The sequence below is a fragment of the Equus przewalskii genome, chromosome 21 (assembly GCF_037783145.1).
Source record: "Equus przewalskii isolate Varuska chromosome 21, EquPr2, whole genome shotgun sequence".
NCBI classification, from domain to species: Eukaryota; Metazoa; Chordata; class Mammalia; order Perissodactyla; family Equidae; genus Equus; species Equus przewalskii.
In genome coordinates this window covers 22726750-23009166 of record NC_091851.1, presented here as the reverse complement: position 1 = coordinate 23009166, position 282417 = coordinate 22726750, and the positions used below count along the sequence as shown (strand labels likewise).

The following is a 282417-nucleotide window of genomic DNA, read 5'->3' as shown; positions in this document are numbered from 1 at the left end:
CCCAGGCCACTGAAGGGGAACGTGTGAACTGAACCGCTGCGTGACCAGGCTGGCCCCAGAAACACATTTTTTTTGAGCACTAAATTCAAAAGAGAATTTATTATGTGGGTCCTCATATAAAGGTCACAGAAGGACAGAACGGACAGTTTCTCCAAGTGTGATTTGGCAGCAGAGTCTGCAACATGCTAATGAATGGTCCCCAAATAGTTGGTGCTGGTGTTTGGATGGGTTTGGGAACCATGGGACGGGGTGGGGGTGGGGAGAGGATGAGGGAAGAGGTTTACATAGCCTGGGGCTTCTCTGCTTGGTGGGGACTTCAGATGCCCTGTAACAGAGTGGCTTGAAGTGAGTCAGAAAGGTAACAGAATGCCTGGGTCCTCTGAGTGTGGCCAGTGTGAGGACCAGCATCATCATCATAGGGAGCTGTTAGAAGTACAAGAGCTCGGGCCCCGCCTCCCAAATCCCCAATTTTAACAAGGCCCAGGTGATTCGCGTGATCGCTCTGGTTCAGAAGCACTGGCGTAGTGAACATCTTTTGTTCTTGCTTCTGCAGCGTCCATCCCTCTTCTGATAACCGTGCCTGGACTTTCCTTTGGGAAACCAGCCTTCTCCCACTCAGTGCCTGGGGCTTCAGGGGGCTGACCCTACCCTTGCCTTGTGGGATTGACAACTTGGTACTGGCCTGACCAATCAGAGAATTGCATGTCCCCCTGGCAACCAACAGTGGTTGCTTGGGCTATTGGAATGCTTATGATCCCAGCTGAGGTAATCAGAGTCTGCTCTAGGATTTTGCTGGAAAAAGTAGAAAAAGGCACTCTCTTTCTATAAGGGTTGTTGAGATGTAGCAACCTGGAGCTCTTGGGAGCCATCCTGACATCATGAAGGGAGAGGCTGCCTTAAAGTGAAGCCACCACAGAGGACAGCAGAGCTGAGCAATGGAGACAAAGTGATTCCTGAGGACATTTTTGAGCACCTAGATCCAGCTATACCTGCAACTTTTAACCCTCAGGATTTTTCTGGTTCATGAGCAAATAAATTCTCAATTTTGTCTAAGCCAGTTTGAATTGGATTTCTGCCACTTGTACCCAAATATTCCTTACTGATTCTTGCATATTCCTGGGCTACACTCTGGATTGAATAAACCAGAGTCTCTGGGGAGAAGGCCTATAATCTGCATCTCTAACAATTCTTCAGGAGGTTCTTATGCACACCAAAATTTGAGACCCACCAATGTAGTGGAATGAGGGCTGAACTTGGGGTCAGAATACTTGGGTTTGGATCCAGGTTCTGCTACTGACTGGCTGTGTGACCTTAGGTAAGTCACTTCCCCTTTCTGAGCCTCATTTTCATTTTATTCCCTTTAAAATAGGAGGCACTTGCTTCTCAGGCTTGGGCCGAGGTCCTGTGTGACAGGGATGTGAAAGGCTTTTTAAAACATCTGAACACATATTTCTTGTGTAATGTGGTTGCAAACAAGGCTCTGAGAGCAGAAGTGACCCGCCGGGCCCCAGACTAGCTTAGAACTGCTGACCCCTGGCAAAGACACTTCCTCGGGTCACTGCTGAACTCCTGGAACCTGAAACCCGCTCTTCGCCCCCTCAGCTTCTGCAGGCTGCGTGGGAAGGAAAGGAGAAAGGTCAGCTCGCTTGCCCCGGCTGCTTCTCATGATCACCACGCTGGCTGCCAGGCCCCGGAGACTCCTCCTGCCCCCTCAGAGTCAAGGATGTCCCTGAGCATCCTGTCAGGTGGGCGGCAGATGATTCTCTGGGAGCTTTAAGGCTCAAGCAGAGGCCTGCGAGGGCTGGGGGTGAGGAGCCCCGGATTCTGGGCCCACCTCTGCCACAAGCTCACTGTGTGACCTCACGCAAATCCCAACCTCTCTCTCAGCCTCAGTTTCTCCAAATAGGAAGTGAGATGTCAGATGAGAAGTTCTCTGAAGGGGACAGCTGTAGTTCTTTCCTGTGTAGCATCTGCTCCCCCTTCCTTTGACGACAGGTTTCCTTAGGGAACCATCTCTCCTGCGTTCCCAATTCATGGATTGGGGCAGACCTGACTTCAACCCCTGGCTATGGGGGTGGGTCCGTGATCAAGGCTGGCCCATCAGAGAGGCAGTAATAGAATCAGAGATGAGCATTTGACTCAATCCAGGCCAGTGAGAGTCATCCGTTGGCCTTTGGCTGGAAAAGAGGCTTGCAGTTGCAAAGCAGAGCCAAGAAATGGAGAAATACAGGTTCCCAAGCCCTTAGATCCAGCCCTGCCTGAAGCGGATGGGCTCATGGACTTTCCAATGACCTCCCTCTCCTGCCTGAGCCAGTTGGAGTTGGATTTCGGCCCTCTTAAACCTCGAAGAGTCCTGCCCAGTGCGGAGGGAATTCTCACGAGGGATTGCAATTCATGCTCAAGTGTAAATGGTTTACGACAAAGACTTCCTTGACAGCAGGTTTTGATAGAAGAGAAGTAAAGAGGGGAGTAGAGCCAGTAGAGTAGATGAAGGTGTGTGGACTGTAGGCCCCAAGAAGCTGATGGCCCTGAAGCCACACCTAGAAAGTGCCTGGCATGTATTAGACCCTCCATCTACGTTTGTGGAGTGAACATACTGTGTTCAACCCTCTACAGGCCTGACCATACTTGGCTGAAGTCAGCGAGACCAGAATTAGGAACCTACTATTCAGCTGATGAAATGGAGGGCCACGGCAGAGAGGGTCCCCAGGTGACGGTCAGTGGCAGGGAGAATGAAACCCCACTCTCCTGACTCTCCTTCTCAGAGGCTGCAGTGGGGGAGGAGGGAGAGGGAGGGGGATGAGGAACCCAAACAGGAAGTTTAGGGAGGCAGACCGCCGGGGGGCCCAGGGCTCAGGACTGTTTGGTTAGAGGAACTCTCCCTTCTCGGGACAGCTCAGCCATGGGGTGGGGGAACAGCCTCCCGAGCAGGGCCCAATTCCCCATGGAGTTTCCAGGGCTGCAGAGCCCCACAGCTCCTTCTCTTTGGGCTCCCTGTCTTCTGAAGGAACCACCCAAACCCCCAAGAGGCTCTAGCCCCTAACAGATATTTGGGGGTCACCTCTGACTCCTCATCTCTCCCCTTTCTGACCCTCAGCTTCTTTCTGCTCAAAGAACTCACAACTTCGACTTTGCAAACAGGAGGGGTTGGAGAGACCCTCGTTATGCAGTGGGAGCAGCAGCCCCAGAAAGGGCAAGCCTTGTGCCCTGGTTTACACGATAGCGACAGCCTGAAGAGGAACTCGGGCTGGTCATTCGCCTGACTTGGCCAGAGGCTTGGTTCTGAGACGCACGTGTTCCAGCTACTTGTTCCAAACGTACTAAATTCTTAGCATGTTCAATGTGAGCCTCAGGCCACCTGGTCAGCTCCAGAATTCAGGGGCAACTGTGAACCACCTTAGAATAATCTTACCTCTAAGGTAGGCAAGGGGCAGGGAAGTTTGGAAAATATAGGCTGGGATTTGAAGTTAGAAAAAGCCAAGTTTGGATCCCCATTCTGCCTCTTACAGATAAAAGAGCCTTTTAAAACATGTCGGGTCACGTTCCTCCTCTGCTCAAAACCTCCTAGGGTTCCCGTCTCACTTGGAATAAAAGCCCAAGTCCCCTCAGGGGCTGGCAAGGCCCCGTGATCCAGGCTCCCCTCAGTCCTGTCTCCCTCGAGCCCTCCCTGATTTTTCTATTCCAGCCACTAGCCTCTTGCTATTCCTCACTCACCAACCATGCTTCCACCTCAGGGCCATTGCACATGCTGCTTTCTGGAATGTTCTTCACCTAGAAAGCCTCTTTCACTTCTCCCAGATCTCTTTGCAGATCTCGCTTTCTCAGAGAGGTCTTCCCTCATCACCCTGGCTAAGATAGGAACCCCGCCCCCGACTCCCGTCACTTTCTAGCCCTTTCCCAGCTGTATTCCTCACAGCTTTAGCCACTACCTAACGTGGTAGCCATGAGAACGGGTCCCTCAGATCTCCAACTGCAGAGAGCGGAACTGACCAATGGCCCCAGCTACTGTGCTTTGAAGTCCATCACCGTTGCCATGGCTGCTCCCAGCCAATGGCTGACCCGCGGGGACACTGAGGCAGGCCTGTGCCAGGGGCCCCTCTGATCGGTCACTTTGGCCAAGGCTCCTCGACAGCCTTGCCAAGGCTTCCTGAGAACTGCACTGCAGTCTAAGTCACCCCGCCTTCCCTTCCCTTCTTCTTCCCTTCCTTCCCTCCTCCCCTTCCTTCTTCACTTGGAGTCAAGCACGCCTTGCCATCTGATGCCTCTCCCTGCCTCCCCTCGCTTCTCCCACAGGCGTGCCCTCTCACAAATTTCTTGCACATTTAACCTCTCTGAGAATCTGCTCCTCCAGGCCCTGCACTAACTCACCTAGTGTATCACCTATGGATTTATCATTGTCTTCCCGTAGGATGTAAGACACACAAGGGTAAGGATGGTTTTGTATGCGGCTGCAGCCCCGTGTGTGAAACTAGCACACAGTAGGTGCTCAATAAACTCTTGCATAATTGAATGACATCCCTCTAGCTTCCTGGGTGCCCCAGTTTCCCCATCTAAACAGGAGCTACGCGTGTGTGTTTAAGCTGCGCAGGGCTGTGTCTGTTCGTCTCTGCTTGTAGAGGAGCAGTCTTCCCTTGACTGGCACTGAGTTGCCCCCTTCAGACCGGAAGTGGTGGCCAGTTCGCCCCAGGGGCAACTCTTCACTCTCACTTCCAGTCATGCTCCAAGGTCAGCTGCCCCCAGTGTGTCCTCCACCAATGGAAACCTCAGCAGCGCGAGCTCTGACCCTTTTACTGTTGACAGCTCTTTTAGAGTTGACAGAGCCCCAGTTTCTTTTCTGCTTTGGAGGGTATGCGTTTTGTTTTTTAAATTACATTTCATCACCTAGTAAAACAGTACATTGTCCTTGTTAACAATAAAAACATTGCAGATCAAAAAAGGTATCCTTGGATTCACAGTCCCTCGTCGGCCATCCCTTCGTCCCTCCAGGCAGCCCCTGCGTCTGCATTCACAGACGCTCCTGTTGAAGCAGAGGCCGGCGGTGCCCGGCCCCATCACTCCACCCTTCGCCATTGCAGAACACGCTCACTGGATTTCCAACTGCCGGCATCTGCACCTCTTTGCCCGAGAGATTTCTCTGTGGCCAGTGGTGCCTGCTCTGCCCATGAGCTTGGCAAGCGTGAGTGCTAGAGAAATACCATCCCCCCGGGAGCAGCCTCAACCAATGAGTGACAGGAACAGGTGGATAAATATCCCAGTTCCCTCACCTCTGGAGAGAGGCTCCCAGAGATCCCTGTGGGACTGAGCTCCAGGAGCCCTGAGTGGTGACCGGCTGGCTCACAGACCTCTGCTTGCTGTCTTCTCTTCTCTGGCTCACTTCCCTACCCCCCTCCCTGGGTTCTCTGGGGTCAGCTCCCAAAGAAACTAAATAGTCAATGCATTTGAAATCTTTTCCAGGGTCTGTTTCTGGGGAAACTCAAGTTAAGACCTACATACCCATACAAAATACGGGGCATCATTTTGTGTGTGTTAACATCAAAGATATTGTACTGCACGAATTGTGAGGTACTGGCTGTCTTAGTCCCACTTTTAGATGAGGAAACTGACACTCAGAGAGTAAAGGAATTTGTCCAATGCACCACAGCTTGTTTGAGGCGGCATTAGCGCTCGCTCTGTCCACTATTCCTCATATCTCCGGCAGAGGTGAGGGATGATCTCCTATTCTCTCGGCTGCATCTTTGTCTCCTGGGCCAAAGGACTCCAGGTGGATGGTGGGAGCTCGGGCAGGTATCTTAGGGCAGAATTAGGAATGCAAGCCCCAGTGCAGGGCCATCCAGAGGGCACAGAGACAGAGTGCAACACATGTGGCCACAGACACTGGCCAAGAACAAGGGTCATTTACATTCGAGTAAGGGTTTCTTCTGCATCATTACCATGGCTCTGAAGGTACACTAAAACTCCCAGTCCTGGGCTGGGGGAAATTGGAGAAACAGGGTGGGGATCAAAGTGCTGTAGGGGTTTGTTTAGAAAGACAGAGGCTAAGAGAGATTGTATTTCTACCTTGCTGTGTGACTTTGGGAAAGTTACTTAGTCTCTCTGGGCCTGATATTCCTTTTCTAGAAAAAGGGAAGCCTTGTCATGGTTGGAGGGCAGGGCTTGAAAACTCAAATGGCTATAGGGGCCCACAGGGTCATCCGCATGAGGAAAGTGGCCCTGGCAAGTGTACTGCCAACTGGACAGCTCAGGTGCAGTCCACAGGGCAGCCCCTTTTCAGCTTCAGCAATGCTGCCATGAGTGAACAGCAGAGGAGCATGGGAGACGGAGGTTCTTGTCCCAGGGCTGCCAACTCTTCCAATTTTTCAAGAGAAGACAAAAATCCAGATTTATGTGAGCTCTCTTGAGTTTAAGCGTTATCAACTAGTCAAAAAGAATCACTGTGAGGGGTCAACTGGAAAACACCCGTGTGCAGAAATATTTCAGGCAAGGGAGGGGAGAGGTTGTTCAACATTTGTACATCCAATATTTTTGAGGCCCTACTATGTGCCAGGTGCCGGGTGTTAGAAACACATTGGTTTACAAGACAGATACGTCTGTGCCTTCCCAGGACTTACTTCCAGAAGAGTTTAAAGGCCAAGTCCCGGCCGGTCCCCGGGTACAGACACCCTTCTACTTACTCTCTGGGGTGAGGACTCCCAGAGAGCAGCGGGGTTGGGGTGGGGTAAAGAGTCACGCTTCCCACACCCGCGAGGATGGCTATAACAACAATACTTTTTAGGAAAGGAAAAGAGCAAGTGTTGGTGAGGATGTGGAGAAATTGGAACCCTTGTCTGTTGCTGATGGGAATGTAAAATGGTGAGAAACAGTTTGGCCATTCCTCAAAAAGTTCAATGGAATTACTATAGACCCCAGCAATGCCACTCCAAGGGAACTGAAAGCAGGTACTCAAATGCATACGTGTCCACACCTGTTCGCGGCAGCCCTCTTCACAATAGTCAGAGGATGGAAACAACCCAAATTTCCATAGACGGACAGATGGCTAAACAAATTGTGGTATGGTATAGCCATACAATAAAACGTTATTCAGCCATAAAAAGGAATGAAATACTGACACTCGCTATGATGTGGGATGAACCTTGAAAACATATGTTGAGTGAAAGAAGTTAGACACGAAAGATCACATATGGTATGACTCCATTTATATGAAATGTCCAGAATAAATTAATCCGTGGATACGAAAAGCAGACCGGTGGTTGCCGAGGGCTGGGGGCGGGGAATAGGAGTCTTTTTTTCCTTTAGGGGTGATGAAAATGTTTTGGAACTACGTAAGGGTGGCAGTGACAAAACCTTGTGAATGTACTAAATGTCACTGAACCCTTTAAAAGGGTTGATTTTATACTGCCATGTGAATTTAACCTCAAAGAATATTTTTAAATATTGTCAACCCCATAAAAGTGCTTTGCTAGAATGGTTAAACAAACTACGGTGCATCCAAACAGTGGAATACTGTGTGGCCATAAAAACTCAAGGATGTTTTAAATCGCACAGAAAAACGCTTACAATGGAATGCTCAGTGAATAAGTAGGATAAAAATTGTACATGCAGCATTTTACTAAGCATATTAAATTAAAAAATGCACAGAAAAGAAGACGATATAAAAAATAAGCTAAAAGGTTTGTTATTCAGTTTTTTCATTGTTTGAGTACCTACTAAGTGTCAGGCCCAGCGAAGGCGGCAGATGATCTTTGCCCTCTTGCAGTGGAGAACCTAAGACCTGGGATGGTGGCCCTGAGTCTAGAGAGAGCTGGGTGGGGGGATCAGCAGAAGCAGACTCTTCTTTATTCTCTGGCCCAGACTCCCTGGGTAACCCTCCCACACCTCAGTCCTCCTCCTACACAAAACACCAGGGTCACAGGGGCCCCCTCTGGAGAGCCATCCAGCCTCTTGGCGTTTTCCCCAAGAAACACCTACACATGTGCCCAAGGCCACACAGCAGAGGGTCCTAGCCGTACCGCTTGTTGTAGTGAACACCTGGAACAGCCTGATGTCCATCAACAGGGGAATGAGAAATAAGGTGGGGTGGCCGCTTGCTGGAACAGTCCACAGCAGTTAGAAGAAATGAGCCAGACCTCTGTTTCTCACCCTGGGCTGGATCCTGACAACTTAGCGACAGGAAGGCAGAAAAAAAGGAAATTGCAGAAGAATCTCTCAGTTAAAGATCTCTGTGGATCTTTAAAATAGAGAAAACAATACTATGTATTGTTTAGGCCTCCATACAAATGCAATAAACTAATAAAGGCCCAGACTGGGAGGACTCTGGTTCCTGACGCTGCCTGTGGGGAGGGAGAGACACGGGACAGAAGGAACACAAGGTGGGGAGGCTTCAACTTTATCTGTTACTTCTGGTAATTTTATTTTTTAAAAATCTGAAGCAAACATGATAAAACATTCACATTTGTTAATTCTAGATGGTGGGTTCCTGGAATATTTAGTTTATTATTCTCTTCACTTTTCTGTGTTTTAACCCCCAGCCTCCAAAAAGGATAGTGAAGAGAAAGCCGGGGGTAAGGGAACTGACATCCACTGAGGTCTTTCTCCGGGCTGGACAGAGGTCACACCAGTGGTTCTCAGGGTGTGGCCCCTGGACCAGCAGCATCAGCACCATTTGGGAATGCAAATTCTCGGGGTCTCGTGCCAGACCTGCTGAATCAGAAACTCTGGGGTCAGGGTTTTAAATCTGTTTTCACAAGCCTTCCAGGTGATTCTGATGGACTGCTGCAGTTTGGGAACCTCTGGGCTAGACCGTAACACCTATGACCATAGCTAACAAGTGTTAAGCTTGTAAATGTCAGGCGGCGCTCTAAGGGCTTTCCTTCAGTAACTCCATCTAACCTTCAGAACAACCCTGTGAGGGAGCCGTTATTACTATTATCCCCATCCTACAGTTGTGGAAACCAGGCACAGAAGAGCCAGATCCCCTGCCCAAGGTCCTACAGGCAGGTTGCTCCCAGAAGCCGCCTTCCTGAACCACTTCTCTAAATTCTCTCTCAGGGACAGCAGCTCACTGCAGCCTTGGAGGAAAGAATTAATAGCCCCATTTGATAGATGCGGAAACTGGAATTCAGAGAGGGAGAGTGACTTGCCCAAGGTCTCACAGAAAGCCGTGGGGCAGATATCCTGTGGTCTGTCCGTGAGGTTTTGGGGTTTGACCTAGACCTGCTGGGGATCCGGGCCTAGCAGGGGTGGAGGGGGCGCAGCGAGGGCACCCAGCTGCAACCCCGCCTGGGTGTGGCTCGCACGTCACGCCTCCGGCCAGCTGCCCCCTTCCCCACGACCCGCTGCCAACCCGCTGTGACCGGTGACCCACCCCCACCAAGAACCGTAAGGGCCTTCCCCTCCCGGGCGCCGTGAAGCCCCATCCCTTCCTTCTGTTTTTTTTTTTTCTTTCTTTCTTTTGCAGAAGGGGAACCTGGAGGGCCCAGAGAAGTGGCGGCTCAGAGCGTCAAGTCACACCCTCCGGCTTTCTCAGGTTCCCAGCCGGCCGGTCTGCCTCTCATCTGGGCACCTTCCCCGCCACCCCCGATCGGGCCCCTCATCCCACCGCTTGTCCGCTGCTCCGCCGACGGTCGCTTCTCCCCTCCCTGCCCGCGCTGCACCCCAGCCAGCCCTGCCCACCACCCGGCTCCCTCAGGCCGAGCTCACCGGCCGGTGTCCCCCCTTTTCCGCCCGCGACACTCACCTGGGTGCCCGCTCCTCCTCCTGCGGGCAGCCCGGATCCTCGCAGCTCGAGCGCCCCCCCAGCTCAGCAGCCCCCGGGGGCCCGGGGAGTCCGTCCCGGAGAAAGATGGACTGACTTTCGAGAAAAAGAGGCTGGGGCTTCCGTGTCGCGTCTTCTCGGGCGCCTCTCGCCCTGACCTGGCCGGGTCCCCTCCACTCGCCTCAAGGCCTCGGCGGGGCGCCGGGGCTGGAACCAGGGACGCGGTGGCGCCCACGGGTCTTCTGGGCGCCTTAGCCTTGTCCCGAGCGATGCTAACCCCGCCTCAAGTGTCCTAACCCCGCCTCCGACGGTTCTAACCCCACCCCAGGGATCATAACCTCCTTCCCCACCTCCCAGGATCCTAAGCCCGCTGGCTAAGGACTTTTTTTTTTAGCCCTGCCCTCGAGGATGCTAACCCCATCCCTGAAAGGTAATAACCTCGTCCCCTAGAGGTCCTAACCCCGTCTCCTCCTCCAAATATCCCAACCCCTCCCCTAATATATTCTAATCCCGCCTCCCAACGCCCTAAAAGATTCTGGGCCCCCAAAGATTCTAAACCCCACCCCCAGGGATCTAACCTGCCTGCCCTCCGAGAACCCCGAGATCTCTTGGGTCTCCTGCTCCCAAAATCCTAATTCTGCCTCAAAGGATTTTGAATGCCACGTCTGAAGGCATTTTAACCTGGCCCACCGCCTGCTTCTAAGCCTGCCTCCAAGGATTCTAAGCCGGCGGACGGAGGAATCCTAACGCTCCGTTCCAGCCCTCAAGACCTATAGCCCTAACCCAAGCCTGCTGATCCCGCTCGTGGGTGATGACAACCCTGTTCCCAAAGGATTTTAATCCGCCCCCCAGGGTGCTAATTCCGCCCACCCAAAGACTCCAAACCTACCCTCCGGGGGTTCTAACCCCACCCTCGTCACACTCACAGGGTTCTGAACGCCCCCCAAGCCTCCCGATGTGTTTCCGCCGCCGTTCCAACCCCCTCCTTCCAGCCAGCCCCTCCCCCGCGCCGGGTCCCAGGCCTTCGGGCCCTTCTGTGGTCAGCGGTTTCCGCTCCACAGGCCCCTCGCTATTCAAACGCCATGCAAAGTCCCTCGCCCGCGGGAACCGCCTTGGCTCATTACCGGCCGGTTCCGGGCAGCTCAGAGGGCTTGGAAAGCTGAGTGGGCAGGAAGTCGGGCTGGAGGGCTGCTGGAGGCCCCAGATGAAAGAGATGTGCCCAGGGCCACGCAAGGGCAGAGCAGTCTACTCCTGGGAAGGAGAGGGACTGTCACCCTAAATTCTGCCAAACACACCCCCAAAATGTACAGGAATCCCCCTGCATCTCCGTATTCCCACTGCTACAAGCCAGTTCAGGCCACTGTCATCTCATCCGTTCATTCATTCGGCAGCAGCGTCCTGGGCTCTCACTGCCAGGGCTTCCCAACCTTAGCACAGTTGACATTTGGGCCCCATAATTCTTTGTTGCAGAGAGCTGTCCTGTGCACGCTGGGATGATGAACAGCCTTCCTGGACTCCATCCACTAGATGCCAGTAGCAACCCCCTTCCCCAGGTATGACAACCAAAAATGTCTCCAAACACGACCAGATGTTCCCTGTGGGGGATGGGGGGTGGGACAGACCCATGAATGAGAAAGATAATGACCCTGCTCTTATGTTTTGGTATATGAGCTTAAATACATGTATGCACTTAAAAAATAGGTAGTGTTTACTTGTATGTCTAATGTACTTGAATGGTACTTGTTTGATTTTGTGCTTTTTTCCCCACTCCATCGTGGTTATTGCTATCTATCTAGCCATGTTGCTGAAGGTCATTGTCTACAACCTCCACAGTTTACTTATCCATTTCCCTGGTCACTGACTCCTAGACTGCACACCACTTCACACTACCATATCCCCTTATGGACGTGAGTGAGAAATTTATAAAGAGTTGCTTTGCCAAGAGTGACAGACGTGGGCAGAATGGCTGCCCCAATTCCTCTCCCGCCATTTCCCCATATCTCGGCCAACCCTTGGTATCACCCACTGGTCTTAATTTGAGTTCTTGAGAAGCAGACCCTAATCACAGATTCAAATGAAAGCAGGTTATCCGGGAGACGCAGACAACACGGGTGGGGCAGTGGGTGAACGAGACAGGGAGGGGAAGGAAGCCAATGAAGAGAGCATTATCAAGCAAGTTGCAGCTGTGAATTCCTGGAGCTCAATCCTTCTGGGCAGGGACCTCTGGAGACAGTGTACTCTGCCCACTTCAGAGGTATCCAATCTGAGGGATGAGGGAGCTGGGGCATTTATACATCAACTCCTGTCAGACATTGGATGAGGGATGGTCCCTGGGGGTATTCATCTGCCAGCACTTCTGGGCTGCCCCATGCATGCCCCAGCCACCAAAGAGAGCCTCCAGTAAGAGAGATGCAGGTTCTGGGGACATGAGAGGGTCATCGCAGGCATCAGCTACATCTTTTTCCACAAGTTTGCCATTCTGATGGCAAAGGGCCGCAGATGGCTGAAACGTTCTGTTAACAGCCAATGTCCCCCCAGTTTTTTTTTTTGGCTAAAAAAAAGTCGTACTGCAATAAAAATCCCTGTACATGTTCCCAAAGCTCCTATCAACTTTATTGTGGCCTGATTTTACAAATAAAATGCACCGTTATAAATATTCAGCTTGGTGAGTTTTGGCAAATGTATATACCTGTGTAACCACCATCCTCATCAAAATATAGGACATTTCTATCACTCTGAAAAGTTCCCTTACACTCTACTGCAGTCAACTTGCCCACCATTGCCTTAGGTGACTGCTGATTGGCTTTCTGTCATTATAGATTAGCTTTGTCTTTTCTAGACTTTCACATAAATGCAATCATACAGTATGTTTCTTTTATGTCTGTCTTCTTTTAGTCACCTATTGTTTTTGAGATTTTCCGTGTTGTTACATGTTCCAGTCTTTTGTTCCTTTTCACTGCTGAATAGTATTCCATAGCATAGATGTACCACTATTTGTTTATCCATTTACTTGTTGAGGGACATTTGGGTTGTTTCCAGTTTTTGGCCGTATGAATAAAGCTGCTATGAACATTCATATACAAGTCTTTGTGTGGACATGTTTTTCATTTCTCTTGGGTAAGTACTTAGGAGTGGAATTGCTGGGTCCTGTAGTAAGTGTATGTCTACCTTTATAATACACTGCTAAAGTGGTGTTCAAAGTGATTATACCATTTTGCATTCCCATCAGCGATGTGTGGTTTCCAGTTTCTCCACATCCTTGCCTTTTTCTTTTTAATTAGGAAAAGAATTTCCCATCTAATGCATATTAGCATCAACGAACATTTATACAATTACAGATTTTATACTAAAACACTGCCTTACTACTATCTGGGGTGGCAAACATGTTGTCTCTTCATTCAGTCATTGTCTTGGGGAATGTAGCTGACCACAGGGAGTGGTGCTAAATGCTGTGTCTTTGGACTCAGACTAGAGCTCAACCCCCTGCACTGCCATGCATCAGCTGAGTGACCTACACAAATCGTCACCTCTCTGAGCCTCAGCTTCCTCATCTAAGTGAGAATAATAATAGTATTCATCTCAGTGAGCCACCGCGAGACTCAGCTAACATCCTATCTCCCAGGGTGACAAGGATTACAAGAAAAATAAAGCAGGGCCAGGGGAGAGGTGTCAAGGAGGGGAGGGGAAGTAATGGTGAGACTTGAGATAGAGTGGTCAGGGAAGGGCTCTCTGAAGAGGGGGCGTGTGAGCAGAGACCCGCTGAACTGAGGACTGAGTGACCTGATAATCTGGGGGAAGTGTGGTCCAAGCCGAAGGAATAGTAACAGCAAAGGTCCTGAGACCACATTTGGAGGCCCATGTACAAGGAGGCCAGTGTAGCTGGAACAGAGCGGGTGCAGGAGAGAGGGATGGAGATGATGTTGGAGAGGTAGTGGGGCCAGATTGTGAGGCCATGAATGTCTTGGTATTGATATTATATTTTAATTGACACAAGATGGCAGCTCTGGGAGAGTTCTGAGCAAGGGAGTAAGCCACACTGGGTTGTTTTAATGGGATCTCTCTGGCTGTTGGGTGGAGAATGGCTTGGAGGGGCAGAGGGAAGCAGAGAGCCCAGTGTGCAGGCTGAGGCAGTCATCCAAGGGCAAGATGATAGTGGCGGAGGCCAGGGTGGTGACAATTGACAATCGTAGGAGCTCAGAGAGAGAAAAGATCAGAATGCCTGAGACTTCACGGATATGTACAAGGAGAGTCATTGAAGCTCTGCTTTTACTAGAAAAAGACTGGAAATAACCTCAATGTCCATCATTTGGGGACTGAGAAAATAAATAATAGTACATTAATGGAATACCAAGCAGTTGTCAAAAAGAATAAAGATGTATAAAAACTAATTGTATTTCTATACACTAGCAATGAATAATCTGAAAATAAAATTAAGAAAACAATTTCATTTACAATATCACCAAGAAGAATAAAACACTTGGGAATACATTTAACAAAACAAGTGCAAGATACTCTGAAAACTGAAAAACATTCTTTTTTTTTTTTTTTTTTAAAGATTGGCACCTGAGCTGACATCTGTTGCCAATCTTGTTTTTTTTTCTTTTCTTCTTCTTCTCCTCCCCAAAGCCCCCCAGTACGTAGTTGTATATTCTAGTTGTGAGTGCCTCTGGTTGTGCTGTGTGGGACGCCTCCTCAGCCTGGCCTGATGAGCAGTGCGATGTCCGCACCCAGATCCGAAACTTGTGAAACTCTGGGCAGCCGAAGTGGAGCCTGCAAACTTAACCACTCGGCCACGGGGCCGGCCCCTGAAAAACATTCTTGAAAGTAACTTAAGAAGAGCTAAATAGTCATTTCATGGGATGGGGAGACATCCCTTCATGGATTGGAAGACTTACTATGAGAGGACAATACTCCCCACGTTGATCAACATAATCCCTACCAAACCCCCAGATGTCTTTCTTTTTTTTTTTGTAAAAACAGACAAGCTCATCCTAAAATTCATATGGAAATGCAAGGAACCCAGAACAGCCAAAATAATCTTAAAAAGGTAAAACAAAGTTGGAGGACTCATATTTCCCAATTTCAAACCTTGCTACAGGGGCCGGCCCTGTGGCTGAATGGTTAAGTTCATATGTTCTGCTTTGGTGGCCCAGGGTTTCGCCGGTTTGGATCCTGGGCACGGACATGGAACCACTCATCAGGCCACGATGAGGCGGCGTCCCACACAGCAGAGCCAGAGGGACCTACAACCAGAATATACAACTATGTACTGGGGCGCTTTGGGGAGAAGAAGAAGAAGAAAAAGAAAGAAGATTGGCAACAGATGTTAACTCAAGAGCCAACCTTTAAAAGAAAAACAAAACAAAATTTATTTCAAATCTTCAATATTCAAGAAGGTGTGGTACTGGCATGAAGATAAAAATATAGATCACTGGAACAGAATTGCGAGTCCAGAAATAAAGCCTCATATTTATGGCCAATTGATTTTCAAATAAGGCTGCCAAGACAATTAAATGTGGGAAAAAATAATGTTGTCAATAAATGGTGCTGGAACAACTAGATAATCCCAAAATAATCAAGTTGAGCCCCTACTTCACATCCTCCACAAAAATTAACTCAAAACGGATCATAGACCTAAACGCATGAACTAAAACTATTAAACTCTTAGAAGTAAATCTTCCTGCTTTGGGCTAGGCAAAGCCTTCTTAGGTGTGACACAAGGGACAAAAGAAAAATGATGAAACTGGACTTGATCAGAACTAAAAACTTGTCCTGCAAATGACACAATCAAGAAAATGAAAAGACAGTCCACAGATGAGAGAAGATATTTGCGAATGACAGTTTTGATAAGGGACTGGTATCCTGAATATAGAAGTCACACTTAAGAATAAAAAGTCAACATAATCAAAAAGCGGGCAAAAGATCTAAATAGACGTTTCTCCCAAGAAGCTATAAAAATAGCTAATAAGCACATGAAAAGAAGCTTAATATCATTAGCTATTAGGGAAATACAAAGTAAAGCCGCAATGAGATGCTACTTCACATCCATTACCATGGCTGCAATCAGAAAGACAGATAATCACAAGCGTTGATGAGAAGATGAAGAAATGAGCACCCTCATATATTGCTGGTAGGGTTGTAAAGCGGTACAGCCCCTTTGGGAAACAGTGTGGCAATTCCTCAAAAGCTTAAACATGGAGTTACCATATGACCCAGCGACCTCATTCCTAGGGAAACGCACCCAAGATAATCGAAAATGTATGTCTACACAAAAATTTGTCTATGAAATTTTCATAGCAGCAATATTCACAATGGCCAAAAAGTGGAAACAGCTCCAGTGTCCATCAATGGATGAATAAAATGTGGTCTATCCATACAATGGAATATTATTGGCAATAAAGAGGTATGAAGTACTGACACCTGCTACAACATGGAGGAACTTTGAAAATACAAATGAAAGAAGTCAGTCACAAAAGACCACGTATTATATGATTCCGTTTACATGAAATATCCAAAATAGGCAAATCTATAGAAACGAAAGTAGAGTAGCGGTTACCTGTGGCTGGGGTTGGGAAGAAATAGGAGTGACTGCTAATGGGTATGGGGTTTTTTGGGGGGAGGAGGGTAATGAAAATGTCCTAAAATTGATTGTGGTAGTTGTTGCACAACACTGTGAATATACTAAAAATCACTGAATTCTACATTTTAAAAGGAGGAACGTATGCTATGTGAATTATAACTCAATAAAAATGTTTTTTAAAAAAGAATGAGGAAACTCCTTATGTATTAATAGAAAACGAGTGGGTGAGGGGCGGGGAGAAGGCGCCTGACGGCTTCTATGGCATTTTACGTGTGCGAATTTGCCAGCACAGGCCTGGGCTGAGGCCCGCTGGTTTCCTCCAGCGAGGGGAACTGTGCAGCTGGGGGTCAGAGGAGGGAGGGAGACGCTGGTCCTAGTATACCCTTGTACTCTTGAATTTTGAACCACTTGAATATATTAACCATTCAAAAATAAAATAAAGTCAATTAGAAAAATCAGAGACTTCGTGGACAAAATAGAACTGAGGCTGGGCAGGATTATTCTACAGGATGAAAAGAGTCAAGAAAGGTTCTGGGTGTGCACTTGACAGTGCGTCCGTGATGGAGGAAGGATGGAAGCAAAGGCATTGAGGCTGAACTGACTGCCCCTCACTAGCTGTGACTTGTTTTCTCATCTGCCAAGCGGAATGATAAGAGCACCTACCTCACCAGGTCATTGAATTATGGCATACAAAGCTCTTATTATTGTGCCCTCACTGACGTCGTCTCATTTAATCTCTTTGAGATAGGGATGATTATAAATGGATGGCTCAGAGAGATAAAGACACTTGCCCAAGGTCACGCAGCCAGCAAGCAGCAGAGCTGGGATTCAAGCCCAGGTCTGTGAGCCTCCAGTGGACCTCCAAAGGCTTGTCACTACACAAACTCAGTGAGTGTGCCCTGGAGATTGAGGACTGGGGAGAGAGCTGCTGATTGGAGTACAGGGCACAGGGCTCAGGCCTCGGGGGAGAGCAGGAGCTAGGGAACAATGCAGCCTTCACTTTACAGTGGGTCAGAGGGCAGCTCTTTCAAACATATATTTTCCTATTTCTAGGGGCATTTGAATTTCATATTTCAAATTCTTTGGGACCACTGCTGATCATTCTACATTCAAAACAGGATGGGGAATGGGGAAGAGAGCCACATCTTTATTTCAGGGCTCGGATATTTCCCCTTTTATTTGCAAAGTAGCCAATGTTCATTTCACAGCTACACCCTTCCAGGCAGGAGGTCACGGCTGCCCTCAATCTCCAAGGGAGGCAAATGAAAATCTGAGAAGACTAGCCCCTGCGAAACTCCCAACAGCCCTTAGCAGGCCCTTGACCGCTCTTCCTAAAAAGCTCCTCCATCTTCCACCTTCTCCAGCACCCCTCCCCCCGCCTTATTTTTCACCGGAGAACTTGCCACCACCGGGCACTGGAGTACATATTTACATGTTAATCTGTTTATTGTCTGTCTCTTCTACTTTTTTGCAAGTTCCATGCAGGTACTAGTCACATGCCAATTTTACAGACAAAGAAACTGAACTTACTTTATGAACAGCCAGTGAATGATAATGCTGGCATCCGAACCCTTCATTCCTTGATTAATTCTATTAAAATTTAATAAGGGCTTACTATGTGCCTCTCTGCCAGGGGCGGGGAGCACAAAAAGGGACAAGATAGTCTTGGCCCTCAAGCAATGTCCAATCCAATTAGGGAGACAACAACCTAGATCAATAACATAGATACAGAAAGGAAAACGCTGTGGTAGAGAAAGAGAGGCCCATGATGTTGTCAGACCAAGTAGGAGGGACACTGATTCAGCCTGGGGTCCATCAAGGAGGACTTCTTGGAGGAGGAGATGGGTTGAGGCTTAAAGGATGCTAGTAGAAGATCACAGCAAAGGGTCTTCCGGACAGAAGGGGCACCCTGACAAAGGCTTGAGGGAGGAACAGCCCTCAAGGCTGTTTGAGGAACCTCAGACCTTCTGTGTTGTTGGTGCCTGAAGCCCTAGGCATAGACAGGTAGCTGATGAGGCTGGAGGTGGCAGCAGCAGCAGCAGCAGCAGCAGATAAGGAGATGGGGCTTTCTCGTGTGGGTAACCAGGGAGACTGGCCTATGGGTGTCTTGTAAGTTTACCTATGCCAGGTACCATCCTAGAGGCAGCTGACCTCCCGCTCAATGGTGTGGTGGGACTGGGCAGGCGTGGAAGTGCTGGGGGTGCCCTTAAGTTGTTTTTCTGCTTCCAGCTGCGTGGCTACCTCCAGCTGACGGGTCCCCCCTGGGGGGTGGGGAACGGTTCGGTTTCACAACCCCCCTTTCGTTCCCCAGTGTCCCCAGAGGCCGAGAAAAGAGGAAGCGCTTAGCGGACTTCCTCCTGGGTCCGGGTGCGCAGAGCCCGGGCCGGCCCAGGCGAGGAGGGGTGGGCGGGGCAGAGCGGGACCGGCCCGCCCTCCCGCACTCTGCCAGGAAAAAGGGCCCCAGTTCCCGCCCGGCCCCGGGTCAGCGGTGGCCACGAGCCTGCAGGGTGCGCCCAGGCCTGGGAGCTAGGAGAATGGGGTCGAGTCTCAGCAATTCTGACTCGCTGCGTGTTCCTGAGCAAGACGTCTCTGAGCCTGGCATCCTGAATGCGAGGCACACCCTTACTCAGCACTTTAAAGCTGAGGCGATGTGCATCAATTAACACGGAGAGATCCCCAAGACATACTTGCGGACTAGCATAGAGGGTACACTCATTTCAAAAAATAACATGGTTTTGTATTTACCTATATATGTATGTAAATGCATCGAGGGAGGTCCAGAAACTACGGAGCGGACAAGAACAGAGGGGACCACTGAAGAAGAAGGGAATCTGGGAGAAAGAGATGGTGACTTTTTCTCTATTTTTTTTTAAACTGTAAACTATTTGTTTTTACTTGTGTAATTAAAACAATAATAATAAATGAGAGGATTGGTATATATAGTTATTAAGGGTCTTTTTTCACCAACCATTTTATTCTGAAAATTCCCATGGCACAATTGAAAGACTTTTACAACAGAACGCCTGTGCTTACCGCCTTTGTTCTACCATTAACGTTACACTTGCTTTCTCACGTCTGTCTGTGTCTCTCTGTCTAGTGGTCCATCAAGTCATCTTTAAAAATGTATATCAAAGTAAATTACTGCAGCACACGTATTATTAACTAGAGTTCAGTGTTTGTTTACAGTATTTTTTTTTTTTAAAGATTTTATTTTTTCCTTTTTCTCCCCAAAGCCCCCTGGTACATAGTTGTGTATTCTTCGTTGTGGGTTCTTCTAGTTGTGGCATGTGGGATGCTGCCTCAGCGTGGTCTGATGAGCAGTGCCATGTCCGCGCCCAGGATTCGAACTAACGAAACACTGGGCCGCCTGCAGCAGAGCGCGCGAACTTAACCACTCGGCCACGGGGCCAGCCCCTGTTTACAGTATTTTTAATATAAAATTTACATACAACTAAGTACACAAGATTAAATGTTCATTTGCTGAAGTTTTACAAATTCATTTTATATATATATATGTAATATGTAACTTCAACCTCATTAGGATATACATTTCTATCACTCCAGAAATTTCCCTCTTGTGCTACAGTGTATTTTAATTGCCAATATTCTATGAGTCAGCATTCAACACAGGGCCAGGTGTATAGTAAGTGCTCAATAAATATTAGCTGAAGGAACAAATGAGTCTAGGAATGAATGTGCACACGACCTGCTCCCTTAAGGGCAGGACCATGTCTTTTTCTCTTGCATCCCCCACAGAACTGACGCACAGTAAAGGCTTAATAAAGACTTACTGATTGTATTAGTTATATACTGCAGTGTAACAAACAAGATCAGCAGCTTGAAACATGATAAACAGTTGTTACCGCACACCGTTTCTGTGCGCCGGGAATCTAGGAGCAGCTGAGCTCAGCGGTTCGGGCTCCCGGTCTCTCACAAGGTGCGGTCAAGGTCAGCCTGGTCTGCACTCATCTGCGGCACTGACTGGGGCTGTGGGGCCCATTTCTAAGACGATTTACTCACACGGCTGTTGGCAGCAGGCCCCGGTTCCTCATCATGTGAACCTGTCCACAGGGCTGCGTGAGTGAGCTCACGACAGGGGGGCTGGCTTCCCCCCAAGTGGGCGATCCAGGGGGGCAAGGTGAAGCGTCACTCTGGTTACACAGCTCATCCCTATTCCCTGTGGGAAGGGTCTACACACAAGCATGAATGCTCCTTGGGGACAGCAGACAAGACCAGTTGGGGTCTTCTTGGAGAAGGTGGTCATCATGAATATGTACTCAAACTTTCTGAGCTGGGTTCTGTGTTGGGCTAAAGGAGTGCAGGAATGAGTCAGAACCAGCCCTCCTCCTTCCTCTCAGAAGACGTGTGTGTGTGTGTGTGTGTGTGTGTGTGTTGGGGGTTGGGGTGGGGAGGCCAGACAGACGTGAAAACAGATGGTGTTACAGAGTACAATAAATATCACAACAGTGGTTTAAAAAAAATTGCTTTTCTGTAATTCATATTCATAGCACAACATGTAAGACACATCATGAAAGTGTCCTTCCCTCCTTATTCTACAGCCATACACTCCTCCAGCTCAGAGGCAACAACTGTAACCTGTTTTGTATATCCTTCCAGAACGATTCCATCCATATACCCCCCCCCCCACCCTCTTTAAACAGAAAGACAGCACTCTCCAAAGTGCATTCTGCACCTTACTTTTTTTCCCCACTTACTCTGTATCTTGGAGACAATTCTATATCAGCACATAGAAAGCTTACCTTGTTCTTATTTACGGCTGCATGGTATTCTATTGTCTGCATGAGCCACAGTTTATCTAACCAGTCCTCTATCACTGAACAGCTGGTGTATTGCTAATCTCTTGTTACTAGAAACAACACTGCAATAATTTTCCTTGTACGTTCATCGTTTCGACTTGCATGAGTATAAATGTAGCAGAAATTTCTGGCAGTGGAATTATTGCATCAAAGGGTCAGTGCATTTAAAATATTTGTAGATATTGCTAAATAGGGTTTATACCAACTTACCCTCCCCCCAAAATGTGTGAATGCCTGTTTCCTCACACCTACACCCACACGGTACGTTACTGAACTTCCCAAACTTTGCCAATCTAGTACTTGAAAAAAGTGGTTTCTCAATGTAGTGTTAATTTGCATTTCTCTTATTCTGAGTGAGGTTGAACATCTTGATACATGTTTCAGAGCCATTTGTATTTGCTTTTCTGTGAACTGTAGAGATAATTTGCCTATTTTTCTATTGGGCTGTGGGTCTTTATTATTTATTTGAATGTCCTCTTTATACATCAAGAGCACTATCCTTTTGCATGACAAACGTCGAAAACAATTTTTGTAAACTAGTTGCTTTCAGACAGAAATGAGAAGTTTCTGCAAGTCGCATCATTTTCTGCACATCACTGCAAGGCTGCCAAGGGCTAAGGGAGCAGTTGTGCCGTGGAGAGTTCTAGAAGGCGATGGTTGTGGGGGGGTGCGGGAGGTGATGTGGACAAGGAGGCAGTTGTTAGCTCTTGCACTAGGTGGAAAGGGCTGTCACAGAAAACAGTGAAGTCCCCATCACAGGAAATGGGGCAAGACAGGTTGGCCTGGCTCTAAGACCCTTTGTCCATCATCTGAAATGTGTGAGGATAGACAGGTCCAGAATGGGAGGACACACCAAGAGGGCTATCAATTTTTGATCATTTAGGCCTGATTGGGTGGTTACTGCATCTGGAAGCTCCAAATAGCATTATTTTATAGTAATATAAACACCCTAGAATGTAAATCCATGAGGCCAGGTTCAAGTGCTGAATAAATAGTTGTGGAATGTATGAATGAATGAATGAATGAATGAATGAGTCTAATCAAAAGATGATTCGAGAGGCTGCTGTTTCTGAGCCAGCAGGGAGCCTTCTTCCCCTCCCTCTCCCTTGGAAGCCGCCCTCCTCTCTTCTCTCCTCTGACCCCCTCTGAGTCAGGTCTTAGCATCTCTCGTCTGGTCCATGCCCCAGGCTCCTGCCCCATTGCCCCAGTGCCCAGGCCCTCCTGACTCTCCAGTCAACCCTCCTCTCCAAAGAGCCAGATTCACTTCAAGAAGACGCAAGCCCATGAGGTTGCTCCCCATTGCCTACACTTCCTAGCCTTCCCTTTGAGGCCCTTCTCAATCTGACCCTTCTCTGGTCTCCTCTCCTGCAAGCCCTGCTCACCTGACACCCCATGTTCCTCCAGCAATACTAACGGTCATGTTCATTGAGTACTTACCATATGTACTTTTATGTGGATTATCTTGTTTAAGCCTCACAACAATCTATGAGATCTATCAGGGTGATGCTGTCATTATCCTCATTTTAAAGATGAGGAAACCAAGACCCAGAGACATTTAGGGGCTTACTCAAGGTCACCCAACCAGCAGATGACAGAGTTGGGATTCAAAACTCACTTAGTCTGACCCCAGGGCTGGAGTGCCTAACCACGGCACTAGAGCTAACTGGTTACCAGTCTTGGAGAGTGCCATGCCTGCCTTTGCTCACGCTGGCCTCGCCTGGAGGGCTCTCTCTTCTATTGTTTACCCACCAAAAATCTTGCTCATCCCTCAGGGTCTCACTCATACATCACCTCCTCTGCGAAGCCTTTTCTGGCTTCCGCAGAAAGAGCTGGTTTCTCATCCTTTCATTTTACAATTAACAACTTTGTGCTGTGGTAATTTGGGGACCTGTCTTCCCTATCAGGCTGGGAGTCCCCTGGGGGGCAGGAGTTGTTCTATGTCATCCTCTAGCGTCTGGCGCAGAGTGGGTGCTCTCTAAATGATGGCGATTGAGTGACAGTGGCCCCAGGACTCCTCCCCAACACAGTTGTGAAGGATTGCTGGGTGTCTCCAGTTGGAAACTGGGAGGGAGTGGGAGGTTGGAGGGCCCCCAAATTGGAGGGGCTTCTGTGTGAAGGGGCAGCTGAAGACATTTTCACTAACTTCACCAGTTGTCCATGTGTTGGGACTGCCCTCAGGGGATCCAGGCGGTAGGGAAGTTTCATCCTTACACTACCCCCAGAGGTCTTTGGGAACCAGCTGTCCCACCCCCAGGGGCTTTCCCCTCCTGCAGTGCCAGGAACTGAACCATGATGGCAGCATCTCTGGATGCTGCAGGAGGAAGTGTGGGCAGAGCCCCCATGCTCAGAGCTTGGGCCGCCCCAGCCAGGGCCCTTTGGACCTTAGAACCTAAGGGGTTACACGGCTTTGGTAAGAGGGTAGTCCCAGGGTGGGTGGGTACTTCCTCAGGGTGTGAGGGAAATTGCTTCACCCGGAGTTGTGGGGTAAGAACTGTCCCTCGCAGCAGCCTTGTCACTCTGCCCTGGCTAGGACCGTGGGCAATCTCTGAGCTTGCTCCTCTTGTAAAAGCCCTTAGGCCTATCTCTTTGGCTCCTGGCCCTAGCCAACTGACTTCTCCCACTCTGACTGCCTCACTCGGGAACTTATTAAGGCTGCCCCGGCCTCAGGTCCAAATGCCTCAGCCTGCAATCGCTACATCCCACAGGCTGGTAGACAGGAGGGCAGAGCAGCGGGGAGCATGGACTCTGGGTTAGCCAGATAAGGGTCAGAATCCCAGCTCACTGTGTGACCTTGGGTCATTCACTTCACCTCCTTGAGCTCTAGTTCTCTCACCCATAAAGTGAGGATAAACAAATTTGAAAACATCAAAATTAAGGATTTGTTCAATGGAACAAATTTGCTCAAAGGAAGACACCATAGGTCAGTGGTTCTCAAACTGTGGTCCCCGGATCATCAGCATCACTCTAGTACTTGTTAGAAATGCAAATTCACAGGCCCCGCCCCCGCTCTATTGAGTCAGAAACTCTGGGATGTGGCTAACCAATCTGCGTTTTAGCAATCCTTCCAGGAGATTCTGATGCATGCTACAGTTTAAGAATCGCTGTCATAGATAAACCGAACAGATGGGCAACATATTGGGAGAAGATCTTTGGGACATCAGAATTCAACAAGGGATTAATATCTAAAATGTATAAGCTATTCCTGCAAATTAACAAGAGAAAGACAAGAAACACAACAGATAATGGGCAAAACATACCAACAGGCAATTCATTGAAGGCGAAGCCCAAATGCCCAACATGTATCGAAGGAGGTTCTGAACAGAGAAAAGCAAGTTGAAACAACACTGGGATGCCACCTTACACCCAAACTGCAGGCAAAAATTACCAAGTTGGAGAATGTAAAAGCTCATGAAAATGGGGGGACACAGTGGCCTTCACATGCTGCTAGTGGAGCCATTTTGCAGAATTTAGTGAAATTTAAAACGTATATGCCCTGTGATGTAGCAATTTCACTCTTGGGTATAGAGCCCAAAGAAATTTTCACTTAAGTTCATAAGGGTTGTGTACAAAGATGTTCATCCCGGTGGTGTTTGTGGTAAGAGAGAATTGGAAGCCACCTGAGTGTCCATCACTGGGGGAATGGATAAATAAAACAATGGATGCTCAGCTTGGGATATTCTGCAGCTGTTCGATGCACTAAGCTAGATTTTTCCTACAGCAACATGGATTATTAAAAACCATTTTATAGAGTGACAAAAAGGAAGCAATAGAATGAGATCCTTACACAATACCATTTATGTGGTGTAAACACATATATAAAGCATTGTGTATTGTATGTCCAGGAACATATATCAACACATAGGGGCGGGTGCCCATGGTGGGGAGGGGAAGGAGTGTGGGGAATGTGTAGATGGAGTGGGAAAATAAAGCAAAACGCCAGAAGGGGCTTGCATGGGCCCATTATGATGGGATGGCCATTTGCCACAAACTGAGTGTGAATCATGGAACTCTCTGGACCTGAAGCCCCAAGAACAGTAATCTTACTTTAACATTGCTGATAATAGGCGCTGGCCCTGATGGCCTAGCGGTTAAGCTTCAGCGCCCACCGCTTTGGCGGCCCAGGTTCGCTTCCCAGTAGGGGAACCACACCACCCATCTGTCAGCTGCCATGCTGTGGTGGTGGCTCACATAGAAGAACTGGAAGGACTTACAACTAGGATATACAACCATGCACTGGGGCTTTGGGAAAGAAAAAAAAAAAGAGGAAGATTGGCGACAGATGTCAGCTCACGGCAAATCTTTCCCTGGAAAAAAACAATTGGTGCTAATAGTACCTGCCTCCTGGTAAGTACCATGTCTCTGGCCATGGAGGTCTCTGTAAAGTTTTACAAATACATTTTAGCTCTCCTATGAGTCTCTGGCCTCCTCTCAGGGCTTACTCCTTTTAGCCTCCAAGCCTTTACTCAGGCTGTCCTTATCCTGACTTCTCTCCCTCTCCACCCTGCCTTCAGATGTCTTTGACCACCCCAGGCCCCTGAGATGGCTGCCTGAGGAGTCTTGGGTACTTTTCATTTGGGACTTGAGCAGGGAGCCAGGCTGTAACAGAGCCCTGAGGGGGAAGTCCTATTTCCTCTTCCCAAAGCGGGAGCTCCCTGAGTGTCTTCTTACATCTCACCCCATCTCAGTTCCCATCCCAGTGCACCCAGGGTAAAGACAGGTAAACTGAGTCAGACAGCGTTAGATGTGGAAGAGAGGGGCATTTACTGAGCACTTATCACATGCTAGACCCAGCACGAAGGTCCTGACCTTCGTTAATACCCATGACCACCCTTTAGGTAGGTGGGCCCATCTCGCCAGACAGATGAGGAAACAGGAGGCACAGAGAGGCCAGGACAACAACAGGAGGAGGCCTAGGTCTGCCTGGTTCCCAGTCCAAGATCTACCTGCTCAGAGTCCTCGGGCCAGGACCCCAGGTCACCACCTCTGGGTCAACTCTCAGTAGAGAAAAACCTCCATCGCACTCTGATGATCCAATTCCTGCCATCAGGGGAGGGGAGACTCTGCCATTTAGAGGCTTATAAAGACCGTCTATACTAGCATGGCCAGTTCGAGGTAATAAGATATTAGGAGATCCCCTCAAGTCCCTTCTCTTTTGAACCTCAGTTTCTCCAGCTGTAAACCGGGAGGAGCAGAGGTCTCTGGAACTGTTTTCTCAGTCGGCCAGCAGGTGGAGCCCACTCTTCATCCCTGCCTTGGCCTCTAGAAAGCGCCGAGTCGCGGGGAGGAGTCGGTGTCCGGGGCCGAGCCTACGAACTAGCGGGACAAAGAAGGACGCAGCCCACCTGCGGGGGGCAGAGGGCCCGCTGATCCTCGGGCGACTGCCCAGGGCTTATAGCCCCGCCCCCTGCAGGACATTCTCGGTACTGCAGGGGCCAGAGCCCCGAGGGCGGGGACCGAGACCTGGGAGAGCGCAGGCCCCGCGTCGGGGTGTGAGGAGGGGCCCCTGGGGAGGGGGCCGCACGGGCAAGAATGAGTGGAGGGGACCCAGAGGCTGGGTTGCGCATGGGCGTGACTACAGGCTACAGGTAGTTGTCCTCGGCCGCGTCATCCCCGCCGGGGGAGCCCCGCGCCTCCTCGTCCGTGCTGTCGTCGTCGTCGGGGGCCAGCGCCTCGATGTCGTGCGTGATGTCGGCCAGCAGCCGGTGGAAGGCCTGCACCTCGGGCCGCTGGGCCGCGCCGTCGTAGCTGCGCACGGCCGACGCCGACGTGGAGCTCATGCTGCGCTTGATGCGGCCGAAGCTGTCGGTGAGGATGCCACCCTCGCGGATGCCCACGCCCTCCAGGAAGCCCTCGAAGTAGCCGATGTCCTGGTCCGGGATGAAGGGCCGCATCCCTGCGCGCCGAGGGGCAGGGTGACTCCTGGGCTTCAGCCCTTCCCCTCCCACAGAGGAATCACCTTTTCGGGAGATCTGAGTTCGAATCCCCGCCCCGCCACTCACTGGCTGTGTGGCCCTGCACGAGTTGCTCCACTTTGTGAGCCCGAGAATGACATAATGCTCGGCACACAGTAAATGCTCACTACATGCTCGCTTATTATTGTTGTTATTATTATTGCAATTGTTACATTCCCATTTATTAGTTGCCTGACCCTCATTAAATAACTACCTGAGCCGTACTTTCCTCCCCTGTGAAACTGAGATAATTGCACCTGTTCTCCCGGTAGGGGTGTGAGGATTAAATAAGGTCCTTAGCACACACTAAGTGCCCCATAGAAAGCAGCTCGTTTTGTTCCCATCTCTACTTATTAGCTATGTGACTTCAGTACTGTACTTTGCTTCTCGGAGCCTCAGTTTCCTCATCTGCAAAATGGGAGCAGGTAATAGTTCCTACTTCCCAGAACTGAGGCATTCGTTGAGATGGTGCTTGGCACACGGTGACTGCCAAATACATGTGAGCTTATTTAATATTATTATTCCTGTTGTTATTATTAGCTTTCCTTACTAGCTATGTGATCTTGGATAAGTTCCTCAGCCTCTCTGAGCCTCAGCTTCCTCATGGAGAAAATGGGAAGAACTCTTCCCTCTCCCAGCTTTGCTGTGAAGGTGAAATGGCTATACCAGTGCTCTGTTCTTATCAGCTCTCTGTGGCTGCAGGCACGTTCCTTCCCCTCTCTGTCTCCTCATATGTCCCATGGACCTCATGATCATGGCCTTACTGGAGGCTGAGGGATAAGGAGTAAGTACTCCCAGGCTGGTGCCTTGGCCGGCCCTTGGTGGGTGGGGCAGAGAGCTCACCGAGAAGGAGGAACTTTCGCCGCTCCCCATAGAGCTTCAGCAGCCCCGCGCAGTAGTCCTGAATGGGCAGCCCCAGCCGGTACTCCCGCAGCAGCAGTGCAAACTGCTGGATCTCGGGCGGCCCCAGCTTACTCCGCAACTGTGGGAACACCACGTGAGGTCAATCCCACGGAGGTCCCACGCCCAACCCCTGCCTAAAGACCCGGAGCCCTCTCGAAGGGCAGATTTGGCTCAGCCCTCCTCTGAAAATCCTTCCATGGCTTATGGGGGGACAGCCAGACCCCTTGGGCTGCATCTGAGAATGGGATGTGGACTCAAGCTGCCTGAATTCATACCCTGGCCCCTTCACTGAGCAGCTCTGTGATCTTGGGTTGGTGACAACCTCCCTGACCCTTGTTTTCCTTATCTGTGAAGTGAGGCTCATGATGGAAACTCCCTCGTGGGTTGTTGAAAGGATGATGCACAAAAGGGGCTTAGGACAGTGCCTGGTATACAGCAAGCACTCAATTAATGCTACCTGACACTATTTAAGGCCTTTGCTAAGCTAGCCTCAGTTTCCTCTCCTAACCTCATGTCCCACCCTGACCTCTGAGGTTTTATGCTTCCGTTATGTGCAGGCTTACATGATTCCTGAAATATCCCCACGTTTTCTCCAGCCTCCAGGCCTTTGTGCTGTTTGCACTGCCTGTCCCAGCTCACCGTGACCATGTAATCCTGCAACTGCTCAAGGCCCAGGCCACTGTGGTCGCTGCTGCTGCAGTGGGAGCCATGGAAAGAGGGTGTGGACGTGCCGCTGTAACATGCTTCAAATGTGTCCTGGGAGCCATTGCTGCAGGGATAGGCAGACAGGGGCCCTCACTCACCTCACTCCAGCTCCTCTCCCTGCAGAGGACTGAAGGTGGGAGGGCACAGCTGCTGATGCTCTGGGCCTGGGGCCTCATCCAGATTCAAGGCCCCACATGATCTGCCTTGTCTTTCAAGCCTCCTCTCTCGCTGGGCTCTCCCTTGTTCTTTATGCTCAGGCCACCCTGCCTTCTCCCTTTTCCTCTAATACTCCAAGTACTTCCCCACCTCTGGGCCTTTGCACATGCTGTTCCCTCTGCCTGGAATGCCTCTCTCCCCCTGTCTTTTACTCAGCTAATTCTTAGTCATTGTTGGATCTTAAATGTTGCCTTCTCAGGAAAGTTTGCCCTGATTCCCCCAGACTGGGTTAGACCCTCTGTCAAATGGGTCACAGAGTCTATAAATCTACCCATTATATGCAAGGCCTTTCCAGATGCCCCTAGCAAATGTCCTCCCTGACCACTCTCTGCCGCAGCCGTGGCGCCTCCTGACGGTTCTTCCGACACACCGAGCTGCATCCTGCCCCAGCATCCTCGCTCTTGCTCTTCCGTCTACCCCAGCGCTCTTCCCCTTCCCTCCTCCAGGTCTCAGCTCAAGGGTCATCGCCCCAGAGGCCCTCCTGACTCCCAGATGAGGGGAGCCTCTCTGAGCACTCTGAGCCTCTCTTCCGTGCTCATTACCATCAGCGTTTATTCCTGTTAAGTAATGGTTTCACTGTCTCCGCCGCTGGACTGTAAACCAGGCAAGAGCAGGGAGCTTGGTTTCCTTTGTTTGTTAAGCACCCGCTACGTGCCAAGCGCAGGTCTCGTCTCGTCTTGTCCCCACTGTAGCCCTAGCACACAGCACAGTGCCTGGCACGTGGTAGGGACTCAATAAATATTGCTTAATAAAATGTCAGCCTCCTTCCTGGTCTCTAAACTGTTCCAGAACCATCTTCCATTATCACCTGCAGAGAAGCAGTCTGGCTTAGTGGTTAAGGGTGTGGACTCTGGAGCCAGCCTGTGTGGGTTGAAATCCCAGGCCTACAACTTACTAGCTGCTTGACCTTTGGCAAGCTACTTAACTTCTCTATTCCTCAGTTTCTCCATCTGTAAAATGGGATGATAAAAATCGGTGTCGTGAGAATGAGAGGAGCTCATATTTGTAAAGCACTCAGAGTCATGGACTATAAGCAATAAGTAAACAGCAGTCCCTGTAATGTTGCTGTATTGATTAAAAAGAGTGAAATGCTTCATAGGACAGTACTCGGCACACAGTTCGATTAGTCATTATCATGATTGTCATCTCTCCAGGAGACACCAGGCTGTTTAAGGACCTGCCCCAGGCACACGGGATTAGGAAGACAAATATATTGCCACTAAAAAGGAAAAAAATGAAAAAAAAAGAGGGCATCTATCACTGGCAGAGACTACTACTTGTCAAGCTAATGGCCTTAATAACAGAACTAGCTCGTCCTGGTTTGCCTGGGACTTTCCTGGTTTTAGTACTGAAAATCCAGTGTCCTGGGAAACCCCTCAATCCTGGGCAAACTAGGGTGTGGTTGGTCACACTAAACAGAACCCTGGACAATGTTCCCAATGGAGAAATTTTTTCCTTTAAATCCTACATTTTCCAGCCTTGCCTACAGCTAGTTGTAGCCATGTGACCAAGTTCTGACTGATGAAATGTAAGCAGAAGTTGTCAGGTGGGAATTCCAGCAAAGTCTTTAAAGAGGCACTGGCATGCTACTGTGATGGCTGGAGCTATGACCACCACCTTGGTTCATGAGGTAACCTCGAGGATTGAAGCAAGTGCTGAGGAGGGAGGAAAAGATAAGCCTGGGCCCGCCATGACCATAAGGCCATGAGCTCCTGGTCTATTTTGTGTGAGAGATAGGGGGAAAAGTGCTCTATCCTGTTTAAGCTTCTATTTTAGGGTTTTCTATTATGTAGAATGAAAACCAAAGTAAACCAAGATTATTTGTGGGCACTAGCTGTGATTTTGGACTCTGCAGGCCACCGTGTCAGGATGACTGGGAGAGAACCGCAGGCCTACGTGGACCGCAGTTCTGGGTTCTGGTTGCCCCATGGGCCTCTCTGAGGTCTGGATCCTATGAGCTCCTAGGATCCCAGTTTACCCCACCCTCAACGCTCAGTGTCTCAGCACAAATCAAGGTAGGCTCCCTTTCTCCCACGCTCTCTTGCCCACATGGGACTCAAGAATGCCAAGGAGAACGACCCTGTTTGTGCAGGGGATGGGGGCAAGAGTGGGGTCCCTGGCAAGGGCAGTACCTACAAGGAGCTGCAGCAGCTGAAGTCAGCGTCGTAGGCGTAAGTCCCGTCCGTGCGGCAGCTGTCACCTGCGGCCGGCAGACAGAGAGGCTGTCAGAGGCAGCCAAGAGGGCCCAGCCTCCCTGGCTCCCCGGAGGCCCCACCTTCCTCCCCACCCTGGGGTCGGGATGGAGGCAGGAGGCTGGGTGGCACTGGAAGCAATGGTGAGGGTGTGAGCTGTTACCCCGAGTGAAACGGGCGGCCGGTGGAAGATGCTGACCCCGACTCCCGCCCCACCAACACACAGCTGACCTCGGGCAGCTTGCCTTCCCTCTCCTGGCCCTCAACGTCCTCAACGCCGGACAGTACCACCTCCTGCCTGCCTTATGGGGGTCCTGGGGACAGCAGGCTAGAGGACAGGTGAGGGAGCATCTTGGAAACAGTATGTGTTTGAGGCGAGACAAAAAAAGAGCTTTGGAAGGGGGAAGGAACTCAAAATCTTGAGAAGAAGCCCCATTTCCAGAGAACTTGGTCTGCACCCAGCCCTGTGATCTCACTGAGTGCAGGCACTTCCTCACCCTTCGCATCTTGGCTCCCTCAGTGTCACTGCCTTGGGACCCTCCCCTGACTTCCCAGGCAAGGAGCTTCCGCCTGTACTCCTCACAACACAGCGTGTGGCTACACTGTATCTGTGTAAGATCTAAGTACTCTTTGCCGACCTCAGTAATGCAAGTGAGGGCAGGGCAACGTCTGGCTTTGCTCACCAGTACATCCTGGGGATTAGCAGGATCCGGCACATAGTAGGTGCTCAATAAATATTTGTCACATGAATGAATTTGTTGAAATATTTGTTCAGTTATCTCATTGATTTGTCCACTATTCCTGTGAGAGTCAATGAGCTATCCCACCTTCCCACAGATGGGAGCGCCTCCAGAAGGAAGGAGCCGGCTCCCTGTTGCTGGAACTATGCAAACAGGGGCCACGTTGAGGCGCTGTGGCTGAAGAAGTTTACTATAGCCTTGAAGGCAGCATGGGGAGTGAAGCTGTTGCAGACAGAATCTTTAGAATCAGACACACCTGGGTTTGCATCCTGACTCTGCCATTTCCCAGCTGTGTGATCTTCAGCAATTTATTGACTACTCTGAGCCTTAATATCCTTATCTGTAAAATTGAAATCATACGGTCTCGGAGGGGTCTTTCATCTATTCAGAAAATACTTCTTGAGCATCTGTGCTGTCCCTGGTCTCATGCTGGGCGCAGGTGATACAGTGGCCAACAGGACAGACAAGGTTGCTATGAGGATTCAATAAGACTTGGCACATAGTTGGTGCTCAATAAATGCCTCTATTAGTCTCATTCTCGTTCCAGCCCTTGACGGCATTCAAGGAAACCTTCAATTTCCGGTCTGGAAATCGTGGTTGTGACCTAGAGTCCTAGTGGGATTAAATGGCTGAGTAAACAGACAATGTATGTGCTTAGGTTTCTGCAGAGCAGGGACACTAGAAACAAAGGGGAGAGAAGTTCAGCTGACGGGGCTTGTTCTCAATCTGGCGACCAGAACCTCTATGAAGAGGCCAGGTTTGAGGCCACTTTGAAAGTCGGCATGTTATTTTAACTACAAAGCAGGGGTACACTGTAATCATGGTAGCGATCAGGACCCCTAAAGGCTTTGATCGGCCTGAGTCCTGGGGCATCCCCCCTTCCCAGCCTTCTGAGATGTTTGTAGGAGGAGTGGCCAGGAGCTCGAGTACTCACTGCGGCTGCAGAGCCAGGGCCGTTCGGGTGTGGATGTGTAGTGGTAGCCAGCCCGGTCCACGCACTCGATGCTCTGGTCCCCATAGATGATCTGGAAGACCTGACAGATGAGGGCACAGGACTCCTCGGCAGCATCCTGGCCCAGGGAGGAGGATAGAGAGCTCAGGCCCTCACTAGTGACCAGGATGCCCCTGCTTCCTAAAACACTGTGTGAGGAGGCTCACAGGGGCACGCGTGCACACACACACACACGCACGCGCGCACACCTGTGGATGCCTTTAAATCAACTTTGAGGATATTTCCCATCAAAGTTATATGGCCATTCTCTGAGTCTTGGACCTATTTACAGAATCCAGCAACAGCTCTAACTCTTTGCCCTGAAAAATGCACACGTGCACCCCAAATTTCTGGGGGATTCACCGGCCCTCCTGAAGCTTATCTAAAATAAGCCCTAATTTAGTTTAATTTATAGGTAAGAAGCTGAGGTCCAGAGAGGTGAAGTGATCAGCTAGGACCAGAACCCAGGCCCCCTAATACCTACTAGGAGGAGGAAGAATTAAATGTATGAAAATTTTAGGCTCAAGATAGTTGCTGGATGCTATATTTAGATATGAGCTTCCTGGCACCAAGGGAACAATGGAAGCAGGATGAATATAGAAACTTCAGTCTCCAATAGAAGGAAGGAATTTAAGTCCTTGGGTGGAACTTTTTTGAGATTGCAAATTTGAAGAGGAATTTGCTTTTTTTAATTTATCTCTTTGTGTCTTTAAGCAAGAGACACAAAAAGATAATAACTGATGAAGAGACCATCTTCATGAAGCCATTTCCTGTTTTGTGTCTCTAAAAAAAGCCTAAGGTGTAAATTAAAATGTAACCCAGGATAAAAAGTGAACCAAGAAGAAACAGAGAATCTGAATAGACCAATCACAAGTAAAGAGATTGAAACAGAAATCAAAAACCTCCCCAAAAATAAAAGTCCAGGACCAGATGGCTTCTGTGGAGAATTCCTTCAAACATTCACAGAAGATTTGATACCTATCCTTCTCAGACTTTTCCAAAAAATTGAGGAAGGTGGAACACTCCCTAACACATTCTACGAGGCCAACATCACACTGATCCCAAAGCCAGATAAGGACATCACAAGGAAGGAAAATTACAGGCCAATATCGCTGATGAACATAGATGCAAAAATCCTGAACAAATTTTGGAAGACAGAATACAGCAATACATTAAAAAGATCATACACCATGATCAAGGGGGATTTATACCAGGGACACAGGGATAATTCAACATCTGCAAATCAATCAATGTGAGGAATAAAAACCACATGATCATCTCAATAGATGCAGAGAAAGCATTTGACAGGATCCAACACTCACTTATGATAAAAACTATCAATAAAATGGGTATAGAAGGAAAGTACCTCAACATAATAAAGGCCGTATATGACAAACCCAAAGCCAACATCATACTCAGTGGGGAAAAACTGAAAAGCATCCCCCTGTGAACAGGAACAAGACAAGAGTGACTACTCGCACCACTCTTATTCAACATAGTACTAGAGATTTGGGCCAGAGCAATTAGGTAAGAAAAAGAAATAAAAGGTATCCAAACTGGCAATGAAGAAGTGAAACTCTCACTGTTTGAAGATGACATGATTCTCCATATACAAAACCCTAAATAATCCATCAGAAAACTATTAGCAATAATCAACAACTACAGCAAAGTTGCAGGGTACAAAATCAACTTACAAAAATCACTTGCATTTCTATACTCTAATAATGAACTAACAGAAAGGGAACTCAAGAATACAATCCCATTTACAATCACAACAAAAAGAATAAAATATCTAGGAATCAATTTAACCAAGGAAGTAAAGACGTATACACTGAAAATTCTAAGACATTATTGAAAGAAATTGATGATGACATAAAGAAATGGAAAGATGTGCCATGCACACGGCTTGGAAGAATAAACATAGTTAAAATGTTCATACTACCTAAAGCAATCTGCAGATTCAGTGCAATTCCAACCAGAATCCCAATGACATTCTTCACCGAAATAGAACAAAGTATCTTAAAATTCATACGGGGCAACAAGAGACCCCAAATAACTAAAGCAATCCTGAGAAAAAAGAACAAAGCTGGAGGCATCACAATCCCTGACTTCAAATATACTACAAAGCTATAGAAACCAAAACAGCATGGTACTGGTGCAAAAAACAGGCACACAGATCAATGGAACAGAATTGAAAGCCCAGAAATAAAACCACACATCTATGGACAACAAATCTTCAACAAAGGAGTTAAGAACATACAATGGAGAAAGGAAAGTCTCTTCAATAAATGGTGTTGGGAAAACTGGACAGCCACATGCAAAAGAATGAAAGTAGACCATTATCTTTCACCATACACAAAAATTATCTCAAAGTGGATCAAAGACTTGAAGGTAAGACCTGAAGCCATAAAACTCCTAGAAGAAAATATATGGAGTACACTCTTTGACACCAGTCTTAGAAGGATCTTTTCGAATACCATGTCTACTTAGACAAAGGAAACAAAAGAAAGAAAAACAAGTGGGCCTTCATCAGACTAAAGAGCTTCTGCAAAGCAAAGGAAACCAGGAACAAAATGAAGAGACAACCCACCAAACTGGGAGAAAATATTTGCAAATCATATATCCAACAAGGGGTTAATCTCCAAAATATATAAAGAACTCACACAACTGAACACCAAAAAAACACACCACTCGATCAAAACGTGAGCAGAAGATATGAACAGAAATTTTTCCAAAGAAGATATACAGATGGCCAATAGGCACATGAAAAGATGTTCAACATCACTAATCATCAGGGAAATGTGAATCAAAACTACACTAAGACATCAACTTATACTCCTTAGAATGGCTATGATCACCAAGACAAAAAATAGCAAATGTTGGAGAGGATGTGGAGAAAAGGGAACCCTCATACACTGCTGGGAATGCAAACTGGTGCAGCCACTATGGAAAACAATATGGAGATTTCTCAAAAAATTAAGAATAGAAATACCATATGACCCAGCTATCCCACTACTGAGTATTTATCCAAAGAACTTGAAATCAACAATTCAAAGAGGCTTATGCACCCCTATGTTCAATGCAGCCCTATTCACAAGGCCAAGATGTGGAAGCAGCCCAAGTGCCCATCGATGGATGCTTGGATAAAGAATATGTGGTATATATATGATGGAATACCACTCAGCTATTACAAAAGACAAAATTGTCCCATTCTCAACAACATGGATAGATCTTGAGGGTATTAAGTTAAGCGAAATAAGCCAGACAGAGAAAGACAAACACCGTATGATTTCACTCATATGTGGAAGATAAACTAACACATGGACAAAGAAAACAGATTAGTGGATACCGGAGGGCAATGCAGTTGGGGGTTGGGCACAAGGGGTGAAGGGGCTCATTTACATGGTGACTGACAAACAAGAATGTGCAACTGACGTTTCACAGTGTTATAAATTACGACCTCAATTAAAAAAATGTAACCCAGGATAGGCATTTTGGAATGGGGAATGTCCTAATCATTAAAGCAGGATTGATCCTTAACCCTACAAAAGGGACAGAGAAGAGAGGATTCTTATTTCACAGTTAAAGACCCTGAGGCTTTGAGTGCTTAAGTGACTTGCCCAGCTCACAGCAGGCTCACAGCACTGGTTAAGACTGCATCCAGGTTTTGACGCTAACTCTTGAACTCTTTTTGGGACCATGATGCCTTAGGTAGGAGGCCAGAGGCTCAGATACTCCTGGAAAACTACTCTACTTCTATTTACTGATTCCACAGATTCTCATTTAGTTCTAATGCTTGGCAGGCACTGGTCTAGGCTCTGGGCTCCCAGAGGTGAATTAGATGAGGTCTGTACCTCAAAGCCCTCACAGGCGAGTGGGATAAACAGGACACACTGGTCCCTCTGCCTAGAATTCACTTTCCTGGCTCTTCGCCCTGCTGACTCCATTTTTTCCTTCACATTGCAGCTTAAAAGGCACCAACTCATTTTCCCTATGGAAAATGGATCTCCTCCCTCATTATCACCATAACCTGCTTGTTTTCTTCTTGCTCCCCATTGCAAAGCGTAATAATATAATGTGCAGTAATTCATCCGTTCATTCACTATTTACTGAGCATCTGTTATGTGCCAGGCACTATTCTAGGTGCCGGAGATACACAGTGAACTATCCAGAGCACGTGGGTCTCTCGCACTCTCCAAGTGTGGCTGGAGTGAAGTGAACCAAGGAGAGAGTAGAAAGAGATGAGGCCAGAGAGGGAATGGGGATGGTGGATAAGGTGAGTGGCCTTATAAGCAGCCATAAGGAGTGAAATGGGGAGCCACTGGAAGATCTTGAGCAGTGACACAATGTGACATGTGTCAACAGGACTGCTCTGACCATGTGGGGGACAGATTGTAAGCAAGGACCGGATCAGTGAGGGGTGACTGCACAATCTAGGTGATAGGGGATGGGCATGGACCCAGGTGGGGACAGTGGAGGGTGGGGAGAAGATGGATTTTGGTTATATTTTAAAAATAGGGACAACAGGACTTGTTGACAGAGTGGATATGAGGGGTCTGTGTGTGAGAGAGACAGAGAGAGAGAGAAAGAGCGAGGAGCCAAGGATCACTGTAAGGTTTTGGTCTGAGCAACGGAAGGACACAGCTGCCATTAACGAAGGCAGGGAGACCAGGGGAGGAACAGGTTTGGGGGAGAAGATGGGAGCTCGGCTGCGGATGCGTTAGGTGTGAGATGATCATTAGACCGTCGAATGAGAGACTGAGTGGAGAAACTCGCCCGGAGATTTGGTAGGATACAACGTGGAGTTCTCAAGTGCTTTAAATGCCATGAGCCTAGAGGAGATCACCTAGAAACGAGTGTAGAGGAGAGAAGAGGAGCAAGGACTAAGCCTGGAGCACTCTAACCTTAAGAGGCTGGAGAGAAGAGGACGAACCAGCTCCTGAGAAGGAGCAGCCTGGGAGGTAGGAGGAAAACCAGGAGAATGCAGAGAGCTGGACGCCGAGCAAGAGAGTGCTTCAAGGGGGAGCCTGTCAGCTCCGGAGTCTGAGTTTCTGGTTATTATCCATCTCTCCCTCTAGCCAGGCACCTGTCTGTCTTCTTCACCACAGTGTGTATAAAGAGGGAGTTGGGTCAGAGGAAAAGCTTAGAAGGCTCAGGGCTGGAGGCTGTCTGCTGGACTGTGAGTTCCCTAAGGGGGACATCAAATGTGTCTAGTTCCTCTCTGTATCCATAGCACCTAGTCCAATGCCTAGCACAGAGTGCCGCTCAGTAAACATGGTCAAATAAATAAAAGCAAAATTGAACGTGGAGGATGGGAGGGAGGGGAGGATAGGGAAGGTAAGAATGGTGGAAAGGCTTCTGCCCTGGGTGACTGCCATAGTTAGCAAGAGTACAGGCTCTGAACTTCCTGGGTCCCAATGTTGAAATCGCCACGTGCTTCCTGTGTGACCTTGCACAAATTACTTAGCCCCTGGATCTCAGTTTCTTCCTCTATCGAATGGGGATGGTTGAAATATCTGCCTCTAAGGGTTAATGCTGGTTCTGTGTCTGGCATGGGTTGGCATACGATTCCTGCTGGTGATTAGTGTCATCATAATTGTTACTGTGGTAGCGCCGACAATGACGACATTGGAGAAGGAGCAGGGCCGGAGGGGGGGTTAGATCAAGGCTGTTTTGACCATTTTTTTTTCATCCCCTTGGGACAGCAAGGGGGAGGTGTCCAGGGCTGGAGTTTAGAAACCGTTTGGCCTGATGGGCACACAGGTAGTACCTGCGTTGGGTAGGTAGGGTAGGGTAGACCTGGGTAGGGCCGAAGGAGGGAGAAGGAAAGAGGTCGGGGTAGACCTCAGGAACCCCGTGAATGGGGCGGAGTGGGAGGACGCCCGGGAGGCAGCGCGCAGGGGCGCCGGGTGCCCTCGGGCTCACCCTGTTGGCCACTGCCAGGATGACGAGGTTGCAGTAGGCGTCGGGGCTGGGGTCCTGCGGGTCCAGCGGGTTGGGGCCCGGGTGGCGCCGCTCCCAGCTGCCGCCGCCCGCCTGCCTCCGCTCCCAGCTGCCGCCCAGCTTGCCCGCGCCGCCGCCGCCGCCGCCGTGCCGCCGCTCCCAGCTGCCGCTGAACGTCTGCCGCCGCTCCCAGCTGCCAGACGCCCGCGCCCCGGCGCGCTGGCGCTCCAGGCTGCCGCCGCCGCCGCCCCCGGCCCGGGCCTCGGCGCCCGCGCCCCCGCCCCACGCCATCCTCCAGTCCAGGCTGCAGATGGTGTGGCGTCGTTCCGTGGTGCCCACCCGCCGCTTCTCGGGCGCCGCGCCCGGCGGACCCGGGTCGCGCCCCGCGCCGCCGGGGCTGGCGTCTACGCCGGCCGGCACCGGGTCCACGCCCAGACCTAGGAGAAGCCGGTGGCCGTCAATCGCAGAAGATCCGGCCTAAGAGCCGCCTGCCGAGGCCAGTTGGGGTGCCCGACCCTGCCACCCAAAGGTCCACCCGCGCCTGGCCCGGCCGCTGGCTTCGAAGACATGCGGCCAGACCCGCCCCCACGCAGCATCCTTATATTTGGGCCACGCCCCCGGCCTCAGGCTCCACCCCTGGTTTTGGCTCCGCAGCCCATTCCCACCAGCCAGCCCGAACCCTGTCATCTGGTCTAAGGGTAGTGGTCAAGCTGTCCCCTACCTCTGTACCCTTAACTCGGACCCTGTCCTTGGTTTCAGGGCGACCTCCTTGGATTCGGTTTCCCCTCAACCCCGCCTCCGACCTCAGGCCCCGCCCCTAGTTTGCCGTGGTCAGACCTCTCCCACCTGCTGCCCCAGCCGCGAGCTCCGCCTCCCCGGCGTATGGCCCCGCCCCTAGAGCGGACTCCGCCCCTCACCCGAGCCTCCCTCCAGCCTCAGGGCCTCCCAGTCCTGCTCCCCTTCACCACGCCCTTTCACTTCAGGTATTGGCATTCTGGCTTCTCCACCCTTCCCAGGCTCCGCCACCTGGCCTCAGGATGGTGGGTCAGGCCGCCCACTCTTCATCCTCAACCTTGAGCTCCGTCTTCCTGCATATGGTCATAGCCCGGCCCTAGTCTCAGAGTGGTGTCAGGTCTTATCCATCACCCCATCATCCAGCCTCAGGCTCCGTGCCTTCCCTAGGTCACGCCCATTCCCAAGGCTAGACCGTTGGGCAGTTTCTCTTCCTCTTCACCTCCCGGCCCTGCTCCCCGGCCAGGCCCGGCCCGCCGTACCGGTCTTAAGCACTAGCAGGTGCAGCGCGTCGTCCTGCAGGTAGGAGGCGGCGGCGATCTCGTGCGTGGGGATGCGCAGAATGAGCTCCTCGTTGTCGCGCCAGGTGAGCAGCAGGCAGCGGGCGGACAGGCTCAGGATGCTGTCCTGCTCCGCTGTGGTCTTCAGCGGCAGCTCCTTCAGCTGCTGCAGGGTGGGTCGGATCTCCTGAGTCCCCAGGGGCCTCGGGTGGGAGAGGGAGAAGGGAACGAGACCCTGCCCTCCCTGCTCCCCAGAGCCTCACCCTGGCCGTGTCCAGCAGCTGCAGGAGCTCGTCCCGGCTGGAGGGGTTCAGTGAGGAGGTGACCCAGGTGAGGTGGCCCAGGAACTGGATGGGAAATGGGGCGGGGTTTGGGGTGGGAGAAGGGCAGAGAGAGGTCAGCCTGAAGGCTTGGAGGACCCTGACTTCCTCACTGCCGCAGCACGGGCAGACTAAGATAGAAATCTCTGAATTAATGATAATAACCTGATATAACTGATATTAAGGTGGTCGTAGAAGTCAGACACAGTCCTGAGAGCTTTATGCACATTCACTCATTCATCTCGGCTTTAAGGATGAGAAAACTAAGGCACAGCAAAGCTAAATAACATGCCCAATATTATATAGCCGGAAAGGGCCAAACTAAACTCCCCCCACCAGGGCCCACAACCCTGCTGCTAGCTTATGTTGCCTGAACACAGTTATTTAGCTAGGACAGAAGCAAAAGTCACTATACTAGCTTGAAAGAACTGACCGCCTGTGAACTTCCACTTGGCCTGAGTGGCTCTGTCCACCCCAAGCACCAGTGTCACCTGACTGTGCAAGTCACTTGTGCTCTTGATGATCTCATTGCAGAAGTTAAACGGAAAGGGAAGAATGTTCTGTCGAATTGCTATACAATTTTGTCAGAACAATGATGCTCCAAATCGATAAATTAGTTCTTCACTCATTCTTAGTTGTAACTTAATGTTATCACTTAACTTAGAGGTTATTTAATATGAGAATTAACTTTTTTCATTATTTTTGGTTTTAATCTTCTAGGTGAATTCCACCAATCACACCTTTTCTTTTCATTCTCTCTGAGATTTCAGTCCCCAGCTTTTAAGTGGATTTGTTATCTTTTTCCTCCATATAGGGTTCCAGATAAAATACAAGATGCCAGTTAAATTTGAATTTCATATAAACAATGAATACTTTTTTAGGTTTTTTTTTTTTTTTTAGTCCCACACAATATTTGGGACATATTAATACTACAAAAGTACTCATTGCGGGGCCAGCTCCGTGGCCGAGTGGTTAAGTTCGCGCGCTCCACTGCGGTGGCCCAGAGTTCGGATCCTGGGCATGGACATGGCACCACTCGTCAGGCCATGTTGAGGTGGTGCCCCACATCCCACAACTAGAAGAAGCTGCAACTAAGATATACAACTGTGTACAGGGCAGGTTTGGGGAGATAAAGCAGAAAAAAAAAAAAAGAAAAGGAAGATTGGCAACAGTTGTTAGCCCAGGTGCCAATCTTTAAAAAAAAAGTACTCATTGCTTATCTGAAATTCAAATTTAATGGGGCAGCCTGTTTTTGCTAAGTCTGACCCTCCTACCGCCATATCAATTTTCCTTGGGTAATGAGGATTCTCTGCTGCTCCTTCATGGTATTCACGAGGCAAAAGTAAAGCCCTTGAGTGGTCTAAGTCCCCTGGGGCTTGCTGAACTGGGTTCCTTTATCCCGGACACTGTTCAAGTAACATCACCACAGTAAAATCTCACAGGAAGGTGGGGCTTCTCAGTACACAGTGCACTGCCCCCACCGCTCTCCCGTGGGGGTAGGTTTTGAGCCCCATGTTGAGATGGGAGCACCGAGGCTGAGCAGAGGGATGTCACTTGCTGAGGGTCCACAGCATAAGGCAGGGGCGAGGCTGGCTTGAACCCAGGCCTCTTTCCCCGGAGCCTCCCCTTGTGAGACAGGGCTGGGCAGAGGTTGGTGTCAGGGAGAGGTAAGGTCTCTCGGGATGGGGTCCAGGACGTGCTACCCCAAAATGTGGCACCTTGGCATACTGAATATCTTAAGCTGAAGGACTTTGAGAAAGTGTCAGAAGCAGGAAGTTCGCTCTGACCTCCACCCCATCACCCTTCTTCCCTGAAAACCAGGAGATAAGTCTCCCATGTGAAAGGTGCCCTCCCTTGTATGGGGAGGAAGGGAGACGTCCTTGTCACCAGATACAGGGGATTTAGGGCCGGGCAGGCTGTATAAACAAACCCTGTTACTTCTTCACCTCTACTACCCCACGCCCAAAGCCCTCTGCCTTGTCAGTTGCTCACAGATTTATTGTTTCTTTGTCAAAAAGGAATAAAAGCTTCCTGCTCGGGTCACTTCTTGGGGTCTTGATTCTCTTGGGAAGGCTCTCCTGTACATATAAAAATTTAATAAAGTGTATATGCTTTTCTCCTGTTAATCTGTCTTTGTCAGCTTAATTTTCAGACCCAGTCAGGGGCCCTAAGAGGGTTGAGGAAAACTTTTTCCTCCGCTCCACTCCTCACCCCAAGATCCTTGCCACCGCTTCTCCTCATCCCGCACGCACCTTGACCTCTTTCTCCAGGTAGTCACACAGCAGAATCTGGGGGTCGATGAGGTAGTCCGGGGGATAGAGGGGCATGGAGTGCAGGGGCCGGCGGCTCACACTGCTCCGACAGGCTGCCCGGCGCCCGGCCTTGGGGAACACCAGCCTCCGGATGGGGGATACGAAGCCCTGGGGGCGGGCAGGGGAGGAGCGAGGAGATAACAAATAAAATCAGTAACAGGCAACGGACTTTATGGAGCGCTTATAGCGCTCAGTGTTTTCCTTACTTTACCTCATTTAGTTCTCACAAAAAGTCTGCAGAAGGGAGTTCTGTGATCCCCATTTTACAGATGGAGAAACTGAGTCCCTGAGCGGCAACTGGCTGATAAGTTCACCCGCTAGTAGGGGTAGAACCAATAGTTCCCCGTGGGCAGCCTGGCTCCCAAGCCTCCATTCTAAACACCCAGGTAAGGGCGGAGGCCCTGCCTAGGCCCAGGCTTAAGGAATGGGCCAGTCTGGGGCAAGTACAGAAAAACATTAGGATTCAATGTGGCTGGGTGGTGCATGCAAAGGTATTTGTTAAGCTATTCCCTATACTTTCCTAAAAATTAGAAGTAGTAAGTACATTTAATGTAATCCAGCGGCACATGCATGATAATGGCCTGGAGCAAGGGAAAAGAGCAAATCCCAGGGCCCCAGCCCAGCCCAACGGGCATCTCCTCTCCCAGGAAAGTGTGAGCACTACTCTAGAGCTGCAGTTCCCAGTGTGGTTCCTGGGTCACGAGCAGTAGCTGCACAGCATCACCTGGGAACTTGAGAGAAATGCACATTTCCAGACCTACTGAAATGCCCCATCCTAGACCTACTAGATCACAACATGGGGGTGAGACCCAATGATCTGTTTTTTTGTTTTTGTTTTGTTTTTTTTTGAGGAAGATTAGCCCTGAGCTAACTGCTGCCAATCCTCCTCTTTTTGCTGAGGAAGACAGGCCCTGAGCTAACATCCATGCCCATCTTCCTCTACTTTTTTTTTTTATATATGGGATGCCTACCACAGCATGGCTTTTGCCAAGCAGTGCCATGTCTGCACCGGGGATCCAAACTGGCGAACCCCGGGCTGCCGAGAAGCGGAACGTGTGAACTTAACTGCTGCGCCACCAGGCTGGCCTCATGAACTGTGTTTTAAGAAGCACTCAGGTGATTCTGATGCATGCCCAGCTCATTTTAAAACTAATATCGTGTAGCCTGGATGAGGCATATGGAAGCTCTGAGAAATGAGAACAAAACATCTCATTGGAAAGGGCATTGCAATCAGAGGGCACAGCATGTGCAAAACCCTGGAGGCTGCAAGGGCCCGGTGCACATGAGCCTGGAGAAGCTGTGTGTAGACCACTGTGGCTGAATTATGAGATGAACAACTCATAGAGGCCTTGAATGCCAGCTATGGAGCTGGGACTTTATCCTGTGTGTGTGTGTGTGTTTGTGTGAGTGGGATGGGGAGGTAAATGTTTTGTCTGTGGCCGTGAATGGTCCAGCCCTGCCCACTTCTCCAGCCTCATCTTACCCCATACTGCCCCTCTCTCCTGCCCTCCGGCTATAGGGCCATCTTTCAGGCCTTCCTCCTTGCTACATCATGGGGCTTTTGCACATGCTGTTCCTCTGCCTGAAACACTCTTCCCTACCTCCTTTCCTTCCACCCATCAGATCTCAGCTTAGACCGACCAGTCTAAGGATGAATCCCCTAATGTTCTGTCTCCCAGCACTGTGTATGGAGACTTATGCAATTTTACATTAATTGCTTTAAAAAAAAATTAGTAGTTGCCTCCCCCACTAGACTGTGAGCTCCAAAGAGGAAGCAGGGCCCCTGTTTGACTTTGTTCACCTCTGCATCACCACCAGCACCAGGCACGGTGCCTGACACTTAATAGGTCCTCAGTAAATACCCATAGAAGGAAAGAACCAAGAGAGAGTGTGCACGTATGTCTTAAGTCCCTTCTGAGCCCTCCTGATTCCCGTGGGAGCCTTTTAGAACAGCCTGAGCTAGGTTTCCTGGGGGAAGAGGGCTCCATGCGGGTGGCGTTGGGGATAGGAGTTGGAACCCGAGGGGGTCCCTGAACCACAAAGACAACCAGGCAGGGTGCCCAGAGAACCAGACTAGAAAACTTCTGAGAGTCAGGAGGGGGCGAGGATCTAGGGGGTGGGGGAATGACTGCAGGCTGAGGCCTTAGACCTGGCCTTTGTATAAAGATGGGCAGGGGTTGGAACGCAGCAGGGCAGTAGGTAGGCGTTTCAAGCCTGGATGGCAGCCTCATGGCACAGAATTGCCCTGGCTGAGGTCTTGTCTGGGGAGACAGGGGAATGGGTCTGTTGGGTGTCTGAATGTCCCTCTGTCTGAAAAGCTGCAGGGAGGAACCACCAGGAACACCAGGAAAGCAGGTTGAGAGTGTCTTCTGACAGATGTATCTGGCTGGGTTTCCCTGGACGGTACCTGTCTGTCCATTCCGGGGACGGCAGAGGCCGCTGAGAGTGGAAGGACAGGTTCGGGAGTTTGGAGCCTAAATGTCTGGCTACCCCAGGGTCGGGAGGAAGATCCTTCCAAATGAGAAGAAAGCCCCTCCTCTGCCCCTCACTGCTCAGCCCCCACCCCAGGCTTCCCACTTCCCCAGCTCCAGGCACGTTTCTCTACCCTGCATCCCTCCCAACCTCCCACCTACCTTTTTCCCTTTCTTGACTTCATATTCCATGGCGAAGCGTCCCCTCCACTCCTGCTACCCTCCTGGACACCCCCTCCACCCTCTCCCCCACACAGTTCCTTTGTTCTTTTTCCTGCCTGGTCGGAAACTCCACCAGCCCCGGAGTTCCTGCCCCTCCCGTCTGATAGTCAGCAGAGGTGGGAGGGGGTGGAGGACCAGCCTTGGGACTCTCCAGCTGAAAAGTGGAAGCCCAGCTATAGCACCTGCCCTGGGGAGAGAGCCTCGAGCTTCCAGCAGAGGGCTTGCTGTTTCGGGGGCTTGGGAGTTGAATAAGGCTGGGGAAGGGTACCCCAAATTGGGAGTCAGAAAATCCCGAATTCCGCCCTTACTTCTGCCACTGACCTTGCTGTGTGACCTTGGAAATGAAATAGTTGCCCCTTTCACAGCCTCAGTTTCCCCCTCCCCTCTATAAATTGGGAGTAAACATCGCCTCCCTCTCTGGGCTGCTGTGGTGAGAAATAAATGAAAGAGTGGGTGGGAAAATGCTTCATAAACTATAGAATACTGTGTCCAAGCAAGCTATGAATCTAAACAATGAATCATTACTACTAAGGGCGGCAGTATGCACAGGTTTTGGAGACAAGCTGTCTGGGTTTGAATCCTGGCTTTGCCACTTACTAAGATTATGACCTTGGGCAAGTCCTTTAACCTCTTTTGCCTCAATTTCCCTGTCTATAAAATGGGCATAACACCAGGTCTGACCTCCTGGTGACCTTGTAAGGACTAAATGCACTTAGAAGAGCTCCTGACACATATGAAGCACTCAGTAAATCTTAACTGTTTCCCTATCTGTGTGTCTGTGTGTCCTGGGCTGTTTTGCTGTCTCTTGGGAGACTATTAGGGAGGCAAGGCTCCCTTTGCGGTTCTGTGCTGAGCACTTGACATATTTCATCTCCCTTATTCCTCATAACATTGGTGTACCATTATTATACCTACCATACAGATTTTAAAGACAGACTCCACTGCCGAGGCTGGCCCAAGGAGGTCACACAGTGAATAGGAGGAGAACCTGGGATTTCTGCCTGGTCTGGATCTGAGGCCTAGTTCCTTACTTCCAGGGCCTGTGTGCTCTGCAGGACCCCCCAGGACAGTTGGAAAAGTCCTAATTGACCCATCCTCCCGTTGCCATGACACCTGGGTTCTGGGGACCCGAGCTCTGGAACTGATCTGCAGTATGATTCAGGGCAGGCTGCTTACTGTAACCTCTGTGCCTCAGCTTCCTCATCTTTCCAAAGGGAACAATAATTCCAAAGCTCCGCCCTGCAGTCCGAGGTGTGGCAAGAAAGACGTCAGGCTGTGCAGGAGATAGCAGCCCTCAACTGAGAAGAGCAGGGGCCAGCGCAGAGGACTGTTTTTAAAGTTTTTTCTGGAAGCTGGGTGTCCAGGTCAGTGCCCGTTGGAGGGAGGGTCAGAGCTCCCTGGGTGTGAGGGCCGCAGGAGACTCCCAGCCACCAGCCTTCCTGCTTCCCTCCTTCAGGGAGGGGAAATGGCCCAGGCTGCTTGGTGCAAACTCACAGAGCCACTCCCTCCTGCTCCCCTACATCCTGCCAGCCACCTCCCAGCAGCAGGAAGTGAGATCCCCGTCAGCCTGCCCGGCCAACAGGAAGAGGCCAGGATGTGGGCCCCAGTCCCCGACTCTGCTCCGGAAATCATAACTCCCACTTAACCCCTTGAGCAAGTCCCAAATTCCCACCCTCAGAGTGGCGGCAGGAGATGAAAGGTGGTCTCTTGCTCTTGCAAGTCTCTTCCTCTCTCTGAGCCTCAGTCTCCCTATCTGTAAAATGGGGAATTCTATTATGCCTGGACTTCCTCCAAACATTGCTGAACTGCTGAGAATCTGAAATAGGACAAGAAGCATTCCAAATGCCACTGAAAGAGCAAACTATCTCTGTATTCTCTGCAGTGCCCACCCGGGGCCATGAGCAGATCAAGTGCCTAGTAAATGTCAGTGGAAGTGGGTGGAAACAGGTGGACCCAGGTTCAAATATGCATGACCTTGAATGAGGTAGTTCATCTCTCGCAGCCTCAGAGTCTCGTGTCAAAAGAAGGATAATGATGGTGCTTGTCTCAGGAGGCTGCTGCAGGGAATAAATGGGAACAGAAGCATACAATGGTAATATCTATTATTAAAATTAGCTCGTGAATTAAAAAAGAGATGAGTAAAATAAAGTCCCTGCTCTCAAAGACTTAACAGTTGCGGGAAATAAAATTCATCTCTTTTGAACCACCTCCAGCTGACTGGCAGGGGCTGCCTGAGTGCTGTGTAGAGGATTATAAAAACCAGATCTACTCCCAGCATGAAAAAGGGATTGATTATCAATGCCTGCCATGGGACCAGAGGGGGCAATGTGGCAGCAGGTGTACAGTGCATATGCTGACCCTGATCTGCTCAGAGAGAAAGACGTAGAAGCAGAGAACTTTGATACAAGGCAAGCGACCTGTTGCGGAAGGCACAATCAGGAGCCATTCACCAAGACCGTGGCAGTCAAGCCAAGCCTTGAAGGGCATATGGAAGGAAGGTCACTCCAGGCAGAGGGAACAGCTTGAGCAAACACACACGGTGTGTGAGTTGCGATGTTTTTGGCTGCGAAGAATAGACTATCTGATCAAAGTTGGCTTAGACAACAAGGAAAATTTATTCTCTCTCAAGGTAAGCAGTCCAATGGTGATTTCAGGGCTGGTTAATCGAGCAGCTCAAAAATGGAATCAAGTTACGTACATTTTCTGCTTTAATGCTGCAATAGGCTGAACTGTGTCTCCCAAAATTTGTATGTTGAAGCCCTAACACCCAGTACCTCAGAATGAGACTGTTTTTGGAGATAAGGCCTTTAAAGAGGTGATTAAGTTAAAATGAGGCTGTAGAGTGGGCTGTAATCTAGTCTGGTGTCCTTCTAAGAAGAAGAAATTTTGGGGCCGGCCCGGTGGCACAGCAGTTAAGTGCACACGTTCCGCTTTGGCAGCCTGGGGTTCTCCAGTTTGGATCCCAGTTTGGACATGGCACCACTTGGCAAAAGCCATGCTGTGGTAGGTGTCCCACAAAGAAAGTAGAGGAAGATGGGCATGGATATTAGCTCAGGGCCAGTCTTCCTGAGCAAAAAAGAGGAGGACTGGCAGCAGATGTTAGCTCAGGGCTAATCTTCCTCAAAAAAAAAAAAAAAGAAGAAGAAGAAATTTGGACACCCAGAGAGGCAACAGGGGTGCGCACGTGAGGAAGACTGGCCCTGAGTTAACATCTGTGCCCATCTTCCTCTACTTTATTTGTGGGACACCTACCATAGCATGGCTTGCCAAGCCGTGCCAAACCATGCTGTGCCATGTCCACACCCAGGATCTGAACCCGCAGACTCCGGGCCACCACCGAAGCAGAACATGCGACATGCGAACTTAACTGCTGACACCTTGATCTTGGATTTCTAGCCTCCAGAATTGTGAGAAAATAAATTTCCGTTAAGTCAGCCAGTCTGTGGTATTCTGTTACAGCAGCCCTAGCAAACCAGCCCAGCTGGTGAGAGGGCGGCCGTGGCTTTAGGAGTAATGCATACATGACGCCATCCATCATCAGCCTGCTTTTGATGCCAGCAACCCTGGATGAGGCCAAGGGTTTCCCATCTCCTGCGTCTTTTTATTGTGAAGGAAAATCTTTCCCAGAGATTCTTCAAAAGACTTCCCTTAGGAATCTAGGAGCCAGATGTATTAGGCAGGATGTATTTCGGCTGTAACAAAGGCCCAAATAACAGTGGCTTAAACATGATAGTAGTTTCTCTCTTCCATTACATAAGCAATCCAGGGCAGGTACGGCAGCTCCATGTGTCCCGGACCCAGGGGCTTCCTGTCTTGTTGCTCCACCATACCAAGGTTTTGCTCTCAACTTCAAGATGGCTCTCCACACAGCTGCAGTCCAGTAAGTAGGAAGGGTAAACCCAGCCAGGGGTGAGCACAACTCCTCCCCTTAAAGGGAGGGATGATCTGCAAGTAGCACAAAGTTCTACTGCTCATATTCCAATTGACCAGAGCTTGTTTCCATGGCAATGCCTAAATTGCAAAGGAGGCTGGGAAATGTAGTCTTCTATTCTGGGTGGCCATGTGCCCAGGTAAAAATCACCTTGTAGAAAAAAGGGAGCATGGATACTGGAGACACATGGCAGTCTCTGCCTTACAGATTTGGGTCACATGCCCCTGCCTCCACCAATCCTCAGTCAGGGGAATGATCTTGGACCAATGGTTCCCAAGCTTGGGTGGATATCCGAATCACCTGGGAGGCTTATGAAAACTTGCTGCTCCTGAATTGGCTGATTGGGTAGGTCTGGGGGGTGGAACCTGAGAATCAGCATTTCTACCAAGTTCCCTGGTGCTACTGGTCTGGGGATCACATTTTGAGATCCACTGTCTTAGGCCAATTGCGACTTGCGTCCTGGAGCCAGGTGGGGCGCTACATTCCCTGAGCGCTTGGGCTGGTGGCCCCTAGGGATTGGGGTTCCACCTGCACGAAAGAATAGTGAGAAAGGCCCATGGGTGGCAGCCAGGGGAGGCTCACAGATACAGGGAGATGGGTGGTTTGGAGAGGCTATGAGGGCCGGGCGGGGTAATGTTGGAGAGGAGGCTCAAGAGGTACTTTGGGCCCAGGTTGTGAAAAGGCAGCATCAGGCAAAGGGTTTGCCCTTTATCCTGAAGGCCCAGGGGAGCCATGGGAAGTTCCAAAGCAAGGAAATGTCATGATCAGGTTTGTGGGAAGAGGCATTCAAGCAGTAGTCCTCAAAGTGAGGTCTTCAGACCCCTTGTGCCAGAATCCCCTGGAGAACCTTTAAAATGCAGATTCCCAGGCATGCTCTGTACACTGGTTATGGAGATGGAAATCTGCATTTAAAACAAGCCCCACTGAGGGCCGGCCTGGTGGCGCAGCAGTTAAGTTCGCATGTCGCATGTTCTGCTTCGGTGGTGGCCCGGAGTCTGCGGGTTCAGATCCTGGGTGTGGACATGGCACAGCATGGTTTGGCACGGCTTGGCAAGCCATGCTATGGTAGGTGTCCCACATATAAAGTAGAGGAAGATGGGCACAGATGTTAACTCAGGGCCAGTCTTCCTCAGCAAAAAGAGGAGGATTGGCGGCAGATGTTAGCTCAGGGCTGATCTTCCTCAAAAAAAACCAAACAACAACAACAAGCCCCCTGGCCCCCAGGTGATTCAGAGGCACCTTGAAGTTTGAGAACCACTGGATTAGAGGGTGGAGACCCTGGAGGCAGGGAGACCTGTCAGGGGCAATGCTTGTTTTATATCTTTCTTGTTCAGCGTTCCTAGAACAGTGTCTGGCACATAGTAGGCACTCAATAAATATTTGTTTTAATGGAGTTAGGAACTTCAGTCTGGTTCCTGATTTTTGTCATGGACTCATTCTGTGACCTCTGGCAAGTCTGTCCCCACCCCCCAACTCTCTTTTTTCCTTATCTGTAAAGTGAAGAGTTTGGAGATAATCCCTAAAAACCTTTGGCCCTGAGATTTTGGTTGATTGATGGAGGCTCTGTCCAATCAACAGGGAACTTTGTGTAATGGCCTGTCCTCTCCCAACCAAATACCTCTGTCTCTTAAAGGAACCACAGGGATTGTGGCAGAGGGTATCCTTCCTCCCCGCTCCCTCCTTCCTCATCTTCCTGTGGCCCAGAACAGCCAACACAATGGGACACAAACAGCACGTACTGAAATGACTTTTAATATCTCATGTCGCAGCAAAATTAAAAATATACAAAAAGTTTGTGGTGTACAAAAGAGTCTCAGTACAGAAGCCCCAGCTTGGAGCCCCCTCCCCCTCCTGGGGGAAGCGCAGAGGGGTGAGCGGGGGTGGGACTGAGGATGGCACAGATGTAGTCAATACCAGGAGGTGGGCCAGGAACAGGAGCAGAAGTGGGCAGGGGTGGGGGCCAATTAGGGATGGAAGAATCCCCCGGATTTGTGCTGAGGGAGGGAAATCAGCCCCTCAGGCATGGCTAGTGGTTCCTGGAGTGGGAGAACAAGTGGAAGAGGGGCATCGGGCTGGGGGTGTTCTGGTGGGACCCCAAAGGACCTGGGCTCTGGCCCCACCCAGCCACCAACTCGTTTTGTGACCTTGAGCAGGCTGCCTCGCTGGGCCTTCCCCTTCAGTGAAACAGACGCTGGATGATTAAACCACTGATTCGCACCTGGGTGGAGGCAGGAATGGGGGCCCACTGAGTGCTCTTGAGAACTGTGTATTGAACATTCCAATAGAATACAGAGACTGCCCCTCCCTCAAGCCCTAGAAGCCAACATGCGGCCTCGAAATTTATCTGCAATCAGAAGATCCACTTGAGTTAATTCAATGTGGGAAAATTAATTATTCTTCAAGAAGTGAGGCCTGTTTGGGAGAAAAATCTCCCAAACTATAGGATCCTCAGGGGTGAACATAGTAAGAGGGAGCTCTGGGAATCCTTCCCCTCCCTTCCAGCTGTTTTATGACTGGTTTGGAAAACCAAGGGGGTTTTAGGGGCTGTGTTTACATGAGGCCTTCCCAGGTTTGGGTGGGTTAGCCCAGTGAAGACAGGCCCGGTTTGGATTCTGGGATTTGGGCGAAAGAAAGATGGAGGAATAGCCTTTTCCCACTTGGTGCCTGTCTCACCTCCTTTGGTCTCAGGCTAACCCTCCACTGGGATTATTGCAGGTTCCCCAGGGCCCCCACCCCTCAGCCTGGCCTGGGGGTGCCCTTACAATGATTGTGCATAGAATAAAGGCCAGGGTTGCTGGGGAGAGGGCACCCCCTCCTTGCCGTGAGAAGGGAAGGGTGGATGAGGCCAGGCATGAGAGGATCACCCTCTACCCCCTGGGAGTTTTCTGCCTCTAGGAACCATGCCAGCCCTGGACCCGGCCTTCTTTCTCACTTCCACAATTTCCTGCTCTTCCTCCCCTCACCTGCAGAAATGAAGAACCCAGGAATGTGCTAGCCCCTCCCCAACCAGAGTGGCACAATACAGTCCCTTGTCCCAGCCCCAGGGTCTCAGAAGCCTCTGGTTGGGAAGAGGGAACATAGGCCCCATCCCCACGGCTGCCCATGTGGCTTGGCACTCAGTCCCTTTCACTGAGACATCACAAAGCACGTTAGTACAGAAATTGACAGCTCCTCCCCGCCCCCACCCCAATGTGGTCTCCAGCTTTATCTGGGAGGGAGACAGCAGCCGAAGAGTGGCAGCGGCCAGCACAGGATGGGGGCAGCTGGGTCCTGGCTTTCAGTCCTCGTCCTGTACCTGGATTCTCCTCCCACCCAATGCGCTTGCCTCTTAACCAGGGTCCCCCAAACTGGAGAAGACCTCAGCCCCTAAACTGCCCGCCTCAGGCACTGCGGGGCTGTAGCCCTTATCAGATGATGATTTCCAAACCAGGGACCCTGTGGACGCCCAGACCTCCCTCCCCTTTTAGCTGAGAGAGCAGTGGGCCTGTTCTCAGGTGGCCAGGTAGACAGGGTTTAGAATTGGACTAGAAAAGTCTCAGAGGGAGCCAGAGCCCCTGTCCTTGACTTCCTCAGAGGGGTTTCTGGACTCTGCAGTAGAACCTTTTTAATATTCTGAACCAGAGGTTTCAAACTGGTGGCCCATGGGCCAAATATGAGTATTCGGTTTGGCCAGCACAGGGTTTTTCAAAAATTTGAATTTTAGGGCCTATGGGCGGGTCGTGTACTCCCCTGTTTGCCACAGTCCTCACCACTCCCTATTGTCTAGCACCTCCACTTCTTTCACTTTTATTACCTGAAGGTATTTGAATTTGCAACCCATGCACCCCCCTGCCCCAGAAAATCTTCCCCACCCTGCCTGAGGTTTCTGTGAATGCCAAGCCCAGCTGAGCTCCAAGGGAAGGCCCTGTGGAACTTCAGCACTTAGGAGGGCACTGGGGGCTGCCAGGCAAGATCTTCCCTGGATACTCCCAGCTTCCTTGGCCCTTACCTCAAGATCTGGACATTCCTCAGGCCTCACCTCCCTGCCTTCTGCTTTCCCTGACTCTCATGGGTGACACAACTCTGTGGGACACAGATGTAGCAGGGAGCTGGCTGGGGGTAAGGCAGGTTTAGGGGAGACAGAAGGATGAGGCAGATGAGAGGAGGGGACCAAGAAAGTCTTCCTTGTCAGGGAGCCCCCTGCTGGGGAGGGGTGGAGAGCTGTGCTGTCCAACCAGGGTGACAGTTACAAGGCACGTGGTAATCAGTGCATGGAAGAGCGATGAGAGGGGTGTGGTGCCTGGAGAGGGTTGGGGAGCACAGTCAGCAGCCTTGGGGATCAGTCAAGAAAACTGGGAGACAGAAGTCTGTCCTGGGAATGGGGACAAGTTCTCCTAGGAGTAGAGATACTGAAGGAAGGGCAGAGCCTGACATATTTGGTCCTGTTTTCTTCTATTCTTGGCAAAATTAAGACAGACCCAACTACCTCTCATTCCCAGGAAAAGCCTAACTCTACCACTGACTTCCTGTGTGATGTTGAGCAAGTCTCTGGCCCTCTCTGGGCCTTCATTTCTCCTCTATAGTAGATGTAGAGGGCAGCTTTCTTAGGGGGCCCCAAGGGCCCCTCTGGGCTGTGGTTCTGGAATCTTCTCTCACTGCAGGGACCCTGTAGGGATCCTGGGGAGGACTGAGCAGCCAGGCTGGGGCAGGGGACAGGGAATGAATGGGGAGCAGGAGGCAGGAACCCGGGGGGTCCAATCCTAGCAGGGGGGAGAGAATGGCTGAGGTAGATTGTGTCACAGAAAGGAAAACCAAACAACAGCTCGAATGGATGGCGCCCCTTCCTCACACTGACTTCTCTATTCCAGTGAAACGAGGGGACTGGCAGGGACCGGATGAAGTGGAGGACAGGCCAGTGGAGAGGGGGACCTCAGGCCTGGGAGGGATGGGGTCCTGAGCTCCTGGGTGTATGTGGGGGGTCCTTATGGGGCTGAGCTCTTTCCTGAGGGTGAGGCAGGAGAAGGTGCCTGCAGCCCTCTCCTCCGGCCCTTTAGCCACAGAGCCCTCTGACTGTTGCCGTTTCCCGTGCTCAGATGTCCTTGCAGGCAGAGGCCCTGAGGGAAGGTTTTGTAGGATGAGAATGTGGTGGGTGGGGATGGAATAAGGTCCAAAAATGTGGCCCTGGCTTCCCCAAGAGCCTGAAGCCACGCCTCAGCCTGCCAGCTCTGCCTCCTCGTTCCTATTCCCTGGTTCCCTGGGCATCTCCTGGAGCTGTAAGGACTCCCAGCTCCTGGGGAGGAGATTTTTAACAGTTCCTTCTAGGATGCTGGAGAATGGGGCAGCCGGATGGGCCATTCTAGGACACTGGGGAGTAAAACAACTTGCCATGGGTGACCCTCATGTCATCCCTGAGCCTCAGTTTCCTCCTCTGAAAGATGGGTTGATAACACCTCTCTTGTAGGGATGTTTCAAGCAGGGGGGCATTTAAGAGAAACCACATGGGGTGAAAACTCCTGGCACAGTCCGCCCTGGAGAAACGATCAGCAGGATCTGGGACCACATCCTCAATGCTCCCACCTTTGACGTGTGGGTCACTGGCCATGGAATCCAGTCTCTGAAGACAGATTTGGGCAGAGGACAAGGAGGACAGTTGAAGCCACCAGAGGGGGTCTGGGTCAGCCTTGGGCTTCCCCCACCACCCAGCACCTTCAGGCCTGGTTCCTGAGGCTTCTTAGAGATCAGAGAAGCAGGAGAAAGAAGGAAAAGCATTCTTGGCGCATTGGTGAGAGGATGCACACACCATCTCGGCCTGTGTGGGGGTCTGTGCAGTTGCCTGTGTGCCAGGGGGTGAGGTGACTTGCGTCACGGGTGTGATGTGTGCTTGTGTATATGTGTGAATGGGGGCAGTCCTGCCCTCTCTGCCTTTGGGGTCAACTTGCACCCTGAGCATGGCCCCATCCCTGCATCCTCAGCAAATTCACTGTCACCCGTCACTATCTGATGGGACAGCCAGGAGTCTGGGACCTCATGAGACTAGCCACTACTCTGGGCCTCAGTTTCCCATCTATAACCCAAGGGAGGCTGAATCAGAGAGGGCTAAGTGCCCCTCCAATTTGCATAGTCTAGGACTCTCATGGTCCACCTCATGCCCACCCCAGGTCTACATCTGTCCTTAACATCACCAGCTGTGCCCTTGCAGTGAACGCACCTAGGTTGGCCTGGGGGTGTGGGAACATGGCGGGGGGAGGGTGCGGGGGGACAGGTTCCAAGCTCTGCTTAGAGGCTCTGTCGCCTCACCCTACAGAACCCCTATTCCCATACTCCCCCACCCTATTCAGGACTGGTTGTCCCAAGTGGAGAGGGGGGCCCTGGGTGGGTGGTCTCATGGGCACCCGAGGACGTTCAGGCCCTGGGAATGGAGGGTTGTCAGGTGTGAGGGAAAACAAATCAGTTTTCCATCTGCCGCCCCAGGAAGCTGCATCTGCAGGGTGGTTGAGAGCCGAGATTCATGTCACATCCCCAGAGCTAATTTTTTCCAGCTGGAAACCACTTGGCAGTTGAAATGGCTCAGGTGTTCTGAGGATGATTTCCTTTTGGGAAGGTGGCTGTGGAGCAAGGTGGACAGGGGCACAGAACTCCTATAAACCCCAGAAGTCTAGAACTGGGATACCCATTCCTAGAATGTTCCACTCGTGTGTGGTTCTAGAGCCCCCTCCCCCACCATTATGGCAGGAGCTTCAATCCTCCAGAGCAGAGCAGCAGCGCTCCAGTGCCCTCACCCTTTAAACAGAATCCAGATCAGAGTGACTCCCTCAGGGATGTCCTCTCCCTAGGACGTTTTATCAGTGATGTGTTCTAGAACTTAATCTAGAACCGGCAATGTCTCTCTAGAACAATTCCTCTGCTAAATGTGCTAGAACCTCATCTATAATTGAGACTAGACAGAGTATCTCCCTAGACATTTTATCTGTTGTATTCAAGACCTTTATCTAGAAGAAATGCTCTAGATGCTCATCTAGAACAAAGAATGGCTCCTCAAAACATTTCACCTGAGGTGTCTGGAACCTCATCCATAATAGAGCCCATTAACAAAAAGTGTCTCCTGAGGAGTTCACTTTGGGAACATTCTCTACACTCTGGATGGAGGGTTCCCCTCCCTCAAATCTGTGGCCCTCATGCTTCTGCCAGCCTGGACCCCTCAGATGTCTCCGGGTTCTTTCTCCTGTCCAGCTCCAGCACTGTCAGCCCCCCACCCCCAACTCCCCACCCCACCCCAACTCCCTCCTTAAATTCCCCTCTTGCCCAGGCTCCAGACTTTGGACCTCACAAGAACTGTACCAGCCTTGTCCACCAGACACTCCCACCTCACCCCTCATCTTCCTTCCATGGTCTCCTCCCTCCTTCTCAGAGATCGCGTCCCACCACAGAGGCAGCCCACCCCCACCCCCCTGAGGAGCACAGGGCCTAGGTCATGGACCCCAGACAGTGTCCTTTCTCTGGTGGGTCCACAGGGGGTGACATGTGGGCAACTCCAGGCAGGGGAGAGGGGTGGGGCCGCCTGGCACCAGACATGAGGTGGAGGCCTCCATGAAGCGGGTCAGCTCACGAGGAGTGTAGCACCAGTTGATTCCCTGGGCCCTGGTTCTGGGGAGTTTTGGAAATGGGCCACAGGGCTGAAAACAGGGCCTAGGGCTGGGGCCTCCACAGGCTGCCCCCTCCCCTGAAAGAACCCAATGGTGGGGCCACTCTACCCTTGGACCAACAGATCCACTCCCCCTTAGCCTGGTGGCCCTGAAATTCTGAGCTCAACACTGTGGTCGATGTGGGGTCAGCCAAAGCTTGTCCCTTTTTGGGGGGGCTGTGGCCTACACCGTGGTCTCGTACTCCAGCAGCTCCTGGGAGATCCCCACGCTCCGGTACTGCAACCGGGGTGTGCTGGGTGAGGAGTACTCCAGCGCCAAAATGGTCTTCCGGAGCCGGCGGTCAATAAAGTGAGCATCCCACGCAGGGTACTTCTTACGAGGCAGGTCAATCCGAATGACAGGCCCCTCTGTCCGCAAGGTGCGGGCCACTGGTGTGGGAGGCAAGCCAGGCCGCACCTGGAAGACAGGTGGCGTGGGGGTCCCGGCACGCTCGCCTCCCACTGAGGCCCCTTCCCGCTCCGCGCCTGTAGTCCTCGGCAGGGACCTCGGGGGACTGGTGACAGCATCGGCTGGTGGGCGGCAGGGCCCTGGGGACTCAGGGCAGATGCAGCCTGGTGCCTGGGTACCCAGCATGGGCCCGTTGGGGTGCAGGAGACAGTAGTAGACACACATGAAGAATACGCCCAGCGCGAAGCTGGAGGCCACCACACAGACCAGGATAAGTGAGCGAAAGTCAGTGGCGAAGTTGCGGCTGGAGTACCAGAAGCCGGTGAGCGCGGCGTTCTCCAGCAGGATGATGCAGTAGTAGAGGGTCATGCGGCGGCGGCTGCGGCCCTCCTTGACGTTGAACCAGCAGAAGATGTAGATGATGCCCACCACCATGTTGTAGATGATCTCTTCCCACTTGGACATGCAGAAGTCTGTCTCACCCTGGATGACCCAGAAGGTCATGACGCACCAGTGGGCCACAATGAAGATGCCAAAATAGAGCTTGTAGACGCTGGCGAAAAGCGCAAAGGCCAGGCTGCGGGCGGCGATGGTGAACAGGTGCCACAGCACCTGGGCCACAGCACCCTTGTAGGACAGCGGCCGCTTGTCATCCCTCGAGTCCCGCAGCACCTTCTGGTAGGAGGCCAGCGTCCAGGCCAGAGACACGAGGGAGGCGGAGGTGGAGAGGGCTGCAGAGACAGGGTGGGGGTGGGGTGGGCGGGTTAGGGGGTGGGTCTGGGTAGGGGTCTGGGGAGAGGGGGAGGGTTCTGGGTCAGGAGCTGGGTTCTGAGGAGGTGTGAGGGGAGGGTCTACAAATCAGGAGGGGTGTGAGGAGGGTCTGGGTGGGTGGTCTTCCAAAGCAATGTCTGGGGGTGAGAGGGGGCGGGACTGGGTACTTCCGCAGAGGTGGGAGCACAGAGGGAGAGGGAAGGGGGGTCATTTGGGACTCCATAATGGGCAGGTCCAGGTCTCTAGCATGGGGTGGTAGGGTTCAGGGGTCTTGGTGGGTGGGGGAAATTAGGGTCCAGGACTCTGGGAGTAGAAAAGGAGGTGAAGAGTAGGGGGGTCAGGATTAGGGCATGGAGGGGCCAGGAGGGGACTATTAGAAGCTATAGGCCACCAGGATGAGACTGGGCTGTGGAGAGGGCTGGCCAAGCTCAGCACAGCTGAGGGCATGGGAAGAAAATCCAGGGTGGGAAGAGTTTTGATTGGGGCCCAATATCCTGGGCAAGGGATCCCCAGGGAGCCAAGAGGGGGTGACAGAGTCTTTCCAGACATGGAGGGTGGGTTGGGCAGTGTCTGGGTGGGAGGACCATGGGGAGCTCCAGGGAGACTGGAGGCATGGTTTTTCTCTGTCACTGAAGGGGTTCACCTGGTCTGTGGAGTTAGGGAAAGGGCAAAGTGGGGGGTGGGTGCATGGGGACCAGGACCAGGCCTGGGCGGAGTCCCTGGGAGGTTGAAGAGCAGTAACAGGGTGGATGCACAGGCTCTCTGGAACCCTTTGGTCATTGGACAGGTCAATGAGGCAGGGAGTCCCCAGAGGGTCTGAGGTGTGGTGATAGTGTGAGGGCCTCTTTGGACTTGGCAGAAATGGGGTCTGGTCTGCCCTGGCAATGGGACGGGAGGAGGGTAGGAGGGGGGAGCGCCCGGGGCGGGGAGGCCTGAGAGGAGGAGACGGGGTGGAGGGGCCAGGTCTCTCCTAACACTGAGGGTAAGTGGGCCATTGGAGGGCACATGAGCGTCCCAGAGGCCTGGAGGGTGGTGAGAGTAGAAGGGGCGGGACCTCCAAAACCCGGACAGTGAGCGGGCGGGGTTGGGGGAGGTTGGGGGCTACACGGGGCGTCCCCAGGGTGCCTGAAGCGGGGAGAGTGGACAAGTGGGGCCGCCAGGATACTGAAGGTGAGCGAGCCCTAAGCGGGCAGGGGCGCAGGGCATCCCCAGAGCCCTGGGGCGAGGGTGCAGGGGGCGGGGCTCACCCGGCAGCAGGTCGGGCTCGCCGCCGCGGTGCACCAGCAGGCTGAGCTGCAGCACGAGCTGCGGCGCGCTGCGCAGGAAGGTCTCCAGCAGGCGCAGCATGCTCACGTCGGCGCTCTCGAACAGCATCCGCCAGTAGAAGTGGCGCCGCAGCCGCTCCCCACGCCAGCGGCTCTGCAGCCCCAGGTACATGGCGTGCAGGTACCTGCGGGAGGGACGCCGTGCTCAGGCTCCCGCGCGCTCGGCCCCCTCGCCCCCCTCCCAGCCCAGCACTGGCCCCCAGCAAGAGCGAAAGGCGAGCGCGCAGTGTGTATTCCCTCGCTGCGCTGACCCTCTTTCCTCAGCTGTAAATGGGCCTACTGAAAGGATCACCTCCCCGGGCTGCTGTTGGGGAGCTCCGAATGGCCTCCTTAGCTTAAAGCACTGGCACAGAGTAAGCCCTTAATACAGCACCGTCCTCATCATTACTGCCAGGGCAGGTTGGGGCCTGCTTTCTGTGCAGGGTTCCTGACACCTCACAGCGCACTGAGCTTACCGTAGCCCTATGATTATCCCTATTTTATAGAAGAGGAAACTGAGACCCAGAGAGGTATGTCACTTGTCCAAGGTCACACAGCTAGAAAGCAGTGGAACCAGGATTCAAACCCAGGCAGCCTGGCCTCAGGGCCCACACTCTAACCATTAGGCAACACTGCCTCTCACTGTACGCCATAAGCCATAAAGAGTTCATCCACACAAAGGTTCCTTCAGGGACAGTCCCTGGTGCCAACCCCCCGTTCTGTTGCCACCAGCAGCTCCCTGGGCTGTTCTTCAGACCCACCACTGAGTGACAGTTCTCCCCACAGGGCCCAGGGAAGCTGCTCACAGATCCCCTGGCATGGAAGATTTTGCTGCTCCTCTTGGGCCTCTTCTCCTATCAAACCTCATGGCTCCAGCTGCCCTGTACAGGTCACAGATTCCAGCTCACAGCGCTCTCCCTCACCGCTGGGCCTTTGCACCTACTGTTCCCTCTGCCTGGAACAACACCCTGCCCTGTCCCCCAACCCCACCCCAGTCCCAAACCTGGATAACTCTTGCATTTCTTCCAAGGCTCACCTTTTAAACATGACTGTGTCCAGGAAGCCTCTGCTTACCACCCTCTACCTGGGGTAGGGGCCTCTCCCAGGCTTCCTGTAACCCAGCACTTGTCACAGTGGGTTGTAACTTCCTGGTTATGCATCCATCCCCCCCAGATGGTGAACTCCGTGAGGATGACTGGGTCAGCTTGCTAACTGCTGTACCTTCGGTTCTTAGCACACAGTAGGTGCTCAGTCTGTATTGGCTAAATGAATGAATTCGCACACGATCACAAGTTTGTTTAATTGCACGGAACTCTGGTAACCCTGCAGAGGGTATGGAAGGGATTCGTAAGTCCTGAGTTCAATTCCTGACTTTGCTTCTAATTTCTTGTGTGATCTTGAGCATGACCCTCTCCGAGACCTCGTTAATCCCTCCCAAGGTGGCTGTGACGATTAAATGGATGAGAAGATACTTTGTAACCCTAAAGTGCAGTGCCCATTAGGGTGACAAGAGACCTGTCCACGCAGATCTCTAGGTCTGATTTCCCCTCTGCTCTGGTTCCTTGTCCAGCAGCTCTGCCCTGGCTGTTGCAGCCACAGACCCTGCCCCTCCCAACCTCCCAATTCTCTGATTCAGGGGCAGGCATAGAGAGGGCTCCTCTAGACGTGATCGCCCCGGAAACAAGGGGGGAAAATCCCAACAGATCTAGTGACCCTATTGCCTGAATCCAAAATTGGGAAACCAGGGATTGGGGGTGGGGGGATCTATTCCCAGATGTGAAGTGCTGGCATTGCCAGGATGTTGTTTGGGGACCAACTGTATTCAACTGTGTGTTGCCAGCCCAAGGAGGAACCACAGTGCTCCCTGGAATTTGGGATCAGCAGCTACCCAGAGTTTCCCCAAATGAGTATCCTAGTCTTAGCAATGGTGTGGCCCTCTCTGGGACTCACTTTCTTATCTGCCAACAAGAGGGATGGACTTGATGACTCGGAGATCCTTCCAGACCCAAACTCGCCTCCCAAAATGTGGCTGGAAATGCCCCATTTAGGGCTCTTCTCCCCATCCCTGGGTCTTTCCAGCACAGTTGATGGTGTAGACATACCCTCAACATGACACAGTATGGGACTGGCAGCTGGGAGGGGGAAGAGGCCTGTTCCCTCAGAAGCTGACTCGAGAAATGCAAAGGCTCCTACGTCTGACTCTCCCATCCGATGCTAGAATTCCATCAGCACTTTACACCCTCTGCTGGCATGCTTCCCAGGATAGGGAGTCCCCATGTCCTGAGGCAGGGCCTTCAGCTTCTGAGCAGCTCCAGGGCTGGGTCATGTTTCTCCTGATGAGCAGAAATTTGTCTCCCTGTATCTTCCATTCGCTGGCCCTGCCTATCCCCCACATAAGGATCCTTGCAGCCAGAATCATTCATTCACATAGCAAGTGCATTTTGACCACTTGCTATGTGCCAGGCTGTGCTCTTAAGTATCCCACAGTCCCATGGAAGAGAGACAAGATAAGAGCTGAAACAGATGCTTTAAGATGCTGTGGAACCCAGAGAACAAAGGGGTAACTTTAGCTGTGGGAGAGGGTCAGGCAAGACTTCCTGGAGGAGGAAACATTTGGTCTCAGTTTTAAAGCATGGGCAGACATTTGAAGGCCCACAGGAGGTGGAAGGGCATTCTAGGGGGAAGAACCAGCCAAGGCAAACGCATAGAGGCATAGAGGCAAGAGAGAACATGGCCTTTTAGGGGAATGGCCAGTGGTTTGCTGGGCCTGGAGGGGAGGGTTTTCACGGGCAGGGGCATAAGAAGACTAGAGGTGTGAAGGGCATCAAATTCTGGACTGAAGAGTTTATATTTTATTCTAAATCTGAATTCTATCCCAGAATCAGGGGTGATGTGATCAGCTCAGTGGCTTAGAAAGCGCACTCTGGAGGCTGGCTTGGAGGAAAGCCCGGAGAGGCTGGGATTTGGTCCAGGCCTGAAATGACAGGGCACAGAGGAGACACAGAGAGCAAAGCTGAAGATGGCCAGAGGTAGGAGTCTGGGGGAGAGACCAAGATGGCTCCCAGAGCTTCTGAGGGGCCCACAACACAGACCACCTTTCTGGGCCTCCATCTCCCCCTGACCCCATTCCTGTGGCTCTGGCTTTGAACAGGAAGGAAGGACCAGCTGGTCCAACATGAAGGGGCCTGGGGAGTTGGGGGAGGGCAACACCCTGGAAGTTTCTCTCAGGCTGGAAGACCATCTGTTTCCTGGCGCAGGTCAGCATGAGGGAGGCCCCGGCCCGGCCAGCATCCATCACCACCTGACAGGCTGCCTGCCCACCTCCCCGCCCACTCCTGCCCCCTCCTCTGCCAGCTCCAAGGCCCCACACCCCAGCTAACCGCAGACAAAGGACTCACCCAGGCCAGGGCAGCTGTGGGCTGGAGCGGGGCGGGTGGCTGGGGGACACGTGGGAAGAAAGGAGGGCTCTGAGTCCTAAGGATGTGGGGTCAGCAGGGAGTGTGGAAAGACCACACCACAGTCTGGGGATGAAAGGGCCTGAGTTCGGCCTCTGCCCCTTTTGGCAACAGGACCCAAAACTGTGGCTGTTCCTTCTAGCCGGCACTAATGCTCGCTGCCAAGGGCCTGCGAGCTTTTTATGGGCCTAGGAAAATGTTTGAGGCCTGGAAAAAAAAAATTGGCTCCAAAACACAGGGAAAAACTGCAGAATCAAAATTAATAAATGTTTAATTAAATGTCTGCAAAACAGAACATGATATCAGCCAGTCAATTGTAATTTGGCTTTTATCTGGCTATATATAATTTACATTTGATGTCTGATGTGGCTGCATTTTAATATGCTTGATAGATGTGGGGCCTATAAAGGTCTTAAAACAGCCTTGCCCAGGACGTGCAACCTAATTTCCCTGGGCCTCAGTTTTACCTTCACCAAAAAGGGGCCAGTACTCGCCATCCTGCCTACATCACAGCCACCAGGGTGAAGATCAGAAAGGCAAGATGGTAATATGCTGGGCTTGTGGGTTTCCTGCCCTGCCCTGTCCTGGACTGCTGTGTGGCCTTGGGTAGTCTCTCTGCCTCTTTGAACCTCATTTTCCTCCTTGTGAGCATTTGTAAACTGTAGAGGGATGTGCATATAGAGAGAGGGAGCATATGCTAGGTGGAGGCCTCTGGCTCTCCTGATCACCAAGTAGCCCCTCTTGAAACCTCCTCCAGGAAGCCTACCCTATTCCACTCCATTTGAAAGGAAGTTGGAAGAAGCTAATCTTTTTTTCTTTTTTTTTAAAGGAAGATTAGTCCTGAGCTAACTACTGCCAATCCTTCTCTTTTTGCTGAGGAAGACTGGCCCTGAGCTAACATCCGTGCCCATCTTCCTTTACTTTATACGTGGGACACCTACCACAGCATGGCTTTTGCCAAGTGGTGCCATGTCTGCACCTGGGATCCGAACCGGCGAACCCCGGGCTGCTGAGAAGCGGAACATGCACACTTAACCGCTGGGCCACCGGGCCAACCCTGGAAGAAGCTGAGCTTTACCACAAATGGGACCGATATCACCCAGAGAAGGATGCTCCATTTCAGGGAAAGGAATCCAGACGTGGGGGTCTGCTCTTCTTCAAAACGCATCCCCAGGCTGTCCATTCTCTCCACTGCCACCACTCTGGTCCTGGCCATCGTCATCTTTTGGCTTCTTGGTGGGCTCTCTGCCTCCATTCCTGCCCCTCTGCAGTCCATTCTCCACATGGCAACCAGTGGGGTATTTTTAAAATCTGTCACATCATGTCATTCTCCTTCCCCAAACCTTCCAAGGGCCTCCCATCACACTTGGAACAAAATCCAAGCTTCTCCTTTTGGCTTGCAGGCCTTAAACCATCTGGCCCTGCCTGTTTCTCTCTCCTCATCTCAGACTTCTTTTCCTTTTGTTCCCAGCACTCCAGATGCCCTGGGGGTTCCTGGAACCCAGTGAAACTTGTTCCTGACCCAGGACCTTTGCACATGCCACTTGCTCTGCCTGGAACCCCCCTTCCCCAGATCCTCCTGTGGCTGGCTCCTCACCAGCTCCAGCATCACCTTCTCAGAGAAGCCTTTCGGGCCACCCATCGCATGTCATCCCCTCCACCTTTGTCAAATCACTCTTGTCTACCACATTGCCCTGTCTTATTTTCTTCTTAACATACACTATCCAGTAATCTTACTTATCAATTTACACATTTATTTTCTATTTTACCACTGTAGCTCCATGAGGGTAGGGACCTTGTCTGTCTTGTTCACCACCGTGTCCCCAGTATTAGCACATGTAGTCGGCACTCAATAAATATGTATTGAGTGAATAAATGTGAGTGTGTGCATGTGTCTCCCTCCTGACCTTGGAAGCCCTGGGGCTTCTCTGCCTGACTTTGCATAAAGCCAGGACATCTCACGGGCAACTCCTATCCTCACTGACTTCATTTGTGTACTTCCTCCTCCAGGAAGCCTTCCCTGATGTTCCTCAGCCTGGTTGGGCCTCCCCAACTCTGACAGCTCCCATCCTTAAGCTGCCTGAGGCTGGTATGAGCTGGGAGCTAACAGACAGCTTCTACCACCCATATTACAGGTGAGGAAACAGAGGTGCACAGAGGTCGACCTTGGATCTAATTTGCTGACTCCCAGTCTTGTGCTCAGAGAAAAAGCATGTCCAGGGAGAAATTGGAAGAGCAGATAAATGTGTATTGTTGAGGGTGGGGTTAGGAGCAAAAAAGCCAAGCCTAGAGAGGAGAGAAGCCAGCAGTTAGGGTGTGAAATCTCTCCTCTCAAGGACCCAAAAAGCTCTCTCTTCTGGACCCCATTGTCTCCACGAGCAGGCAGCAGGGGCAAGAGATGGGCAGAGCTCATTCCTTTCTCCCCGAGTGGCTGCCTTTGTGACCCAGGAAACTCCCAGCATCCCCCAGAGTTGGGGGCCCCTCTCTAATTGGCAGAAGGAAGAGAGAAAGATGAGGGGATCCCATGGCCCTGAGAAGCCAGGAAGCCTCTGGGCCCGGCATCTGGGTCCCTGTCTCTCTCCTGTTCTTTGTTGCGGGGTCACCCTGAGTCTCTGGTACTAGGCTGGGTTTCTGGCCTGGGCCTGTTTCCATGCAGACGGTAAGACCTGGGCTCGTGCCTGGACCCGTCCCTTTCTCTGCCCTCAATCTTGGATCACTGTCTCTGTCTGTGGCTCAGATCAGCCTGTCATTGTGTCTACCCCTTGAATGCAGGGTCAGCCTATGTATTTATCTGTTCCTCAGTTACTGTCAGTCAGTCAATCTATTTGTCTGTCAATCAGTCTCACCCTGGGACCCTGGGTCAGTCCACCTGTCTGTCCCTTGAACTGTGGGTCACGTTGTCTCTCTGTCTGTCTGTTAGTCAGCCTAAACCTGGGGTCCTAGGTCAGCCTGTCTGTCTGCTCTTAGAAGCTAGGAACGTCGTTCTGTCTGTCCCTTGGATGTCAGGATAGCCTGTCTGTCCCCTTGGATTCTGGGTCTGCTTTTTGGTCTGTCTGTCTGCCTTTCAGTCTCTAGGCTGCTTGGTTCATCTGCTGGTCTGTTGCTCAGCTCGTGGCTCAGCGTGCCTACCAGTTTTCCGGCCGTCCTCCCCTGCCTGCTCCTCCTCTCCCCAGCTCTGGGTCTCTCTCTGTCTGTCTGTGTCTCTCACATCCTCAGCTCCTCCATCTGTCGGTCTCGGCGTTTCCGAGTGTGTGTTCTCGCCCCTCTCCACTCCCCCTCACAGCTCTGGGCCAAAAACACAGCAGCTTCCAGCGGCTCCCCCGCTCCATCCAGGAACCACCCCCACCCTGGCCAGCTCTCCGGTCTCCAGCGTGGGCCAGGCCCGCAGACCTCTGGAGGGTGACCAGCAGGGAGCTGGGCAGGCAGAGCTGAGGGGAAGGAGCTGGACACCCCATACCAGCCGAGCCCATTACCGCTCTGCAGGTCCGGAGGGGGACAGTGTGCAGGTGTTAATAATAATGGTAGCTCACATTTATCGAGCACTAACTGGATCACAGACTGTGCTAAGCCTTTTTATACATATTATCCATCCCTCAGAGCAAATCTTTGAGGTGGGTACTATTATCATCCTCATTTTACAGATGAAGAAACTGAGACCCAGAAAGGGACTAGGACTTGCACCAAGTCAAACAGCAAGTTAGGGCCAGACCTGGGACCCAGACTTGGCTCTCCACGGGCACCTGCGCCAGAGAAGGGATGGGCAGGTCAACAAGTCTCATGCCCGTTCCGTCCCCCAGCTGCCCACCACGGCAGCTTCGCTTACCTGGAAGGCATGCAGTAGGGCTGCCACGGAGGACCCATGTTGGACAGAGTTGGACCTAAAAGCTTTGCCTGGGATCATGTGGGTTTAGAGAAAACATACCATATTGGAGAGTGAGGGGGCCCAGGCTCAAGTCTTTCACTGGACTTTCTGGGAACATCCGACCCTCTGTGGGCCTCAGTCCTCCTCTACAAAAAGGGCCCAGGTAACCTGACCCTCACCCTCCCCAAGGACTTTTCCTCAGGCCCATCCTTCCCCCCATCCAGTTCTGAAAATATTAAGGCCCAGCAGCTGTGTCCTGAACCCAAGCGCTTCTCTCCACCCCGGTGTCACCACACTGGTCCAGGCCACCCAACTCCAAGCAGCAGCCCCTCCGTTCCCCCGGTCTTCTTCCTTCCGTCCGTGGCCTCTTAGAGTTTATTCTTCACCCAGCAGCCTGAGGGATCCTGTGAAATCCTAGGTCAGGTCGTGCCAGTCCCCACTGCCCTTAGACTAAAATCCCCACCACGCCTTTGGAGGCCCAGTGCGATCCAGTGTGTGTCCACGTCTAGGACCTCATCTCCCTCCGCCCTCCCCATCTTGCACCTTTCCAGCTGCTTCCTCAAAACCCCAAGCTCACTCCAGTCTCAGGACCTCTGCCTGGAAAGGGTTTCCCCAATGCCTGGCAAATTCTCATTCTTTCCATCTCAGCTCAGTGTCACCTCCTCAGAGAGCCCTGCCCAGATCCCCCTTCCAAAGCACTTCTACCCACCCCTCTGATCACTTTCTGTCACGTTACCTTGTTTTCTTTTCTTAGTAACACATATCACAACCGGAAATGGTCTAGTTTACTTGCTTGCATATTTATCGTCTGTCTCCCCAATGGTGTGGGGACCATGGCCATCCTGTTCTCTGCTATGTCCCTGGTGCCTGACACATAGTTAATGTTCCACACATATTTGTTTCTTGAACAAGTGGATGGATGAAGAGTGTGAATGTACTTTATAAGCTCCCCGAGGAAAGGTGGTCAAGGGCAGAGGGAAAGGACCCAGGCTCCGGAGACTGGGAGACCTGGGTTCAGATTCTGGCTTCCTCATTTACTCTCTGTGTGGTCTTGGGCAAGTTGCTTCCCTCTCTGAAGCCCTCGGCACAATGCCCACCTTCCAGGGTAGCTATGATGTCAGAAGGTGGTGATATGTACACAGTGCCCGTCCAGGTGCTGGGCACTCAACCAATGGGAGGTTATAAGGAGTCGTGTGGCTCTGAGGTCCCAGCAGGAAGAGGAGGCCTTGTCATTCTAGTGTAGTTTCTGGTAGAACTGAGGTCCACTCCTGGGCTGGCTGTCCCTGTGCCACTAAATTTGACTCCCCAGGAGTCAGAAGGTCAGAGGGCTCCCTTTGGGGCAAGTTCACAGGGCAGAGTCTTCTTTCGGGTCTCCGCCCTCTCTCTAAGAATAACTGCTACTCATCGAGGACCTTCCGTATGTGCTTCACTGACATCCTCACTGCAGCCCGGTGAGGTTTTGTGGGCATTGTCCCCATTTTCCAGATGAGGAAACTGAATGTCAGAATAGAAGAGCTTCATTTGACATTTATTCACCCAGCATTTTTGAGTACCTACTATGGGCCAGGAACTGTGCTACAATGCTGGCGGACACAATGGGGAGCAAGACAGATCCAGCTCATCTGGTCCCGTCTAGTGGGGGACGTGGATACTAATTAAATCATCATGTAAACATGTAATAACAAACCTTCCATGGGCAGACATGCTCCAAACAGGGTTCTGTGCTCCAGCAGAGAGGAAGGCAGTGCTACTGGAGAAGGGCCTGGCCCAGCTCGGGGAGGCCATGGCGGTCAGGGAAGGCTTTGCGAAGGAGGTGGCTACTGAGCCGTGATCTGAGGCAGGCACAGGAGTTAGCCAGGTGAAGGAGAGAGGGAAGGGAGTTTCCGGCAGAAGAGCGACATGGACAAAGGTCCCGAGTTGGGAGGGAGCAGTGAGTGGTCAGAAAGGCTGAGGCCCAGAGAAGGAGGTGAGAAAGCAGGAGATGAGGTGGGCCATGGTGGAGGATTTGGTCTCTATCTTAAGATGGAGAGTCCCAGAAAGGTTTTAAACAAGGGAGCCATGGGATTAGACATTTTAGAGGGAGTACTCTGGCTGTGGGGAGCAGATTGGAGGGAAGCAAGGGTGGAAGGTGGGAGACCAGTTGCCAGGTGAGAGGTGAGGATGGCCCAGGTAGAAGGGGATGGACTCTAGAGACATTTAACGGGCATTTGGACAAGTGACTTACCCAAGGTCAACAGCCAGAGGCAACAGAGTTGCATCTCAAATCAGGACTGGCTGAGGCCCCCATTTTACCACAGGGTACGGATCCAGCTGAGCCAGACCATGGGGCCCCAGATGCAATCTGTGGGTTCTTGGGGAAACTTTGGGCCCCCAGTTGTACAGCTTCCTCACCTGCACCTGCAATGTAGCCCAGGAAGCTCTTGGGGGGAATGGCCCTGAGGCCTCCTCCCCATCAGTCCTCCGCCTCCATGCTGAGCCTTCCTGCAAGGATGCAAAATGGGACCTTCCCAGGATTGGCAGCCAAATGAGTCATAAATGTCAGTAAAGAATGCGATTTTACACGTTTGGCTCCCGTTTCGCGTGGTGCTGGGAGCTGGGCTGTCTCACTCCTCCAGAAAGCCCCCTACAGAGTCACAGCGCCTCTTTTTTTGCTGGGCTAAGGCCAAATATTTCCCTGCCACTAATTTTAGGCTCTGGCTGAAAAGCCAAGACCCTCTCCCATCTCACCAACCACCATCAGCCCCCTGCCAGTGCTGCTTTTGCTCCCAGCAGGGAGGCAGGCAGCCCCTCTCCAGCAAAGCATTTGGTTCCCACCTCTTATGTTCTTCTCTGTATGAGTGCAGCCAGCTCTCCTCCCCTCTCTGGGCCTCACTTTCCACATCTCTGAAGTGGGTACAGAGCAGAGACTAAAACCCAGGACCCCATACTCTAGCTCAAGGCTCTCTGTCCCCCCTTTCTCTCTTTTCCTGTTATCTCTATGTCCAGTTGGGAGGTCATGAGCCAGTGAGGGAGAGGCGGTTGGATTCTAGACTCCTGATGGCATCGGAAGATACTTGGAGATCAAGGCAGGGAGAAGGCATCACTTGTATCTGCCCCTGGTCTGTGAGATCCTAGATGGCAGAGTCTGGGTGTGACATCCTAGGTGGCAGAGTCTGGGTGTGAGCTCCTAGATGGGAGAGGGGCAGAGCCATATCGTTACGAGGGACTCTGGGGAAGAATAGAGGAGTGCCCTGTCCAAAAAGCCAGCTGTCCCTCCACTCCAGCTAATTGCTGCCCTGGGAGCCTGGGAGGTCAGTGTGGTTGGTATTTCAATTTTTCAAGAATATGTAGAAATTAGGATATTTATGTCAAACCCCCCCCCCCAGTTTGGAAATGTTGGCAACTAATTCAAAAACTACCCTATGAATTTTAAAGAAAGTATTACTCCTTTTTTTAGGTGTGATAACAGTATTACATATTTTAGTTATATATGTTTAAAGTCTATCTTTTTAGAGACATACTGAAATATTTATGGATGCAATGATTTGATGTCTGAGATCTGCTTCAAAATAACATGGAAGGGAAATAAATGAGGAGAGGTCTAGACCAATGCTCTCCCACACCTATGCACCCTACACTGGCCACATCTGGTTATTTAAATTTAATTAAAATTAAACAAAATTTAAAATTGAGTTCCTCAGTCACGCTAGCCACATTGCAATTGCTCCATAGTCATGTGTGGCTCATAGCTACTGTTTCGGATGGTGCAGAGACAGAGCATGTCCATCACGGCAGAAAGTTCCATTGCATGGTGCCAGCCTAGGGAAAATGCAGTTGGCCAGGAGTTAATTGTTGAAGCAGGATGGTGGTACGGTAGGGGATCATTATCCTGTTCCCTCTACTTTTGTATATTTAAATTTTTTTCCATAATAAAAAGTTTCATTAAACAGTAGGGAACAAAATACTGTGTGGGCCAAACAAACACATCCTCAGGCTGGATTTGCCCTTGGGCCACTGATTCACACCCTGTGGTCTGGCAATTAAGCATCATACATACAGGCCCCAAGATAGATCCACAGACCCTTAAAGACTCTGTGGCCTTAGAGGGCACCTAGTTTATCCTCCAAACTGAAAGCAGGAGCCCCTGCTCCAGCGTTCTCGCCACTGTCAGCCACTTTTGTCTGCACACATCTGCAATATGGAGGCCGCACCCTGGGGAACAGCCTGCTCTGCTGCTGGGCAGCTTGATTGTCAGGGTGTTCTTGCTTCTATTCAGACAGATTCTGCCTCCCTTCAACCTTGGCTTGTCATCTGTCCTCACACCATCTCTGCAGCCACAGAACAAGTCTCCTCCCTTGAAAGGGGGGGTCCATGGGTGAGGGTTAGCAAGCATTAGGACCCTTGATGCCCCTCTCCTACCCACCCTCTTGTTACTAAGCAAGTAGGATAGGCTGCCAGTTGGGCCAATAGTCACAGTAGTAAATATTTTCTGAGTGTATAGTATGTAAAAGTCCTGTGCATTTATATTACCTTGAGTCATCTTTGCAAGAACCTTAAAAGGTGGGGAGTCTCACTATCCCCATTTCACAGATGAGACTAGCGCTCTGGCCGGTGAAACAACTTGCCTAGGGCACACAGCTGGGAAGTCATGGAGCCAGGAGCAGCGACAGTGCCCCAAGGTCTCGGCTGCTCTGCTCTCTTGTCCGTTCCTGGGGAAACTCATCCAGGGTTCTCAAGCTCCCAGCTGGACTCTACAGCTGGGGCAACTGAAGGCAGTGAAGCGTCTTGCTTAAGATTCTGATTTCAAAGATTCCATTCGGTTCACACGAACATTTATGGAGCACCTACTGCATACGAGAAACTTGACTTCCTCCATCTTCTAAGTCAGCCACACCTGCTTCCTCCCGGGAACTGAGCCCCAGCCTGGGCTCCCACACTGCCTTGGCGCCCCCCACATCAGCTGCAGACACAAAGCCTGCTTCAACAGACTTCACGTTCTAAGAACCTGCTATGGACCTTGCCAAAGCTGGCTGGGTGCAAGGCCACCAACAGCAACAGAGGATCTGCTCTGGGTCAGTCACCATGGGGGACAGAGAGAAGAAAGGATGAGGCCTCAACTTTCCAGGCGCTTGGAATCTGTTGGGAAAACCAGCCAGGTGGGCAGAGGATCACACCAGAATATGATCAGGTCTGTGGGGCTGCAGAGGAATCGTGCCCAGGGGGGATGTCTGAGAGGAAGAACCCAGAATGTTAACAGTGGGTACTTTATATGAAAATAAAAATTTAAAAATACTTTTCTGAATTTTTTTTCCTTCTTCCCAGAGGAATTCATGATTGATTGTTTTGTAAGAATACACTTAACTAGCAGAAGGCAGTATCACTCGGTGGTTACACATGTGGGCTTGGGAGCCCGACTGCATCACTTCAAATCCTGGCTTTGCTACTTACTAACTGGGAGGCTGGTACCTCTCTAGGCATCAATTTCTGCATCTGTAAAGTGGGCCGATATTGCTAGCTAATGCTAATTGATCCCTTAACCATATGCTGAGTACTGTGCAAAGATGTTCCAATATTAATTCAATAAGCCTCCACAATGGCAATTTATGTAGGAACATTGTTATCCCATTTCACAGATGAGGAAACTGAGGCCCAGAGAGATTAAGTGACTTGCCCAAGGTCACACAGCTCTTCAGTGGCAGAGCCAGAATTTGGGCTCTACAGTGCTTCTTCATCACCACACTCTCTGCTTGACAGGATTGTTGTAAAGAGGAATGATCTAATCTAAGTCTCTATAAATGGCAACTATACTTTTCAGTAATATCTGACTGTTTAAAACCAGGTGAATGTATACCTGTATTTCTTGGTTAATTAAAAATCAGAGTAAAATCTTCAAGCAATACAGGAAGTATCTAATGAGTAAGTGGAAATCTCCTCGAACCCCACCTCTCCACCCCCGGAGATAATGAGTGAGGGGAGTCTTCTCCCTTTTCTGTGCTGCCCAAGGTTTCAACAAGAGCATAGAGCTCCTTTATAAACAGACAAAACAATCAAGCGATTTCCACTTTAGATTAAAAACAACAATTTGCCCGATTGAGAGAGCGGGAGGTGGGTCTTGGGGGTGGAGAGGGGCATGTGTTGGGTTTGCTCAGGGAAAGCTCCTCTGAGGAGGTAGCGTTTGAGCTTGGCCTTGAAGGATGTGCAGAATTTCGCTGGGAGGAGAACGGGACAGGGTGTTGCTGGAGGAAGGACTGTAGCAGCTGCTCAGAGGCATGAAGGAGAGGAGTGTGCGGCTAGTGTTTGGGGGGCCAGAGCAGTGAGAAGATGAAAGCGGGAGAGGCAAAGGGCCTCGATGCCAGGCTAAAGCATTTGGACTCACTTGAGGGGCAGAGGGCAGCCAGGGCCAGGCCTCTGGCTCCAGAGTGGCAGAGTCAGCCCCGAGCTTTAGAACTATGGCGACTGCAGGTGGAGGCGGGATGGGGTGGGGTGGGGGGAACTGGAGGCCGATAGGATTTCCCAGGGGAGGAATTCCGAGGCCCTAACAAAGGCAGGGTGGTGAATGGAGAGGCCAGAGTAGATCCCAACCCATCCTCTTTCCTCTCCCCGGGGTCCTTCGCCCCAGCTGCCGGGGGTTCAAAGCCATTTCCTGGCAGCCCTCCCTCCTGCCCCTAGGGCTTCTCCTGTGTGGTCTTTATAGATCAAACGGGGGACGCTGGGCCCCACTGCCGCCGCTGTGTCTGTTAGGAGCAGCTCTAATGGCCGGTTGCTGCCGGATGAGGGGGGCAGTAGGGGTGGAGAGCATCCTGGAGAGGGGTCTCCCAGGAGGGGCGTGGTGAGGCCACACTGGAACAACCCTGCAAAGTCAGAGTTCACGGGGTTGAAAACTTGTTTCAGCTGAAGGACTATCAAAACAAAATCTTAGACACGTAACCAACATATCAAAAAAGAGAAACTCAGAGATACTCAGGTTGAAATGATGGTGAGAGGGCTGTGATATATGGTATCACATGATGGAATCGAATCCATGACCCGTTTTATAAACAATAATACAAACAGTAACAGCTAATGAGAATTGAGCACTTCCTATGTTCCAGGCACTGTCCTAAACACTATCTATACAGTATTTAATATACTACTTCCCCAAGCCTTATGTGATTAGGATGTCCATTTTGCAGATGAGAAAACCAAGGCACAGGTGAGTCATGCCATTTGCCCCAAATCACAGAAAGTGGCAGACACAGGATGTGGCTGATTCTAGGGTAAGAGTTCCTAACCATTATCTCTCCGGCCCCAGTGGGGAAACTGACCACAGAAGAAAAGACATCCTGTCTGCTCTGCCCCAGACAGATCCTGCCCTGGCTGCTACCACCCTGGTCCAGCCCCCAGCTTCCCTCCCCTGGATCATCGAGCATCCTCCTCGTGGGTCTCTAGGCTTACCCTGGCCTCCCTGCAGTCTATAGTCCATCCAGCAGCCGCAGCACACATTGTCAAATGTAAGTCAAGACCCTGTTCCTCCTCTGCTCAAATCCTCTTGGGCTCCCACTTCATGCAGAGGGAAAGCACCGGTCCTCCCTGGGGCCTGTGAGGCCCTGCATGATCTGGCCCAGCCAACCTGTCCGTCATCCTCTCCTACACCCCGCCCTCTGTTCCTGCCACATGGTCTCCTCCTCCCTCTTCTCCCTCCCTTTGCCTGGAACACCCTTCCCGAGACCTCCACACAGCTCGCCCTTGCCTCGTCCACTGCCTACATACCACCTCCCTGCCCTGACCACCTTATCTCAAAAAGACACACCCTCCTCCCTGGGACTCTGTAGCTCCCTGCCCTGTTTCCCTTTTTCCATGGCACTTACCACTATCTGACCCATTATATTTTATATTATGTATATGATACATATTATATTTTATTTGTGTATTGGTTTCCCGCATCAGACTATTGAGCTCCACGAGGGCAGCGACTTTCTCTCGTTGACAATTCTATTCCCAGCATTTAACTCAGTATACAGTATATGGCACGTATACCTGGTATACATGAGGCGCCCCATAAATACTTGCTGAATGAATGACTGAAGATTACATGAACAGCAGCCATGTCCCTGTGGCTTCAGGGGCCTCCGAGGCCCTCTTGCCCTCCTGCTCCCTCCCCGGCCACCTGCTCAGTGAACAAACCTCCTTCTGCAGGAATAAAGCCCAGGCTGAGGGCACTAATCACTGCCAACAGTTCTGAATACTTGAAGATGGGACCAGTCCTTTGCAAAATGCTTGGTACACATTATCTCATGAAACCCTGAAACGAGCCAAGTGGTGGTGCCATTATGGTCCCTAGTTTACAAGAGATGAAACTCAGGCACAGAGCGATTATATGGCTTGTGAAGATCACATATAGGAAGTGGTAGGGTCAAGATTTGAACTGAGGACATTTAAATCCAGAGTCCACGCTCTTAACCATTACGCCAAGAATATAGTTTCCTGGAGAGGAGACCCAGAGCCTGACTTTCACACCAGGCAGGTCACTAATTCATTTCAGAACTTCTCTTGAGTGCAGGGTTGTGAGGAGGCAGAGGGAGCAGTGCTGGGGCCTAGATATGGAGGGGGTATTAGAGGCAGTGCCTTCAAAGCCCAGTGTGCCTCTCTCCCTCCCTCTCCACTCCGGGGTCCCGAGATTCTGACAGCCTGGGAGGAATCCCATGCCAGATCATCTCCCACTAATTGGCTTAGCAAACCATGCTTATCTGGGCAAAGCTGGAGCCCAGTGAGTTCAAGATTAGGGATAGCAGGATCTATGGCTTACCGCTCTGCTGCCCACAGGGTCAGAGGAGACAGGGTGAGGACTTTAATTGGCTTAACAGCCCTGAGTGGCTTAACAGCTCAGAGGGTCAGGGTAGAGGGGTGGGGAGGGATGAAAACATAGGTTGGTGTCCAGCCTGCAGCCAGCTTCATGTCCCACCAAAGGATCTGTGTGCTCTTCTCTCAGGGATCAATCTGCCTCTGCTGGGGCCATTGCTCAGGGTGCCCCCAGTGCAGCCAGTGTGCTGGTCCAGGCATGGAGCTCGGGCTCGTGAACTGGACAAAGCTGTGCTGGCACCTCACCTCTCCCCAACTTCCTCAGCGGCTGACCTTGCACAAGTTACTCGACTTCTCTGAGCCTCACTTTCCTGTCTGATAAATGGATATGTCAACTGTCACCAGAGAGAAGGTTTTAGGGTGAAAGGAGAGCCTAGAAATTATGAGCCTAGAGCACCTCACGTGGGGCCTGGGGACACATTGGGTGAGCAGTGTCTGTGAACCCCCTTCCCTCTTCTCCCTCCTCAGAGCCCTATTTTGTACTCAAAATAATAACACCACCCATCTCACAGGTTTGTTTGGGAATAGAATAAGAAAGGACCTCATCAATTGTGAAGAGCTAGACCAGAGGTTATAAAGAGGACAGACCCACAAATGTGTTTCCTTTGGTTGACACTATTTCAAAAAATCCTAATTAGCAGTTGAAAATGGACAGGGTTCACAAAGAAATCCCAATTTCCCATTTCTCTTGAGAAATCAAGCCTTAACAATACTGGGTCCGTGATTTCTCATGGCACTGTCAGCTGAGCCGAGTGGCAGCTTCCCCTTCTCGAGGACACTGCTTGCCCATAATGTCCTCTTGTCTGACACCCATCTACTGACACAGGTCTGTGTTACCTGCCTCCTCAAAGCATTCGACTTCTTTATGGCATTGTACAAGCGTGAGGAGTTGAAAGATACATTTATGATTCAAATTATTTTATTCCGAATTGAGGGCGTGGGATCAGAAGGTGAATGACTGGCCAGTCTCCCAGCTTTGGTCCTAGAGGGCTCAGACACACATTTCCTTCCTCACCACCCCAGCTTCCACCCTCAGAACATCTGCACCAAGTCCTGCTGAACAGCGAACCTGTGCATTGTGGCAACATTTCATGTGGGAAGCAAGCATGTTGTGCCAACATTGCTGAATTTCTAGGAATGCCAGCCCTGGTGGCTTCTCTGTACCTTCTCTGGATTTTCCTCCATTTAGCCAGGCCCTCAGCCATTTTAGAATCCAAAGCTTTTGGGACCCAGAGGCCCAGAGGTTTTATCTCTGACAACCAGACCCAGAGTTAGAATTCCAGAAAAGGGAAGCTTCTTAAGGTCATCAAATTTAACCTTCTCACTTCACATATAGGGAAACTGAGGTCCAGAGATGGGAAGAGCCTCACCCAAGGTCACCTAGCAAGCTAATTACAAACTGGGATGAAGATGAAGGTCTCCTGATCCCACTCGACCCACCCCCGAATCCAGTACTTTCCCCACAAGACACACTGTCTCCCCATCCTTATCCACATAGTACCACTCCCCACACCCCCCGCTCCTTTCACATTCTTATCTCAGTGCAGCAGAAGCCCTGACTTTCTATCATCCTGGAATCTTGGGATCTCAGACTCATAATTCTTTGAGCTTGGGGGACACTTTAGTGGCAGAATTGCAGGGTGGATAAATTGAACTTGGGCTTTGAAGACAGAGAGTCTTCAGTCTCAGCTCTTGTACTCCCTAGCTGTGTGACCTTGGGCAAGGATGCCCCCTGTCCGAGCCTCCATTCTCTCATCTATTAAGTAGGAATGATAATACTAACCACATCACAGGGTCCTTAAGAGAGACAGAAGAGATGAAACAGCTAAAAAGGCAACCAATAGGCTTGGCACAAAGTGAGTGCTTAAAAAAATAATTGTTATAGAACTGTAAATTAGGGTTCTTGTGCCCCTAATGCCTAAGTGAAATGGTCCAGATGTGATCATAGGGAATGGAACTGGACAAACTGGACCATATAGAACCCTGTCTAAATTGTTACTGGCCTGATACTGCTAGATTCAGTTTTTTTCAAGAGAGAAGCTGGGACTGTCGGTTTTTAAAATACTATACAATCCAAACAAAACACTTCCATAGGCCAGGTTCAACTCAAGGGCCATTAGTTTGTCATTCCTGCAAAATCATCTCATCCTAACCCCCTCATTTCACAAATACGGGAGAGTGGAAATAGCTAGTCCTTTTATCTAAGAAACCAGGGAGCTCAATGGACCCTCAGCAATCTCAGCCTCTCCCCTGAGACCCTCACCCCCACCCCTTGGTCATTTTTTGCCCTGTTTGAGGGAAATTCAGTTAATGTTAAAGAAAGAAATATTAGTTTCTTGTAGGTGGATTCTGAACAAGCGGAAGAAGGGGGCTTGAGATAGCCAATGAGTCAAGGGGCAGCTGGCCCACTTTAGGCTGAAGGGAAAGGGGAATGAAGCTTTGGCTACCAAGAATAGGAAGTTACCATTTCAGAATCTAAAAATATCTTTCACCATCTGTCCACTCCGGCACAGAATGATAAATGCAGATTAGTTCCTGGATGTAGACATGAATATTTTTATGTGTCAAGCTAATAATAATAACACCACCTTGTGTGGATAGAGCTCCACCCCCCTTTTTCCCCAGGGCTAAATGGAATATACACATCATCTTGGAAGGCGTAGATGGGGAAACCAAGGCAGAGAGATTTGGCAACACAACAAGGGTGACACAGCAAGTGAGCAGCTGGGACAAACCCTGGGAGTCCTGTTTCCAACCCGCAGCCCAGAACTGAATCTTCTGAGTTAGGCAGAACGTGTTAACAAGTACCAGAATAAATATAACAACAGCAATAACCACTCTTTACATCTCTAGAGTTGACTTTGACCTTTTCCAAGCTTTCCTGCCTGACATCTGTGATAATCACGATAATCTATTACATTCCTAAAATATGTTAAAGTCTGCAGGGCCTTCACACAGACCTCTCACTTGACCATCCCAACAGGTAAGGAAGATGTGATGGTAGACCAATGAGATAAGAAGAGTAGGGATTCTCTCTCATTTCACAGGTGAGGAAACTGAGTCTTGGAGGCAGGAGGGGCTTTGCATAAGATTATATAGTAGGTAAGTTCATTCTGTCAGTGCACAGTACAGCCTAAGCTATTAGAGCAATTCTAGTTCAAGGGGAACCCTAGGTTTGGAATTCCCCCTCTCTCCAGTTAGCTCAGCTCAGCAGGCACCGTCAGTCTTGGCATAGGAAGAGGCCTGGAAGTGCTTTTACAAAGCCTCAGTTTTGTCTTACTGTCCTGAGATTAAAGGACAGCTAGCGGCCATCTAACCTCAGATTCAAGATCTCAAATCCCCTTGGCTCCATTTGGGGAGAGGGGCCACTGGGGAAGTCCTGGAAAAGAGAAGAAGCCAGAGACATTCTCAGTGGGTTCCAGCACCCCCTTCCCAAAAGTCCAAAAAGTTTGAGTGGGATATTCATTTAGTTGCCTCAAATTCTGTTTCTCCGGGGAGGTTGGGAATGCACCATAATTCCGAACTGAGAATCTTTGAGAGCAAGGAAGGACTTCTGAGATCTTTTCCAAGTCTGGGCTCGGCACTCAGGCAGAGGCGAGTGGGTCGGGGATGGAGGGAGCCCTGAGGCCCTCTTCCAAGCTTCACACTCATCCCAATCAGCCCTGGGCCCTCCTCATTCACACATCCCTGAGGATCTGTTTCTCTCTCTTCTTGCCCCATCCCCTCCTCCCTCAATGGCCAGATCAGAGAGGATGACACTGGGTTGGTCAGAGTTTGAGGGCAGAGGCCAAGGAGGAGCTGGCAGAGAAGAAATTAGAACTGCAATAGGGTGGGGTGGGGCAGAAGTCAGGACAGGAGGGGAACCTGGAGAGGTCAGAGCAGGGCTGGGGCGGCAGGCAGCCCTTTGCCACCGGCACTCCTCCAACTCTGCTCCCTTCACCTGCGCTTCTCCTACCTCCAGACCTGGCCGAGCTGCAGGAGGTGGACGAGGGTCTGCAGCAGCCAGATGCAGAGGCGGCAGCAGCGGCGGCGGTAGGCTGTGGCCGAGGAGGGCTCTGGCGGGGGGTCCAGCTCCGAGCTGCCGTCTTTGGTTCGGAAGGCAACGGCGCTGTCCTTGGTGCTGATGGCGGGGCCGCCGGCGCCGCTGTCCTTGGTGCTGACGGCGGGTCCCGGGGCCCCCGCGGGCTCCGTATAATCGTAGACAAACCAGCGGAAGCTGAGCAGCTGCACAACAAGCGAGGGCAGGAGCACGAATAGCAACGTGAGGCCGAAGTAGGTGCGCTGACCCTGCAGGTAGTAGGAGGCCGCCAGCCACAGGTCCGTGGCGCCGTCGGAGAAGAACACGAGCAGCGCGCACAGCACCCAGCAGCAGTCCCGCAGCTCGTAGCGAGGCCCCGGGCCTCCCGCCCCCGTCACCCCGGGGCCCCCGGCCGCCGCCGCCGCCTCCCCGCGCCCGCCCGCACCGCTACGGGCTCCTCCGGCCGCCCCCTCCGGCCCCGGGCCGGCCGCGGCCGCCGCTCCATCCGACTTCGCGGCCATGTTGGCGGAGCAGGAGGCGGGGAGCGACTTCCGGGCGGCGGAGGGGGTGGGGTGCGGAGTGGGGAGGACCCTGTGCGGGCGGCTCCTGCCTCCTCCTCTTCCTCCTTCTCTTCTTCTTCCTCCTCCCCTCTACTTCAATTATTCATTCCCCTCGGCGCCGCCCCCTCCCCTCCCCCATCCCGCCTGGGCTGTGCCGGATGGGGGCAACCCCCCTGGGAAGAAAGAGGGGGAGGGGAGGGAAGAGCATCCCGGGTCACCCTCACCCTCCTTCCTCAGAGGCGTGGGGCCCCAGCCACATGCTTTCTGCCTCTCACCCACCTCCCCGCTTCCTTCTTTCCTCTTTTCTTCACTGCCCTCCTCTCCATCCTCTCCTCTTCCATTATCTCCTCTGTTTACCTCGGTGGCCAGGGTCTGAGGAGGGTGGGGGACCAGGGACTTGGAAGTAAGGGGCTGCTTGGGCGGGCACCCCAGTAACACGTTAGCAATCACTCAATGCTAAAACGCCACTTCCTAGTTTCCTGAGTGTTCACATATTGTTCCATCCCCTTCTTTGATCTTGAGAGGTCCCTTTTTTATTGTCTTCTTATTGTTTTGAAGCTGAGAAAACTGCAGCTCTGAGAGTTGCTGTCTCTTCCCCACTCTCCCCCTTCCCTCCCTCGGGGACTGCCTTCATCTGGCCACGGCCCTAGTAGAGTAGGGGCAGCCAAGGGGGCTACATTGGAGGCAAAGGGCTGGGAGGAAACACCAGGTGGAGGAAAGAGCAAATGCGGAGGCCTGGAGGCCTGAGGCTGGGGGGCATGTTTTTAAGGAAGTCTGGATCACAGATCCAGGGAGGTAGAAAGATGGGGCTGGAGAGTTCTGAGCCATGAGATCCTTAAGGGCCAGAAGATGTACTTTATCCAGGAAGCAATGGGGAACCACTGCAGAATTGAGCAAAGAAGTAATGTGATCAAGTCAGGATTAGAGAGAACACCCTGCAGCTGGAGGAGAGAAGTGCTCACAGGGAAGCAACCCTGTGAGTGGAGAGCCCAAAGAGAGAATATAACAGTAATCCAGGAGAGGTGGTAGGGTCCATCAAACATCCTGGATACCCCCAGCTCATCTTTGGCTCAGATTGGTTGTACCAGGGCATTTACTATACAAATGCTCATGTAGAAGTTTCTCTTTGCCTGGGACTATTCTAAGCACTGTGCAATTACTAACTTATTTTATCCTCATGGTCTGTGAGGTAGTTTGTGTTTTTTCCCTCCCATTTTACGGATGAAGAAACTGAGTCAGAGCAGTTAATTCAGTTGTTTGGAGTTACACAGTTAGTAAGTGCTAGAGCCAAATGCAAGCCCATCATCCGGCTCCAGAATAGGCTTTGCTACCTCGCAGCGGGAGGGGGAGAGTTTGTTGAGAGGGGAAGGAAAGAGAAGGGGAATGCGGGAAGGGCAAGGACCATCCTGCCTCAGAGTGACAGGGAAGGGAAGATGAAGGGAGACAGCTGCCCTCGGTCAGGAAGGAGCAGCCATCTGCAGTCCTGCAGCCCAGCATCCTTTTTGTGTCCAGGGACTGTTTTGGTCCCAGCAATGCTCAGGAGGTTGGACTGCCAGCTGTTGCCCAAGGCTGAAAATTGTGGAGGAAGAATTTCGGATTAAGAGAGTCGTCAGGTTGGATTCAAAGCTACCAGTCCCTATCCATGGCCACGTGGGAGTTTTTGTGGGTTGGGCTGGAGTGGGAGTGCGGGGGGATCCAAATCTTAATGTGATTTAGAAAAGAACAGTATCTCTGCCTTTCCTTTTTCTCCTGCACCCCTAGGCAGGGAGACTCAGGGAGTGCACAAAGCCCTAGGCAGAGGCAAGTTCTGACCCTGGACCCCCTTATGGCCCTGACCCAGTTCCTGCATTTGTCTGGACCTCTCCCTTCTCACAGGTGCCTGGATGGGGCCTGACAGACTTACTTCTCACCTCTGGGCCCCACCCAGATAGAGGCAGTCCCTCTACCTCCCATGCCTCTGCACATCCCAGGATCAGCCTGGTCGAACAGGCAGTAGAAAACAAGTTTTTATATCTGATGCTTTGGAGCCAGGAGATCTGGGTTCATAACCTACTCATAATGACCTTGGGCAACTCACTCAATTTCTCTTAGCTGCAGAAAAAAAAGTAAAATGGAGGATAACTAGTGCCTTCCTCCTAGGACTGTGGAGAGGATAATTAATGCTAATTATTAGCTGGGGTGATGCCTCCCACAGGAAGCCGGCCCGGATCTCCCACCCAGCTGTGTCCTGCTCCCTATTCCTCAGAGAAGTCTCCCTGACACTCCCTGTTATGAGCTTCCATGACACTTTAGTTTTGCCCTTCTTAACATCAGTACACAATTTATCTTTTTATGTTTGGAATAGCCTGGGAGCTCCATGGGAGTCAGAACAATTCATCTATTTTCCTCACCATCAAATTGCCTAGTGCCCAGGGCTATGCCTGGCACTCAGTAGGTATTCTGTAAAAATCAGTGAATGAATGAATGATCAACTCTATGAAATAGGTTCTGTTATTCTCCCCATTTTATAAGCAAGGTAACTGATTTAGACAAAGGCAGTGACTTACAGAATTATCAAGTCCTTCTGTGTGCCATGCTAAGAACTTTACTGATATTACCACATGTTATCCTCAAACCAATCACTTTTGGGGTGAAGAAACTGAGACTCAGGGAGGTGCTGTCACTTGCCCAAGGTCATTAGTTAGGAAGTAACAGAGTTGGCATTCAAGAACTCTAGTTCAGGCAACTGGGAAGGTGACATAGAGGAAGGATTTGATGGGGCATCTGAAGTGTGGGTCACATCTGAAGTATGGGAGTGACCCACCTGTCAGTGGTACTGTAGTGGGGGCTCTGCCCTGAGTGAGCTTGGACTGGTTTATTCTGAGTGGCCTGAAATCAGAGATCAGGGATTCAGGCTAGGACCTATAAGGGAGTACAGGAATGGTGTTCCCAGGGGTGGGGGTGAGGGGTAGGGGGCATTGGGGTCAGAACAGCTTGGACAAAGGTTCTGCAAGGGGACTGAGCCAGGCTCATTCAAGGGCTGATAAGAGGTTGGGTGTGGCTGGTGTGGAGGGAGAAGCTGGTCAGAACCGGACCCCTTGAGATCTCATCCAGTTCCCTGAGCCCCTCTCTCACTTTACAGTTGGGATACTGAGGTCCAGAGAGAAATCCCATATCTAGCAAGTTCCGAGGCAAATCAGGGAGCCTTTCCTTAGTCCCCGAGGGCGTGGTCTCTGGGCTTTGTTGGGAATCACTCAGGAGCAGCCCTCATCCCATTTCCTCAATTAGCTGAGAGCTCAGTCTATGCCTATTGCACCCTCTGCTTGGACCAGTTTCTAATAATATTTCTTTAGTTCCTGTGCAAACTATGCACGAGATAATTGACACAGCATTGTTTATAACAGCAAATATTGGGAACAACCCAAATGCCTATCAGCAGGGAACTGGCTAAATAAATCATGGACTTCCTGACAACGGAATGGCATGTGGCAGTAAAGGAGGTAATGAAGCTCTCCATCTCCTAACGCAGAGAGTCCTCCGTGGGGAAAAGCAACGGTCAGAGCAGGGCGTGAAGCAGGACGAAGGAGGGGATAATAATCTAATTTTCATGTGTTTGTACATGCATAAAGAAACTTTGAACATTTGCATAAGAAAATAAGAAGAGATTACTGAAGGGGCACTGGGCAGAAGGGGAGCAAGGATGGGAAGGAAACTTCATTATATGTCTATTTATAATTTTTTTTGGAATCATGTGCACGTATTTACCTATTAATAAAATGAAATGGTAATGGGGACAGCAGCTTCTCAGCAACAGCTGAATGTTGTCATATGGGAACAGGCGGTCAGCGTGGCCAGATTTTCTAATTATTCAAGAGAAGCCAGAAATATGGATTTTATTGTAAAAGCTCTTGATTTTTAAACCTTGGCTCCATTTTTTTTCTCAAACACTTTTCAGGCCAAGTAAATAGGTCAGTGGGTCAGACGTGGCCTGAGGGCCACCAGTTTTCAGTCTCAGCTCTAATAGCTTCCTGCTCCCAGGGCTGGAGTTCTCAGCGCCCCAGGTCTCCACCCCCAATGTGGGCAGCTGTTGGTGGTGGAAAGTACCTTGTCCTATCCGTCTCCCAGCACCTTCCTACTCTTGCCCCTTGGGGCTGTGACATTTGGGGCTTTTAACTCAAGATCTGGAAGGCAGAGAGGGGTTATGAACTCTCAGATAATTCCCTCCCCTGGGGCCCTGCAGGCTTCAAGGCCCAGCTGCCTCCTGCTGCCCACCCATCTGTCCCTGGGAGGTGGGGACAGGAGTGGGCTGGTAGCGATGGGGGAGAGCGAGACTCCCCGCTCTGAGCCTCAGATCACTGGGCTCTGTCTAGACCCAGAATCCAAGAGGAAAAACCTAGAGACTGTGAGAAAAGAAAAGCAGGGGCTTGGCTGCACTTAGCTGGCATGTGCTGAGGTGATCCACAGAATTACCAAAGGCCGGAGCTGGAAAGGCTCCAAGGGACCATCTCATCCACCCCCTCAGTGCAGAGATGCGGAGGCCAGCCTCTGCTCCCCAGCACACTGCCCCAGGCCATGGCCTTGTCACCTCTCTCCTGGACAAGTGGGCTGCACCAGCCTCCTCACTGGGCCTCCTGCAGCCCCTCTTTCCCCTTGTAATGTTCAATCTCCACCATTAGCCAGAGGGGCCTTTTTCTTCTTTTTTCTTTTTTTTATTGAGTTAATGATAGGTTACAATCTTGTGAAATTTCAGTTGTACATTAATGTTTGTCAGTCATGTTGTAGGTGCACCCCTTCACCCTTTGTGCCCACCCCCCACCCCACCTTTCCCCTGGTATCCACTAAACTGTTCTTAGTCCATAATTTTAAATTCCTCATATGAGTGGAGTCATACACAGATTATCCTCTTGCTGGCTTATTTCACTTAACATAATTCCCTCAAAGTCCATCCACGTTATTGCAAATGGAATGATTTTGTTCTGTTTTGCAGCTGAGTAGTATTCCATTGTATATATGTACCACATCTTCTTTATCCATTCGTCTGTTGCTGGGCACTTAGGTTGCTTCCATGTCTTGGCTATTGTAAATAATGCTGCAATAAACATTGGGGTGCATAGGACTTTTGGGATTGCTGACTTCAAGCTCTTTGGATAAATACCCAGTAGTGGGATGGCTGGATCGTATGGTAGTTCTATTTTTAATTTTTTGAGGAATCTCCATACTGTTTTCCATAGTGGCTGCACCAGTTTGCATTCCCACCAGCAGTGTATGAGGGTTCCTTTTTCTCCACAACCTCTCCAACATTTGTTACTATTAGTTTTAGATATTTTTGTCATTCTAATGGGTGTAAGGTGATATCTTAGTGTAGTTTTGATTTGCATTTCCCTGATGATCAACAATGATGAGCATCTTTTCATGTGCCTATTGGCCATCAGTATATCTTCTCCGGAGAAATGTCTGTTCATGTCTCCAGCCCATTTTTTGATTGGGTTGTTTGATGTTTTGTTGTTGAGTTGCAAGAGTTCTTTATATATTATGGATATTAAGCCTTTGTCAGATATATGACTTGCAAATATTTTTTCCCAGTTAGTGGGTTGTTTTTTTGTTTCAATCCTGTTTTCATTTGCCTTGAAGAAGCTCTTTAGTCTGATGAAGTCCCATTTGTTTATTCTTTCTATTGTTTCCCTTCTCTGAGAAGGCATGGTGTCCGAAAAGATCCTTTTAATACTGATGCCAAAGAGTGTACTGCCTACGTTTTCTTCCAGAAGGCTTATGGTTTCAGGTCTCACCTTTAGGTCTTTGATCCATTTTGAGTTTATTTTGGTGAATGGTGAAAAAGAATGGTCAATTTTCATTCTTTTACATGTGGCTTTCCAGTTTTCCCAGCACCATTTGTTGAAAAGACTTTCTTTTCTCCATTGTATGCCCTCAGCTCCTTTGTCAAAGATAAGCTGTCCATAGATGTGTGGTTTTATTTCTGGGCTTTCAATTCTGTTCCATTGATCTGTGCACCTGTTTTTGTACCAGTACCATGCTGTTTTGATTACTGTAGCTTTGTAGTATGTTTTGAAGTCAGGGATTGTGATGCCTCCCGTTTTGTTCTTTTTTCTCAGGATTGCTTTAGAAATTGGGGGTCTTTTGTTGCCAGAGGGGCCTTTTTCAAAGAGAAATCTGATTAGAACCCACATCGGCTCAGAACCTTCGAACCTCCTATCTCACTTCCAGCTAAAGGCCTCAGCCCTACCTACAGTCTCTCGCCTGCTCTCCTCTCTGACCTCACTCCTTCCTTCTTTTCCTCACTCATTCTATTCCAGCCACACTGGCTCTTTGCTCCTCCTTTAACACACCAATCTTCTCCCTTTCACCACCTTTTGTTCCTGCTGTTCCCAGGTATTCACAAGCCTCCACCTTTCTCTTCTCTATAATGTTGCCTCTTCAGAGGGGTTTTCCTGATCCTTTCCCCCAACACTCTATCCCCTCACCTGCCTTACTTTTTATCCACACCATTTGTCACTACATGATGTTATGATATATATTTATTTGTGTCTCGTCTAGAATATAAGATCTGTGAAGGCAGCAATCACGCCTATATTGTTACCGCTGTGTCCTCAGCACTTAGCAGATCTCAGCACATAGATGCTTAGTGATCCTGAGCCAGCTGTGACATGAAAGGGCACAGGCCTACAATTCAGCTGACAGCCAGTTCTGATTCTGCCATTAGCTGTGTAGGTGACCTTGAGCAAGTCACCTCACCACTCTGGGCCTCAGTTTCCTCATTTATAAAACAAGGGAGTCACTAAGATACCTTCAATTCAACAATCCTGGGTTGTCTTCTCTGTTCCAGCATCACTTTCTTCCTAATAGAATCTGAAAGACCTTTAAACGAACACAATAGCATTTATTTATTGAATAGTTAATACCTTCATATGGTTCAAAATTCAAGGGTACAAAGGGGACACATTCGTCTCTCCAGCCTTGTCCTCTAGCCACCCACTCCCCTTCCCAGAGGCAGCCAATGGTACAAGTTTCTTCTGTCTCTCTCTCTTTCTCCCCTCTCTTATGTACTTATCTCCCTACTCTACTCCACCATTTTGAAACAAAGGATAGCTTCATTCTATACAGCTCTGTACTTTGCCTTTTTTTCACATGACAGCATTTCGGAGATTGCTCTACATAAGGGCATAGAGAGGGCCCTTGTCCTTTTTCATGGCATCACAGCATTCCATGGCATGGATGTGCCACAATTTACCTCACCAGTCCCCTAAATGATGGGCAATTAGGCTGTCTCCGGCCTGTTACAACAATACTTTAGTGAATAACTTTGTGGACACACCATTTTGGACATCTGTAGAATAAATGGACTTGCTGATAGAATGGCATGTGTGTTTATAATTTGGTAGATGCCCTCTGTAAGGACTATACCAATTTATTCCCCACACACCAGCATTGAGTGAAAGTGCTCCTAAAAGACCTTCTAAAATGGACTGCAATAAGTCCTCAAGACGCCTTACAGATGGGCAGATCACTCCACCTTGCTAAACCTGTTTCCTCCAATAACATGAGCACCCTACTCACGGGGTGGTGGTAAGGATCCAATGAGCCGGTGCGTAGAGAGCGCTCAGTACAGTTCCCGGCACACTGTAGGGCCTCTAGGAAGGTTAGCCACTCATCCTCTGCTTAATGCGAGCCCAGTGGGAACAAAGACCTTGTCTGTCTTGCTCACAGCTGTAGCACAGCTCCTAGCTAATGGAAGGTATTCAATAATTATTTACTGAGTGAATTAGTCCACTTTCCAACTTTGCTTGGCCCACCAGGCCCTCCATTGTGACCTAGTTCCTGCCTACCCATTCAGCCCTCATCTTCTACCGCTTTCCCCTCTTCTCCTAGCCCTCCTCCAGGCTCCCTCCTACCACAGTGCCTTTGCACTTGCTGTTTCTCCTACCTGAAACAATTTCTCTATTCCACCTCCCCATAGCTTCTCTGTTTGCTTAGTTTATTTCTACTCATCCTTAGATCTCTGGTCAAGTGTCACTTTCTTAAGAAGGTTTCCTCCACATCCACTCCCTGAATTAGGTTAAGACTCCCCTTTATACAATCTCATTGGACTCTGAGCTTTTCATTTAAGCCTTATCACACTAGGAATGGTACAGGCATGAACGTCAGTCTTATCCTTGTGACTGAAACTCCATGAGGCTCAGGACTGGGCCTGTCCTGTTTACCATTGGGTCCAGGGGCTGGCGCAGTGTAGGCATCAACAACCATTGCCTTCAGTGAATAAGTGAATGCCAACATCCATTTTACAGTTGGGTTGAGCCACTTATCCCTGCTCAAGACAGAAAAAGTCTTGATTCCATGTTCTTTCCTCTTTCCAGTGGAATGAGCTACAACTGAAATTTCCTGGTTGGTAAAGAAGGACAGAGAGAGAGAGAAAGAGAGAAAGAGAGGGAGAGAGAGAGACTGGACCCTTAATTCCTTCCAAGGCATGGGTAGATCATGGCCTCACTGAAGTCATTCAGCAGACCTCTCCTGAGGCATCCTCTGAGGGTCCTGGGCACCAAGGGGAAGCCCACAGAGCCCCTGGCCTCAGTGGGCTCCCAGGCCGGTGAGAAAGCCGAAACCATGGCAAAAATAAGCCCAAAACAAGAAAGTGATTGATGCCAGAAGAAAAGGAGGACCAAAGTTCCTCTGGAGGACCTGAGTGACTCTCCTGGGGGATCAGGAGGCGTCTTCTAGGAGGAGGGACCTTAAGGGGAGTGTAAGCACTCAAGAAGCGGAGAAGGAAAGCAAAGGCTATTCCAGGCAGAGCACAGCCCGAGCAAAGGCAGGGAGGTGGGAAGGCCAGGCTGTGCTGGGGAACCAGGGTTCAAGAAGAGTGAGGAAGACGAGGCAGAGAAGTTAAACTCACAGACAAGGCCAAGGAGACGCGCTCCTGAAGGAAAACAACTTAAATGTCCACTCACAAGAGAATGTTTCAGTAAATACGATACTAACAACCACCCCACTGGCCAGCTGTAGAAAGGTGGATAAGACCTAACGGTAGAGAGGATGGGCATCCTTGGTCAGAGTGCAAATGAGTACAGCCATTCTGGAGAGGAGGATGGCAGTATTTAGGAAAAGGAAGTGTGTGCGTGCCCTAGGACAGGGCAACAGCACACTAGGGTGATCAGTGTGGCACTGTGTGTGTTGATGGGGGGGAAAAGGAAACTCAGGCATCCACAACCAAGGGAGAGGACAAGTGAAATGCGGGGGAAGCAGCCCTGGGTTCTCCGGAGCTCCCAGGAACAAGAAACTAGAGGTACACAAGTCCATGGATAGATCTGAGAAACACAGAGATGAGCAAAAAGAGTAGGAAATGAACACGACTGACAGCACAATAATATTCACGTGGATTAAACATACATACCTGGTTTATCAGTATCTGCTAAAACTAAACACACCCAGCAATCCCACTCCTCGGTATACACACAACAGGAACGCATACAGACGTGAGTGTTCCCAAAGACACACACACAACTGCTCATCTCTGCGCTATTTGTAACACCGCCAAGCTGGAAGCTACCACCTGTCCACCAACGGCCGAATGGTTTAATTGCAGTGTCGTCATCCAATGGAACGCTCTATGGCGTGGAGAGTAAGTGACCTGCAACTACGCACAGCAGTAGACATAAATCTCATGAACAAAATGTGGAGCGAAAGAAGTCAGACACAAAAGAGCACACATTGTGTGGTGCTATTTGTACAAAGTTCAAAAACAAGGAAACCTATGTGCAGTGTTGGGATCCAGGGTAGCGGGTACTGCTGGGCAGTGGTCGCCAGGGCTTGGAGGGGATCTCCTGGGGGCGGGGGTGGTTGATGTTCCGTTGCTTGATTGGAGGGCTAGTTACACGATGTGTTCAGTTTTCGAAAGCTCACAAGCTGCGTTCTTATGACTTGTGCACTATTCTGTGTGAGTGTTACATCTCAATGAGGATTTTAAAAATACATCAACACATAAAACAACGACTATGCATTTTGCAAGAAAGCTCGAATATTTCAGGACATACGTCAAACAAAGAAGAGAGGGGGTCAGTAGGTCAGAATTGAGGGGGCCTGAGGGAAAAGGAGAAAATAATATAAACAAGAGAGGGTCCTTCCAGATGAGCTCATGACCGTGTGCTAAGAACGGAGAGCTGGGACGAATTCAACCCTTTGTACCTCAGTGCATGAAAAAATTAATGTAAAATTTAATTTAGAAAACTAGAGAAACAAATGAACCATAGTGTTTATGCACTATAGGATATTTTTCAGCTGTCAGAAAATAAGAGGGAGATGTCGATATACCAATCAAAGATGGCCCAAAGCAAACAGGCTTCAGAGTGTGCGACACCCTGCATCTGACCTTCCCACCCTGCCATGTACACGACTGTGCCGCATACGTTCTCCAGGCTCCTAACTATGTCTCTACGTGCATATCACAGTTCTGAAAAGACACACCCTTTTTTCCTCAATTGGGATGGAACTGAGATGGGGGAGGGGTGTCAAAAGGAACTCTAGTCTTCTCCGTAATGTTTTCCTTTTTGATAAGACGAATCTATTAGTGGAACTTAAAATGAATGGATCTAGTATTAAAGGTAGTACTAAAGACCAGCTCAGGGAGGCCTGGAATGTTCTGGGCTTGTATTCTCTTTGAGGTCACTTAAGCTTTTTCAAGTCAAGCCTTGGGACCATCTGTTGCCTGATGAAATCGAGGTGTGGAGAGTTGGGAGACAGGTCCCCACCTGGTGTCTCCATCTGGCTGCATGACCTTGGGAGGGTCTCATCCCCTTTCCGGGCCTCAATGTCTTCATCTGCCCAATGGGAATCAGATTTCTGTGTGACCCGGACATGTGGGAGGATGAAGTCAGGGCAGGAGGAGAATTGCATGAATGTAAGGGATTATTCTCTGGGTCAGGGGAGGAGAGGGCGCGGAGGCCTCCCTTCCACCTGCCAAGCCCGCGAGGGCGCAGAGGAAGCAGAGGGAGGAGCTGGGGACCACCCAGGAGAGCAAACAGTCCATCTGTGGGACAGGGGCATGTTGTCAGCAGCTGGGAGGCCTGGCCTAGACAACTCAGAGGCCAGAGCCAGGGGGGCAGCCACCCAGGCTGCCTGGAGAATTGGGATATTGAGCTGGCTTCTCACTGCTCCCCGCCCCAGTGCAGCCACAGCCCTGTCACCTCTTCAAGCTGCCATCATCACTGTCCCACCTCCAAGACACACCCCTCCCCCGGAGGACTGTACCACACGTGCCCCCTTTCAGCCCATCCCATCACCACAGCCAGAGGGGGCTTTTACAAAGTAAACCTAGTCACAGCCTGTGCTTGCTCCACACCCTCCGGTAGCTTCATGCTAATCTGAGAACAAAATCCAATGCCTTACCTAGGCCCACAAGGCCTGGCGTGATCTGCCACTCCCGCCCGCATGCCCAGCACAGGGGCTAAAAGCCTGGCCTTAGAGAGGATCTGCCTTGGTTAGAATTCCGGTTCTTCTCCTCATTCATTCAAAAATGTTTATTGAGCACCTACTATGGGCCAGGCACTGTCTAGGCTTTTGGGATACATCAGGAACAAATGAGACAAGAATCCCTGCTCTCACCGGGCTTCCTTTCTAGCAAAGGGAGATTAATAAATATAAGGAAATATAAGGAAATTAATATAATAACTATAAAGGAAATTAATATAACTATAAATAAATTAATAAAGATAAGTAAATTATATAGCATGTTGGAAAGTGACAAATGTTACGAAAAAAAGGGAAAAGTAGAGCAGAGGAAGTTGATCAGGAGTGCTGGGAGGGGCGAGGGTTGCATTTTTAAATAAGGTGGTCAGGGGAGGCCTCACTGAGAAGGTGAAGTTAAAGCACAGATTTCTAGGAGGCAAGGGAGGGAGACATGTAGACATCAAGGGAAAGTGCAGGCAGAGGGAGTAGCCGGTGCAAAGGCCCTGAGGTGGGACTGTGCCTGGCTTGTTTGAGGAACAGCAAGGAGGTGGGGAGAGAGGTGGGAGATGCCTCAGAGAGGTAGGGCAGATCAGGTAGGGCCTTGTGGGCCTCCCTTAAGAGTTTGGCTTTTACTGAGTGAGATGGGAACATTGCAGGGTTTTGAACATAAATGAGCGAGGGAGGCAGGACCACGAGGGAGAGGAATTGAGCAAGGCTTGTGGATGTCGTGTGGGTGGTCGCTCAGCCTGATCCCACAGGGGAGCTCTGGGGTGTAAGTTATACCTCAGAGTTATCCCCCTACACACTAGCATCCCAGGCAGGGAAGATGGACTTTCCTGTCCCTGAAATGATGGGTCACAGCTTGGCGGGAGAGTAAGGCCCCCCAGGAGCTCCAGTAGCCTGAGGGCAGTCCTCCCCAAGGAGGGAAGCTGCTGCTGGTCACTGAACGCATACCCAAGGTGGGTGTACAGAAATGGTAACAGGAGACCCAAGGGGAACGGGTGGAGCATCATTCTTGTTGGCTCCGGTCCCCAGATACCAAAGCCCCAGCACCTACCTCCCTTTCAGCCTGGCTTGGGGTGGCTAAAGATGGGGGCATACCCCAGTGTGACCAGGTAGAGTTATTCTGGCTGGGAAAGACTTAGGGATCACCTACTCCCGGGCTGCAGAAGTATGCACCCTCCACAAAATCCCGACTGCATGGCAGTCAAGTCATGTACACCTTCTAGGATGGGAACTAGTTACCCTTGAGTTAGCTCTGTTCATTTTTGGATACGTTGGATTTTAGGAAGTTCTGCTTCATGTTGAGTCCACTCGTTCTTTCCATAAACATTGGCTGAGCACCTCCTGTGTGCCAGGTACCATTCTAGGTTCTGGAGACACTGTAGCGAACGAGGCAGATGAGGTCCTCACCCTGAGGAGCTCACGAACAGAGAGGGAGATGATTAGAGAAAAAAGATGGTGTGGTAAGTGCAGAGATGGCGGAAGCCCCGGAAACTGTGGGGGCCCCGAGAGGATTCTTGACCCTTGGAAAGAGGTGACATCAGGCAAACAAGTGGTAGTAGTTACACAGGGACAAAGGTGTGGGAGAAAATTAACCCAGGCTCTTGGAGGAGTGCGTGCAAAGGCCCTGAGAATACCACTACTGCTCACCAGCCCCACTGCTACCCCTGGTCCAGCGACCATCCTCTCTCACCTGGATGACTGCAGCAGCCTCGTCTTGGGTCTACCACAGAGGGACAAAGAAGCTGGGGTATGCAGCCTCTACCTCCTCTCTCTTCCTCGTTGAGGGCCACTCCTGTGGGTAACTCACCAGCATTCCCCACTCAACCTGCACCAGAGAGGGCGGAAAGCCACAGGCCTGTGCAGCAGCGTCTGCAGGTGCCCCCAGGGACGGCCTTGCCAATTTGGGCGGGGCACCTACAGCCCTTTCTGTAACCCCATATGTCAACGCCTCCTTCCCCTTTCTGACTTCACTTCTTACCTTCTTCCCCTTGCTCATTCTGCTCCACCTATGCATGGCCTCATTGTCTTTCCAACTTGCCAAACAAAGGCTCATCTCAGGGTCTTTGCATTTGCTGTTCCCTCTGCCTGGAATGCTCTTCCCCCACATATCCACATGGCTCACCCCCTCGCCTCCTCCACATCTCTGCTCAAATGCCAGCTCTTCAGAGAAGCCCTCCCTGACCACCTTTTCTCACATAGTCGCTTTGTCATTCCCTCTCCACCTTGGCCTGCTCTGTTGTTCTCCAAAGCACTCATCACCACCTGACATAGGATGTGTTTACTTGTTCCTGTGTTTATTGACTGTCTCTCCCACCAGACTGGAAGCTTTCTGAGGGCAAGGACCACGTCTGGTTTTGCTCATGGTGGAATCCTTATAACAGGGCCAGGGTAGTGAATAAACATTTGTGAAATATATGGTTCTGAAACAAGAGCCTTTCCAGGTCGGACTGTCTCAAAGTCTTGGGTATGACCTCCCTCCCCAACACTTCTAGTGGCCGGGGGTGCCCTCTAAGGGCCGTCACAGCCAAGAAGCTGCCAATCTGGGAGCCTACCTCGATCCTTCCCCAGCCAGGCCCATCTAGCAGAGGTCAGGGGTCAGCCTGGTCCAGCCCTCTTTGGGGCCCATGATGGAGAAGACCCAGTTCTGGGGTCCAGGCCCCAAGGATGCCTGATGAGCATCATTTCTCCTTCGGCAAATGTTCCCCCTTCCTTCATAGGGCCTGTGTCTGCATTTCTGAACCAGAAGGTGTTTACACAAAACATCCCGGGTTTGGCAACAAATTCACCCTCAGTGAGGAATCCTTAATGAATTTCCTTCTTTCCCCACGCCAGGCGGCGGCAGGGATAATTCGCCGGGCCTCTGGCAGCTGAAGGAAGCCAAAGGCCAGGCACCGAGGAGGTGCTCCTGAGACTGCTGGGGCCACAGTTTGGGGGGAGTTATTTTCAGGATCCAGAGACAACTGTGGTTGGAGAACAGAGCACTTCTAGACTCACGTTTACTCCTGATTTGCTGTGTGACAAAGCAGTGCCCTTCTCCCGGCCTCGGTCTGCAGCTGTGAAATGCGGCAGCAATAATACATCTGCACAACAGTTGTTGTGAAATTCATGTAAGGCAAGGGGTGGGAAGGGTTTTGTTCCAAGGGGAGAAGAAAAAGCTGGACTCAGGGAGGTGGCAGGTCAGAGTTCTAGTATCAGGCCTGCTGTTGACTTTTTGAGTGTTGTCCTCACCACTCTCTGAGCCTTGGCTTTTCCAGCTGTACAATGAAGGGCGCGGGTGTGACGACCTGTAGGGAACCCTCTGGTTGTGAAGGGCAGCCACTTTCCACCTGCCTGCCTCTTCTTGGAGGTCTTCCTGGATCCTATAGCCCACCCCGATTTGCTTTCCAGAACTTACAGAACTTCATTGTTCACTGACCTTTCCTTGGGTCTAGGTCAACTGCTCTGGGCATTGGGCCCAACACAGGGACTCAATGAACGCGGGTCAAACTGAATTAAAAATGATTGCTGCCTCCTTCCAATCCTGCGGAGAGACAATGAGGGGGATCTTTATTTATTTTTTTGAGGAAAATTAGCCCTGCGCTAACATCTGCCACCAATCCTCCTCTTTGTGCTGAGGAAGACTGGCCCTGAGCTAACATCGGTGCCCATCTTCCTCTATTTTATATGTGGGATGCCCGCCACAGCATGGCTTGACAAGCGGTGCCATGTCCACACCCGGTATCTGAACCGCAAACCCCAGGCGCTGAAGCGGAACGTGCGCACTTTGCTGCGCCACCGGGCCGGCCCCAGGGGAATCTTTATTGACTTCCATTTTCTAAATTGGAAAGTGAAGGTGTCAGAAGTTAAATATAAGTCACATTGCCACATGGGCCTCCTTGGCGTTCCTCAAACAGGGGAAGAATGATTTATACTTCTCAAAGCTCTCTGGCTGCCTGCCATAGTGTATAATTATTTGTTTTGTCCTTAATTGTCGGGTTTTGCCACTAGGATGAAGTTGCATGAGGACAGGGACTTTGTTTTGCTCACTGTTCCATTCTCAGCACCTTAAAAATGCCTGGCACTTGGCAGGTGCTCAAGAAACAGACGAAGGGAGTGAGACGCAAGCGGCAGCACTTCGGACCGAGCTCTCTAGGCCTGCAGGGGGCGCTCCAGCCTCGCCCCCAAGCTAGGTCCCGCCTCTTGCGTCCGGCTGACGCGCGTGCGTTGGAGCCTGCGCGCCACCGTTCTTCTTTAATTGCGCATGCGCGGCGCAAGGCCTGTCCTAGCGGCGCCTGCGCAGGCGGAGCCGAAGCGGAGAAGGAGTGGAGCTACATCTCCGTTGCCCTGGAGCGAGTCGGAGCTGGTGGGCACCATGCTGTCCCCCGAGGCGGAGCGGGTGCTGCAGTACCTGGTGGAGGTGGAGGAGCTCGCCGAGGAGGTGCTGGCGGACAAGCGGCAGGTGGGAGGCCCGTCCGCGGCGCTGCGGCCCTAGTGGGCGCTTGGGGCCTGGCGGCGAGCGCCGTAGGGACGCGCGCGGGGTCGGGTCTGGCTCCAGCCCCGCTCGCAGCGAGTTGACCCGGGTTGGTGGGCCCGCGGCCAGGACGGCAGACATAGGGCGGTTGTGAGAGACTGTGGGTCAGACGCTTGGCACAGTGCCGCGCTTCGCCCTATATTCGGCTGGGCATTCCCTCTCTCTCCATCCTTTCTCTGCCCGTTACCGTGCCTTCTGGATCCCGACCCGTTGTTCTTTTGGGCAGTTTACCCGAACACCCTTTTCAGAATGCATTTCCTGGGTCCCCTCATTGACCTGGGCTGCACCGCCCGGGGCCAGGCCCCGAGGGGAGAAGAGGAACAGAAAAGAGAGCCTGAGCGGCCTTGTGATTGCGCAGGAGTGCGGACGTTGGAGGAAGGTGGGGCCGTGATCACGGAGGGCCTTGTAGGGATTTGGGTCTGGTTCTAATTGGCGTGTTTGAAGCGAGTTCATGGTGGGGGGAAGCGGGGCGGGGGGCGATGATGTAATTGGATTTAGGTTTTAAAGGATCCCTCTGGCTGCTCTGTGGAGCACAGAATATAGGGGGGCGCCAGGGGGCTGGTGAACGGCCGTTGTCATGGTCCAGGTGAGAGAGAGATTTGGACCAGGGTGGTGGTGATGGAGACAAGTGAATGGGTCAGAAACATATTTTGGAGATGGACTTAGACTTAGATGATGATTACATACAGGGGTGAGGGCGTAGGAGGAGTCGGGAATGATCCATGACTGCTCATTTCCAGTTAGAATGACTGGATGCTTGCTCATGGATTTACTGGGAAGGATTTACTTCCCTCCAGGGGAAGACTTGGGGGGAAGCTCATTCAATTAAACGCTGCATCGAGGTGTGCCGGGTGATAGTAGCAATAGCCGTGAGAGTTTATCGAGTACTTAGTGTGTCAGTACTTAGTACTAAGGTGAAATTACACAGCTCATAGCAGGCAGCAGGATTCAAAGCTGGGTGTCGGGGCTCCGGAGCCAGCGCTCTGAGGTGGTGGACTGTACTGCCTCCTCACTCCCTTAGCAGCTCTTGTTGTGTTACCACCACGCACTGCTTAGCAACCCTGCTGCTGCAGTCTAATATTTCTGGGTTTCTCATGATCCTGGGTCAGAATCAGCTGGAGGAGCTTGTCCAGGGCGAGGTTTCCATGCCTCTGGCGATTCTGAAATGCTCGAAACCTTGAGAACTAGTGCTCCAGTGGATAACAAAAAACCATCCATGTGTCAGCAAACAGTTTCCTGGCACCTTCTCTGGCAGGAAGACACCTGCACAAAGCGTGGTCTTTAAGGACCTGGGAGCTGAATGGGGAAAGGTACACGCTAACACAGCAGTCCATTTTAGACAGGACGTTGCAAGTAATCCAGGAATGATGCCTCATTGTCTCTGTTAGGTTTTAAGAGCCCCTGGTCTGTTAGGAGGTGACAGGTCCAGGCAAGAGGTAGCTGAGTTCCCTCCTGCCTCTGTGCTTTTCAGATTGTGGACCTGGACACCAAAAGGAATCAGAACCGAGAGGGCCTGAGAGCCCTGCAGAAGGATCTCAGCCTGTCTGGTGAGTCAAGACAACGTAAATGCGTAATGGAAAATTGTGAGAAAGTGGAAGACGGAATTGGATATGGGGTAGGTGTTGGAGGAAGGGCTGGGGGCTCTTTAGATGAGGCCAAGTGACTGTGACAGAGTAAGCGCTGGGGAGGGGCACATGATAAGGCTGGAGAGATGGGCAGAGGCCAGGCCATAATGAAGGGCCTTAGGGGCCCAGGGAAGAAGTTTGAGTTTTGTTTCAAGTGCACTGGAAAGCCTAAAACCTTCCAGTTGCTTATCCAACCAGAGTAAAATCCGGAGTCCTGCAAGACCTGGTGTAACCCAGAGCCCCTTGAGCTCTCCCCCGTCATCTCCTCCACGCTCCGCCTCACTCATTCTCCGTCCACCCTGTTTCCTTGCTGTTTCTAACACTCCAAGCAAGTTGCTGATCTTTCCTCTGCCTGGCTCCCTCGGTCCCCGCATGTCTGCAGGGCTCACACCCTCACTTTCTTCGGGTCTCTGCCCAAATGTCACCTAAGTGAGAAGCTTCTCACACTAAGTTCCTCTCAGTGAGGCCTTCTCGGACCACCTGGTGCAAGTAACGAGTCCCTCCCCCACTCCAGCATCGCCCATCCCTCTCGCCCTGCGTTGTTTTTCTCTACAGTACTTAGACTTGTCAGGCTCTCACGGATGATGTCTTTGCTTGTGTATTCCCTGTTCTCCATTACGACATGACCTCTATTAGGGCAGGAACTTTGTCTCTTTCTCAGCATCTAAAACTGCCCGGCAAACTGCAGGTGCTCAAAAATATTGAAGGAATGACCATTTGCCATTTCAGAAGATGTGATGGTTTGCTTCGGGAACATGTTTATCAAGATGCCTCACCCTCAGACGAAGGAGATGATTGAGAAAGGTAAGGCCTCCTGGGCGTGGGTGAGGGACACGGCTGCCTCCCCCACCGGCCTCGGTCTGAACCCGGAACAGGCAGCTTGATGAGTGGCAGCTCTGTTGAAGGGCTCAGACTGATGAGGGTTTTAATCCCTGCTTTGCCGCTGAGTTATTTCCTCATCTCTGAAGGGGCAATGCATCTACGCAGCTCCGTTGTCGTGAAGTTGAGATAGAATGGTATGCATGCTCAGCACAATGCTTGTTTATCAGTGAGGAACAGGTTGGGCCACAAATAACAGAAGACCCAACAAATGGAAGCTTAAGGAAATAGAGTAAAAAGTTGTCCAGAGGTGAGCAGTCCAGGACTGGCACCGCTGCTTAGCAGTGTCACCTTAGCATATTCTCGTGGTGGTTGTGTCATCATTGCTGGCCTCATGTCCACGTGCCAGGCTGAAGGAAAGGCAAAGGGCTTTCTCCATATGTGACCTTGCCTTCTATTTTGGAAATAAGGCCGTCCTCCTCGGGGGCTTCTGACGTTTCATTGGCCAACACTAAGTCCTATAGCCACCCATAACTGCAGGGGAGCCTGGCAGGGTGAGCTGCTATTTTCACATCCCCTACAAGAGAGACTGGGTTGAAAATGGGGGTTTGAGAAGAACGACCATCTAGGGCCTGCCACAGCTCAGGCACTCAATATGTGTTACTCAAATCTTCCTAACCACGATCCTGGGGCTCTCTGGAGAAGCATTATGCAGGCAAAAAGGCAGGCAGGGAGAAGGGCAGGTTACGGGTATTTTTCTTCCCCACCCTTGGAAATGGAGAGGCCAAGAGGACCAGCAAGGTTGCCTCAGGCCCTGAAGACAGGGTATCTCCATCCCTGTTGAAATCAAAATTCCAACAAAGGAAACTAAGTCAGCTTGGAGGAGACGTTTCTTGTCCTGTTGAAAAACACACACTAATATTATGGTGATAAAATTGAGAGTGGTGTTGTGGACTGGAGGCCACTCAGGCTAAGCTTTCAGAGGGTCGTTCGCTAGGCTCAGTTTCTGGTCCTCAGCTCTCTTGGCCCACAGATGTGGTCTTGTCACCGTACCTGGAGGGATTCCGGGACATCATCATCGCTGATTCTCAGGGATTGGCACGGGCTAAAGAAGCTCGTGAGAGCTTGGGGTTACTCATTTGCAGTGAGACCTCGGACCTTGCCTGAACCGGCAGGCTTGGCTGGTCAGGGCTTCTCCTTCAAAGGATGAAAGTCTGTGGGGAGACAGACAGCCAGAAGGTCCGTCGTGAGCAGGTGGGGTTGTGGGTGATGCTAGTCAGTTGCACCATCAAGCTTGGACAGCCTCCACTTGGTAAGATGTGGTTTCTTCGGGTACAGTCCGTTGATGGTAAGATACCCTTTTCTGTTCCCTACGGTTGAGTAGGTTTAGGTTAAGCTTAAGCACTAAGTTTAGCATTAACTGCTTAGGTTGCATGTTAGCACAATCATGTTTTTCCAAAAACTCCTCTCCTTGACGGACTTGAGTTTGTAAAATTCCTCAGCCACCCATTGTCCAACCATCTTAGGGTGGGCTGAGTCTGGGTTCTTCATTTCGCTCTTACGTTTGAGTTTTCTGTAATTTCACTGTGGGAGGGTGACCTAAAATCCTGATGTTTCCTTCCCCATCCACTGACCACCCCAGGTTCTCTGCATAATGCATACAGGCCAGTGAGCTGAGAGGCAGGGGACTGGGGTGCTCACCCTGCCCTGGGCTCACTGAGTGGTCGTGGGCAGGTCACATCCCTTCTTCAGCCTTTGGTTCCTTCCTCAGTTGGTCTCTGAAGTTCCCTGTGGCTTCCCTGGTGCTAGAGCCCTTGTTTTCAAGGGGGCTGGGAGAGGCCAGCGTCCCCGACTCCCTTTGCGTCAGTCCGTCTATGGGATAACCTCACCCTCTGTTTGCCCTTCTCGTTTTTCCTAGATCAGGATCATCTGGATAAAGAAATAGAGAAACTCCGGAAACAACTTAAAGTGAAGGTCAACCGCCTCTTTGAGGCCCAAGGTATTGGCCTGGGGCGGGAACCGCAAACCAGGAGGGGAGAGAGCCATCGGCTCAGAGTCTGAAGGGCAGGGTTGGGAAGGCCCTCCCAGGTGGGCGGTGGCCTTGTCTGCAAGTGAGTGGCACTAAAGCTCTGGTGGTGGGGAGTGGTTGTCTCTAGCAGTCCAGAGATGGAATGGACAAGGAGGTTTGTGGGGTGTCATTCCTGTCACGAGTTCTTTTCCAGGCACAAGGACACCCTGCCGTATCTTACGTTATATTCTAGGGTATGGGGTGGGGACCAGGATAGCACCCACTGAGGGGACTCAGTAAGGCCTCGGTCAGGGAGTTGAGGTCAGAGCTGAATTTCTGGGTAAACCTAACCACTGCAGGTTGGTCCCAGGTCTGCCAGAAGTCTGGAGCTTTCAGGGCAGCAGGGTCACGACTGCAGGTTCTCGATGACTCAGGAGCAGGTGTCCATGGGCGGTGTCCGGTTTGCTGCAGAATTTGAGGCCCATCTCTGTCAAGCCTCAGGCCAAGCGTTTGGCCCGACTCCAGGGCCAGTAGGTTGGCCCGCAGGAGTCCTGACTTGCTGGTGATGGTCTTCTCCCCCTAGGCAAACCGGAGCTGAAGGGTTTTAACCTGAACCCCCTCAACCAGGACGAGCTTAAAGCTCTCAAGATCATCTTGAAAGGATGAAACTCAAGGAAGAAGACGGGGGACCTAAGTCCAGCATCCCACCTCGGCTCCTGGAGGACCGAGGACTCTCCAGCCTTGAAACCTGCAGGGATAGGATCTCCCCTAAGGGGACAGGCATCAGGAATCTGGCTGTGGCTCCCGTATGAAACCTCTTTGTCTGTAGCGCTTGGCTGCTCTGTGACGGCAGGAGGGAACTCTCAGCCTGCCCGGGTCTGCACCTGACCACTGGAGCTGAATGGACACAAGACCCATTGACAGGCCCTGGCAGCCACCAGTGGGTGGGTGGGGGCAGGCCTGTGGGGCTGTGAGAATGTCTGCAGCAGGCACTTCTCATAATGGCCCGCTGTTCAAAGGGGCCCCGGGCAGGGAAGAAGGGAGGGGAGGAGTGGGCACATCATTCCAGCGTTGCTCTCAGAAAGGCAGAGAGGCGTTTTCAAGCAGCGTGTGTAATGGAATTGGAATAAACTCCAGGGGGCTCACAGGTGGTTTCTGAACGAAGGGCAGGATCTCGGGGCTTTGTGGTTCACCATAGCCATCTGTGGGCAGACACGCTGTTTCCCCCACTCCTTCCATTGTGGCCCTTTTTTCCTGCTTGCCCCTCATAGGGGCCCAGAGTGGCTGCTCTTCAGGCAGGAAGGCCTTGCAGAGTCCTGCCCCAGGGCTGGGTGAGAGGGCTGCCTCGTACAGGCATCCTTACATCCAGGATGCCCGTCCACCACCGAAGGCAGGGCTGGGGCCAGTGCTGCTCAGAGTTCCCGTCTGCCTCAGGGGTCTCAGATCCTAATGCGAATGTGCTCTGAGGACAAAACTGTCTTTTGTGTTCGTTGAGGGCTCAATAAATGTTACCTAACTGCGTGCATAGCAGCTGCTAATGTTTACCTGATTTGGTCCTTTATTGAGGGCACACCACTCCCTTTAGGGTGCCACCTACAAAGGGACTGTGGTTCCTCGAAATGGTAGCAGGCTTAGACAGGCAGCAACAACCACAAATGCCAAAATGGAGAGAGCAGAGCCAGCCCTGATGGCCTAGCAGTTAAAGTTTGGTACACTCTACTTTGGCGGCCCAGGTTTGGTTCCTGGGTGCAGAACCACATCTCTCCTCTGTCAGTAGCCATGCTGTGGTGGCAACTGACAGCAGAAGTAGGAGGACTACACCTAGAATATACAGCTGTGTACTGAGGCTTTGGGGAGGGGAGGAAAAAAGGGAGATTGGCAACAGATGTTAGCTCATGGCGAATCTTTCCCTCGCTCACTCGGCTCCGACAGATGGTTATATAGGAACACAGGTTAGCATGGCCAGATTTCAAGAGGAGTCAGACATTTGGATTTTTAAATGGAATCTTCTGCCTTTTAAATACTGCTAATTCGGAACAATTTTAGAACTTGAATTTTAGCCAAACAAGATAGCTTACATAAGCAAAATTTGGCCCAGACCTATGATTTTGCATTATGAATTTTTTAAGTAGACATTACTGTGTATTTTGCTCATGATGGCCCTACGAAGTAGGGAAGTGGAATTGGAAACTAAATGTCCACCCCAGTAGACTAGTTAAAAGGATCCATAGCTCCAGATAGTGGAGTACTATACAGCTATAATCAAGAAGAGGGAACCTCTTTGAGCATTGATTTGGAACAAGCTCCAAGATGGGTTAAGTGAGAACGGGGCAGGACAAGTGTCTAATAGGCTGATAATTTGTGTGCAGACACTACGTGGTTCCCTCAGGACAGAAATTGCATGGTTGGGGCACAAGACTGGAAGGGAAGGACGTGTTAGATTGCATGTTTTAAAATATAAATGTAAAATAGTAGGGAGTTGTGGAACTCACTTTGATAGATTCAGTCCTGTATGACTGCCTGGCTCACAATTTCTCCATCTGTCCAAAATTATCCCTGCCTGTCTGGGACAATGAAGAAGAGCCAATCAGATTCTCTTTCCTAGAAATGTGGACCCCATGTCTGGGGCTGGCTGCGCTTGCCTCGGTCACAGACATGGAGGGAAGTCCCCACACTCTGGAGGCAGGAGACCCAGAGTGGTGTGGCTTCTGGCCTTCCCAAGCCTGGCTGGTTCAGTTCTTAGATTTGCCAGTATTTTCCTTCCAAAAACCCTCCCTTTGCCTAGGCAGATTCTGCTATTTGCAGCCAGAAGAACTGTCCTAAGCAGGGAGAATGGTAGGTCCCTCATGGAGCAGTTAGCGCACCAGCCCACTCTGTTGCAACCCCTCTTAAACTGAGAGGAGACTCAGGAATGTTGGGATGTGGAAATGGTACTGTAGTCAACTCCCCAAGCCATCTTGCCTGCCAGCCCGAGGCGTTCTAGTTTAAAAAGCTCAGCTCCCCACCTCAAACAGGAAGGCCCAGAGGGCACCTACGTCACCCAGCTGACTTAGATAAGTACATGTTTGCAGAAACCCCCGTTAAGCAGCTCTGCCTTCTTGGCCGTGACCTTATCCATCTGAGAAATGGGGATGCTCTGGCCCACTGCTTTTCAGATGGTCAGAGATCCTGAGTTCTCTTGACATGCAAGGTCAGGGTTTTGCAAGGAGGGGAAGATATACTTAGGGCTCACTCAGCCCTTCCCCAGACCCCTAATAAGTACAGTCTAATCGTGCTGCTTTGCAAGCACAGCTTAAGTCCGCCCCCTACCCCCGCCCCCAGACCGTGCTCCTGAAGACCCTTTCAGCTCTGACCTCCTGAGAGACATCAAAGGTCAAAGCCAGGAAGACTTGGCTGCAGCTGACAGCAGCCCCCACGCCAGGCCTGGTGCCCAGTGACTCCGAGTAAGGCCTGTGCTCGTTTATTAGATGTGCTCTCTCTGGGGTAGCAGAACTTGATGCCTTTGGCCTCTTTGGGCCTGATTGCCAAGTCTGTGAAGGTTAGAGCCCATGCAGTCCCGGGGATTGGCTGTCTCCCGGTGCAGAGATGCCCGCCGGTGGCAGGTGGGGGGGTGTGCATCCAGGGGGCCTGGAACGATTGGCAAGCAGCCTGCCGCTGAGCCAGCAAAGCTGCTGCCAGGCCGAGGGAGGAAGGCGAATGCTCTGAGGTGCTGCCATGCTGGAAACGTGGAGCGGAGAGAGGACTGGGGTGGCACTTCCCGGGGTCGCTCTCCTCCTGGTGGCTGAGGATTAGCTGGAAGCTTTCTTCTGGCCTTGAAGGGAGCGGAACAGCTGCCTCAGCTGTTTTTTCCGATCGTTGACGCAGCCTGCAAGGCAAGTGAAGTGTTGGGACACTCTGGGATGGCCTGTCCTTGGTAGAGGGGTCAGGGGGGAGTGGAGGGGCCTGTGTCCCCACTATCTGGTGGGAAGAGGGGGGCAGCAGGAGCCACACAACCACAGACAGCCTGTGGTTTGCATCCTGGCTCCACTCCTGAATCCCGTGGCCCTCCAGCGGGTCATTTACCTGTCTGTCAGTCATCTCATCTGTGAGCCAGGACATGTGCGTTACGGGGTGAATGTAGGGGTCGTCAGAAAAGGTAATGTTCACTGGGGACTTAGCTCAAGCCAGCGACTGCTTCAGGTGCTGACGTGAATTAACTGTTGAGCCCTCACAGAGAAAACGGAGGCTCAGAGAGGTTAAATGATTTGCTCCAAATCACACACTAAGGAGCGGAACTGAGATTTGAACCCAGGCTATCTAGGTCCAGAGGCCAAGCTCCTAACCTCTACCCCACACTGCCTTTCCTCCTGGCTTTGCTCAGGGAAATGCATTCAAAGCCAGCACAGTGCCTGGTACTGCATAGGTGAGATGTTAGCTTTCTTCCCTTACCCACCCCCTGCACCAGGCGCCATCAATTAAGAGAGGACTCTTCCCCACAATTGGCCCTACTTGATGGAAGTGTGTCCCAGGCAGTCCCCGCTGAGACCTCTCCTCCCAGCACGTTCACGGTGTCACCCACTTCCTGTCAGCTCTCAGATCTGATTCTCGAGGCAACTCCATGGGCATTGCCTCTTGTGCCAGGGACATTGATGACACAATGGTCGAATGACTGAATCTCCATGGCCACAACTCCTGACCTGGAGGTGTCTGCCATCTTTCTCAGCACCCCAAAGCCCTGTCCTTGCCTCTGCTGCACGCACCGCTCATCACGGTTTCACTGAGCTGAGAGCCCACCATATTCATCCCCAGGGTTTTTCCAAGTGAGTTTCATGGGATGCTAGCTTTAACTGTAATTGGCTCCTTCATCACTCCCAAATCTTCACAGCCAATGCAAACCTCTTCTCGGAGTTCTAGGCTCATCCGAGTTATCTGTTGATCTTTTTCACCAGGAGATCCCTCAGCACATTCCTAATTCATTTCATCAATACTCTTCCTGCCCCAACCAGCTCCTGTTGTATTCACCATCCACCCAGACACTTGACTGGAGACTTGGGGATCATTCTAGAAACTTATAAAGCAGTGGCTCTCAACCTAGTCTACGTTTTAGAGTCATCTGCAAGCTTTTAAAAATACTGACATCCAGACCAACTGTATCTTTTTTTTTTTTTTGAGGAAGATTAGCCCGGAGCTAACTACTGCCAATCCTCCTCTTTTTCTGAGGAAATCTGGCCCTGAGCTAACATCCACACCCATCTTCCTCTACTTTGCACGTGGATGCCTACCACAGCATGGCTTTTGCCAAGCGTTGCCATGTCCGCACCCGGGATCCGAACCAGCGAGCCCTGGGCCGCCGAGAAGCGGAACATGTGAACTTAACCGCTGCGCCACCGGGCCCGCCCCCGACCTGTGTCTTTCTCTTCCCCAGGCATCAGTATTTTCTAAAGCTCCCGTGTGATTCCAACATGCAGCCAAGCTGGAGACCCACGGTTCTGCCTCTTTGCTACTCAGATTGGGTCCAGAAACCAGCAGCATTGATCTCTGAGGTGGGCTGTTAGCAAAGACGGCTGCAACAATTCCTCCCATGCCTGTATGCACACCTCTCTGCAAGGTGGCTTTGCTGCTCCTGCCATCAAGAGGTGGCGTCTGTTTCCTGGCCTCGTGCATCTGGGCTGGGCTAGCTTCGACTGATGGATTGTGGCAGAATGACACTGGGGGTCTTCTGAGCCTAGGCCGCATGCGGCTTCGCTGTGTCTTCTCTTGCCTTCTTGGAACCCTGAGTCAACCATGGGAAGGAGCCAGGGCTGGACTGCTGGAGGACAAGTGGCCACCTGGGAAGAGAGGCCCAGCCGGCAGCCGGTGTCAACCACACGTGTGAGAGAGGCTGTCCTAGGCTATCATGTCACGGTAATCTGCCAGGGGCCTGCAGCCCAATGAGCAACACCTGAAGAATCATGAGCGAATGAGAGAGTTGTTTTAAGTCGCTAGGTTGGGGAGGGTTTGCCACAGAGCAGTAGTTAACCCGCAGAGCATCCCGTGGGAGCTGGTTAGCACTGCAGAGTCTCAGACCCCATCCCAGACCTGCTGAATCACAGTCTGCGTTTTAACAAGATTTCCAGGCGATTGTATGCACAGCTTGAAAGCTATATAGTCATCCTCCAACAACGCCACATGGCAGACGCTAGGGATCTGCTGTGGAAAAGCCATTCACAGACCCCCTCTCCTTTGCCTTCCTCAAGGCAAACTGCTTGACATCATAGGCTTCCTTGCGGCTGGGGTGACCACATGACCCAGTTGTGGCCAATAAGATGTGAGCAGAGGTCCCTGGGAGGGCTTCCCTTTTGGAACAAAGAGTCAAAGCTTGAAGGAAAGGCCTTGGCCCTTGGGCCTTCCTGCTTCTTCCTGCCTGGGGCGAGGACACAGTGTCTGGAGTTGGAGCAGCCATCTTGCAACCATGAGGCAATAAGCATGAGCACCAAGACAACCTGCTGAGTGTAGCAAAGCAGAAAGAGGAAAGAGGAAAGAGCTGGTCCTTCAGGGCATTGTGCAGCCATGTGTCAGTCCTGTGCAGCCCACCCCAAGACCCCCTGTGGCTCAGGACAAGTCAGTCCCTGTCTGGGTAACTATTTGTTGTCCTTTTAGTTGCTTGCCGCCAAATCCAATCCTAAATCATCCTAAACCCTAACAATGATTTAGAACTTCTTTTCATCAGGAAAAGGAAAAAAGGTGCCACAAACAAAATTTAAACAGCAAGTGACAAACTCAGGAAAATAGTTACAATGTCTGACACAGGGGTAATATCCTTAACACATTAGTATCCAAGGCCTTTATAAATTTAGAAAACTGTAAGGAACCCATTGAAAAATAGATAAAGAGTCTGGACAGCTTACAGAAGAAGAAACGCAAATTAAAAACTCTGAAACCTCACCAGTAATCAATGGAATGCACAGAAAACAAGTCAGTACTTTTTACCTGTCGAGTTGGCAATTTTTTTAAAAAAATTAATTCACAATTGGCAAATTCATATAATCTTTCTAGAAAACAATTTGGCTGTAACAAGTCTGTCCCTTTGACCCAGTAATTCGACTTCTAGGACCTGTCCTAAAGAAATAGCCAGAATTCCAGCTGAGCTTTATCTAGGAGGATGTTCGTCACGGCATTATTTATAAAAGTAGAAAAGTGGAATTGTGCCAAATGCCCGATTATAAGAAATCGGCTTAGTAAATTTTGGCACATCCACAAGCTGGAACATCTTACAGCCATATGGTAATTTTGTTGTTCACTGCGCTAAGGGGCAGGGGAGTCTAGCAGTCAAGCTTTCCGTTTGAAGTCAGATTGGAGCTGAGGTTATAAGGGGAGCGCGCCATTTATAACCGAGCCCTCCAGCAAGGTACTTCAACATGTGCAGGCCGTTTCCTCGTCTGCATGCTGGTAGGAGAGCAGCCTAAAGAGGAAATGAGACCGTGTACTCAGTTTGGACCTGGCCAAAAAGTGTTTCCAAAACAGAGGCTTTTATTAATATTGTTGAATGACATGAAAAACGCGATGTGGAAAAGCGGGACTCTAAACCCCAGCCCCATGCCAATTTTCTAGAAGAAAAAGTAGGAATGTATGCATTTTTGAAAAACTGGAAGCAAATACGCCAGATTGTTAAAGATGGTTGCGTCTGGATGGTTTTTTATTTCCTGCTTTAGTTTTCAAATATTCTGTAATGAGTGTGAACAATTTTGATAATCAGGGAAATTTTTCACTTTTTAAAAACCAAGTTTAAAGTCAAGCCCTGAAGGCTTTAATTTCTCTTAACAGCATATCGCGTGTTTTTTTGTTTGTTTTCCACCTAAGCCTTTGAAATCCACCTCCTGGCAGATTAATAGTACCCCTCACTATGTGCCAGGCAGTGTTCTAGGCAAATATTGAGGATAGAAACTATTTAATCTCTGTTTTACAGATGAGGAACAGAGAGGTTAAGTCCCTTGCCCAAGGTCACACAGCTGGTAAATTTTAGATCAAATTAAAACAGTCTAACCATTGTGCCAAGCTGCCTTCTAGACTTCCTGGCACCTCCCATGACACATCCCCAGTGCCCACTCCCCACCTGGCCCACATACCAAGGTGCGTGTTGGTCACAAAGTTCCCCATCCCCGACAGGTCAGGAGGCCCCTCCTCTCTGCTGACAGGGCCGTCATTCCACATGAGGTCAAACCCTCCGACTCGCTTCTCCCTCCCTGTGAGCCTGGACGGCAGGAGAAACGAACGGTTAACGAGGGTGCACCTGGTGGGGCCCTAAGACCCGAGCCAGGTCCCTGCTCCACCCCCGCACCCAGTGGTGCCCACCCTGTCAGAATTCCTTCTTCTGTCCATCCAGTCATTCCCCTTTCCCAGGTGCCCACACAGGCCTCAGAAGGGTTGTCCCCTGTTTTGTCCCCAGGTACCCACACATGCACCTAGTTGTGCTTTCTGGTTTAAAGTCTGCTGTTGTCCTCCCCAGACCATAAACTCCATGAAGGCAGGGACTAGATGTGACATGTTCTGCACTGTGTCCCCGGTGTGTGGCACAGGCCTAGCACACAGTAGGGGATCAAATGTTTGTTGAATGAATAAATGATGGTGGATATAGTAGCCATCTGAGGTTTCTGCCTCCTGCAGCATTTCACCTTCTTTCAGCCTAAGTGTACCTTGGTTTTTCCTTCAAGAACCACTTCTCCCTCTCTCACCCACATGGCTCAGGTGGGGTTGACCTCACCCCTGGGAGGTGGGCACAAAACCTCAGCCTGGTTGATCAAGTCATAAGGATTGTTTCAGGAATGGGCCTGTGACCCAATCCCCACCAATGACCCATGAGAGTCAGCCTTCAAACTTTTGCTGGAGTAATTGGGAAAAAGCTAATGCAGAGGAGATGAGAGAGAAGGAAAGAGGAGGAGGGAGAGAGAGAGAAGATAGACCATCTAACACCGACCGAGCACCTAGATTCAGCCATTCCTGAAGTCAGACCCTGGATTTTTCCATTACACACACATTGCTATAATAATATATAGTCTGTTATTGAACACTTTCTGCAAGCAAGGCTCTTCACATTATCTTGGTAAATTAATCTAACAATCCTGAGAGGTAGACAGGATGTTTCCCCTTTTACAGATGAGGAAACAGCTCTAGAGAGGTGGAGTGACCGGTCCAGGGTCCTACAGTCAGGAAGTACAGAGGAAATCCTGCTGGACCAGATCTCAGAAAGCTGTAGTTGGCCCTGCTCTGCTCTGAAAGGGCTGAGTCCTCGGACCAGGATGCAACTCTGTGTGGACATCTCAGTTTCTCCATCTATAAGATGGCAGACAGGCCAGAGCTGTCTCTGAGGGCCACTCGAGTCCCAAGGTTGTTCTGAGTCCCCTGTCTTCCTTGTCGGGAGCCCCGGTCGCCATGCACAGGCGTGCATGAGCGAGGTCGCCTCCCTCACCTGGCCTCCATGTCCACAACGTGCAGGGTGTCTTCCAGGAGGCAGGTCTTGAGCTCGTAGTCCTCCTGGCTGCTGGCTGTCAGCGATGGGGACGCATTGACCTCCAGGAGCCACCTGGGGAGGGCAGGAGGGGCATGGAGAGCCTCAGGGTCACCTGGTCCCCGGAGACCCTGGAATTTCACTGAGAGGCTGGATGGGGAGCCTGGGCCCCACCCTCAATTCAACTCGGGTCGCTCTCTCCATTTTTCCATTAAAAGAAAGGTTGCAGTGGCTAAAACTTTTTGAAAACAATTGTTGCAAACTTGAAATCCCCACAGGGGTCAGGTGGTAACTTAGGAGGCAAGCTGGAGGGTTTAGAAGGATGCTGAGGCCCTCATGCTGTTACTGCTTTTCCTTCTTCCAGTAGAGCTCTGAGAGCAAGAAAAACTTCCCTTTCCTGGTGAAAGTTTGCCTATAGGTGGGACCCGACCTGCCGGGTCAGGGTGGGGAGTAGTAGGGAGGGGTGGAGACTGCGGTGAACTGGAAAGAGCCTTCCATGGCTAAAGGGGTGGCTACGGCCAGCTCCAGGAGCGTGCTGCCCTGTGGGGGTGTGAACCCAGAATTTTGAGATCTTCCAAGTTTTCCAGAAAAGCCAAAAATCCAGATTTTCATGCAAACACAAAATCTCCCAATTTTTCTTCCAATATTTGGAGATTGTCAATGAATTTAAATTGAAAGCAAACAAACAAAATGACATTCTGACAGTCAAACTCGAAGTTTCTGGAGGCCAAAAGCAGCCCACGGGCCTCCAGCTTGCAAGCTCTTGCTACGTACAACCCTGTCATTTTACAGACGGGAACCTGGAGCACAGAGAGGGGAGGGCTCACGGGTGGGAGATGGAGCCCCCTTTCCACTCTCTGCTGCCTCCTCGCAACCTTGCTCCCCCATCACTATTCACTCTAATGCCCTGGCCACATCTTGCAGGGGACAAAGGACACTCGCTGGGGCTGGAACCCTGTTTCTCTTGAAGCCCGGCCCGACTTAGGTCTTGCTCTAGGGCCCCCACGCCTGGCTCAGACAGCTGCTCCACGCCTGGCTCAGAAAGCCGCTCCACGCCAGGCAGCGGCCCTGGGGAGGGGTTGGGTCCAGGAGCCGCAGTGCTGGCGCGGAGCAGCTCAGCCCAGGAACTTGGGCCTGGCTCTGCCCTTGACTCACGGCATAACCCCGAGCTCCTGGAACAAGCTCACCGGGCTTTGTGTCCCGCTGTATCGCGCAAGGGCCATCCCCGTGGTCCCTGCCGGCTCAGGCGTGTTCTACTCTTCAACACAAGCTCCTCCACGGGCACTGTGGGAGGGCACCCAATTCTTGGCAGGATCGCCAAGTAACAATATTCCCTGATGTGGCATGCACATCCTCAAAGCACCAGGGCTCACAGAGGGGAAGTTTCTCATCTGATGGTAGGGGAGGGGCCCTGACTCAGCAGATGTTCAGGAAAGTTCTCTTAGTGCCAGGCATGGGGCTCAGTGCTTGATAGACAGCACTTCATTTATTCCTCATAACAATACTACAGGCACAACGACCATTTCACAGATGGGCAAACTGAGGCACAGAAAAAGGAAGTGTGCCCAACGAGGAAGCGGCAGAGCTGATCTGAAGCCTGGCGGTCCGGGTGCAGAGCGTGTGAACGACCCCCTGGCTGTCTGGCCCGAGCCCACCACTTACGGCTTGAGGTCCTGATCTATGAGGATGTCGTAGCCGTACAGCTCGAAGCAGTGCTTGTCGCTGATGATCACCTTCTGCACGCTCTGCAGGCTCCTGATGAAGATGTTGTCCATGTCACTGAAGAGCGTCTCCACCGCCTCAGGCCCGTGCTTTGACGCCAGGTACTGTCGGAAGCGCTGCAGCATCCACTTGCAGCCCTGGGCCCCGTGCACCCGGGTTGGGAGAGGGAGCCTCAGTTAACCAGAATGGGCCTGCCAGGACCCTCAAACAACCACAATCAGCATGAACCTTAGGCTCGGACAAGAGGGGCCCACCCTGAGTCCTGTGACTAGGGGAACCCCGAGTGTGTCCCTCCTCATGGGGCAGAGATCCTGCATGCCCAAGGGGATGGGCCCACCCAGAGCCTGTGCCTCTCTTTCTAGAGCACAGCCTGGGTACTCACGACCCCAGAAGTCCCTGCCCAAATGCCCTGCACAGGCCTCTTCCCTGGGCCTGCCTGCCTGCCTGAGGACGACTGCACTGGCCACGTGTGCACCCAAAGGGTGACCAACAGGTTGCTGTTTAGGGAGGTGGCACTTCCTACTTGGGCACACTTCCTTTTTCTGTGCCTCAGTTTGCCCGTCTATAAAATGACCCTTGTGCCTATAGGGTTGTTAGGAGGAATAAATGAGGTACTATCTATAGAGCACTGAGCCCCATGCCCGTGTGGGATGGAGCCTGCGGGAGGGGAAAGAAGGGAGCAGGTGTGAGCCGGGTGCCAGCTCTCCCTGTGCCCCTCTGTCCTGGCTCTTAACTCTGAGAAGTCTCAGAGTTCTTCCTTTGATCCTGGCCTTGCAGGTTATTAGATAGAAATGAAAGCTATATAGACAGAGATAGATGACAGACATAATGATAGATAGATAGATGATAGACAGATGATGATGATAGATAGATGATAGACAGATGATGATGATTGATAGATGATAGATGATGATGATAGATAGATAGATGATAGAAAGCGGATAGACAAGCACATCTGTCAAGGTAAGAGGAGAGAACACATTTTGTTCAAGGGTGTGTTGGTTTGATTTGTAACTTTTAAATTTTGAGACACGTGATGCCTGGGCCTCCACTCATCCTCTTGCCCTAGGCCGTGCACACGGGAATGGTGAGTCTGACTTTGCTGGTGAACTATGAGCCTAAGACGGGCCCATTCTGGGGCCCTCAGTGCTCCCCACCCCAGCCCCCCGCCCCCCCACCTGGCCCCAGAGGCGGCACGGGGGGCAGAGGCGCGGCTTCCTCACCTTCTTTGGGTGGTAGTCGGGAGACGTCTTTTGCACGGCCACATTGGTGAGGTGAACATCTGGCAGAGATGGTGGTCAAGGGCAAGTGTGGACAAGAGCGAGCCCTGCTCCAGGGAGCCCTCAGGGACTTAACTGAGGGACTTAACTTGCGTGGGAATTGATGGGGAAAGGCACAAAAGAGCCCAGAGGTCACGTGCGTGGGCTTTGGGGTCAGGTGCGCCTGGATTTGAATCTTGCCCGCATCTATCTTTACTGGCTGTGGGCCCCTGAGCAAGTCACTTAACCTCTCTGAGCCTGTTTCCTCACCTATTAAATGGAGGTGCACAGTAAAATACTGACCTCGTGGTTATTTGAAAGATCAGATCAGACACTGTGAAGAAGCACCTCTGATAGTGCCCGGCATCGCTGATATTATTATATTACGATTTTTCAACTCCAGAAGAGGGAACCCTTCCTAACAAGTAGAGAGACCAGATACAGAAGAGCCATCTCAGGACATTCGGAGCTCTCTGCCACCAGAGGGGTTCAGGCGGGGTGGCCACTTTGTAAGAATACTGGACAAGTGATCCAGCATTGGGGTGGGGACAAGATGGCCTTTGAAGTCCCAATCCTGAGAGTCTGCCTTTCCATAATATCATCATCGTCACCAGCAGTAACATCGGCAACACTGCAGCTTACAGAGCACGTTCACACACGTCATCGCATTTGTTCCCCAAACTTTCCCGTCTCACGGATGAGAACTTGGAGGCTCAGAGAGGTTGAGCGACAGCCACTCTGACTGCCCCTTCCTCCGCATCCTCCCCCACAAGCTAGGTAGGATGGATCCCCCACATCTCGTGAAATGCCCGTAAGACGTAACTTTCCCCGGGACTTATTGGGCCAGTTCACAGATGGGGAAGTAGTTGCTCTCGGTCACTGACCCAGGTCCAATTCCCCTACAACGCATGCTTCTCCGTGTCTGTGGTCTATGGGACAGGGCAGGGGCTTCAGCCTCTCGAGAGGAGGTGGCATCCTCTTTCGCATTGTTTCCCTAGAATGTCTTCTTTAGAGCCTATCAAAGACTTTTCACTTTTGCCTGAGAGTTTTTCTGCCTTAATTTCAAAAGAATAAGCACGTGACAAAGCATTAGATAGGAAGAGGGCCCTAAGGTTTAGGGTCCATCGATTTTCAAAAGGGTGTCAAGGCAGTTCAGTGGGAGAAGAGCAGCCTTTCAACAAATGGGGCGGGGACGGCCGGGACCCACGGGCAGAAGGGGGAAGTCGGGCCCTCCCTCTTACCACAGACGAAAGTCAACTCACAGGAACCACGGATCTAAACATAAGAGCTAAAACTATAAAGCTCTTAGGATAAAATCTGGGAATAAGTGGTTGTGACGTTGGGTCAGGCAGAGCTTCTTAGATGCGACACCAAAAGCACAAGTGGCAACAGAAAAAATAAATAAACTGGACTTCATCAAAATTAAAAACTTTTGTGATTCAAAGCACATTATTGAGAAAGGGAAAACAGGGCGAAGAGGAGCTTTAGGGCAGTGGAAACACTGTGTATGGTACAATAATGACGCATACATTTGTCCAAACCCATGGAGTGTACGACCCTAATGTAAACTACGGACCCTGGGTGATAATGGTGTGTCAATGTAGGTCCATCAGTTGTAAGAAATGTCCAACTCTGGTGACTGATGTTGCTAATGGGGGAGGCGATGCATGTGCCAGGGCAGACGGCATGTGGGAAATCTCTGTACCGTCCTCTCAATTTTGCTGTGAAACTAAAACTGCTCTTCAAAGATTAAGTCCTTAAAAAAAATGGACCAGAACTGTGAGAAATAAACTTCTGGTTTTTAAGCCAAAAAAAAAAAAAAAGGACAACTCATAGAATGAGAGAAAACATTTGTAAATCATGTATCTGAGAGGGAGTAGTATTAAAAATACATAAAGAACTCTTACAGCTCAATAATAAAGAAGACAAATAACCCAATTAAACAATGGGGAAAGGCTTTGAGAAGACGTTTCTCTGAAGATTTGTGAATGGTCAAGGAGCACAAGAAAAGGTTCTTAACACCATTAGTCATCAGGGAAATGCTAATCAACTGCTCTAGCTCACACCCACTACGGTGGCTTTAATAAAAAGGACAGATAATAACAAGTGTTGACGAGCATGTGGAGCGATTGGAACCCTCAGACCATGCCGGTGGGAACGTAAAATGATGCAGTGCTTTGGAAAACAGCCGAGCAGCTCCTCAAAACATTAAACGTAGAATTAGCGTGTGACCAGCAATTCCACTCCTAGCATACACCCAAGAGAGATGAAAACATGTGTCCACACAAAAACTTGTACATGAATATTCATAGCAGCATTATGCATAATAGCCAAAAGGTGGAAACAACCATCAACCCATGAATGGATAAATAAAATGTGCTCTATCCATACAACAGAATCTTATTTGGCAATAAAAAGGAATGAGGTACTGATGCCTGCTACAACATGGATGACTCTTGAAAACATTATGCCAAGTGAAAGAAGTCAGGCACAAAAGACCATATATTGTATGAATGCACTTATATGAAATGTCTGGAACAGGCAAATATATAAAGACGGAAAGTGGTTGCACAGGGCTGGGAGGGGGGCTGGAGGGAAATGGGAACTGAAGGCTCATGAGTATGGGGTTTCTTTTGGGGGATGATGAACATGTTCTCAAACTGATTGTGGTGATGGTTGTGTGAACACAATGAAAACCACTGGGTTGTGTGCTTTAACTGGGTGAATTGTGTGGTATGTGAATATATCTCAATGAAGTTGTCATAAAATAGACAGGAAGAGAGGATGTTCAGGCAGAGCAGGTTACTGACTCAGGGGAACTCACCGCGTGTGATGGAGGAAGCATTGTTCCCAGCACTTCACACTCCTCCACACCCTGCTCCTGCCTGTGAGGAGGAGAAACTGGGGCGTGCCCTAGTTTCGGGGCAGAAGCAGGGGCTAAAAGAGGAGAGTGGGGGACGGTTGGCTGACCTCCATCCTCCCTCTCCACAGACGGACTTGAAATCAGGTTCCAATGGAACAAAGCGCCCGGTGGCAAAGAGTAAACAAGCAATTCAGATCAATCCATAGAGAAGTGGAACTGATTCGTCGCGAAATATTCCAGGCAAACAGAATTTTCTTAGCTTAGAAATGACAATACAAATCACAGAGGAAATCAGTGGACAGAGTCAACTATGCAAAAGTGAAAAGAATCAGATATCAAGGCAAAAATGAAAGGCAAATATGACTAGAGAAAAGATTTGTAGCAAATATGATAGGCTAATGTTTTTGGGTTTTGTTCTTTTTTTTCTTTTTTTGCTGAGGAAGATTTGCCTGAGCTAACAGCCATTGCCAATCTTCCTCTTTTTCTTTTTAACATGTGAGCCACCGCCACAGCATGGCCACTGACAGATGAGTGGTGTAGGTCCATTCCTGGAAACTGAACCACTCAGCCACAGGGCCAGCCCTGAGGTGGATATTTTTGAATTTTCTGTGTGTGTGTGTGTGTGTATATATACATATATATATGAACATATATTTTAATAATTGTGTGTAAACTGTATATATATACACACACATATATATTTAAAGTTAGGTTAAAAATGTCTTATTTTGTGACCCAAATTTGCTTTATTATTTTAAAAGTTGGTGTGTAATATCTGAAGCAAATATGGCAAAATATTAGTATCTGTTAAATCTGGACAGTAGATGCATGGGTTTTTGTTGTAGTCTTTTCTGCAGTTTTCTATATATTTTAAATATTTCAATATTAAAAATTTTAAAACAATGAAAAGAAGGGTGGAAAATCACGTGTATTCACTCATTGTGAAAATAGCAAAGCCTCATTCAATAGAAACTAGCCCTGGGAGAGAGCTGGAGTGTTTAATAAGGCCCCACAAGGGCAGGAGATGTGCAAACAGCTTTAAATGGGGGAGAGGGGACCACTAATGTGTCCTGAGGAGTCCCACTGGGCCAGGCCCTGTTCTAAGTGCTTTCCATCTATTCTTTAATTTTAGTGAAAAACGAGGTGGCAAAACAATGAAACTAAAATAAATTTGATGACTTGTATATGATAAATGCTTGTTAGAATTACAAAATAAAACAAACATACTAGAAATGCTGTATTTGGCAAAATAGAAAAAAACAAACTGCACAAAATTTCCCGAGTAGGAGGGCCTACAGTCATGACCCATCATGAGGCAAGCGCGTTACCTCGGACGGACACTCAAAGGAACGCTGAAGTGAAGGCAGAGAGAGGTGAGGCGGCTAAAAGCATCGGCTGGGTCGCCAGGGCCAGCGGCTTGGCAGCGTCGCCCTGCATTTCCATCTCTCCCACACGCAGGTGGTCGAGTCCTGCCGATTTATCTCCTAAATATTTCTGGATTGTCTACCCCTTTTCCTCTGACACTCAGGTCTAAAAACCTTTAAAACTGTTTTTTGATGTTTATAGTTTAACCAAATAATACACCCACGTTTCAAAAGTCAAAAGGTACAGAAATGTATAAAAGGAACTACCTCCCTCCCAGCCCTGCCCCACCCACCCATTTCCGCTCCCAAAAGCAACCGCTGTTTCCAGTTTCTTGTACATCCTTCCAGAGATGTCTACGCACAGATAAAAACATATACAGTCATGCGCGGCATAACGATGTTTCGGTCACCACGGCCCACGTATAGGATGATGGTCCCGTCAGATTAGTACCACACAGCACAACCAGAAGCACACACAACTAGAATGTGCAACTATGTACTGGGGGCTTTGGGGAGAAGAAGAAAAAAAAAGAAAAAGATTGGCAACAGATGTTAGCTCAGGTGCCAATCTTCTAAAAAAAAAAAAAAGATTAGTACCATATGGCCTATGTGTGTAGTGGGCTACACCATCTAGGTTTGTGTAAGTGCACTCCATGATGTTCGCACAATGACGAAATCGCCTAATGACACATTCCTCAGAATGTATCCCTGTCATTGAGTGATGCATGATTATATAGAGATATAATTTTTATATAAACGGGAGCATACGTTTCACAGAGTTCTACACTTTTTTTTCCCCAATTAACAGTGCATCTTGGAGATTGTTTCCTATCTGCACATAAGGCACTTCCGCCATTCCTTTTAACAGCTACATAGCACTCCATTGCGTAAATGAGCCATGCGTTTAGTTGTCTCCTAGTTTTCGGCTCTCACAAACAGGGCTGTGCAGAGAAGACTCTGTAAACCTCTCTTTCCCTGCCTTGTGCGTGTATCTGTAGGATAAGCTTCCCGAAGGAGAACTGCTGGGTCAGAGTCTGTGCGTCAGTCTTTGATAGACATTTGCCAGATTGCCTCCCAAGATGTTGTGCCAATTTACACTCCCACCAGCAACATATGCATTCGCCCCGCCTCGCCAACACAGTGAGTCATCAAATTTTTGGTCCCTGCCAATTTGACAGGTGAAAATGGCATCGTATTTGAGAGAATGAGCCAATGACTAGGCGCTGGAGCACAGGCACATAAAAGGATGCAACTGCTCTCCTAAGGGGCTCAAACCATCCGATCCTAGAATACGGATCAATGTGAGTGTTAGATCCAATACCCGTGAATCACTGTCAACGTTGGGTCCTAATATGAGTCAGTGTGAACGTTAGGCACACCACCAGTGTGATCATCAGGCAGAGCAGTCGGGATGGGCTGCTCTGAACAGACTGGGGCTGCTTCCCTCGGATCCTGGGGGATCGCCCACCCCCTCAAGACTCTAAGCTCCTGGAGAGAAGGGCCCAGGCCCGTCTTGCTCACTGCTGTACCCCCTGTGCCCAGACCAGAGCATGATCCTCAGCAAGCCCCCAGCCAAATGTGTGGAATGGACGAGTTCTCTCCGGACCAGCCAGAGGACGGGAGGGGCAGGGCGCGCGGGGTACGGTCAGGCGGGGGTCCCAGGATACACTGGTCGTCAATGCTGCTGAGTGTGAAGCGCGTGTTGGAGAACCGGGCGAAGCCATCCCGGTACAACCAGGCCCGCAGCGGGATGTACTGTGGAGCAGGTGGGAACCGAGGAGAGAAGAGGGAGGGGAATAAATACAAGCACCCCCAAGCCTGCTGGCTTCTGCAGGAAGAACTTGCTCAAACATCAGCCTCCTTCGATTCTGCCCCCTCCTTCCCTGGGGGTGGGGGCGGGGAGATGCAGAAGGGAACAAAAGGAATGGGGCTCTTCTCTGCTCTACAGCGATGTGCGTCACCCCCGGGCTCAGGGTGTGTCCATATTCCCCACAAGCCAGTGAGCCTGTCTCGGACACCCTATCTCCTTGTGCCCACCGTAGAGTAGCACACCATGAAGGTTTAAACGTTTGTTGAATGAATGAGTGAATGAATGGGTGGAGGGAAAAAGCAACAACTTGTTTAAGAGAGAGGCTCTGGGGCTAGGCTGTCTGGCTTTGAATCCCAGCTCTGTTCACCAGCTGTGTGGCCTTGGGCAAGTCACTCAACTCCTCTGCATCTGTTTCCTCATCTGTAAGATGAGAATGATAGAACCTACTTCCCCAGTTAGCAGGAGGACCGAGGAGATAGGACCTGCTACATACCAGGGCCTGGTACTTAGTAGGTGGTCAATAAATGCGAGCTGTGCTTACCGTGGGTGACTGGGTGAATAAAGAACAGGTAGGGGGGACAGCTGGGCTCTGAGACAGCAAAGCTTGGGTCCATCTACCTGCCCCTGGCCCACCCTCAGATGTCCCCCCGGGGCGGGTAAAACCAGTCGAGCTCACTCAGAGGTCCCCAGAATGACTTCTGCCCCCGCCCCCCAGGCCAGCAGCCCCCCACCCACCACTAAGACAGGAGGGTCCCTGGCTTAGTCACTCACTGACATCACCAGCACGTAGACACGCAGGTCAAACTTGCGGCCTGTCAGGCAAGGAAAGAATTAATTTCTGTAACAAATATCAATTGATCACTGGGCACCGTGCTAGGTTTGGGCGTACAGCAGTGGACAGACAGACAGGAATCCCAGTAAAACCATACGAGGTACAAGGGGAGGATAACTGGGGGGAGGGTCGATGTTGGGAAAGGCTGGAGACATGGTGGTCAAGGAAGGCCTCACGGAGCAGTGGGGACCCGAAGGAGGAGAAGGTGCCCACCTAGCCCGGGGGGGCGGGACCCTCACGCGGGAGGAACCGAATGAGCGGAGGCCCGGAGGAGGTGAAGAGCTTCGTCCAGGGGCAGAGCGGAAGGCGGTCAGCGAGGTCAGCAGGGGCCAGGGCATGTGCAATTTTGAGAGTTGGTGTTAGCAGCCATGGGAAGCCACTGAGGGTCATGGATCCCTTGGGCTGCTGTGTTGGAGTGGAGCGAAGGGGACCAGAGCAGCAGCCAGGCACCAGTGAGGAGGCCAGCCCAGGCGTCCAGGTGGGAGAGGACAGTGGCCAGGACTGGGATGGAGGTGAGAGCGCTGGCCAGACAGATCGGAGAGCTGTGTGGGAGCTTGATGAAGAGCCAGATGTGGGAGGGGAAGAGAGAGATGCACCCAGGACCCTCTCTGACTTCTGGCTTAGCAACCAGGCGGTGGAGAGCTACATCCCTGGATGCGGAGGGCTGGGGAATGCGCCACATGGTGGGGGGAGGACGAGGGATGGATTTTAGTCATGTTGGGTTTGAGTTGCTGGGAGACGCCCAAAAGGGGAGGTCACAGGCTGTGGGACATCAGGGTCTGGGATGTGGGGGTAAGGTCTCGGCTGGAGACAGAAAGCTGGGGGTCACTGGCATCCGGGTGGTGTTTAAAGCCACGAGACAGGATGGGGTCAGGGGGGAGGGAGGGAGGGGAGGAGAAGAGACCCAAGGACTGCCCCCTGGGGAAGGACATTGCCCGAGGGTGGAAAGAGCCAAGTGGCATCAACACTATTCAATGATGCCCTTGATCGATTTACTTCATGACGCCCACCACCGTGTGGACCTATCTTATTCATTTGTTTCTGATTTATTGCTGTCTGCCCATCTGGGGCATAAGCTCCATGAGAGCAGGGCAGGCAGCACCCCGGACAGTGGCTGGTACTGAGTGGCTCCTATAAATATTTGTTGAATAAACTCACGAACGAGTTGCTTCTTGAAGAATGAGGAGAATTTTAGTGAACCAGAAGGGAGTGGGAAAGGCATGCCAGGCGGAGGGAACTGCATAGACAATGGCTAGGAGGTGGGAGAGTGCAGGGTGGACCTCCCTCTGCATCCCTTCATGCCTGCTGTCAGGCTGAGCCCACGCGAGGCCGCTAGTCAAGGCTTGTTGACTGACTGTTTGACTAACGGGTCAGTGGAAGGGCAGGGAGCAGAGACGGCCATCTCACCTCCTATCAGGTAGGGATTCTCGATATATCGCTGAGCTACATAGTTCTCCACGGGAATGTCCTCTTTCTGGTCGTCAGAACTTCTTGCGTCCTAGTTGTAACAATAAGCAATACTAACATTGATGGAGCATGTCCTGTGTACTAGGCACTGTGTTAGGCACTCTACTTGGGTATGTCACTTGATCCTTAAGTCAACCGCATCAGGGAAGTACTAGTGTTATCCCCATTTTACAGATGAGAAACTGAAGCACAGATAGGGGGAGTGACTTGCCCAAGGCCACACAGCTGGTCAGTGATGCAGCTGGGAAGTGGACCTACACAGGCTAGGCCCAGAGCCTGGGCATTTAACCTCCAGACCCGCACTGCCCAGTAGGGCAGCCGCTGGCCACATGTGGCTCCATATAGTCACAGTGAAATTGATTAACTAAGTGAAATTACGTGCTACAATGTGAATGAACCTTGTAGACATAATGCTAATTGAAATTAGCCAGACGCAAAAGGACGCATATTGTATGATCCCACTTATGTGAGGTACCTGGAGTACCACATCCACAGAGACAGAAAGTAGAATGGTGGTTGCCAGGCGCTGGGGAAGCTGAAAAAGTGCTGGAGATGGATGGTGGTGATGGTTGCACAACGCCACTGAACTGTGCACTCAAAAATGGTTCAAATGGCAAAGTTTATATGTATATTACAATAAAAAAGGAAATAAATAAAAAATCCAGTCTTTGGGTCGCACTAGCTGCATTTCAAGTGCTCAGTATCAACCCGTGGCTGGCGGTCACCAGGGTGGAGAGCACGGTATGCACTGTTTCCATCCCTGTGGAAGCTTCCGTGGGTCAGAGCTGCCAAGAGCACACACAGGCCCCAGAGGACATTCCGCTCCCTTCTCTCCTGCTAGTTCCTTCCCGGCCAGCGCAGCTCAGGAGGAAGCAGAGCTCTCTCCCACCTGCAGGGCACCTCACAGCCTGCACACCCTTCCCCACCCACTGTCCCCTTCACAGGGACCTTGCGAGGAAACCGAGGCCCAAAGTCAGGTGTCACACATTTGAGGTCACATGACAGCCCAGTGGCAGGGACACTGGAACTTGGGGCTTCTGGCCCCAAGGGCAGGATTTTCTACACCTCTCATCACTCCCGCCCCCCATGCTGCTTCAGGACAGAGGCAGCCAGGCCTCCCCTTCAGGGACCCCCGACTTAGACTCACATGGCTGCCAGAGGGGTTGGCAGTGCTCCGGGCTGGCTGGGCCTCCAGGCTGGTGAGCTTCTTCCCGGCGTTGCCCTGATGGTTTCATGGGAGAATCCGAGACACACAGCGGAGGGGGGAAACGCATTTATTGAGCGCCTGCTGTGAGCCTGCTGCTGCAGGAGGTGCTGGTCGTGAGGGAGTTTGGTCATCCCACAAGTCTCACCCTCCCTGCACCATTATCATCTCTAAGGTTCTGAGGGGTTAAGCAATTTTCCCAAGACCACACAGCTGCTGAATGGTAGAGGCAGGACTGGAACCAGGATTTCTACTGCACCGCATCCTGCGACCTGCGATGAGGATGGGGTGGAGGGGAGGAAGGGAGCCAACTCAGGCTCAGTCTAGGACCTTGAGGAAGAGTTAGTTAGCTAAACTCTTCCCAGCCAGGTGAGCAGGAGGCCCAGGCAAAGAACACACTGTTCTCAGCTTTTGGGCATATTAATTCCTTGCATCCTCAGCAGGTATTATTACTATCCCCCAGTTACGTGGGCACAGAGAGGTAAAGTAACTTGCCCAAGGTCCCACAGCTATTAAGTGGCAAGGTCAGGATTTGAACCCAGGCAATCTGCTCCAGAGAGCCCATTCCCATGGGCAGGCCTGTGGACAGAGCTCTTCTACCAGCCCTCTGAGCTTTGAGGGCAGGAAGAAAGGGCCCCTCGTCCCAGAAAGAGCAAAGGAGGGTTTGGGGAGGAAGGGGGAGAGGCAAGCTCACCTTCCTCCAGTCCATGATGTCCTTCAGCCTCCGGAAGAGGAAGATGCCCTTCCCCTGTGACCGGGCCACCTGGGGGGGTGAGGTTGGTGAAGAAAGGTGGGCTCTCAGCTCTGTGTGCTTCCTTGTTGGCCCCTGCGCCCAGGCCCCTCCCCAGCACCTCTGTCTCCATCTTCCCCACGGCCCCCAGCCTTCCCCAGAGGAATGGCCCCTTCCGCCCCCTGCAGGGGCTGGGACAGAGAAGGTGCTAAGGCCGGGGAAGGCAGGGAAGCGGGAAGGAAAGTGCAAGACCGACCTAGCTCTCAAAGGCACGCAGTTGCATGCATAATACAAAAGAGCAGACAATTAAAAAACCATTTCCAAGAGTCCTGGGAACATATCATCCAATTCTTTTTTTGGAAATCAATTTGCCTTCCTAATTAGGTTTTGCTTCGGCTAACACTGAACTCGCTCTGCCTTCGCTGAATCCCAGCATGGATAATTCATAGCTTCCCAGAGTCTAGGGGCTGGGGAATTTTTAATATCATGCAGAGCAGTCGGCACCAAAGGCATTACTCCCTCCTGTGACATTCCTCTACGATGTCACCTGCCTGGCCTTGCACACCCATAGCGCCAGGGAGCTCACCACCCTCCCCCATCTCCCGACAGCCCATTTTGTTGCAGGATAGCTCTAGTAAGCAGTCATCCAACAGGTATATATTAGGTGTCTACTGTGTGCTGGGCATTATGCTATAGCAGTAACCCAGATCTCATGGAGCTTTCACAGCCTAAACCGTATTGAGCTAAAATTTGCCAGCCTGGTTCTGGCCTCTAGGGCTTCCTAGAACAAATCTGATTATTGGGGCAGATCAGCCCTTTGATTATCTGTAGCCTCTGAGCAGGTCTCCCTGAGTCATCTTTTCTCCAGCATAAAGGCCCCCAGCGAGTGCGAAGTCTCATTTCCCTCTGTTCTCCTCTGAGCACGGCTCAGCTCGTCAACGTGGGGCTCTCTGTACAGTGTAGGGGCGGGCAGAGCTGTCAGGCCCGGCTCTACAGGTTGCCCACTGCATGAAGGGCTCCCAGGTGTGGGGGCAGTGGAAGCTGACACCCAGCCCTGCTCTGCCTGCAGTACTGTGCACCCTGGTTCATGGCTATGTGTTCCCAGAAAATGGCTCGGGGACAGTCACATGGGCACAGTATTTTGGAAAGCAACTAATCAGTGTGCTCCAAGGGCTTCCAGCCATTCACAGCCATGCAAAGTCTTCATGAAAGATCACCAAACGTCAACAACGAAAAGACACTCAGCTTCATTAGTCTTCAGGGAAATGCAAATGAAAACCCCAAAAGGATACCACCACACACTCCCTGAGAATGGCTAAAATTAAAGACAGACAATGTCAAGTGTTGATGAAGACGTGGAGAAACTGGAACTCTCACGACTGCTGGTGGGAGTGCCCACTGTTTGGAAACTGGCAGCATCCACTAAAGCTGCACCTAGGCATCCCCTATGACGCCGCAGTTCCTCTCCTAGGTACCTACACGACAGAAACACGTGCATATGGGCACCCATGGACATGCACAGGAACGTCCATGGCAGCCCAAATCATCATAGCTCCAACCTCGAAACTCCCAAAGGGATAAACACCCACTCAAGGAATAGTATACAACAAGGATCATTAACAATTTACAATTACCCACATCAGTACAGATGAAGTGCATGAAAATAACATTGAGGGACAGAAACCAGATACAACGTAGCCATACTATATGATTCCAATTATTGAAAGCACAAAAGCAGGCAAATGAACCTATGCTGTTAGTGACTTGGGGAAAGTGGAAAAGGGTCTGAGGGGAGCTGTTGAAGGGCTGGTAGTGTTCAGTTTATGGCCTAGGTGCTGGTTACTTGAGCGTGTTCACTTGTAAAATTTTATCAAGCTGTACTCCTATAATCTAGGCACATTCTGTTTTATTAAACTTCAATTAAAAAGTTTTTTTGAGGTTCACACGTTATGATGTAGGAACCCCGGCCCCCGCTCCCACTCCTGTTGGCTGCCTCCCCTACAGCCGTCCCCCTTGAGGCTTGACAGACCATATTCTTGTTTTCCCAGCCTCCCTTGCAGCTAGTGGAAACCATGTGACCAGTTTTGGCCAATGAGACCTAAGGCGAGATTGGCTTGGAGCTTCAAGGCTTCTGAGAAAGATTTCCTCTCTGTTAAAAATATTGGGATGGGAGTGAGAGAGAGAGAAAGACAGAGAGAGAGAGAAAGAAAGAAATGCCTGGCCCCTTTCCTTCCTTCTTTGAATGCCACAGACTGAGGAGGTGATGCCTGCAAATACAGCAGCCATGTCACATGGATGAGGTGACAAGCCTGATGACAGAAAGCCAACACACTGAGGATGCAGAGTGGACAAAGAGAAGGAGCAGGGCTTTTAAGGGCATCATTGAGCACATTCCCAAACCTGGAACTTCCTGCCCCCAGCTTTCTTGTTATATGAGATAATGAAATGCCTTTGCTGCTTAAAGCATTGTTGGTAACTGACATGCCTGTTCCAGGAGATGCCCTCCTAAGGGAATAATCCTAGAGTGGAAAATAAACTTCCTGCATCATCATCTATCAGGGTTGTTAAGACTGGAAATCACCTAATAGCTAGCTCCAGCAGATTGTAGTTTCCAAAAGCAGTCACAACAATATTTCCAGTCCCATATGTTTTCCAGAACCTTTCTACCCCTGACCTCCATCAAGCGGTAAAGTCAATGTGCCCTCCCCTTGAATCTGGGCGAGCCTTTAGGACTGTCTCGAACAATCGTGCATGGCAGAAGTGACGTTGTGTGCATTCCAATGCTGGGTCATAAAAGTCAATACAGCTTCCACACAGCTTTCTCTTTGGGGATGGGCACCCTTGGGACCCAGCCCCCGCGCTGCGAGGAAGCTCAGGTCACATGGAGAAGCCACAGGGAGGGCCACTGAGCCTTCCAGCCCTCAACTCTGGCTGAGCTCCCAGCCGGCAGCCGGCACCAACTTGCCAGCTGAGTGAGTGAGCCAGCGTGGAAGCTGACCTTCCTGCCCTCAGGGAAGCTGCCTCAGTGGAAGCTGGAGCAGCGACGAGCCATCCCTGTCAAGTGTTCCCCAAACTGGAGGCCCACGAGCTAAATAGGACACGGCTGTCGTTTCAAGCCATGGAGTTTTGGGGTGCAGCAATGGAACCAGAACACCAACTTTAGGAAAATGCTTCATAACAATGGCACCACCAGCAGCTAAGTCTTCTCAGATGTTCTGTATGTGCCAGGCACAAGGATTTACACACACTACCTCATTAAAGTTTTCTTTAAAACTCCTATATATAGGCATTAATATTATCCCCATTTTGCCGCCAAGGAAACCAAGGAACAGAGAGGCGAGCACTCTGCTTAGGGTTACCCAACCAGTAGGTGACAAATTCAGGACAGTTAAATCTGTGCTTCACAAGCCTGGCGCTCGCGCACCTCCTGCAAAGTGCCGGGGAGAACACAAAATCACGTGATCAACATGGTGTGACTTCCGGGAGTATGACCTTTACTTGATAATTTGGGAGGAAAATATTTTTATATTATTTTTATAAAAAGATACGTTATTGATTAGAAAACAATAGGAATGGATATTAGAATGAACCACGCTTTGATTTTGCAGCACGTGCGGCCACTCGCAGCCTTGCAGATGTGGGGGGTGGTCTCCCCAGCAGCCCTTCCCTTTTTTCCCTGCCAGGAGAATCCCACTCAGATCTCCTCTTCCCCGTGGCCCTTCTCTCCAGGGAGGTCGGAGCCCCCGCGGTGGTCCCATGCCTCTCCCTGCCAGGTGATCGGTCCAGGGATGGACCAGCAGGCTGCCAGCGGAAGTCTGCTACAGGCACTTCTGGGAAGCTGTGTCTTCTTCAAATGGGACACAAGGCCAGGGGGCAGGTGGAGGGGTGAGGAGGTGAAGCTACACCTGCGGCAGCCGTTTTGTGACCGAGAGGAGCAGCCAGCCCACTGGGTTGGGAATTGATGATGACGTTCAGCGGCCCAATAAACCATCCCTGGAGTCGACCTTGCACCATTAAAGGAAATTCTCTGGGGTCTGTAAACTTGAATGAGAAAAAATTTCTCATCTTTATTTTCATTAACCACCCCCCAACCAGATTTTCACACTGCCTCCTGTTACGAACGCAGCAACAAATCCTAGACTACCAGCCACACCAAAGACGTAGCTCTCAAAAGAAATCAGTTCTTTTTCTATCGCATTACGATTGTTACAGATACCTCAAAATACTGTTTATGCTCATGATGACTTTGAAATTACGGTAACCGTTGGGCCTGCTGTAGCCTCTCTTTAATTGTTAATGAAAAACACTTACATTTCTACAGCATGAAGACTGTTTTAATAGTTTGTGTGGCAGCCAGGAGAAGGCCCTCGAAGGCCTCCGACGGCGGGAGAGCCATGGCTGGGAGCGCCAGGCGCGGCCGCTGAGATGCAGGCTGTGCTCGCCCGGCGGGCCTCGCTGGCTCGCTGGGGCGGCTCCAGACCAATGACCGAGGACAGCAGGGTCGTGAAGGCTGGCCCACTCCTGGGAGACAGGGGACGCCTCTGACAGTGACTTCAGCTTGAGGCCTCCCCGCAGCCTTGCTGAACTTCCTGTAGGCTGCACAGCAGTCTAGCGGCTTCCGCCCAACCTTCCCTCCCTGTCTCCCTCACCGGGGTCTACAGCTCCCCCAGCCTCCCCGTCGCCCTCTCCCTATTCTCTCACAGGCAAAACTCTGGTGTGTTGAATCTCTTCTTGGCATCTGTTTCTCCAAGGACCCAGACTAACACGGCTTGATAACTGTTTTTCAATATAGCTGCTTTCTTTCACAATCAAGCCTGTGTTATGTGATGCTTTGGAAAACATTACTCTGTGACAGGGTCCACACATCTCACCAGATGCCAACGAGGCCCACGGCATGAGAACGGTCCAGAAGCCCTGCCCTCTCGTCGAGTTACTTTAATTGCGTTCTCTGTTATTTGCTACCCAAAGCATCCCAACCCTTAGGAGATTTCAGTGAAAAAGCGTGAGAAGCTCCGATTGCGGTAAACCCGAGTCATGGAATGTTCAAATGCGGCTCTTCCTCTGCTGCAATTTGGACGGAGGCCTACAGAGCGGAGGTTGGGTCCTGGGACGCCCACAGCCCCGAGTGAAGTGCTGGACCAGCCCCGTGGACACACAGATAGACTGACAGACAGGCCCCGGTCCTGACTGCCTGGTGCCTGCCTCCCAGCCACATGAGGGAGGCTGGGGGAGCCGGTGTGGTCCCATTGGTCTGGGTCCCACCCACCTCCCCACCAACCCAAAGGGCCTGAGCTGGTGGGAGGGGAGAATGTTTAGACAAAAAAAAAGTTTGGATCGAGGAAATTTTTACCCTAGACTGGACTTTTAAATGCCAAATCCAAGGGCTTGTTCTTATGGTCCCGAGAGTGATAGCAAAGCTCCGTGGGCCAGGCCTGGTGGGAGGAGGGGCCCCGCGGGGTAGCATGGAGGGGACGATGAGGCCTGCTCCCTTCTGAGTCCGACTCAACTCCCCTGTCCAGGACTATTCTGCTGCCAAAGAGGAAGATGAAAGCTCACAGGCCCCCGGGAACGGAGCAGAGGAGACCCCGGAGGAGAAAGGCAGGCCATCGGCTGCCCCAACGGGCCCGGCCACTGCAACCATGTGAAAATTCTTGTGTGTGGGTGGAGGAGAACCAACTGCACCACAAAGATAGGCCCTGTGGGAAGAGTGGAGGGATCCAGGGGACTTTTTCCCTCTATCTTCCAAATTTGGGGTTAGGTTCTATTTTTTATCATTTCCCCACCCCAAAGGAATCCAAGCAACAGGATCCCAGAACGAATGCTCTAGCCCCGTGCTTCTCAGAGTGCAGTGCCCAGACCAGCAGCACCCCCATAACCTGCGGTGATGATCAATTTTATCTGTCACCTTGGCTGGGCAAGGGTGCCCTGTTGTTTGGCCAAGCGCTAGTCTAGATGTGACTGTGCAGGGATCCTGTAGATGGGATCACGTCTACAATCAGCAGACTTTAAGTAGAGGATGTCACCCTGGATGACGTGGGTGAGTGTTATCCAACCAATTGAGGACTGAAGAGCAAAAACTGAGGTTTCCAGAAAAAGAAGCAATTCTGCCTCAAGACTTTCACATAGAAATCCTGCCCGAGTTTTCAGCCTGCTGGCCTGCCCCTGCGGGTTCCAGACTTGCCAGCCCCCACAATATCACGTGAGCCAGTTCCTTAGACACACACCCAAATGGCTCTGTTTCTAACTAGAGCTAGAACTAGAAATGCACCTTCTCAGGCCCCGTGACAGGCCTGCACCACGCCAGGCACTTTAACAAGCTCTTCAGAAAATTCTGACGCACTCTCACGTCTGAGAATTACACCCCCACAGTGTTGGGACTCAGCGTTGTTCGAAATGCAGACTCTTGGGCCCCGCCCAGACCCGCTGAGTCAGGCTCTGCATCTTCACCAGGTGCCCCATGATTTGTGGGCACATTCAAGTCTGGAAAGCGCTGACCTTGGGCTTCCCAGGGGCAGGGGGAACAGACGGTGTGGCCTGGACTCTCGGACATGAGAATAAAAATGGTCAATTACTGGGCGCCCGAGTCCCAAGCCGTTTATTTAACTTGTATGATTCACATACACGACATGTACAGCTTCACGGAATTCTCTCACAACCCTGTGGGCAGGCACACCTGTTAATTCCATTTTACAGATGAGGAAATGGACTGAGAGGGGTTGAGTAACCTGCTCAGGGTCACACAGCTGATAAGTAGCAGACACAGAAGTAGAACCCAGGCTAGTCTGACTAGAAGCACCCACTCTCCACACCCCACACCCCAGACGTGGTGCCTCAGCTATTCCGGAGAGAGGACAGACACACACACACACACACACACACACGGAGCCAAGATTCCTCCTCTTAATTACAGCTGTCGTTGTGTCTGCCGCTACAAAGGCCGTGGGCTGGGAAAGGAATCAACTTAATATGCGATTGTTCGTTCCCAATTACACAAATTACCATTTGTCTGAGAGGATAATGCTGGGAGCTGGAATGCGCGCAGTGGGTGACAGTGTTCATCGGCCTAACCCCTTCTGCTCCGGCTCCAGAGCCCTCCTCACTGCCCCTTCGCATCGCTGTCCTTGTCTGCTCCGCCTCCAAGATCCCATGCATGAGCCCACACAGGCCCCACAAGGAAGGGCTGCTCCCTCCTACGCGACCCCCAACTCCCTTCCTGAGGCCTGGCACAAGCCCAGAAAACATCAGGGGGCTTTGAGGAGGCCCTTAAAGGCTAGGGTGGCTTTGCGGTGAGGGAGGAAGAGGAAGGTTGAGGGCCTGGTAGGTGCTCTGCCACCCTCGGCCTCCACTCAGTTTCTGGGTCCCTAAACGGCTACCCCCAGATGCAAGGTCTTTGGGCATGCAGTTCCCTCATTCCGGAATGCTCTTCCCTACCTCTGCCCTTCTCCAGGCTGACTCCTCTGCATCCTTCAGGTTGCAGCTTAATGCTAATTCTTATAACAATAATAATAATAACAACTATCATTTATTGAGTACTTAATATGTGCTTTACCTGTGCTAACTCACTTATCACACAACAACACTATGCTATAGGTACTACAGTTATTCTCACTTTGCAGATGGGGAAACTGGGGCCCAGGGAAGTTAAGGAATCCGCCTGAAGTCACACAGCCAGTACGTGGTACAGCTAGTATTTGAACCAAGGGGTTTGGCTTCAAAGTCCAGTCTCCCACTTCTTCAGAGAAGCCTGCCTGGCTGGGGGATATCATCCCACTGTTTTCCCTCCCAGCACCATTCTCCTTAATAACTCTTAGCACAACTGTAATCAAGCATACGTTCCCTGCAAATTGTCCATGCTCAGGAGAGCAGAGACCCATGTCTCACTCGCCAAGGGCTGTGCCTGCAAAGCGCCTGGTTCTGTGCCTGGCACGGGGCAAGTGCTCAGTGTTTGTGGAGGCTTAGACACGGGTCTCAGGCTCCTCCTCTTTAAAACGAGGTTGGTACTACCTCCTCCCAAGGGCCATTATGCGAACTGGGGCATTGCTAGTGAAACACTTGTCACAGCCCGGCCACCATTTCCTTTCACGTCAAGAGGACAGGTCGGGGTCTAAGCTCCGGTGAGGCTCAGGATCCCTGCCCTGGTGTCCTGAGGATCACTTGCCCACCTAGTGAACACTTATTGAGCACCTGCATATACCAGCAGTCACAGCTGCTGGCTCCACACACCTCAGGGAGGAGGAGATGAAGTTGGCCCTTCAGGGGAGCAGGCAGTGCAGCCAAGGCTGGATTCCCAGGCAGAGTCCTGTCCTGAGAATGTGCCCTGAAGGATCCCTGCTCTAGTGTCTAGGAAACCCTTCCTCCTGCCACCCTCTCCCCAGTTCCCAGCAATGGGCACTCACCGGCTTCATGATCCAGGTGATTCCTGGGTTTTTGCGAAACTCCTCCACAAACAGGTGGTACTCGCATGGCATCTCAAAGGTTTTGGGGAAGAAGTCGCACTTGGCCGCCTCCAGCTTTCCTGCCTCACGCTCCAGCTGTTTCCGGAACCGCTTCAGGTTCTTCACCATGTAGTTCTTGCGGGTCAGCTGAGCAGCAGGATTGGGGGGCAGGGGGGATAGGCCCTTAGTACTTGTGCCCACTGCCCTGCTCCGCTTCTCAACCCACCAACTGCCCCCCAACCCCTGCAGCCTCCACCCTCTGGCCCACAGAACAACAAGAACAGTGAGAGTACCTCTGACTGAGGGCCTGCTGCTCTAGAATGATCCCCACGTTCCAGGCCCCGAAGGCTGTCAGCTGCCCAGAGCTATCCAGCTAACGGGCAGCACAGCCACGGTTTGACCCCAGGCCTGTCTGACTCCCAAGTTCATGTTTCTAACCGCAAAGCTGCACTAAACTCTTTTTTTTTTTTTCTGCTTTATCTCCCCAAAACCCCCTGTACACAGTTGTATATCTTAGTTGCAGGTCCTTCTAGTTGTGGGATGTACACTAAACTTTTAAAATCTCCTACCACTGGCTCCTCCAGCCCCGTCTGTGTGGTCTGGTTTCTCCAGACCTCTCTCCTATCTCTAGACTCCAAACTGCTCAACTTGCCTCACTCTGAAATCCCCATAATCCCTCAAGCATCCCGCCCCCTTTGCACCCCCAAGCCAGCCTGCCCCTCACATCTCTGGTGCTAAAAAGCCAACCAGCCCGTGACTTCAATCCTCACCCCAGGACAGCTGTTCCTCAGGTCTTAGATCCCGCCCCCTCACACCATTTTGCTCCTCATATGCCTAGTGCACGCAACTATTCCCCACCTGGCACGAATCCCGAACTCCCTCTTACTTTTCCATTCTGGTCCTTGCCCCCTAAAGCCAGCTCCTGCTCAGTGCCACACCCAGGGACGTGGGTTGCAGTCCCCTGGGCCCACGCAGCTCACCTCGTAGTGGTTTCGGAAGTGGCTGATCCGCACGTGCTCGTCCATGTAGGTGTGGTCGAAGTTCTCCCGGAGCCAGCTGACATCACACCAGTAGAAATCCCACTCCCCTTCGCTGAGGGTGGGGTAGGACAAAGGTCATGACCTGAGGACCTCAGCACTGCTGGGGGTCAGGGACCCAGAGAGGTGCAGCTGAGGGGTAAGCAGCAGTGTGTCCATCAGGAATCAGGGTGGCCGCCGTGGGCCACTGCTGCCCACGATGTGCTGTTAGGCCAGAGGGAAAACTAGAGAAAGGTTCCTACAGAAATCCAGGCTGCTGGCTTCCTTTGAATAATCAGCAGATCTGGCCACACTGAGCCCAGATGCCTCCTGGCACCTATTGGCTGGACTGAGGAGCGGCCACCAGGTTAGACAGGGCACGCTCTCTCCAGATCACATCCCCACCGCTCTGCATGGCCCATGACAACCAACCAACCTCACCTGATCATGTTACCCACCTGGGCTCTGGAGGCTTCTCCATTGCCACCCCCCAGCCCACACAAGCAAGCAGCGGAATTAGGTAACATCTGCAACCCCTTCCCAGCTCCAAAGGCCCTCCTCTCACTGAGCCCTCAGCACAGCCCCAAACAGTGAGAGCTGACTTCGAGCACGCCTGCAGCTCTAAGTCGGGGGCGGCCTCACTCGCTGAGCACACGGCAGCGTCAGGATTCACCCCAGGCCTGCCTCACTCCAAACTCCAACCCCCGTCTTCACCACCACGCCAGGAGAAGAACGGGAAACCAGACTAAACCATCAAATCTGACACCAAGCTGGGGTGCGGAGAGCAGGGGCCCAAAAAAGACGTGATGGGAAATCAAATAACACCACCACGACTGCTTCCAATTTTTTAAGTAAAAAGTTACAGATATAAGTGAAGCACCATGTATATTCCTGCCTGATTCTATCTCCTTCTCTCCTGCCCCAAAGGGAGCTATGAGCCTGAAGTTGGTGTCATTTCTGAGTGTCTTTATAGTGCTACTATCTGTATGTGTGTGTGTGTGTGTGTGTGTGTGTCCAGATTTAGCACAAGGCATTGTTTGGCACATTTGAAAACTTTCTAGTGGCTAGTACTTACACAGTGCTTACCACGTGACACACACTGTTCTAAGTACTTTGAGAATATTAAGTCCTTGATCCCCATAGCAACCCTAAGTGCTAGGTTCTGTTATGCCCATTTTACAGATGAGGAAACTGAGGCACAGAGAGATTAAGGAACTTACCCAAGTTCCTACGGCTAGTAGGTGGCAGAGCAGGATTGGAACTCCAGCCATCGGGCTCTAGAGTTCAAGCTCTGTGGTTAGAACCACTCCCGTCTGTTTCCTTCTAAAACTTGCTTTTTCACCAACCCTTTGTCTTAGATGAACGAATAATGCATTATTCATTCATCCAACACATATATGTTGAGGTTGTCCTGGTGTCAGAGACAGTGCTGGGCGATTGCCAGGGGCAAGGATACAGGAGGAAATGAAACACCTGGCCAAGTGGTGCATAGAGTCCACTGAGGAGGGTTAACAACAGACAAGGAAACAAATAAATAACTCCGTGATGAGGAAACGTGAAACACGCCACAAGTACTCCAGGAGGAGGCCATGACACAGGGTAGCTGAGGGACCTATGTTGGGTGGAGGCCACCCTGTGGAGGTGACATTTCAGCCGAGATCTGAAGGGCAAGGAAGAGCAGCCAGGCCAAGAGCACTGGGGAGAGGGTTCCAGGAGAGGGAAGGGCAGGAACTAAGGCCCTGAGGTTGGGAAGGGCATGTTCAAGGACGTGACAAAAAGCCAGAGTGGAGGGAGAAAGGTCAAGGATGTAGCTAAAGAGTGGGGTGGGGCCCAGTCAAGCAAGGCCTTGCAGACCATGGTGTGGAGTTTGCATTCTTTTCTAATTCTGAAAGTTCATCCATTTGTACCCCCTCTTCACAACTATCACATTCAAGTTGCTCTTAAATCACCCAGGAAGACATTAACTGCTCAACAAGGCCAGCAGGGATCCAGGTTCCTCTGCCCTCCCAGTCTGCCATCCTTAACATGTTGTCCTCATGCTCATCACCTCAGGCTGATGACGGTTGCCACAGTTCCAGGCATCACATCAGCATGCTCAGTGGGAAGCAAGAGAAGGGACAGCTCTGGCCGCATCTGTTCCAAACTCTGACCTCACAGACTGACAGTCTGAACGGAGACGTGATTCTGCCTGGAAATAGCAGACCCTAGGTTAGATCCTAAAGGATGAGGCCTCACATTCACAGAGCCAGGTCTTGTGTAAAGACCCTGGCCTCTGGTCCTTCCTGGTTTGAGGATGCCTGAGGCTATTTAGGATCAGCCATGGAGCAACTTGATTCGTGGATTCCCACATCGTCAGCATCAGACAGGTGGGCCCTCTTCCACCTGATGATGGAGTGAGGCTGAAGAGGGGCAGGAGGCGGCTTGAGGTCACACAGCAGGTCAGGACAGTGCCCTTCCCCATACACCACCCCCACCTGCCAGTCACCTGCTGTCATCTCCCAACTCCCCCCGCCCCCCATCCTGCACTACATTCAGTTCTTTTGGATCCAGGGAAAGAAACCCCATCCCGATATTAGTGTGATGCATGAGAGAACCAAGAAGCAAAATCCACAGTGGCTGCCACCATCGCCATCATCAACATCATTATCATGGTCATAATATTCCCCAAAGTCCCAAAGAGAGGACTCCGCCATCTTGGATTACCTGTACCACAGCCTGCTATAGACAACTCCTAATTTTCTGTGGGATGATTTAGTCAAAGCCTGTCTCTTCCGCTAGATCCCAGCACCAGGCAGCAGGAATCATGGATTCAGCCATCTGCTCCTTTGCTCATTCATTCACTGTATGGCCACTGGAACAGGGCGGAGATGAACCTGGGACTCTGCAGACAGACAGACCAGGTGCAAATCGTAGCCCAAGCCCTTACAGGCTGAGTGACCTCCAACTTGGCATTTTTTACTCTTTTGTGCCCAGTTTCATCATCAGTAAAATGGGGATGATAACAGCACCTACCCTGAAAGTTTGCTGTGATTATTTATAGAGGTCATGCATGAAAAGTGCTGAAGAGCGCCTAGCAGGCATAACTGTTGTTTTGCAACAAATATTTACTGAGCACCACACGGGGCAGCTGGCTGCCTCACCCCTCATATCCATTCTCCTCTTTTTCTATAGTAATAGAATTCCCAACATTTACCTGGGAAAATGTAGTCTACACTTTCCAGAATAAAGACTACATTTTCCAGATTCCCTTGCAGCTAGGTGTGTCCAAATGGCTAAGTTCCAGCCAGTGAAATGTGAAGGACTGTTAGGTTGGGTCCTTCAAGGGCAGGGCATGCCTTTTCTGGCCTCCTTCCTACCTATTACTGATTGGAATATGGCTGTGAGGCTGGAGCTCCACCTGGGACCATGAGGACGAGGGCCTCACTCAAGGGATAGCAGAGTAGGAAGACGGAAAAAGATAGGGCCCACATTTTCATACCATCTCTGAACTTCCCACATCCAGGCTTCAATGGGAGAGATAAATAAACTTCTAGTCCATCAAAGTCTCTTTTACTTTGGGTCTCTGTTACATACATCCAAGCCTTACCCTAACTAATATTAGCACCTACTGTGTGCCAGCTATTGTAGGCTTATTCATCTCAGTATCTCCTGGGGCCAGTACAGAAGAAGAAACATAGGCTTAGAGTCAAGTAACTTATTCAAGGTCACAGAACTAGTAAGTGGCCAGAGAAAAGCAGCCCTTGACCTGGACTGTCACTGGAGGACTCAGCCCAGCAGATCTGTGACGGATGTATTCCTTGTTTCTACTGAGAGCCACAGCATACTGGCTGTGGATTAGTAAACTGAACTGGGTTTGAATCCTACTTACGTGCTGTGTGATCTTGAGCAATTGGGTAGATACCTCTGAACATAATCATATCCTGCTGGATGGTTGTAAGGCCCAAGTAAGACAGAGATGGCATCAGTAATGCACCTGATACACTGTGAGTGCCAAATAAATGTCAGCCCATGTCACAGCCAAATTGGGACAAGTCCCCATAGCCACCCAGCAGAACTGGGAGAAAAACAAAGGGAGACAGGACCTGTGAGGCATAGGGAAGGAGGGATGAGGTTGGAGGGGGTGGTGTCTTACTCCTTCACTTCCACCCATCCCGGCCTGTTGCGAAGGACGTCCATGAGAGTATTCATAAGGGTAGTCTTGAACCGGATCGATGCTCTCTGCTCTCTGCAAGACAAGCCAACAGAATTCTTTCTCAGGATCAACTACTTCCCTAAGATGGTCCAAGGATAGGAAAAAATGGGGAAGAAAGAAAGGTCAAGTTCCGTACTTGGAAATGCCAAAACACAGAATTACCGAATTTCAGAATTTAGCACCATAACATGCAACACTCAATCAAGTTTAGAATTACAGAATTTTTGAATTGTTGAAAAATAATAGCAATCATTTTATTTGGTACCCACTATGTGCCAGGCATGGTCTGATTCCTTTACATGTGTCATCACAAACCCTTATATGAAATGATAAGTATTTGCAAATCCCCTTTTCTGGCACTCATCTGGGAAGATGGAGCAAATGTCCTTTTCCCTATTCCTCTTCCTCCTACAGCTAAAACCCTAGAACATTACATATAAAACAAACAAAAGAAGACTCTGAAAGGTAGACAGAAGAAGGCAGACTGGCTAGGGACCTCGACCCAAGGAACAACATGGTGGTGAATTCCCCGGGTTTTCTTTTTGCCTCATAGATCCCCAGTGTGAAGATGAAGAAGTGGGAAGCCTGAAATGCCAATGGACACAGACAAAAAAGCTCTCTCAAAAGCCTCCTTTCTCTAGCCAAAGGAGCAAGACAGAAGACTTAGACAATAACTCCTCTACTCCAGCCAACTGCCGCAGAAACAAATCTGTGGCCCACCCCCACTCACGCTAGCAAAGGCTGAGTGGGGAAACTAGACTTCTCACAAGGTTGTAATAAAGCACCCCTATTCCCCCTAAGACCCCTGCTAGGTGGTGTTGGAGACGGTCAAAGATGGAGCTGGGCTTTTATCCCTAACAGGTGGTAGTAAGGCTCCCACCCGCACTGTGTCAGTACAGACCATCTGCCTAGGCTTCCACCCCCACCTGGCAGTAAGGAGGTGCCCTTTCCCCTGGAGGTTGATGTCAAAGGAGGCCTAGAGGACAGTCAGGACTTTCACTACCACCCAGCAGTAACAAGGCTACACACCCAGTGGTGTCCATACAGGCGAGGTGGGGAGCAGTAACAAGGGACTCCTAACCCTCCCAGTCAGAGTGGCATCAGTGGAGGCCTAGTGGAGCCAGAACTCTCACTCCACCCAGCAGTAAGGAGGAGCCCCCTCTCCCCTCAGGTGTCAATGGACGCCAAGAAGGGAATCTGGACTTCTACCCTACGAGGCAGCAATAAGGTGGTACTATGTCCCCTTCTCTAGCCAGAGTGGTGTCAGAGAAAGTCAGCTAAAACAGGTTTAAATAAGGTCCAGAGTTCTATAACATAATACCCTAAATGTTCAGGTTTCAATCGAAAAATTGCTTGTCATACCAAGGATCAGGAAAATCACAATGTGACTGAAAGACAAAAAACAATCAATAGACGCCAACACCAAAATGGCCAAAAATAACCAGACGTGTTAGAATTTTCTGACAAATATTTTAAAGGGGTCATCATAAAAATGTTTCAGTGAGTAATTAAGAACACATTTGAAGAACATGTGCCAAACACGGGAAGAAAGCAAGGACGCCCACTCTCACCACTCTCATTCAACAAAGCACTGGAAGTTCTAGCCAACGCAACAAGGCAAGAAAAGAAAATCAAAGGGATAGAGATCAGAAAAGAAGATAAAAAAACCTGTCCTTTCCTGCACATTACTATGTTAAAAATTCCAAGGAATCTAAAAAAAACAACAACTCATGGACTAATAGGTGAGTTCAGTGAGATCACAGGATATAAAACAAACAGACAAAAATCAAATTGTATTTCTGTATACTACCAATGAACACTGAAATAAAAAATACAACTTACAATTACTTAAAAAAAGAAATATTTAGGTGTAAATCTAACAAAATATGCACAGGACTTATGTACTGAAAACTACAAAATGCTAATGCAAAAAGTCAGAAAAGATCTAGATAAGTTGAGAACCCCACTGAGTTCATGGATTGGAAGACTCAGTGGGGTGGGGATGCCAAGTCTCCCCAGATTGGTGTGCGGATTTAATACCATTCCTGGGATCCAAATGCTAGTAAGATATTTTGTAGATATAGATAAGATAATTCTAAAATGTATATGGAAAGGCAGAGGAACTAGAATATCTAAAACGATTTTGAAAAGAAGAATAAAATGGGATAAATCAGTCGAACTAATTTCAAAAAGTATTATGTAGCTATCGTAATTAAGACTGTGTGGTACTGAGAAAGGGAGACACATGTAGACCAATGGAATGGAACAAAGAACCAAGAGATAGACCCACACAAATATGCCAATTGAGTTTTGACAAATGAACAAAAGTAATTCAATGGAGGAAAAATAGCCTTTTCAACAAATGGCGCTGGAGTGATTGGATATGCATATGCCAAAAAGGAACCTAGGCCTAAACCTCATACTTTACACAAAAATTAACTCAAAATGGATCACAAACAAGTACAAATTGTAAAACTATAAAACATAGGAGAAAATCTTTGGGATCTAAAGGCTAAGCGAAGAATTCTTAGACTTGACACTGTAATCATGGTCCTTAACAGGAAAAATTGATAAATTGGACTTCTTCAAGATTAAAACTGTTTATGCCGGGGTGGCCCTGTGGCTGAGTAGTTGAATTCGCCCACTCTGCTTTGGAGGCCCAGGGTTTCGTCAGTTGGGATCCTGGCTGCAGATGTGGCACCGCTCATCAGGCCATGCTGAGGGGACATCCCACATGCCACAACTAGAAGGACCTACAGCTAGAATATACAACTATGTACTAGGGGGCTTTGGGGAGAAGAATAAGAAGAAGAAAAAAAAGAAGATTGGCAATAGATGTTAGCTCAGGTGCCAATCCTTAAAAAGAAAAAGGAGGGGGGGAGTTTGCTCCTTGAAAGACTCTGTTAAGTCAATACAAAGACAAGCTACAGACTTGGAGGGAATATTTGCAACCACATATTTGACAAAGGACTACTATCTAGAATACACAAAACTTATCAAAACTCAACATTTAAAAAAAATTCATGGCCAACAGGCACATGAAAAGATGTTCAACATCACTAATCATCAGGAAAATGCAAATCAAAACTACACTAAGACATCAGCTTACATCTGTTAGAATGGCTAGAATCACCAAGAGAAAAAATAAATGTTGGAGAGGGTGAGGAGAAAAGGGAACCCTCATACACTACTGGTGGGAATGCAAACTGGTGAAGCCACTATGGAAAACAGTACGGAGATTCCCCAAAAAATTAAAAATAGAAATACCACATGATTCAGCTATCCCTCTACTGGGTGTTTATCCAAAGAACTTGAAATCAACAATTCAAAGAGATTTATGCACCCCTATGTTCACTGCAGCATTATTCACAATAGACAAGATGTGGAAGCAACCCAAGTGCCCATCGACTGATGAGTGGATAGAGAATATGTGGGATGTATACACAATGGAATACTACTCAGCCATGAAAAAAAATAAAATTGTCCCATTTGCAACCACATGGATGGACCTTGAGGGTATTACATTATGCGAAATAAGCCAGAGAAAGACAAACACTGTATGATTTCACTTATATGTGGAAGATAAACTAACACACGGACAAAGAGAATAGTTCAGTGGTTACCAGGGGAAGGGGGTTGGGGGGTGAGCACAAAGGGTGAAGGAGTGCACGTATATGGTGACAGACAAACAATAATGTACAACTGAAATTTCACAACGTTATAAACTATTATAACCTCGATAAAAAAAATCCAATTAGAGGGGCTGGCCCCGTGGCCGAGTGGTTAAGTTCGCGCGCTCCACTGCAGGTGGCCCAGTGTTTCGTTGGTTCGAATCCTGGGCGCGGACATGGCACTGCTCATCAAACCAGGCTGAGGCAGCGTCCCACATGCCACAACTAGAAGGACCCACAACGAAGAATATACAACTATGTACCGGGGCTTAGGGGAGAAAGAGGAAAAAATAAAATCTTAAAAAAAAAAAAAAATCCAATTAGAAAATGGGGAAAAGACATAAACAGATATTTCACCAAAGAGGATATACAGATGACAAATAAGCACATGGAAAGATGTTCAACACCATTTTTCATTAGGGAAAAGAAAACTAAAATGACAAGGATATGTCACTACACAAGTATCAGAATGGCTAAAATTTAAAAATGGTGACAACACCAACTGCTGGCAAGGATGCAGAGAAATGGAATCACTCACGCATTGCTGGTGGGAATATAAAAGGTTACAGCCATTCTGGAAAATAATTTGGCAGTTTCTTTAAAAACTAAGCATGCAACTACCATACAATCCAGCAGTTGCACTCCTGGGCATTTATCCCAGTGAAACGAAAACTTATACTCACACAAAAACCTGCGCGTGAATATTCATAACAGCTTTATTCATGATAGCCCCAAACTGTCAACAACCCAGATGTCCTGCAATAGGTGAATGGTTAAACAAATGCTGACACATCTACACCATAGAATACTAGTCAATAAGAAAAAGGAATAAACTATTTATACACTCAACAACCTGGATGAATTTCTAGGGAATTATGCTGAGTGAAAAAGGCCAATCCCAAAAGGTTATTATATATTGAATGGTTCCATTTATGTAACTTTTCAAAGTGACAAAATTATTGAAATGGAGACCAAATTAGCAGTCTCCAGGGGTTAAGGACTGAATGGGGAAGGGATTGTCTGGGGGTGGGGTGGGGGGGAGGGAGGGGGGAGGGGAAGTGGGTGTGGCTATAAAAGGGTAGTATGAGGGATCCTTGTGGTGACGGAAATATTTTCTGTGTCTTGACTGTATCAAAATCAATATCCTGGTTGTGAGATTGTTTGATGGTTTTACTCTATGTCACCATTGGGAGGAACTGAGTAAAGGGCACATGGGATCTCGCTATATTATTTCTTACAATGGCATATGAATCCATGGTTATCTCAAAGTCAATATCTGATTTAAAAAATTTAACACATCTTTAGAAGTCTGGATAATGGCTACCTTTCTCGGGGGATGACTAGAAGAGGGCAGGAGGGGCATTTCTGGGGTGCTGGGGATGTTTTGTTTCCTGATGTGGGTGTATTAAGCTTAACAAAAATTCATTGAGCTGTAAACTTATGATACATGCACCTTTCTGTATAAATAACAGAACTCTATAACAAAATACAGCACAAAGAAAGTTAAAGGACGGCTATAGGTTAAGAAAAATATTTGCAATGCTTATAATCCATAAGTGTATAAAGAACTCCTACAAATCATCTTTAAAAAGACAAAAACTCAATAGAAAAATGCCTAAAGGATATGAACAGGCAATTCATAGCAGAGGAAACTTGAATGACCGATAAGCATGTTAAAAAATACTCAGCCTTACTAATAATCAAGTAAAGGCAAATTAAAATACCAAGGAGAGGATTTCTACTTCGGTTACCATACAAAAGGATGCGAAAGACTTTCACTCCACAGGAACAAGAAGAAAAAACTGTACCAAACAAATGTCATACTTGTCCATGGGGCTAGTGGAGAGCAATGGACAGAAGAAACCTTGACAAACTGATTCCAGAGAGAAACAAGCCCTTCGTGGGTGAGCAGAGAGAGGTGACAGTTTCCCAATCTAGGTGGGGGGCTGCTGCCTGGTCTGGTGTGAGCAAGTGGAGGAATGAGCCCGCCCGGGACAGAGACTTTGCAGGCACCAGGAGAAATCAGCTGAGCTTAGACAAGATGCAGAGTGTCGAAACAAATCAAAATGTGGAAGAAGTCCACTCCAAAACCAAACCTAAGCAAAACCAAATTGTGGCGATTTTGCTTTTTTTTTTTTTTTTTTTTTGAAAACAGAGTAAAATGGAGAGAGAACCCATACTTCTGCACATTTATGAGGCGTCTGCCTTCTGGCAGCCCAGGCAGAGCTGAATCCAAAAAATAACAAATGAACGAATGAAAAAAACTGAACTGCTCCCTCCCAGGTCAAATACTATCGAGCTAAAAATGGCAGCCCAGGAGGCTGGGCTGGGGGAGAACTCGTTGTAAGCAAAGCTTCAGCCCTGCCCGTGCTCAACTCAGCTTCAGGAGGAATCTGGATGATCAGCTTACAGGAAAGGCTTGCAGGCTCTGGGAAATCAATCAATCAATCTCTCTCTCTCTCTCTATATATAGATGTATGGGTGTGGGTGTGGGTGTAATTTTTTGGTTCCACTGTTTTGTTATACATGATGTCAGAATGCAATATAAAAAATATAAGACACAGTAATAAAGCAGAAAAATGTTATGCAAAATCAAGAGGAAAAGAGCCAATTAAAATAAACCTATAAATGATACAGTTATTGGAATTATTAGATAAGGACTTGAAACAGATATTATAAATGTGTTAAAGGATTTACATGAGAAGGTGGATATAAAGAGTAAATATATGAGTTACTGCCTAAAAGAAATTGAAAGTCTGAAAAAGAACCAAATGGAAATTCTAGTGCTGAAAACCACGATATATGAAATTAAAAATTCATAGGATGGGCTTGAAAGGAGATTGAATATTGCAGAAGAAAGGATGCTAATGTTAGCCAAAGGGGACAAATTTCCAGTTATAAGTGGAATAACTTCTGGGGATCTAATGTACAGCACGGGGACTAAAGTTAACAATACTGTATTATACACTTGAAGCTGCTGAGAGTAGATCTTAAGTGTTCTCGCCATAACAGCAAGAACAACGAAATGGTAATTATGTGAGGTGAAGGATGTGTTAATTAACCTTATTGTGATAAACATTTTGTGATATATACAGGTATCAAATCATCACATTGTACACCTTAGACTTACACAATGTCGTATGTCAATTATATCTCAATAAAATTGGAAATTTAAAAAAAAAGATAATAAATTTGAAGGCAGGCCAATAGAAATGATTCAAATGGAATTAGAGAGAGAAAAAATTTAAATGAACAGAATCTCAGAGCCTTGTGGATAATATGAGGCAATCTAACATAGATGTCATTGGAGTCCTGCAAGGAGACAGGAGAGAGCATAGGACAGAAAACATTTTCTGAAAAAACTGATGGTTGAAAACGTTCCCAAATTTGATTAAATCATCAACCCACAGATCCAAGAAGCTCAATTAACACCAAGTGAATAAATACAACAAAAAACACACCAGGGCAAACCATAATCAAATTGCTGAAAACCAGAATAAAGCCTTAAAAACAGCCAAGGAAAAAAGACACATTTCATACAGGTGCGTGTGTATTACTGCCAGGGGCTGGCCGAGGAGAGACAATGCAAGTGACAGCCGACATCTCATCAGAAACAATGCAAGCCTGAAGACAAAGGAACAGCCTCTTTCAAGCGCCTAAATTTAAAAAGATCAACCTACAATTCCATATCCAGTAAAATTTTACAAAAAGTGAAATAAAGATATTTTCAAATAAACAAAAGCTGAGAGAATTTATGACCAACAGACCCACACTATAAGAAACACTAAAGAACTTTCTTTGGGCAGAAGGAAACTTATACCAGATGGATACTCAGATCTATAAGAAGAGATAAAGAGTGGAGTGAATTTGAAATACTTTCTTCCATGTCTTAATTTTTTTAAAAAACCAATTAACTATGTAAAATAAATATAATAAGAATATATTGTAGGGTTTACAACATATTTACAAGTAAAATATATGACAAAAATAACAGCACAAAGGATAGAGGCGGGTGTCAAAGCATGCTGATCTCGGGTTCTTACACTGCACACGAAGTGCTATGACACTGATTCAAGGTAGGCAGCAACAAGTTAAGGAAGCATGTTGTAATTCCCAAGAGTAGAGGTTCTTGAAGTGTGGTCAGAGTATTCTTCAGGGTCCCCAACTCTCTTCCAGGAGTACACAAAGTCCTCCCTTTTCCAACCACATATCTTTGTAAGCCTGGATTCCCTTCCTATTCTTCCACCAAAACAACAGATCGAATACAGATGATTTGAGAAGCTGAATGTTTTTTATGAAGCCAGACATTAAAGAGATTCACAAAAATGTACAACAATTACTACGCGTCTCAGTAAATTTAGGGGAGGGAGAATATAGTTACAGTTCATGAAAATAGGTTATTTATGCTGCCATGTAATGAGCATATTACTGCTTTTAAAATGAACTAATAGATATTTTTTAAATTTATCATTTTAAATTTCTAATGGGAGTAAATATTAATAAGTATAAGCCACATCAACAAAAGTTAGAGTCCACAAAAATTTTTAAGTTGAAAAAGGATCCTGAGCTCAAATTTTGAGAACCACTGCTCTAAAGGAGTAAAGTATTTAAAATTAATCCAAAACAACCAATCAAAATCCATCAGATTGAAGAAAATGTTTAAAAGCAGACAAATACCAAGTGTTCACAAGAATGGGGAGCAAGTATAATTATTCTACAACGCTGAAGGGAGTCTAAATTGGATAAACCTTTGGAGAGTGATTTGGCATATTAAAACCATATATACTGTTTCACACACATCAGACTGGCAAAAATATAAAAGTCCAAGTTTTGGCAACGTGTTAAAATGGAAACTCTTCCACTGCTGGTAGAAGGCACTTTGGAGAACCACAGGGCAGTATTTATTTGGTAAAGTTGAATGTGTACATACTCTACACCCAGCAACCCTATCTTAGCTCTATTCCCTAGATAGATACCCTACACCTGTATTAGGCAATGTATGTACAGGGATGCTCATTTGTAATTGTTAATATTTTTTAAGGAAACAACCGGAAGCACACACTGTTGGTGATCCACCCTTATCCCTTGGGCATTCGCCATTCCTGAGCATGCCAATCAGAGGGCTTTCCCTGCCAGCACCCACAGCTCTTTACCTGAGAGCTTTTTCTGGCCCCCAGAGTCTGCTCAGCCAGTGCTTGGAGCAGATCTGAAGTACCAGGGAGTTAGCTGCTACCCTCCTGAAAACATACAACCAGTGACGACTGGAGTTGATGGCTAAATCCTCCAGTTCTCTCATCACTCATTTGGGGTGAGTGTGAGGTGTGGTCCATACTGTCTCCTGGGAATCACCAGCGGGATTGAGCCTCACTTGCCCCAGCAATAACCTGTCAATAATACACTTTTATTGGTTTCTTTCCCTTAGCTGTCTCATTTTCCCACTTTCCTGTCAATGCTTACTGAATAACCTTGCAAATAAACTACTTGCTCTCACATCCTTGCTTCAGGAGGAAACCAATATTAAGACACAACCTGGGGCCAGCCTGGTGGCACAGCAGTTAAGTGCACACTTTCCACTTCGGTGGCCCGGGGTTCACCGATTCGGATCCCGGGTGCAGACATGGCACCTCTTGGCAAGCCATGCTGTGGTAGACATCCCACATATAAAGTAGAGGAGGATGGGCACGGATGTTAGCTCAGGGCCAGTCTTCCTCAGCAAAAAGAGGAGGATTGGCAGTAGTTAGCTCAGGTCTAATCTTCCTCAGAAAAAAACGAAAAGAAAGAAAGTATATATATATAAAAAAAGATACAACCTACATGCCTTTCAACAGGAAGATAAATAATTTGTGGTATACAATGGAACACATAGTTACAATGCATCTAGAGCTACATGCACCAGTATGAATAAACACTGAAAACATAATTTTGTGTGACAAAAGCAGGTGTGGAATACTAATAACAGTCTAATGCCATTTATGTCACTTGTATTCCTAGCTACTCATGCAGCTGGGGTGTCCATGTGACACAATTCTGGCCAATAAGATAAAAGCACAAGACTGCTAGGGAGGGTGGGAAGCTTTTGTTCTTTTGATTAAAAAAAAAGAGAGAGAGAGAGATGTGAGTTGAGACTTCCCTCCCCTCTTCTTCCCATCTTGATCATGAGATGAGGGCTGGAGCTGTAGCAGCCACTTAGTATCCATAAGGAAAAGGTCAAGACAATCACAGACACTTCCGCTGACATTGTTGAACCACTGCACCAGCCCTCCAGACTCTTTGTTATGTGAGGAAAATAAATATAATTTTTTAAAGATACTATTAGTTGGATTTCCTATTACTTGTCGCTAACCACATTTCTAATTGATATCTGCCCTAATAAAATGGAAAGGATAAGTCCTATTAACTGAAGTGCCCTTTGTCTTGTTGGGATGGGAGTGGGAGTGTAAGTAATGGACATGATCTGCAATAGGGTTGAATTTCTCTCCATAAGAGAGTGAGAGGTTTAGAATCGGTGGGATAGAGTTAGTGTAGAGAGAAAGAAGGCAAAGAAGATGGGTGCTGCATGAGAGAAGGGTCAGAGACCACACATGTCCTCCCCAGTGGTGGGTTAGCCAGGAAGGACTTTAGAAAGAGTAGAAATATTGAATGAAATAGAGAATAGCAAAATCTAAAATATTTGCCACAGTGCGTGCGATGTAAACTGCCTCCTCTAACTCCTCACAAAAATCTTCAGTAAAGTCTACACTGCTCACTCCTGCTTTGTGCAAGTGGATTCTGTTTAGGAAATTCAAAGAGACGCTGAGTTCTGCACCCAGGTTATTGATGCAGGGTGAAGCAGAGGATCAGGGGAGTTGACATGTGAGTTATCAAGTCAACTTCACGTGGCTGTTGAAGGAGGCAGGAGAGCATAGTTAGATACAATTCAGGCCCTGGAGTCCAACAAGCTGTGCTGCTAACTGATCCTATGGTTTTAGCAAGTTACTTAGCCTCTCTGGGCTTCAGTTTCCCCATCTGTAGAATGGACACAATAGCAGTATCTACTTTTAAAAATGACGGTAAGGATTCAATGAGATAATACAAATAAAATGACTAGCCCAGGACCTGGCACATGGGAAGTACTCAATAATTGCTTATTATTATAATATCATTACCATTATTGAATTAGAGAAGGGAGAAGGGAGGGATGGAAGAAGAGAAGGAAGGAAGGAAGGAAGGAAGAAGGGAAGAAATGAAGGGAGGGAGGGAGGAAGGAAAGAAGTTAGCTCGTTAGTTCTGTGTTTATTGGATGGGTGGGACCACTCACCGCTCTTTTCCCTTTGACAGCCCATGGCCCTTGTAATTTTGATTCTGCAATGAGAAAAGGAAAGTGATGTAACTGGTTTTGCACAACCATTCTGCCTTCCCAGCTCAACTTCCTGCAGATATTAAAATGCTCAAACCATCAGACTCAACACTGCACAGAGCCTGAGGCATGAAGGTCCAGCCTGGCCAAGTTCTCATTGGTCAATACGTGCCCAGCAACTTGGTCCTTGGAATGAACCCCTAAGTATCCAAGGGCCCACCTCGCTGTAGGCTTGTTCCTCAGGCATGACCAGTATAGTGAGTGTCTGGTTTTCAATGCTCCAAAGGTCCGACCATGAACCCCAGTTTAAGGGCTGATCTCAGCAGGCTCTGTGAGAAGGATCTGAACCTTCTGTTCTAACCTTGAATGTTTGATTAGACCCATCATCCAGAGGGGCTGGGTCAAAGACTCAGAGTAATGTTAAGTCCTTCCACCCAAAATGGACCTTTCAAATCCTCAAAGGATGGTGGGTGTTATTCTGATCCAACCACGTCCAAAACAGTTTGGCTCTCAGTCCTGGTAAGGCAGGTATGAAAAAAGAAATCAAAATTGGTCCTGCGCAGGATGACCTTTGCAGCTTGGACAGACTTGCCATCTGTATTAGTTTTCTATTGCTACATAACAAATTACCACAAACTTAGTGCCTTCAAACAGTGCAAATCTATACCTCCCAGTTTCCACAGGCAAGAGTCTGGGCACAGCTTAGCTGGATCCTCTGCTCAGGTCTTTCAAGGCTACAATCAAAGTGACGGTTGGGGTTATGGTTCTCATCGGGGCTTGAGGTCCTCTTCCAAGATCATCCAGACTGTTGGTGGAATTCAGTTACTTGGGGTTGCAGGACTGAGGTCCTTCTTTACTTGCTAGTTGTTGGCTGGGGACTGCTTTCAGCTCCTAGAGGCCACTTGCAGTTCCTTTCAATGTGACCCCCCTAGGCAGTTCATAACACGGGTGTCACTTTCTTCTAGGCGAGCAGGAGCACGGCCCTCTGACTTCCAACCTGCCTCCTCCAAATCAGCCATGATGGAGTCTTATATAATGTATTATAATCATGGTAATAACTATCCCATCAAATTCACAGGCTCCACCCACACTCAAGGAGAGAATTATATGAGGTGTGCACACCAGGGGTAGGAATCTTAGAATTCTGCCTCCTACACTGTTTTACCTCTCAAAGAGCCAGTGGAAGGGGAAAGAGGATACTGCTTTACAAAACTGGCAGAAGTAAGCCCCCTACACAAGCAAGTGAAATTTTATCCCATTCTTCCATTCAAGCCCCTCCAATTCCCCCAGCACTAGTCAGCATCCTAATCTCTTCAGATTATATCTTTCATACTCTCTCACGTTTTCAGTTCCATTTTCTATATGTTTATTCAGTTGCTCCAGAGCCTTTGGTTGAAAAACTTTTTGCTTCCTAACTAAATTGCATTAGCTTTTCCGTCAAAATTCAATTGACTATGTATATGTGGGTCTATCTTTAGACTCCGTTTTGTTCTATTTACTTGTCCACTTTGATGTCACTACCACACTGTCTTAATTACTGTAGCTTTCTAGTTAACCTTGAAATCAGGTAGCATAAGTCCTCCAACTTTGTTTGTTTCAAGATTGTCTTTGCAATTTGAAGTCCTTTGCCCTTCGATACAAATTTTAGAATCAGCTTGCTAATTTCTGCAAAAAAAAGGCATGTTGGGATGTTTATTGGGATTTTATTGAATCTATAGACCATTTTGGGAAGAAGTGACATCACAAAGTACTGTCTTCCAATCCATGCATATGGTCTATCTCTTCATTAATTTAAGTCTTCTTTCCCTTTCCGCAGTGTTTTCTAGTTTTCAGAATGGAAGTCGTGAACGTTTTTTATTTATTCATAGGTATGTGATTTTGTGATTCTATTGCAAATAGTAGTCTTTAAGTTTCATTTTCCAATTATTTGATGATAGTGTATTGTGGTAGGCACAATAATCCTCCCCCAAAAGATGTCCATGTCCTGATACCCAGGACCTGTAAATATGTATCTGTAGGTGAGGAAGACAATTCCTCTACCCTCTAGGTCCTTCTGGCTGGCCTAAGAATTAAATTGATAGAGACAGAATAACAGGAGAAAATCAAACAAAGCTTTCTAACATGTACACACGGGGAAAAATCCAGGAAAAGTGGGTAACTCACCAGGATGGCTGAGGTCGCCACCTTAAATACCATCTTCAGCTAAAGGCAAAGGAAGATTTTGGGGGTGGGGGGAGTCAGTTATGGGAGTTTACCAGAAAAGCACAGTAAACAAGAGTAAGGTTACTATGCCGATCTAAGTCCTAGCCTTCGGCATTGATAACAGTTTCTAGAGATAAGGTCATCCCCCTCTTCCCGGTACAGAAAGAGAGAGAGATCTTTACAAATGGAGATTTCCCTTACAAATGTAAATGTCTCTTACAAAGGGTAACTTCTACTTGGTTTTCAGAGCTTTTCCCAAGTCTGCAGCTTTTTAAAAAAATAACCAGCCAAAAATAATCCTCATGCCAAAGAGACCTATGTTGAGGTGGCCAATTCTGCTTCCCTACACTACATTACATGGTAAAGGGAAATTAAGGTTGAAGATGGACTTAAGGTTGCTAATCAACTGACTTTAAAACAGAGAGGTTATCCTGGTGGATTATCTGGTGGGCCCACTCGCTTTTTGTTGTGGGAAGGAATTAAAGAAATGGAGGTGACATCCATGAGAGATGGAGCACGGGATAAGAAGCAGGTTGGGGTTGGGGGATCTGGGGTCTAAAGTAATTCATTTCCCTTCTTTGAGTCTCATTTTTCACTCTTAAAATGGGGGAGTTGGCCTGTGCACTCCTAGAAGGCAGGGGCTTCTCTGACTCACCTCTGTGTCCGAATTGGCTAGCACTGTGCTCAGCTAGGAAAAGGCACTAATTAGCGTTTTTTGGATGGATGGATTATGAATGAATGGATGGGTAGGGAACCGGAAGTAAGGAATGAATAGATCTCTAAGAGCTTTTCCAAGTCAGGAAGCCCGAAATTCTGAGCTTTCCCCGGGATCACAGAAATCGCTGAGTACAGCTTAGAATCCTAGAGTTTCGTAAATTTCCCGCCAGCGAGCCAGAGTCCGCTGACTAGCGCAGACTCCGGCGGCGCGCGGCATGCTGGGACTTGTAGTCTTTTCTATGAATTCATCATTTTCTTCCTGAAATTCCTCCGCAAGTACCCCCAAACTTCTGAATCCCTCCGCGGCTCCCCTCCCTCTCTCTAAGGACGATAAAAACATCTGGATCCGGTGGCATGCCTACCTTCGGTCGCGACATGACACGACTCCCCAGGGCCAGATCCAAACCGCCACGGCACCCCGCGCGAGACTGTGCGTCCCGTTGCCAGGGCGACGGAGGGGCGCCCGGATCCGCAGTTCTGATTGGATGAGCCAGGAGCACCTCTCGGCGCAGGACGCAGGCTCAGGAGAGACCCCAGCCGCGGTAAACTTTTGCGAGGGGTGCTGGCGCAGACTCTTCTACTGCCTCAGCCTCTGTTCCCAGCCCCACACCTTCGCAGCCCTGGGGCACACCCGGCGAGAGACTGGCTGCCGCCTCGGGCGTCTACTGCCCAGGGCCTCTTCGAGCTGCATTTCGCTTAACGTAAGAGCGCTGAGTCTGAAAAGTTGTCAGCTTTCGGTAAATACTATGGTGCTAAGTTTTCCTAATCAGTCCCTCACTAAGTCAGCCGGTCAGTTGGTCAGTTCTGCTCTCTCCCAGCCATGCTGTCTAATTCTTAGGCACCAACTCCATGCCAGGACTCACCTCAACGCCTGCAGCAGCCTCCTGACCAGTGTACTCGTGCCCACTCTCTCCCTATCCATTCCAATTCATTCTCCGCACTGCAGTCAAAGAGCTTTAAAACGCAAACCCGATCGTGTCTCTCCTCTGCGCATAACCTGAAGCGGCAAATTCTTCGCCTTTGCACCCTGTGTTGGCTCTCTGTCCTTCCCTGCCTCACTTTCCTCTGGTATATATATATATATATATATATATATACCAACCAGAGCTGATTAGAAACTGATCTAAAAAATTAGAAGCTAACTTAAACAAATTTTGTTTTATAGCAACAAAAATATGTTATGTAGGAATAGATCTAACAAAATATATGCAAGACATTTCATTAAACAACAAATTCTTATTAAGCATCTACTTTATGTCATGCCCCATTCTTGACTCTGAGGCTGCAGCAGTAAACCAAACAAACAAGTATCTGCCCTTGTGGAGTTTATATCCTCACAGAGAAAATTACAAGCCATATTGAAGGACATTAAAGGGCCTGAATAGATGGAGGGATATACCATGTACGTGAACAGGAAGACTCAATATCGTAAAGATGTGTATTTCCCAAGTCCAGTCAGGATTTTTGAGAGCCCTTGTCAAACCAAAGCAACAAAGCATGTATGTTGGGTCAAGGAGACATTTCTCTGCCTGTCGATTCCCATTATGATGCAGGGAGAGGCAAATATCAATGAATACAATGGGGATCCTAGAAACAGACACAGATGTGTGTGTGCACATGTATGTTAACTTGATGTACAATAGGGGGACATCATAAATCAGTGGGGCAAGGATGGAGGACTCAGTAAATGACACTGAGAAACTGGCTTTCCACAGGAGTGAAAAACAGATGCCTAATTCAAGTGGTTTGAAGAATAAATACGGCAAACAACTATTTCAGACTATTAGAAATATATATGTATATATATATAATATTTTTATGATCTCATGATGGGGAAAGGTTTCTTAATAAAGCACAACTCATACAGGAAAATATTGATCTGTGACTCTCTTAAAATTTAAACTGTCACGTAACAAAAGGCATTGCATATTCAATTAAAAGACAAGCTGCAGACTAGGAGGAAATATCTGCAACATATTTAACAAAGGACTAGTACACAAAGAACTCCTACAAACCATTAAGAAAAAGACTGCCCCTCCACCTGCAAAAGAAAAAGAAGTGGACTAAAGATATGAATAGAGAACTTCCGGCAGAAGAAACTGAAATAGCCAATCAACAATTGAGATATGTAAATCAAAACAATTACAAGATAGGATTTTAAATCCATCAGTTAGATAAAAATAAAAATATATATCAATGCCAAGTGTTTGTAAGCATGTTGGGAACCTTTATACGCTGCTGGTACCCTCACACTTTGAAAAGCAATTTGGCAACCTCTCATAAAGTAGAAAAAGCACACACTTTACAAGCCATTGATAGCACTTCTGGACATGTATTCTATAGGCTCTCTGATCACAACTGCACAACCTATGGGCTGCCTTTCACTTTGCAGCTAATGTGCAAGGTGACAACTTTCCCTGAAGAAATTCTCACACTTGTGCATAGGTCATGTGTGTAAGGATGTTCTTTGCAACATTCTTTACAATAGTGGAAAATATTAGAAATGATCTAAATGTCCACTAGTAGAGTGATGGATGAAGAAAATGGGATATATTCTAATAAGAAAATCCTATACAATGATGAAAATGAATGATCCAGATCTTTATCAACATGTAAATATCCCCAAAACCTGTTGAGTCAATAAAAGAAAGTTGTGGAATGATAAATATTTTTTAAAGGTTACAATTTATGTTAGTTATAAACATACATATAAAATGATATTCTATATACTTAAGGGTATATAGATATTAAAAGTTTAAAAACATGGGGAAAGATACACGCCAAACTCATGATAGTAGTTGCCTCCGGGAACAGAGTAAAGGAAGAGGAGAGAGGAGAGGGAATTTTGACAACTTCAAGTTTATTTGGAATATTTTGTTTTATTTAAAGAACACAGTTGAAGTAAAATAAGTCAAAGTATTGTTATCTGGATTTGTTTTTTTGGTTTTGTTTTGTTTTTTCTAAATGAAAAACACACAAGCCATAGCAATAAAAAAAAAAATCAGTGCTATGACAGGAAGTTTAGGATGCTTTGGGGATGTGTAACAGTGGAGTCTAACCAACTCGAACTGGGGTCAGCAAAGACTTCCTGAGGAAATGGAAGTTAGTCTGGTAAAGGGGATGGGAAGAGCATTCCAGGCAGAAGGAATGGCATGTGCAAAATTGGATGTCAGAGAGTGAAGCATGTTTGAGGAGGTGAACGCAGATCAGTGACCAGGAAAGAGTGGAGAAGAGTTTCTGTTTGTTTCCTTTTTTACAGATATGCAAACAGAGCCCTAGTGAGGGGAATAGAACCCAGGCCTCCTCACTCCCTGTCAGTTGCTTCATGATAATAATAATGCCCGTGATAATAATGATGATGTCCTGTGTGCCAGTCTCTCTACTAGGAACTTTAAATATGTCCTCTCATATCATCTTACTACAGACCTATTGGGGGTTTTTCTTCCCCATTTTACAGACGATGAAACTGAGGCCCATAGAAGTTAAGAAATTTGCTCAAGTTCACAGTGGCAGAAGCTGGATCCCACAAGGCCTCGTGTGCTATTCTGAGCAGGCTGGACTTTTTCCTAAGGGCATTGGTGAACGTATTAGGTTCCTATTGCTGCTGTAATTACCACAAACGGGGTGACTTAAAACGACGCAAATGTATTCGCTTGCCGTTCTTGAGGTCAGAAGTCTGCAATGGGTCTCACGAGGCTGAAATTAAGGTGTCAGCAGGGCTGGGTTCCTTCTGGAGGCTCCAGGAGAGAATGTTTCTTTGCTTTTCCACCTGCGTTCCTGGCTCATGGCCCCCTTCCACCTTCAAAGTTAGCAATCGTACGTCTCCGACGCCTGCTTCTGTCATCACAGCCCCTCTGACTGACTCTCCAACCTCCCTCTTTCACTTACAAGGACCCTTGTGATTACAGTGGGCCCACCTGAATAATCCTGGATACTCCCCCCAACTCACAGCCAGCTGATTACCAACTTCAGTTCCACGTGTAACCTAATTCCCCCTTCCATGTGATGTAACATCTTCAGGATCTCCAGGAACTAGAGCACGGACCATTTTTGGTGGGGGGACCATAATTCTGCCTACCACGATGAACCACTGAAGGGTTTTAAGTAAGGGAACGACAAGGTGAGACCTGCATCTTAGCATCTTCATATTGCTGGTTTTGTAAAGAAAGTCACTTCATGATTTATTTAAGGCTGATTGGGCTTTGCAACAACTAACACTTTACAGGTTGAACAGTACATAGATATTAAACGTGTTAAATCTAATAACTACATGTTTGGGGTTTTTTTTCAGGATTTTTAACCTGATGGAGCTCTTCTGCACGATTGGACTATTCCCCCAACAACCAAGTATGGGCATAAGGACTATAATAATTGCCCCGTTATGGATGTGGAAACAGACCCTGGTCACTGCCCAGGTTCACAGAGCTGCCAACGCAGAACCCTGAAGAGGAACTAGTGTTCAGGCTCATTTATCTGGATTTCTTTATGCCATCCATGGGGTGGGGCATTCTGGGAAACTCAAGTGGGCCGTCAGCACACCTTGGGTGCAGTTGTTCGTGTATGACTTGGTGCCCCATAAACATTTGTTGAATGGGTGCATAACCCTGCTTTCACTTCTGTGGCACAGACAGTGATTTTCAAGGCAGGAAAACTGGGAATCATCCTAGAATTTCTTCCTTTCCCCCAGCTCCAATCTATTTGCAAATTCTGTCAGCTGCACCGCCAAAACATTAACAGACGCTGAGTCCATCCCCTTCTTCCCAGCTTCTCGGCTCCCCCTCTGTCCCAGGGCCTGTCATCTCTCACCCGGGCCACCACAGTGACCTCTTCACTCGCCTCGCTGCTTTGCCTCTCTAATCCACACTCCAGGTAGGGGCCAAAGTGATCGACTTCAAATGTAAATCAGATGCCATGGCCTCCCTGGTTGAATTTCTCATTGGCTTTCCATCATACGGAGAAGGAAACCCTAAACCTCCAATCGTGGCCATATGAGGTCCTGCATGCTTGTCTTCTCTTTGGCTTCATTCTCACCACCTCCCCTGGGCTCCCTCCCTCCAGTCCCACTGGCACCTCCCAAATGCCAAGCTTTTCTCACCACAGGGCCCTTGCCCATGCTGTTCCTTCTACTGGAAAACTCTCCACTCTTTAAATAGCTGGGTCTTTCTTATAGGTCAGATATCAGCTGGAATATCACCTATTTGGAGAGGTTCTTCCTGCCTCCCCTTTTGTTCCCTTCACAGAAAATCATGACCATTTGTAAATACTTTGTCTGTTTTCTTATTGCATTTGCCTTCCCTCCTAGACTTGAGATGTCCAATATGAAGCTACCAGCCACACATGGCTGTTAAGCATTTGACACGTGGCTAGTCTGAACTGAGATGTGCTCAAAGTGTAAAATGCGCACTGGATTTTAAAGTCTTCATACAATAAAAAGCATGTAAGATATGTCGATAATTTTTAAATAATGGCTACATGTTGAAGTGATAATATTTTGGATATATTGGGTTAAATAAAAACATTTTTAACCACCTGTTTCTACTTTTTTAATGTGGCGACTAGAAAATTTAAAATTACACGTGTGGCTCACACTACATGTCTCTTGGGCTGTGCTGGTCTAGAGTGTTAGCCGATGAAGGGAGGCAGCGTCTCCGCCTTATCCACCTGTGTTCTAGTACCTGCTGTATAGTGGGTGCTTAGCAAGTGTTTATTGAATAATTTGTTTTTTATGAGAACCCTGGGTGCAGAGAGAGCTGAGTCAGGTAGCCCCGTGCATGCTGTGAATTTGAGGAAGAAACACGGGACAGTTTTATTTTTCTCCAGTCACTGCATCTCAAACAGATTCTGCCGACTTTCTCTCCTGCTCTGTGCCACCATCGTCTCACAGCCGGGGATGAAGAGGGGCAGGTGATAGCTGGTTCAGCTGCTTCGATCTCAGTCCCCGTGGAGGTGTCTGGTCTCAATTATTTTACACTCTTCACCTTTGGTCCTAGTAGCCAGGAAGGGCTTCACCTCAACACACAGAGACACACAGGATAGCTGGGACCCCAAGGGGACTTGCCCAGGCTCACCAGCAGGTCAGAGGTGAATGAGGCCTGGAACCTTGGTCTCCAGACTCACCTTCCAGGACTGTTGCCTCTAACTACATCCTGTTGTAGCCTCCTTTACTCAAGGGACCCAGGTGACAGTAACTCTCCCTCAGCTCCCTCTCCTCATATTTACCTCTGCTTTCTTGGGGCCTCTCGGGGCAGTTATGCCTGGTCCCAGCAGAGCTGACCCAGATGGCACCATCCTCATAGAGGCCAAAGTGGATGGGAGGATGGATGGATGGATGGATGGGTGGGTGGATGGATGGACCAGTGAAGGATGGGAGGACAGATGGCTGCATGAGCGGCAAAGGAGAATGGTTGGCTGGTAGGATACCTGCTTGGGGGGCGGGGCAGGAGAGGAAATGTACAGAAGGAAGGAATTACCCACTTTTCTCGTCTCAAACAGAACATGAAAATCAGAGGACCCATAGCGGTCAAAGGCCAACCCCCACCACGTTTCTGCTAGAAAACTGAGGCCAGAGGAGCTGGGTGCTTTGCCCCAGGGCCCGCGGGAAGGTCCAGGCAGAGCCGGAACTGAGACCGGAGTCTCCGAGCCCAAGCTGGGGGCTCTTTCCATCCCCCACCCCCGCCCCGCCCGCGCCTGACAGTGCCAGGGTGGGGGGAGCGCCCCCGCCCCCACCTCCGGAGGTGGCGGCCCCACGCGGCCCCAACAAGCTGCCGTTGTCCCGCGGGCCCTGGGCCCGGCACACTGGGGCTTTGTCCAGCCCCCCGCCGCGACCCACGAAGGGGGGGGGCCCACATGACCGAGGGGGTAGGAGGAGCCTGCGGCGGCGGTGGCGGCGGCAGCGGCAGCGGCGGCTTCACCATCGTTTCCCTCGCAGGCCGGGGGTCGGCGGGCGGTGGCGGCGGCGGCGGCCGGGCAGGGCTGGGCGGGGCCGCGGACGCCGGGCCCCCTGCTCCCCGCCAGGCTGCAGGCGCCGGGCCTGGGCCATCAGGGCAGCTGTGACCCGAGCGCGCTCCGGGCGGCGAGCTGGGGGTGCGCCCGGACCCCCGCCCCCGGGATCATGGGGAATGGCATGACCAAGGTAGGGGGGCGGGGACCGCGCAGCCCGCCCTGGCCGCCCCCGCCCCGGCGCGGCGCCCGCTCCGACCCGGTCGCTCTGCCCGGCTCTGACCTTCTGGCTCCGGCTGAGTCTCTGTATCTCTCTCTGTGTCTCTCTGGGGCTGTCTCGTCTCTCTCTGGCTCCGTATCTCTGTGTCTCTGTCTCCCTGTGCCTCTCTCTCTCTGCTTGTTTCTGTCACTCTGTATTTCTTGCTGTGTCTTCCTGTGGCTCTCTGTCACTCCCACTCTCTCGCTGAGTCCCTATCTCTGTCTACATGTGTCTCTGTCTCGCTTGTCTCTGACTCCTTGGAGTCTCTCTGCTGCCGTTTCTCTATCCTTTCCCCTCTTCCGGCCTTCCCACTCCTTCCTCCTCTGCATTCCCGGCCACCCCTCCTGGCCAGTCCGCCTCTCCCCTTGCCCCCTCCTCTGTGCTCCTCCTACCTTCCCCCCATAGGTCTCTCTGCCCTCCCGCCTCTCTCCTCTCACCCCTACCCAAGCTGACTTCCCTTGGTGCCCCCCTTCTACCCTCCCCAGACCCCTCTCACAGAGAGTCTGGGCCCGCGGGAGAGAGGAGATTGCTCCCTGACTCCTGAGGTCCAGACACCCTTCATGGGACGGAGAGGGGCTGCGGGACCCCAGCCACTGGGTGGGAGGGTGTGCAGCCCCCGCCCCGCTGAGCCTGGCTGTCTCTCCCGCAGGTTCTTCCTGGACTCTACCTCGGAAACTTCATCGGTGAGCACTGCCCACTCCATCCCCAGGCCATGGCACTCTGCCTGTCCCAGGCCTGTGTCCACTATCCACACTCTGGCCCACGCACCTTGGACACGCTCAGGAATGGGGCTGGGGCCAGGGGAGCAATGCCAAGCTGGGAGGGGGAGAGAGCTCATGAGGACTAAGGGGCACGTGGGCCCTGCAGTGTCCCCAGTGCAAAGGGCTAAGAGCCCTAGTCACTGGGCAAGTCTGCACCTGCTCCGAGCCTCAGCACAAGGCCCACCCACCTCGAAGGGTTCTTCCGGCACTGAGGCTCGGGGTGGGGAGTCTGTTTGGAGGTGTTGCTTCTGGCTGGGAAGCTGGGAACCCTCCCCCGCCCCTCCCCCCGCCCCGCCACCTCCTCCTCAGAGGTAGAAGTTTCTACCTCGGAAACTTCATTGGTGAGCACTGCCCACTCTGTCCCGAGGCTATGGCCCCGTCCTGTCCCAGGCCTGTGCTAAGAGATGGACTGCTCTGGGGCTTGGCGGACCCGAGGTAGGAAAAGTCACTTCCATCTGCGGAGTCAAAGAAAGCTTCAGAGAGGGAGGGGCGTCTGAACCGGGGCAGGGCCTTCCCCATCCCCCACTTCCCCACTGGGCTTAGGTGCTCCTCTCCCGTAAACCCTGATCCCTTCATCCCTGGGAGCTACCTCAGCAGTCGAAGCCGCTTGATTTCTCAGTATTTGGCTCAGTAAAGTTGGAATCCTCTTTAAGTGTGTAGCCCCATGAGGACAGGGGCCAGGACCCTATACCTCCGTGCCAGTCAAGGCCGCACATGGTAACACTCAGTGAATGTGCTGAATGAGGAAGTGGACGTATGGAGATAGAGGGGATGTGTGTCATCTACTCTGACAGTGAAGGGTCTGCAGATGGAGATCCAGCCCCTAGAGATGACCACTGATGGCAACGTGCAGTATATCCCTGGGTCAGCTTCACAGATCTTTGCGGATACAGATAGAATATTTAAAACAAAAATGGAAACCTCTTCTGCATGCTGTTCTGTAACCTGTTTCCTATTTAATAATATATTGTGACATCCTTGCACCTCAGCACATAAGAGAACATTTTAGTGGCTGCGCAGTGTTCAAGTATGAATCTATCATTATTTGTCCAATCCTTTTTTGATGGACATTTAGGGTGTTTCCATTTTTAACTGTTTCTGAGGTGTTTACTGTTACAAGCAGTGCTGCAGAGAACATCGTCCACTACACACAGCTTTCTCTGTGAGTGAACCCTTCTGTAGACCAGATTCCTAGAAGTAGAATTGCCAGGTCAAGGATATGCCAGGGAAGCGTGTTTGCGATGGAAAGAACAGAATGGGCAAGGCCAGGGAGATGTTGAGCTGTTACTTGTGGGCACCCCGGTGGCAAGACTGAAGCCTAGGGGTGTGGTGGGACCTGTCATGCCAGAGCAGGAGGTGATGAAAGAGTGGGGAGCTGGCGGAGGATGGGCCAAGGTGGAGAGAGAAAGGTGAGGAGGAGAGCTGGGCAGCGAGCTCCCGCCTCACTTGGCCGTCAGGAACATGTCAGTCACACCTGCCGGATTGGCTTAAGCATCCTGTTTCTTTCAGATGCCAAAGACCCGGATCAGCTGGGCCGGAATAAGATCACACACATCATCTCCATCCATGAGTCACCCCAGCCTCTGCTGCAGGTAGTCCTTCCCCCCATGCCAGGGCTGCGCATAGGTGGGGAGGGGGCTTCAGACCCCCACAGCACTCCTTTATCAAGTACCTGTCATGTGCCAGGTCCTATACTGCCTTCCTGACCCATACAAACTCCTTCAATTAAAAACTGGCCTGTTTTACGTTAGCATCCCTATTTGATCCCTATTTGGCAACTGAGGCCCAGAGAGGTAACGTTTAACTTGCCTAAGGTCAGGAAGTTAAGGAGCTGGAATTTTAACACAGGCCATCTGGCCCTAGCGGGCTCACACTGAACCATAAAAAGGCCCCCACAAGGGCTTCCCATTGCCCAACTGAATAAATGACTCCAAATGGATGATTCTGGGCTCTGTGTCTTGCTGTGTGACCTAGGGCTTGTGACTTCACCTCTCTGGGCCTCCGATCCCTCTGCCTCCAGAGGGGCAGCCCCCAGGGGGCTATTGTGAGGATGCAAAGGGGCTGCAGGTAGGGAAGATGCTTTTCACACTGTAAAGCCTGGCCCCTGCTGGAAGAGTTGGTGCTGGTATTGTTGAGTCCTGGAAAAGAGGGAGTGAGGGGGTTATGACTCAGAGGAGGAACGTAGGAAATCCAGACCTCATGTGCTGGAGTCAGGAGGCCCACGTTCACAGCTTCACTACTTATTCTCTCTGTAACCTTGGGCACAGGACTTCACCTTTCTGAGCCTCAGTTGCCTGATCTGTAAAGGGGAATTTTATAACAGTACCAACCTCACTGAGTTGTTGGGAGTCACATATTAGGTACTCAATAAATTACAGCTGCTATAATAACAAAGTTAATCATATTCTTATCCCTTAAACAGAGTGCCTTCCTCCTTATCTGTTAGAGTTTGTGTCACTTGATGAAAGGAAAGAACTGTGGGACAGGCTCTGGAGATCTGAGATCCAGAACAGGTTCTGTCACAGATTTGTTGTGTGACCTTGGACAGGGTCCTTCCCCTCTCTGGGCCTTAGTTTCCCCGTGAGTCAGATTTGAGTGTCTCTATGAACCACCTCCAATAATCTGTGATTCTCAGTGTGTTTCAAAGAAGAAATTTCCAGATCAATGGAGTCTGATTTTGCTGCCCAGGGCAGGCTCGTTCTGGAGTATTTGGAGTACGCAGTCATGCCTACTCCAGATTGCATGGGGAAGGTTGTCAAGTTATGAGTGTATTTACTAATGAAATGACTGCTTGCAAAACGAGTCCCTGCTCTAACAGGCCCGCCCTCTGCTCACAAGCACTCGCCCTCCTCATCCCCATCCATCAGTGAATTTACCAGTCAGTTTGATAATGCCCTGCAAACCCAAGGCCAAATGTGTTGCAAAGTGAAATTGCAAACCTTGCAAAAGATGCAGGATTGCGTGCCCTTGGGGAGTGAGTGAGAGAAGGGCTGGAGTCACACAAAGCCATTAACCAATGAGGACCTGGCCGGGGGTCCCTTAGCCACTGGATGGGGGGGGTGGGGGTGGGGTGGGGGGCCGGGACAGACACTGGAAAAGAGCCCTTTGAATATCAAAGGATTAAGAGAGGTCCTTGAGAAAAGTGATTCTTGGGGCAGTGGGCAGAAATCCTCTTGATTCTCTTGTGTGACAGTTAAGCATAAAGTGAAGGATGTTGTAGAAAGTTTGTTGGAGAAATTACTGACAATTCATTCCTTGATTATTTTAATAATTAGCGTATAGTTTTATAACCACACTTCATGAACTCTAAACTTATGTTCATAGTTTTTGTTTCTTTTCAAGATGATAAAAGCTGCTTTTCCCTTCTTACAGTATGATTTTTGTAATCCTCATTTGGAGGGGAGCCACTTTAAGTGGCCCTTTCCCGGCTATTAAATAAAAGGTCCCTGGATCCTTTTTATCAAGTCCTCGTGCCCAAGTCACCTATGGGTTTAGGATTCCATCCCCTCAGAAGATTCTGGAACCACAGATGGTCAGAGCTGGGAGACACTAGGAGATGGTGTCTACTGTCTTGGGATAGAGAGGATGACAGTGGTCCAGAGAGGGGCAGGAACTGGCCTTGGGTCATGAGGTGCTTGGGCAGCCCAGGCTTGGGTAAGGGGGTACAGGCAAGGGTCCCCCCACTGCCCGTGCGTGTTTTTTATTTTCAGGACATAACATACCTTCGCATCCCGGTGGCCGACACCCCTGAGGTACCCATGTAAGTTCTCCTAGACGGACTGACAGATGGACAGACAGCTACTTCCTGTGGTGGCGGTAGGGAGAGTGGGAGGTGGAGGGAGGACAAAGAGGACTCTGTCCTAAGATCCCAGCACAGGTGGTCACCCAGACCCAGGTCTGCCACGGTCTCAGTCATGCCCTTGCCTATGCCCCTGGCCAAGAGTCTTAACCTCCCAGAATTAATGGAGAACAGATCTGATGCCCCAAAGGATTTGAAAGGGTTAGGCTCAGCCTGTTCCTGGCCTTGGAGTTCAGACATCTGGGTTCTTGCCAGGCTTTGCCATTTACTTGCTGTGTGACCTTGGAAAAATCGCTTCCCCTCCCCGAGAGGGAAATAGGGGTGCGATCAGCATCAAGGAGGCTTTCAAAGATCAGATAGCACAGACGGAGAGTCGCAGACAGGGCCTGGAGTGTAATGGGGGCTCAGAAAGCAGGACTTTTGTTCATGTTATTAGCAGCAGTCCCTCCCAGCCTGGGAAGGACCCAGACAAGACACTCCTGCCCCTTGGGAGTCTTGCTCCTGGCCTCGTGCTGACCACCATTGTCCCCAGGTGCTCTGATTGCAGAGTCCAGAGGAGTGGGACTCCTGTGTCTCCTCCCTCCCATTTCCTTCAAAGGTCAAGATAAACCACCCATGAAAATAGAATCCACAGGGCCCACTGGAGAGGTGCTCCTGCCTGTGGTAGGATTTGCCATTATTGGCCCTCCTACTGCCTGAAACGCCCCCTTATTGCTTTACACACACCCCCTCCTCGTGGGATAGTACTGGCCCCTGCTCACTGTACGTGCTAGCTGACCGGAGGACCCCGGGGCGCTTTGTCTCTTGCCATCCCATAAATGGGGAAGGGGACAACTCCTAGGAGACCTGCCCCCCAGCGCTGCCCACCCTCTTGCTTTCTTCTCCAGCAAGAAGCACTTCAAAGAATGTATCAACTTCATCCACTGTTGCCGCCTCAGTGGGGGGAACTGCCTTGTGCACTGGTGAGTTAAGAGGGGCCTGGGGGGAGAGGAAGGAAGTCCCGAACACACACTCATCCTCTGGGGAAGGAGGAGCCTGTGACAGATCTTCTGCAGCCCATCACAATGCCTGACAGTCCACCATTCGTCTGACAGAGGCCGGTCAAGGGCTCAGATCAGGGCCCTATCCCTTCCCCGCCGTGTGGCCATGGCCATGGCTGTTTCTCCCTGAGATTCCATTTCCTCATCTGTAGAATGGGGAGAAGAATGCTGACCTGACAGGCTATTGGCAGGACTAGGTGAGGTCACGCAGGTAGACCAGCACCCTCCAATAGTCCTCTCCTCCCCTCCAGGCCTTTGAGGCGATAGTGCAGGGTGGTGGGGAACCCCAGGCTGGGAGGCAGGACCCCTGACTCTTCCCAGGGGCCCCTGGCCCAGTTGATGTCATTCATTCCATAACTTCTCACTGAGAACCCAGCCTATGCCCGGCTCAGGGCGGCTCTGGGGGAGCCCCAGCCATACACTCAGCTCCCTCCTGCCTCGTCTCTCCCCCTCTCTCCCTCTTTCCCCTGCTCCAGCTGCACTGGCCGTCTCCCTGTTCTTCACATCCACCAGGCTCCCACCTTATATCTTCCTACCTGCTGCGCAGAATCCCCATCTTTCAGGACTCAGCTTGATGTCACTTCCTTGGGAACCCCTTCCCTCATCCTCCCCATCCCTGCCCTCCTACCACTAGATTAATACTCTTCCTGTACCATCTCCTAGGCCCGACTCATCTTCAAAGCAGTTAGCACCACCTGAAATTGTTTCCCTGGTTAGTGTCTGTCCCCCCTACCACCCTGGAAGCCCCAGAATGGCAGAGACCATGTCTGTTTTATTCCCCCATCTATCCCCAGTATCTGAAAAATAACAGATGATCAAGAAATGTTTGTTGAGTGAATGCATGAAATGATGTTTCACTCAGGCCTTTAATGTGGGAGAATGCTTGGGGGATTCTCCAGGCAGAGGGAACAGCATGGGTAAAGGCCTGGAGGTGGGAAGACAGGTCCTGGCAGGTTCCTTGTGGTTGGAGCTCAAGAGGCAAGAGGTGGGGACGGGGTGCTTGGCGGGCACAGAGGAGATTGGGCCTTACCTGAAGCCCGGGGGTGGGGGGGCCTCCCAGCTTTGCAGGCATCTCCCGCAGCACCACCATCGTGACGGCATATGTGATGACGGTGACGGGGCTCGGCTGGCGGGACGTGCTTGAAGCCATCAAGGCCACTCGGCCCATCGCCAACCCCAACCCAGGCTTTAGGCAGCAGCTTGAAGAGTTTGGCTGGGGCAATTCCGGGAAGGTAGGGGCTGGGGCAGGGCTGGGGTGGGGTGGGAAACTCTTCGCCCACTTGAGCCGAGCACCGACTGGACAGAATTCGGCCAGTGCTTCAGACTTCGCAGCAGATTTTTCTGAGGTCTCGAACTCGTGGCCCTTGAGCTAATCTAGGTGTATTTGTTTGGCCAGCCAGGTGTTTTCTTTTTTAATTTAGAATTTGAATGCCTTTGAGCTAGACCAGGTCCCAGCACTGCCTGTTCTACAAGCCTGGACCCTGAAGGCATTTGAGTTTGGCTCCTCTGGGGAGACCGTCCATCCCCGAGTCTCCGGAGGCCAAAGCAGTTCCGTCTCTTATGCCCGCTGGGCAAATGGCACAGGGAAATGTCAGGAACTGAGGCCTCCCTGGGAAAAAGGGATGAGAGGGAGAGACAGACACAGAGAGAGAGAGAGAGGGAGAAGCAACAAGTTCAGGAAGGCTCTCCTCAGGGGGCGGGCTGGTACCCAGACGCCTATCTGCAAGGCTGCCTTAGGAAGGAGGCAGGTGAGGAGGAGGCCCTGCCTGAGTGGAGTTGCTGCGGAGGGAGGGTATAAGGTGGTCCTCACTGTGCAGGTGGGGGTCACTTTAGCAGGTCTGGAAGATGGAGTGTTAAAGGGGAAGGGGATTCAGGGAGAGAGAGGGGACTCATAGGGGAGGCGGGCTCAATGAAGGGGATGGAAACTCAGGAGGGAGGCTAAGAGGATGCTTAGGAATGGGAGGGGCTTAGCGAGGTGTGGTAAGCTCGCAGAAGAGCGGAGGCTGTGAGGATTGGGGACCGGACCGGCCGGCAGCCTGGCACCGACCCCCGCCCCGCCTTACGTCCCCACGCCAGCTTCGCCGACAGCTGGAGGAGCGCTTCGGAGAGAGCCCTTTCCGCGACGAGGAGGAGGTGCGCGCGCTGCTGCCGCTGTGCAAACGCTGCCGGCAGGGCTCTGCCAGCTCGGCCGCCTCCCCCGCGCCGCACTCTGCGGCCTCCGAGGGGACCCTGCAGCGCCTGGTGCCGCGGTCGCCCCGGGAAGCCCACCGGCCGCTGCCGCTGCTGGCGCGCGTCAAGCAGACTTTCTCTTGCCTCCCGCGGTGTCTGTCCCGCAAAGGCGGCAAGTGAGGAGCCCGCCCCGTCGTGGCGCCCCTCTTCCTCCCTACTGGTCCCCATCGGGGGCTGTCTGGGCCTCCCAAGGCCTCCAGGACGGGCCCAGAGCCTGTGGGAGTCCCGCGGCGGCCTGATCCCTGCCCCTGCCCCCATGCCCGCCTTGCTTGTCTGCGTCTGCAGTCAGTGTGTCCTCCATCTGTGCGTCTCTGCGTCTGGGCCGGCCTGCTGCAGCCACCTGGTGCCTTAGTCCTTGGGCTGGGGGAGGGGGCACCCAGGCCTCCACCCTTCAAGGCGGCAGAAGTGGGAGTGGGTAGGTGGGTGGGGGTTGGATGGGCCTAGAGGATATTAAAGAGACACAGAAGCTGCCTGTCTGAGCGCCTCCCAGTCATTCAGCAGAGGCGGGGCAGCAGGACTGCCAGGGGCCGGGAGCCTGCAGGAAACCAGGACGGGAGGGGGTCTGCCTGCCTCCCTGAACTGCAGTCTGCAGGGCTGAATTCTGAGACTTTACCCTCTTCCCTGACCCCACCTCCATCTCTCCCCAGCCCTGGTCTCCTGAAGAGACCCCTCAGTCCCCCCTTCTCTCTGAACCCCCACCCCCCATCTCTGAGCCCCTCTCGTCCTCCCTGATGCCGCGTTCTCCCCTCCAGCTCCTTCCCCTTTCCTATTGACAAATACTAGCTAGTGAGGTAACTAGTGCCTCCCTGACACCTGACCTTTTACACACATGAGTGCACCTAATCCTCGAGAGGAAACTGAGGTTCAGAGAGGTCAGGGACCTTGCCTGAAGACACACAGATGAAGTAGGGGAGACTAGATTTGAACCTAGGCAGTCTGAGTCCCATGATGGTTGTTAAGAAGCAGCTCCTTCTGGTCTTGGAGGTTACTGGCAAGGAGGATCCCCTGCCAGCTAGTGGGAATGACCCTTCCCATCCAGAGTTTAAAGGCCAGGGCAGCCACTGAGGAGGGAGGGCCTCAAGGCAGCCCTAGAAAGCAGCAGACTACTCCAAGAATGAAGGGAGGTCATTGGAGCAGACTTTTCCTAAACTGAAATGAACCTGAAGTTGACAGGGGCCTGAACTAGCTATAATCTAATAGCTAGCAGCACGTGTTCAGGGCTCGGGGGGGGGGGGGGGGGGTGGCATGGGGGGGGGAGGATGGATGAAAGAACCTTCACCTGCTGCCCAGCCCCCTACTCTGAATTCACTCAACAGATGTTCGTTGAGCACCTACTGTGTGCCAGGCATTGTGCTGGGCCCTGGGGATACAGTTGCCTACATTCTGGTAGGAAAGACACCAGACAAAGAGATAAACAAAAAAATGTCAGGTAATGAGGGAGTGAACCATTTTGCTCTCTCAGGGGAGCATTCCAGGCAGAGGGGACAGTAAGTGAAAAGTCCCTGAGGTAAGATTGTGCATAAAGAGCAAGGTGGCCAGACTCACCAGTGGTCCTCCTGGCTGGTCAGCAGTGCCACCACCATCCACTGGATTTAAAACACCTTTCTATTTCTGCTGGTGTCCCCCCTATTTAAAAGCCTCCACGGCCCCATTGTCGATAGGACAAAACAGAGCACCTTGCTCTGATGTTCCAGGTCCTTCTCACTTCTCCCCTCCTTCTCTCATTACTTTTACCACATTCTGACTCAGCAACGACAACGATAATAGCACACATTTACTGAGCGCTCACTAGGGGCCAGGCAATGTGCTAAACACTGTCCTTGCATCTCATTTAATCCTCAAGCAACCCGATGAGGGGGGCGTTGCTGACAGACCAGGAAACGGAGGTGGTGCTGAAGGTCATCAGCTGAGGGTGGGGGGGGGAGGGCTGGGATTTGATTCTTGGCCATCTGGCTGTGGACCCCATCCTCTTAATTGCCACACTCTGTCACCTAGAAAAAGGAAGAGATTGTCTGACACACTCAGGACTCCTGCTCAGATACAATTAGGACTCGTATGTAATCATATGAAATGCTTTGTGCCCCATCGGAGGCCTGCAGGCCTGAGTCTGCATCCCGACTGTCACTGTAGACGTGTCAGAACTGAGTGGCTGCTGGCACGTGAGGACAGAGGGTGGGAGCATGAAGAAGGACCGTCTGACACACGCACAGGAGGGACAGTGCTACCGGCCACTGGTCAACGCTGGCTTGGTGTCCAGCCCTATGTCCACTAACTGAAGGGTGGTTTCTCTCTCTCAGAGCCTCAGTTTCCCCACGTACACAGCACAGGGTGGAGCAGCCTGAGCTACTTGACCTCTTTCGTATCACACACCCCCTTTGACAATTTAATGAAAGATACAAAGCCTAGACAAATACATAGACATGAAGATGTCTACATTGAGGGTGGGGGTGGGGCGTGTCACAGACCCGGAGAGGAATCCATAAACTCCAGGTATAGCTGTCGGGAGGCAGTGTGGGGCACTGTTTGGGCTCCTGGCCCTGGGGCAGAGAGACACAGGTTGAGATCCTAGCTCCCCCATGTACCAGCTCTGTGACCTGGTTATTGGGCCTTGCCCTCTCTGAGCCTCAGTCTTCCTCCCTATAAAATAGGTCATGATAGCATCTCACATGAGAAACAATTGCCACACTGCAGGAAAGGCTTTAGCCAGGCCCGGCTCTGTGGTGAGCTGTCAGTAACCCAGATCTCCCAATGTTTAAGGAAACGTTTCTCCAAGTGTGGCCTATGGACCACGGGAATCAGAATCCCATGGAGGGACTCGTTAAAATGTGGCTCCCGGGCTTCCTGCCCAGGAAATCTGCTTCTGCAGGTCTGGGATGGAGGCCAGGAGTGTGCGTTTTAGACTGGTCTCTGCCTCCCAGTTCTGAAGGGCCTTCATTTCAGAGGTACTGGTCCTTTCCAACCTCTGCAGTCCGGGTCCTGAGAAGAGACTGACAGGTTTCCAGTAGGCTGGGAAGAGCAGAGAACAGGTGCAGGGTGGGGCAAGGGACGCCTTTGGGTGCCCGTCTGGGTCCCCTCCCTGGAGAGACAGAGCCCAGGCTACCCCACGCCATACCTTCCACTGGGTCTTAGCCAACCACGCAGCCCTCAGCTGCCCCCACGCGAGGCCCGACGCCCTCCTGGCCAGGCTACACGGGGAGGGGCGAAAGGGAAGGGCGTCCCGGGAGAGGGGGCAGAAAGGAAAGCGAAACCGGCTGCCCAGACTTTCGCTTTCGCCCGCCTCCGCGCGCCAGCCAGGTGTCCTCGCGATCCCCTATCGCTCTGGGGTCCAGTCGCCGCGCCCCAGACCCGACCCCCGTCACAGTGCGTTCCCCAAATGGCCGGCGACCCCTGGCGGAGAGAGGAGGAGAAGGTCCCCGACGGCAGGCGACCCATGGTGGGAGCCAGGGGGCCCCTGCGCCTCCGCGACTGGCTGGTGGCGCAGATCGAGAGCGGGCGCTACGCAGGGTTGCGCTGGGAGGACGAGGGCAAGACCCTCTTCCGCATCCCCTGGAAGCACGCAGCCAAGCAGGGCTACCGGGCGCAGCAGGACGCGGCGCTCTTCAGGGTAAGGGGGTGGGGGGCGGTCCCCGGCCGCACCCCGGGCGGGCTCTGCACGCGCACCGTCCCAGCGCCAGGACCGACCGACGCGCTGTGTGACCTGGGGCCACGCGCTCGGCCCTTGGCCTCAGTTGTCTCTGGGTTGAGGGTAGTGCTCTGCACAGGCGGGAGACCCTCAGACACCCCCTTAAAAGGGAATCACCACGGCTGCGTGACCCGCACCGCCCCACCTCTCAGGGGGCCTCTGCTCCCTCTCCACGGGGAAATCAGACATCACACATGGGAATTCCCTCAACCTCTCACGCTAAACCACCCACCCGGCAACTTGGGGACATTTTCTGTGCTTCTCAGCCCCAGCCTTTCTCAGGGACCTCCTCCGGGATGCCTTCCCTTTGGTCAGGCATCGTTACTGTCCTCCAAACTTGCTCGCTCTTTCCCATCAACGTTTAAACTCTGGAATCTCTCCCGTGAGCTATAAGGAACCAACCACTTATCAGCCACTGCCACACCCCAAACACTGGCAGTGCCTTTGACTCCTGCTCCTCTGGCCTGCCTTCTCCTTTCCCAGGGTGAGGCGCCTGGAAACGGTCTCCTGGTCATCAGCTCCCTCACTCGTAGCCCCCCAATTCCTTCTCGCTACCACCACCCTCGTCCGGCTTCTGCCTTTCCTGCTAATGTCTCCAGTTGTCACATCCAAGGATGCCATCACGGTCTTCATCTTCTTTCACCTCTGAGTGGGTCTGGGCCTGGTGGACCTGCCTTCTTCCTTGAAACATCTCACTCGGTTTCCAGAATCTCTGCTTCCCACCCGCCCCCAGTGTCCCCCATTTTCCTCCTACCTCCCTGGCCCCTGCTTCCCAGCCTCCATTTCCTCCCCTCCTCTTTCGCAGCTCCCAGCACTCACCCCTGCGTCTCCCTCCTCATGTCCCACTCTCCCCTTCCACAGCCTCCGCGTGGAACCCCAAGCCTGCTGGTCTGGCGGCCCCCAGACCTCTCAAACTCAGCATGCCCTCAATGCCACACTCGTTAGCTCACCTCTGCGGCTGCTGTGTTTCCCAAAATGGGAAATGGCACCGATTGCCACCCAGGCCCCAGAGTCAGGCACTTGAACCCCAGCTGCTCCCCTCTCTTCCAGTCTCACTCTCCTCTGTCACCAAGGCCTGCTGATGTCCCCTGCAGATCTCTTCAGTCCATCTGCTTGGACCCATTTCCACCATCTCTCACCAGGTCAACTGCAGTGACCTCACGGAGCTCCCTGCTTCCCCAGTCCCTTAGCTCTCCCCTCAGGCCTCCAGAGGGATCTTTCTAAATGTAAATCTTGCCTTGAAACTCCTCTACTCAGAATCCTTCCATGGCTCCCCATTGCCCTTGTGATTAAAGTCCCACCAACTCTTTATGATGGCCTCAAAGCCGTGCCATCGACTGCCCCTCTCTGGCCTCCTTGTCTCCACTCCCTCTGCTCCCCAACTCTAGAGCCAGCCTGACAGTTCTTTCAGTTTCTAAGCGCTTTGTGTCTCCCTCACCGTTAGACCTTTGCATGTGCTGTTCTCCTCCCTGGAACACCCACTCCTCTTCGCCTTCACCTAGCCAACTTCCATTGTGCTCAGCTTCAACGTCTCGTGCTCAAGAGAGCCTCCCCTGAAGCACTCATGTATTCAGTGCATTTATTAAACTCCAGCTCAGTGCTTCTCCCAAGTCATCCCTGATTCCTTCTGCTTCCTCCATTGGAACGCCTTTCCCTGCGAATTATAAGTGCCTTGTATGAGACTGTCTCCTCCAGCAGACTCCCTCCTGCTGCTCGAGGGTAGTGACCATGAGCACGGTGCCTAGCCACCAGAAGGTGCTCCATAAGTGTTATACAGATGGTTACATGGCCTGTCCCTGAAGACTGGGTGCTGTTCGGAGGAGGGAGATTCTGGGACTGGCCCTCCCCATCCCTCTGGCTGCTTTCACCCATCCCTCAACCCACTGCTGACAGACTCATGTGACTTCCTGGTTTCTCACCCTCCTAGTGCCCCCAAAGCCCACGGGATAAAGCTTGGCCTCCAAGGACATTCATGATCCAGCTTCAGTCTGTCTCTTCTTCCTCAATTCCTCTTCTCCTTTCCCCTGCCACATACAGTTGATCCTCATTATTCATGAATTCCATATTTGCAAATTCACTTACTTGCTAAAATTTGTAATCTCCCAAATCAATACTCAGGGTGCTTTTGCAGCCGCTCACAGACGTGTTCAGAACGGCAAAAACTGAGTCACTGGACGTGCACATTCCCAGCTGAGGTTGGACAAGGGCACGCTCTGCCTTTTAGTTTTAGCTCTCCTACTGTCAACAAGCGTCATTTTCAGTCTATTTAGTGCCGTGTTTTAATATTTTTGTTCCTTTTGTTGGTGATTTCAAATGGTGGTTTGAAATGGTCCCCAGCATAGTGCTGAAGCGCTGTCTAGTGTCCTAAGCACAGGAGACTGTGACGTGCCTTATGCAGAAACGCTTTTTGCCTTATAGTTCATGCCTTTCAAGTTTTGTTTCAGAAGCACTCTCTGCCCCTGGAAGATTTCCTCCTACATTATCTTCTATTAATTTTACAGTTTGACCTCTTAGTTCTGGTTTCTTAATCGTCTGGGGTCTACTTTGTATGTGGCAATAGATGGGGATTTAGTTTTATCAGTTTTACCAGTTAGCAAATCACTGCCATTAGTTTATACCCCATGATCCTATTTATTTTTTATCTATCACAATCCATAATTTGGAATATAGTTATTTGCATTCAGCTGTTTGCAGCCGTATTCTCCCATTAGACTTGAATTCCTTGAGAGCAAGGACATGTCTGTCTTGTTCCCAGTTCAGTCCCTAACTCAGGCCTAGCACATCGCAGGGACTCAAGGGACCTGTGTTGGATGGAGGAAGGGAGGAAGAGATGGAAGCATGGAGGGGTGGAGGGACAGAGGGTCAGAGGGAGAGAGAGGTGGGTGGGGGGCAAGGCAGGCCCTCACCCCTCTGCATGGCACCGGCCCCCTCTCCCAGGCCACTCCTCCCCAAGTCCCCCTGCTCATCCCCAGGCCTGGGCCATATACAAGGGCAAGCACGTAGAGGGCATTGACAAGGACGACCCCTCCACCTGGAAGACGCGGCTCCGCTGTGCCCTCAACAAGAGCGCCGACTTCTGTGAGGTGCATGCGCGCAGCCAGCTGGACATCTCCAACCCCTACAAGGTCTACCGGATTGTGTCCGACGGTACCGATGGCCCAGGTACCATCCTGCCCCTGGAGGTAGTGGCTGAGGATGGCTCTCTGGGCAATAAAGACCTCACTTTGCCCATCTGTAAAATGGGAAATGGTGGACTTATTGAGCTTAAACTCTAGGGCTGGTAAACATAGGACACTTAGACCACCCAGTTTATCTCCCCATTTGATAAGGAGGAAACTGAGGCCCAGAGAGAGGTGGGCCTTGCCTAAGATCATGCAGTGGGCCGGGGTACTCTTGTCTGTGACCATCTCAGTTGAGGGGGTCCCCCTTGGGGCCCACGGAACAACAGGCTCTCCCTCCATCCAGTTACCAGGGCTTGTGCTCCCCCTCAAGAGAAGGGCATTCTCCAGAGCCAGGCGGAGCCCCCTGGAGAAGTGACGGAGCTGGCCTGCAGGACAGACCAGGTCAGTGTGTCCTTCCAGCCTCGGCAGCCTTGCCAGCTTGGTCACTTCTCACCCAAACCACCCTCCCAGTGATCTCTGGCACATTTTTCTCATCCCTGCCATCAGCTCCTGCTCTATCACTATCCTCATACCTCAACTCCATCTCTGCCGTCATTTTCAGCTCCATCATTCTATTCCCTTCACCTCCATCATCTCTGGTTCCCTCACTGTTCCCATCACCTCCATCATCTTCAGCTCCATCACTCTGTCCAGCATCAACCCTATTTTCTCCAAATTCACCCCCTCTCCCCTATCATCATTGAGTCCATCACTTTGTCCCCACTCACCCCTTCAGATCCAGTTCCATCACGTATTTCTTTTACCTTCATCACCTCTAGCTCCCTCACTATAGAGAGTTGCCATCACCCCATCATCTCTATCTCCATCACCCTGTCTGTATCGCCCTCATTATCTCCACCCCATCACCTCTCCCCCATCACCGATGGTACATTGCTCTGTGCCCATCTCCCCATCAGCCTGGTCCATTTCACTGTGCCCACTGCCCCCATCAGCATCCATTCCATTGCTCTGTCCCCCCATCTCTATCACCTTTGTTCCCCATCTCCTCATTCACTCCTAGAACTTCTCTCCTTATCACAGTGAACTTCATCTCTGACCCTATCATCTCCAACAACGCCATCAACTCTCTCTTTACCTCTGTGGAGGGTGGGGGGAGTCTTGGGCTCTGAAATTCAAATCCCTATCAACCCCCAGCTGGCCTTCGGTCTGTCCAGACCTCCTCTGCCCCAATGCAGACAGTGTGGGAACGCCTGTGGCCCACAGGTCTCCTCTCCCACCTTCATAACCCTCTCTCCCACTGCTCAGGATGGCTCCGAACTAGCCACAGAGGATAAGGACAAGCAGCAGCCTAGGGGGCTGGCCCAGCAGGGCTCCCTGCCACCAACCACCCTGCTCCTGGGCCCTTTGGCTGACCACAGTAAGGAATGGGTCTCTTCACTCACCCCTGCCCCCTCCCCCGCCTCCTCCGAGCCCTTGATCTAGGGGTCGAGGGACCCAGGGTGAGGTGGCACCTGACTGCTCCCCCTCCTTCCCCAGGGTACCAGGCACAGGACCCTGCACACCCTTGGAGCCCCTCGCCCCCTGAGGACTTCAGCAACCCTGGTAAGAAATCTGAATAAGCTCTCCCCACAGCCCTGTGAGACAGATACTGCCATTACCCCCACTTTACAGGCGCAGGAACCAGACAGAGAGGTTAAGAACCTTGCCCAAGCTCACACAGCTAGGAACCCTGGGAAAGTTACCAACAGGTCACAGGTCCTAAGTGGCAGCGAGAGATTAGACTGCAAGGGCCCGGCTGCAGAGCCCACCACGCTGACCATCGAGCATCCTACTGGCTCTTCTTCTGGGAGGCTGCTGTTGTTGTTTTTGTTGTTATTGTTATTATTATTTCTACCAGCATTAAAATATTTGCTGGGAAGAAGCTCCTAAAATCCCAGAAACCAGGGCTGGGAGGGCCTCAGTGTCAGGCCCCCATTGACGGCTCCAGACTATATGCTTTTGAAACTCAGCTACCAGATCGTTTATAGTGGAAGCTGCTATTATTTACTACCCCCTCTCCCCAACCCCCGCCACACACACACACTACTACCAGAACTATTATTATCAACTGTAGTGAGTGAGCGCCAGAAATTCCCGAGGTGGGGCCTGGAGGACCTCGAGGTCTCCTGCCCGGTTGGCTGGGGGAGAGGCGAGCGGGTGCCACCAACGCGTGGCGCACGCTCCGCGTCTTCCCTTGCTGCAGATTGCTGGCTGCACGTGCGGCTGTTCTATGGCGCCGAGCTGGTGCGCGAAGCCACCGCGCGCACCGCAGAGGGCTGCAGTCTGAGCCCGCGGGCGGCCGCCGCCGCCGCCGAGCGCCTGCTGGGGCCGCCGCGGCGCATGGCGCAGGTTCGCTTCCCGGAGCCGCCGCCCGGCGCCCGCGTGCTGCAGCGCCTGCTGCCGCACCTGGAACGCGGCGTGCTGCTGTGGGTGGCGCCCGAGGGCGTATTCGCCAAGCGCCTGTGCCAGGGCCGCGTGTACTGGCGCGGCCCGCTCGCCCCGCACCGCGCACAGCCCAACAAACTGGAGCGCGAGCGCACCTGCCAGCTGCTCGACACGCGCCGCTTCCTCGCTGGTAAGAGCAAGACGGTGGGGCCGCTGGTGGCGCGGGGCAGAGTGACTGGGCACAAGGGTGGGCAAAGGGACGTGGACAGAGGAGAGTGGGCACACGAGATGTGGACGCAGGGGAATAGAATTAAGGATGCTGGGCATGGGGTGGGCATCGAAATAAAGGACATGACACAGAACATGGGGAGTGGGAACGAACATGGGCATGAGGGCTGGGCACAGATATGGACATAGGCATATGAGAGGTGTAGGCACGAGGCAGGCTTGGGGCATTCGGTGTAGGGCATAAGCATAGGATTTGGGCACATGTGTTGTCATAGGGTGCTAAGCATAGGGTTCACATCAGGGGCACTGGGCACAAGATAGGCATAGGTGAGTGATGGGGCACAAGGCGAGGGGCCTGAGCACTGGAAGTGGGCACAGATGGGGGACATGAGACAGGCATCGGGACGTGGAAGTGGGCACAGGGCATGGGCACACAATGGATGGTGGGCTTACAGGACGTGGGCATGGGGCAGGAGCACAAAGTGGGCACCAGGTGGGATGCCCAGTCTTGGCCCAGCCCCCACAGTCTTGGTGCCCGTAGAACTGCGCGCCCACCTGCAGGATGGTCACCCAGAGCCCGAGTACCAGATCCGTCTGTGCTTTGGCGAGGAGTACCCAGGGCCCCCAGACCAGCCTGAGGAGCGGCTCATCATGGCCCATGTGAGTCACCTCTCACTCCAGCGGAGAGCCACACCCTCCAGTCCCCTCTGAACGGCCCCTCACTGCTCCCTGCAGTCCCAGCTCCGCCCCTGACCTGCGGCATGACCGCTGGTCTGTATGACCCTGTATGTAAACATGCGTATGGGGAAGGGGCGGTCACTAGGGCTGGGACTTCCAACTGGAACGTAGGGTGCCAGTAACCGAGGTGGTTGGCTCATTGTCCCCCAACCCCCGCTGCAGGTGGAGCCAGTCTTCGCCCGGGAGCTCCTCCTGCATATGAAGCGCCACGGCCATGGTGCCCGGGCCGCAGGTCTCCAGCCCTGCATCCAAGGCATCACTCACCATTGACGCAGCTGAGTCAGCCCTAAGCAGCTGCTTCTTCCTCATGCCCTCTAAAGTCAGCCCCCCACAAGGTGCAGACCACACCCCAGCCCTGCCCAAACTGAGCCAGAGGTCTTGGGGTCTCCCCCCACCCATCACCCAGGTAGGTTGGGACAGTGGAAGCCGATGGCGGCTCCACCCTCTCAGCCATGGAGATGAAGCCCTGGAATGTGGCACGTAGCCCCAGCAGCTGGGCCTAGGGCATCAGGCGGAAACCAAACTCAAGCTTGAGGTTCTGGAAACAGCAATTACATCAGAAACAAGACTTCATCTCTTTGCTGAGAGCCCAACATGCATATAGTGGTTTACTAAAAGCACACCTTAACTGTGGTTGATCCACTGTAAGTTTTGCTTAAAGCTGGGTTTACCAATAATTAGATCCTCAGGGTTCTTTAGAGTGGGGCCAACCAGTAACAATTGCCCACCTCTGAGGGGCTCTGAATTTCCAGACCCTTCCTCCCGCCTGCCACTCATCTCTCTTCTTCTTCTTTTTTTTTTTTGGTGAGGAAGATTGACCCTAAGCTAACATCTGTGCCAATCTTCCCCTATTTTGTATGTGGGATGCCTCCACAGTGTGACTTGAGGAGTGGTGTGTAGGTTCTGCACCCAGGATCCGAACCTGCTAACCCCGGACTGCTGAAGCTGAGTGTGCAAACTTAACCACGATACCACTGGGCCGGCCCCCTCTCTCTTCCTTTTGGGTGTGTGTGGATGGAGGGGGGAGGAGGTCCCAAACAGAGGACTTGGCCTGAACCTGGGGCTGTGGATGCTGACCACTGAACCACCAGCAGCACCTGTAGACGCTGTCTTTGGAGAAGTTGAGGCAGGCCCCCAAACACGACCCTGAGGCAGAAGCCAAAGTGGGAGCCAAGAGTCGGGCCCTCCCCCAGGCCGGCCAGTCTTTGCAAACTGTAAGTTGTAGGGCGTCCTTGAGCCTTGGGAGGCAGCCCACCAGGAGGGCAGTTGCCCCGGCCTCAGCAGGAAGGTCACTGATTTCCACTCCAGATATCTAGAACTTCTTTCCTTTTCTAGTTTCTGACTTTATCTATAGGAATCCTCTCACAGATGGAAACATCATAGGTCTCTTTTAGTGATATATGAAAAAGCCGCTTTTACGGGGAAGGGGGACTGTGTGATTCAACCAAGGCCAGAAGTCCATCAGATCACTGTTCTTCTAATTCATCCAACAAATGTTTATTGAGCACCTGCTCTGTTCCAGGCCAATGCTGGACACTGAGCATAGAGCAAAACACCATGGTCCCTACTCTCTTGGGGTTCACAGCCTGCTTTCCAGTGGGGGCCCAGTGACTGTCCTCTACTCCTGGCCCTCACAGAAAGGGTGGTGGTAAGGAGTTACAGACTCCTGGGTTGAAATCTCAGCTTTGTCACTTACTAGCTGCGCGTGACCTCAGGCAAGTCACTTAACTTCTCTGAGCCTCAAATTCCTCATCCATTCAAAAGAAGCTATGAAGCCCTTTGGAGCAGGATTGGTCCAAGAAGTAAATGTAAGGAGGGGATGTGAGTGGCCTGGCACGAAGAGTGGCGCACAGTAAGCGCCCACTCAGTTACTTGTGGGTAGGAGAGTGTGGAGGAGGCTGCCCCACCCTTCAGAAAGCCTGACTGTCTGTCCTGGGCTTCGCTGCACCCCCGGCCCAAGGCTGCAGCTGGTGGGGAGCCTCAGTTCAGAGTGACGGTCTAAACCCCTGCTCTGCGCTGGGGAAACAAACTCAGCCAGGGTCAGGGACTGGCTGGAGAGGCTTCTTGGGAGGGTGGACGTCTCTGCCCAGATGTCTGTCCTCCCCACACCAGTCACTAGAGGGCGCTGGGGGCTCAGCAGACCCAGTTCCGTGGCCCTCCACATCATCCCAGGCTCCCCTCCCCGCTTACACCCCAGGGCTAGGAGGGCAGGGAATGGTGTGACCTCGAGGGCTCTGCACTGCGGGGAGGAGAAAGTAGACCAGAGGCCTGGTGGGAGGAGGAGAGGAGGAAAGGGGAACTAGAGGAGAGGACTGGAGAGGCCCCTGGGGCTTTTCTCACGGAGACTCCCCATTCCCCAGCTCAGCCACTTAGATCCCCCGTCTCTCGTCAGCGTGTCTCTCTGCCCGCCCTCTCTTGTGTCTGTACCTGTGTCTCTCTCCATCTCCCTCTTTCTCTGTAGATTTCTGTGTTTCTCTCTTTCAGTGATTCTAACTTCTGTGTGTGTCTGGGCACTGTGTGTCTTTATCTTTTCTGTCTCTCTCTGCCTCCATCTCTCGCTGTGTGTTCCTGCCTCTCTCTTGTTATGTCTCTACCTCTCTTTGTCTCTGTCTCTCTGTCTTTTTTTTGCTATCTCTGTCTCTTTACGTCTCTGCCTCCATCTCTTTTTGTTTCGGTCTCTGTCTCGCTCGGTTTCACATCCTGTCCCTCCCCAGCCACCACCACCCGGCACATGTGGGCTGAGGGTCTCAGTCCCTTCCCTCCCATCTCCTCACCCCTGGCAGCTGCTCACAGCTTCCCAATCCTGGCCTCTCCTGCCCGCCCCTCTTGGGCCTTGGGGGAGGGGGGTGAGGGAGGAAGGGAGGGCAGCCTGGCGGGCCCACCCCTTTTTGCCTTTCCAGGCTGGGAGGCTGGGCCAGTGGGCCTTTTAACCAGCCCTGGCAGGCTGTGCCGGACACCAGCCCTGGACGCCGTGCCTGGCCCCTGTGGTCCCGGCAGCCGCCAGCCCGGCCAGCATGCAGCAGCAGCCCCCACCCGGGCCCCTGGCCCCTGCGGCTGAGCCGACCAAGCCTCCCTACAGCTACATAGCCCTGATTGCCATGGCCATCCAGAGCTCCCCGGGGCAGCGGGCCACGCTCAGCGGCATCTACCGCTACATCATGGGCCGCTTCGCCTTCTACCGCCACAACCGGCCTGGCTGGCAGAACAGCATCCGCCACAACCTGTCGCTCAACGAGTGCTTTGTCAAGGTGCCCCGCGATGACCGAAAGCCAGGCAAGGGCAGCTACTGGACGCTGGACCCCGACTGCCACGACATGTTCGAGCACGGCAGCTTCCTGCGCCGCCGCCGCCGCTTCACTCGGCGGGCAGGTGCCGAGGGCGCCAAGGGCCCCGCCAAGGCGCGCCGCGGACCCCTCAGAGCCAGCAGCCAGGACCCAGGAGTCTCCGACGCCGCGACTGGCAGGCAGTGCCCATTCCCTCCAGAGCTGCCAGAGCCCAAAGGCCTAAGCTTTGGGGGTCTGGTGGGGGCCTTGCCAGCCAGCATGTGCCCGCCAACGACCGATGCCAGGCCTCGGCCACCCGCGGAGCCCAAAGAGATGCCCACGCCTAAGCCTGCAGGCCCAGGGGAGTTCCCTGTGGCCACCTCGTCTTCCCCATGCCCAGCGTTTGGCTTTCCTGCTGGCTTCTCTGAGGCTGAGGGTTTTAGCAAGGCCCCTACACCCATCTTGCCCCCTGAGGCGGGCATTGGGAGCAGCTACCAGTGCCGGCTGCAGGCACTGAATTTCTGCGTGGGGCCCGACTCAGGCCTGGAGCACCTCTTGGCCTCGGCAGCCCCCTCCCCTGCACCACCCACCCCTCCAGCCTCACTCAGGGCCCCACTGCCCCTGCCAGCTGACCCCAAGGAACCCTGGGTTGCAGGCAGCTTCCCTGTCCAGGGAGGCTCTGGCTACCCGCTTGGGCTGACCCCCTGCCTATACCGGACACCAGGAATGTTCTTCTTTGAGTGAAGCCCATCTGACCTCGGGCAGTCCCTGCAAGGCCCCTGCCAACTACACCCTCCAGGCTGAGCCTGCTCTAGGATCTGGGGGGCTCTCAAAGGACCCAGGCCTGCAAGCCAACGACAATCGGGACAGGAAGCCAAGATTGGAGTACTGAACACTGGGCCAGCCCCCACGGCCTCTGGACAGACTTGGGGGTGAGGGGACCTGGGGCCCCCTTGAGATTTACTCTGTGGCTCTCGGGGCCAATAAAGCCAGTGTGATGATGAGGATCAGCTTGCTGGATGGTTGGGGGCTGAGGATGCCTGGTTCTGCGTGGGGTGGCTATAGTTGTGGGTTGTGTGGCAGGGGTGGGGGACTGCAGATGGAAATGTCCCCATGAGGCCTTCTCCTGCTGGGGACTTTCTTAGGGAGTTTCCCAGGAAGGCAGAGGACGGGGGAGCAGGGAAGCGGGGAGAGAGGAGGGATGCAAGCAAGAGAGACACCAGGCAGAGGGTGAGGCTGGGCTGGCTGGAGGGGCTGACTCCAGCCCCCAACTCTGTGACCCAGCAGCCCCCATTAGGAGCAGTCCTAATATCGGGAATCGTTTGTGGCATTTATTCTGTGCCGGGCTTGTAGATATCCTCTCACTGAATCCTGTGTGGTACAGAATGTTATCCCCATTTCACAGTGGTGGAAACAGGCTCGGAGAGTTTGGGGCTCTCTATCTCCGACTCCAGATGGCGGGTGAGTGACAGAGGAAATCAAAACCAGGTCTGTGTGGCTCTACCTCCGGCCCCCGCCCTGCAGCTTGGGTGAGGGGGCACAGGAGGCACACAGGGAAGGACCAGAGCTGATGGTGACCCCCAGAGCGGGGAGGGCTTTTCTGGAATCCTGGAACCCCTTACCCCGACTCAGACAACCCAAGGCTCGAAAGGCAGGCACCAATTCCCTTGTCTGGATTTCCTACCTGAAACAGGGACCTCTCTGAGCCCCCAGGTTTCTGAGGTCTCCTGGTGACTCTTGAGAGCATCTCTCTCATGGGGAGATGGGGTGCTGTCCTGGGTACAGATTAGAAGCGACTGAGCCCTCACCTCTGGGCTTCTCCAGCTGCCCCCTTGGATGGAAGCAGGAGGAGTGGGTGTATTCGTGGCCTCCATCAGAGGAACAGGTTTAGGGACCTGAAACCTCACTGTCCTTGTACCGTCCAAATACCAGAATTGCTGAGGCAAATGGCTGCCCTCTGGAGCCTTGGTCCCACCATCTGGATCATGGGTATAGGGAGAGAAGAGAGGGGCCAGTGACACTAGGGGTCTTTGGTGTGAGGGCCTGGAGGGTCTTATGTCCCACAAGGTGACACCCAGGGGGCTGGAGACCCCTTTGTCTGGCAGGCAGCCTAGTCCCCTCCAGAGGCCCTCCTTCGGGCAGGCGGCCACACTGACTTCAGTCTCTGACGCTCCCTCCTCCCTCGGCATGTCCCCTGGGGCCTGGGAGGAAGCGAGCCCGGCTGGACAGCCCCAACCAACTGTCTGGTTCCCACAGACTCCAGAGCCGGGGTGGAGGGGGGACCTGCGGGGTGGGGGCTCACTGTGGTTGGAAGGGGTTGAGAAAATGCCTGGCCGACTGTGAGGTCACTCCCCACCCTGCCCTCTGGACCCCAGCCTGGAGCCCGTTGAGCAAGGGGAGAAGGAGAGAGGGTCTGTCCTGTGGCATTGAGGCAGCGTCCCTGGTGAAGGTGGCGGAGAAAGGCGTGTGTGTGCGGGGCTTGGGCCAGGAGAGAGAAGGAGGCGCCCGTGTAGGTCAGCATGTCTCAGGGAGGGTGTGTGTGTGTGTGATGCACAGACAGACAGACAGTTACAGAGACAGGGGCAACCAGATTCAAGGGGTGAGGGTTCTCTCTCAGTTGGGTCAGGGAAAGACGCCTCTGCTGGGCACTGTTCCCTGTGGTGCATTCCTGTGGCGACCTGGTGACCTCGGTCCTTTCCCAGCCTGTGTCCTGAGCTAGTAGGAGGATGGGGAGGCTGCCCTGCCTTGGGGAGCCCAGGCCTCTGCATCCTGCCAGCCCACCCTCTGAGGAGGTTTAGCATCTGCACTGGGGTGGGGGCTTGGGGAGAAAAAATCTGCGCCCCCTGCCCACCCTCTGCTCTGGGGGAACATGCAACAGGGTCAACCACACCCAGGTGCGCAGACTCAGCTCTGGGCATGAGCCCCCTCTCCACATCCCTCTCTGGCCTCCTAACATAGCTGAGAAGTGAAGACAGGCCCCCTCAGCCCCAACCCCCAAGCAGGACCCTGGGCCCAGTGCCTGCCTTGGACTCGCTCTATGAGCCTGGACCAGTGCCCATGATCTCTCTGGGCCCTGATTTCACTCCCTTTGCCCAGTTGGGGGTGGGCAGCCTGACTCTTTGAGTCTGGGTCCCACAAGAGGGTCTGACCTGGGGGACGGCCTGGAGGAGATCCCATCCCCAGAGGTGCTGGATCAAGAAGACCAGACACCATGATCTCACATTGCCTTGTGCTTGCTGCCCAGCCCAGGGACCCCACCCTCTGGGCCTCCTGCCCTTGCATTCTTTCCATGGCCAACCGACACCCTCTGGCTCCTGCCTGGCCACCCCAACCTGGGGGGTGGGGGGGCGGGAGTGGACAGTGCTTAGCAAAGATTCAGAATGCTTAAACGGGGCCAACCCAGAGAGAGCACCTTGGCACAGATGGAGAGACCAAGGCCAGAGAAGGTCACACAGCAAGGCAGGAGCCGGTACCCACTCTGCTGCCTTAACTGTTTAGGTCTTAGGGGACAGGGACCATCCCCTCTGACTCTGCCTCAAGGACCTCCCCCCTCACTGGATGCTTGTCTGTCTCCAGTAGGAAAGCCCAGCCCCTACTCCTCCTCCTCAGTAAGTTAGAGTGAAAAAGGGTACTGAGTCATCTTGTAAAGTTAGGCTATGTCAAAATCTAAAATGATAGAATTGGTGGTATTTCAGAATATTCCAGAATTGTTAATCACAGCAGCTCAGATTCTTGGAATATCGCAGTTGAAAGGGCGTCTCCTGCCTGATTTCTGAATCCCCTCTACATCGAGGCGTGCATGTCACGTGGGCCTCCAGGAACCAGGAGGAGCCCGCTGCCTTCCCAGCCGAGTCTGGCAGCTCTGAGCCACCGGCAGGAAGTTCCTTACCTGCTGGTCCTTTGGTCTCTGCTCTCCCTGCCCCCAAGGAGGCTACCCCCACCCGCAGGGCCGGGCCTTCCTCCCCCGGCTCCTCCACCCTCCACGTCTTATCTCCCGCCCGCCCGTCCTCCCACCCGCTTCCTTCCCTGGTTTATAGCATTCCACTGCCCACACCCCAGACAGCGCCTGGGCCAGGGGCGGGGAGACCCTCTCCTGTGGAGGGTGGGGCGCTCCAAGGCCGCCCCAGGGATGAGGAAGAAGGGGGAGGCGGTGTCGGCCAGCCTGGCACGTCTGCCTGTGGGGAGAGTAAGAACCCAGGAAACCGGGGCTCAGCCAGAAAATCCCCTCCCCACACAGGCTCTCATCACCCCTGAAGGCCAGGCTGCCAGAAGCAGTAGGTACAGCAGCTCTGAGCAGGAGCTCTGGAGCCCAACTACCTGGCTTCACAACCTAGCTCTGTCACTTCCTAGCTGTGTGACTTTGGGCAAGTTGCTTCCCTCTCTGTGTTTTCCTCATCTATAAAATAGGGACACTAACAGTACCTCCCCCCGTGGGGTTGTGAGCATTACATGAGTTAATATTTGCAAAGTGCTTAGGACGGGGTCTGGCACATGCAAACTGCCATAGAAGTGTTTGTTAGGTAAAATACAAAAATATTTGGGTCCCAGAGGCATATCCCCTTGGCCTGATTTACCCCCAGGGGAAGGTCCAGCAGCTGTGGAGGTAGGGAGTATAGGGAGTGGGAAGACTGCTGTGTAGACAGGCTTTGGATTCACTTCCCAGCATCTCCACTTCCTTGCTGTGTAACCTTGAGCAAGTGGATTCACCTCTCTGAGTATTGGTTTCTTCATCTGTTAAATGGCGCCAATGATTTCAACCCCCAGGACTGGTAGGTGGGAAACCTTGTCTTGTGCACTTCGTGTAAGATTCAGTCAACGAGGAATGAAGTTAGAGCATAAAACAGCTGCCCTGGAGGGCCTCGTGCCCTCAGCCCTTTCCTCTCTGCGCCTTCCTTTGCAGGTGGCAAAACCTCCATCCTGCAGGTCGGGAGGTACCTAGCCACTCGCCCCCCACTCTGTTCCCACCCTGCTGGTAAGCGGGCCATGACTCAGCCGGTGGGGCCGAAGAAAGTGGTTCCAGGCTAAAAACAGGCCAGAGGCCATTTAGTCACACCGTCAGCCAGACCCTGCCTGGGGCCCTGGAAAGACCTCCTGATCACAGCCCCCAGGGTACCCTGGTCTCCCTGGGGTACAAGAGGCCACCCCTGTGTCTCTGAGTCAGGGAAGCTGACTCCTCGGCCCTTCCAGAATCCTCACTCCCCGCAGCTGACTCCTCCGCATCCAGTGCCGCCTGCTCAGCGTCACCTCCTCAGGGAAGCGCCCTCACCACCTCGTCTGACTAGGTGCTCTGACTACTCTCCGTCTCTGCATCCTACTCGTTTCCTCCGCATGGCATCTGCTGCGATGTGGAATTACACATTTCCACGTGTACTCCCTTTTCATTGTGTCTTCGTCTTAGAATGCAAGCTTCAGGGAGCAGGGTGGGGTCAGCCTGACTCATTTTACCCACTTCCCTAAGCAGGGGACCCGCACCAGCAGGCCCTCAGGAAAGGTTTGCTGAGCGGACGAATGGATTCATGGCCCCCATTCATCCATTCGCCATGGACTGAATCTCAGACAACCCCAGGAGCTCCTGGTTCCCTCAGAGCAAAAGCCCAGGTCCCACCAGCCCGTGTGACCCGGCTTCGTCCCCTCCTGCCCTCCCCTCACCCACTCCAAACAGCTTTGCACGTGTTCGTCCTTCTGCCTGGAACAGTCTTCCCCTAATCCCCTCGGGGCTCCCTCCCTCACGCCCTTTGGTCCTGTCCTCAGAGAAGCCCGCCTGACCAGCACATCCCCCACGTGCCCACCAATGCAGCCTAAAGTCATCACTGCCGTTCAGCGTCTGTCTCCCGCTTAGAACGACACTCCGTGTGGCCGGGGATTTTTGTCTGTCAGCTGCTCGTCACCAGCACCTGGAACAGTGTCTGCTACATAGCGGGAGCTGAGGAAATAGTTGTGGAACAGACTCAGCAGCCCGTGCCAGGAGCTCTATCTACGTGTCTCATGTAAGCCCGTGTTAGCCCTGGGAGGCAGGTGCTATCTTACCCCAGACAAAGGCTCAGAGGGGCAAATAAGTAGATTCGAACCCCGTTCTGTCTGACCGGCATCCAGCCTCTCTGTCATTAGTTTGTCTCTCCAGAGCTATATGAGATCCGCGTCTCCCTCCCCGTCCCCACAATCTTCACAGCCTTTCGAGCAGACCGGGCCCAGCCTCCCCCGGCCTCCCTGCCTCCAGTCTCTCTCTGCTACTCACCTCCCTGGCTGCAGGGATCCTTCTAAACCACAGATCTGACCATGTCCCTCCTTTGCTCAAAACCCTTCTGTGGCTCCCTATTGCCCTGATTCAGCCTGGCATTTGGGGCCCATGCCAACTTCTCCAGACTTGTTTCCTGCTTCCTTATATGTCAAAACCCCACTGGAATGCTCCAAGATAAGCTTGTTCTCAGCTTCAAGTCTTTGGACATGAGATCCTCTCCGCCCAGAACACCCTTCTTGCTCTATCTGGAAAAGGCCTGCTCCTTATTTGCTCTCAACTTGGACGTCACTCCCACTGGAGAGAAGAGAATAGGGGTTCATGTCTTCTTCCATGTCCTTCCAGCTTCACCCTGATCCCCAGCCTCCCACCCTCTGGGATTCCAGAGGCCGCGAGCTCCCTGAGGGTGGGGACCGTGACTAACTCATCTCCAGGCTCTAGGTTGGGGCCAGGCCCAGAGCAGGGACTGAATAAATAGCTGTGATGTGATTGGATGTGTCAGAAGTCAGACTGCCTGCTTTGCATCCTGACTCCTCTATTTACTGGCTGGGAACCCATGGACCTGTTCATAAACTCCCTGTGCCTCAGTTTCCTCACCTTTGAAGTGCTGGTAATGAAAACACCCATCCATCATGTGGGGATGAAATGAGTTCACCCAGGGGAATCACTTGGTACAATCCTGGGAGCTCAATAAAGAACAGCACTGGGGTGAAGGAAGGAACAGGTGTGTGGGCAGCTGCACGAAGGGGATGTGGTCCAGGTGGGCACATCCTTCAGGACAGCGCGGGCTGCTTCACACCCTCGAGGCAGCCCTGTTACTGGCTGTGGCTTTTCCCACCGCTGCCCTGTTGGGTCCAAGGTGGCCAGTGGAATTCGAGGCCACTGGACGCAGACAGGAAAAGACAGCGTCACCAGCCCTGGTGTAATCCAAACCAGATGCGGCCTCGGACCCATGGGGGTGGTCACTGAGGGCCTGGCCGAGGCCCAGAGGCAGGAAATAGTCTTGGAGGAACGCTCTCTGGGCTGGGACCAGCCGGGAGGAGCTGTCCCATTGAGGGTGTTAACCCTTCTTAGCCCACAGGGAGGCCCAGGTCACCGTGTAGGGGAAGTTGGTGGCCCTGGCCCCATGGGGCACGGAGCACCTGGTGGCAGGTCACCGCGTCAGCATTGTGATGGGCACCACGTGGGAGGAGCCCACAACAACTCAGGAGGAGGCACTGAGGCAGGCAGGGCACACCCAGCAAGGCGCGGGGGACACTCACAGCCGGGCACCCGGGACTTGCAGAGCCCCAGCCCCAGAGCCTTGGCCCTGGCCCTGGCCCTGGCCCTGGTTCTAGCTGGCAAGCCCAAATCCACTGAGGATGCACGCCCTCTGTCAGGGTGGCTCCTAGGTGAGGAAGCTGCTTCCTCTGAGGCTGCCGGGAACAGGAGCTCTAGTGAAAGGGCTGGGGCTGGGGCCCAGGCCCGCAGAGAGGCAGGAACTCAGCCCCACATCAGAGCTGCTGCCTCAGCTTTTCCTGGGTGTGCTCTGTGGCCTTTGGAGGGAGCAAAATCTCTCTGAACTCCCATTTGCCCATCCATATCGTTCCCTTCAGGGAGGAAGGGAGGCCCAAAAGAGGCACCTGACAAATTAAAAAGAGCTTTCTACGAGGTGCTCCCGGGAGGGTGGGGGCAGAGGCAGTGATCACCCTCTTCTGCGGCTCTGGGTGGGCTTCCCATCCAGGACAAGTTAATTTGCTGTGTGGCCTTGGGTGAGTTACTTTCCCTCTCTGAACCTGTTTCCTCACCAGTCAAACACAGTGAATGAGCACCCTGTCCCATCTCCCGATTGTCACAATGGCCTAGGAGTGGCAGAGGAGAGCAGAGCTGAGGTGGTCGTTTTCATATTCTAGAGGAGGAAATTGAGGCTTGTGCTGGGAGTCAGGAGTCCTGGGTTCTAGTCCCAGCTGCGGCTGTCTGTGCTGAGGGGCTTTCCTCATTTTGGCCTCGGTTTCCCCAGCTGGATCCAGGCCCTGGATCTCTGCACTCGCTGGACCTCATTTCCTCCCCCCCAACCACGGCGGTGAGTCATCCCTCATCATCACGCTGTGTGGCCGAGGCTCAGCCTGGGTGGGGGCCAGCGAGGCCGAGACAACTCAGAGGAAATCACAGGCCCGGCCCAGCTGGCAGGTGGCGGGCAGGCGGTCAGGCGGGCAGGGATCCACGGCCCTGGGGGTCTTGCCCATAAGCACATCTCCCACCAAGAGCCCCACCCGGCTCCCCAGGGCCCAGCTCTGCCGGCTCAGACCCCAGAGTCCGCACGCCCCATCCCGTGTGGCACCTGCTACGGCAGGACTCTGCGCCCACCTGCTGGAAGAGGGCAGGGGTGTGGGTGAGGACCCTGGCCTCGCCCTCCAGCCAATGTTCATGGAGGCAGGTGCGGAGGGGGACTGTCAAGGTCTCAGTCTGCGGGCAAGTCCAAGATGCTCAGCAGGGGGCAGGCAGTGTAGCAGTTAAGAGCAGGGGCCTAGACTGTCTGGGTACAAATCCTGGCTGACCTGGAGCAAGCGGCTTAACCTGCCTGAGGCTTGGCTTCTCCATCTGAGGGATGGACACGAGGCCCGCCGGGCAGGGCCACCATGAGCAGTCGACGTGAGCACGAACACACGGGGCTGGGCCGGGGCCGGCGCCCAGCAGGTGCTCTGTGCGTGTGAACTGCCGTCCCTGCCATTCCCGCTGGAACCAATACGCCCCCAACAGGCGAACCAGCTGCCCCCCAGGCGGGTGGAGGCCCCCTCTGCATGGCAGGCCTGGGGCGAGGCGGGCTGTAGCCAACGGGAAACAGCAGAGCACGGGCCTCTCCCCGCAGGCCTCCTGGGAGACGCCCATCACTGCAGGCCCAGCAAAGGCGCCGCAGGCTCTGAGAGGCTCTGCTTACATCTTGTTCTGGCGAGAAGCAGCGGGGCTCATGGGCAGAGCCTTGCTCTGGGAGACAGAAGAGTTCCTTTCAAGCCCCAGCTTCTGACTTGTTGAGTAGCCTTCAAGTTCCTTCCCCTCTCTGAGCCTCGGGTTCCCCCTCCGTAAAATAGGAATAACAACATCCACCTCATCATCTTTCTGTGAGGAGTGAAGGAGTTAATAGACACGCAAGTGCTTAAAGAGAGCCTGGCTCACAGTCACTCAACAAACGCTGGCTGGTGCTCCAACCTCCCTCTCACAGATGAGGAAACGGAGGCACAAAGTGGGGAAGCAACCTGCCCAGATCACGCACTGGGCAGCCTGGCTCCTGGGGCTGCTTCGGTTACCACCATACCCCACGCTGATGGACGTCACTAAAGTGCCTGGCCTGCAGCAGCGCTCAGGGCTGGTGGCCACCTGGGACCCCACCCAAGTGCACACACGCACAGAGAAGGAGGCCATGTCCAACCTGTACATTTATTTACAAGGCACAAGCTGAGAGCAGATTGGGGGCTGCCTGACGGCCTTCCCCCTCCTCCTGGGCCTGCTGACCCCCTCATCTGAGGCCGTGGGTGACCCCTGGGAGGGGGGCCCAGAGTGGCGGTTGGGCCGGCTTGGCCCTCAGGCAAGCTCGGGGGTGGTCTCCTGTGTCCCCCAGGCTTCCCCTCTCCCTCTCCGCCAGGCCTGGGCCGGGCGTCCTCTCTCTCGCCCGGAGTTCCTGTGTGTTGGTGGTCGCGAGGAAGGTGGGCGGGGGGCCGGGCCTGGGCCAGATGGTGTGTGCTAGGCCTTATCTGTTGGGAGTGGGGAGGCGGGTGAGGGCACGGAGGTCCTCTTTCACAAAGCCTGCTCTGTCTGCCCGGGCAGCTGGGCCTTAGGAACCGGCCTTGCTGCCTTCCTGCCCCACCACGAGCCTCCTGGCCACAACCGCAGAAGCCCCACACGCTGGGACCCCCAGCCCTCCCACTCCAACTAGGAGCAAGCCCAGGCTGGGGATGCCCAGGTGGGGCCAAGCAGGGGTCACCAGGGCAGCAGTTCCAAGAGGAGGAGCCAGGCAGGGAACAACGGCCCGTGCATCTGGGCTGTGGCCGCTGGGCAGAGGCCTGTCCGGGGAGGCGTTAGCGGGATGGGGTCAGGCCACATGCGAGCGGCTCACATCGGGGAAGCAGTCGCTGCGCGGGGGGCATGGGGAGCCCCGAGCCTCCCAGCCTGGCGCAGCCTTGTCCCGGCCAGCCTGCCCTGGGGATCTGGCCTGTCTGCTCTGGCCTTCTGGGCTGTGTGGCCTCAGCCCTGGCCACTGTGGGGCTGCGTCCAGGCCTCAGCTGCTCCTGGGGCTCAGACCCCCAGAGCCATCAGGGCCCCCGAGCTGCTGATCTTCTTGAAGCGGTTGGCAGCGCTGACGGCAATGAAGTTTTTCTGGGGGATGAAGGAGAGGGGTTCTGGTCAGCACCAGGGCAGGGGAGAAGCTGTGGGACAGCTGAGCATCTCCTAAGGTCCCCTTTGTTCCAGAAGGGCCAGACGCCAGGGAGGGTGCAGTGCCCAAAATGGCCACAGGAAGCGCCATGACACTGCAACCTCCAGGATTCCCTCCCTCCTTCAACAGCTAGGTCAGCCAGACCTGAGTACCGCTGTGCTCAAGATGCTCCAATGGCTCCTATTTCCCTCCAAGTATAAGATAAACCCCTCACCATGGTCACAGTCCCTTCATGCCCTGCCTTCTGCTCCTCTCTGACCTCATCTCCCCTGCCCCCTTGCTCATTCCACTGTAGCCATACTGGCCACCTACCTGCTCCTCACACTCATCAACCATGTGTCTGCCTCAGGGCCTTTGCACTGGCAGTTCCCTCTGCCTAGGACACTCTTCCCTGCCAGTCCTGGAACAGCTCACCCCTCAGCTCTCTCAGGTCTCTGTTCACACGCTCCTTCTCAGTGAGCCCTCCCTGACGCCCCTATTTAGAGGGACAACCTCTCCCTTTGCACTCCTGACCATCCTTACTTATTTCTAGAGCCCTTCCTTGATCTCTTTTAATAACTCCCCACCTCCAACCGAAAGTAAGTGCACAAAAACTGAAGTCCTTAGCTTTTTGTCCATTAGCGTATCCCCAGTGCCTAGAAATAGTGGACACTCAATAAATATTTGTGAAATGAAGGGAGGAGGCCTGGGCTGGGGTGAGAGACCTTTTCCTGAGCCTGAGCCCCAGATGGACGCCCCTCCCCAGGGTGGAGGGGGTGGGTGGAGGGTCAGGAGACAGCCCAGGACAAAGAGAGAAAAGCCAACGCTGTTTTCCAGACAAGGCCTGGCCTGGGCGACAGCATCTGCCAAGGCAGGGCTGGTGGGGCCTGGTGCCAGGGGTTCCTCCTGCCCTGCAGCCCCGCCCTGCTCCCCACCGCGGTCCAGCAGTACCTTCCAGCGCCTCTTCATGAGGTATTTCTTAAGCAAGATCTGGGACTTGAGGCGGCGGTTACAGCGCTTGGCTTTCTCCGCCAGGTTGTTGAGCCAGGGGTGGGCGAGGCACTCGGCAGCGCTCATGCGGGCCCTGGGGGGGGGGAGGGGAGGGGGATGGGGCGCGGTGAGGGTGGGCAGCACGTCCTTGAGGAACAGGAGCCCAGCCAGCCTGCTCCTGCCCTGATGGCACCTACACACACTGGGCCCGCACACACGAGGTTCCTGTCCCGCAGAGAGACTCACCTCTGGTCCTTGACAATGAGGTTGGAGACGAAGTCTTTGGCCTCATCTGACACCGCCTCGAAGGTCTCCTCGTCGAAGTACCAGTTGCCAGATAGAACATTGTTTAGGGTCTCTGTGTCATCATCTCCCAGGAAGGGGGAGAGGCCGCTCAGCCTGGAGGGAGGGGATGGCAGGGGGCAGGGAGGCGAGATTGGAGATGCTGAGTCACCCTTGGCGAGTCAGGGGATGGGGGCAGATCCTAAGATGCAGCACCGTGTGCTGTAAAGACCCCCAGCCTCTCCAGTGGGACAGACCTGGGTTTGAATCTGGCTGGGTGACCTTTGGCAAGTCACTTCCCCTCTCTGAGCCTCACTCTTCTCATCTGTAAAATGGGCGTAATCATCCCAGCTTCCCAGAGTTACGGTGAAGAAGAGGAATGATGAGTGCACAAAAAATGCCCACTGCCCCTCTGCGCCCACCCTGGGTGGTCAAAGTTCTGCTCTCCAGAGCCCGGGGCCAGAACACTATGCCCTTCGGGGCCTTGGTTTATTCGAATTATGACCGACTGCATATCTATACCACATTACCATATTATGTATAAAACAGGTCCACAGTGCCCCTTTCCTGGTCCTCCTTAGCATTCCCTACTCCCAGCAAACCCCTGACTGGGGGAGTGGGAAAGTGGGACCACCTCACCGGGACCCCAAGGCCAATCTTGGCTCAGCTGCCCCCCCAGGTGCCCCCACCCCGAGAACACCACACTCCCTCAGGGCTCACAGCATGTAGGTGATGACCCCCATACTCCACATGTCTGTCTTATCGGAGATTTGGTCGTAATTCACCACCTCGGGTGACAGGAACTCCGGGGTCCCAAAATTCACCTTCAGCTTCTCTTTGGGGTTATACCTAGGGTGAGACCAATAGCTCAGAGCACAGCTCCCAGCCCGTTCCTGGGTGCCCTCCGCCCCTCCCCTGCCCCCTGCCCACCTCAGAGGCTCACCCTGCCCTCCCCACCCACCCAGGCGGTACCTCCGTGCCAGGCCGAAGTCGATGATCTTCACCAAGTGGCCCGTGGTGTTGACGCACAGGATGTTCTCTGGCTGAGGACAAGGGGGCAGCCTGCATTGGCCTCTGACCTAGCTCACCCTCCCTCCCCATCCAGGTCCACCCAAGGCCCAGGCTCCCTGAACCAGAGGCCCAGGCTGCCAGAACGGGCAGCTATCAGAGACCCTGGGGCCTGCCCGCTCCAGGCACAGATGAGGATCCTGAGGGCCTGAGAGGGACTCGTACAAGTCCTTGCAGCACAAGGCTTCTGGGTGGGTTCAGGGGGATTTCCTTTCACTTAAGGCCATGAGAAAACAACAGTGTCCTAGCAATTCTGAGAATGGAAAAAGCGACGGCTGCAGAGAAGGGCTGTGCCCCAGGGGGGAGGACAGTTCAGGGCCAGAGCTCCAGAGACCAGAGACCGAGACAGAAACCACCAGATCAGGGCTCCCAGAGGAAGGCTCTCGGGAGCGGAGGGCTCCTTGCTGCTCTGTGTGCACTCTCAGACGAGCTGCTCCTTCTTGCCACTTAGAGACGACAGCACCCACCAGACGTCAGGGCCCGCGTCATTGCTTTCCAGCGCTAGCTCATCAGTCCTCCCAACAGCTCTACGAGGCAGGTGCTGTCGCCATCACCCCCATCTCGCAGCTGAGCAAACTGAGGCTCTGACACAGAAGTGACCCAGCAAGTAAGGGCAGAGCCAGGACTTGACTCCACAACTGTCCAGCACTGGTCTCCTGACCTCACTTTGCCTGCCGTCGGCCAACAACGACCCATAGCGCACTCCACGAGGTGGGGGCTGGGGCAGACGGGACACGAGTGGGTTGGCTCTTCCAGGACAGGGACCATGTTCTCCTGGCCTCCTTGCTCCCCACCCTCAGGGTCCAACAAAGGCACCCAGTAGGTGCTCAGCCAAGGCCCCCCGGATTCCTGGGGCCCAAGCTCAGGTGAGCATGTGAATGCAGTTACTGTGAGGTTGGTCCCTCCCCACCCTGGGCCTCCACTTCCTCTTCATATAACACAAGGACACAGGACTAATCTGAGGTTGCAGGGCAGAAACATTTTAAATCATTAACAATGTTTAAAAAGGCAGGAGATTTCGCACAAAACTCCTGATTTCCTGATTTTGAGCACCTCCTCAAACACCGGAAGCCCCAGCCGCACGGCCACACACTGCTTGGACTGAGTGGCAGCTGAGCCCCTGAGATGGGGCGGAAGTCCTCCAGACCCCGGGACTCCACCACCCCAACCCGGCCCCTACACGGTCCCGTTATTTTATTTTCGGAGCTCTGTGGGCATTTGAGTTGCAGCCTCTAAGGAGGGGCTTTCTGAGGGCCCTTGTCGAGCTGCCGCGTTCACTCCCAGCTGGCTCCTGAAGACTTTAAGAGCTCCACCTGGCGTCCCACCAAGACAGGGAAGAAAGAGAGGGCCCAGGGTCCATGGTCCGGGGAAACAAGACAGACTCAGACCTCCTTTTGGAGGAGCCGGGACTTCCTGAGAAGCTGGGAGGCCTGGGAAATGGCTCACCCAACTTACTTGACTGTGAAAACCTCTTTTTTGATGAAAAACTTATTGTTAGCCCGAAAAAAAGCACATTCTTGGATGCAGAGGCTTGTGGCTGAGCTTCTTCCCAGGGCACTACGTTTTGGTTGGGGACCCCACTCTATCCCCAAAGAAAAGGGCTTTCCCGGGGGAAGGGCAGGCCTCCCAAGGCACCGCAGAGTCAGGAGTCACCCCTGCCCTCCCCTTTCCTAACCCCCAGTCCCTCCAAACCATCAGCACCCCAGCTCTGCTCTGTTTGCGGAACGTGCCCATCATCTGGCCACTCCCTCCCCGCCACTGCCACTCTGGCTCCAGCGCCCGTCACCTCTCTCCCGGCTTGTTACAACAGTCCCTGAATTTCCTGCTGCCACACTGGGCCCCCTCAAAGCCATGTGCCTGCCTCCTTGCTTCCCCGCGTGTCAGCGGGGATGACAGCGGCACGCCGGTCCCGGCGGGGCCGGAGGGAGGGCCGGCGCTCTGCGCAGCCCTGAGCCCTCAGAAGCTCGCTGCAGGGTGAGCCCGCAGCAGCCCCAGCGTCTCCTGGGCTGCTTCAGGCCTCTGAGCTCCGCCCTGTGCCTGCTTCTCCAAGTTCACCTTGTACGTCTCCCCACTACTCTCACATCCTACTTCCCCACACTTTGAACCGTTTCAAATGATCTATTTATTTGGTTATTATTTTATAAATGTCTGTTTCCCTGACTAACCCTGTAGACCCCCTTAAACAGGGGTGTGTCCTTCGTCATCCCTATGGCAACGCCCGTGCCCAGCACAGCGCACAAGCCGGTACTTGGTATATGTCTATTGAATGAGTGAATGAAAGGACTAGCCACTTAGCTGTGGGTGCTAACCCTACCCACCCAGCGTTCATATCCCATCTCCTCCACTGGCCTTGCCACTTATCCCACAGACATTAACACCTGCCGTGAGGACGCTGCTCCCGCCTACTCCACACCGTGCCCACGTCACCAAGCTCCAGGCAGCCACTACCGGTTGATCAGAGCTGGTGTGACACATAAACCCTATTTGCTCCCCCTGACCTGCCACGTGCAAGGTACCGGGCAAGGTCAGAAGAGGGACATAAATGTTCTTTCATTAAACATTTCTGTTAGTGCCTATCACGTAGGTATTGCTGCGCTGACACTATACGTACTGATTTGTTTTTCTGACTCCCCTTCTAGAAGGTAAGCTCCATGAGGGCAGGCATTTTTATCTATTTTGTTCACCACTGGCTCTCCACCACCTGAAACACTGCCTGGCATACAGTGGGCCCTCAATAAATACGTGTTGAATAAACGGACATTCACAGTGCCTGTCGGCGGCCGGCCCTGAGGCAAATGCTTTTGCAACACTTACTAGCAAGTTCTGTGTGTGAGACACTGAGCTGGGGGCTCACGGCACTGCAAGAGACCCTGTCAACAAGTACCCAGTCCTAGACCAGGAGTCCTGAGAATGGGACCAAGTCTTTTTTTGTTCTCTGTTGTATCCCCAGCTCCTGGTACTTAGTAAGTGCTCAATAAATCCTTTTTGAGTCTACAGATGGAAGGATGGATGGAGGAAGAGGAGGAATGACTGGAGGATGGAGGCATGGCTGGCTGTGACGCTGACTTCAGGCGGTAGGATGCTGCTCCCGACCCCTCCTGGGAGGCCCCAGCTCCAGTACCTTGAGGTCCAGGTGCAGAACCCTCATCTTGTGCATGAAGAGGATCCCATCGCAGATCTGCCTGACAAACACCATGGTGTCCACCTCAGTCAGCTGGTAGTCCTCATCCACAATCCTCTCGAAGAGCTCGCCGCCCTCGATGCTGTGTGCACAGACCCCTCTACAGGCTTGGTTCTGGGCCCACTGGCACCCCCACCCGGCCCCCTGCCCCCACTGCTGGCACTCACTACTCCATGAACAGGACGATCTCGTGAGAGGTCTCGATGGCTGCATAGAGCTGGATCAGATTGCGGTGGTTCAGCTGGTTCATGACCTCGATCTCGAGCATCACCATTTCCTGGGGACCGGGGGAGTCAGGGGTACCATCTGGGCATCATCACTCTCTGCCCTCCATCCGCTGCACCGGCGCCCTTGACCAGACCACTGCCAGCCTCCTCCTCCATGGCCCCTTGCCTCTCCTCTCCCCACCTCCAAGCCTGTGTGCTCACCACCCCGCCATTCCTGGTGGCTCACCTTTCCTCCGCTGGTTTTCCTCTCCTCTTCCTGACTGAAGATGGGGATGCCCCAGGACCCAGTGGTCCCTGCTCATCCCTCCCGTCTCTACAGTCTCCCTGTCATTCTCCTCAAGTCCCATGACTTGACATTCCATCCAACTGTGATGGACTTTCAAGTACATGCCTCCGCCTCGAGGTGCTCCCTTGAACTCCAGACGCCCGGATCTCCAACGGCCTAACTGCCATTCCCCTTGGATGTCTAACAAACAGGCATCTCAAACCTATCATGTCCAAAATTAAACAATTGATGCTTTTTCCCCACAATCGAGTTGGCCTCAGCTTGCCCATCAGCTAAAGGGATACCACTCTTGCCCCAGGTGGGCAGGACAAAAAGTTAGCAGCTATCCCAGCTTCCTCTCTTATCTTCGCTTCCTCCCACCCCCCATCAGTAAACCCTTTGACACTACCTTCAAACTAGATTGCAAATCCAACAGTTTCTCACCTCCTCCACCACTGCCTACCTAGTCTAAGCCGCCATTATTTGTCACTTGCAGAAAGTTGGCAAGCCAGTTGTCACACTGGTAGCTTGAAATCAGCCGTGGCAGGAATATTTACACCAGGGAAATCGGCGAATCCTACAAACCAGACCCGCCCCCCAGAGCGTGGTATCGTCCCCCCAATGGCTCTGTTGCTCCATTATTCCACTGCTTCGTTCCTACCTCACCCTCCAGGCCACTTCCTCGGAGAGGCCTGGCCTCACCACCCTATCTGAAAGGCCTCTTCAGCCCCACACTCCCTGGCCCTTACCTGGCTCTATTTTTCTTCCCGGCACTTCTCAGTTCCTGAGACTATGCCTTTTGTTTTGTTTGCTTTCTAACCATCTGTCCCTCTTCTCTAGCATGTCAGCCCACCAGGACAGGGACTTTTTTAGTTCACTGCCATTTCCCTAGCACCTGGAAGAGTGAATGGCGGAAGAAGTGCTCAGGAATCACTTAACCAGTCGCTGCCTCCAGTTAGTGTAGACAGCACACGTGTCTTGGGCATCTACGCTGAGCCAGGTCCATGACAGAGGCCTGGAGACCCAGCAGTCAATGGTACGGGCCCAGGCGCTGTCAAGGGGAAGAGGCAGAGAAAGACAGAGCCACAGAAAACTCGTGCCTTCCAGATGTGCCTCGCGCCGTGACAAGAAGGCAGGGCTGCCGCAGCTGGAGCTGCCTCTCAGGCTCTTTCTGGGCTCCGCGCCACCGCACGTGCAGGCCCTGCCTGGAGTGCCCATAACCTCACTTCTCCTCGCCCCGGCTCAGCTCAAAGGCTCCCAGCAGGTGCCTGCCGTTCCGGCCCTCAGGCCTTTCCTTCCACAGGCCCCTCTGCTTGAAACTCTCTTTCTGGCCTTCTCCACTGGAAAATAGCTCCTCCTTCTTCAGAGCCGTCATTCAGGAGACGCAGGTTCAGGATGCGTCCCTGACCCCAGGGCTGGGTCGGATCCTCCTCTGCCCCCTTCTGCCCCTGCCCTAGCTTTCCCAAGTTACAGCTCTCACTACACAGGTTCCAGGTTGTCATCACCTCCTCACACACCGGGCTCCCTCACTCCCTGTGGCCTCTACCTGCATTCATTCATTCATTCATTCATTCATTCATTCCTTGAACAAACACTGCCTTCGCCTCCTCCGAACTACGCCCAGGCTGGGTGCTGGAGACACCCTGGCTCTCCTGAGGGCGGGGCCCACATTCGCTTCACACTGGGCCCCCCACTGCCCAGCCCGGGGCCTGCCCCAGAGCCTGCACTCATCAGTGTTTGCTGAATTGAACCAAACAGAGGGCATAGAGATCCCATGCCTAGAAGGGGAAGTCCCCAGGATAAGTCCACCAACTGAGGGGTCTGCTCTACGGTTCGGGCATCAGGCCCTGGGGCAGGGCTGTCTGTCTATCTGTGTGACACCTCCAGCGCATCAGGGCTCGCATGCCAGGGTCCCAGCGCAGACATGGGGGTGGAGTGAGCTGAGAGGCACCCACTCGAAGGATCCCCTCCCCCTCCTAGGATCCAGCCCCCACTACCTTGTCTTTGGGCGTCTGTTTCTTGATAACCTTGGCTGCCAACTTGAGGCCTGTGGCTTTCTCTGTGCAGGTGCAGACTGCTCCAAACTTGCCGCTGGAGAGAAAAGAGGCTGGGAGTGAGGGGGGCGCGAGGGGCACAGGGCTGACGGGGCCCTGGGCTCTGTTCTCATCTGGATCCTCATCTGAGAGATGGGGGCACTCGCCCCAGCCAGCCCTGACTCCCTCCTGAAGCTGTGAGCTCTGCTGTGGGGACAATGGCTGAATCACACAAACCAGGGGCGCAAGAAGTGTAGGCCCATCCGAAGGATGGCCCCTGAGATGACAGCTCACAGGCTTGTGGCAGGTAGGGACCCTGGGGCTCTGGGCCCCTAGGGAGGGCAGCTTCAGGGCTTTTTACAAAGCAGGAATCACCTTGAGAGGGTGAGTGTGGTGCCTGAAACTGAGAGACAGTAAAATATCGTGTGTTTCCTGCAGGAAACACCAAGTGACTGATGGTGTGTCTGAGTGACAGTGACGTGAGTGCATATCAGCCTGTGTAACAGCTTGCGCACAAGGGGTGTGACCCCATAGAAGTAATTATGTTCACATGGACATGTCCACTTGGGGTGTGTCTGGGCCTTGAATGGAGAAGACATGAGGCCCTGGGGGCTCAGTGCTCTCCTGCCTGTGGGCCAGGGGCTCGGGGTCCCAGCTCTCACCCGCCCAGCGCCTCCTTGGAGTTCAGGCTGAATTGACTGCTGACATTCCCGGGCCTCAGCTCCACGATGCGGTGGGGGAAGGGGGCTGGGGGTGGCGGGCAATCATCTGGGGAGGCAGAGCAGAACCATCACAGTCAGTGCTGGGGGCTGCTGAGGATTCACGCTGGCACTACCCCCTCCTGCCTGGCCTGAGTCCCCATCCAGGGAAGTTCACCAAGTGATACCTGGGGGACAGGTGGCTCCAGGATATGGGCTAGGGGGCCCAGATTCCAATTTCAGCTCTGCCACCAACACACAGAATAGCTTTGGAAGGCCTCTGCCTCTGTCAGAGGGGGCTCAGCTGCTCCCGGCACAACAAAGGGGATGGCTGATTGGACTTCGACCCTCCCACATTATAAGGTATGAAGACTCCATCCCAAGCTGTCCGCATTTCCATTAAAGAAAAAAAAAAAGCAACTATCATGGTAGAGTTCTAGATCGGGGTTGCTAGGTCTGAATGATGGGGTAGGTGGTGGGACCTGCCCACGGTCCCCTCTAACACCACCACAAGCTGGCCTGACCTGTGGAACGGGCGTCCAACCTGGGCCGAGGGAGGAGACAAGGACGGAGATGTTTGGTAGGGAGAGGCTGCCACCTAGCGGCAACCACGGGGAACAGCGGGCCCTGGCGGCCGACAGGCTGAGTCATCGGGAATGGAAACCTCTTTATAAATAGTAAGAGGCTGCAGGGATGCCGGGATGGCGATAAATCAGACGGCTCTTGGAGGTTGTTCAGGTCCCGTTACCCCGAGGATGTGATTTCGGGGCGGGGCGGGGCGGGGCGGAGGTCTCTGCCGCTGCTCTGCTGGGGGAGGAGGCAGGGCTCCTGGCTGCCGCCCAGCCGCCAGGCCCTCCCACCCTGTCTGGGTGGCTCTGTGCCGCTCACCAGGCAGACTGGCGGGTCTCCCAGGGCACCTCGGCCTGGAGAAGGGGGGCTGTCAGGACATTCTGGGCTCTCCTGACCCCATCTCACCCCACCCCCACCCCTGTCGTACCCCTGCCCAGGCCCTCTCCCTATTCACCTGTTGGCCAAGCTCACTCATGCTCATGGGTCCCTGGTGCCGGCTGAATAATCCACTGACTCCTTGTCTGATCGTTAGTTAAGGCCACTCCACAGCCCTGCCCCATCTATCTCACATGCCCAGCTTCCCTGGTCACTGCTCCCGCACACAGACACCTGTGCTCCTCAGCTCACCAACCCTCTGTGGCTCCCTTGACCCTTCTCAGCCCCTCCAGAACGCAGTTTAACTGCCAAAGCCTGGCATTCGAGCCCTTCCACACACTGACTTCATATTCCACTATCTAGAGAGTTGGTGTTGGTCCAATAACCTGACTGATTTTTTTTCAAAACCCCATTTTAGACAAAGTAGAAGAAAGTCAAAAGTGAGCCCTGGAGCCAGGCTTGTTCTGACAGGTTCAAATCCCGTCCCAGCTATGGATTTTTGGACACTCACTCCATTTCCCCTTTTCTGAGCCTCCATTTTCTCATCTATCAAAAAGGAATAGGAACTTGTACTTCCTGGGGTTGTGTGACACTTGCATGGATCTGCCTGGGTGAGGCAGGGCTCAGAGCAGTGCAGTCCTCTGAACAGGGAGACATGGGGGTCCCTTCCCTCCTCCCTCAGCCCCAGGGCAGCCCCAGCGCCCACCTGCCCCTGGCCTACCCAAAATCTGGAAGCAGTCCTCCTCCCTGGCGGTGGGACAGAGGGCTTGCCCCACCTCCGATTTCTCCGAGGGAACAGCCTGGAACTCGATCCCCCTCGAGGTATCCCCTTGCACCTTAGCCTGGCCAGCTTGGCCTGGGGCCTTCTCTTCTGCTTCCTTCTGGCTGCCTTCCGGGATGTTCTTCCCTCCTTCTGGTGCCTTGGCTGGCCCAGGATCTGTGGGGCCAGGGGTCTCCGGCACCCCTTCAAAGATGAGCTCCAGTGCCTCATTTGGGGGCTTCTCAGCCAGCAGCTTCTCAGAGCTAGAAGGGGGGAACACAGAAGTGACACCCTTAGCAGCCACAGCCCCTCTGCGGCCTCCAGCAGGATGCTTCCAGATCCTCATCTGCGATCTGGAGTTGATACAACCCTGCTCCCTGTCCCAAACTCCCAGGATAATGTATCTGAAGCCACTTTCAGCAAAATCGAGGGATGTTAATAATAACATAAATGTCTGTGGTCATTATCTTGACTACCAAAGCACTAATAACTATTAGTAGGATTGTTGATTTGGTTAACCATTATGTGGATTCAATTAGGGAGATTATGTAGCTCTCGATTCATAAAAACTGTGGCGATACAATTGATATTAATACACAAATCAAACTGATATGGTGTTATTGTTGTGGTTTACAAAATATCACTAATAACCTCATTAACATGATTAGCATTCAGGTAAGTATAACTGGTTCCATCATAAGCCTGGTGCTAGATTATGGTTATGCAAGTATTAGTAATGATATACCAATCCGGTTGTTAGTCATCTTTCCGTATTACACTGATAATTATATTAAGAGGAAGTGTTCTCCTTTCCTCCTGCATCTCAGCCCTGCCCTTGGCTAGACCCAAGTTCACAGAGTAAGGGGAAGTCTGGACTCCAGACGCCCAGAGAAGAGGTCTTTGAGGACCTCTCCCGTCTGACATTTCAGGCTTCTATGAACTATCACGAGGTCTTGGTTTCTGCAGCGGGACAAGGAGGTCAGACCAATGCCCAGGACAGAGGAGCTGAATGTCAGAACTACCCAATCCAGCACTGAATGTGATGACAACGATGCCCAAGACACAGGAGCTAAGCACAGGCCCTGGGGACAGAGCTGCAGGACCCTTCTCTGCTCCCAGGCAGGGGACCTTCACCTCGAGATGGCGGCAGGACAGCTGGGGCTGTGCAGAAAGGCCGGTGAGCCCCTCCTGGCTGCTGTTTGGCCCTCAGCCTCTTTCTTGTGCACCTTGGACTCTGCAGGGTTCTGGCTGCCTGAGGTCCCCTGCTCGGCACTGGGCTTCCTGACGCCGGCCTCAGCCGTTGCAGTCTGCTGGGGCAGGGCTGCCGGCTGCCCAGCACTGCCCTCCGCAGGCCCCCCACCCAGGTCGCCTTCTCCCTCCGGGCCCTGGCTGCTAGGTGAGGGCTGGGCCGGGGCACCATCTCCTTTTGCTAAGGGAGGGGCTTTGGCATCTTTCTTCATGTGGAGTGGATCAGATTCTTTCTTTGCATCTGAGGAGCCAGGTTCTTTCTTTGCTTCTGGGGCTCCAGGTTCTTTCTTTCCTTCTGGAGCGCCAGGTTCTTTCTTTCCTTCTGGGGCTCCAGGTTCTTTCTTTGCATCTGAGGCTCCAGGTTCTTTCTTTGCATGTGGGGCTCCAGGTTCTTTCTTTCCTTCTGGGGCTCCAGGTTCTTTCTTTCCTTCTGGGGCTCCAGGTTCTTTCTTTGTGTCTGGGGCTCCAGGTTCTTTCTTTCCTTCTGGGGCTCCAGGTTCTTTCTTTGTGTCTGGGGCTCCAGGTCCTTTCTTTCCTTCTGGGGCTCCAGGTTCTTTCTTTGCATGTGGGGCTCCAGGTTCTTTCTTTCCTTCTGGGGCTCCAGGTTCTTTCTTTCCTTCTGGGGCTCCAGATTCTTTCTTTGCATGTGGGGCTCCAGGCCCTTTCTTTGCATGTGGGGCTCCAGGTTCTTTCTTTGTGTCTGGGGCTCCAGGTTCTTTCTTTCCTTCTGGGGCTCCAGGTTCTTTCTTTGCATCTAGGGGCCCAGGTTCTTTCTTTGCATCTGAGGGGCCAGGTTCTTTCTTGGCATCTGGGGGCCCAGGTTTCTTCTCTGGGTCTGGGGGACCAGGGTCTTTCTCTGGAGCTGGGGGTCCTTCTCCTGCTGCCCCTTTAGCTGCCTCGTCTGCAAAGGAGGTGAGACGCCGGTCAGGATCCACCCACCTTCCCCTCCTTCCCCAGCCAGGCTGGCCAGAGACCAACTCTGGGCCCAGATCCCCACCCCGGCAACAATTTGGAAATGCTTCTCCTTTGGAGCCCCTGGGGCCACTTGGTGGGCTCTAGAGATGGGCTGCCAGGGCCTTGGAGGCCTTGTGTGGGAGGCCTCTGGTCCTCTGGTAGGCATTGAGGCCCCCTATCCCTTGCTCTGAGTGTTTAGATACCATCCATGGGGGCTTCACATTTTCCCAGTCTCTCCAGGAGGGCTCCTCTAGACCCTTGGCCGAGCCCAACCCTACCCAGAGACAATTCTGATTTCTGGGTCCCCCATGTGCCATACGAAGAGGCCTCAGGCACGGAACTCCCACTGAGGACCTGGCCCAACCCTGGATTCAAACACCCCTTCCCAAGCTCCACCCTCCATCTCCTGCCCCAGCTTAGCACCTGTTGACGGGCTGTGGATTCCCAGCTCGGCTGCTCCGTTTTCTGTCGCCATGAGGTAGGGAGGCGTGTGCTTCTGCTTGTCTAACTCAAGTATTTCTAGCTGCAGAAAGAAGAGTGAGGTGTGTCGGGCTGTTGGATTCCTCCTCTTGTCTGGCCGAGAGGAGGCCACGGCCAGCTGACTGAAGGGAGAGAGGTACCTGGAGCAGAGAGGGGCAACCTGGTGGCCGTCTGTCTTGCGGCGGCTGCCCAGGAGCAGTCCTGGGGCAGTTGTAAAGGATTGGGCTGGGTGGGCAGAGGCGGAGGCAGGGGCGCAGGCAGGGGAGGCGGGGACGGGGGAGAGGATCTCTTACACCAGGGGCCATGCAGCTTGGACTGCCACCACCTGTCACTCTTGGCCCCTATTCAGAGGACATGGCATTCTTCCCATGGACCGACTGGGGAGAGAGTGGTGTTGGAACAAGCAGGAAGAGAAAAGGGAGGGGGCACCTGGGGCCCTGGGGGAGCAGCCTTTTGCAGGCCTTGCCTGGGATCGCTAGCTTGGACAGGGGTGAGGGAGGGGGCCTGCAAGAGGAGGGGCTCTCGGGCAGGGCTCACAGGCAAGACTCTGCCCAGGCTGGGCCCTGGCTCTGCTCACCTGTGTGCTACATCTCCTGGGGTCCCCCAGAACCTGGTTAGAGCCCCGCAGGCCCAGGGATAATCACCCTAGCCCCAGGGCCCAGCTCCGTGCCCACGATCCCTGGCCCTGGCATCTGGACCTACTTGGAGCATCTTTGGGTAAGAAATTGTCTTGGGGGCACTTGCTCAACATGCCCTTGGGCCTGAAAGCCTTTTCTTTTGAAAATGTGTTTTTCTTGGTCTCCTGGGGAGATGGAGGCTGCCCCAAGGACCTGTGGGAGAGGGTCAGTGCTCTTGCGTCCATCCCTGGAGCTGGTCCGGGTCTCTCCAGTGGCCCCCCTGGAAGGAGGGAGTTGAAGGAGTCTTTTCCAAGGGTCGTCCCCCACAGCGGTGACCCGGGGGCTGCTCCAGCCTGAGGTGTTCAAGCCAAGACGGCATGGGGTGAGGTATGACCCAAAGGGCCTTCCATCACCCAGAGGCTGTCTGCCCAGAGCTTTTCTCTGAGGGGGGCCTTGAAAACTAGCCTGAGCCCAGCGCATTGGAAATAGCTCTGGAGTGGGCGTCTGGGTTCAGTCCTGACTCTGGCAAGCCTCAGACCCTCTAAGTATCAAATGGAGGAAACAACCCCTGCCCTCCCATGGGAGAAGGGAGGGGGACATGACCCAAGAACGCAGCACGTCTCAGCTATGGGAAGTTATGTTGCTGTAAAAGAGACTGAGGAAGCTGTGAATGAACAGATAGGAGGCAACCCCCAAAGTAGGGGAAAAAAACAAAAACAAATCCAGGTGCAGAATAGCCTGTAGAGTGTGCTCGCATTTGAGCAAAAGGGGGTAAAATAGATAATATTTGACATCATAATATAGAAATTTTCACTTTGTATGCACAAGAACTTCTTTGGCAAGATAAGTGAGACACTGGGGTGCAGGGGTGGGAGGGAGACATCACTACACACCCTTTTACTTCTTTATTTGAACCATGAACTATGTGAACAGATTATGCAAAATGAGAGATTGTTTTTTAAGTGAGCAAATGTTGGGCATGTTGGTACAGGCTGCTGAAAACCAGAGTTGGAGCTCCTTCTCCCGTCTCATCGACTTCTGCTCTGCCTGGCCCTCCTCTTCGGGCCTGGCCCTCCCCTCCTCCATTTCTCTCCTTCAAGGTCTGGTTGACAGCCTGCCTCCTCCAGGAAACCAAAATACTTACTAATGCCTGCGTAGCACTCGCCACATGCACCAGGCCTCCTCCTAAGTGCTCTTATGTGGATTCCCTCATATGATCTTCACAACAAGCTGATGGGGTAGGATGATTACAGATGGGTAAACTGAGGCACAGGGAGGTTAAGTAACTTACCCAAAGCCATTTGGCTTGTAAGGGACTGAGCTGGGATCTGAACCCAGGCTCTCTGAAGGGAAGGGAGCTCCCATTTTCCCAGTGCCTGCTCTTAGCTTTATCCGTGTTTTCTTAAAACATCGTCTTGATAATAACTCTGTGAGGAGTCTCCAGCCTATTTTCTAGGTGAAGATGGAGAGGATCAAAAGAGTGGGTAAGTCGCCCAAAGTCACTCCACAGGGAAGGGATTTGAACCAAAAAGGTCCTTCTTCAAAGCCCAAAGTCCTCTTTCTTCTCTGAAATTTCCTCGCCCTTCCCTCCCCACTGGGTACCCCCTTTATGGGTCTCACAGCATTCTGAAGGTTGAAATGCTTCCTGTCCAAGCCTATTATCCTGACTCCCTGGCCGTCTGTTTGGTGGTCCCCACATCGTATTCTGGTTTAGCTTGAAATGTCGACTGCCCTCCTCTGGCCTCCTTTAGCTCCAGGCTGATCCCACCACTGACACTGTCTGGGAGCCTCTCCAGGGCAGAGGTTGTTCAATGATGCCCACGTGTGTCCCCAGCCAATCAGTGTTTGGTGAGTAAATAACTGAGGGACCAGCAAGGCTGTGGACTGGGTTTGTGGGAGTTTTCTACTAGAATGGCCCTGGCAGACGTCCCCTTTTATCACTGTGGTTGTCGATACCGATCATTTATTGAGTGCCCGCTAAGGGCCAGGCCTGGCTCTGCCAAAGGCTTTACCCAGCTCATCGGATCTTCACAAGGGACTCTGGGGGCCAAGTGTTAGACCATTGTGAAGGTGCAGAAACTGATGCTGAGAGAGGGTAACAGGCTCATCCCTGAAGTTGCACAGCTATTGCATAGCTTCAAACTATCCAGAGCCACCTGCCAATGAGACAAAAGTCCAGGCTGGGACAATATAAGTGGCTTTCTTTGCTACATTTGCTACTGTTATGATTCCCAGATAACTAGCGTTTCTTGAACTTTTCCTAAATGGGGCAGGCCCTGGGGTCAGCAACCTCATGAGTGTCCTCCATTCACACCTTACAGCATTCCTCTGGAGGAGTGGCCGAGGAGCACTGTGGGTGGAGCTCTGAGACTAACTGTGAGGCCTGGGCAAATGCCCTTGCTTGTCTCCTCATCTGTAGGGCGAGACCCTCCTTCGAAGGGGGAGGCTGATAAAGCATTTAGAACAGTGTGTGGGTACTTAGTAAGTGCTGTAGAAATGTCAGCTATTTCATCCCCATTTCCCAGATGTGACAGGAAAACTGATTCACAGGGCAAAGTCAGAGCTGGGTGTGAACCATTGAACCCAAGGCTCACTCATAACCGCTCTGCCTGGTTGCCTCTCTCCTGGGGTGGCTGGGAGCATTTAGCGAGCACGTGTACGTAGAGTGCTTGGCACAGTACCCACGGCACTGTGGGGTCTCAGTAATGTTGTGGACACCTCAGGTAGAGGGCTTAGCTATCCCCGCAGGCTCCTCCCGCTGGGATAAGAGGCTGGCCTGGTTCCGGACCCACAGGCGGCCAGCTGTTCCCTGGGAGTCCCCGCACTTCTTAGCGGTCCCTTGGAGGCACAGGGGTGGGGCACAGGGAAACCTCCTCCACCCAGCTGGGGGCTGCCAGAGCCCCTGCCCACCCCTAAAAGGGGGCTTTCCCTCCCTGCACCAGCTGTGCAGGCACCCTCTTTACCTCTACAGAGGCAGGGCAGGAAATTGGGCCATGCCAGGACCAATTAAACCCGCCAGGGGAATTAAGGTCAGCAGGATGCAATTATGCTGTTGGGTTTAACAAGACCAGAGGGCAGGTTTCTCCAGCCAGAGTTCATGGCTCCTTAGGCCTCCTGCCCTGGATGGCTCTGCATTCCAGAAGCCTGCGCTCCCAGGGTCACCCATCTCTGAGAGAATTCCTCGGGAGTGGAGGGGTTAACTCCACCCGGGCACTGCTTCCCTGGCTCCTGGGAGGAAATTGATCCAGCCAAGAGGCTTTAAAAGGACCTGTTCAGAGGAGACATTTCCCGGCCTGACCCTCTCCCGGCTCGTCTGTGATGGAAAATCCAGGGAGTTGAGCAATGACCTGACTCCAGGGAGCAGCCAGCCAACTCCCCTCACAACTTTCCTTTGGTCCTGAAACGGGAGCCGCTCAGGGCTGTCTTCTGCCCTCTCCCACCTTGGACCCCAGAGCCCGGGCCCGGGCAGAACCTCTCAGGTCTCTGGGAAAGCCCTGCAGAAGCCTTGTCTTTACAGCAGACACATGGCTGCTAAGCGGAGGTCTGTGGACACTCTGTGTGACAAACTGGATGTAGATTTCTCTTGGAGCTCAAATGACATACTGTTCTGTCCCAGAATTGTCGAGTTTTATTGCTAAGATTATTTACCGAATGCTCTACTCTGTGGCCAGGACTCAACTGGTCACCTTAGGGACACAGAGATGAAGTTGAGGAAAAGCTATAGAATCATCACCCAGTGCATTTTAGGTGAAAAAAGATTGTAAAATCATTCATGAAGTAGGATCCTTTGTTGTTAAAAACATTTATAGAGAAAATATCTGGAGGGATATAAATATACATATTAACAGGTATGGGAGTGGAGATGATTTTCATTCTGTGTCTGGATTTTCCTTTTATTTTTTTAAATGACCCTTTGTAACTCTGAGCAGATTAATAACTAGAAACATATCACTGTGGAATCTGTCTCAATGACCAGCATTTCGGGTGGTTTTCACGCACACCCATGTTTGAGAACCCCCAGTCAGAGGGCCAGCTTTGAGGCACTCCTGACAGAGTCCGACCTGTGCAGCTGGCAGAGTACTTCCAGGTCACATATCCCCTAGGAGCCTGGGCATGCTTCTCACACCTGATGCACATGGGAGGTGCCTGGAGAGCTCTTACCGCTCCGGAAGCCTGAGCCCCTCCTGAGCTCAGACCAGTTCCAAGAGGGGGGCCCAGAATGTTGGTATTTTTTAAATCTCCCCGCAAGATTCTGCTGTGCAGTCAGGGTTGAGAGCCACTGCTCTGAGGCTCTCCCAGGGCAGGGAATTCACCTTGTTTCCCTGGAGTGCCCCTACAATGTAGGGTAAAGCAGTGCACATGCAGGTGCTCTGTTCTGGCTTGCTGTATTGACTGTGCGCACTGTCCCAGTATCTGGGGCTCTAGAGATCCAGATGGCAGCTCCAGACAGACAGAGACCATGCTGGCCAACTTTGTATCCCAAGGACCTAGTGCGGAAAGGGGTGCTGCTGTTAATAGTAATAGCCACTAGGATTTATTGTGTCTTTACTATGTGCTAGACACAGGTATTATCTCCTTTACTCTTCATAGCAAACTTATGAGGTAGATACTATTATCACTTTTATTTCCAAGAGGAAACTGAGGCACAGAGGAGTAACCCGCCCAAGGTTTCAGGGAGAGTCTTCCAGTGGGGCTGGAATTTAAAGCCAAGCCCAACAGGTGTGGGAGTGGAGTCTGGCTCCAGAACCCTCGTGCTTAATTACTACTCCACACCCCAAAGAAAATGCTGGCTGAAAAAGGAATTCGTGAGTAAGTGAAGAATACTTAGACTATGACATCAACTTGGTAGCTCCAGGGCCTGACATTCAGTAGGTGCTCTGTTAATGTTGAAGGATAAATGCTCCTACTTTGGTAGGGCCTGGGACAATGGGAAACCAGACCAGCCTCTCCTTCACTCTTCTCCCTCTCCCCCATTCCAGCCCAACTTCTCTGCAGCATAAACAGCAAAGCCAAAAATAGCTATCTAATGACGTCAGAGGAACAAGGTCATCTGAAAATTGCCAAGGGCCACTGGACACCTCCCTATAGGATCAAGTAGCAGGAGGGTACCCCAGGCTGGTGCAGCTGTTCCAAGAACAGGAAACGTCCCAGGAACAGACTTGGAAGCACCACCCCAGGAAGGCAGGGCCAGTGGGGGCAGGAGACAAACGCAAACACATAAAAAAGCAGACGCAAGACCCAAGTGAGGAACACAGACTCCGGAGTTGAGAGTAATTCGACTTAATCTGCACAAGAAGTCACTCCTGTCACACGATCCCAGGAAACGGCTCAAAAAGCAGGGAATGTGTGTTCTGTCCTGTTGCACAGGACAGCTTCCTGGCCTACAATTGTGCTATTTATAAAACTTCACGTCCATTTGCTAAATTGTGTTACCATAACAACCAGGGGTGCATGGCATGCTCTGAGCGGCTGCTGGAAGAGGGTCTTGTCTGGCATGGTGGGGGGCATCCAGATTAAAGGATGAGAAGTGGGCCAGGGCAAAGCAACTCCTGGGTGCAGTTGCTTGGCCGTTTGACCACCTAGGCTATCATTCAGGCCTGCTGTGGCTTGTGACTTAATTGACTGGCAGCTGCCACATCTCTGACAGGAACCCAAGCATCGGGCACAGTCTGAGGAGATGCCTGCTGTGTGAAACTGAGGAGAGGGCCTGCCTCCCAGCCTCTGGGAAGCTTAGCTGGAGGTTCCCATAGCAAGGTCAAGAGTTCAGTGAGGGCTCCAGCCCAAACTGCAACCTTCACAAGACACTTGCTCCAAAGTCCTGAGTTTCTGGCCCTGTAGGGTGACAGAAGCAATCTCTTCTTCATCCAGGGGTCTTTGATCAAGTGTCACTCAATTCCTAAAAGAGCCAGGAGCTCTTGAGAATGCCCATCTCTTACAGCTGGCTCTACTCAGATACAACTGGTGTGCCGGAAAGGGCACTTGAGGGCAGACAGACCTGGAGCCAAATTCTGACTCTGCCATTTACTAGCAGTGTGACTTTAGGAAAGTAACTTAAACTCTGAGCCTCAGTTTCCTCATCTGTCATATGACTTGTTGGAAGGCCATATGGAAAAGCATTCTACCCTCCATCTTCTTAGTCTTGGCTAAGGAAATAAATACCTACTCAACAAACTCAGCAGCTCTCCCGTGTAACATGAACAGACTGCACAAAGATGACTCCCCAGGGAGCTCTGGAGGGGAGGAGTGCTCTGGCCCTCCAGACCAGCTCGTTTGGCCTGGGCACTGAGTCACAGGAGAAAATGGCTGCCGGCTCCCCTGAGTTGGGCGACCTGTTGTCTATCAGGACCTGTAGGCCCCTCTCCTGGCACAGTGGTCCTCACCCTTGGGCATGCATCACAGTCCTCTGGGGGGCTTGCTAAAACACCCAGTCCCGGGCCCCACATCCAGTGTCTGACTCAGGAAGTTTGGAGTGGGCCCGGGAATTTGCATTTCTAGTCCTGGTGATGCTCATGTGCTGGTCCACAGAGCACACTCTGAGGACCACTATTCTAGAGAAAAGTCCCCTAGCCCAAGTTGCTGAGCTTCCAGCCCGCCAATTCCTTCCCATTTTTATGAGACCTCTGGGTAGTAGAAGTGTTTTGATACATGTGTGAGGAAAACACAGAAACACTTAGACCCAGTCAGTACAGCTAGGGTTTCAAGTTAAGCTGTTTCATGAAGGCGGTGGGTACTGGCAGCCCCTCCCAGCTCCAATCTGACTAGCTGCTTCCTCTGTGTTGCTTCCTGTATTAGTTTTCTATTGCTGCAGTAACAAATTTCCTCAAATAAGAGAAAAAGGTTAATGAGCAAATAAGAATCAGTGAGCCCACAGCACAGACATCAACCTCCAGCCAGTAAGAATGAGATTTCCACAAGCTCAATTCAAAGCCCTTGCCCTAAGGTCTCCCTCATCCTTTCGCAGGTTGTTAACTAGCACCTGCTGGCCCTGTCCTGTCTGGTTGTTAGCTCTGGGTAAACAGTAGGGCCTTCTGGCACCCCCTGGTGACATATACCCATTGTCAATACTGACTATATGACTCAAGCATGGTCACCCTGAGTCACATTGGCCAACAGGGATGAATAGGTTAAGTACCCGATGCGACAATCATCACTGCTGCCTAGAGTGCCCTTGGGCCATGTTAAAGCTGGGAGCAAATTCTCATCCACAGAGCTGGAGGAAAGATCCTTTCTAGAAAGCAATCTAACTTCAAAGATAAGGAAATTGAGCCCGGAGATTTCAAATGACATGCTCAAGGTCACAAAGCCAGAAGCCACTCTCCCAATTCCCAATCTTGGGCTCATTCCACTAAATAATTTTGTGTTCCTCCTGAAGCCTGTGACAGTGATCCCAAAACAATCCAAGTCCCTGTGACCACGAACCCTGGAAAACTTGAACTGCAGTGGAGAGAGACAAGAGCAGCCAGGCAAGGTCTTACTGGGATGCCCTTAAACTGCCTCCAACAATAGAAAACCACAACTAGGCAGCCTCATATCTTAGAAAAGCCGAGGATAGGAGGGACTTCCTTGTAGTATGTATAAGAATTCATTGAACATTCTGTGCAGTCTTTAACCGGTTCCAAGGTCAAGAGAAACATCAGAAAATATGTGTGTGTGTCAGAGGACATTATTCAGGGATTAGTCCCCTGGAGTGATCTGGGCTAGATTTCCGCGCCCAGAACAACCCTTGGAAAGTCCTCAACGAGATACCACACTGGTCTCCAACATACTTCACTGAAGTTCAAATGGCAATCCAGGGGCAGAAGAGCTTGCTAGAGGTGCCCTCTTGCAGTGATCGAGCAGCCGGCTATAGAAAAATATAAATATGTCTGGTGTGGCATATTTATATTTACAGGAAAAACTCTGCAGATATTCAAGCTGGAAAGAGCTTTATTAATCTTTCCAGTTCCATCTTCTCATCTGACAGATGTGGAAACTGAGGTCCAGAAAAGGCGAGTGACTTGTTACAGGTCACCCAGTGTGTTGGTGACAGAAGCGAGATTATATTCCCTGCCCCTATTTGTCCCCAAAGACACATCACAGCCCTAGAATAGAGTTAAAAAAGACAAAGGGCATCTTCCTCCAAATCTGATCTGAGGCTTTGAGATAACAATCCATGTATAAGTCATCTGAAAATGGAGAGTTCCAAGACTTTAAGATAACATAACTAGACTTCTCTCCAGAAAGGCTTTGCTAAAGACCAGCAAACTGAATCTTTTGTTGGGCATGAGTGCCAGTAACACTGATATCACATCAGCCAAAAGGAGCTTTCCATTTTGCAAATGTGTATGCAAGAATAATGTCATTAACTCTGCTTTTCAGGGGCTTATATACCTTTTAATATTTTAATTACAAAAATTGACTGATATGTGGTTTGAAACAGCCACTTAAAATTTAGAGCCAGACATGATATATTATGGGGATGAACAAATCTATCCTATAGAGTCTAGAAAAATCTTTTGCAAAACAAGCATTTTCAATGCGGAGAAGCAAACTCAGAACAGTAGAACATTATGCTGCTGTTAAAATTGGTATTTACAAAGTATGCAGGAATACAGGAAAAATATCTGAGTTACTACTATGCTAAGTGAAAAAAGCAAGGTATATCTATACATATACACAGAAAAACCCTACAATGTAGAAAGACAGGCTGTTTTTTATACAAGAAAAAAACAGATTATTCAAAGAAACACCAGTGTTCAAGGTGGGTAATGGATTTTTTTCTCTCTTTCTTCCTATTACCAGGTATTATCTTAATTGTATATAATTAACAATAAATCCAAATTTAAAAGCTGAAAACAAAAATATTGCAAAACCCAGTTGAGATCTTTGCATAGAGCAAATTCAAAGTCACTTTCTGGCCATTTAGTTGGTTATCTGTGTGACTGAGTGGGCGTGTGTGCCTGTGAGGGGACGTAGATCAGTGTCAGGCTAGAGACTTTTCATCTCTCTTACCATGCTGCCCCAAACTGCTTTTCATATTGCAATTTACAACCACTGAAAACTACGTCTCCCATAATTCTTAGCCCCTTCACACACCTCCCCATGATGTTCTGGGATACCAATCCCACAACTACATGGGTCTCAGCAAATCAGATAAGCCAGGCTTTTATTGCCTTTCTGTCTAGTAAAATTTTAAGAAAAAGGGAGAGGGCAATCGATGCCTTTAGGTCAGGTTTAGTCTGGTGAAATATTTCCTGATAAAACCTAGTATTTTCCTAAAGCTTTTACCCCTGCCCCTCCAACTGTGGTTTCTCGGAGTGAAGTGTCAGCATCTGTCAAGTCCTTTCAGGAAGCTGATACCTTTAGCACCTCAGAGCCATGCTCTGACCTGAGCCCAGCCTCTTATTCTCTTGCAAGAAAGAGAGGAGCAAATACCATCAGATGTTTCCAATGTCAGTAACTTTCACTACAGCGTTAGAAAATAGATCAGGGGAGTGAGAAGACAAAGGAAACAGGAAAAAATATGTCTTTGTCCCAGGGCTTTTTTGTAGCAACTACACTGGCTTCAGCTGGATAACATATTGTCCTGGAATTCTTGGCGTTGGAGCAAACACGTCAGCTCCCTGGTTACGCCTTCGTCACTGCTCAGAGTACCATGCACTTTAACCTTCCTGCTCTTTCCATAGGCCTGGGTTTGTCTCGTATCCAGGAAACTTTATATGCTGTCTAAACTGAGCATCCCAGCAGGTTGCAAGGCAGATGGCAGCTCAGGATTCAGAATGTTGACCAATTCCTACCTGGATCTGCACCACCAAGCTGTAACTCAGCCTGCTGTGCAGAAACAGGAGCCCAGCCACGTGGCTAACAGCTTTTTTAACTGCTACTCTCAGCAATGAGGAACTTCCTAAGCAGATAAGATTCAGAAGAGAACTGAAAAGGAAGCAATGTCAAGATTTATCCAAGGGGATACACAGGTTTAACCAGATAGTTGAGCCAATAAGCCCCCAAGGCTCCGCTAAGCCAGGAGGAGCTAAAAGACCAGGTGTTGCTGAGCTGCCCTGAGTCCCTGGGACCTCAGGTCACTAGCGCAGGACTTCATGCAGAGGAGCTAGACCCCACTACAGGTCTCCCTCCACGCCACTAGATTCTCAGAAGCGGCTTCATACTTCAGTCAGGAGAAGCCAGGACACACCCCAGCTAGCACCTGAACTGCATCATTCAAGGCAGAACACACATGAAAAGAGCAAGGTCCAGAGTGTAAAGTATGACACTATCTGCGGAAAAATGAAAGGAAGGAGGAGGTGGCAATGCGTATATGCAGACGCCATCTCTGCGAGGGAAAACGCCTGGCAGCACTGACTGCCCCCGGGGAGGGGAACTGAGCGGCTGGGAGAAAAGGTGGAAGACTTTACCTTTGCAGTGTTTCAATTTTGAACCACGTGAATCTATAACCTTTCAAAGAACAAATTAAAATTAAAAACAAATGCAGAATGCTAGGATCTTATTGTTATACAAAAAGAAAAATGCTCTATAAATCTGTGTGTACATACAAAACCTTCTGGAAGAACACAGCTGTTAACAAGGAGTTCCTCCTGGGGAATGGGAGGAGGGGCAGTAAGGAGACTTCCATGTTTTAGTTTATATAGTCTATATTGTTTTAATTGTTTCCAAAAGGCAGTACTACTTTCATATTTTTTACTTAAACAAAAAGAAACATCTTTAAGAACTGCAATCTCACCTCCAACAAGAATCTCTAAACTCCTGCAGGGCTGTCTGTCTCTCTCACGTCACTCAATCACACCCAATCTGTGTTACAATTATCTGTGCACAGGTCTCATCTCTGTTAAATGCTCGAGCAACTGCAGCCTGTCTACCACTCAAGCTCCACTTTCCAGGGACAAAACTCTGTGGAAAAGAACCAGTGAGGAATAAAAGAGCAGTCAAGATGGCAACAAGGCAGTTACACAAGAACAAAGTCATCAACCAAAGTAAGACTGAGCAGTAAGCTTATGTTGTTAATTAGCACAAGACTATTAGCAATGGGAAACCAGGACCAAGTCACAATCACACTGAAAACGAAGAGTCCTTCCCAGAAATTGTGGAAATTCCAACAATCTGCATGAGTGCATGTGCTAGAAGTTTTGTAAATTGTCAAGCAAATTGTGACAGTCAGATTTCTCAGAATTCAGTAAATTCCTCTCAGAGGACATGTTCTTTGTTTAGGAAAATTCTGGAGTGACCTCTGAACATTGAAAGAGGGGCTCTCTCTAAGACATGGCCTGAGGGGATTAAAAAACCTGAATTTCTCTCTAAAATAAAAGCAGAGAGTTTGAATTTGGGGGGAAATGGGAGGCTGTGCTAGAAAAATGAAGGTCATGTCAGGTGGCCCAAAACAGAGGACTCAGTAACACACTGACTGTGGCGAGGAGGCATAGACAGCCACCGAGAAACTGAGACTCTGGGAAGCAAGAGGTAATGGATGTCTGCATCTCAGTTTTGAGCTGTTTGCTCTGAAGTAATGTAATCCTTCTCTGTTGCCTCTACCAGTCTGCCACACATTACCGCCCCAACTCAGGTGTGTCTACGATGCAGCAAATGGGATAGAAGCATCCCGTAGGTCCATAATTCTCAGTAACACTCTCTCCAAAACCCTCAACTTGAGGGCTGGATTTATTCTCCTATTGGAAACAACCAAAAACAAAAAATGGATGAAATATATAAAAAAATGATACCAGCTGGAAATATATGAATGATAGTGAACTGTTAGAGAACTGCTGATACAAGGGAGGGAGAAAAGCAACATAGGACAGGAGCAGAGAGGGGGTCAAGAGATGAACACAAGTGGAAAAACAAAAGCAAGACCAGAAAAAAAATGAAAGCCCTCCCGACAAGTGACAAGAGATATGAAGTCTGGGGTAGAACTAGATTTGTCACCGTACAAGGGATAGAGAACGTCGTCCCTCTTTGGGGCTGATACCTGGGTGCCCTCCTTAACTACCCTCTTTCTCTCACTCCCCACGTCCAATCTGTTAGCAAGTCTTGTACAACTTCAAATTACACTCAGAATCCAACCATTTCTCACACCTCCACTGCTACCAGCCTAGCCCAAGCCACTATCAGCTCTCACCTGGACAACAAAAACCTCCTCACCTTCCTGTTTCCAATCTCACACGCCCGCTCACTCCCCATGCCAGTCTATTCCCCACACAGCAGCCAGGCAGAAAAACATTTATCACCCGACAGAAGAGGGGACAGTTACTTGCTTCTTGTCTGTCTCCCCTCCTAAAACGTAAGCTCCACGAAGCCAAGGTCTTCGATTTCGGTTCATTGCTGTATTCCTAGAGACTAAAACAGTGCCAAGGTATATATAGGTGGCACCAAATAAATATTTGTTAAATGAACTACATAAGTAGTTATGGAACTGTGTACCATATACTTCTAGGAAATGAATAAAGGACCCACATTTTGCATCAGTTTGTAGGCCTTCAGGAGGGCCAGGGATCTGCAAATCATATATTGCTTTGTCACACATTACTCAATCTACAAATGCTTGTACATAATGCTCACTGAATAAATAAAAGGAATATAAAACAAGTTTAATATCACGTATGGTGCCTAGGACTGGCCTGGGCAGAATATGGATGCTTTTATAGTTCCTGGCACAGGAGTAGATGACTGGTACAGAATAGAATTCATAAACTACGTTAAGTCTAAAAGAAAATACACTATTTAACATGGACCTAGCATATTTGTACCAGCTATGACAAATACAGAGATGACTACGGTAATTTTTGTTCAAGGACTAAAATAATTTTAGATACCTGCATCTCTATAGTTTGTGAACAAGTACAAGTAACTCAGCAGTATGATTGTTCTACTAGAGATATACATAAGAAACATTTGGTGGCCTCCAGAACAGTGAAAGAATAAATTTCTGTTATCTTAAGCCACCAAAAAAAAAGAAAAAAAGAAACATTTGGGAGGCACAGGGAAGGAGGTGATCATCCTTACCTGAGGAGGTCAGATGGTCAAGGAAGAATTTACGAAAAAGATTTCATTTGAGCTGAGTCTTCTCAGCAAGAGTTCACCAGAGGAGGAAAAGCACATTTACGGGAGAGGCATAATCTGTGTGAAGGTCTAACACACACGATTCCCTCCAGAGGAGTTCCTGGGAGCAAGCTAACGAAATATGGAACGCTATTCTGAATAAGACAGAAAAAACTTACAAGGCACTTTCCTTTAAAGACAGAGCCTGTGCTTTTAAAAGCTCCTGGACCCTCTTCTCAAAGTACCCATTTTCCCAATAAGATATGACCTCCAAAGGGGCTTGAGAGATTTAAAAACACCAAATGACAAAACCAAGGAGGGGAAGACAAACATATTTATTCTAGTCCAGGTTCCTGGAGGACTTCGAGCATGTGCTGCATGGCATTCCCTATTATTCTCAGCACTGAGAAGGGAAGAAGGTACCTTACCAGCAGCTCTGCCCAAAGTTTGCCGATGACTGAGGTCCCCAGTCACGCAGACTTCTCCCTTGATGTGCAGTTAATGAGGCTTCCCCATTGTGTGCAGAGAAAGGGATCTAAGGTACTGATTGTCCCCCATTTAAGCCATCACTTAAATACTATCTCTGTATTTAACTATCTTTATTTTCTGATTAAAATAGAAAAAAAGGGAGGCAGGGAAGGGGCAATAGAAATTACACTGTGCTGATACAGAGACTTTAAATGCTAGTTAAAGTTAAGACCCATAATAAAGGTTAGCTGCTGGTTCAAAGGAAATAACTACATGGAGTCTGATCGAGACACACGTGAGTTGAGTTTCATCATTAACCTCAATAATGTAGGAAAACAATTCTCAACAGAATTGGAGTCCACACTTGTCAGGTATGCTCTGTTGGGCATGGGTAGGTAAAAGTCTGGACAAATGGGTTCTCTCCATGCCCCAGTGACAAAGAAAGAAGGTCCCTGGTTTGATGGAAAGAGCAGCTCCTGTTCCCAGGTGGTGTCTGCAGCTCCCAGCTGAGTTTAGCAGTGGAATCGAGTGGAGAAGTTGGGAGATACGGGCACAGTCAGAGGATGGTCACTTGACTTGACCTCCACACTCTGGTACTTGCGTATTGGATTTGCCTTGTGCACCTGCCGAGTAAGGAAAATAAAGTTACCACTGATAAGGAGGTTAGAGAACTACACTTATAACTGTTTTTTTCTTCTTGAGAAAATGTTGGTGTAGTTTTACAGATCCCATTCACTAATTCAAAGAGGAAGAAAAAAGGCAACACTAGCATGAAAAAGCACCTGAGCTTTGGAGCCCAACTAGGTTTCTATTCAGGTCTTGCAGGGTCTCTCAGCTTACACTGAAGAAGGTCAAACCTATCTCCAGTTTGACTGTTTATTCCTAGGGTGTAATGGGGCTGTACTCAACTGCAGCAGAGAAGAGATACACGGTAAGAACTTGCCAGAGTACAATCTTAAGCTTACTGAGTCTTAATATTCACCAAAAGAATGGACAAAAAACACAATAACCAGGAAGGGTTGCTGGGAGAAGGCGTGATCCTGGCCATCCTCTGGGCAGTCTAAATCCTGAATCAAGACGGATTAGTAGAGAGCTAACTAGCACCGACTGAGCTGTGCTTTAGGTTGTGGCCATCAGCCTACAGTGAGACTCGCTGTAAGAAACAGCTCTATGATGGGGACACAGACAAAAGACAGCTACCAAGTGCTGAAGAAAAATCAAAGAACTTGAGGCTAGAAAAAAGGCTGGTTTTGTGAGTATACCTAGAGTGGGGACTGAATTGTTTTTTCATCCAATCAGCAAATGGTAGCTTGGATTTTGCCGAAAAGCTAGTCCCTTTAATAGTTTGTCCCTAGAGCTTTCCTGCAGCCATAGTCACCCTGCTTAACAGCTGCTGGCCTAGCACTTTCAGACAAAGCCTCAACTTACGTATTTCTATATTCATCCTTTTATTAATCACATGAAGTTCCATCTATAACTGTGTTCTTCCTCATTAATGCAGTTAAAGTGGCTTGCTGCCCTCCTAATAGAAGGGTCCTTAATGTGAATTAAGCTTTCTTTTTGGATAACTAATATCTAAATCATTATGCTAGTATTAGCATGAAGGGTCACCTGGACCAATATGCACCATAACCCAAGGAATCTGAGTCAAGTATTAAGAGGAAAATGAAAATACAGTTGCCACACAATTCCTATGCTCTTCCCTACCTAGGTTTTCCTGTCTAATTGTAAAACACATTGGCTTTCTTAAGCCTTAAGGAAATAATAAAAATAAGTTAAATAAATAAAAAGAGTCTTATGAATGCATCACTGCGCATAGTTATACCACATGATATCCTTACGAAAACTCCTGGAAGAAATTCTGTCTGAATTCAATATCAAGGATAATTTATTTTTTTTTAACAACTAGTTTGTTTATATCTCATGAACAGTGTAAGTTTTGTAAGCAACAGGGTGGCTTCTTAAAAGGGCCAAAATTATGGCTCAAACGTAGCAGATATGTGTGTGGATCACAATGTTCACATCTTCAGCTTTGTTCACGTCTTAGCTTTGTGACCACCCTTGGTTTGTGTGATTTCCTGCTTTCACTCATCTTTGATATGTCACGTAGGCCACCTTAGATCCTTTCTGGAGTAAGACAAGGTACAGATAAAACAAAATAGAGACAACAGTGGGTTAGTCAGCGCTCATGCTGTTCAGTTACCAGTTCTTTCCGTAGCCTGGCTAGCTCCTCCTTCTGCTGCTCTTCCTCCTGCTGCCTGGCCTCCTCCAACTGCTGGGCTTTCTGAGCTTCCACCTCAGCCATTCTCTTCTCCAGCTCCTGCCGCTCCTTGGCTCTCTTCTCAGTGGCCAGCTGAAAAGGTTCCTGAACTAGAGAACCAGAGAGGCCCTCTGAGTACAGAAACAGAGAGAATATCGGTGCACAAGGAGGACTTGCAGAAACTTAGCCCCCATGGATCCAGCAAGTGGCACAGACGCGCGTGGCCACAGAAAGGCTGAGCTCTAAGCTAGCCCTGTTGGGACAAAGGTGAAGTAAACCACACACAAAGTCTTAGAATTTTAGGGGTGGGAAGGGTCCCTAATTATCTAATCATCTAATTAGGAGAAAAGCAAAACCCATATGTGAAATAGCTTGCTGAAAACTATATAGTGACTTTGAAACAGATGTAGGAGAAGAATCCCAATTTTCTGACACTTCGTCCAGTGCTTAAGGAATCAACTATTTTGGATCTAAGGCTTGCTTCAGGGCGAACTCTGGAAAGAAATCCTGGCTCTCCCTCCCCTACTTACTTGCTACTCTTTGGGTGGGGAAAGCCTATAACTGTTGCTGAAATGCCAGCTGCCTCTGCCCTGGCTCTTGTTCTATGAATCTGGCCCTAACACATTCTGCAACTCAACATAGCTGCTGGGTACAACAAAGGCAAAAGAGTGGATCCGGGGGAGATAAACTAGATCCTCTAAAGGCAAACGCTTCTGATTGACACAGCGTTATACTGACAAGTGAGTCCCAAGGCATTCCCCATAGGAAGTCTGCCAATTCTGCCCCACCCCCAAGGGTACATATAATAATACCAGCAAAGGATTTTTTCTCTTTCTTGGGAACAAAGGGCTCCTGGGAGATGACAATGTTTGGACCGGCCTTGAAGCAAGCTGCTTCTTTCTGCTGTTTCAGTTCTTCCTCCAGCTGTTAGAAAGAAAAGTCTGTCAGATAAGCAACGACACGACTCTCCACGACTGCCACCTCAATGACTGAGTTCTCATGTTTCTAAAGTGCTTCATCAATAAAGACAGCAGATGATTTAATCCAAACCCCAGTTAAAACCCCTCACATAGACTTTGCACTGAGTAGGTTAGACTGACAACATCTGAACCCAACGAGAACTAGAAAGTATCTTTAATATACTTTTAAGGCCTATCTTAACATCACAAAAATAAACGAGCACACATTATATACTCCTGGATGTGATCACCTATGAAGTATTCTCCCTCCCAACCCCAAAATTACCAGAATTTAATCAAGCCTCTAGATCTAGATTTATAGGAAGTACAGGAGATAGAGGAACATATTAAAGAACACCATGGGAATGCAATCACCAAAATCCAGATGATGGAAAACCTATAGGACAAACAATCTACTTTATTCAACAAATAAAACGCAAGCAGAGGAGCCTATATTAAAAGGGACTTAGAGATTTATCAAACAAATGTAATATGTGAAGCTTATTTGGACCCTGATTTGAAGAATTCAACTATTTAAAAAATTTTCAGAGATTTAGAGGTATATGAATGCTGACTATTTGTCACTATTAAGGGACTACTGCTCATCTTTTTGAGTGTGAAAATATTATTGTGGTTATGGCTTTTTTTTAAATCTTTTCTTTATATTTTAAAGATACATACTGAAGTATTTTTGGGTGAAATGAGATGATCCCTAGGATTTGCTTCAAGGTAACCCTGTGTAGGTAGGAGGATCCGGTGTAGAGAAAAGTAGGTAGAAGTATAGACGAAACAAGACTTTCCGTGTTTTGATCATTATAGAACCAGGTGACAAGCTCATGGAAGTTCATTATACTATTCTCTCTACTTTTGCATATGTCTAAAAACATTTTTAAAAATATTATTATGGAAAATACGAAACACAGACATTCTGTGTCATGGTCCCTGAAAGACAGATATACTCCATTTCCAAAGCAACAGTCCCAAGTTTTCCTAGAGAACAACAGCAACAAAGGACCTGCATCCATCGATGGAGGAAATCACATCTCCTGGGCTTCAAGAGGGGTGACTTCCCATAAACAGAGATTAGCCCAGAGCTCCTTTTAGACAGAGTCTAGGATGTGACAAAAATACAAAAATATTGACACACTGAGGGTGGGTTTCAGGGGAATTTTTTCCACCCTCTCTCAGGTAGGGCAGAATTAGATCCCAATTAAACCAGCCAATAACAAATTAATTATTTTTAATCACCTGTCATCTATAAAGAGCAAATAGCACACAATGTTGAGAAAACAGCAAACCATATTGAGAATCTATTCTTATTACACTGCTTCTTATCACTACAGAAAGACGTGAATAGTTAATGAACAAGCCTAACAGATAAAACAGAAGAGATCTTAAAGTAACTCCTGACACAGAAAAAAGCCTGTCAGTGCTCACGTTCCCCAGATGATCAGATCACTTAGAGCAGGACTCAGCAAACCTCAGCCTGCAGGCCAAATCCAGCTTACCTCTTTTTGTACAGCCGGTGAGCTAAGAATGGTTCTTACATTTCTAAAGGGTTGAAACACACGTGACAGAGACCATATGTAACCTACAAAACCTAAAATATTTACTACCTGGTCTTTTATATAAAAAGTTTACTCACCCCTGCTTTAGAGTGACAGCCCCTGAAATAATCCAGTATGTTCATTCCCAGATGAATTTCAGTGTAGTGAGTCTAGTTTTTTCTTTTTCTTTTTAAAGATTGGCACCTGAGCTAACATCTGTTGCCAATCTTGTTTTTTTTTTTTCTGCTTTTTCTCCCCAAATCCCCCCTGTATATAGTTGTATATATTTTTCTTAGTTGTGACATGTGGGATGCTGCCTCAACGTGGCCTGATTAGCGGTGCCATGTCCACACCCAGGATCCGAACTGGCAAAACCTGGGGCCACTGAAGCAGAGCGCGTGAACTTAACCACTTGGTCATGGGGCCGGCCCCTACTTTTTTCCAACAAATCAACAATCAAGCAATTAACATTTTAGCTGCTCTCCTCATCCCCCACCTGGTGCTTCCAAGTTTGTGCCTTCAGAGCACCCCTTTTTTCTGTCTCCAAGCAGAAAGGCTCAATCTGAGTCGCATTCTTCACCTTCTTCTCTGGCAGGTTAATGGTGTCAAAATGAGGCAAAGGAAGCGCCTTAAACTTGGGCACCTAAGAGAAAATATAAAATTTAAGATACGGCCTCTCTCACCAGAAAGCAATACCTGCTCCAGAATATTTGGATGAATCTGAAAACTAGGAAATGCCAGTTTTCAAAGCAGCATGGTGTAGCAGAAAGAGTAATGGGCTCAAAAGGAAATCGAGGTTTGCCCTCCAATATCGCCAATAGCAGCCAGAAGGATCATGGGCAAGTCACTTCACTTCCTTGTACCAGAAAGCTTAGTAAAATTCCTTGCCCTATTTCTGCTTCATAAGGTTCTTTGAGGAATCGAAGGAAGTCAGTGATTTTCTAGTTAAAAGTGAAAAATAAAAGATTATCTTTGAGGGATCAAAGAATAGTGTTCCGCTACTTGCCGAAATGGAAATACCTACCTCCTCTTTCTGCAGTTCTTTTATTTTCTTCTCCTTCTGTAACTGACGTTCTTTGTCTCGAGAATCAAAAGAGAAAGCGCATATTTCCACGGTTCTTGCCTCTGACATTTGGGGTTTAAAAGGCACCCCATAATGTGGCACAGGTAACGCTCTTATCACTACTGGCTCTTCCTCTTCCTAAGAGAAAAAGTGCAGTCTAGAAACAAGACTCCTCACTCTGTCTCACCTCCTCAGACTGTGGAGTCAGAAGACATTATATGAAAAGAAGTCATTAATTAAGGCAAGTCACTCGACCTCTTGGGTGTTTTAGCTTCCTTTTCTATCAAAGAGGGATAATACCTAAGTCACCTACCAACTCACAGGGGTGAGACCAATGTGGAAGCATTTGATAAAGGACTAACACAACTACCCTTCAAGGAACTAATGTTTTTCACAGGAAGGTTGTAAAAACTAAATGAGGTCCAACGGTGTGAATAAAATGAAGAAGAGAAGAAAGCTACTAACCAAGCATATACCTTGGCCTCTTCTTTGACCCAGCCTCCAGAGTCCACTGAAACATGTGACTGGGAGTTAAGGGTTGCCAAACCCAGAATAGGACCAAGTAAGTTGTTTGGGTTCAAGCTGGTAGCATAAGATTACTGTGTATTTTAGTTTCAAGTGAACCTATAAAAAGGCTTATGCTTGAGATCTGCTATAAAATTACCCTAACTCTGGATATTTATAGATAAAATGGGAGATGTAACAAGAAACTAGCCTGATCAATGACAGTTTCTGTATTCCAATTTCATCAACCATCACCACACAACCTTTGGGTTAATGGAGATAGTTCAGGGTGGATTTAACAGCTTAGTATGAGTTTTAAAAGTCCCTCACTGAAGGTGACAATAGCTCAGGCAAAACAGAGAGTAGGGCTTGGCAACTTTTGATCCATGTTACAACAACAGGCCGATTTTCAGTGCCATAGAAATGGATAAGCCTCTAATAAGTTGCAACCAGTTACCCCTGAAAGCCAGAAAGTTCGTACCCTTATCAACATTATCCTTACCCATACCCTTGCTCCTCTTAGAGGAGCAAAAAAGATGATCAAATGTTCATACTCATTCTTAGAGACAACTCCAGACAAGAGTAATTGCCTCTGAATTCCGTTAAGCCTAAGAAAGAATAACTCTTAGATTGATTATGCAGAAGGAAGAAGAAATTCCCTATCCCAAGGAATCACCTCATCTTCTTTGGTGGGCATTCGGATTCTGTTCTTCAATGCAAATGCCGGTGACTTGGGGACAGTGACTGGACGTACTTTCTTTTCAGGAACACCCTGGAAGGAGTAAGCAACTCAATTAGACATGCCAGAACAATCTCCACTAGGCTTGTGATATGATTAAATCCCTTTCTTAAAGGGAAGTTGATATACCAGGAATCAAAAAAAGACTAGTATTTCAGTGTGCTGTTGTTTACCCAACTAAGACAAAGGCATATGTGGTATGCAGCAGCACCCCAAAGGTGGCTTATTATGACAGACAAGCAGCAAACAACAAGGATATAGTTTGAGTTGTAAGTTCAGCGAAAATAAGGTTCATCAAAATCTCTTTTGGTATTTATGAGAAACACTCCCATAACAGAAAACAAACTAATGCCAATATTTTATTGTTCTCTTCCTTTCTATACTCCAATCTCTCAAAAACAAAATACACAAAGACTTCCAAATATATCGAGGATCAGAATAAATACTGTCCATTCTCCTAAACCTATTCCATATTCAGCACTACAATGATAACTTACGGTCAAAAACTTTACCCTCAAAAGACAAGTGGGAGGGGCCGGCCCAGTGGCACAGCGGTTAAGTGCACACGTTCCGCTTTGGCGGCCTGGGGTTCGCAGGTTCGGATCCGGGGTGCGGACATGGCACCGCATGGCACACCATACTGTGGTAGCCGTCCCATATATAAAGTAGAAGAAGATGGGCACGGATGTTAGCTCAGGGCTAATCTTCCTCAAAAAAAAGGTATTGGCCAAGGGCTAGTTTAATTTCCTTTTTGCGAAATAAACGGGCAAAGAACAAGAACAAGCAGGTCACAAAGACATACAAAAGGCTCAATCTCGGTAATTTTAAAAATATAAATTAAAACACAGTATTTTTCACCTATAATACTGGGAGTAATATTTTAAAAACTGACTAATACCAATGTTGGCATGTGTGAAGAGAAGTGAGCACTCACAAACAGCTGGGTAAGGGTACAGGGTATAAATTGGTACAACCTTTGGGAATTAGCTATTAAATTTTTAAATGGTCATATTCTTTCATCCAATATTACACCTCTAGTATCTGATCTCATTTAGTTTAATTTTTAGGTATACTTCAAAACACTTTTTAAAAGAATAAAAAGTTGCAAAAAACAAATTATTTATCAAGAAAGGATCAGTTAAATCCTTCCTTACATTGTAGCACATCCACACAATATAATATGATGCAGCCATCAAAAAGAATAAAACAAATCTTTATTACTGACACAGAACAGTATTCATAATACTGAGGGGAGAGGGATAAGTTGTTGAAACAGAATATTATTGTTGTGTGTTTTTAAAATGTTATATAATTAACCTAAGCATAGAAAATAAAATCTGCAAAGAACACCAAACTGTTAACTCTCACATCTCTTTGAGAGTGAATTAAGAGAAGAATTTAATTTTCTATCTTCCATAATTCTAATACATTCAACTACTACAAAGATTTTTTTCCTTCATGATTCCAAAAGACTGCCAACACTTCAAATTCTTGCAGACTGAATTACATGTTTCATCACGTGCACATCATTCAAAACTAACACATTTTAGAAAGTTGTTCCATAAGCATTTTTTGATTCTCATAGACTTTATACTCTATCACAAAACTGGAAATTAATCCGAACCGCAAAATGGTATCTCTTGGGCTGTTGTTTTGAATGAAGTGTATGATCAGATCAATTAAAAAAAAAATCAAAACCTTGAGACATCCTCAATAACTCCTTCCTTGTTATACTCACATGCATACACTGCCCCATAAGCTCCCTATTCTGCTCCCTCTACTCTTCACTGCCCTGAGATAGGCCACATCATCAACTGCCTGTGCCATTCCACTAGCCTTATAACTGTGTTTCAGCTTCTCTTCTCATTCCCCCAATCCATCTGCTGTATATAGTCAGAATTTTTTCTAAAACACATCTGATCACATCACTTCCTGACTTAAAATTCTTTAAAGGCTCCTATTGTTTACCTATGAAAGTATAACAAATTCCTTGGCATAAAGTACAAGGCCCTTCATAATCAGGCACCCTGCCTGACTCTTCAGCCTTATCCCTTGCTCCTCTTTACACAACACCCTCCAACCACGATGAACTACTGGCAGCTGTCAAAATGTAACATTGGTTCTCAGCTCAGTACCTTTGCTTGTGCTCTCTTCCCTCTGAAATGCCCTGGCTGCTTGGAAGCATCTAGCCCTTCTTTTCAAGCCTCCACTGAAGCATCTCCTCTTTTGTTTTATTTATCTTTTGTGAGGAAGATTCGCCCTGAGCTAACATCCATTGCCAATCCTCCTCTTTTTTTTGCTGAGGAAGACTGTCCCTGATCTAACATCTGTGCCAGTCTTCCTCTACTTCCTATGTGGGATGCCTCTACAGCATGCCTGACAAGTGAAGTAGGTCCACACCCAGGATCCAAATCTGTGAACCCAGGCTGCTGAAGCAGAGTGCGCAGAAGTTTAACCACTTGGCCTTGGGGCCGGTGCCCAGCGTCCCTCGTTTATAAAGCCTTTCAATAGATCTCTCCACTCCTAGAACCTACGGAAATGAGCCCTCTCTCTCCTGTATATAGTTTTATCCTAGTACATACAAAATTTCAGTGCACTTGTTTACTTAGACGGCCATCTCGTCCTGCTAGCATGAGTGCTTTGAAAGTGAGGACTGTTATTCCATCAATCCCTAGCACCTAACCAGACCTTGGCAAGTATAATGCATTCAGTAAATGTTTGCTGAATGAATACAGTAAGAATGAATAACAGAATTTATACCTTGGACTCTAAGTCTCTTGGACTCTAATTTATACCATGGGAGACTTCTTAATCCCAACAATGTTGCAACTCTTCAAAACATGTTTGGAATGTCTTTCTGGCATGGCTTTCAAAGTCAGTTTTTAGGCCATATAAGGTAGTTGCTCAATCTTTACTTTTAAAGATTTTATTTTTTTCCTTTTTCTCCCCAAAGCCCCCCGGTACATAGTTGTGTATTCTTCATTGTGGGTCCTTCTAGTTGTTGCATGTGGGATGCTGCCTCAGCGTGGTTTGATGAGCAGTGCCATGTCCGCGCCCAGGATTCGAACCACCGAAACACTGGGCCGCCTGCAGCGGAGCGCGTGAACTTAACCACTCGGCCACGGGGCCAGCCCCCAATCTTTACTTTTAATTAAATGAAATTGTTTCCAGATCTATTATACTGGACTGCTCAGAAGTTTCAGTTCCAAATGACTTTAGACAAACTCCTAAAAGCAAACAAATCTTTAAAATATGAAGATTTACCATCATTGAAGAGACCCAAATGACTGTGCTCAAGTACCCAAGACAAGTGGCTTTTCCAAAATGCTTTGTACAATATCAATCATTGGAAAGAATTTATACCCTCGCAAGGTGACCACTGTAAAGGGATGCTCATTCTGCTGTGAAAGTTCTTGTATGTTTTCTAAAGAAAGCCAAGGTCACTAGCATAGTGAAATCCAATAGAGCAGAACTTGTAATCAGAGTGACAAAAGTCCATGAAACGGGTTTTCAAATAATGCTTACCACAAACAACAAAAATCTGTTGTTCTACAACATCCTGGACAGGTGGGAGCAGGAAGAACACTGAGCAGGGAATCGGAGGTCTGCTCTAGTCCAGCTCTGATTCTAATCTGTTTAACTTGGGCACAGTAGATAGTTTTCTAGGCCTTCGGTTTTTGTTTTTGTCTTTTCATAAAATAATGAAAATAAATATCTGAGCACTCATTTAGTTCTAAAATAATCTCTCTTTTCCTATTTTTCCCCTGTCTTCTCTGCATCCACCCAGCAGAGATGTGTGTTTTACAAGAGGAGCAATGGAAATCTCTAATAAGTTAGCCATGAAAGAGATATTTATGCACAATCAATCCTCTTAATTAGTTGGGGGAGAGGGAAAGGTGATTTACGAAAATCAACTTTGCAGCAACTATCCACCGACACTCCCACCTCCACTGCAATCAAAGCCAACTGAGGGCCCAATCAGAAATAAAGAAAAGGAATTTGAGTTTCTAGAAAACAGAGAAGGCTGCTTGTTTTGCTATTTTAAGTTTGTTTAGTTATAGGCTCCTTGAGGGCAGGGAATATCGTCATTTGCGTTTCTTTGCATTCTCCACAGCATCTACAAGTAGCAGTTTTTGTTCACCAAATACATTGATTAATATTACCATCATTATTTGTTTACATGTCAATCTGCACTAGCAGATTGTGAAAGCTTTGAGGATGATGATTGTGTCTTATTCCATCTTTGAATACCCCATGTCTAACCAGGCTGGTGCATTTCAGCTTGTTTCGCCACTCACTCAGTTATCCAATATTGGCCGCCTATGCTGTGATGCCAGGAGCTGGGGATACAGAAGTGAACAAAGCAGACATACGTAGTCCCTGCTCTCAGGGAGCTCACATTCTAGCGGAGGAAAGAGATGATGAAAAAGTAACAAATGAAGTATTTCCTGATTTTCACAAGTGCTCTGAAGAAACCTAGCAGAATGTGGAGCTAAAGGATAATGGGGGGAAGCTCCGATGGGAAGCTCGGGGAAGGTGTCTCTAAAGAGGTGATGTGTGGTTAGAAGAGGGCAATGTGGATAGACAGAGGACACATTAAGGAAAAGCACCCCAGGAGGGGAGATGGGGGTGTTGGGGTGAGCAGTTCTCCCTAAGGCAGGATATGCCCCCAAGTGCCCCGGGCAAAGGTTCTCGGGCCTGTCCTAGAGCAGTTAGTAAATTACTGTGAAGCAATATTATCTCAGGGAGTATGAAAAAAAAAAAAAGCCTGTTGGTCTACCCAAGTCATCCCTAAAATATCACTGCTAAAATTACTCACTGGCCTCACTGACAGCACATCCACCTCTGTGGTGCCCCAGCTCCCCACTAGATGTCGGCACCAAGTTCACATTTCACACCCTTGAGCTCAAGGCTTTCATCACTCCCCCTCTACCCCCAGAGCCCTTTTTCATCTCTGCCTCATGGCCCACTGCTGCCCAAGCCCATCTCTCATCAGCCCTGTTGGCTCCTTGCCACCTACCAACCACAGTGGGAGAGCGCAAGAAATACCATAAGGACACATGGAAAGGGAGCTTCAGCACCAGGGGGACACAGGTGGGGGACAACAGTGGCAGACAGACAGGCTGCATTTGGGCTCTGGGAGGCAGGCTTTTCTGTTCTGCTGTAAGAATCCAAGACTAGAAGTCAAGAGACATAGGCTCAGCTGTGCCATCAACTTTTAAAAAGGTTTCCATGGGCAAACCGCATTCCCCTTTCAAAGCTTCCTTTCTGAAGAGTGAAGAGGGTGGACAAGAATACATCTAATGTCTCCTTCTATGCTCTGCTTCTCTAGAAACCAAGAGCTGAAGTGAAAATCATTCGAAATTTTAGTAGGGAGAGCTGCAAACAGCCAGCGTCAAACTCAAAAAAGTGCGTTTGCCAAAATAAACAATGATATCAGTTAGCATTGTGGGGTAGAATAATATAGTGTTTAAGGAGATGTTCCAATTCTGGTTCTGCATAGTGGATACCTCTTAGTGCCTCTTTCCTCATCTGAAAAAGCAGGATAAAAATAGAAGCTACCTCTTAAGAGTTGTTATGAGAAATAATAAGATAATCTACATAAAACAATCAGTACAATGTAAGCATGCAATAAAATGACAGTTATTACTATTAACAACATGACTGCTTACTGTGTGTCAGACACTAAGTTCTTCACGGGTGCTCTAATTTACGCCGCACCTAACAAATCAAAACTCCAGGGGTGGGACCCAGGAATCTGTTTATGTAATAAGATCTCCAGAGGATTCTGAGAACCAGTTGAATTTGGCAAACACTTCCCTCCAGCATACCACATCAATTCAGTCGCATCTTACTTACTTACCTAGTGCTTTGCTGATCTGTTTATCCAGAATTCTCAACAAGGCATAACCTGGTACAATGCTACTCTAAGACCTCACTTAACTAACTCTAATGAACTCAAGTCACCCTTCCCCACTTCCTACTTCACCAGAGCATTTCCAAAGTGCAACAAACTGCCAAACCAATTTCCCAAATCAATGTTTCTAAAAATGGAGTTCAGGCATGACTGGTGATATGGAAGAGGATGTTCGGTGGGATATTTTTACTTAATAATCACATATTTTCCTAAGAAACTTCTATTTTATTTATTAAGTATTATTAATTTTTTTGAAGAAGATTAGCCCTGAGCTAACACCTGCCGCCATTCCTCCTCTTTTTGTTCAGGAAGACTGGCCCTAAGCTAACATCTGTGCCCATCTTCCTCTACTTTATATGTAGGACGCCTGCCACAGCATGGCTTGACAAGCGGTGCGTAGTTCCACATCTGGAATCTGAACCAGCAAACCCTGGGCCACCGAAACAGAAGACACAAACTTAACCACTGCACCACCGGGCTGGCCCCAGAACCTTCTATTTTAAAACAAGAGCATGGAGCCTGGAACCCTACTACACAGATTCATATTCCAGTTCTATCACTGGCTAGTTTGTGATCCTGGGCAAGTTACTTAACCTGTATGTTTCCTAATTGTAAAACAGATTGATAATAGTACTTATAGTGTCTACCTTATAAGATTATTATGAGAATTAAGTTATTATATAAAGAGCTTAGAATAAAACTTGGCATACAATAAGCTTTATATAAGTATTAGCTATTATTGTTGTTATTTATGGCAAAAAGTACCAGCTTTCCATTTATATAGTGATTTAAATGTTCCCTTTAAAATTACTTTAAAAATTAGTCGATTTTAAGACTATATAAAGTCAATATTGGTATATGAGATACAAGGATATAGTAAAAATCAAGAAGGTGGTATGTGAATGAAATAAAAAACAAAAACTTATAGCAGGAGGAAAAGCCAGGAGCTTGGAGAAAAAGATGTTATTAAAAGCAAGGTGTGGACCTACAACTATGTACTGGGGGCTTGGAGGGGAAGAAAGAAAAAAAAAAGATTGGCAGCAGATGTTAGCTCAGGTGCCAATCTTTAATATAAATAAACAAATAAAAGCTTGGTGCCAAATGAATGTTACAGAAGCCTTCAGGAAGTCATTTCTTTTCTTTGGGCTTCTGTTTCCTAGTGAGTAAAATGGAAACATAGAGCCCTTCTGGCTCTAGGATTCTGAATTTGCCTATGACCCACATTTCCCTCAAATTCAGAATACTGCTTCCTCAGCAGGTAAGGACAAAGGTGGCACAGCTCTTGGAGACTAATCACTTGCGTGGGAAGAGGTTTCTTGAAAGTTTATGTTACAGAGTTTGGCCTATAGTACATGTGCATCAGAGCAACAAAAAAAAGAGAAAAGCATTGTGAATAGAAAAGAGGCCTCACATGGAGAAAGCCCTCAATTGAAAGAAGAGAGGAAGAATCATTTCTAAGCATTATCATGCTTTTTTAAAGCCTGGAAAATATAACTTCAGATTGCTTCTGACTTAGTGCTAAGAAAACAGAATATACAAAACTAAGTCCCCAGTTGAAGGTAATATATTGGTACACAGTTTCACTTAAAACCATGGTGACTCTAAAGGGCGAGCAAAAAGAAAGAGGACAGAAAAACAGACTTCTTCTAGTATCTGCACATAAATCAATCCAAATTAGGGGGATAGGGTGTTTTCCCATCAGCATAGAAATACATCCAAAACCTATCTTTGCACTTATGCAGGTGCTGAACTCCATTACTTATCTTTGACCGTGGCATCTCTTCCTGATTGTATATTTTCTCTAAAATCATGACTGTGAGCCCACCATCAAACTACAACCCACTTCTCTAGTCTAGTTTCCAGTTGCTCCTCTTAACACACTTCTTTTTTCCAATTTAACTGAGTCACTCACAGCTCCCATAGCTACCCCACACTCAGGCTTTGTCTTATTCCCACTGCCTGGCATGCTCTACCAGTCCGTTTCATTTGCATTTCTACAAGTCCAAATCCTACCATGTAGCAGAAAAGCAATACGATGAAGTGTTAAGATCATCATGGACTCTGGAGCCAAAGTGCCTGAATTCTTATCCTTGCTCCCCTCTTTACTAGCTGAGTGCCCTGCGAATGCTACTTAACCTCTCTGTCCCTCAATTGCCTCATCCAAAACTGGTGATAATTAGAGCAAACCACCTGAAGGAGTTGTGGTCAAAATGAACGGGTTTATACAGGAAAAGGGCTTAGAGCAGCACCTGGCACAAAGTGAAAGTGTCAGCTATTATGACACTGACAACAACAGGAGGATGACAACGCTGACTACTACACCTTGTCAAGGCTCAGGTCAAATGCTTCCTCCTCCACAAAGTGTTCCCTGAACCTTCTATGGGGAAGAAATCATTATCTCCTTTGAATGCTTATAGTACTTTGAACTGTCATCTCTGTTAGAACACTTCTGTCTCATTTTATGTTATTTAAACATGTTGTCTCCCTTGCTGAGACTTTAAGTTTCCTCAGAGCAAAATCCACTTCTGATATGTCTTTTTATCACCCACAGCTCCTAACCTGATGCCCTGATCATAGCACCTACTCGAACATTTGTGAATGAGTGGATATTTGGTCATGAGCAGGGCACTTCTGCCAGCATGCAGAGCCTCAACCATTCTTACCACAACGTCTTCCAAGATCTTAGTAGGGCAAGGTCTGGAATGAAATTCAAAGTGGTCATCCTCTGATTTCTTCTTTGACTCTCGCTCTTGGATTCTCTTCTCAATTTCCAAATCAAAGCCAATAGCCTGAGTAGGTGGCTTGACAGGTGGTTTCTTGGGCAAGATGGGCCCACCTTCAAGAATTCTGGGATCAAGTTCCCGTGCTTTGAATTTGTATCTGGTAAGGTGAGAGTTTAAATGACAACCACAAAAAAAATTCTTTTAATAAAATGAAAACGACAGAAACACAAAGTAAGCCAAAAACAGAAAAATAATAATCATTAAGATTACCCATCTTGCACAGCAAAATTTCAGTTCTCTCCATAGCCATTATTTCTACCTCTAGAGCAAAGAATAAATGAGACAGTCCTAACATTCCCAATACTTTAAAGATTGGGGTTTCTCTTCCCAGAGGAAGCTCCACCTTCTCAAAAGAAGTACAAAAAGGAATGGAAGAAGGATATAGGAGACAAACTTCAGTACCAACCACATTAAGTCCAGTTTCCTCCACTGATAACAGCGGTAACGATCCCTTGGGTAGCCGGAAGGGGTGGGGTCTACCTAAACTAATCTCAGAGGATAACCATTAATTGGAATCCTAAGGAAGTTCTCCCACTCCAACCTCTGCCTTAGTTTTTTACCAGTTTACACTCCAGGACATCTCCATTTTCCCACTTTCAATCCTTTAATCATAGAGGCAGGGGCATAGCCTGCAGAGCCTCTAACTCAAATGCCATAAATTCCCATGGCAAGAAAAAGAGCAACTGTCCCCCTTACAGAAATGAAAAGAAAGCAGACAGATTCTTAGAACTCTCCCTCAAATGCTGCCGATGGGACTTACTGTTGCAGTTTCTCTAGCTCCTCGGCTTCCAGATCCGCTGCGCTTTTGCAGGTCACAGGCCTTGCGCGCTGCTTGGTTTGCAGCACGGGAGTCTGTGGGTCTCTGGATATCTTGGCCACAGTAGATTTGGAGGGTAACAGAGCTGTAAACCGAGATCACAGACATTTACCTAGCTCCCCAAGACCCCATTTCCCTATAGGTGCTAACTCAGCTCGGCAGCCCAGAGATGCCAAATCGCACAGTGACTGGCCTTCTGCTCAGCTCAGCTCTCATCAGTCAACCTCACAAACATTCTGTCCCTTCTTCTCTATCACTCTTTACTGAGGGGTATGAGGAGACTTTGGGTAGTCTGCTATCATCTCCTGAACTTAAAATCTATTCATGTCTGATGGATTCCTTATCACTGCAAAGGGCTGTACTTCCCTTCTATTGACAGTGCCAACTATTTTGCTTGTTATTGATAAATAAGATTGTTGCTTATTCTAGCTTTAAAATAAGGCCTTTCTTATTTAAAATAAGTAAAAACTCCCAATTTTATGAACTCTCTAAAAGCATCTACATCAAAGTATCAAGACCATCTCTCATAGAAAGTCAAATGGAGAAAGTAAAAAAACTATGTCAAACCATCAATATTAAGGCTATACTACTGCTCATAGAGAATATTGATTTACCTAGCCAGGGGCAATCTTATCAATTTTCACAATTATATAGGATGAGTCCTCTATTTTAGATCTTATCACATAAGATAAGAAGATAAGGGGCCAGGTCAGTGGCACAGCAGTTAAGTGTGCACATTCCACTTTGGCAGCCCAGGTTCACCGGTTCAGATCCTGGTGCAGACATGGCACAGTGTGGCACGCCATGCTGTGGTAGGCATCCCACACATAAAGCAGAGGAAGATGGGCATGGATGTTAGCTCAGGGCCAGTCTTCCTCAGCAAAAAAGAGGAGGATTGGCAGCAGTTAGCACAGGGCTAATCTTCCGAAAAAAACAAAACAAAACAAAAGGAATTTATGAATTTAAAAAAAAAAATTTAAAAAAAGAAAAAAGATGAGAAGATAGAAACCATGGGGCCAGCCCCACGGCCAAGTAGTTAAGTTCACACGCTCCACTGTGGCAGCCCGTGGTTTCCCCAGTTCGGATCCTGGGTGCAGGCATGACATAGCTCATCAAGCCACGTTGAGGTGGCGTCCCACATGCCACAACTAGAAGGACCCACAACTAAAAGCACACAACTATGTATTGGGGTGCTTTGGGGAGAAAAAGGAAAAATAAAATCTTTCAAAAAAAAAGAAGATAGAAACCAAATCTATTTATTTTATAAATAAGCCAGGCTTCAAGTATACATATAGCCATTATTTAGCTAGAATTGTACAGTTTTAAATAAAAATTGCAGAAAATAATTCTCCTTTCTGTTTGCCAGGACCAGGATTCTAGGAGCAGGGCATATCAGACTCTAAGAATCATATATTATTTGAAAAGTCATGTTTAATATTTAAATTTCCATTAGGATAAAAAACCATTTCATTATTTTCATAACATAAAATTTGACAAATGGCTACTGGAACATAATAACAATGCTAAGAAATGCTGTACTTAAAGGAACTTGTCTGGCTACCTACCACAGCACGGAACAATGCCTATGCAAGGACAGAAAAAATTGAGACCTTCAAAACAACCAGATTCTGCTTTATACAGAATGCCAGCCTTATGCTCCTGACAACTATTTTACACCTCTTCCATTTCTCAAATTTCTTTACCTTCCTTCTTGTGATTACTTTTATAAAGGTAGAAGCTATTAGATTAGAATCCTCTTATCTGTTCGCCACCAAATCTACAACCCACTACATTTGCACCCATTCCTCTCATTCTTCCACCCTCCTTTCAAAGAACCACCACTCCTCCTGTGCTAACTATCCCTCCCCTGGCTGCCTGCACAGGGACTTAATCATTGGTTATCCCCTTTCTCTCCTGTATCTTCCACTCCTTTCTGTCAGGGACTTCTCAGCATATGGACACGCTCTACCTATCTCCCACCTCCCTTGACTCTTACAGCTCCCTCCACATTCATAGCACTTACCACAATCTGTAATGATCTATTTGTTCACCTCTCTCACTGAATAAGAACTTGATGTTGAGTAGCACTAAATCCATTTTGTTCACTTCTATATCCCCTACACCCAACACAGTGCCTGGTGTTTAGTGGTTAAAAAATGTGTTGAGTCGCTGAACAAAAAGCACACAACCTTGAAGGAACGGAATGCCTTCAGTTTCTGTAGGTGAGTAAATGCATTTCACACTCTGACACATGGCAAAGATAGCCTTGATGTGTAATGACATCTCAGGTTACCTTAATTCCCCATGGCCAATTATTGACCAGGAGGATCAAGGTGGTTCATGGGTAAAAGTGGACAGATAGCTGAGTGGTTTGAGAAATGCTCAACTATACATTGTTGTCTGCGCATAGGCATATGCCATACTTTAGTTCAAAAGTAGGATTTCAAGTAAAGGCAAATTTGTGCCTAAGATGTAAGCAAAGGGAATTCTAGGGGAGGCTCCAGCGGGCTATGATATTGGTAAGAAACTTGCCTATTTCATCCTTCTTGCTCCTCAAATGGTATCTGTTAGGGGTTCGTTTATGGAAGGCTTCGACCTGCTGTGCAAGGGGCACATACGTAGAAGCTGTTTCATCAAATGTTCTTTTCTTTCCTTGGGACAGGTTGAAAGGCTTGATAATGGTGCATCCCCTAATCACTCGGGCCTGTAAAGAAAGAGTTTTTCCCAAAATGAAGTGTTACAGAAGAGCTCAGAGCTACCACAAGCCACATATTCAGCACAGAGGATTAAAAAAAAGGGTCCACATAAAGCCAAGATTATTATTCTTAAGTTTGCCAGTTCTTGAGCAAGAGTTATAACTAGTCTATTCCCATCTTTTAAAAAGGGGGGGAAAGAATCTAGCACTTAACAAATTATCTGTTCTGCAATAGTACATAAGGTGATTTTTCCCAAGCAAGTTAATGTTTTGAAGAATCAAGAGCAAGTATTCTGGGGCTGGCCCGCCGGTCGAGTGGTTAAATTCACGCACTCCACTTCGCAGCCCAGGGCTTCACCAGTTCGGATCCTGGGCGCGGACATGGCACCGTTCATCAAGCCATGTTGAGGCGGCATCCCACATGCCACAACTAGAAGAATCCATAACTAAAAATACACAATTATGTACCGGGGTGCTTTGGGAAAAAAAGGAAAAATAAAATCTAAAAAAAAAAAAAAAAGAGGAAGTATTCTTAGAATTAGAAGGGAAAAAAGCTGCAAAGGTATCCCACCCCAAATCCCTTTAAAAAAAACTGACTGGGCTTCCAGGTCTGGAGCAGGTAAGGTAGCTGTCAGATCTCTCCACACACCCTCCCTAAAACTGACTGATGAAGAAGCCTATTCTTTGGATCGTTAGTTTTTACAAAACGGGTCTCTGATTGGAAACAAACTCTTCAAGGACCTATGTCACAAGGGAAGAAACACAACCCCACGGTTTAAGACTGCAAAGGACTGACTTCAACAAACAACGCTGCTGACTGCAAACACACGGAGAATTCTCAGTACTGGATTTTTATTTAGGACTGTCACTGTCCTTGTTAGTGCTCTGGTAACACAACTGCACAGGATTTAAGCGGTCCGCCCCAACCTCATTTTTCCCATAAACTCTGTTATATTTTGTACACCACTTTGCAGACACAGATGTTTTTCAAGAATTTTGTAACAGCACAAGCTGTAACGAGCCTATACCTACAATTTGCCACACATAATTCTATGCGTTTTATGTACATTCTCAATTCCGTTTTCACAGCAAGTTGGTAAGATGCTTCTCAGAGAGATAGAGTGATTTGTCCAAGGTCACAAAGCTAACAGAGGATTTAGATCTATCTTAACTCAAAAACATATGCTTCTCTTGATTGTATTACTGTAAGTAGTGACCACAAATACTCCACCTGAAATCCTCACTGAATTAGTGACAAGAATATTCATTTAGTCCATCAACTTACAGGAGATGGAGGATGCTTTCGCAGTTCAGATGTAAAGTTCACTTCCTTATACTCCTCCTGGTTCTTAGGATGTTGTTTGATTCGCTCATCTGTGCGGAAGTGGAAGTCAACCGATTTGGTTACCTGGCTCACTGATTTCTTCACAGGTTGCCCTGAGTGAGGAGCAGAGTAAAACACACACGTGACACTAAGAACAGAGAAATCAGTAAATCCTCTTTTATTCAGTCCTTTTGGTATTTCTATTACCATGGATCTAACTTTGTTCACTCTTTACATATAACGCAAAACTTGAAACAGTCCTCAGGGACACGAATACGTGTGCTTTATTCATTGAGTACTACTGGGTTTGCGGCCCTTCAGTCAGACACAAACCATAAAGAGGCAGCAGGGGGAGAAGAAGCCCATTTCCCAAATGTGGTCACAGCTCTGGAGACACAGAGTAATTGGAATACTTTTGATAGGAAAAGGCATCAATTGACTCTAAAAGCACACTTAACTAAGCATCTCTAAGAGGGACACCCTGCAAACACCAGAAGTGCTTCTTCACCCCAGTAAGCAGGACTTTAGAGCTTTGACTCCACCATTAACTCTAGGCCAGAGCAAAGCAGAACTCTGACCTTCTGCTCCCTCAGTCACACTTTTCCTCCAGCTACAACTGGACTTGCTCAGCTTTCTGTTCCTCTGCTTAGGATAAAATGGGAAAACAACAACAAAAAACTGGCCTGCTCAATTGCTTTACTTCTGTCTCAATCCTAGTCCCTTCTTTTTCTAATACAAACAAAAAGAATTGGGAGGAAAAAGAAAGAAGGAATTAATTCTACTTGAAGAAATGAGGAAGTCCTCATGGAAAAAGGCCTCAAAAGATGGATGTGACTTCTATAGATAGAGACGGAGAGAAACAGCATGCTGTAAGAAAGGGCTAATGTATGTAAAACATTCTAGGGAATGATAATTGGGATATAAATGGTACCCATGTCCAGCCTTCTAAAGAAACACATCTTTTTATGCAGACTACCAGACAAGACAGCCGTTTTTTGCTTTAGAGACTTCAAAAATCCATACACCAAGGTTACCAGAAGCACCCCTCATAAATCAGACTCAACCAGAGCCAAGCTGACCTGCTCCTGCAAGAGCAAGTTTCTTGAATTCTTCGTTCTTTTTCCGCATCTCCATCACCTCCTGCTGCATTTTCATTCTCTTCTCCAACTCTTGCTCCTCAGTACTTTTTAGAAGCTTCCGCCTAAAGGGCAAATCAATAAAGGAGATAAGAGAGGAAAGGAGAAAGAGTCTCAATGATTCAAAATAATCTAAAGGCATTATCTAGATTAGATTTTTAACCTGTGACAAAATAACCATCAAAAACAAAAAGTAATATCTAATAAATCAATACCAAATTTGATAACACTATGAAAAAAAACCACGCACAACTTGTACTAAAATATTGAAAAAATTTAAGAAAAATTAGCTAAAATAGACTACACAAGGTATTACAAAAGAGCCACAAATTTGACTATAAAATGATTAGCTTTTATGCCAGAAGAAAAACTAAAATTAAAATAGCAGTAGGATGGGGAAAATAAGCAACAAATATGACAAAAGGTTAATGTACATAAAATATATACTGTGATACAAAGGACTTAGGAATAAAGCCAACTAGAGTTCAAATCGCAACCCTGTCATTTCATTTTCTGCCTATGTCATCTTGAGAAAACTATTTAACCTCTCTGAGCCTCAGTTTTCTTCACTGTAAAATGAGGAATATAAACACCTTCACAGAATATTTGTGACTCTTAAATTAGGTAATATTTCTGAGGTACTTGACACAGTAAAAGTTCAATTGAGAGTAGCCATTCTTAGTAATGACAACATCACTAAGACCACTTATAAATAAATAGAAAAGGAAACAGACTATTCACCCAAGCAGAAATATGGAAAAGATCTTTATAATAACAGTAATATAATCTTCAGTAGAATAATCTTGTTAGCAATCAAACAGATAAAAATCAAAATAATTTGATGCCATCAACATTATATCAAGTAAACTTGAAATTTTTTTTTTTTTTAGGAAGATTAGCCCTGAGCTAACTACTGCCAATCCTCCTCTTTTTGCTGAAGAAGACTGGCCCTGAGCTAACATTCATGCCCATCTTCCTCTACTTTACACGTGGGACACCTACCACAGCATGGCTTTTGCCAAGCGGTGCCATGTCTGCACCCAGGATCCGAACCAGCGAACCCCAGGCCGCTGAGAAGTGGAACGTGCGCACTTAACTGCTACGCCACCAGGCTGGCCCTGAAATAATTTTGAAAGCAAAAAAAATCCAAAGCACATGAGACAAGAAAATAAAATATTCATTCAAAGCTGACGGCACTGGGGCCAGACCGGTGCTGCAGCGGTTAAGTGCGCACATTCCGCTTTGGCGGCCCAGAGTTCATCGGTTTCAGATCCAGAGTGTGGACATGGCACCACTTGGCAAGCCATGCTGCGGCAGGCGTCCCACATATAAAGTGAAAGAAGATGGGCACAGATGTTAGCTCGGGGCCAGTCTTCCTCAGCGAAAAGAGGAGGATTGGCAGCAGATGTTAGCTCAGGGCTAATCTTCCTCAAAAGATAAATAAATAAAAATTTAAAAAAAAAAAGCTGACGGCACTGTAAATTCATACATTCATTTCAGAAATAAAATTGGCAATAAATATCAATAGCCATAAAACTAGTCTCACCCTTTGATAAAGGAATTTCTCGTCCCTTATCTTGAGGAGACTAAAAAAGGAAACTCAAAGAAAAGGCTCTGTATAAAGATATTCACTGATTACTTATAATAGTGAAAAATTGGAAACTGCATTTTCAACAGGAAATGGGTTAAATACAATTTGATAGAATATTAACAATCTATCAAAAAAGGATAAATGTGAAGATTTTGTAGCAGTACAGAAAAAAAGAAAATATAGCAAGTGAATAAAGTAGAATTCAAAGGTTGTTTATACATGATTGTGAAAATATGTATCTTACTTGAGTAAAGACGAGAAGGGAGCTTGGCAAAATAAAAACTGTTCAATTTGGTAGTAAGAACCTTCACTAACTTTTTCCTTTTATATTTCTTTTAATTTGCTTTAATAGTATCTTTTTCTCAATGTTTAAGACTTGAGTACTCACCAGGACATGAAACAATTCACCTCACCATGGTTACAGTTTTAAGAGTTTCCCAAAGCTTAGGTACAAGCTCCACGTGCACCAAAACAGACTGCAGATGTACCCATTTGTCATTTTACTCTATCGACTCTCAAGTTAAATTCAGGAAAGAAGCATACCTTACAGGTGGTATACAAGACACAGTATGTCTGCTCTTGACCTTCTCTGGGGAAGACTCATTCTTTTCAGAAGTATCTTGATGAGCATTGCCTTCTTCCTCTTCCTCTGGCTTCTTTTTATTGCTAGAACTTTTGTTCAAAAGGACAAAAAAATATCCCCTCAATTCCCTAAAGCACGCCCAGCTCTACCCTCCTCCCCAAATCTACCACATATGGCTTAAATTTTCTCATTCCTTAGGACAAGAAGCATGCTTCAACTGCAAGATTCTTCCAAGAGTATCATCAGATCACACATACCAACGGTTACCACAGGTAAACTTTGAGAACACCAACAGAAGCCAAGTAAGAGTTGTCTGCTGATGGTTCAGGAGGGTAGGGAGGGATTCCAACCGCTCATCATCAAATACACAAACGGCAGACAGCTAGGTGCCTTCCCAATATCTATTCCACTTTCTTTCTTACTAATAGAACTCCAATTTTGTTAGGGGTGGCAACGTACAAAGGCAAAAGTATTGTACTTGCTTCAACAGCCTCTACTGCAACTAGAGGGTATCCAAGTGACACAGTTGGGCAACACATATGTAACAAGGGTTTCTGGAAAATATTTCACTTTTGTGACATGAGTGCTGTCCCTCTTCTTTTGCCATAGTCTCCTTCTTCTTCTCTTGAACGGGGATGTGATAGCTAGAGATATAGCAGCTATCATGTGAGAATGAGGCAATAAGCACAAGGAAGAAGCTAAGAAACATAGAGCAGCCATCTTGAGCAACAAGTATGAAAAAAAAGCTAAGAATCACAGAGATGCTGCCCTGGCAATTTTTAGTCACTGAACGAAAGCCAACAGCAAACCAACTTCTGTGAAGCAAATAAATCACTATTCTTTAAAACATTCTAGCTGAATAGGCTATTACTTACAGTAAAATACAGTCCTAACTCATAAGCATAAGAACAAGCACCGTGTATTCTGCTTGCTATTAACTACAGGAGCCAACAACTGACAAGTGACAGAAGCTGTGGCTACTTACACTTTCATTTTTTTGGAGGGTAGAATCTCATTGATCACAGGAGTAGCACATCTCTTGGCTTTCATTTTTACATGGTGTTTTTCTTTCTGTTCCAAATCCTTCTGAGCAGAGAGTCTAACAGATCTTCTGTGGTAGAGGAATTGACAAAATTTGTGTGAAATGAATACATCTATTACAGGTACATAAAGGTTCCTCAGAAATGTGAAAGTCTGTCAAACTGCAAAGGGCTATACAAAGTTTAGTGGGATCCTTTCCACTCTAAAAATCTAATTTCTCCTTGTCTTACTGATAGTTTTTGAAATTTCATCATAAAATATTGGTACTTAAATGCATTTTGGTGTTTACAATTAGACCTCAATAAAGCTGATTTTTTTTTTCTTTAAAGGCACTGGCAATCACCTAGTACAACTCCCTCCTTTTATAGGTAAAAGTAAGAAAAGATGTTACATAGCTAAATGCTGTCAGGCTTGAAATTAGATATCAGATCTCCTGGAAATTGACTAAGATATTTATTTTCTCCTTTTTCTTTTAGCCACACCCTCCCTTTCCATGTTAAACTGTAACACATACCAAAAAGTAAACAAAACAACAATTAAGTTAAATGATTACAAAGTGAAGACTCATGAAATCACCTCCTAGGCTAAGAAACAGAACACTGGAAGTAGCTGCTATCTTGACTTGTTTTATGGTAATCATTACTTTTTCTTTATCATTTTACTATATAAACATGCATTCCATAAACACAGTATATTCATTTGGACAGAAAACAAAAAACAAACAGAAAACTTTATATAACAAATCAGACTACTACAAGTATTTTTTTCTGTCTGGTTTATTTCACTCAACATTAGGTTTGTGAGGTTCAACCACGTTGATTCTTGTAGCTTTAATTCACTGATTGTCAATGCTGTCTAACATTTATTGTAGGAATGTACTGCTATTTACCCAGTCTACTGTTGATTCTGTATGTCTCTCAGTGCACATGTTGCTGTTGGGTATGTTAAGTCATAAGATTGCTAGGTCACAGGACATTGGTTATGTCAACTGAAGTTGTCTCCAAAGTGCTTATACCACTTTATGCTTACACTGGCAAGATTATAAGAGTCTGCTTTGTTCTACATCCTCCTGAACATTTGGTATTGTCAGATGATTTAATTTTAGCCATATTAGTTGGTATGTAGTAGAACCTCATTGTGGTTTTAATTTGCTTTTCCCTGATTACCAGTAAGACTGAGCAACTTTTCATGTTTATTGGTCACTTGGTTATCCTCTTTCATAAAGTGCTAGTTCAAGTCTCTTGCTTGTTTTCTACTGAGTTGTCAATCCTTTTCTAATTGATCAGTAAGAATTCTTTATGTACTACGAATATGAACCCTTTGTAGATTTTATGTGTTACAAATATTTCTCCCACTGTGGGGGTAGGATTTTTACTCTCTTTATGGTATCATTTGATTAGATAAATGTGCTCAAATACATCAAACTCCATCCCCATTATGGCCAGGGCTTTGCTGTGTGTATCCAATTTAAGAAATCTTTCCTTATTCCAAGGTCATGAAGATATATTTTCCTATACTTCCTTATACGAGTTTTTTCTTTTTTTCCCCCTGCTTTATTTCCCAACCCGCACCCCCTCCCAACCCCCCCGCCGCCGGTACATAGTTGTCTATCTTAGTTGCAGGTCCTTCTAGTTGTGCGATGTGGGACACCGCCTCAACGTGGTCTGACGAGCGGTGCCATGTCCGCATCCAGGATCCAAACCCTGGGCCACCGCAGCGGAGCGCGCGAACTTAGGCACGGAGCCGGCCCCTTCCTTATACGAGTTTTAGCTTTCATATTTAGATCTACAATCCCTCTAGAACTCTTTTCTATGGAGTGAGGTAGGGGCCAAGCTTCATTTTGTTCTATTTAGATATCCATTGTCCAAGCATTATTTTTTGAAGGGTGGGGAGTGCGGGGCGGGGGGGGACGACATTCTTTCCCCATAGGTCTGTAGTACCACCTTTGTCATATATCTCCATATACTGGAGAGTGAGTTACTCTTTGATTCCACTACTGTCATTGATCCTTAAGTAATACACAAAGCTTTAATTTCTGTAGCTTTATAAAATGCCTTGATATCTAATAGACACTTGAAAAGTATCTTGGTTATTCTTGGACTTTTGCATTTCTGCATAAATTTTGGCATCAACTTATCAATGTCCAAAATGAAAACCATTGGGATTTTTATGGGTATTGCACTGAATCTCCAGATCAGTTAGGAAGAATTGACATCTTTACACTATTGAGTCTCCCAATCCATGAATATGGTATATCCTGCCATTTATTTAGATTTTGTTTAATTTCTCACACTTCCTGTATAGAAGTCCTAAACACTATAAGAGATTATTTGATTTTCAAATTTTTATGCTATTGCATAGAGTACCTAATTTTCAAATCTTTATTATGGAGAATTTCAAACATATTAAAAAACGAAGAGAATAATATAATAAGCTGCCAGGTACTCATCATTCAGCTTCAAAAATTATCAACTCATAGCCAATCATGTATCAATTTTCCCTTTATCATTCCCCTAGATTTTGAAGCAAATCCCAAATTTCATATCTTTTAATTGCAAATATTTTCATATTAATCCCCAAAAGAAAGTAGTCATAAAAAAAATATGGAGTAATGAAGAGTGAATTCATCAGGCAAATCTACCTGCATTTTACTACAAAATGCATACAAAATAGAAAAAAATGACTATTTGAAGGGACTGGAAAAAGTAACCAAAAGCAGGCAGAAAGCAGAAGAACGTGAATCCATGAAAAACAGCAACTGCAAATGATAAGAATTATGAGTTAGTAGCTTTTTTGCCTGAAGGTGTTCCCCAAATGTGGCAGCTCCAGCAGCAGAAAACTTCAGTCTCACTTGCTATGGATAACAGAAGATAGAATCAAGGCTAGGACAGCAGCTGGAAATCTAGGTGGAAAATTCTGGAAGTGAAAGATGCACAGAAAAGGTGTCACCCAAAATCTGAACAAAAACTCCACAAATTCTTGCTTGACTGCTAAACTATGCATGTTTAAGAGAGACCTAGGGGGCGCAACGAAAAAGCAAGCAGAATCTCGTGAGCTATCCATCCTTAAAAGATATTACTGCAGGACTGGCCCAGTAGCATAGTGGTTAAGTTCACGCTCTGCTTTGGTGGCCCAGGGTTCACAGGTTCAGATCCCTGGTGCAGACCTAGCACCACTTACCAAGTCATGCCGTGGCAGCATCCCACATAAAATAGAGGAAGACTGGCACAGATGTTAGCTCAGTGACAATCTTCCCCAAGCAAAAAGAGGAGGATTGGTAACAGATCTTAGCTCAGGGCCAATCTTCCTCACAGAAAAAAAAAGAGAGAGAGAGAGAGAGACATTACTGCACTAGGAAGACTAGTGAGTTTGCTGCTTTTTTTATTAAGTGAGTCCCCAATGTGTATACAGTAGGATGGCACAAAGCTAAAGTCTACTAGCTTGAGATGTCAGAAGACAAACATCAGGGCTGGCAAAATACCTGGAAATTTAGAGGCAAAACTCCACAAGCAAGAGAACCACAGAGAGAATGAACACTTAAACCTGAGTATAAACTCTACTCAAAATCTTGGCTGACCACGAAACTTCACAGGCACAGGGGAGACTTCAGGAAGCCAGAATGAAAAAACGGCAGATATATGAATGGCCAATAATCACATGAAAATATGACTGATATCATCAGTCATCAGAAAAATGCAAATGAAAAACACAATGAAATATCATTAGAAAGACTGGTAATACCGAGTGTTGGTAAGGATATGGAGCAACAAACTCTTATATTGCTACTGGGAATGTATAATGGTACAGTCACTTTGGAAAACATTCTGGCTGTTTCTTATAAACATAAACTTTACAGTACGGCCCAGCAATTCCATTCCTAGGTATTTACCCAAGAGAAACACATGTCCTCCCAAAGACGTATAAGCAACTACTCATAGCAGCTTTATTCATAATAGCCCCAAACTGGAAACAACTCAAATGTCCATCAACCAGTGAATGGATTAAATATACTGTGGTATATCCATTCAATAGAATTTATTATCAGCAACAAAAAGAAATAAAATACTAACACATGCGATGAGATATGGATGAATCTCAAAAGCACACGCCAAGTAAAAGAAGTCAAATATAAAAGAGTACATACTATATAATTCCATTTATAAAAATACCTAGAACAGGCAAAGTTAATCTATCGTGACAGAAATCAGAACAGTGGTTGCCTCTGGGTGGGAGAGTGAGAAGGCAGAAAGAGCTGTAAGGATTGACTGTAAAAGGGTAGGGATGAGGGAAATTTCTGAGGTGATGGAAATGTTCTGTATATTTTGATTGTTATGGGTGCATGGTGGTATACATTTGTCAAAACTAATCAGACTGTACACAAGATCTGTACATTTTACTATATGCAAATTATACCCCAATAAAATTAGTTAATTTTAAAAAGCAGACTGGGAATCATAAAAATTAGAAAGAAGGCAAAGCATATGAAGACATGACCATTTTGGACCATTACTTAAATTCAACATACAATGAAGTTATAAAGTCAAGAGAATTACTTGGTGTCTTTAGGGAGAAATGGCTAAGGGATGAGATTCCAAAAACTAAAACATGTATTTGTATTAAAGCAACACCTCCATGGAAAAATTATTACTACAGACTACAGCCTTGTTAATGCTTAACTATTCTGTGTCAAACAAGTTTTGGCCATCTTTTAGCCTACCCATGGAAACTATGTGAAAATAGAACAGTAGGGAATTTGTATGATTATCTACACTTCCTAGTCCATCCGCTGTTCCTTTCTAGATTACGTATCTTTGGACTAAGATAAATATCAGATCTGAGACAAGTGGCACTAATGTTTTTTACCTCTTATTACGCATTCCCATAATGCAGTATCATTTAAAAAGTACTGTCACATATCATCTTATTTGGATCTTTCTTATAGTAAGCCTGAGAAATATGATTATTCTCAGTAAACTGAAGTTTTTGAGTGGTAGATGTACCTGCCTTCAAAACAAAACAAAAAACCACTCACTGTGGCTGGTTAAGTGGTGTACTGGTCAAGTTTGGTGCATTCTGCTTCGGCAGCCCAGGTTCATGGGTTAGGATCCCAGGCACAGACCTACACCACTTGTCAGCCACGCTGTGGTGGTGACCCACATATGAAGTAGAGGAAGATTGGCACAGATGTTAGCTCAGAGCTAATCTTCCTCAACAAAAAAAATAATTAAGAAAAAAACCATTCAGGCCTTCTGACTCTCAGAGCACCTGGTTTCCTGCCATACCATCATTTCCAAAAAGCATTCCAGAATTCGGTTAGGATGAGGGACAATTTTATACATATATAAAATGGAGATGCCAAGACACTAACACTTTTTTGTATTCTGAAGGAATCTGTAGGATACTGATTCGCTTTTCCATAGGTCTCACTTCAAACTCTAAACATGGAACAGAAATCATAGAATCAACCAATAGCAATCTCTTAAGATTCCTGTGATGTATACCTAGCTGGTTGAAATTTCATAAATTCTTTGATTAAAATGAGCTCTTTACCAGAAAAGATTAGAAAAAGCTTGCATAATACCATCCTCAAAAGTTGATATCCTTGTGGCAGCATGAGCCTTTGCAAAGGATAACTTCATCACTTCTGAGCAATAATAAATACTCTGCCATTCCTCTTCCTTGAGGATATTCTAGGTGACACTAAAGTGTAAAGCAATAAACTGTCCTGCAATTTAAACATGATGGTGGTGGGAATTATTAGACGGCAGAAGTTTTAAAAAACCTAATTTGAATAGATAAGCTTTTGATTAGTGCCTTGTGAAGGCAACTAATATTAAGATTGACAGCTCTCAAACACTGTGTTTTTATTATCAAAAAGAGGATACTGATGCAAAATGCAACAAAGACATGAGATGTTCTGAGATCGCTAGTGCCAAGATTGCAGCTTAACCCACACATCTTTCCATTTGTTCATTCATCAAGTATTTATTCAGCTTCTGCTCCTGCAGGACACTGTTAGGCACTAGGGATATATGACACTTGCCCTTATAAAGTTTACCGACAACCTATAAACAGGGGAAAAAAATCTGTCAAAATCCACATGAATAAATGTAAAATTACAACCCATGTTGATGGTGCAAACAGCAAGGGCTTTGGAACCAAGCTGATCAGTTTGAATCCTGGCTCTAAAATAGACTTGGCTTGGGCAAGCAACTTAGTACCCCTGAGCCCTTGTCTGTAAATTAAGCATATAACCTACAACTCACACATGTTATGAAGATTAAATAAGGTGACATAAAGAGTCTACAAAAGATGAGACAAAGTAGGTGCTCTGTTCAGTTTGAACATTATTTATATAACCACCACTTTTGAGCCCCAAAACAATCTTACCTCTGAGGCTGGGCTGGAATATTTTTTGATGTAGCTCCCTCGACTTCCAGGGAAGAACAAGCATTTGATGGAATCGACTGTTCCACCAGATTTTCTTTTTCTGCCTCTTTGTAGTAAGTGTTGTCAACTGTAGGACAGCAAAAACTAGTCAGCACTCAAATCCCAAGGAAATAAGTTGGAGATGAGAGACACATCTATATATATGTGACTTAATAGAGAATTCTAGGTTAACAATTTTATCTATGTGTGTATGTCTGTATATATAGCCATCCTAAGCAGTGGAACCTTTAGTTCCAGTGGAATCTTACACAAAAGACCAATTTATAAAATCTACTTTGGTTGAAGCAGAAATGAAGTATCCAGGGCCCTGCCTATTTGTCAGCCTAAGAAACTATCTCAGAAAAAAAAATACCAAACATTTCCTCATGACATTTTATTTATTTATTTTTTTTAGATTTTATTTTTCCTTTTTCTCCCCAAAGTGCCTCTGGTACATAGTTGTATATTTTTAGTTGTGGGTCCTTCTAGTTGTGGCATGTGGGATGCCGCCTCAGCATGGCTTGATGAGCAGTGCCATGTCCACGCCCAGGATGTGAACCGGTGAAACCCTGGGCCGCTAAAGTGGAGCGTGGGAACTTAACCACTCAGCCACGGGCCGGCCCCTCCTCACGACATTTTAAAAAGATGAAATTCTGGGGCTGGCCCAGTGGCGCAAGTGGTTAAGAGCTCATGTTCTGCTTCAGCGGCCCGGGGTTCGCTGGTTCGGATCCTGGGTACGGACCTATGCACCGCTTGTCAAGCCATGCTGTGGCAGGCACCCCACATAAAATAGAGGAAGATGGGCACGGATGTGAGCTCAGGGCCAGTCTTTCTCAGCAAAAAGAGGAGGATCAGCCTCAGATGTTAGCTCAGGACTAATCTTCCCCCCCCCCAAAAAAAGAAAGATAAAATTCTGAAATTTTCCATAGAGAAAAAGAAGTCACCTAAGATGTAAGGAAAACAGGATAAGCTGAACTCCTCATCAGCAACACAGAATGATAGAAGATGAAAGAACAATGCCTTCAAAGTAGCCAAGAAAAAAATTTTTTAATCTACAGTTCTATATTAAGTCAAACTTTCAATCGTATACGAAGGCAGAACAGAGCCATTTTCAAACATGTGAGAACTCCAAGTTCTCTTCTCCTGCACCTAATCTAAGGAAGTTCCCTAAGGATGTACTCCTGCAAAATGAAGTACAAATGAAAGAATATAAGTAAGAAGACATAAGATCCAGGAAACTAGGCAGCAAAGATATGAAGGAAAATAATGCCCTCCAAAAAAACACAGCAGTTATATTTCCAAGGATCATTGTCCAATATGAAGCAAGCTAAGTATGACAAAAATTTAAGTAATTGACAAAGTTTAAAGAAAAGAGAATCTACCTGACCTCGCTGGCAGGATCATCTTTATGTCGCCCAGGGGCTGTGACAATGGAACTGAGGAGAACCAAGCAGAACTGAGAAGGAATGCAGTTGCATCACACTAACTGACCGGGCATTGAACAATATTTACATAATCATAAAAACGTAAATATTTCTCATATAATCATTTTATCAGGCATTATGGGTGTAACCACCAGTTCAACTTAAAACAGCAAGCGTTAAAAGATGTAGCCTTTGAGAAAGGGGACTGGTAATAGGGGTGGGAAGGGGAAGGAGATATTTTATCAAAAAGTATTCTGATGATACCATGGCCATCATGAAATAGAAACAGAAAAAAGTGCTAAGAGAATAATAAAAAGGAACAATCAAGTAAAGACTTCATGGAGGAAATAGCATTTGATGGTATAGCTTATAAACTGAGCGTTGATAAAAGATGAAAACTCCAACCAGATAAAGGAGAAGAAAAGTCAGGCCATGAAAACACATTTCATGTATTATTTATTCCAGAGAACAATCATTTGGCTCATTCTCTAAAGAAATTTTTTTTCTGGAGGGGAGAAAAAGACATAGAAATAAAAAAATGATGGTATATTATGTCAAGGCTACAATAGAGGCGCTTATCCCAATTAAAAGGCAAAGATAATTATATTAAACTAAAAAAACCAGAACAAACTATATCCTGCCTACAAAAAATACACTTAAAATATAAAGACACATCATGCTAACACTAATCAAAAGAAAGCTGGAGTGCCCATATTAATATCAGACAAAGCAGATTTCAGAACAAAGAATATCATCAGAGATAAAGAAGATCATTTCAAAATGATAAAGAGGTCAATTCCTCAAGATGACAAAACAACCTAAATATTTATGTATCTAATGAGAAATGCTTCAAAATACTTCATGTATTACAAACTACAAGGAGAAATAGACAAATCCATAATTATAGTCTGAAATTTCAATACCTCTCTCTCTAACAGAGGGAATAAGTTGACAGAAAAATCAGTAATATAGTAGGCATAAATAATATATAAGTGAATATGCGTGGCTGTATTCCAATAAAACTTCATTTACAAAAATATGTTCTGCTCAACTCATCAAGATGTAACAATTATAAACATATATGTACCTAACAACAGAGTCCCAGATACATGAAAGAACAACGGAAAAAACTGAAGGGAGAAATAGATAATTCAACAATAATCAGTGAAGACTTCAATATCCCCACTTTCAATAATGGATAGAACAATTAGATATAAGATCAATAAGGAAATAGAAGACTTGAGCAACACAATCAACCAACTTGATCCAAATTACATTTATGTAACTCTCCACCCAATGACAGCAGGATACATATTCTTTTGAAGTGTACACAAAATATTTACCAATCAGACCATATTCTGGGCCATAAAACAAGTCTCAATACATTGAAAAGGATTCAAGTCACACAGGTATGTTCTTTGACCACAGTGGAATTAAATCCCTCAAGAAATCAATAACAGAAAAGATTTCTGGAACCCCCGCCCAAATATTTGGAAATTAAATACATTTCTAAGTAACACAATAGGTAACTTGCAACTAATAGATAAATAAGTCCTGGAGATCAAAGATCTCAAAAGGGAAATTAAAAGTATTTCGAGTAGAAAGAAAATGAAAACACAGCACATCAAATTTGTGGGATACCACTAAAGCAGTACTTAGGGAGGAATTTATAGCAGTAAACACATTAAAAAAGAAAGATCTCAAATCAATGACTTCAGTTGCCACGGTGAGAAACTGAAAAAAAAAAAAAGCATATTAGACGCAAATTAAGTAGAAGGGGAATAACAAAGATCAGAATGGAAACCAATGAAACAGGAAACAGAAAAACAGGAAGAAAAAAAAAAATCAATGAAACCAAAAGCTAGTTCTGTGAGATTAATAAACATTGATAAATCTCTAGCCAGACTGATTAGGAAAATAAAGAGTCAACACAAATTACCAACATCATGAATGAGAGAAGTGACACCACTACAGAATCTATAAATATTAAAAGGATAATAAGGAAACATTATAAATCACGTTTTGCCTATAAATTCAACAAGTTAGATGAAATGGACAAATTACCAAAGCTAGCAAAAGCTCCCTCCAGAAGAAACAGATCATCTATATCTGTTAAAGAAAGTGAATTTGTAGTCAAAAACCTTCCTACAAAGAAAACTCCAGACCCAGATGTCTCCACTGGTGAATTCTACCAAGGATTTAAGAAAGATATAATATCAATTCTACACAAACTCTTCCAGAAAAATGAAGAAAAGGGAATATTTATAGAGTAAGGCCAGCATTACTCTATCAAAATCAAACAAAAGCATCACAAGAATGGAAAAATACAGAATGATATCCCTCATGAATAACAGAGGCAGAAATTCTTAACAAAAATGTAGCAAACTGAACCTAAAAATACATAAAAAGAAAAACACCATCATGACCAATTGGAGTTCATCCCAGAAATACAAGGTTGGCTTAACATTGGAAAATCAGTGTAACTCAACATATTAATAGACTGGAAAAAGAATCATATAAATCATCTCAATATATGCAGAAAACGCATTTGACAAAATCTAGCATCTATTACTGATAAAAATTATCAGCAAAACAGGAATAGAAGGGAACTTTCTCAGCCTGATAAAGGGTATCTATGAGAAAACTACAGTTAACACCATACTTAATGGTGGAAGCCTGAATGCTTTTGCCCTAAGATCAGGAATAAAACAAGCACGTCTACTCTCTCTACTCCCATCCAACATCCTACTAAACGTTCTAGTCAGTGCAATAAGCAAGAAAAAGAAATAAAAGGCATATTCGCAGATGACGGGATCATCTATGTAGAAATCTGATGGAATCTACAAAAAAGCTACTAAAGCTAATAAATGAGTTTAGAAGGTTGGAGGATAGGGGCCGGCCTGGTGGCATAGGGGTTAACTTTGTGTCCTCCGCTTCAGCGGCCTGGGGTTTGTGGGTTCAGATCCCAGGCGCAGACCTACACACCACTCGTCAAGCCATGCTCTGGTGGCATCCCACATACAAAATAGATGAAGATTGGCACAGATGTTAGGTCAGCAACAATTTTCCTCAAGCAAAAAGAGGAAGATTGACAATAAGATGCTAGCTCAGGGCCAATCTTCCTCACCAAAGGGAAAAAAAAGAAGAAGAAGAAAAGAAGGTTGCAGGATAAAAGATCAATATATAAAAATTAATTTTATTTCTTTGTATTAGCAACATAGTAGGAAAATGAAATTAAAATAGAGGTATGAGGGCCAGCCCCTATGGCCTAGTGGTTTAAGTTCAGCATGCTCCACTTCTGTGGGCTGGGTTCAGTTCCCAGGCATGGAATCACACTATTCATCTGTCACTGGCCATGCTGTGGTGGCAGCTCACATAAAAAAGCAAGAGGCAGATCAGCAACAGATGTTAGCTCAGGATGCATCTTCCTCAGAAAAAAAAAAGAGGTATGAAGAGCACTCTAAGAACACAAATAAGAGGAATTAGAGAAAAAAGAATATTTGAGCTGGACCTTGAATGATGAGTAGGAACTTTTCAGTTAGAGTAAGGGTATTCTAGGCAGATTGAACAGCACTAATAGACAGGTGGGAATGTGCCCTAAGAACATAAAGACTCTGAGGAGTCTAAGGAGCATGCATATAAGCAGTGTGCATGGTCTTTGTCACAGAATAGGCCTAGCAGAGGTCTCTTGCTTTGGGGCCTACTGTTAACAAAACAGCCTTAAAAAGAAAGTGGTCCAGAAAAACTACGTAACATTACAACCCCCGTTTCAATTCAAGAAGAGCACAAAGACCATCAAACCAACAGAAAATCTGCCACACTTAATGAACTGATGAAATTCACCCAAGAATACAGTGCTCAGGCCACAGGTCACAGGCATTCCATGCTCATCAAGTAAAACATGCCACACAGCTCTAATCCCTCGTACAAAAAAGATGGATGCAAAAGTTCAGGGTCTTTGTCCAGATCCTGAATCCAACAGATATCATCTGTACTCATGAATTATTTCAAAGTCAGCCCAGCTGCTCAGACTCTGCAAACTAGAGAGGTCCACTGAAAACACAGCTATTTCCCTGATATGGCTCCTCCAGTTAATAGTGTAACTGAGGTCAATTTCAGATTTACCCATAAGAGGAATTTTCAAATGCTCTAAATCGATTGTAGTGGTGGTTACACAACAACTCTATGAATACACTATAAAAAAAACATGAAAGGTACACTTTAGGTGAATTGTATACATGAATTATATATAAATATAGCTGTTATTTCGAGAAAAAACCATTTTCAAGGATTTATGACCTCTTAAACAATGCTTCTTTTGTTCTGACCAAATAGACAATATCCTGCAGATTTAGTAACCACCAGTTTAAATGTCATCATCTTTTAAAATCAGATACATGACTCAAAGAATTCTTGTACAATGGCAAGCAGTACATTCTTCTCTCCTGCTCTTTTGTTTCCCAGCCAGACCCAGGTTAGGTTACATTAAATCTTGTCATGAAAAGAAAACAGCTATGTTTCTGGCAATGAAATTCTATGTTAGCTTAAGTTTCAAGAAATTTAACAAAAAAAAAGTGTAGCACATCATTAGTTGCACCTTCACCATGAAATAGATTAGCCCATTTCACCAATAATAAACCAAAGGATACAGCATTCAGGTAATTCCTCAGATCCCTCAGGCAGGCTCCTAGTTCCATCATTCTGCCAAGGAGCTTTTTTTAAAGATGTTCTTTCTTACCTGGTCTCAAAGGTGTGACAATAGCTTGCTGAGGATTAGCCTTCCTCAGCGGAGTTTTGCCCTGAAAAAGCCCTCTTGTCCCGTTCTTCCCAGGAAATTTATTCTCCAAATTGGCCTTCTCCTCTGTGAAAAGGTAAGAGCATTGTCATCTAACAATCAGCAAGGAAGCAAAATAAATCAGGGCCGCGCGCTTAAAACGTGGCCTTAAAGCCCCTACCGGTGCACTTCTAACTCATTTGGCAAAGGAAATGAGTACACATTATACATCAGAGATAGAGACTGTAAAAACTCTCACTAAAACATTGGCAACACTGAATAATGTATTCTAGAAGAGGAGGAGTGCAGACTCTGCTTTGTAAACAGCTCCTTATCTTTGCCTGATACACGTTCAGGAGCATACAAGTGCGAGCTGGCCTTATCCACCAGCTAATACATCATGTTCCTCTCAAATCAAACTGTAGCCACCAAGATCTACAGGACTTACAAGGGACACCTTATAGTCTATTTGAGGTGAGGTTCTTTCTCAGCTGGGGTGGTAAGAGGGGAGTGGAGGGTGTGTGAGGACAGAATAGAACCAGGCTCTCTCAAGGATTTTTACCTTAGGTTAAAGTCAGCTGTGCCTGAAAGTCAGCACAAAGCAGAGAAATGTCTCTTCTACCAACAGCCTACTGATAGAAGCTTCAAGAATGCAGTGAGCCCCAGGAATAACACTGTGCATATACACTGATTGCAACTGTGTAAAAAGATGTGATTAGGGGCTGGCCCAGTGGCACAGCGGTTAAGTGCACACGTTCCACTTCAGTGGCCTGGGGTTCGCCAGTTCAGATCCTGGGTGCAGACATGGCACTGCTTGGCAAGCCATGCTGTGGTAGGCATTCCACATATAAAGTGGAGGAAGATGGGCACGGATGTTAGCTCAGGGCTAGTCTTCCTCAGCAAAAAGAGAAGGATTGGCAGCAGCAGTTAGCTCAGGGCTAATCTTCCTCAAAAGAAAAAAAAAGGTGATTATTTGGAAGAAAATTAGAAAGTAATATATTAGAACTAAGGTGGTTTTGAAAAAACAGTGGGACTTAATTTTTTTTCTTCCAAATTGTATTTAATAGTACTGTTATACTAATACAATAGTCCCCCCTTATCCATGGTTTCACATGCCACAGTTTCAGTTACCTGCAGTCAACCGCAGTTCAAAAATAATAAAATGGAAAATTCCAGAAATAAACAGTTCATAAGTTTTAAATTGCATGCTGTTCTGAATAGCATGATGAATCTTGCAGTTCTGCTTTGTCCTGCCCAGGACATGAATCATCCCTTTGTATCCACTCTGTATTTGCCACCTTGGTTATTAAATCGACTATCGTGGTATCACAGTGCTTGCATCAAGTAACCCTTTTTATCTAATAATGGCCCCAAAGCACAAGAGAAGTGATGCTGGCAATTTGGATAGGCCAAAGAGAAGTTATTGTTGTTTATATATAAGTGAAAAGGTAAGAGCATCATCTAAACCATCAACAAGGAACGTATTCCCCAGGGATAAGGGGGGACTGCTGCATTTCCTCTTTTAGTTTTAAAAAACTTAGAAAAAGAGGTAGGCAGACAATCCAGCCTTTTCCTCAGGGTTTCAGTGAAGCAAGGGCATGGGGAAGACCACTATACGGCAGCTAGTCCTCTCATCCACACTTCCTCCTACACCACTGCCAACAGACCCCTCCTCTCAGAATCCCCACTGGATAACATTAAAGTCCTTTTCCAAGAGAATGGCATATGCCGTCACATCACATCACATTGACACTGCATCATAAGTGAAAAGCAGTTGCAATGGACTCATTTTTGTCCCCTATCACATACTGATTTCTCTTAATACGAGGATAAGGGGCCGGCCCCTCGGCCAAGTGGTTAAGTTTGCACACTCTGCTTTGGTGGCCCAGGGTCTCACCAGTTTGGATCCTGGGCGTGTACATGGCACCAGTCATCAGGCCATGCTAAGGCGGCGTCCCACATAACACAACTTAGAAGGACCTATAACTATGTACTGGGGGGCTCAGGGAGAAGAAAGGAAAAAAAAGATTGGCAACAGATGTTAGCTCAGGTGCCAATTTTTTTTAAGATTTTATTTTTCCTTTTTCTCCCCAAAGCCCCCCCCGGTACATAGTTGTATATTTTTAGTTGTGGATCCTTCTAGTTGGGGCATGTGGGATGCCGCCTCAGCGTGGCTTGATGAGCGGTGCCATGTCTGTGCCCAAGATCCAAACTGGTGAAACCCTGGGCTGCTGCAGCAGAGCGCACGAACTTAACCACTCGGCCACGGGGCTGGCCCCTCAGGTGCCAATCCTTAAAAAAATAATAATAATAATGATAAGGAGGACGAGGACATAAGAAAGAATAAAATGAAGGGGCTCCAGCAGCTATTTGCCTGATACATCATTGGTCTGACATATTATTCCAAAGTAATATGACAACATAGGCATATGCTTATTTATTGTTGGCCTGGTGTCAGGGTTTATGCCATATTACATAAACCATCAGGCAATCCTACCTCTGTCTGGGGATTGGGTTCTGAGTAGCATAATCCCTCCATTTAAAAACGTATTGGGGAGGGGTAGCAAGAGGGAGGTGCGTGTAGTTACAAAAGGGCAACATTAGGATCCTTGTGATGCTAGAACTGTTCAATATCTTGACTGTGGTGGTGGATATACAAACCTACACAGGTGATAAAATTCATTCAATTCATTTCATTAATACACATAAACAAAAACGAGTACACATGAAACTAGAGAGATCTAAGATTGGTGAATTGTATCATTGTCAATATCCTAGGTGTAATATTACACTCTATGCCTAACGACAATAGAGCAAGTTTTTATGTGACTACCATCACTACAGACAGTCCTAGAGTTTCACTCAATGGAGTGTCATCTGGATTTTCCCATATGACCCTAAACCTTAAATATTTGTCATTCTTAACTCCAAAACAACATTGATTTGTACTGATAGTCCATTCCCCAAATACTGGGCATTTCAATTATTTCTATCATATCAAAGATGACAACGTATCTTCGTGCAGAAAGGAATTTATATTTCAGTTATTCTCTTACAATCTCTTCTATTTTTTAAAGGTCCTCAGAACAAAGCAAGACACTAACCCTTAAAATGGCCCGAGAAAGCAGATACTTACCAAACCAAGAATCTATGTTTTGGGTATCTTCCTCATCATCCAAAGATGTAAAATTGATGAAGTCCATGGGAGCATCATAGGAATAAGAGGTTTTAACTTGTGACATTGTGCCCCCCCTCGGCACAGAAGAGCAGGTTTTTCCCAGTATCCGTGTCACTCTTCTCGACAGGTCACCTTCTAAGGAAAGAAACGGTTCAGAAACTTGGCTGCACATTTACGTACTGATTCTCTAGCAATTTCTTTGCTTTGACTATCACATTCGTAATTCTGAAAATCAAGTGGACAATATGCCTTACTTTTCAAATCAAACAAAAATCAGCTTTTCTTTTTTGGTAACTTAAAGACCCCTTGAGGTAAATATGCAAGAATTAGAAAGAGGCAAGGTTTGATGAGTACCTGCAACAACTGTGCTAGGTGTTTTCCATTTGTTATTTTCCCTCAATCTACCATTTTCTCATCTCTAGCCTCCCCTGCATCCAATTTACTCTCTCTCTGCCCTGAATTATCCAATTTATCAAGCACACCATTAAATTTTATACCTACCAACCAAAATCTTACTCATCATTCAAAATCCAATTCAATTCTCTATAAACTCTTTCCAATTTCCACCTATCACGCACAATTGTTGCCTCTCCAAAGCCATAGTGCTTTGTTTACCATCCAATTTTATATTAGTTACCTATGTAAATGTCTCTCCCAGTAGTCCGTAAGTTCCTGAAGACAAGGATGGATTTTACTCACTTGTGTATACCTCATCCATCAAGGTGCTCAGAACAATATCTCACACATACTAAGAGCTCAATACAGTTTTGCCAAGGATAGGTTTTCTTTCATTAGAAATATTTTCATAAAAATACTACTCTTGGGCATGAAGAAAAAGACTTTAAAAAATACATAAAAGGCACAACATGATTAGGTAAAAGAAATAAGTCAAAGATATGGGTCCATCCCTACTCCTAGGTACAAAGTTCCCCTCTCTCCTGTGGAAACCTGTGTAGGTTTAAAGTTAGCCTCCACTCTAGCCCTGTATGGTTAAAAAAAATAGCTGGAAGTAGTCTGGAAAAATAGCCCAGAGGCCACACTCACTGGCAAATAATTTCCCTGTGAAACCCAATGAGCCATTTGTCTTCATCCAGGGAACGACATGTACTTAAAGTATTCTGTATCTTGGAAGAGAAGCAGATACCAGTAATCACTTGCATACATGTTTATTCAATTAAGTACCTTTCTCTAAGCCCTTATTTTACTATAAAAATACATGCTCATTAAAAAAATTAGATGACAAAAAATTTTATAAAAACAATAGTAATCCACAATGCCACACTATTCCAGACTCTCTCTCTCTGTATATATACACACACACAAACTTTTTTTTCTAAATGGGATCATTGACATTTTGAATCAGCTTCACATATTGTGAGCATTTCCCATGTAGATAAATATAGACAAATCATCAATTGATGGCTGTATCATAATTTACTTATCTCCTATTTTTAGGCTTTCCCCAATATATATATATATTTTTTAAAGATTTTATTTTTCCTTTTTCTCCCCAAAGCCCCCCAGTGCATAGTTGTATATTCTTCGTTGTGGGTCCTTCTAGTTGTGGCATGTGGGACGCTGCCTTAGTGTGGCTTGACGAGCAGTGCCATGTCCGCACCCAGGATTCGAACCAACAAAACACTGGGCCACCTGCAGCTGAGCACGGGAACTTAACCACTCAGCCACGGGGCCAGCCCCCCAATATTTTTACTTTAAAGATACTACTGGGAGAATATCCTTGTAGCTCAATTTCCGTACACATCTATAATTCTTCCCTTAAGTTAAATTCTTAAAGATGGAATTGCTAGCTCTTGATACATACTGTGAAAAGGGTCCTCAGAAGAAGAGTAATATCCACTTAAATTACCAGGGAGGTGTGCCAGTTCCCTAAACCATCACCAATTCTGGGCACTAACAGTCCTCAGTGCTCATTTTCTCTGTACTGTACCACTATACCTATACTCTGAGATAAATCATAAGATTAGTTACACCCAACCTCATTGCTGCTCAGTGGTTTGGCCAACATTTCATTAGCTTCTCTCAGTGGACTGGAGTAATTCAGAAGGCACTTCAGTGCCTCAGAAACATTAGTTCTGACAAATATTTGGTTTACATAGTGACATCAATCTATACATCAGAGAACTTCACCTTGCCGTGGTCTCTCCTATGGACTCAGTGCAGCCAGCACTCCACAGATACCTTTATTACAATCCCAGCTGAGGTACTTGTAGAAACACGACATTTTGGAATTGGGAGGAATCTCAGATAATACCTAATTTTTGCAGTTTATAGATAAGGATTAATTAAAGCAAAAAGGGTCCTCCAAGATCACACAACAATATTACTAATGATCATAGTAAAAACAGTTACCAAAGACGCTTATGCATGCCAGGCACCATAAAGTACTAAATACATACTATTTCTAATGCTCTCAACAATCCTATAAAGCAGCGATTATTATCCCCATCATAGAAGAGGAAGCTGAAGGTAAGAGAGATTAAATGACTTGCCCAATATCACACAGTTACATAAAGGCAGAACTAGATTTAGAACTGAGGCTCCTGACTTCCGTACAATGTTCTTTCCACATCATTTTGCTCTCTCACTCTGTGAAGTAGAGAAGCATGTTAATGTAGTTAAGGCCTCTATTCGCACAGAAAATAGTACTGTATGTATTTCCAAGTAGATCCATTCTCCATTATCTGTTGCCCTGAACAGAGGATTCTTCACTATGCTCATTCTAAATTTTTCATTCTCCCCCATTTCTACTTTCATTATGCAACTTAACTCAGTAACCTATTACTAGCAGTCTACTCATATTATACACTTGCTAGTGGCCATAAGATGTGGGCTTGAGATCGGAGCTCCTTTCTCACTGATATTCAAGGATGAGACTCTATGTCTCACACAAAAAGCAGATCTAGTCTCAACACAAAGGAATTTGAAATCTAGACAGGAGCTAAAATCCTATCACACTCAATAAATAAGATAAAATAGTATACAATATTTAAATTACATAGTATGAACTATAAGTAGAAAGAGAATTAGAGATTAACACAGCTTAAGTCAAGCCAAGATTAAATATTTTTCATTGAACATCATCAAAACAGTAGGAAGCACGCTATAACGAAAGTCACCTCCTAGATAGCCACCTTGCAAGCTTTGGAGTAGCCACGGACAGTTCTGGCCAATGACAATGAAGTTGGAATCTGCTGACGGATTCAAAGGAGAACGCTTAGTTTCCTGATACAGCTATCGCCCTTGTTCCTGCCCTTTCCCTTCACCTTTCTTCTTGCCTTGAAGGCAGATGTAATGGCTAGAGCTAGAGCAGCCATTGTACACACGGGTGGATAGCCAAGAGAATAAGAGACATTGGTCCTGACATCAATGAGCTACTGATCATTGATGATCAAATATCAGCAACCTCTACTTCCAGACAGTAATACTTTTTTTGTATAAGCCCTTATAGTCACATTTTCTGTCACTTATAGCCAAAAACAATCCCAACTAATATAGAAGCCCAGAATTCTAGCCCAGTCTCTGGCATTTACTAGATGTATATGACAACAGGCAAGTTACTCTACCTTTTTGGCTACCTACTTCCCACAAACAAATGACAAGGGATTTCAAGTGCCATGAAATACACTACCGTAAGATGTTATCACTGCCTTTTGACCTACTGATACCTTTCTTCTCCTTGACAACATTTGTATTCAAAGGACCCTCACAGAAAGATTCCCCAGCGACTGACAGTGGTTAAAATTCCCCTGCTACAAGGAGGAAGTTTTCCTGTTCTTGTGAACAAACATGCTGGAAGACATGGGAAAATTTTGGATTCCCATGATCTTAATGCCTAACCCAGGTCACTGGGAACACTTCCCAGGCAGGAATGTAATGAAGACAACTAAAGCTGGGGGAGGGAAGAGGCAAGAATGTAATACGCAGCAACCCCACTTAGCCTCCTAAAATCCATGATCCCACCAAAGCACGCTGCTGAAAACCACCTGGAAAGTATTCAAATTTAACCCCCTCACACTCTTTTTTCTTTTTTCAGTTATGGAGCTACACTGCTAGCCTCTTTGAAGGGCAATTTACATTTTTCTTTTTGATAGATCTTGTCAAATGTAGAAGTTTATCTTACAAATATGTATTTATGCATATGTTAAGTATAAGAAAGTTCACTATAGCATTGTTTATGAGCCAAAACACTGAAAACCCAAATTCCACCAATAGGAGATTGGTTGAATAACTATGGCACAACCATATAATAAAATATTACATAACTTTAATATACTGTAACTTTGCATATGTGATATGTACAGAATGAGCTCCAAGAGCTATTAAGTGAGAAAAGCAAAATGCGGAAGTGCATGCTTTCATTCATGTTAAAAAGAGAGAAAGGGGTAATATATACTCATATCTCCCTTTGTCCATACATAGACTACTGTGGAAGGAGACACAAAAGTATTAACAGTATTTGGGTCTGGGAAGAGAGCTGGGAATTCTGGGTCAGGGGAAGACTTTTCGCTATATGAACTTTTACATTCTTTGAATATGTTTTATTATATAAATGCATATCTTTTCAGTTTAAAGAACTAGTTAAGCAGTATTTATTTCCCCCTAAATCTATGTTTACAGTGCAGAAGTTACTGGGCTTTCTGGAATTTTTATTAAATATTCTTGATAATCCAGCAATAATTATTAAACCTATTGATTTTTGGAAATAATGCTTCCATTTACATGTCTGTCAACTGGCTGCTAACTTCACTTATCAAATGCTACACATCCTCTTTCTTTTTTAATGTTTTTGTCTAAGAACAAAATGTTCCTGGGTATTGACTTAATAAAAAGGTATTTAAACTTAAAAAAGAAGTTAAAAATAATAGCTATTAATTACTGAATACTTATGACATGCCAGACACTGTTGGCAGTGTTTTACAAGTATTAACTCACCAAATCCTCACAATAATCCTATGAAGTAGGTACTGTTATTATCTTCACTTTACAGATGAGGAAACTGAGGCACAGAGAGATTTACTAGTTGTTCATGGTCACGCAGCTAAGAAGTAGTCAAGCCAGGACTTGAACTTAAGAGAGGCCCTAAAGGGTGTGTTCTCATCCAGTGCACTATCCACTGCCTCTCATATTTAGTTAAAAATAGATATGTATATAGATCAAGATCAAACGTCAAGGAGTAAGAGATAAAACCCATTTATGGATAATAACAACTTCCAAACACCGACTGTCTACTACTGTCCAAGCACCTTACCAGACACTTCACATAAATCATCTCACTTAAACTGCATTAACAATATAGAAGATAGATATCATCATTACCGTTTTACAAATAAGGAAGCAGGCTCCAAAAAGCTGAACTACTCTGAGATCATCAAGATGGGTAGCAGAGACGAGTTTTAAGACCAGATCTATAGGACTTTAAAATCTGGAGTCACTATAATATAGTTTTTCCATAAATATTCCGTGAAAAATGACATAGATAGGGGCTGGCCCCGTGGCCGAGTGGTTAAGCTCGCGCGCTCCGCTGCAGGCGACCCAGTGTTTCATTGGTTCAAATCCTGGGCGCGGACATGGTACTGCTTATCAAACCACGCTGAGGCAGCGTCCCACATGCCACAACTAGAAGGACCCACAATGAAAGAATATACAACTATGTACTGGGGGGCTTTGGGGAGAAAAAGGAAAAAAACAAAATCTTTAAAAAAAAAAATGACATAGATAACCAAATCATACTAACCTATTAGACAAATGCAAAAGTAAACTCTGCTCTATACAAAAACTAAGGCTCTCTGACAGGTTGTTCATAAAGAACACTTCGGAAAATTAAAAACTCTCTTCTAAATATACCGAGAAAGCTGAGCTCAATCTTCCCATAAAGTAAAACATCACACCTTAATTTCCCTTTTTTTAAGTTTGTACTCTTGCATATAAAGCTTTTGCTACATATAAGATGCAGCTTAGTGTGAACCTCTCAGTGGATATTCTAGAGTAGAAGAGACTGTGAAGAGGTCACTCAAGGACCAAAGGAGGGATGTCCTCTGAGGTCTAGAACTGCATCTGATTGGTAGAGGTTAAACGGTAATGGCTCAAACCTAAATACACCTAATCTTTATTTAGGTGAAATTTTAAAACCAAAATACTATTTTTTTAACAAAGCTTCTTTTGAGCTCTCTTTTGGCCTAATATGGCCAATTCAGGAGACAATACCCATCACCCCTACCCCCCCAAAAGGAAACAAATAAGTAACTAAATACATATCCACGAAGAAGTCTGACTCTCCTCACTAAACGGTGACAGCACAAATACATGAACAAAACCAAAAGTAACTACTGGGTTATGCCAGTTTCACCATCCTGCCTCTCCCACAAATAATAAATATCTGGATGTGAAACCTTCAAAAAATAAAAAGCACAAGGCCTAGTGGGAAATGGAACAGGTCAGGGCCAAGCCCAACTGTTTAATGAGAGAGCCCCAGCATGGTGGGAACTGGATGCCTTCCTGCACCCCTTAATCAAGATTGAATTTCTGTCAACAGGTCTCTCTAAAAAAAAAAAAAAAAAAAAAAAAAGCACATGCGTCAAACACATTCCCCTCCACAGATCAAGCTGCCAAGCAAGAGAATCAGCTTCACATTTCAAAATTATCTCAATCCACTATAGCTTCAGACTCCTAAAAAAACTAGAAACATTCTGAGTGAAGAAATAGCTCTTTCTGACCAATAATCCTACAACAGACCTGAGGAAAAAGCCTCTCTCATACATTACGAAGTAGTTAGGTTCCTTTTAAAACTGCCTATTAAGTGCCATCCATCATATCATATAGCTCATTTTTGTTTCCAAAAAACAAAGACTGAAAGGATATATATAAGTTCCTTCCCTTAAGAGACTCACAACTGAATGAGAATACAGACAATTATGATAGAGGGTGATCCTTGCTGGAAGGGGGATAAGCAAAGGGCACCATGGAAGTGCAGAGAAGGGGAGCAGGGTGAAGGAGGGTCAGGGAAGGCTTCCTGGGGGAAGTGACACCTTAAAGATACAGACAGACCTGCAGAGTTGCACAGGCTAAGAATGAATGTTGACTTTTCCTAGGGGAAGAGATCAATGGAAAGGGGAAATGAATGGAGGAAGAGTACACAACTGCGGAAGATTGCAGAAGCAGCAATGGAACCTGTTTCCACATTCATCTGAAATTAACCTCCATTGCCACGTCTCTCTTCACTCTCAAACCAAAAATAACTAGCCGTGACAAGCTCTATAAATCAAAAGGTGCAGGGTGGGGGTGGGGGGGGAAGCTGCAAAAGGGTGCATTCTAAGCAGGGTCCAAACAGTGGACTAGCAGCTCCTAAGCAAAACAAAGACATTAGTGTGGTAGATGCTCTCGAGCAGCTCACTCTCCAGCTCATGAGCTGTGACTTGCCTATTTCTATTAGAGGAAAAATCAGGAATTAAGCACTTAGTAATGTGAGAGAATAACCAGAGTAAGTGAAGACTTTATTAATTAGAACCGTAGTCAGTTAAGATGGTCCCATCCTAGCAGTGCCATTTCCCCAGGGATACCCTCTCCTACTTTTACAAGGGATAGAGATCCTGTTACAAAACCACAAGTTAAATAGAGTTATTTTCATCTTACTCAGGGAGAAAACACCTACTTTTTTTTTTTTGTACATGAGGGATTAGCAGGAGTTAGTAAATGGCAAGATAATCCAGCGTGCAATTTTAACTGTTAATCAAAGTCACAAACTAAGTCTGAAGGAAGTTAATGGACTTTGTGTTTCCACATTTGTTTACTAACTTCTATGTTGAAATTGGATCTGTTTACAGAAACAGATCTATGAAGCTTCCAAAATTGGGTCAATTTAAAATCCATTAACAATCCCTCACTGTCCAAACACTCAGAAGTCAGCACAGGACACATGAACACTTGTTCTAATTCATCACTGTCCAGAAACCTCAAGCAAATATATTTTTCTATCATTTCTCTCCCAAACTAGTGAGTTTCATAGCACTCTTTCGTAAAGATTACAAACTCAGTTCTGCTGTATTTAATTTATCCATAGAACTCTATAAACAACAATCCACTCTTATGCCACCAATAGGACCTGGATAGAAATCAATGATGCTGTTCACCTCCAGGTCAAATAATGACAACGATCTTTGTAGACTACTAAAAGGAAATCTTTGTTTTATATCAAAATGTTCTGATGTTCTATTAGTAAGAAGCCGAAAGAGTTTGTAAGGGTTGACGGTGGGGCTGCAAGAGGTTACAATCCTACTCAAATCTCAATCACTCCATCTTGTAGAAATTTATGTCCTTCAAAAGGTATCTAGTTTGGGAAACAGACACACAAACACAAACCCAAGAACCTAAAAAAGTGATTATCTATGGGGCAGTAGGGAGTGAGGTAGACAGTGACAGGGTTGGAAGATTTTTTTAACTATAAATCTTTTAATATTATTTTATTTTTCTTTTTAAAGATTGTTTTTTATTTTTCCTTTTTCTCCCAAAGCCCCTGGGTACATAGTTGTATAGTTTTACTTGTGGGTCCTTCTAGTTGTGGCATGTGGGATGCCACCTCAGCATGGCTTGATGAGTGGTGGCACGTCTGCACCCAGGATTAGAACTGGCAAAACCCTAGGCTGCCGAAGCAGAGCGCAAGAACTTAACCACTCAGCCACGGGGCTGGCCCCTATATTATTTTGATTTCTGCACCATGTAAACATATTACATATTTTAAATATATATATTTGTGCCTTTGTGAATATACACTATTATGTAAATCAGCATAATTTTCTCTTGGAGCAGTTTGGCATTATGTATCAAAAGTCTTAAAAATACACATTCTTGGGGCCGGCCCGATGGCGCAGTGGTTAAGTGCGCACGTTCCGCTTTGGCGGCCCAGGGTTCGCTGGTTCGGATCCCGGATGCGGACATGGCACCACTTGGCAAGCCATGCTGTGGTAGGCGCCCCACATATAAAGTAGAGGAAGATAGGCACGGATGTTAGCTCAGGGCCAGTCTTCCTCAGCAAAAAGAGGAGGATCCGCAGCAGTTAGCTCATGGCTAATCTTCCAAAAAAAAAAAAAAAAATATATATATATATATATATATACACATTCTTCTTTACCAGTGGCAAAATACTACACTACAACCATATGATAGACTACCATAAGGCCATTAAAATTATGTTGTAAAAAAATTTAATGATGTGAAAAAATGTTCATAATCTAATTATTAAGTGGAAAAAAATGGTTTTTAGTATATGATTTTTTAAATCAAATATAGGCACAGACAAAAATTGGAAAGAAATCTATCAGAATACTAGCCATAGTTTATCTGAGAGGTGGGATAGTGGGTAATATTATTCTTTTGCTTTTCCATATAAAATAAATTTTCTTCCAAAATATGTGCTACTTTATAAAGATGTTAAAGTTATTTAAAAACTTTTGAAGCTGATATATTAATATTAATGTTCTCCTCATTCCTTTTTAATGTAATTTACCGTGGACACAGCCTTACCTGTGGTTTAATCAGTCTGTCAGTCCCCCTCACTACAGGCTTGACTCAAAGTTGCAATTTACTCTTTCACCTCTCTTCTGAAATCTTGAAGTCTAGCAAGTACTTCTTGTAAAGAATCTGAAAGAAGCAGAGAGGTGATGAAACAGGTTCAAGTTCTCTGTAGTTACAAAGGTTAACAGAGAACAGGAAGGGGCTAGAAAAGACCAAGGATGCCCACCCTCAAAACCCAAGAGTGCTTCTGAGAGCTAAGGTCTAAATGGCATGGATTGTCCCCAAATGCCAAACTTCTTAACAGATTGTTGTTTCACCAGTGTAAAAATGTTAAGGCCAGCCCGGTGGCATAGCGGTTAAGTTTCCACCTTGTGTTTCACAGGCCAGATCCCGGGTGCAGACCTACATACTGCTTGTCAAGCCATGCTGGGGCAGGTGTCCCACGTATAAAATAGAAGAATATGGACACGGATGTTGGCTCAGGGCCAGTATTCCTCAGCCGAAAAAAAAAAAAAGAGGAAGATTGGTGAGAGATGTTAGCTCAGGACTAATCTTCCTCAAAAAAAAAAGTTCTTAAATTTTTTGGTGTACATTTGCTGTCTCCTGGTGTCTTTGATATTACATAAGCCCACTTTAAAGTAATCTTTTCAAAACCTGTAATTTAGGAACGCTGACACCAAGGGTGGTAGTATATACTTCTATCCTATTCAAACATCAGGACAAATAGTAGGCACTATTTGTGCCTACTTTTTAATAATTTAAAGAAGTAGAAACAGCATTAAAAAAAATTTCCAAAGTAAGCTCCCCCATACAATTTTTTCTTTTTCTTTTTTTTTTTTTTGAGGAAGATTAGCCCTGAGCTAACTACTGCCAGTCCTCCTCTTTTTGCTGAGGAAGCCTGGCCCTGAGCTAACATCCGTGCCCATCTTCCTCTAGCAGAACGTGCAAACTTAACCACTGCACCACGGGGCGGGCCCCTCCCCCATACAATTTTATACCTTCCTCACTAATCTTAATCCCCTTAATCAAGTTTCTCTGTGCAAACATACAAAAACAGAACCCCTTCCAGTTATCTATACTTTTTTCACAAAGTGAAAAAAGGAGACCCAGGAGAGGCTGAAAAAAAAAACATACAGGGGATATAGAACTCTGAACCTCTCCTGGTACCTAAACAAGAAATGAAGGACTTTCCCACATAATCCTGTCTCCTGGAGAAGCTTAACCATAGGATAAATAAACTTTATCAAGGTATAAGACTTAAGTATAAGGCTGGCCAAAATAACTCTATTTTATTTAAATAATTTTAAAATTTAAACAAATTTACCAACCTAACTGAATACATCCAGTTTTCCATACCTGCAATTTTATAGTCAATTAAGATAACGCCCTCCTGCTTATCCAATTCAACAGATATTTAGTGGGTGATTTCTGTGCACCAGGACTGTTCTAGTCCCTGTCTCACCAAACGCTGCTTATCGAGAGCCGGTTTGTGTCCCACCTGCTTCACAAAGCCACCCTTGCCTGTTCTAAGCCTCACTGACCTCCCTCACCTCTAAACTGCTAGGGCACTTACAATACTAAACAGTAGAGCACTCAGGTGCCAGATGCCATCATGTCTTGTTCTGATTGTCACTTGTCAGTTTGAATCAGTCTGTCATCCTCAAGCAAACCAGAAAACCCTTGAGTACATCACACATGTGTATACCCCCAGTATCTCACACCAATCAGAGCTCACAGTACACCCTCAAAGGTCAATTAATTAACTAAGTGAGCTGGGAGCCACAATAATTTTGATCCAAGAGTGACAAGACTGAACTGATCCACCTGAGAGTACTACTCCAAAGCAACCAAGGGCACTCAAGTTCCATTCAGGGGTGGCTCGACAGGGGGTGTGATCCACTGAGCCCACAACACAAGAATATCTTTATTACAGCAGCAAATAGTTTGATTTTTGACATGAGATGAGAGAGACAGATCCAAAGAAAAATCAGAGGATTTCAAGACAAGGCAAGGCTGAACCTGGAAGTACACCAAGCAACGACCTTACAGCAAAATCAGTACAGCACTCAGATGCTGTCTTGTCCTAAGGAGGACCAATTTGGGGGAAGTCCTTGGTATTTAACTACTATAATAGAAAATTGTATGTGAGGAAAAAAACCCATATATCAGGAAAATAGGGGGTGCAAAACAATCCTACCATATGATAATCTGATTTACACTTTTCCTTCCCTCTCCAATCTATAAATGTTATAAATAATAGTAAATTAGGCAATAATACCTAGTGATTGGATACAAAAGGGAAGGGCTGAGCAGATGTGGATAAAACAGAATGAATTCAAAATCGCGAATAGAAAGACAACTCCAAGCGGCATTAAACTCTCCCTCGATTATGTTCTCATTCCACCTCACTGACCTTTCTATCTCACACAAAGGTTCTGAAATGTAGTTGTCTGTGACCACATCTGTTTTCCTCCACAAATGCCACACTTCTTGAGGGCGGGGCTACCGTTTCGACCATTTCTCGAAACAGGTCTACACTGCGGGCATCGGCTTCCCCTTCTACAACGGGGGGCTAGGAACAGCACCTGCTTCGTTGGCTTGGTGTGAAAACTACTCGAGAAACGCACGCAGGTGCTTGGTTCATGGGTGCGTGGTAAGAACTATAATAACTGTCGTTGCCGTTATTATCTGCCCACAGCCTCCCACAACTCCTTCTTCCCGCTATTCCCCATGGTCGGCCTCCGCCTCCACCTCCACACAGCCCGCTAGACCCGCGCCCGACAGACTTCCAGGGAAAATCCTGTCGCGAAGAGAAGGGCGGCCCTAAGCCCGGCTCCCATTCCGCCCGCCAGGACGGCGTCCCAACCGCCAGAGAAGCCCGGGCCTAGAGGCGCAAACCCCGCCAAGGGCTTGGAGACGACCTCCGGCCGTTCAAAAATTAGAGAGAGGCAGCCCCGCGCCCCAGCTGCGCCGGTTTCTCCCCAAGGCTCACCTCACCACGGCTCTGACAACCGGGCGCCCGCAACACCAGCCGCGGGATTCATTCAGTACCGTTGAAAATTTGAAACCAGGCGCTCTAGTCGAACGCACCAATCAGGGTGCCGCAAATGGCCAATCCCAGCCTTCCGATTGGCCCTAGAGATCGCAGCGACGCCGGAAGTCAGGGCGACGGACAGGCAAACACCCGGCCCGGAAGGCTCCTGGGAAATGTAGTCTCACGCGGCTGCGTGAGCCCATTGGAACAACTCTAGTAAGGAAATTACTACAAAGCCCAGAATGCTCGGCTGCAAACCAATTGGAAAAGGTGGTACCAACTGAAGAGATGGGGGAGTTGATTTAGATAACAGAACGGTGCGCATCCTGAGCCTCCCTAAAACTTCCCCGAAAGAAAATAATTTATTTTATTATTTTATTATTCTCCATGTAGTTGTGCATCGTGCCTTAAATGTTCATAGGAATTCACTACGTTTTAACATGGAGTCCCCCTGTATGAAACATAGACTCTCCCTCAGCTTCTCTACCAAACGTGAAGGAGTCTTTCAAACCTTTATCGCTTCCACACCCTGGTGTTACAGGCTTAGAAATGTGGTTTATTGGGTACTTCCTCCTCCGTTTTAATTCGGACTGGTCCACCCCTGGTTTTGTCATCATATTATGGAAGAGAAAAACAAAGGCTCAGAGAATTTGAGTAAATTTGTCCAAAATCACATAATAAGTTGAGGAAATGGGGTTTGAATTAAGAACGTCTGCTCCTATACATCATCAATAATAAATTACAAAATAAGAGCAAAAAAAAAATTGCTGTTCATAGTACCAACAAACACTACAAAGTTTTTTAAAAACCACAAGCCTAAGATTTTTATGGGAAAACTGCAAAACTTCGTCGAATAACTATAAAGATAATTAAATGAGGTTATAAATCTTATTAATGGATTGTTGTTAGTGCCCTTGAGTCCGTTGTGACTCCCTAGTGACTTTGTATACAGCAGAGTGGAACCCTGCTGAGTCTTTTTGCACCATACTCTGACCATCCCATCCTGTATCGGACAATGCTCGGCAGCTATTCATAGGGTTTTCTTGGCCAATTTTTTTGGAAGTGGGTGGTCAGGTCCTTCCTAATCTGGAAGCTCCACTGAAACCTGTCCACCATGGATGACCTTGCTAGTATTAGAAATACCGGATGGTATAGCTTTCAGCATCACAGCTGATGAGGATTTTAGGCTGGTTACTTTTAAAACTGCAGATGAGAAGCAGGCTCCGAGGACTGGAATTTTGCTTGCCCTTTTGAGAGACATTTGCATTTGTGAAGGAACGGGGGATGACCTTGTAGGGACCTGAAATTGGCCACCCCAGGATATGTCTCTTTGGCATCGGGATTGTTTGGGGCTGATTGCTTTTGATAAACTGGGACAGGGAAGGAGGCTCTGAGGAATGGAACTTGCCCTTGTTGGGACACATTTACGTTTGTAAGGTAAATCTCTGTCTGTAAAAGGTGCCTCCCTCTCTGTACCAGGAAGAAGAGAGATGACCTTGTCCCTAGAAACTCTTAATGCGGAAGGCAAGAGTTTAAGTTGGTTGCTGTCTGGCAATCTCATGTAACTGATTTAGGGTGGTGGCTTCTAACCTTTCTAACCTTTACTTAATCTGATTTGATTCTTGTCTAAAAGTCGTGGGACCACCCAATGGCCAGACCCCACCTGCGCTGATACCATTTTAACTTTTTTCCATGTTCTTTCCTTTGTCTTGGTAAAGAGATGACTCACATACCCATGCCTTATAAAATTAGCCCTAACCCTCAACTCGGGGCAGCAGCAGGAGCTCTAACTGCCCGTGGGTGCTGTCCCCATGCACCAGCTCTGCCTGCCCATGGGTCCTGTCCCCATGCCAGCGGGGGCAGCAGAAGCGGCGGCAGCAGAAGCTCTGACTGCCCATGGGTCATGTCCCCATGCTACACTATTCTCTAAATAAAAGAGCACTACTGCCAGATCTTGAGAGTCCAAGAAATCTTTCTTTCGACTCCTCGGCTCACCGACCCCGCATCAACAGCAACATGCAGCTGACATGGTATGACAACAGATAGGCAGACAGTGTGGTACCCTGATGGAGAAACAAACACTGGCTGCTGCCTTGAGAGCACCACTTAACCACTACACCACCAGGGCTGGCTATTAGTGGATGGGGAGCTCCAATGTTGCAAAGATGTTAATTCTCTATATTAAAAGCTCAAGGCAACTCCAATGAAAATCTGAATAGGTTTTGTCATGGAACTTACAGAGTTGATTATAAAATTCATATGGAAGAGGAAAAGCACAAGAAGTGGCATCTGATTTTTGAAAAATAATAGGGGGAAATTGCCATACCAGATCTCATAAACAGTAACATATTATGAAATTATAGGGGCCGGCCAGTGACGCAGTGGTTAAGTTTGCACATTCCACTTCGGCACCCCAGGTTCACCAGTTTGGATCCCAGGTGCGCTTGGCAAGCCATGCCATGGTAGATGTCCCACATATAAAGTGGAGGAAGATGGGCACGGATGTTAGCTCAGAGCCAGTCTTCCTCAGCAAAAAGAAGAGGATTGCCAGCAGATGTTAGCTCAGGGGCAATCTTCCTCAAAAAAAAAAAAAGAAAGAAAGAAAGAAATTATGTTACTTTTTAAAGTATGGTTAATTAACTCCATGAGTATACAATCAGCAAAATTCAGGCAGGAAAACTCCACAGGACAAAAGGTGTCATTTCTTCAAAATATAAACGGTAGGGGCCGGCCAGGTGGTGCAGAGGTTAAATGCACACATTCTGCTTGGTGGCCTGGGGTTCACTGGCCCGGATCCCGGGTGCAGACATGGCACTGCTTGCAAGCCATGCTCTGGTAGGCGTCCCACATATAAAGTAGAGGAAGAAGGGCACGGATGTTAGCTCAGGGCCAGTCTTCCTCAAAAAAATATATATATAAAAACTGCAAGGGGTTTTTTTGTTTGTGTAATTTTTAAAAACTTTTTATGTTTTAGAGATACATATAGAAATGGTAGATATGAAATGACTCTACAGTTTGCTTCAAAATACTCAGGAGTATGCATGGGAGGGAAGTGGGTGGGAGAATAGATGAGACAAGATCAGCCACAAATTGCTAATGGTCGAAGCTGAGTGACAGGTTCATGATACATACACACACACATATGCTCTTACATGCATTTGAAATTTTCCACAGAGTTTTTTTTTTTAAGTAGGGTATTGCCATGGAAATTTTTTTAAAACAACAAAAAAATCAGAAGAGTGTAAGAGTCCAGAAACAGACCCATGTATATCAAAGTTTAGTAAATGCTGAGTAGAATTTCAAATCAGATGGAGACAACAAATAACGGAGTTAGGACATTTGCTTTTCATTTGGGGGAAATATTGTGTTAGATTTTTATTCCACATCATGTACAAAAACAAATTTCAGATGGATAAAAACTGTCAAAATATTTTTTAAAATTAAAAATGTTTGCATTTTAGAAGAATATGTTTATGATGCTAGAGTAGGAATTTTTTTTTAAAAAAAGATTTTAATTTCCCTTTTTCTCCCCAAAGCTGCCGGGTACATTGCTGTGTATTTTTAGTTGTGGGTCCTTCTAGTTGTGGCATGTGGGATGCCACCTCAGCATGGCTTGATGAGTGGTGCCATGTCCGCACCCAGGATCCAAACCAGTGAAACCCTGGGCCACTGAAGTGGAGCGGGCAAACTTAACCACTTGGCCATGGGGCTGGCCCTGGGAGTAAGAAATTTTTTTTTTTGAGGAAGATTAGCTCTGAGCTAACTACTGCCAATCTTTCTCTTTTTGCTGAGGAAGACTGGCCCTGAGCTAACATCCATGCCCATCTTCTCTACTTTATATGTGGGACGCCTACCACAGCATGGCTTGCCAAGCAGTGCCATGTCCGCACCCGGGATCCAAACCGGGAAACCCCGGGCGCTGAGAAGTGGCACTTAACCGCTGCGCCACTGGGCCAGACCAGAAATTTTTAAGTAAGGCATAAGGAGAAAACTAAGACGTAAAGGAAAAGACTGACCAAGCCAAAATTTTAATAATCTATTTGACAAAAGAAAACCAAACAAGCCTGAGGGGTGAAATATTTCCAACACACATAACAAAGGATTAGAACCCAGAATGTAAAGAAACAAAAATCGCCTATAAATCAGGGAGAAAAGGACAAAAACTCAATGGGAAAAATAAGCAATTCTTAGAAACAAAATTGGCCATCAAACCCATGGAAAGATGCTTGGTCTCATCAGTAATAAGGGAAATTTAAACAAAGACGTACCATTTTTCACCCATCAGATTGACCAAAATTACAAGTTTGACAGTATCAAGGATTCACAAGGTAACTCAACAGGTGGGAGGACAGACGACTTTGGGAATTTACAGGGAAACTTGGCAACATGTAGCAAAGTGTCAAACATATATGCCCTGTGACCTAGGACTTGTATTTCTAGATTTAGCTCCAAGAGACATACTCATCCACTTTCACGCAGGGGCACAATCACTGCAGCATTTGTTGAGTGCCTACTGTGTGTCAGTTGCTGTGCTAAGTGTGGAGATAGAGCAGTGAAAAGACAGACAAAATCTCTGTCCTCTGATATAGGGTATTAGGAGGTGATAAATGCAAAGCCATTTGCTCTCCAGCCCCTGAAGTTTGGTGTCAATTGGAGGAGGAAGGTGGGGGGGGGGGGGGTGCGGGGGACGGACGACAGAGACAAAGGGAGGGCAGGGTGAGCCTGGGCTGTGGCTGCGCACTTTCAGTAGATACACCACCCAACCACCAGACATGTGCAGGGTGGAGGTGGGGATGGCTCCATTTGTGTTAGGAGGGAAGGGGCATCAGAGGCGGGCTGTGTCCAGGACCTACTAAGCAGAAGGCACTCAGCGAGAGCGAGTGAATGAATGAAGCAACGCCAGGAGGCCAGGCTGTGTGCAAGGACTTCTCGAGTCCTTCCAAATGAACAAGAGGGGAGCCTGGTCCAAGGGATTCCTCTCCTGTCATTCCTTGTGGCTCTGTTACTTTCTAGGCAGAGTCTCAAGTTCCTTTTCTTCATGAATGGGTGACTGCGAGGTCTGAAATCACTGACTCACTGACGTGGAATTTTAGAGCCAGAAGGAAGTCATTACACCTGGTCCGCTGTACCCACCATTTCACCTACCACTGTTTGGGCCTTATCCATGCGAAAGGGGTTCGAAACTTTCAATAGGATAGTTCAGGGACACTTGGGCAAAGACCTAAAGAAGATGAAGGAGTGAGCCATGCAGATATCTGAAGGAAGAGTGTTGCAGGCAGAGGGAACAGCAAGTGCGAAGGTAGGAGCATAGCAGGCATGTTTTAGAAATAGCTAGGAAGTCAGGGTGGCTGGATCAAATGGTTGTCCTTGTGGAAGAGAGTATCAGGTGATGAGGCTAGAGATATTCTGGGCCAGGATGCAGACCAACTGGGCCATTGTAAAGACGTTGACCTTGGCTCTGAATTAGGCGGGAGTCCTGGGAGTGTTTTGAGTATCGATTTATTCTGATTTTATTGGGATAATTCTGGCTGCTGCGCTGAAAACAAAGAGAAGGGGAACAAAAGTGGAAATAGGGAAATCAATTAGTAGCTGTTGCACTGCAGTCGAGAGAAATTGGAAACCACCTAAATGTCCATAAGTAGGGGGCTATTTCAATAAACTGTCTTAGAATGGACTACTAAGCATCTGTTCAAAAGGAGTTCGATAGATCTGGACTGACAAGGAGCTATCTTTGAGACACATTTTTCAGTTAAAAAACAAATTACTGATTGATATAAATTCATTGTGAAACCATCGTGTTTTTTTAAAATATGTAAAACAATGCTCCACTTGCCCTGTGGGTGTGTACAAGTAATAACACTTATCTGGCCCTTACCGTATGCCAGGCCCTGTTTTAAGTACTTTACACATCTTAACTCATTTCATCCTAACAATAACCCTATTAGGTAGGTAATGTTAGCATTTCCATTTTATAGATTGAGGAACTTGAGGCTCAGAGAGGTTAGACAACTTTTTCAAGGTCACACAGCTTGTATGTCACAGAGCCAGGATGTGAACTCAGGAGAGCCAGCTCCAGAGGCCAGGCTCTTAACCAGTGCCCCTACCTGACCTAGACATGGATGTATATATAGAGAGAAAGGCATGGAAGAATTCACAACAAACTGACAAGTGTGGAAACTTCAGAGGGGAGGAAGTAAACTGGACTCGTTAACAGAAGGATAGACAATTTGAGCTCTATCTTTCATAGTTTTTTAAAAAGAATGCAGCCATGTGTTATTTGTGCGATTTGAATTTATTATTTTTATAATGGAAGTCTGGTAGGGGAGGAAAGTCTGCAAAAAAGGGAGGAGGAAGAGTCAGTGAGGTCGAAAGTTGTTCAGGCTCTTCAAGCTCTATTTTTAAAAAGTGAGAGAGAAGGAAAGAACCAACTTCTCCCCCTGCCCCTTCCGAATCGGCTCTTTCACCCTGAGTCAGTCTCTCCACCGCCTAACCAGGGAGCCCCCGGGCCAGAAGCCTGAACCTGCCTTCCAGCTTGGTGGAGGCCTGCTCCTTCCTGAGAACAGACGCCAGCCCATCTTTGGCTGTGGGTGGTGACGTAACTCTTAGATGCCTCCAGGCAAGGTGGCTGCGATCAGCCACCAAGACACTCCCCTGAAGAAGGTTGCAGGCGTGAGCCACTGGTGACAGCCATCGAAAGGATCCCTGGGGAAGGGGGCACCTCGGTCGTCCACAGTTCCCATCCACCCAAGCACAGGGGTCTCCTGGTCTCTTCCTTCTGACTGATGTGGGATCCGTTTGCGGGAAGGATTACAGAAACTTTAGCACACTGTGGTTGAAAGCAATAGACTGTAGGAAACAACCCACATGTCCGCCAGCTGATGAATGGATCAATAAAATACGGTAAATCCATACAATGGAGTGGTATTCTTTAATAAAAGGAACGAAGTACTGATGCACACCACAGCAGGGATGAACCTGAAACATTATGCTAAGTAAAAGGAGCCAGACTCAAAAGGACAAATACTGTATGATTCCGTTTATATGAAACTTCCAGAATAGGCAAATCCAGAGACAGAAAGTAGATCAGTGGTTTGCGGGGGCTAGGGGTGGAGGGTATGGAGAGTGACTGCTAATGCAGGGGTTTCTTTTGAATAAGCTCATGTAAGGTCAGTGGTAGCCAGGCTCGAGTGGGGCCTTGGTCTTCTTCTGGGAGTAGGAAGAAGGGAATCCCTTGAAATTCCACCCTCTGCATTTACAGTGGGCACTGGCTTGGTGCCTCGGCCAGGGTGCTTTAATACCTGAGACTTTTTCTATTTAAAAAAAAATTTTTTTTTTAAAGATTGGCACCTGAGCTAACAACTGTTGCCAATCTTCTTTTTCTTTTTTGCTTTTTCTCCCCAAATGCCCCCAGTACATAGTTGTATATTTTAGTTGTGGGTCCTTCTAGCCATGCCATGCGGGATGCCGCCTCAGTATGGCCTGATGAGCAATGCCATGTCCACACCCAGGATCTGAACCTGTGAAACACTGGGCCACCAAAGCAGAGCGCACGAACTTAACCACTCAGCCACGGGGCCGGCCCTAAAAATGCTTTTAAATTACAAAAATAATACATATGTATGACAGAGTGCAAGTATATGTTAGGTGCTGAGCATTCATGACTTCATTTAATCATTGCAGAACCCTTACCAGGTAGGTCCTATTGTTTCCGATTTCCAGATGAAAAAACTGAGGCTCCAGAGAGACGACATGACTTGCCCAAGGTCACACAGCACAGTTAAGATTTGCAGCCAGACCTGTGTGGGTTCATAAACATATATGAAGCGAAAAGTGAAAACGTTCTACTCCTCCCACCACACCCCATCGCCAGTCCCACTCCTCAGTTTAAAACCGAGAGCTAAATAGTGTGTATCCTGCAGAGATCTACTAACGCAAACACAAGCCCTAGTACCGCTGTATCTATACAGGCACGAATATGTGTTTTTATATTTCTATATATGTGTGCTTGTTTATATAGTTTTATATTTCTCATTTCAAAAGTAATGACACCTGGGGGCCGGCCCCATGGCCGAGTGGTTAAGTTCGCGAGCTCTGCTTTGGCGGCCCAGGGTTCCGCCAGTTTGAATCCTGGTGAGGACATGGCCCTGCTCATCAAGCCATGCTGAGGTGGCATCCCACATGCCACAACCAGAAGGACCCACAACTAAAAATACACAACTGTGTACCAGGGGGCTTTGGGAGAAAAAGGAAAAATAAAATCTCTAAAAAAAAAAGTAATGACATCTTATTTGTAATATTTGGAAAATAATAAGGAAGAAAGAAAAAATAACTATAACATAGCCTTTAGAGGCAACATCTCCACTATTAACACTTGAGTATATTTCCTTCTGGACTTTTAAAAATAGGTTTTATTAGTATTGAGTAATACATACAGATACACAAATAGATATATATATACATACATATATATGTAAAATGTATGAAAGGTATGAAGAATAATGAGGCAACAAATTCTGTGTACATGTGTGCAATTCAGTTTAATAAGAACATTTCCAGAGAGAGTGACGTCAGCATCGTGGTGGAGTGAGTTGTCCCATTTGTCTCTCCTCTTGAAGTTACAACTAAAAGATTCCCTACACAACACAACACAACATTTCCATTACCTTGCAAGCTCCCAATTATCCTATTCCCCGGTTCATCTTGTACCCTCCCCTGTTAATGTGTAATAGCTACCTTGGATTTTGTGTTTGTTATTCCCTTACATTTCTTTACAATTTTACCACATAGGTGTATATCCTTATATTAGTTATTTATTGCTGCAGAACAGATTACCCCCAAATTTAACTTAAAATTATAAACATTTATGGGGCCAGCCTGGTGCGCAGTGGTTAAGTTCGCACGTTCTGCTTCGGCGGCCCAGGGTTCGCTAGTTTGGATCCCGGGTGCAGACATGGCACCGATTGGCAAGCCACGCTGTGGTAGGCGTCCCACACAGAACGTGGAGGAAGATGGGCATGGATGTTAGCTCAGGACCAGTCTTCCTCAGCAAAAAGAGGAGGATTGGCAGCAGATGTTAGCTCGGGGCTAATCTTCCACACACAAAAATAATAATAATAAACACTTATTATCTCATAAGTTTCTGAGGGTCAGGAATCCAACTTAATGGAGTGGTTCTGCCTCGGGGTCTCAAATAAGGTTGTAGTCAAGTTGTTGGCTGTTCTCATCTGAAGGCTTGACTGGGGCAGCAGGAGCCTCACATGACAGTTAGCAGGAAGCTTCATATCCTCACCACACACGGGCCTCTCCAGAGGGCTGCTCACGACGTGGTAGCTGACTACCCCCAGAGCGAGCGACGAGAGGGAGAAAGAGAGAGGTAACCCTAGTCTTGGAAGTGACATACCATCATCTCTGCCATTTGCTATCAGTCACACAGCACAACTCTGGTACAATGTGGGAGAGGACTACACAAGGGTGTAAATACCAGGAGGCAGGGATCTGGGGGGGCATCTTGGAGAAGCTGGCTACCACAAACCCTCAACAGTATGTTGATTAGTTTTGCCTGTTTTCAAACTATATATAAAGGGAATCATACTGCACTATTCTTTTGCACTTTTTTCATGCAAAGTATTTCTGAGATTCTTTCATGCTGTGTGTAGCTAAATCCACTTATTTTCTCACTATATCATATTACTGTGTATAAACATACTATTATTTGTTTAACCCTTCTGCTATAATGGACACTTGGGTAGTTTCCAAATTTTTGCTGTCACAAGTAGTAATGCTACAAACATTCTTATATCTATGTCTTGCATGTGTGCAAGAGTTATTTTAGGGCAAATATCAAAGAATAGAATTGCTGGGTCATAGGTCGTGGTCATCTTCAACTCTATTAGGTAACAATAAATTTTTTCCAAAGTTTTCACGTTCTTGGTCCACTCTTGATTTGACCAGATTTTTTCATTTTTGCCATCTGGTGGGTGTGAAATGGTATCCCACTGAGTTTAATTTGCACTTTCCGTGATACCTAGTGAGGTTAAGGATCTTTTCAGGTTTATTAACCACTCTGGTTCTGTTCCTCTTTAGCATCTGTGCAAAGGTCTTTTCCATTTTTCTTGTGTCTTTATCATATTAATTTCCCAGCCTTTTTCCTATGCATGGTATTTAGAGTTGAGATCACGTCACACATCTAATTAGTATATTTTTCTATTCTTTCTTTTCTTTTCTTCTTTTTTTTTTTTTTGAGGATGATTAGCCCTGAGCTAACTACTGCCAGTCCTCCTCTTTTTGCTGAGGAAGCCTGGCCCTGAGCTCACATCCATGCCCATCTTCCTCTACTTTATATGTGGGATGCCTATCACAGCATGGCTTGCCAAACGGTGCCATGTCTGCACCAGGGATCTGAAACGGTGAACCCCGGGCCGCTGAAGCGGAACGTGTGCACTTAACTGCTGCACCACTGGGCCGGCCCCATGTATACTTTTATTTTCACTTAACATTACACTATAAGCATTTCCGCATCATCTAAATCTCAGCAAATGTTTTTAAATAGTGTTTTCCAGTTTAAAAAAAAATAGTCATGTTAGATGATACAGAAAAGTATAAAAAATAAAATAAAATCATTCATAATTTAACTACCCAGCAATAATCACCTTTGTGCAGTCTATAATTCCTTCTACTATATTTTGCATGTAAATGTACATTTTTAATAAATTAGAATAATTCTCAACAAACCTATTTTTTTACAAAGTGTTATGTTTTGAGCATTTTCCCATATCATTAAATATTCCTCAATTACAATTTTAATGTGTGAATTTAACGCATGTAAACCATCACTCTATTTGTTGAACTTCTCAGTTTTAATTCTTCTTTCCTGTATTATAAATAACCTTGCACAAAACATCTCCCTGGATAAATCTTTGGCTGCATTTCACTTCTTAAATTAGATTCCAATCAAAGGCCATTTCTCAATGATCTTTCCAGAGTTGTTTTTAAGGCTCTTGATAAATATTGTAAATTCCTCTCCCAAAAGACTCTCTCCATCTTTCCAGAATATAAACTTCTTTACGTCCTTTCTGTACAAAAGCTTTCCTCCAGTGCCTCTTTAGTGTCCTGCACACTCAAATACACATTCACATTGTCTCCTCTGCCACACTCCCCTCTCAGCCATGCCAGTTTATTTCCAGGACACACCATGGGCTCTCACATTAAACCTCCATGCCTTTGTTCAGGTGGTGTCTTCCACCTAAAATGCCCCTTACCTCCTTTCTTTCCCAAGCAAAACCCTATTCTCCTTTTAAGGGCCAGTTCAGTAAAGCCCATGTCTCTGGGCAGAGTTCATCTGCCCTCTGCTGGGCTCCCAAAGCATGCCATAGACTTCCATAAGGGTAATTTTCACCTTCAAATAATTGTGGCACACAGCAAATCTTGTCCTGCTCCAGTTTAAAACCCTTCCATGGAACATAACAGAAAGTTCAGAAATTGACCCAAGTACACCTGGGAATGTAGATGATGATAATGGAGACGTTTCAAATGAGTTGGGAAAAGATAATAATATTCAGATAATTGGGTAGGAATTTGGAAAAATTTTTCAGATTTTGCTCTCACACCTTACACCAAAGTGAATTTATGATGGAACAAGGATTAAAATGTAAAATATGAAACCATGTAAAAACTAGTGGCAAACAGAGAATTATTTGTATAATATCAAACTGGAGAGGGTCTTCCTAAGAATGACCTAGAACCCAGAAGCCACAAAGGAAAAGACTGATAAATTAAAACATACAAAATAAAAGTTTTTCCATGGTAATAAATAATAAATTGGAAAATTGTTTACAACTTATATGTAGAAAAAAAGGATAAAAATTCCTGT

General features: G+C 48.8%; 10 protein-coding genes and 1 long non-coding RNA gene across 27 annotated transcripts in view; 5 read left to right on the top strand and 6 right to left on the bottom strand.

Annotated features, from left to right (window-relative positions):
* The window catches only part of HCK (HCK proto-oncogene, Src family tyrosine kinase), a 40392-nt gene extending 29599 nt beyond the window's left edge, over positions 1-10793 (bottom strand). The window contains exon 1 of the mRNA XM_008525252.2: positions 9734-10793. The gene's annotated coding sequence lies outside the window, so the exon portion shown is untranslated. The remainder of the gene's footprint in view (positions 1-9733) is intronic.
* Positions 10794-24388: 13595 nt separating this feature from the next.
* CCM2L (CCM2 like scaffold protein) lies at positions 24389-45437 on the bottom strand. Of its 2 annotated transcripts, XM_070589087.1 has the most exons (10): positions 45347-45437; positions 42654-42821; positions 40345-40428; positions 40064-40247; positions 38772-39226; positions 32790-32925; positions 31060-31123; positions 28642-28771; positions 27943-28081; positions 24389-27041 (listed from the first exon to the last, which is right to left on the bottom strand). In XM_070589087.1, the coding sequence occupies exons 1-10, from the start codon at positions 45374-45376 to the stop codon at positions 26728-26730; spliced, it is 1704 nt and encodes a 567-aa protein (XP_070445188.1). In that variant the 5' UTR covers positions 45377-45437; the 3' UTR covers positions 24389-26727. The 2 variants fall into 2 exon arrangements, with proteins under 2 accessions (XP_070445188.1, XP_070445189.1); XM_070589088.1 differs by lacking the exon at positions 45347-45437 and having other exon boundaries at positions 42613-42737.
* A 5631-nt stretch (positions 45438-51068) lies between these two features.
* On the bottom strand, positions 51069-80228 carry XKR7 (XK related 7). Its single transcript, XM_070589085.1, has 3 exons — positions 79571-80228; positions 59425-59627; positions 51069-58137 (listed from the first exon to the last, which is right to left on the bottom strand). Exons 1-3 carry the CDS (start codon positions 80152-80154, stop codon positions 57182-57184), a joined length of 1743 nt encoding a protein of 580 aa, XP_070445186.1. The 5' UTR covers positions 80155-80228; the 3' UTR covers positions 51069-57181.
* Positions 80229-95850: 15622 nt separating this feature from the next.
* PDRG1 (p53 and DNA damage regulated 1) lies at positions 95851-102129 on the top strand. The gene is made up of 5 exons (XM_008532549.2): positions 95851-96067; positions 97611-97686; positions 98494-98568; positions 100502-100582; positions 101175-102129. The coding sequence occupies exons 1-5, from the start codon at positions 95870-95872 to the stop codon at positions 101255-101257; spliced, it is 513 nt and encodes a 170-aa protein (XP_008530771.2). The 5' UTR covers positions 95851-95869; the 3' UTR covers positions 101258-102129.
* Positions 102130-104035: 1906 nt separating this feature from the next.
* TTLL9 (tubulin tyrosine ligase like 9) lies at positions 104036-158471 on the bottom strand. Of its 8 annotated transcripts, none has more exons than XM_070589075.1 (15): positions 158097-158471; positions 147917-147960; positions 136889-136981; positions 132721-132832; positions 131702-131887; positions 123270-123338; positions 122519-122593; positions 121312-121402; positions 119844-119884; positions 118930-119017; positions 113000-113058; positions 111717-111913; positions 110016-110129; positions 108676-108800; positions 104036-104456 (listed from the first exon to the last, which is right to left on the bottom strand). In XM_070589075.1, exons 3-15 carry the CDS (start codon positions 136942-136944, stop codon positions 104380-104382), a joined length of 1290 nt encoding a protein of 429 aa, XP_070445176.1. In that variant the 5' UTR covers positions 136945-136981; positions 147917-147960; positions 158097-158471; the 3' UTR covers positions 104036-104379. The 8 variants fall into 8 exon arrangements, with proteins under 8 accessions (XP_070445176.1, XP_070445175.1, XP_070445173.1 ...); XM_070589074.1 differs by having other exon boundaries at positions 136839-136981; positions 158097-158185; XM_070589072.1 differs by lacking the exon at positions 158097-158471 and adding an exon at positions 151237-151794.
* Positions 157641-166377, top strand: DUSP15 (dual specificity phosphatase 15). Of its 3 annotated transcripts, none has more exons than XM_070589083.1 (7): positions 157641-158006; positions 158722-158755; positions 160343-160425; positions 162544-162593; positions 163520-163594; positions 164733-164904; positions 165749-166377. In XM_070589083.1, the coding sequence occupies exons 1-7, from the start codon at positions 157986-157988 to the stop codon at positions 166019-166021; spliced, it is 708 nt and encodes a 235-aa protein (XP_070445184.1). In that variant the 5' UTR covers positions 157641-157985; the 3' UTR covers positions 166022-166377. The 3 variants fall into 3 exon arrangements, with proteins under 3 accessions (XP_070445184.1, XP_070445185.1, XP_008530775.1); XM_070589084.1 differs by having other exon boundaries at positions 157832-157957; XM_008532553.2 differs by lacking the exons at positions 157641-158006; positions 158722-158755; positions 160343-160425; positions 162544-162593 and adding an exon at positions 164336-164384.
* Positions 166378-169142: 2765 nt separating this feature from the next.
* On the top strand, positions 169143-180362 carry LOC103559172 (interferon regulatory factor 4-like). Of its 2 annotated transcripts, none has more exons than XM_070589082.1 (8): positions 169143-169505; positions 172556-172745; positions 173049-173146; positions 174011-174122; positions 174242-174307; positions 174948-175319; positions 175919-176017; positions 176258-180362. In XM_070589082.1, the coding sequence occupies exons 1-7, from the start codon at positions 169275-169277 to the stop codon at positions 175993-175995; spliced, it is 1146 nt and encodes a 381-aa protein (XP_070445183.1). In that variant the 5' UTR covers positions 169143-169274; the 3' UTR covers positions 175996-176017; positions 176258-180362. The 2 variants fall into 2 exon arrangements, with proteins under 2 accessions (XP_070445183.1, XP_070445181.1); XM_070589080.1 differs by having other exon boundaries at positions 175899-176017.
* FOXS1 (forkhead box S1) lies at positions 176353-180362 on the top strand. The gene has a single exon (XM_008532554.2). It carries the CDS (start codon positions 179110-179112, stop codon positions 180100-180102), a length of 993 nt encoding a protein of 330 aa, XP_008530776.2. The 5' UTR covers positions 176353-179109; the 3' UTR covers positions 180103-180362.
* Positions 180363-188988: 8626 nt separating this feature from the next.
* Positions 188989-203393, bottom strand: MYLK2 (myosin light chain kinase 2). 3 transcript variants are annotated; one of them, XM_070589068.1, is made up of 14 exons: positions 203252-203393; positions 203055-203154; positions 202363-202578; positions 201564-202281; positions 200391-200692; positions 198689-198794; positions 197991-198084; positions 195669-195778; positions 195442-195583; positions 192225-192295; positions 191973-192101; positions 191217-191369; positions 190932-191064; positions 188989-189943 (listed from the first exon to the last, which is right to left on the bottom strand). In XM_070589068.1, exons 2-14 carry the CDS (start codon positions 203104-203106, stop codon positions 189863-189865), a joined length of 2307 nt encoding a protein of 768 aa, XP_070445169.1. In that variant the 5' UTR covers positions 203107-203154; positions 203252-203393; the 3' UTR covers positions 188989-189862. The 3 variants fall into 3 exon arrangements, with proteins under 3 accessions (XP_070445169.1, XP_008530777.2, XP_008530778.2); XM_008532555.2 differs by having other exon boundaries at positions 201564-202578; XM_008532556.2 differs by lacking the exons at positions 195442-195583; positions 195669-195778 and having other exon boundaries at positions 201564-202578.
* Positions 203394-203550: 157 nt separating this feature from the next.
* On the top strand, positions 203551-230937 carry LOC103559164 (uncharacterized). Its single transcript, XR_546915.2, has 3 exons — positions 203551-203828; positions 214539-214695; positions 230574-230937. It is a non-coding gene; the product is annotated as an uncharacterized lncRNA (long non-coding RNA).
* TPX2 (TPX2 microtubule nucleation factor) lies at positions 217071-270681 on the bottom strand. 4 transcript variants are annotated; one of them, XM_008532557.2, is made up of 18 exons: positions 270507-270681; positions 267524-267640; positions 257945-258121; positions 254773-254895; positions 248572-248698; positions 242126-242251; positions 241101-241229; positions 238910-239031; positions 237792-237943; positions 236344-236515; positions 233755-233896; positions 232875-233091; positions 224232-224327; positions 223013-223189; positions 222485-222631; positions 220295-220406; positions 219426-219613; positions 217071-217845 (listed from the first exon to the last, which is right to left on the bottom strand). In XM_008532557.2, the coding sequence occupies exons 3-18, from the start codon at positions 258048-258050 to the stop codon at positions 217735-217737; spliced, it is 2247 nt and encodes a 748-aa protein (XP_008530779.1). In that variant the 5' UTR covers positions 258051-258121; positions 267524-267640; positions 270507-270681; the 3' UTR covers positions 217071-217734. The 4 variants fall into 4 exon arrangements, with proteins under 4 accessions (XP_008530779.1, XP_008530780.1, XP_070445170.1 ...); XM_008532558.2 differs by having other exon boundaries at positions 219426-219592; XM_070589069.1 differs by having other exon boundaries at positions 257945-258118; positions 270507-270642.
* Positions 270682-282417: the final 11736 nt, after the last annotated feature.

Excerpts from the sequence above, each read along its gene's own strand:
- MYLK2 (XM_008532555.2), bottom strand. The coding sequence starts at position 203,106 with ATGGCGACAGAAAACGGAGCAGCCGAGCTGGGAATCCACAGCCCGTCA. Across the intron at positions 198,085-198,688 it reads TCCAAGGAGGCGCTGGGCGG|CGGCAAGTTTGGAGCAGTCT; the intron begins GTGAGAGCTGGG and ends TTTTCTCTCCAG. Across the intron at positions 195,779-197,990 it reads AACAGACGCCCAAAGACAAG|GAAATGGTGATGCTCGAGAT; the intron begins GTAGTGGGGGCT and ends CCCGGTCCCCAG.
- CCM2L (XM_070589087.1), bottom strand. The coding sequence starts at position 45,376 with ATGGAATATGAAGTCAAGAAAGGGAAAAAG. Across the intron at positions 40,248-40,344 it reads AGCTGCTGGACACGGCCAGG|CAGCTGAAGGAGCTGCCGCT; the intron begins GTGAGGCTCTGG and ends CCCACCCTGCAG. Across the intron at positions 27,042-27,942 it reads GCGAAAGTTCCTCCTTCTCG|GGATGCGGCCCTTCATCCCG; the intron begins GTGAGCTCTCTG and ends CTCGGCGCGCAG.
- LOC103559172 (XM_070589080.1), top strand. The coding sequence starts at position 169,275 with ATGGCCGGCGACCCCTGGCGGAGAGAGGAGGAGAAGGTCCCCGACGGC. Across the intron at positions 169,506-172,555 it reads AGGACGCGGCGCTCTTCAGG|GCCTGGGCCATATACAAGGG; the intron begins GTAAGGGGGTGG and ends GCTCATCCCCAG. Across the intron at positions 173,147-174,010 it reads TGGCCTGCAGGACAGACCAG|GATGGCTCCGAACTAGCCAC; the intron begins GTCAGTGTGTCC and ends CCCACTGCTCAG.
- TPX2 (XM_008532557.2), bottom strand. The coding sequence starts at position 258,050 with ATGTCACAAGTTAAAACCTCTTATTCCTATGATGCTCCCATGGACTTC. Across the intron at positions 233,897-236,343 it reads GAGCAAGAAGGATGAAATAG|CTCTGTTACCCTCCAAATCT; the intron begins GCAAGTTTCTTA and ends CTCGGTTTACAG. Across the intron at positions 224,328-232,874 it reads AGATCTTGGAAGACGTTGTG|GGTGTTCCTGAAAAGAAAGT; the intron begins GTAAGAATGGTT and ends TACTCCTTCCAG.
- XKR7 (XM_070589085.1), bottom strand. The coding sequence starts at position 80,154 with ATGGCCGCGAAGTCGGATGGAGCGGCGGCCGCGGCCGGCCCGGGGCCG. Across the intron at positions 59,628-79,570 it reads CAGCTCGGCCAGGTCTGGAG|GTACCTGCACGCCATGTACC; the intron begins GTAGGAGAAGCG and ends TCCCTCCCGCAG. Across the intron at positions 58,138-59,424 it reads CGAGCCCGACCTGCTGCCGG|CCCTCTCCACCTCCGCCTCC; the intron begins GTGAGCCCCGCC and ends CTGTCTCTGCAG.
- DUSP15 (XM_070589083.1), top strand. The coding sequence starts at position 157,986 with ATGGGGAATGGCATGACCAAG. Across the intron at positions 158,756-160,342 it reads CTACCTCGGAAACTTCATCG|ATGCCAAAGACCCGGATCAG; the intron begins GTGAGCACTGCC and ends TGTTTCTTTCAG. Across the intron at positions 164,905-165,748 it reads GCTGGGGCAATTCCGGGAAG|CTTCGCCGACAGCTGGAGGA; the intron begins GTAGGGGCTGGG and ends TCCCCACGCCAG.
- FOXS1 (XM_008532554.2), top strand. The coding sequence starts at position 179,110 with ATGCAGCAGCAGCCCCCACCCGGGCCCCTGGCCCCTGCGGCTGAGCCG.
- PDRG1 (XM_008532549.2), top strand. The coding sequence starts at position 95,870 with ATGCGCGGCGCAAGGCCTGTCCTAGCGGCGCCTGCGCAGGCGGAGCCG. Across the intron at positions 96,068-97,610 it reads TGCTGGCGGACAAGCGGCAG|ATTGTGGACCTGGACACCAA; the intron begins GTGGGAGGCCCG and ends TGTGCTTTTCAG. Across the intron at positions 97,687-98,493 it reads GAAGGATCTCAGCCTGTCTG|AAGATGTGATGGTTTGCTTC; the intron begins GTGAGTCAAGAC and ends TTGCCATTTCAG.
- TTLL9 (XM_070589072.1), bottom strand. Across the intron at positions 111,914-112,999 it reads CCGACTACCACCCAAAGAAG|GGCTGCAAGTGGATGCTGCA; the intron begins GTGAGGAAGCCG and ends CACGGGGCCCAG. Across the intron at positions 110,130-111,716 it reads ATAGATCAGGACCTCAAGCC|GTGGCTCCTGGAGGTCAATG; the intron begins GTAAGTGGTGGG and ends TGCCCTCCCCAG.